This window comes from Tachyglossus aculeatus, chromosome 1 (genome assembly GCF_015852505.1).
Source record: "Tachyglossus aculeatus isolate mTacAcu1 chromosome 1, mTacAcu1.pri, whole genome shotgun sequence".
NCBI classification, from domain to species: Eukaryota; Metazoa; Chordata; class Mammalia; order Monotremata; family Tachyglossidae; genus Tachyglossus; species Tachyglossus aculeatus.
The window spans coordinates 72,588,804-72,853,141 of record NC_052066.1 but is presented as its reverse complement, the minus strand read 5'-3'; the positions used below and the strand labels follow the sequence as shown (position 1 = coordinate 72,853,141).

The 264,338-nt window shown below is 45.4% G+C and overlaps 3 protein-coding genes across 7 annotated transcripts in view; 1 reads left to right on the top strand and 2 right to left on the bottom strand.

The window, feature by feature from the left end:
• The window catches only part of IWS1 (interacts with SUPT6H, CTD assembly factor 1), an 87,539-nt gene extending 75,628 nt beyond the window's left edge, over positions 1–11,911 (top strand). Inside the window, exons 13-15 of one of the 3 annotated variants that reach the window (XM_038746321.1) lie at positions 2,487–2,598; positions 3,138–3,305; positions 11,528–11,617. In XM_038746321.1, coding sequence (XP_038602249.1) covers positions 2,487–2,598; positions 3,138–3,263 — 238 coding nt within the window. In that variant the 3' untranslated portion in view covers positions 3,264–3,305; positions 11,528–11,617. Of the gene's footprint in view, positions 1–2,486; positions 2,599–3,137; positions 3,306–11,527 lie in introns of all 3 variants that reach the window. The other 2 variants (XM_038746329.1, XM_038746311.1) reach the window with 2 other exon arrangements.
• Positions 11,912–24,307: 12,396 nt separating this feature from the next.
• PROC (protein C, inactivator of coagulation factors Va and VIIIa) lies at positions 24,308–77,258 on the bottom strand. The gene is made up of 9 exons (XM_038744464.1): positions 77,169–77,258; positions 76,573–76,662; positions 72,742–72,902; positions 64,294–64,318; positions 62,908–63,018; positions 59,387–59,527; positions 46,850–46,950; positions 34,066–34,183; positions 24,308–25,039 (listed from the first exon to the last, which is right to left on the bottom strand). The coding sequence occupies exons 2-9, from the start codon at positions 76,640–76,642 to the stop codon at positions 24,435–24,437; spliced, it is 1,332 nt and encodes a 443-aa protein (XP_038600392.1). The 5' UTR covers positions 76,643–76,662; positions 77,169–77,258; the 3' UTR covers positions 24,308–24,434.
• An 11,279-nt stretch (positions 77,259–88,537) lies between these two features.
• DGKD (diacylglycerol kinase delta) lies at positions 88,538–259,190 on the bottom strand. Of its 3 annotated transcripts, none has more exons than XM_038743262.1 (30): positions 244,053–244,262; positions 210,668–210,778; positions 207,343–207,423; positions 146,343–146,447; positions 142,141–142,273; positions 139,096–139,202; positions 138,288–138,413; positions 135,701–135,803; positions 134,041–134,203; positions 132,572–132,680; positions 128,977–129,116; positions 125,501–125,585; positions 124,556–124,650; positions 124,317–124,416; positions 122,806–123,079; positions 120,625–120,786; positions 118,674–118,802; positions 116,327–116,423; positions 114,184–114,294; positions 109,172–109,268; positions 108,556–108,663; positions 106,438–106,551; positions 101,613–101,747; positions 99,841–99,992; positions 98,221–98,332; positions 98,045–98,137; positions 94,460–94,579; positions 94,118–94,235; positions 92,095–92,225; positions 88,538–91,088 (listed from the first exon to the last, which is right to left on the bottom strand). In XM_038743262.1, the coding sequence occupies exons 1-30, from the start codon at positions 244,260–244,262 to the stop codon at positions 90,999–91,001; spliced, it is 3,711 nt and encodes a 1,236-aa protein (XP_038599190.1). In that variant the 3' UTR covers positions 88,538–90,998. The 3 variants fall into 3 exon arrangements, with proteins under 3 accessions (XP_038599190.1, XP_038599191.1, XP_038599192.1); XM_038743263.1 differs by lacking the exon at positions 244,053–244,262 and adding an exon at positions 258,997–259,190 and having other exon boundaries at positions 88,539–91,088; XM_038743264.1 differs by lacking the exons at positions 118,674–118,802; positions 244,053–244,262 and adding an exon at positions 258,997–259,190 and having other exon boundaries at positions 88,539–91,088.
• Between the last annotated feature and the right edge of the window lie 5,148 nt (positions 259,191–264,338).

The following is a 264,338-nucleotide window of genomic DNA, read 5'->3' as shown; positions in this document are numbered from 1 at the left end:
CATCATCATCAATCGTATTTATTGAGCGCTTACTATGTGCAGAGCACTGTACTAAGCGCTTGGGAAGTACAAATTGGCAACATATACAGTCCCTACCCAAAAGTGGGCTCAGTCTAAAATGAATGAATAATCGTGATACTTGTTAAGCGCTTACTATGTGCCAAGCACTGTTCTGAGCGCTGGGGGAGATTCAAGTTCATCAGGTGGCAGGGAATGTGCCCACCGACTGTTATAATTCATTCAGTCATATTTATTGAGCACTTACTGTTTGCAGAGCACTGTACTAAGCGCTTGGGAGAGTCCAGTACAAGGATAAACAGTGACATTCCCTGCCCACAGCTTGCTTACAGTCTAGAGCAAGTTGTTCTATGATTGAGTGAATGAATGAATGAATAGTTCTATGAATGAATGAATGGAGGGACTGTCTAAGCGCTTAGTGCTCTGCATAAGTGCGTAAGCACTGTATGAGTGCTTATTGCAGTGCTCTGCACACAATAAGTGCTCGATAAATATCATTCATTCAATCGTATTTATTGAGCGCTTACTGTGTGCAGAGCACTGTACTAAGCGCTTGGGAGAGTGCAGTACAGTACTAAACCATGACATTCCCTGCCCACAACTTGCTTATAGTCTAGAGCAAGTTCTACAATTGAATGAATGAATGAATGAATAGAGGGACTGTCTAAGCGCTTAGTGCTCTGCATAAGTGCGTAAGCACTGTATGAGTGCTTATTACAGTGCTCTGCATGCAATAAGTGCTCGATAAATATCATTCATTCATTCAATCGTATTTATTGAGCACTTACTGTGTGCAGAGCACTGTACTAAGCGCTTGGGAAAGTACAGTACAGTAATAAACAGTGACATTCCCTGCCCACAACTTGCTTACAGTCTAGAGCAAGTTGTTCTACGATTGAATGAATGAATGAATGAATGGAGGGACTGTCTAAGCGCTTAGTGCTCTGCATAAGTGCATAAGCACTGTACGAGTGCTTATTACAGTGCTCTGCACACAATAAGTGCTCGATAAATATCATTCATTCAGTCGTATTTATTGAGTGCTTACTGTGTGCAGAGCACTGTACAAAGCGCTTGGGAGAGTACAGTACAATAATAAACTGTGACATTCCCTGCCCACAACTTGCTTACAGTCTAGAGCAAGTTGTTCTACGATTGAATGAATGAATGAATAGAGGGACTGTCTAAGCGCTTAGTGCTCTGCATAAGTGCGTAAGCACTGTATGAGTGCTTATTACAGTGCTCTGCACACAATAAGCGCTCGATAAATATCATTCATTCGTTCAATTGTATTTATTTTTTTTTGATGGCATTTATTAAGCGCTTACTATGTGCAAAGCTCTGTTCTAAGCGCTGGGGAGGTTACAAGGTGATCAGGTTGTCCCACAGAGGGGCTCACAGTCTTAATCCCCATTTTACAGATGAGGGAACTGAGGCCCAGAGAAGTGAAGTGACTTGCCTAAAGTCACACATCTGACAAGTGGCAGAGCCGGGATTTGAACCCATGACCTCTGACTCCGAAGCCCATGCTCTTTTCCACTGAGCCACGCTGCTTCTCTAATTTATTTATTTAATTTACTGAGCACTTACTGTGTGCAGAGCACTGTACTAAGCGCTTGGGAGAGTACAGTACAATAATAAACTGTGACATTCCCTGCCCACAACTTGCTTACAGTCTAGAGCAAGTTGTTCTACGATTGAATGAATGAATGAATAGAGGGACTGTCTAAGCGCTTAGTGCTCTGCATAAGTGCGTAAGCACTGTATGAGTGCTTACTACAGTGCTCTGCACACAATAAGCGCTCAATAAATATCATTCATTCAGTCAGTCGTATTTATTGAGCTCTTACTGTGTGGGGAGCACTGTACTAAGCACTTGGGAAGTACAAGTTGGCAACGTATAGAGATGGTCCCTACCCGACAGTGGCTCCCGGTCTAGAAGGGACTGACTGGTTGACAGACTGATTGAAATCATCATCATCATCAATCGTATTTATTGAGCGCTTCCTGTGTGGAGAGCACTGTACTAAGCGCTTGGGAAGTCCAAGTTGGCAACATCTAGAGACAGTCCCTACCCAACAGTGGGCTCACAGTCTAAAAGGGGGAGACGGAGAACAAAACCAAACCTACTAACAAAGTAAAATAAATAGAATAGATAGGTACAAGTAAAATAAATAAATAAATAGAGTAATAAATATGTACATACATATATACAGGTGCTGTGGGGAAGGGAAGGAGGTAAGACGTGGGGGATGGAGGAGGGGGAGAGGAAGGAGGGGGCTCAGTCTGGGAAGGCCTCCTGGAGGAGGTGAGCTCAGCAGGGCCTTGAAGCTCTCAGTAGGGTAGATACAAAGTACAAAGAGGTACAAGTAAAATAAATAAATAAATAAATAAATAGAGTAATAAATTGAAATGCATCTTGGCCTGGCGTAGATTTTTTTTTTAAAGCGACATATTTCTTTTCCCAGAGCCCTTAGGCCGGGAGACCCCGGATTCTGCGCTCGCGCCAGGGTGCCCATGCCCTCCAACAAGGATTACGTTGTCAGACCCAAGTGGAATGTGGAAATGGAGTCACCCAGGGTAAGTGACAGAGCAGAAAGGACATAATAATTACTATTATTCCCTTTTCCCGCTGGTTCCGTCTTCCGTTTGGGTGCCCCGGCCCCTCCCGCGGCGGCTCCGGTCGAGAACCCTTTTGTTGTAACCGTCCTCGGGCCCCCAAAGCAGTCCTGAAACCGCGCGGTCTTACCTTTCGGGTTGTCAACCAAATCCCGTCCTGCGTTGCTTTGGTTCTCCCTTCCAACCGTTAATCATCGTCAGTCGTATTTATGGAGCGCTTCCTGTGTGCAGAGCACTGGACTAAGCGCTTGGGAAGTGCAAATTGGCAACATATAGAGACGGTCCCTCCCCAACGGTGGGCTCGCAGTCTAAAAGGGGGAGACGGAGAACCAAACCAAACGTACTAACAAAATAAATAGAATAGATATGTATAAGTAAATAAATAGAGTAATAAATATGTACAAACATATATACAGGTGCTTTGGGGAAGGGAAGGAGGTAAGATGGGTGGGGGGAAATGCCCACAATGGAATCAAATATAATCAAAATGCCGTTTATAGCCCGGCCTTAAAAAAGGCTTAAGCCGCCTGGAAAAGCACAAGAGGCGATTTGCCGAACAGAGACGACTGAGCCAAATGCACCGAGCCGTCAAGTTCAGCATCGAAGGCAACAGGATGCCCCTGTAGACCTGACCCTGCGCGTGAGGTTTTCGGAGAAGGTACCCCCAGGTGTGGACCCCGCACGTGCTCTAGCCGATGCCCGTTCTAGAGCAAAATACTCCGTGCCGCGATTCACGAGTCTGGGAGGAACAACTTGCTCTCCCGGAGAGGATCCCTCCCTGACCCCAGTAGACGCTGTAAGATGCAGGGTTTCCCCAGCAATCTCTCCTATACTGAAGCATGGAAACTAAGAAAGCAGGGCGGGCCCCTGGTTTAAATAATAATGATGGTGTTAAGCGCTTACGATGTGCGAAGCACTGTTCTAAGCGCCGGGGAGGTTACGGAGTGATCAGGTTGTCCCACGTGGGGCTCACAGTCTTCATCCCCATTTTACAGAGGAGGGAACAGAGTGATCATCATCATCATCAATCGTATTTATTGAGCGCTTACTGGGTGCAGAGCACTGTGCTAAGCGCTTGGGAAGTACAAGTTGGCAACATATAGAGACAGTCCCTACCCAACAGTGGGCTCACAGTCTAGAAGGGGGCTCCCTGTCCCATGGGGGGGCTCACAGTCTTCATCGCCATTTCACAGAGGAGGGAACTGAGGCCCAGAGGAGTGAAGTGGCTGGCCCAAGGTCACCCAGCTGACAAGTGGCGGAGCTGGGATTCGAACCCATGACTTGACTCCCAAGCCCGCGCTCTTTCCACTAAGCCACGCTGCTTCTCTCCGATACCCGTTATTACAGCTTTGTCTCATTTCCCCAATTTTTTTTTTTCTACCCACAGGATAGTTTAAGTTTTTTCATTTGGGAAGATGGTCGGTGAACCAACGGGATGTAGATAGGCTTTCATTCCTACCCCCACCACTCAAGAAATCTTTTTCAGTGGTGTTTGGGACGCTCTTAGTACTACGTGCCATTCATTCATTCATTCAGTCGTATTTATTGAGTGCTTACTGGGTGCAGAGCACTGTACTAAGCGCTTGGGAAGTACAAGTTGACAGTATATAGAGACAGTCCCTACCCAACAGTGGGCTCACAGTCTAAAAGGGGGCTCCCTGTCCCATGGGGGGGCTCACAGTCTTCATCCCCATTTCACAGAGGAGGGAACTGAGGCCCAGAGGAGTGAAGTGGCTTGTCCAAGGTCACACAAGTGGCGGAGCTGGGATTTGAACCCATGACTTGACTCCCAAGCCCGCGCTCTTTCCACTGAGCCATGCTGCTTCTCTCCGATACCCGTTGTACAGCTTCGTCTCATTTCCCCAATTTTTTTTTTTCTACCCACAGGATAGTTTAAGTTTTTTCATTTGGGAAGACGGTCGGTGAGCCGACGGGATGTAGGTAGGCTTTCATTCCTACCCCCACCACTCAAGAAATCTTTTTTAGTGGTGTTTGGGACGCTCTTAGTACTACGTGCCATTCATTCATTCATTCAGTCGTATTTATTGAGCGCCTACCGTGTGCACTCAGTAAATACGAGGCCCTGTCAGGCGCTATACTAAGCGCTGGGGTAGTTATAAGATAATCAGTCCCTGTCATTCAGTCGTATTTATTGAGCGCTTACTATGTGCAGAGCACTGTACTAAGCGCTTGGGAAGTACAAATTGGCAACATATAGAGACAGTCCCTGCCCAACAGTGGGCTCGCAGTCCCTCCCAGGGCTCACAGTCGCAGCTTGGTGACACACAAAAAAAGCCGTCCCTTGCGTTAAGCCCAACGTTTGAAGGGCCTCTTTTTGTAATTTATTTCTCCCGAGGGACTATACAGTTTGGCATTGAGGGACCGGGTGAATAGTCGGGTGATTTTACCGGCCAAAGCTTCGAAACCATTCGTTCATTCATTCAATCACATTTATTGAGCGCTTACTGTGTGCAGAGCACTGTACTAAGCGCTCGGGAAGTACAAGTCACTGAGTGCTCGCTGTGGTACTAACCGCATGGGAGAGGATGCTACAAAAGAGTCGGTAGACACGTTCCCTGCCAGCCCCGAGCTTACAGTCTAGAGGGGGGGAGAGAGACGCTAATGGAATTTCTCGTATAAATTTACGGAGGCACAGAGAAGTTCAGTGGCTTGTCCAAGGTCTCAGCTGTGTGACTTTGGGCAAGTCACTTCACCGCTCTGGGCCTCAGTGACCTCATCTGTAAAATGGGGATGAAGACCGGGAGCCCCGCGTGGGACAGCCTGATCAATCAATCAATCAATCGTATTTATTGAGCGCTTACTGTGTGCAGAGCACTGGACTAAGCGCTTGGGGGGTACTACGAGACAGACAACAAAACCAAACATATTAACAAAATAAAATGAATAGAATAGATATGTACAAGTAAAATAGAAAGAGTAGCAAATGTGTACAAACGTTAAGTAAAATAAATAAATACGCACAGACATATATACGTATATACAGGTGCTGTGGGGAAGGGAAGGAGGTAAGGAGGTAAGATTCTATTCTAAAATCATCATCAATCATTTATTGAGCGCTTACTGTGTGCAGAGCACTGTACTAAGCGCTTGGGAAATACAAGTTGGCAACATATGAACAGAATAGATCTTAGAACAGTGCTTTGCACATAGTAGGTGCTTAACAAATGCCATCATTATTATTGTTATTATTATTATTATTATTATTATTATCTGTACAAGAATAGAAATGAAGAGAGTAAACTCCCCAGCGCTTAGAACAGTGCTGTGCACATAGTAAGCGCTTAATAAATGCCATCATTATTATTCCCAAACCAAAAGGAAGCATTCCCCTTATCGTATGGCCCACGTGGAGCCGTACAAGAAAAGTGTGGGGAGCTATTTTTAGAATCGAAGTCTTTATCGTAATAATAATCATTATGGTATTTGTTAATCGGTCAGTGGTATTTAGCGAGCGTTTACTGTGTGCCGAGCACTTTACTGAGCGCTTTGGAGAGTAATAATAATAATAATGATGGCATTTATTAAGTGCTTACTGTATGCAAAGCACTCTTCTAAGCGCTGGGGAGGTTACAGAGTGATCAGGTTATCCCACGGGGGGCTCACAGTCTTCATCCCCATTTTCCAGATGAGGGAACTGAGGCCCAGAGAAGTGAAGTGACTTGCCCAAAGTCACCCAGCTGACAATTGGCCGAGCTGGGATTTGAACCCAGGACCTCTGACTCCAAAGCCTGGGCTCTTTCCACTGAGCCACGCTGCTTCCCCTGACAGTAACCATCAGAGTATTCATTCATTCATTCATTCATTCAATCATATTTATTGAGCGCTTACTGTGTGCAGAGCACTGTACTAAGCGCTTGGAAAGTACAAGTTGGCAGCATATAGAGAGTACAGCAGAGACTATACCAAGCACTGGAGTAGACTGAAGATAATGAGGTCAAACACAGTCATTCATTCATTCCATTCAATTCAGTCATATTTGTTATATAGAGAAGCAGCGTGGCTCAGTGGAAAGAGCCCGGGCTTATAATAATAATAATAATGGTATTTATTAAGCACTTACTATGTGCAAAGCACTGTTCTAAGCGCTGGGGGGGATACAAGGTCATCAAGTTGTCCCACAGGGGGCTCACAGTCTTAATCCCCATTTTCCAGATGAGGGAACTGAGGCCCAGAGAAGTGAAGCGACTTGCCCAAAGTCACCCAGCTGACAGTTGGCGGAGCCGGGATTTGAACCCATGACCTCTGACTCCAAAGCCCGGGCTCTTTCCACTGAGCCACGCTGCTTCCCCTAACAGTAACCATCAGAGTAGTCATTCATTCATTCATTCAATCATATTTATTGAGCGCTTACTGTGTGCAGAGCACTGGACTAAGCGCTTGGGAAGTACAAGTTGGCAACATATAGAGAGTACAGCAGAGACTATACCAAGCACTGGAGTAGACTGAAGATAATGAGGTTAAACACAGTCATTCATTCATTCCATTCAATTCAGTCATATTTGTTATATAGAGAAGCAGCGTGGCTCGGTGGAAAGAGCCCGGGCTTATAATAATAATAATAATAATGGTATTTATTAAGCGCTTACTATGTGCAAAGCACTGTTCTAAGCGCTGGGGAGATACAAGGTCATCAGGTTGTCCCACAGGGGGCTCACAGTCTTCATCCCCATTTTCCAGATGAGGTAACTGAGGCCCAGAGAAGTGAAGCGACTTGCCCAAAGTCACCCAGCTGACAGTTGGCGGAGCCAGGATTTGAACCCACGACCTCTGACTCCAAAGCCCGGGCTCTTTCCCCTGAGCCACGCTAGTAACCATCAGCAGATAAATCAGTCTGGCAGTGGAATTTATTCAGCACTTACTATGTGCACAGCAGTACTCAGCGCTTAGGCAGGACAGTACAATCAATCAATCAGTCAGTGGTATTTATTGAGCACTTACTGTGTGCAGAGCACTGTACTAAGCGCTTGGGAAGTCCAAGTTGGCAACATCTAGAGACGGTCCCTACCCAACAGCGGGCTCACAGTCTAGAAGGGGGAGACAGAGAACAAAACAAAACATATTAACAAAATAAAATAAATAGGATAGATATGTACAAGTAAAATAAATAAATAGAGTATTAAATGCGTACAAATATATACATATATACAGGTGCAGTACAACAGCGTGGCTCAGTGGAAAGAGCAGGGGCTTTGGAGTCAGAGGTCATGGGTTCAAATCCCCGCTCCGCCGCTTGTCAGCTGTGTGACTTCGGGCAAGTCGCCTATCTGGGCCTCAGTTGCCTCACCTGGAAAATGGGGATGAAGACTGTGAGCCCCCCGTGGGACATCCTGATCCCCATGTAACCTCCCCAGCGCTTAGAACAGTGCTTTGCACATAGTAAGTGCTTAATAAGTGCCATCATTATTATTATTAGTGGACACATACCCCTCCCGCCTACACTGGCACTAAGCCCGTGCTTTATTTGTGCATTCCTTCAGGCCGAGATGAAAAATATGAAGCACTTCGTGTGTTTATAATGTTTATAAAATTATGCCAAGGAGAAACTAGCAGAAATCCGTGTGAAATAGTTACAGTATATCCATTTCTCTTACAATATGGGTGTGCCTTGAAAAACCCCACATTAAAGGAAGCCTACATTGTAGTATAGTGTCCAATGCAGCACGCTTTTTTTTGTTCGTTATTTAATGGTGTTTGTTTAGCACTTCCTATGTGCCAGGCGCTGTTCTAAGCACTGGGGTAATCAATCAATCGTATTTATTGAGCGCTTACTGTGTGCAGAGCACTGTGCTAAGCGCTTGGGAAGTACAAGTTGGCAACATATAGAGACAGTCCCTACCCAACAGTGGGCTCACAGTCTAGAAGGGGGAGACAGAGAACAAAACCAAACATATTAACAAAATAAAATAAATAGAATAGATATGTTCAAGTAAAATAAATAAATAGAGTAATAAATATGTACATACATATATAAAGGTGCTGTGGGGAGGGGAAGGAGGTATGGTGGGGGGGATGGGGAGGGGGAAGAAGGGGGAGAGGAAGGAGGGGGCTCAGTCTGGGAAGGCCTCCTGGAGGAGGTGAGCTCTCAGTAGGGCCTTGAAGCTCTCAGTAGGGTAGATACAAAGTAATCAGGTCGGACACAGTCCGTGTCCCACACGGGGCTCACAGCCTTAATTCCCATTTTTCACAGCCTTAATTCCCATTTTGTAGACACTGGGGGAAATAAGGAAATCATCGGATCAGGCGCAGCCCCTGTCCGACAAGGGGTTCCGAGTGTGAGGTAGGGAGAGCAGGGATCAATCAATCAATCAATAGCATTTATTGAGCGCTTCCTGTGTGCAGAGCACTGTACTAAGCGCTTGGGAAGTACAAGTTGGCAACATATAGAGACAGTCCCTACCCAACAGTGGGCTCACAGTCTAGAAGGGGGAGACAGAGGACAAAGCCAAACATATTAACAAAATAAAATAAATAGAATAGATATGGACAAGTAAAATAAATAGAGTAATAAATATGTACATACATATAGACAGGTATATATACAGGGATCTATTTTAGCCTCATTTCACGGGTCGGGGAAAAAGACACAAGTAGCTCGGCCAGGGGCAGAGCTAGATTAAAACTTGGGTCCGCTGATTCGAAAGTCCCTTGCTCTTTCCATTAGGCCATGCTGCCTTCTAGGCATTTATTAACCACTGAAGTATTGTAGCCGTAGTCTTTTCCTACGTAAAATAGGAATATAATAATAATATAATAGGTTAGGGACAGGTGAGTTCTGCTTGCTGGTTATACTTTCCTGGCCTCAGGTCTGGTTCCCATCCGAAGTTACTTGCTGACCTTTTAGCTAGCAAACCATTTGTTTAAAGTCTTCCATTTGGAAATTCTTCTCATTTATTTTTGGAGACGTTAAGTTCCTTGGGTTTTCATCCTCGGCAAAGCACTGGCAAATCAAGTAGTCTTTTGCTTAAGCCCTGTTCTTCTAGACTGTGAGCCCACTGTTGGGTGGGGACCGTCTCTATATGTTGCCAACTTGTACAGTAAGCGCTCAATAAATACAATTGATTGATTGATTTAGCTGTTCTCAATTTTTTCTGAGGATATATTTGTGACCACATTTTTTTTTAATTTTAATGTTATTTGTTAAGGGCTTACAATGTGCCAAGCACTGGGGTAGGTTCAAGATAATCAGGTTAGACACAGTCCATGTCCAGATTCCAGATAATCAGGTTAGACACAGTCCTTGTCCCACAAGGGGCTCACAGTCTTAATCCCCTTTTAACAGATGAGGCAGCCGAAGCACAGAGAAGTGAGGTGATTTACCCAAGCTCACACAGCAGAAAAGTGATGGAACCAGGATTAGAATCCCACTGTTGGGTAGGGACCGTCTCTCTGTGTTGCCAACTTGTACTTCCCAAGCGCTTAGTACAGTGCTCTGCACACAGTAAGCGCTCAATAAATACGATAGAATGAATGAATGAATGAACTCCTAGGCCTATGTTCTAGCCACTCTGCTTCCCAATCTTTAATTTTTTTTCTAATTTGTAATTTTTACAATGTCTAGAAAATTATGCCAAGGAGAAACTAGCAGAAATCCGTGTGAAATAGTTACAGTGTATCCGTTTCTCTTCCAATATGGGTGTGCCTTGAAAAACCCCACATTAGAAGCAGCGTGGCTCAGTGGCAAGAGCCCGGGCTTTGGAGTCAGAGGTCAGGGGTTCAAATCCCGGCTCCGCCAGCTGTCAGCTGGGTGACTTTGGGCAAGTCACTTCACTTCTCTGTGCCTCAGTGACCTCACCTGTAAAATGGGGATGAAGACTGTGAGCCCCCCCGTGGGACAACCTCATCACCTTGGAGGCTCCCCAGCGCTTAGAACAGGGCTTTGCACATAGTAAGCGCTTAACAAATACCATCATCATCATTAAAGGAAGCCTACATTCTAGTATAGCATCCAGTGCAGCACGCTTTTTCTTTTTTCGTTATTTAATGGTGTTTGTTTAGCACTTCCTATGTGCCAGGCACTGTTCTAAGCACTGGGGTAGATACAAGGTAATCAGGTCGGACACAGGCCATGTTCCACATGGGGCTCACAGCCTTAATTCCCATTTTACAGAGGAGGTAGCTGAGGCACAGAGAAGTGAAGCGCCTTGCCCAAGGCCACACAGCAGACAGGTGGCGGAGCGGGGAGTAGAACGCAGTTCCTTCTGACTCCCAATCCCATGCTCTATTCTCACTAGGCCACGCTGCTCCACATAAACTGTTCCTCCCAACCACGTGTCCCACTGTAGCCATACAGGCTGGCATTGTCAATAAAAATATTCCCTAATTCTAGTCGGAATATGTAGTTTCCTGCCCGTGCATCTGTCCCTCCGTGTGTGGAAATCCCGAAGTGGCCAGAAGTAGCGTTTCTGAAATGCGGCCAACTTTACTACACGTTACACGTGTTGCAGATGCATAACTCTTGAAATAAAGTCTTGCAGTGCATATTCTGAGGCCAGTTTTTGGATGACCGAGGTGGGATCGTGTACTGTTTCCTCTTTTTTTTTTCCCCCCCTCTCTTTTTCTTTTTCCTTCTCCCCTCAGACAGCCCCAATAGGAAATTTTCCATGCACTAACCCAGTAGTAAAACAGTCCTGCTGCTACTAAACCGTAGGACTTGAGCTGAGGTAAGAGCGCTTAAGCCCCTTGTACTATCCGTGCTGCGTATTTCCTCCGTCCTTACCGGGCTCAGCGAAACAACCCCCGGGAATTGTGAGGCTCCTAACCGACACTAGTCGCCGAGCATCAGATGCTGGAAGACAAGAACGAGCGTGACGCCTCATACGTATCCGACGTCCCCTTCCAGGAAACGTCTTATTCATTTGTCTTATAACAGTTTCAGGGCTCCTCAAAGAAAGGGATCAGCCGGCTGGACAAGCAAATGCGGAAATTCACCGACATCCGGAAAAAGAGCAGATCGGCCCACGCGGTGAAAATCAGCATCGAAGGCAATAAGATGCCATTGTGACCCCTCGAAGGATACCTCCGCCCCTGCCGTGAGGCGTGCGCCCTTGGACTCTGTTTAGAGAACGTACAGTTTTTTAAATATTTTTTTTAGCGTTACCTGTAAATGGTTGGTTCGGACTCTGTAATACAATGCCGTCTGAAGACCGAAGATCCGAGGATCCGTTGTATTTAAGCCGTCCCGCCGTGTACTTTGTACAGACGAACCGCCCGCCGTCCCGCCACAAACTTTAGAGAATAAATCCCCCCCCTTCTAGTTTTCGGGGTTCCGTCTCCTGTGTCGCAGCCCGGAACCGAACGGCGGCTTCGTTCGTTCATTGAGTCGTATTTATTGAGCGCCTACTGTGAGGAGAGCGCCGTACTAAGCGCTTGGGAAGTCCAGGTTGGCAACAGAGACGGTCCCTACCCGACAGCGGGCTCACAGTCGAGAAGGGGGCTCACATTCCTTAACTTCATCTGTAAAATGGGGGTGAAGACTGTGAGCCCCACGTGGGACAACCTGATCACTTTGTAACCTCCCCAGCGCTTAGAACGGGGCTTTGCACATAGGAAGCGCTCAGTAAATGCCATCATAAATAAATAAACCCCAGGGACTCGGCTGATGGGGGATAGCGTCCATTTTCTGTTACTCCCTCTTCGGCTTGAACTCAGGGCAGCGGAGCTGCTCGGCCCGCGGCTCTCAGGAGGAGCGACCTGCCGGAGCGGGGGTAGAGGGGCCGGCCCTAGAAATGGGGCGGCCGCGGGGACGTATTTTCGAGCCTGGTGAAAGGAATTTCGGCCTGGGAGGATGTAATCCCAGCTCCGACCTTGAACAACTCAGTTTAACCTCTCTGGGCCTCGCTTTCCTCACGGGCCTGGGAATCCGAAGGTCCCGGCTTCCCATAATAATAATAATAATGGCATTTATTAAGCGCTTACTATGTGCAAAGCACTGTTCTAAGCCCTGGGGAGATACAAGGTGATCAGGTTGTCCCACGTGGGGCTCACAGACTTAATCCCCGTTTTCCAGATGAGGGAACTGAGGCCCAGAGAAGGGAAGTGACTTGCCCAAAGTCACACGGCTGACAAGTGGGGAAGCGGAAAGAGCCCGGGCTTTGGAGTCAGAGGTCAAGGGTTCAAATCCCAGCTCTGCCAATTGTCAGCTGGGTGACTTTGGGCAAGCCACTTCACTTCTCTGGGCCTCAGTTCCTTCATCTGTAAAATGGGGATGAAGACTGTGAGCCCCCCGGGGGACAACCTGATCACCTTGTAACCTCCCCAGCGCTTAGAACAGTGCTTTGCACATAGTGCTTAACAAATTACCATTATTATTATTATTAGTAGTAGTAGTAAGTGGCAGAGCCGGGATTTGAACCCATGACCTCTGGCTCCAAAGCCCGGGCTCTTTCCACTGAGCCAGGCTGCTTCTCTTAATCCCTGCTCCGCGACCTTGGGCAAGTCACCTCCCTTCTCTGGGCCTCAGTTACCTCATCTGTAAAACAGGAGTTGAGACGGTGAACCCACTCCTCTGTGCCTCAGTTACCTCATCTGGAAAATGGGAGTTCATTCATTCATTCAATCGTATTTATTGAGCGTTTACTGTGTGCAGAGGACTGGACTAAGCACTTGGGAAATACAAGTTGGCCACATATAGAGACGGTCCCTACCCAACAGTGGGCTCACAGTCTAGAAGGGGGAGACAGAGAACAAAACAAAACATATTAACAAAGTAAAATAAATAGAATAAGTATGTACAAATAAAATAGAGTAATAAATACATACAGACATATATACATATATACAGGTGCTGTGGGGAGTTGAGACTGTGAACCCCATGTCTCCCCCTTCTAGACTGTGAGCCCACTGTGGGGTAGGGACCGTCTCTATATGTTGCCAACTTGTACTTCCCAAGCGCTTAGTACAGTGCTCTGCACACAGTAAGCGCTCAATAAATACGATTGAATGAATGAATGTGGGACAGAAACTGGGTCCATCCTGTTTTGCTTGTATCCACCCCAGCGCTTAGTACGGTGCCCGACCTTGGGCAAGTCACCTCACTTCTCTGTGCCTCAGGTACCTCATCTGTAAAATGGGAGTTGAGACTGTGAACCCACTTCTCTGTGCCTCAGTTACCTCATCTGTAAAATGGGAGTTGAGACTGTGAACCCCATGTGGGCCAGAAACTGGGTCCAGCCTGTTTTGCTTGTATCCACCCCAGCGCTTAGTACGGTGCCTGGACCAAGTCAGCGCTTAACAAATATCACAATTATTATGATTACAAAGGGGGATTCATTCATTCATTCAGTCGTATTTATTGGGCGCTTACTGCGTGCAGAGCACTGTACTAAGCGCTTGGGAAGTCCAAGTCGGCAACATATAGAGACGGTTCCTGCCCAAAAACGGGCTCACAGTCTAGAAGAGGGAGGCAGACAACAAAACGAAACAAGAGAAGCAGCGCGGCTCAGTGGAAAGAGCCCGGGCTTTGGAGTCAGAGGTTGTGGGTTCTAATTCCGACTCCGCCGCCTTCCTGCTGTGTGACTTTGGGCAACTCACTTCTCTGTGCCCCAGTTACCTCGTCTGTAAAATGGGGATGAAGACTGTGAGCCCCCCGTGGGACAACCCGATCACCTTGTAACCTCCCCAGCGCTTAGAACAGTGCTTTGCACATAGTAAGCGCTTAATAAATGCCATCATCATTATTATTATTATTATAAGTAGGCGGGCATCAGTAGATCCCTATTCTCCCATCTTCCCCACTTGGAATGGGAACTGCATTTTTCGGTACTATATGTAGTTAGACTGTGAGCCCGTAGTTGGGTAGGGATCATCTCTCTCCGTTGCCGAATTGTACTTTCCGAGCGCTTAATACAGTGCTCGGCACACAGTAAGCGCTCAATAAATATGAACGAATGAACGCTACGTGCGATTTTACTTGGTGGAAAAAAGCACAGACGCAACCACGGAGCCAGATTAGCCTCCGAGATGTCCGTGTGCCCGACTGATTTGATTTTACAGCAAACGTCCGTTGAAATGAGGCCTTTATTTTCCTGAGACTTCAGGATTTCTCCCTGGCTTTTCCTGATTTCGCCTCCTTGGGGAAGCACCGTTGAGCCGCCTGGTTCTTCCACAGACGTCGTAATGATTTTGTCCCAACGGGAAGTCGAATTTGTTTGTTACAGCTAAATTCCCGAAGAATCATTGGAGTAGAAAACATATATCATCATCATCAATTGTATTTATATATGGTGTGGAAGTTGAGAAAGAAAAGGCTTCTGTTCCTAAAGAGGAGACGGTGCTGAGCGTGTGATTTTTGTCGCCTTATCAGGTATTTTACGGACACATTTTAAATGGCCTCTCGCATCTGTACAGTTTAATTCGACACCTGTGTGTGTGTGTATGCTCCTTTTTTTGTCTTCCTCAGCATGACCTTCTCCCCAGCAGACAATGCCAAAAAAAGAAGGAAGCAGCATCACTGTTGTCTGGGGTTTACATCTTTGGCCGTGATCATCTTTTCAGTGAGTTCTCAGGATTTTGTCAAATGTCCTGCAGCGAGAGAGATGATTTAGGAGCGCGTTTCTCGGAGCTGAAAATAGGGCAAGCGCGGAGGGTGAAGGACGTGCGTGTGTGTTTGTGTGCGTGTGTACGTGCATTCATTCACAGTTGTGTATTTGAAGACCCCACAGACAGCCAAGTTTGCTTATCAATCAGTCAATCGTATTTATTGAGCGCTTACTGTGTGCAGAGCACTGGACTAAGCGCTTGGGAAGTCCAAGTTGGCAACATATAGAGACGGTCCCTACCCGCATGAGGCCGAAGAGGCCAATAATAATAATAATTATGGTGTTTGTGAAGCGCTTACTACGTGCCAAGCGCTGGCACTGGGGTGGGGGCCAGGACATCGCGTCGGGCGCGGTCCCTGTCCCGCGGGGGGCACGCGGTCTTAATCCCCGTTTTACAGACGAGGTAACTGAGGCACAGAGGAGTTAAGTGACTTGCCCAAGGCCGTACGGCAGACAAGTGGCGGAGCAGGGATTAGAACCCGTGACCATTTGACTCCTGGGTCCGTGCTCTACCCGTCACGCTATGCTGCTACCTGTAATAATAATAATAATGGTATTTGTTAAGCACTTACCATGTGCAAAGCACTGTTCTAAGCGCCCGGGAGGTTACAAGGTGATGAGGTTGTCCCACGGGGAGCTCCCAGTCTTCATCCCCGTTTTCCAGATGAGGTAACTGAGGCCCAGAGAAGTGAAGTGACTTCCCCAAAGTCACACAGCTGACAGTTGGCAGAGCCGGGATTTGAACCCATGACCTCGAACTCCAAAGCCCGGGCTCCTTCCACCAAAGGTCATCCTTCATGTCGTCGTACTTAATGTTTTTAGGGCCTGGTGCTGTTTCCTCTTTCCGCCTCCTTGTCTCTCTTTCCATACGAAGTTTATGTTCAAAGAGAGCGACTCCCTTGCTGCTGGCCTATCCTCTGCAAGTACTTCCCAATTTTCCAGTTATTCGTTCATTCGTTCATTCAGTCGTATTTATTGAGCACTTACTGTGTGCAGAGCACTGTACTAAGCGCTTGGGAAGTCCAAGTCGGCAACATATAGATATCTGTCTACCTGTTTTGTTGTCTGTCTCCCCCTTCTAGACTGAGAGCCCGTTGTTGGGTAGGAACCGTCTCTATATGTTGCCGACTTGGACTTCCCAAGCGCTCAGTACAGTGCTCTGCACACAGTAAGCGCTTAATAAATACAATTGAATGAATGAATGAGTGACGGTCCCTACCCAACAACGGGCTCACAGTCTAGAAGGGGGAGACAGACAACAAAACAGAACATGTGGACAGGTGGTAAAATCGTCAGAACAAATAGAATTACAGCCATAATAATAATAATAATGGCATTTATTAAGTGCTTACTATGTGCAAAGCACTGTTCTAAGCGCTGGGGGGATACAAGGTGATGAGGTTGTCCCACGTGGGGCTCACAGTCTTCATGCCCATTTTACAGATTAGGGAATGAGGCACAGAGAAGTTAAGTGACTTGCCCAAAGTCACTCAGCTGACAAGTGGCGGAGCCGGGATTTGAACCCATGACCTCTGACTCCAAAGCCCTTGCTTTTTTCCACTGAGCCACGCTGCTTCTCTAATGCATAATATATATGTTGCCAATTTGTACTTCCCAAGCGCTTAGTACAGTGCTCTGCACATAGTAAGCGCTCAATAAATACGATTGATGATGATGATAAGCTATAATGCACATCATTAACAAAATAGAGTGGTAAGTATGTACAAGTAAAATAGAGTAATAAATCTGTACAAATATAAGAGCCCGGGCTTTGGAGTCAGAGGTCATGGGTTCAAATCCCGCTCCACCAACTGTTAGCTGTGTGACTAGGGGCAAGTCACTTCTCTGTGCCTCAGTTCTCTCATCTGTAAAATGGGGATTAAGATTGTGAGCTGCCCGTGGGACAATCTGATCACCTTGTAACTTCCCCAGCATTTAGAACAGTGCTTTGCACAGAGTAAGCGCTTAACAAATGCCATTATTATTATATACAAGTGCTGTGGGGAGGGGAAGGAAGTAGGGTGGGGGGGATGGGGAGGAGGAGAGGGAAAAGGGGGCTCAATCTGGGAAGGCCTCCTGGAGGAGGTGAGCTCCCAGTAGGGCTTTGAAGGGAGGAAGAGAGTTAGCTTGGCGGATGTGTGGAGGGAGGGCATTCCGGGCCAGGGGAAGGACGGGGAGCATTATAATAATAATAATAATGATGGTATTTCTTAAGCGCTTACTCTGTGCAAAGCACTGTTCTAAGCGCTGGGGAGATTACAAGGTGATCAGGTTGTCCCACGGGGGGCCCAGTCTTCATCCCCATTTTACAGATGAGGTGACTGAGGCCCAGAGAAGTGAAGCGACTTGCCCAAAGTCACACGGCTGACAACTGGCGGACCTAGGATTATGTGAGGCTTCGTCTGACCGTGTCCTTAAAACGATTCCCCTGCCCTACTTGCTTTCGGTTTCCCACTTCCCGTGGCTCAGCAGAAAGAGCCCAGGCTTTGGAGTCAGAGGTCATGGGTTCAAATCCCAGCTCCACCACTTGTCAGCTGGGTGACTTTGGGCAAGTCACTTCACTTCTCTGGGCCTCAGTTACCGCATCTGGAAAATGGGGATGAAGACTGTGAACCCCCCAGGGGACAACCTGATCACCTTGTAACCTCTCCAGCGCTTAGAACAGTGCTTTGCACATAGTAAGCGCTTAATAAATGGTATTATTATTATTATTTTTATTACTTGGGTGTCCTGCTGGTGCTCATTCTCATATGTCTCCCCGGGCGTAGCTGCGTTAAGGTGAGCGTCGTTTTGGTGCGAAGTGTCTGACTTCATAGAACGTCATTCTCTGTGACCTTGTCTTGCCATTTCCATCAATCGTATTTATTGAGCGCTTACTGTGTGCAGAGCACTGTACCAAACGCCTGGGAAGTCCAAGTTGGCAATCAATCAATCGTATTTATTGGGCGCTTACTGTGTGCAGAGCACTGGACTAAGCGCTTGGGAAGTCCAAGTTGGCAACATAGAGAGCCGGTCCCTACCCAACAGCGGGCTCACAGTCTAGAAGATGTTGGCAAGGTGTTGGGGGCATGCAGAGATTCATTCATTCATTCAGTCGTATTTATTGAGCGCTTACTGTGTGCAGAGCACTGTACTAAGCGCTTGGGAAGTCCAAGTTGGCAGCATAGAGACGGTTCCTACCCAACAGTGGGCTCCCAGTCTAGAAGGGGGTTCGCAGTCTTGCCATTTGATATTGTGTGGCCCCCAGTTGATGCTGGTGGAACGGTCCCCCTTCTAGACTGTGAGCCCGTTGTTGGGTAGGGACCGTCTCTATATGTTGCCAACTTGGACTTCCCAAGCGCTTAGTACAGTGCTCTGCACACAGTAAGCACCCAATAAATACGATTGATTGGTTGATGGATTGATTGGTTGCCAACTTGGACTTCCCAGGCGCTTGGTACAGTGCTCTGCACACAGTAAGCGCCCAATAAATACGATTGATTGGTTGATGGATTGATTGATTGCCAGCTTGGACTTCCCAGGCGCTTGGTACAGTGCTCTGCACACGGTAAGCGCTCAATAAATACGATTGAACGAATGAATGAATCTCTGCATGTCCCACATCTTCTAGACTGTGAGCCCGCTGTTGGGTAGGGACCGTCTCTATAGGTTGCCAACTTGGACTTCCCAAGCGCTTAGTCCACACAGTAAGCGCTCAATAAATACGATTGATTGATTGATTGATTGACTGAATGATTGATTGATTGATTTCCACTGGGCCAAGCTGCTTCTCTGCTAGCGGCCTTCTGCTGTCCTTTGGGGGGCTGTGGTAACCTGAGTTTCTTTTCCAGGAGTTAAAAACCAAAATGTCTTGTTTGGTTTGGATTTGTTCCGCAGGCCCCCGGGGGTGGGTGGGTCAATATTTAAGAGGAGTTAATCATCAGCCCGTGGCTCAGCCGAGGGCCACTGCTGGGGCCTAAAGCCAATTTCCCCGAATAAAAACTAATAATGATAATAATGATGGCATTTATTAAGCGCTTACTCTGTGCAAAGCACTGTTCTAAGTGCTGGGGAGGTTACAGGGTGATCAGGATGACCCACGGGGGGCTCCAAGTCTTCATCCCCATTTTCCAGGTGAGGTCACTGAGGCCCAGAGAAGCAACTTCAAGGCCCTACTGAGAGCTCACCTCCTCCAGGAGGCCTTCCCAGACTGAGCCCCTTCCTTCCTCTCCCCCTCGTCCCCCTCTCCATCCCCCCCATCTTACCTCCTTCCCTTCCCCACAGCACCTGTATATATGTTTGTACATATTTATTACTCTATTTATTTTACTTGTCCTTATCTATTCTATTTATTTTATTTTGTTAGTACGTTTGGTTTTGTTCTCTGTCTCCCCCTTTTAGACTGTGAGCCCACTGTTGGGTAGGGACCATCTCTATATGATGCCAATTTGTACTTCCCAAGCGCTTAGTACAGTGCTCTGCACATAGTAAGCGCTCAATAAATACAATTGATGATGATGATGATGACTTGCCCGAAGTCACACAGCTAACAAGCGGCGGAGGGGGGATTTGAACCCATGACCTCTGACTCCAAAGCCCCTGAATAAATGCCCCAGAGAGCTGCTTCCTGCCCTCCGAGGGGCAGGGGTCGTGGGTTCAGAGCAACAGTCTGGCCCAGTGGGTAGAGCACAGGCCCAGGAGTCGAGGAAGGTCATGGGTTCTAATCCCACTCCACCACTTAATCGTATTTATTGAGCGCTTACTGTGTGCAGAGCACTGTACTAAGCGCTTGGGAAGTCCAAGTTGGCAACATATAGAGACAGTCCCTACCCAACAGTGGGCTCACAGTCTAGAAGGGGGAGACAGAGAACAAAACAAAACATATAACAAAATAAAATAAATAGAATAGATATGTACAAGTAAAATAACTAAACTGTCAGCTGTGGGACTTGAGGCAAGTCACTTCTCTGGGCCTCAGTTGCCTCATCTGGAAAATGGGGATGAATCAATCAATCGTATTTATTGAGCGCTTACTGTGTGCAGGGCACTGTACTAAGCGCTTGGGAAGTACAAGTTGGCAACATATAGAGACGGTCCCTACCCAACAGAGAAGCAGCGTGGCTCAGTGGAAAGAGCAAGGGCTTGGGAGTCGGGTCATGGGTTGAAATCCCAGCTTTGCCAATTGTCAGCTGTGTGACCTTGGGCAAGTCACCTCACTTCTCTGGGCCTCAGTGACCTCATCTGGAAAATGGGGATGAAGACTGTGAGCCCCCCGTGGGACAACCTGATCACCTTGTATCCTCCCCAGTGCTTAGAACAGTGCTTTGCACATAGTAAGCGCTTAACAAATGCCATCATAATTATTATTATGTCTTCTATGTGACCTTGGGCAAGTCACTTCACTTCTCTTTGCCTCAGTGACCTCATCTGGAAAATGGGGATTAAGACTGTGAGCCCCCTGTGGAACAACCTGATGACCTTGTATCCCCCCAGCGCTTAGAACAGTGCTTTGCACATAGTAAGTGCTTAATGAATACCATCATTATTATTATTATTATTATTATTGTTTGCACATAGCGCTTAACAAATGCCATTATTATTACCCGTGCTTAGAACAGTGCTTTGCACATAGTAAGCGCTTAACGAATATCATCATTATTATTATTATTATTATTTGCACATAGTAAGCACTTAACAAATGCTGTTATTATTACCAGTGCTTAGAACAGTGCTTTGCACATAGTAAGCGCTTAATAAATGCCATTATTATTATCATTATTATTGTTAAGCGCTTACTATGTGCAAAGCATTGCCATTATTATTATCATTATTGTTAAGCGCTTACTATGTGCAAAGCACTGTTCTGAGCGCTGGGGGGGGGATTCAAGGTGATCAGGTTGTCCCACAGGGGGCTCACAGTCACCATCCCCATTTTACAGATGCGGTAACTGAGGCACCGAGAAGTTAAGTGATTTGCCCAAGGTCACACAGCAGACATAATGGTAATAATAATGATGGCATTTATTAAGTACTTACTATGTGCAAAGCGCTGTTCTAAGCGCTGGGGAGGTTACATGGTGATCAGGTTGTCCCACGGGGGGCTCACAGTCTTCATCCCCATTTTACAGATGAGGGAACTGAGGCCCAGAGAACTTCAGTGACTTGCCCAAAGTCCCACAGCTAACTGGCGGAGCTGGGATTTGAACCCATGACCTTGGACTCCAAAGCCCGCGCTCTTTCCACTGAACCACGCTGCTTCACTTGCCTGCAGTGTGACCTTGGGTAAGCCACTTTACTTCTTGGGCTTCAGTTACCTCTTCTGTAAAATGGGAAATAATAATAATAATGGCAGTTGTTAAGCGCTTACTATGTGCAAAGCAGTGTTCTAAGCACTGGGTGGGGGAATACAAGGTGATCAGGCTGTCCCACGTGGGGCTCACAGTCTTAATCCCCATTTTACAGATGAGGGAACTGAGGCTCAGAGAAGTTAAGTGACTTGCCCAAGGTCCCACAGCAGACATGTGGCAGTGTTGGGATTAGAACCCATGACCTCTGGCTCCCAAGCCCGGTCTCTTTCCACTGAGCCACGCTGCTTCACTTGCCTGACCTTGGGTAAGTCACTTTAATAATCAATCAATCAATCGTATTTATTGAGCGCTTACTGTGTGCAGAGCACTGTACTAAGCGCTTGGGAAGTACAAGTTGGCAACATATAGAGACAGTCCCTACCCAACAATAGGCTCACAGTCTAATAATGGCATTTATTAAGCACTTACTATGTGCAAAGCACTGTTCTAAGCGCTGGGGAGGTTACAAGGTGATCAGGTTGTCCCACGGGGGCGGGGGGCTCACAGTCATAATCCCCATTTTACAGATGAGGTAACTGAGGCCCAGAGAAGTGAAGTGACTTGCCCAAAGTCACGCAGCTGACAAGTGGCGGAGCTGGGATTTGAACCCATGACCTCTGGCTCCAAAGCCCAGGCTCTTTTCCACTGAGCCACGCTACTTCACTTGCCTGCAGTGTGACCTTGGGTAAGTCACTTCACTTCTCTGGGCCTCAAGTTACCTCTTCTGTAAAATGGGAAATTAGACTGTGAGCCCCACGTGCGACAAGGGACTTTGTCCAACCCAATTTGCTTGTATTCATGCCACACTTAGTACAGTGTCTGGCACATAGTAAGCGCTTAAATACCATAATTATTATTCATTCATTTAATGTATTTATTGAGCACTTACTGTGTGCAGAGCACTGGACTAAGCGCTTGGGAAGTCCAAGTTGGCAACATACAGAGACGGTCCCTACCCAACAGTGGGCTCACAGTCTAGAAAGAACCCGGGCTTTGGAGTCCGAGGTCATGGGTTCGAATTACAGCTCCTCCACTTGTCAGCTGGGTGACTTTGGGTGAGTCACTTCACTTCTCCAGGCCTCAGTTCCCTCATCTGTAAAATGGGGAGGAAGACCGTGAGCCCCCCATGGGACAATCTGATCACCTTGTAACCTCCCCAGCGCTTAGAACAGTGCTTTGCACATAGTAAGCGCTTAATAAATGTCATCATCATCATCATTATAATTATTGTTGGCTCAGGGGAAAGAGCCCGGGCTTTGGAGTCAGAGGTCATGGGTTCAAATGCTGACTCCGCAGCTTGTCAGCTGGGTTACTTTAGGCGAGTCACTTCACTTCTCCGGGCCTCAGTTCCCTCATCTGTAAAGTGGGGATGAAGACTGTGAGCCCCACATGGGACAATCTGATCACCTTGTATTCCCCCACCCAGTGCTTAGAACAGTGCTTTGCACATAGTAAGCGCTTAACAAATGCCATTATTATTATTATTATTTCCCATTTTACAGAAGAGGTAACTGAGGCCCAAGAAGTAAAGTGGCTTACCCAACGTCACACTGCAGGCAAGTGAAGCAGCATGGTTCAGTCTGTCTGTCCCGTGGAACATCCTGATCACCTTGTAACCTCCCCAATGCTTAGAACAGTGCTTTGCACATAGTAAGCACTTAATAAATGCCATTAATTATTATTATTATTGTTATTATTATTATTATTATTATTATTATTATTGTTGTTGTTGTTGTTGGCTCGGGGGAAAGAGCCCTGGTTTTGGAGTCAGAGGTCGTGTCTTCAAACCCCAACTCCACCGCTTGTCAGCTGTGCAACTTTGGGCGAGTCACTTCACTTCTCTGGGCCTCAGTTCCCTCATCTGTAAAATGGGGATGAAGACCGTGAGCCCCCCCATGGGACAACCTGATCACCTTGTAACCTCCCCAGCGCTTAGAACAGTGCTTTGCACATAGTAAGCGCTTAATAAATGCCATCATCATCATCATTATTATTGTTGGCTCAGGGGAAAGAGCCCGGGCTTTGGAGTCAGAGGTCATAGGTTCAAACCCCGACTCCGCCGCATGTCAGCTGTCTGACTTTGGGCGAGTCATTTCACTTCTCTGGGCCTCAGTTCCCTCATCTGTAAAATGGGGATGAAGAGCGTGAGCCCCCCCCCCCCCCCCCCCACCAGGGGACAACCTGATCACCTTGTAACCTCCCCAGCGCTTAGAACAGTGCTTTGCACCTAGTAAGTGCTTAATAAATGCCATTATCATTATTATTATTCTTATTGTTGGCTCAGGGGAAAGAGCCTGGGCTTTGGAGTCAGAGGTCGTGGGTTCAAACTCTGACTCCGCCGCTTGTCAGTTGTGCGACTTTGGGCGAGTCACTTCACTTTTCTGGGCCTCAGTTCCCTCATCTGTAAAATGGGGATGAAGACCGTGAGCCCCCCGTGGGACATGCTGATCACCTTGTAACCTCCCCAGCTCTTAGAACGGTCCTTTGCACCTAGTAAGCGCTTCATAAATGCCATTATCGTTATTATTATTAAGTGGCAGAGCCGGGATTAGAACTCAGTTCCTCTGGCTCCCAGGCTTTATCCACTAATCAATCGTATCTATTGAGCGCTCACTGTGTGCAGAGCACTGGACTAAGCGCTCGGGAAGTCCAAGTTCGAGACGGTCCCTACCCAACAGTGCCTGTGGAGGCAGCCCCGTGGTATCGGCAGTCGGAGCAGGGAAAACCAACCAATCAATCGATCAGTGAATCGTATTTATTGAGCGCTCGCTGCGTGCAGAGCACTGGACTAAGCTCTCGGGAAGTCCCAGAGAGACGGCCCCTACCCAACAGTGGGCTCAGAGTCTAGAAGGGGGGAAAGAAGACCCCCCCAAAGCCCCCGGTGACTTCAAATGGTTTAATTTCAGAGGAAGGCTCAGGGCCTGGACCTGGGGACCAGCCCCTCCTCGGGCCGCGGCGCCGCCTTCATCTGGATGTCGTAGCGCTTGATCTTCTCGCCGATCCAGTCGAGGTACCGGCTGACCTTGGTGTAGACGCCGAACGTGTCCAGGTTCCCGCAGCCCTCCCCCCAGCTGACCAGTCCCACCAGGAACGACGTGTTCCTGTAGGAGGAGACCATGGGGCCTCCACTGTCCCCCTCACAGGAATCCTTCCTGTTCCCCAGGAGCCCCGCGCAGAGCATGTTCTTGGAGACGGCGTTGTGCATCGTGTCGGCGCACTCGTCCCAGGAGGCTATGGGGATCTCGATGTAGCTGAGGAAGGTGCTGGTGTTGCCGTTCTCCTTCCTGCCCCAGCCCGTCACCACCACCGGCTGCCCCTCTCGAACCAGGACCCGCTCGGCCAGCTCCTGGGTGGGGAGGCAGATGGGCAGGATGTACTTGGTGAAGGTGGCCGGCTTGTTCAGGAGCAGCAGGGCGATGTCGTTGTCCGAAGTCCTCGTCGAGTAGTTCGGGTGGATGAACAGCTGCTCGATCAGAAACTCCTGCTCCGTCTTTTCCCACTTCCTGCGGTCATATTCGCCTGGGAGGATGGAGGGGGGGGTCAGTCAATCCATCCATCCATCCATCCATCCATCCATTCATCCATCCATCCATCCATCCATCCATCCATCCATCAATCGTATTCATTGAGTGCTTACTGTGTGCAGAGCACTGGACTAAGCGCTTGGGAAGTCCAAGGTGGCAACATCTAGAGACGGTCCCTACCCAACAGCGGGCTCACAGTCTAGAAGGGGGAGACGGACAACAAACGTATTAACAAAATTAAATAAATGGAATAGATATGTCCAAGTAAAATCAATCAATAAATAGACTAATATGTACAGACATATATAAATATATACAGAGGGGTAAAGGTCAGAGAGCGCTTACTGTGTGCAGAGCACTGGGCTAAGCGCTTGGGAAGTCCAAGGTGGCAACATGGAGAGACAGTCCCTACCCAACAGCGGGCTCACAGGCTAGAAGGGGGAGACGGACAACAAACATATTAACAAAATAAAATAAATGGAATAGCTATGTCCAAGTAAAATCAATCAATCAGTAGACTAATAAATATGTACAGACATATATAAATATATACAGAGAGGTAAAGGTCAGAGAGCGCTTACTGTGTGCAGAGCACTGGGCTAAGCCCTTGGGAAGTCCAAGGTGGCAACATATAGAGACGGTCCCTACCCAACAGCGGGCTCACAGTCTAGAAGCGGGAGACGGACAAAAAACGTATTAACAAAATAAAATAAATGGAATAGATATGTCCAAGTAAAATCAATCAATCAATAAATAGACTAATAAATATGTACAGACATATATAAATATATACAGAGAGGTAGAGGCGGGGTGACTGCCCCAGGCTCGCCAAGGAAATTGAGACTGAGGCTGTTTGAAAGGGAACTCTTTCTTTGAATCAATCAATCAATCAACCAATCGTATTTATTGAGCGCTTACTGTGTGCATAGCACTGTACTAAGCGCTTGGGAAGTACAAGTTGGCAACATATAGAGACAGTTCCTACCCAACAGTGGGCTCACAGTCTAAAAAGAAACAAATGCCAAACCACTGGCACCCGAAGCAGTGTGGCCTAGTGGAAGGAGCGTACTCCTGGGCGTCGGAGCACCACTTACCCGCTCTGCGACCTGGGGCAGATTCACTTTTTTCGCTTCTCTGTACCTTAGTCCCCTCATCTGCAAAATGGGGATTCAATAATACCTAGTCTCCCTTCTACTTGGACTGTGAGCCCCACCTCATCTTGTATGTACCCCAGCGCTTAGTACAATGCTTGACACGTAATAGGCACTTGGTAAATACCATCATTATTATTGTTGTTGTTGTTATTACTGTTGCCTCATGATAATAATGGTATTTGTTAAGTGCTTACTATGTGCCAAGCACTGTTCTAAGCGTGACCTTGGGCAGATTCACTTTGCTTCTCTGTACTTCAGTCCCCTCATCTGCAAAATGGGGATTCAATAATACCTAGTCTCCCTTCTACTTAGACTGTGAGCCCCACCTTATCATCTTGTATGTACACCAGCGGTTAGTACAATGCTTGACACATAGTAGGCACTTGGTAAATACCATTATTATTATTATTGTTGCCTTATGATAATAATGATGGTATTCGTTAAGCGCTTACTGTGTGCCAAGCACTGTTCTAAGCGTGACCTTGGGCAAATTCACTTCACTTCTCTGTACCTCAGTCCCCTCATCTGCAAAATGGGGATTCAATACCTAGTCTCCCTTCTACTTAGACTGTGAGCCCCACAGCGCTTAGTACAATGCTTGACACATAATAGGTACTTGGTAAATACCGTTATTATTCATGTTGCCTCATGATAGTAATGATGGTATTTGTTAAGCGCTTACTACGTGCCAAGCACTGTTCTAAGCGTGACCTTGGGGAGATTCACTTGGCTTCTCTGTACCTCAGTCCCCTCATCTGCAAAATGGGGGGATTCAATACCTAGTCTCCCTTCTACTTAGACTGTGAGCCCCACAGCGCTTAGTACAATGCTTGACACATAATAGGCACTCAGTAAATATCATTATTATTGTTGTTGTTGCCTCATAATAATAATAATGATGGTACTAAGAGCTTGCTATGCTGTGAGCCCACTGTTGGGTAGGGACTGCCTCTATATGTTGCCAATTTGTACTTCCCAAGCACTTAGTACAGTGCTCTGCACATAGTAAGTGCTCAATAAATACGATTGATGATGATGATGATGCCAAGCACTGTTCTAAGCGCTCATGCAGCAGACGTGTGGGAATCAGCTTCACTGTCCAGTCCGGGTTGTCTGTCCCGTTGCATTGTTTTTCCGAGATATCGCCTTTCCTTGAAAACCTTCAGCGGTTACTCGTTCCTCTCCAAAATCGACCAGAAGCTCAGCGAATAACTATACCCCAGCTTGCCAACTTAGTTGCTATCGATTTAACTTGCCGTGCCTCCTCCTCATCTCCCCGACCTCTGATCCTTTGCTCCGTCCTATCCCCAGCCAAAACCACTGCCCCCTTCTTCAAAGTCCTGCTGAAATCACATCATTTCCAGGAAACCTTCCCTCATTAAGTTTCCCTTCCCCTGCCAGACTGCATTTCATTCATTCATTTGTATTTATTGAGCCCTTAACTGAGTGCAGAGCACTGTACTAAGTGCTTGGGAGACTGTGAGCCCACTGTTGGGTAGGGACTGTCTCTATATGTTGCCAACTTGTACTTCCCAAGCACTTAGTACAGTGCTCTGCACACAGTAAGCGCTCAATAAATACGATTGATTGATTGATTGATTGACATATACCAAACAGTGACATTCCCTGCCTGTTAAATCTCGCCAACAACCACTTCAGAACTTGCACACCAAATATTCGTTGGCGTATTCACAACTACAACCCAGATCCAACGCTTTGCTCCTCAAATACCATCCTACTCACTTAGCCTCCATCTCCGTCTCTCCGGCTGTTGACCTCGGCCCAAATCCTCCCTCCCCTTTCATATAATATTAATCATGATGGCATTTGTTAAGCGCTTACTATGTGCAAAGCACTGTTCTCCGCGCTGGGGAGGCTACAAGGTGATCAGGTTGTCCCACGGGGGGCTCACGGTCTTCATCCCCGTTTTACAGATGAGGTGAAGTGACTTATCCAAAGTCCCACAGCTGACAATTGGCGGAGCTGGGATTTGAACCCAGGACCTCTGACTCCAAAGCCCGGGCTCTTTCCTACTGAGCCACGCTGCTTCTCATATCTCACGGACTGCCGCTCGGCCCCATCTTCCAAGCCTTACTAAAATCAGATCTCCTCCATCATCATCATCATCAATCGTATTTATTGAGCGCTTACTATGTGCAGAGCACTGTACTAAGCGCTTGGGAAGTACAAATTGGCAACATATAGAGACAGTCCCTACCCAACAGTGGGCTCACAGTCTAAAAGCTTTCCCTGATTAGCTTCATCTCCTCACCCTAGTCTCCCCACCTTCTATGTTGCCTTTGTACATATCCTTTTACTCTGCCGTTTCCCCTATCTGTTATCTATTTTAATTTGTCTCCCCTACTAGATTGAGGACAGGGAATCAACTCTCCCAAGTGCTTAGTACAGTACTGTTACATAGTGAGTCCTCAATAAATACCACTGATAGAATTGGTAGGTTGCACTTATGTACATAGCATCATACAGATTCTCCTATTTAAGCACTAACTCATATATATAACTCATACTACTTCCTCCTGCAATTTATTTATGTGTCTGTTTAAATTCTGGTTTAAATTCTCCTTGTAGTTCTCTAGAAGGAATGCTGTTTTAGTAGTAAAATTAATGATAGTAATAATGGTATTTAAGCACTTACTATGTGCCAGGCACTGTACAAAGCGCTGTGAGGCCGCTGTTGGGTAGGGACCGTCTCTATATGTTGCCGACTTGTACTTCCCAAGCGCTTAGTACAGTGCTCTGCACTCAGTAAGCGCTCAATAAGTACGATTGAGTGAATGAATGAATACAAGCAAATTGGGTTGGACGTAGTCCCTGTCCCGCATGGTGCTCAGAGTCTCAATCCAGATCCAGATCAGTCTTCTAGACTGTGAGCCCGCTGTTGGGTAGGGACCGTCTCTATATGTTGCCGACTTGTACTTTCCAAGCGCTTAGTACAGTGCTCTGCACACAGTAAGCGCTCAATAAATACCATTGAATGAATGAATGAATGAATCCCCATTTTACAAAGGAGGGAACTGAGGTGCAGAGAAGTCAAGTGACTTGCCCAAGGTCATATAGATTCCCAAATCTGTGCCCTGCTGCTTCTCACAATTTAGTAATCATGTTATACTCTCCCACGTGCTTAGTACAATGCTCTGCACACGATATATATTCAATAAACGCTATTGATGGATTAAATTATTGATTTTAGAAATGGAAAAACTGAGGCAGAGGAGAGGGTTAGTAAATAACACCCAAGTCCAGCTAACGTATCTATCTCTTGACACTCCTCGGTGGAGTCCATTGCCTTTGAAGCCTCAGACTTCAGACCTCAGACTTCAGAGAAGCAGCTGTGGCTTAGTGGAAAGATCATGGGCTTTGGAGTCAGAGGTCATGGGTGCGAATCCCAGCTCTGCCACTTGTCAGCTGTGTGACTTTGGGCAAGTCACTTCACTTCTCTGGGCCTCAGTTCCCTCATCTGTAAAATGGGGACTAAGACGGTGAGCCCCATGTGGGACAACCTGATAACCTTGCATCTTCCCCAGCGCTTAGAACAGTGCTTTGCACATAGTAAGCGCTTAACAAATACCATCATTATTGTTCAGCCACACTATTTCGGACCTTGGTTTCAGCATACTTCCAAAGCTGGTTGGGGAATTTGGCCTCGCCATTTGAACTGGAAAGCATTCCGTCTTATCTTTTTTTTTTTTTAATGCTATTTGTTAAGCATTTACTTTGTGCCGGGCACTGAACTAAATGCTGGAATAGGTACAAGTTAATCAGGTTGGACAGAGTCCCTGACCAACGTGGGGCTCACAGTCTTCATCCCCATTTTACAGATGAGGTAACTGAAGCACAGAGAAGTGCTTTAAGGAAGCAGTGTGGCCTAGGATAAAGCGTCAGCCTGGAAGTTAGCGGGACCTGGTTTCTCATCCTGACTCTTCCGCTTGCCTGCTGTGGGACCTTGGACAAGTCACTTCACTTCTCTGAGCTTCAGTTCCCTCCTCTGTAAAATGGGGATTAAGACTGTGAGCCCCATGTGGGACAGGGACTGTGTCCATCTTGATTAGCCTGTATCTTCCCCAGCGCTTAGTACAGTGCCTGGCACATCATCATCATCATCATCAATCGTATTTATTGAGCGCTTACTATGTGCAGAGCACTGTACTAAGCGCTTGGGAAGTACAAATTGGCAACATACAGAGACAGTCCCTACCCAACAGTGGGCTCACAGTCTAAAAGGGGGAGACAGAGAACAAAACCAAACGTACTAACAAAATAAAATAAATAGAATAGATGTGTACAAATAATAAGTGCTTAAGAAGTGCCATTTTTTTTAAAGGGTCGTGACTTGCTCAAGGTCTCCCTGATTCTGATTCCACTGATTCTCTTTCCACTAGGCCATGCTGCTTCTCCCCCTACACTGCTTACAGTGCTCTTCCTGCCACAAAGCCTCCCGGCCGGAAAAACAAAGAATCGAAATCCACGGAAGTTGAAACTCCACTTGGTTGCCCGGCTCAGTGGAAAGAGCCCGGGCTTTGGAGTCAGAGGTCACGTGTTCAAATCCCGACCCCAGCACACGTCAGCTGCGTGACTTCGGGCAAGCCGCTTTACTTCTCCGGGCCTCGGTTCCCTCAACTGTAAAATGGGGATTGAGACCGTGAGCCTCACAGGGGACTCGGTCCAACCCTATTTGCTTGTATCCATCCCAGCGTTTAGTTCAGTGCCTGGCACGTAGTAAGCGCTTAATACCACTGTTATTATCTGAGACAGGGCTAGTAAAGAGAGGTCACTGCCACACTTGAGGCAGGGGGCCTGGAACCCCTTAGAGTGTCCATCCCACTCCTCTTCTTCAACCTGCGCCTCGCTCCTTCGGGGTTTAGTTATCAATCCATAGGCAAAATAATAGTTTATCAAACCCTCGGTTTGGAGCATTGTTCTGAGTGAGGTGAAACGAGACATGGTGCGTGGCCCTCTAAGTCTAACAATAATAATAATAATGTTGGTATTTGTTAAGCGCTTACTATGTGCAAGGCACTGTTCTAAGCGCTGGGGTAGATACAAGGTAATCCGGTTGCCCCACGTGGGACTCCCAGCCTTCATCCCCATTTTACAGATGAGGGAACTGAGGCCCAGAGAAGTGAAGTGACTTGCCCAAAGTCGCACAGCTGACAAGGGGCAGAGCCGGGATTTGAACCCACGACCTTTTAGACTGTGAGCCCACTGTTGGGTAGGGACTGTCTCTATACGTTGCCGACTTGTACTTCCCAAGTGCTTAGTACAGTGCTCTGCACACAGTAAGCGCTCAGTAAATACGATTGATTGATTGATTGACTCCAAAGCCCGTGCTCTTTCCACTGAGCCACGCTGCTTCCCCAATAATGGCATTTATTCAGTGCTTACACTGTGCAGAGCGCTGTTCTAAGCGCTGGGGGGATACAAGGTGATCAAGTTGTCCCATGTGGGGCTCACGGTCTTAATCCCCATTTTACAGATGAGGTAACTGAGGCACAGAGAAGTCAAGTGACTTGCCCAAGGTCACACGGCAGACATGTGGCAGAGCTGGAATTCGAACTCGTGACCTCTGACTCCAAAGCCTGGGCTCTTTCCACTGAGCCACGCATTACAGAGGGGCGAGGGAACAGCCGTAGACACAGAAGGACAAAATAATAAAAACTTCAAAATAACAGAACAGAAATAAATACAACAAATGATACTTGTTAAGCACGTACTATATCCCAAGCACTGTACTACGCACTGGGATGCAGCGTGGCTCAGTGGAAAGAGCCCGGGCTTGGGAGTCAGAGGTCATGGGTTCGAATCCTGCTCCGCCACATGTCTGCAGTGTGGCTTTGGGCAAGTCACCTCACTTCTCTGAGCCTCAGTTACCTCATCTGTAAAATGGGGATTAAGACTGTGAGCCCCCCCCCCCCGCCATGGGACAATCTGATCACCTTGTATCCCCCCCCAGTGCTTAGTACAGTGCTTTGCACATAGTAAGCGCTTAACAAATGTCATCATTACAAGATAACCAGATTGGACACAGTCCCTGTCCCACATGGGGCTCAAAGTCTAAGAAGGAGGGAGTAGGATTTAATCCCCATTTTCATTCATTCATTTCATTCAATCATATTTATTGAGCGCTTACTGTGTGCAGAGCACTGTACTGTCTCTATATGTTGCCAATTTGTACTTCCCAAGCGCTTAGTACAGTGCTCTGCACATAGTAAGCGCTCAATAAATATGATTGATTGTACTAAGCGCTTAGGAGGTACAAGTCGGCAACATATAGAGACGGTCCCTACCCGACAACGGGCTCACAGTCTAGAACACGGGTCCTCTGATTTTTAGACTGTGAGCCCACTGTTGGGTAGGGACTGTCTCTATATGTTGCCAATTTGTACTTCCCAAGCGCTTAGTACAGTGCTCTGCACACAGTAAGCGCTCAATAAATACGATTGATGATGATGATTCCCAGGTCCATTCTTTCCACTGAGGCTCAAGGTGCAGAGTTTTGACTTCTGGAGGCTCAGTCATGCCTTCTACATGCACAGCGCTATACTGAGCACCTGGGAGAATACAACAGAGCTACACAACACCCAAGCTCTGGCTTCACGGAGCTTACAATCGGACAGCGGGGGTTTTCCGAACAAATTACCGATTGGAGGGAGAAGAGAACGGAAATACGGACGACGGACATGCGCTTAAAGAGTCATTTAGTAAGCTATGTAGTAGTTACCGAGTGCATCTGTTCAGAGAGTACGAAAGTGGAGAGGGTGTAAGCTCCTTGTGGGCAGGGAAAACGTCCATCAACTCTGTTCTGTTGTATCTCCCAAGCACTTTAGACTGTGAACCCACTGTTGGGTAGGGACCGTCTCTATATGTTGCCAATTTGTACTTCCCAAGCGCTTAGTACAGTGCTCTGCACACAGTAAGCGCTCAATAAATACTATTGATGATGATGCTCTGCACACAGTAAGCACTCGATGAATACGATTTTTCTTTTAAGGGTATTTAAGCGCTTATTACGTGCCAGGCACTGTACTCAGCACTGGGGTAGATAAAAGCCAGTGAAGTTGAACCCAATCCGTGTCCCACGTGGGGTTCACGGTCTTAATCCCCATTTTACAGATGAGGTAAATGAGGCACACGATTGATTGATTGATTGGGAGGGTATAAGCCGGGGGAGAAAAAAGAGCAAGGAAGACTTCCGGGAAGAGACGGGTTTGGGGGAGACTTCGAGGACGGGGGAGACGCGATCGGCTGGATTTGAAGGGGGAGAGACACCGGATTGAAGACAGGAGAGTCTGGAGTGAGGTACGGTTAGAAGATTAGCCCACTGTTGGTTAGGGACCGTCTCTATATGTTGCCAACTTGTACTTCCCAAGCGCTTAGTACAGTGCTCTGCGCACAGTAAGCGCTCAATAAATACGATTGACGACGATGAAGAGACGATCGGGACTAATGATGCTGCTGATGAAAGGATTTGGGCCCACGGCCCCGAGGGACTGGTCTTGAGCTCACACAAAACAGATATAACAAGGTACCAGCAGGGAATCAATCAATCAATCGTACTTATTGAGCGCTTCCTGTGTGCAGAGCACCGGACGAAGCGCTTGGGAAGTCCAAGTTGGCACCATATGGAGACGGTCCCTACCCAACAGTGGGCTCGAAGTTTAGGAGAGGGAGGCAGAGAACGAAACCAAACATATTAACAAAATAAAATGTACAAGTGAAATAATAGAGTAATAAATCCGTACAAACGTATATACAGGTGCTGTGGGGAGGGGAAGGAGGTGAGGCGGCGGGGAGGAGGGGGAGAGGAAGGAGGGGGCTCGGTCTGGGGAATCCGCCCCCGAGTTCATACCAAGTCTCACGCGATAGCGTGCCTTGTCCTCCACGCAGTGGGCCGCAGTCAGGACCCAGGAAGGATGGATGAGCACCCCGCCGCACTTCAGCCTGTTCCTGAAATCCAACAGGATGGCCTGAAACGACAGGGATGAGAGTCCCCGCACGTCAAGGCCGGCCTTGGGCCCGGGAGCTGAAGGGGAGGGGAGTCGGGCTGCCTCGAAACTTAACGCCCCCCCCAAAAAACTTGACCGTGTTACTGGAGCTGGACGGGGACCGTCCTTGCTCTTCACTCCATCGTATTTTCATTCAGTCGTATTTATCGGAGAAGCGGCGTGGCTCAGGGGAAAGAGCCCCAGTTTGGGAGGCGTGGGTTCCAATCCCGTTTCTGCCACTTCAATCGTATTTATTGAGCATTTACTGCGAGCAGAGCGCTGAACTAGATACATGTACGTTGTTTGTACGTATTTATTACTTTATTTATTTTTCCATCGTATTTTCGTTCAGTCGTATTTATCGGAGAAGCGGCGTGGCTCAGGGGAAAGAGCCCCGGTTTGGGAGGCGTGGGTTCCAATCCCGTTTCTGCCACTTCAATCGTATTTATTGAGCATTTACTGCGAGCAGAGCGCTGAACTAGATACATGTACGTTGTTTGTACGTATTTATTACTTTATTTAGTTTTCCATCGTATTTTCATTCAGTCATATTTATCGGAGAAGCGGCGTGGCTCAGTGGAAAGAGCCCCGGTTTGGGAGGCGTGGGTTCTAATCCCGTTTCTGCCACTGCATTCGTTCACTCAATCGTATTTATTGAGCACTTACTGTGTGCAGAGCGCTGAGCTAGATACATGTACGTTGTTTGTACGTATTTATTACTTTATTTATTTTTCCATCGTATTTTCATTCAGTCGTATTTATCGGAGAAGCGGCGTGGCTCAGGGGAAAGAGCCCCGGTTTGGGAGCCGTGGGTTCTAATCCCGTTTCTGCCACTTCATTCATTCCCTCAATCGTATTTATCGAGCACTTACTGTGTGCAGAGCGCTGAGCTAGATACATGTACGTTGTTTGTACGTATTTATTACTTTATTTATTTTTCCATCGTATTTTCATTCAGTCGTATTTATCGGAGAAGCGGCGTGGCTCAGTGGAAAGAGCCCCGGTTTGGGAGGCGTGGGTTCTAATCCCGTTTCTGCCACTGCATTCGTTCCCTCAATCGTATTTATCGAGCACTTACTGTGTGCAGAGCGCTGAGCTAGATACATGTACGTTGTTTGTACGTATTTATTACTTTATTTTTCCATCGTATTTTCATTCAGTCGTATTTATCGGAGAAGCAGCGTGGCTCAGGGGAAAGAGCCCCGGTTTGGGAGGCGTGGGTTCTAATCCCGTTTCTGCCACTTCATTCGTTCCCTCAATCGTATTTATTGAGCACTTACTGTGTGCAGAGCACTGAACTAGATACATGTACATTGTTTGTACGTATTTATTACTTTATTTATTTTTCCATCGTATTTTCGTTCAGTCGTATTTATCGGAGAAGCAGCGTGGCTCAGTGGAAAGAGCCCCGGTTTGGGAGGCGTGGGTTCTAATCCCGTTTCTGCCACTGCATTCGTTCATTCAATCGTATTTATTGAGCACTTACTGTGTGCAGAGCACTGAACTACATACATGTACAGTTTGTACATATTTATTACTTTATTTATTTTACTTGTACATATCTATTCTATTTTATTTTGTTAGTATGTTTGGTTTTGTTCTCTGTCTCCCCCTTTTAATAACTATAGCATTTATTATTATTAATAATAGCATTTATTATTATTAATAATAGCATTTATTATTAATAATAATAATAGCATTTATTAAGCGCTTACTATGTGCAAAGTCTAAGCCCCTTTTAGACTGTGAGCCCACTGTTGGGTAGGGACTGTTTCTATATGTTGCCAACTTGTACTTCCCAAGCGCTTAGTACAGTGCTCTGCACACAGTAAGCACTCAATAAATACGATTGATTGATTGATGGATTGATTGAACTAAGCACTTGGGAAGTACAAGTTGGCAACATGTCAGCTGTGTGACTTTGAGCAAGTCACTTAACTTCTCTGGGCCTCCGTTCCCTCATCTGTAAAATGGGGATGAAGCCTGGGAGTCCTACGTGGGCCAAACTGATTACCTCGTAGCTACCCCAGCGCTTAGAACAGTGCCTTGCACATAGTAAGCGCTTAGCAAATGCCATCATTATTATTATGATGATGATTATTGGGCGCTTACTATGTGCAGAGCACTGTACTAAGCGCTTGGAAAGTACAAGTCAGCAACCGAGAGAGACGATCACTGCCCACACCGGGGATATGATGATGATGTCTCCCTCTTTAGACTGTGATGTGATGATGTCTCCCCCTTTTAGACTGTGAGCCCACTGTTGGGTAGGGACTGTCTCTATATGTTGCCAATTTGTACTTCCCAAGCGCTTAGTACAGTGCTCTGCACATAGTAAGCACTCAATAAATACGATTGATGATGATGACGGGATTGGTTAAGTGCTTACTATATGCTAAGCACTGTTCTAAGCGCTGGGGTAGATACAAGGTGATCAGGTTGTCCCACATGGGGCTCACGGTCTTAATCCTCATTTTACAGATAACTGAGGCACAGAGGAGTTAAGTGGCTTGCCCAAGGTCACACAGCAGACAAGCGGCGGAGCTGGGATTAGAACCAACATCCTCTGACTCTGTGCTCTTCCCACTAAGCCATGCTGCTTCCCCATCCGGCCCGGGCCCGGCCCTACCTTTGGATTCTTCACTGTCCTCCTAAAAAACCATCTCTCTCCTTCAGGAGGCATTTCCTGGGAAATCCCCACCCCTTCCTGCTCATTTCCCTCCATTTCTTCTATGCGCCCGTTTGTCGGTGAATGATCGAGTCGATTACACTTCATGACTGTAATAATTACGGCATTTGTTAAGCGCTTAATCTGTGTCAAGCACCGTACTGTGCGCTGGGGGAGATACAAGATCATCAGGTTGGACCCGGAGCTCACCATCTAAGTAGGAGGGAGAACGGGCATTAAATTCCCAATTTACAGGTGAGGAAACTGAGGCACAGAGGAGTTAAGTGACTCAGCCAAAGTCACACAGCAGGCAAGTGGTGGAGCCAGGATTAGAACCCAGGTCCTCTGATTCCCGGGGCTTTGCTCTTTCCACTAGGCCACACTGCTTCCCGTGACATGACAACACACGGCGTCGGTATCTCCACTGAATGGGAAGCTGCTCGAGGGCTGGGATAATAATAATAATAATAATAATAATAATAATAATAATAATGGCATTTATTAAGCACTTACTATGTGCAAAGCACTGGTCGGGATACAAGGTGATCAGGTTGTCCCACATGGGGCTCACAGTTTTAATCCCCATTTTGCAGATGAGGGAACTGAGGCCCAGAGAAGTGAAATGACTCTCCCAAAGTCCCACAGCTGACAAGTGGCGGAGCTGGGATTAGAACCCATGACCTCTGGCGCCCAAATCCGTGCTCTTTCCACTGAGCCACGCTGCTTCTCTTAATAATGATGGTATTTGTTAAGCGCTTACTATGTGCCAAGCACTGTTCTAAGCGCTGGGGGGGATACAAGGTGTTCAAGTTGACCCACGGGGGGCTCACAGTCTTCATCCCTAATTTTTTTTAATGGCATTTATTAAGCGCTTACTATGTGCAGAGCACTGTTCTAAGCGCTGGGGCAAGGTGATCAGGTTGTCCCATGTGGGGCTTCACAGTCTTCATCCCCATTTTCCAGATGAGGGAACCGAGGCCCAGAGAAGCGAAGTGACTTGCCCAAAGTCACACAGTTGACAAGTGGTGGAGCCGGGATTTGAACCCATGACCTCTGACTCCAAAGCCCGGGCTTTCTCCACTGAGCCACGCTGGGATCCATCTCTCGTGTATTTCCCGAGTACTTAATGGAATGGGCCGAACGTAGTACGTGCTCAATATCCCTGTTATGGATTATTTCGGTCATCCTACCGTACATGACCACTTCTTCTGCGGAAAGTGAGTAGGGGACAGGAGGAGGAAGAAATTATGATTTGGTTTATTTCTTGTCAGCTGTTCTGGTGACAATTCGAGGTGGGAGGGGGATGGCATCTAATTTTTTATGGCATTTGTCAAGTACTTATTTTATGCCTCACACTGTAATAATGATAATTTTGGGATTCGTTAAGCGCTTACTATTTGCCAAGCACTGGGCTAAGCGCTGGGGGAGATACAAGGTAATCAGGTTGTCCCACATGGGGCTCACAGTCTTAATCCCCATTTTACAGATGAGGGAACTGAGGCACAGAGAAGTGAAGTGACTTGCCCGAAGTCACACAGCTGACAAGAGGCGGAGCCGGGATTTAATAATAATCATGGTATTTGTTAAATGCTTACTATTTGCCAAGCACTGGGCTAAGCGCTGGGGGAGATACAAGGTAATCAGGTTGTCCCACATGGGGCTCACAGTCTTCATCCCCATTTTACAGATGAGGTAACTGAGGCACAGAGAAGTGAAGTGACTTGCCCAAAGTCACATAGGTGACAAGAGGCAGAGCTGGGATTTAATAATAATCATGGTATTTGTTAAATGCTTACTATTTGCCAAGCACTGTGATAAGCGCTAGGGGAGATACAAGGTAATCAGGCTGTCCCACATGGGGCTCACAGTCTTAATCCCCATTTTACAGATGAGGGAACTGAGGCACAGAGAAGTGAAGTGACTTGCCCAAAGTCACATAGCTGACAAGAGGCGGAGCCGGGATTTAATAATAATAATGGTATTATTTGTTAAGCGCTTACTATGTGCCAAGCACTGTTCTAAGCACTGGGTTAGATACAGGGTGATCAGGTTGTCCCATGTGGGGCTCACACTTTTGATCCCCATTTTACAGATGAGGTCACTGAGGCCCAGAGAAGTGAAGTGACTTGCCCAAGGTCACACAGCAGACAAGTGGCGGAGTCAGGATTAGAACCCAGGTCCTCTGACTCCCAAGCCCAGGCTCTTAGCCACGAAGAGAAGCAGCGTGGCTCACTGGAAAGAGCCCGGGCTTTGGAGTCAGAGGTCACGGGTTCAAATCCCGGCTCTGCCGATTGTAAGCTGTGGGACTTTGGACTCTAAAGCCTGGGCTCTTTCCACTGAGAGAGAGCCTACAACCTTAACTTCTCTGTGCCTCAGTTGCCTCATCTGTAAAATGGGGGTTAAGACGGTGAGCCCCACATGTGTACCTGATCACACTGTAACCTCCCCAGCGCTTAGAAGAGTGCTTTGCACGTAGTAAGCGCTTAATAAATGCCATCATTATCATTATTATTATGCCACGCTGCTTTTCATGCTGCTTCTCACTGTACTAAGCGCTAGGGTAGATGGAAGATCATCATGCGGGTCACCATCCAAGTCCCACAAGAGTCTTTTTCCAGGCCCATTTTCCAGGTGAGGTAACTGAGGGACAGAGAAGTGAATCGACTTGCCCAGGGTCACCCAGCAGACAGATGACGGAGCCCGGTTTAGAACCCAGATCCTTCTGATTCCCAGCCCCAAGTTCTATCCACTAGGCCACCGCTTCTAACTTTCACCACCCCACTTTATTCCCATAATGGCTAAATGACTAAAATTGGGAATTTATCCAACCTGCGTTGCCATGACCACAAGTCATCAGGCATTGATCTGTTCTGGGCAAGTCCAGGGTCCAGCCTGCACTGCATACATGACCCTCGTCTCTTAAAGTCCCACATCATTTAGGCTGCCCTCTCCCTAGCTAGTAAGCTCTCTCTCATGTAAATGAAAAGCAGCTTGGCTCAGTGGAAAGAGCCCGGGCTTTAGAGGCAGAGGTCATGGGTTCAAATCCCGCCTCCGCCCATCGTCAGCTGTGTGTCTTTGGAAAAGTCACTTCTCTTAACCCCAGTTCCCTCATCTGTAAAATGGGGGTGAAGACTGTGATACCCCCGTGGGACAACCTGATCACCTTGTAACCTCCCCAGCGCTTAGAACAGTGCTTTGCACATAGTAAGCGCTTAATAAATGTCATTATTATTATTATTATTACAGAGCACAGTAAGAAGCTGCTCATAGAGAAGAAGTGTGGCTCAGCGGAAAGAGCCCGGGCTTTAGAGGCAGAGGTCATGGGTTCAAATCCCGCCTCCGCCCATCGTCAGCTGTGTGTCTTTGGAAAAGTCACTTCTCTGAGCCCCAGTTCCCTCATCTGTAAAATGGAGGTGAAGACTGTGAGCTCCCCGTGGGACAACCTGATCACCTTGTAACCTCCCCAGTGCTTAGAACAGCGCTTTGCACATAGTAAGTGCTTAATAAATGCCATTATTATTATTATTATTATTATTATTATTATTATTATTATTATTATCATTATTACAGAGCACAGTAAGAAGCTGCTCATAGAGAAGCAGCGTGGCTCAGTGGAAAGAGCCCGGGCTTTAGAGGCAGAGATCATGGGTTCAAATCCCAGCTCCGCCAATCCTCAGCTGTGTGTCTTTGGAAAAGTCACTTCTCTGAGCCCCAGTTCCCTCATCTGTAAAATGGGGGTGAAGACTGTGAGCCCCCCGCGGGACAACCTGATCACCTTGTAACCTCCCCAGCGCTTAGAACAGTGCTTTGCACATAGTAAGCGCTTAATAAATGCTATTATTATTATTATTACAGAGCACAGTAAGAAGCTGCTCATAGAGAAGCAGCGTGGCTCAGTGGAAAGAGCCCGGGCTTTAGAGGCAGAGGTCATGGGTTCAAATCCCGCCTCTGCCCATCGTCAGCTGTGTGTCTTTGGAAAAGTCACTTCTCTGAGCCCCAGTTCCCTCATCTGTAAAATGGGGGTGAAGACTGTGAGCCCCCCGCGGGACAACCTGATCACCTTGTAACCTCCCCAGCGCTTAGAACAGCGCTTTGCACATAGTAAGCGCTTAATAAATGTCATTATTATTATTATTGTTACAGAGCACAGTAAGAAGCTGCTCATAGAGAAGCAGCGTGGCTCAGTGGAAAGAGCCCGGGCTTTAGAGGCAGAGGTCATGGGTTCAAATCCCGGCTCCACCAATCGTCAGCTGTGTGTCTTTGGAAAAGTCACTTCTCTGAGCCCGTTACCTCATCTGTAAAATGGGGGTGAAGACTGTGAGCCCCCCGTGGGACAACCTGATCACCTTGTAACCTCCCCAGCGCTTAGAACAGTGCTTTGCACATAGTAAGCGCTTAATAAATGCCATCATTATTATTCCCAGGTACCATCTGTCACATGATTCCCAGACCACTGGAAGGAATAATTCTTGGGAATCCCTCCGGACATCAGATAGTAGCTCATTCAGCAAGCCCAGACATAGCAAATTTACACACTAACAGCAGTTACTGAAGCTTTCCTACCAGACACACAAATTTTCTAGACTGTGAGCCCATTGTTAGGTAGGGACCGCCTCTATATGTTGCCAATTTGTACTTCTCAAGCGCTTAGTACAGTGCTCTACTCATTCAGCAAGCCCAGACATAGCAAATTTACACACTAACAGCAGTTACTGAAGCTTTCCTACCAGACGCACAAATTTTCTAGACCGTGAGCCCGTTGTTAGGTAGGTACCGCCTCTATATGTTGCCGACTTGTACTTCCCAAGCGCTTAGTACAGTGCTCTGCACGCAGTAAGCGCTCAATAAATACGACTGAATGAATGAATGAATTTTTAAAATCCAGCGCTTAGAAAAAAGCCAGCGCTTAGAACAGTGCTTGGCATATAGTAAGTGCTTAACAAACACTCTAATTATTATTAATTATTAAATTATGCTTCAACTCCATTAGCACTGCCTTAAAGTCGCTCCTTTCATCTCCTAGACACTCCCACCACCTCTGCAATTAATCAATCCATCAGATTTATTGAGCACCTACTGCATTCACAACATTGTACGGAGGACCAGAGTTAGTAGAACAAGTCACTGCCCACGAGTAGTTTACAATCAGGAAAAATAATCATTTAAGGATAGGAGAAAGAAGTCTCTAAATGGTAGACTCTGTAAATGATAATAATAGTAACCATAACAATTGTGGTATTTGTTAAGTGCAGCGTGGCTCAGTGGAAAGAGACTGGGCTTTGGAGTCGGAGGTCAGGGGTTCAAATTCCGGCTCCGCCAGTTGTCAGCTGTGTGACTTTGGGCAAGTCACTTCACTTCTCTGTGCCTCAGTTATCTCATCTGTAAAATGGGGATTAAGACTGTGAGCCCCCCATCGGACAACCTGATCACCTTGTAACCTCCCCAGCTCTTAGAACAGTGCTTTGCACATAGTAAGTACTTAATAAATGTCACTAAAAAAAAAGTCACTTAACTTCTCTGTGCCTCAGTTATCTCATCTGTAAAATGGGGATTAAGACTGTGAGCCCCCCATCGGACAACCTGATCACCTTGTAACCTCCCCAGCTCTTAGAACAGTGCTTTGCACATAGTAAGTACTTAATAAATGTCACTAAAAAAAAAGTCACTTAACTTCTCTGTGCCTCAGTTACCTCATCTGTAAAATGGTGATTAAGACTGTGAGCTCCCCATCGGACAACCTGATCACCTTGTAACCTCCCCAAGCTCTTAGAACAGTGCTTTGCACATAGTAAGCACTTAATAAATGCCATTAAAAAAAGTCACTTAACTTCTCTGTGCCTCAGTTACTTCATCTGTGGAATGGGGATTAAGACTGTGAGCCCCACCGTGGAACAACCTGATCACCTTGTAACCTCCGCAGCACTTAGAACAGTGCTTTGCATATAGTAAGCACTTAATAAATGCCACTAAAAAAAGTCACTTAACTTCTCTGTGCCTCAGTTACCTCATCTGTAAAATGGGGATTAAGACTGTGAGCCCCACCGTGGAACAACCTGATCACTTTGTAACCTCCTCAGCACTTAGAACAGTGCTTTGCACATAGTGAGCACTTAATAAATGACATTTAAAAAAAGTCACAACTTCTCTGTGCCTCAGTTACCTCATCTGTAAAATGGAGATTAAGAGTGTGAGCCCCCCGTGGGACAACCTGATCACCTCGTAACCTCCGCAGCACTTACAACAGTGCTTTGCACACATAGTAAATGCTTAATAAATGCCACTAAAAAAAGTCACAACTTCTCTGTGCCTCAGTTACCTCATCTGTAAAATGGGGATTAAGACTGTGAGCTCCCCATTGGACAACCTGATCACCTTGTAACCTCCCCAGCTCTTAGAACAGTGCTTTGCACATAGTGAGCACTTAATAAATGCCGTTAAAAAAAGTCACTTAACTTCTCTGTGCCTCAGTTACCTCATCTGTAAAACGGGGATTAAGACTGTGAGCCCCCCATCGGACAACCTGATCACCTTGTAACCTCCCCAGCTCTTAGAACAGTGCTTTGCACATAGTAAGTGCTTAATAAATGCCATCATCATTATTATTATCATTATTAGTATTGGTATATTAGTATTATTAATTATTATTAGTAGTAGTAGTATTATTAGTATTATTAGTGTAGTATTAGTATTGTGCCAAGTTCAGGGGCTGGTTCGATACTCTCAAATCACATACAGTCCCTGTCCCACATGGAGCTCAGTCTGAGGGGAACGGAGAATAGAGATGAGATGCAGGATGGCCTAGTGGATAGAGCACAGGCCCGGGAGTTGGAAGGAGCTCTGCCACTCATCCGCAGCGTGACCTTGGGCTATCATCATCATCAATCGTATTTATTGAGCGCTTACTATGTGCAGAGCACTGTACTAAGCGCTTGGGAAGTACAAATTGGCAACATATAGAGACAGTCCCTTCCCAACAGTGGGCTCACAGTCTAAAAGGGGGAGACAGAGAACAAAACCAAACATACTAACAAAATAAAATAAATAGAATAGATATGTACAAGTAAAATAAATAAATAGAGTAATAAATATGTACAAACATATATACATATATACAGGTGCTGTGGGGAAGGAAGGAGGTAAAATGGGGAGGGATGGAGAGGGGGATGAGGGGGAGAGGAAGGAAGGGGCTCAGTCTGGGAAGGCCTTCTGGAGGAGGTGAGCTCTCAGCAGGGCCTTGAAAGGAGGAAGAGAGCTAGCTTGGCGGCTGGGCAGAGGGAGAGAGGGCATTCCAGGCCCGGGGGAGGACGTGGGCCGGGGGTCGATGGCGGGACAGGCGAGAGCGAGGCCTAACGGTGAGGAGATTAGCGGCGGAGGAGCGGAGGGTGCGGGCTGGGCTGCAGAAGGAGAGAAGGGAGGTGAGGTAGGAGGGGGCGAGGTGATGGATGGACAGCCTTGAAGCCCAGGGTGAGGAATTTCTGCCTGATGCGCAGATTGATTGGTAGCCACTGGAGATTTTTGAGGCTATATATATATTATACTCTCCCAAGTGCTTAGTACAGAAGACCCCCCCCAACCCATCTCCGCCTCTGGCCTGCTGTGTGGCCCCGGGAAAGCAGCTTAATCTTTCTGTGCCCCGGTTTCCTCATCTGCCCAAGTGCTTGGTACAGTGCCCAGTATCCTGTAAGTGCTCAACAGATATCACTGATTGATCAATCAATCTGTAGCTTTCATTCAAATATCATTGCTTTCGGGAAGCATCGTAGCCTAGTGGATAGAGCATGGGCTTGGAAGTCAGAAGGACCTGGCTTCTAATCTTGGCTCTTCCATGTGTCTGCTGTGTGACCTTGGGAAAGTCATTTCGCTTCTCTGAGCCTCAGTTACCTTATTTGCAAAATGGGAAATAAGAGTGTGAGCTCCATGTGGGACAGGAACTGTGTCCAACCTGATTAATTTGCATATACACCAGAGCTTAGATCAGTGCTTGGTCCATAGTAATACTATTGTTATTATTCCCTCTGTTTTAATTCATATGTTGCCTGGTACCTTGGTTTCTTTCATACACTGTGGGCAGAGCTCCAACAATCCATTATATTGTAAACTCCTCGAAGCGAAGATTTCATTTTTGCTCTCCCTCTCTCTTAGACTGTAAGCCTCAGACAGACCAGACAATGTGCCCAACGTACCTATTCCAATGCTTGGCATACAGTAGGAGAAAATTGGGGATTCACCATCATTTCTCCCTCGTATTGAGACTGGTGGCCCTAAAAGTCACCAGTCACCAGGGCTAGTCACTTCACTTCTCTGTGCCTCAGTTCCTTCATCTGAAAAAGGAGATTAAGATTGCGAGCCCCATGTGGGCCAGGGACTGTGTCCAAACCTGATTACTTGGTATCTACCCCAGCGCTTAGTACTTCATCCATTCATTCATTCGATCGTACTTATTGAGCGCTTACTGTGTGCAGAGCACTGTACTAAGCGCTTGGGAAGTCCAAGTCGGCAACATATAGAGACGGTCCCTACCCAACAACGGGATCGCAATCTAGAAGCAGCGTGGAAAAAGCATGGGCTTTGGAGTCGGAGGTCATGGGTTCAAATCCCAGCTCCACCACTTGTCAACTGTGTGACTCTGGGCAAGTCGCTTAACTTCTCTGGGCCTCAGTTCCCTCATCTGTAAAATGGGGGTGAAGACTGTGAGCCCCACATGGGACAACCTGATCACCTTGTAAATTCCCCAGCGCTTAGAACGGTGCTCTGCACATAGTAAGCGCTTAATAAATGCCATTATTATTATTATTATTATTGTTATTAGAAGGGGGAGAAATCCAGACAGGACCCACCTTCCGGGCTTATTTGTGAGCTGCTCAATTACCTCATGACTTCAAAGAAGTCCATTCGGCCACCCTTAGTATCTTATATGGAATCAATCAATCAATCATATTTATTGAGCGCTTACTGTGTGCAGAGCACTGTACTAAGCGCTTGGGAAGTACAAGCTGGCAACATATAGAGACAGTCATCAATCGTATTTATTGAGTGCTTACTGTGTGCAGAGCACTGTACTAAGCGCTTGGGAAGTACAAGTTGGCAACATATATATATATATATATGTATGTTAAAAAAAGTCACTTGTCTTCTCTGTGCCTCAGTTACCTCATCTGTAAAATGGTGATAAAGACTGTGAGCTCCACTATATATATATAGTGACAGTCCCTACCCAACAGTGGGCTCACAGTCTAGAAGGGGGAGACAGAGAACAAAACCAAACATACTAACAAAATAAAATAAATAGAATAGATAGGTACAAGCAAAATAAATAAATAGAGTAACAAATATGTACAAACATATACATATACAGGTGCTATGGGGAAGGGAAGGAGGTAAGATGTGGGGGATGGAGAGGGGGACGAGGGGGAGAGGAAGGAAGGGGCTCATATGGAATGGTATTAGGTAACACAACAGTGCCGGGCTTCACAAAGGCCACAGTTATTACGAGGAAACTGAGGCACATCCACATTGTTAGACGAAGAACATCAGCCTGTGGCAAGCAGGCAGAAAGTCTGCTCGGGGGTTAGTAAATAGGAGACTAAGGAAGGCCTCGTCCCCCTCTCCATCCCCCCACATCTTACCTCCTTCCCTTCCCCACAGCACCTGTATATATGTATATATGTTTGTACATATTTATTACTCTATTTATTTTACTTGTACATATCTATTCTATTTATTTTATTTTGTTAGTATGTTTGGTTTTGTTCTCTGTCTCCCCCTTTTAGACTGTGAGCCCACTGTTGGGTAGGGACTGTATATGTTGCCAATTTGTACTTCCCAAGCCCTTAGTACAGTGCTCTGCACATAGTAAGCGCTCAATAAATACGATTGATGATGATGATGACTCTAAGCATGTGTGAAGCTCTCCCAGGGAAACCGCTGAAAGAGAATAACAGCTGATACACGGTCCAAGACGGCCACCCTTTCCCCCTTACCTGCCATGGGCTCATTCCTTTCAGTCCTTTCTTTCCATCGATGAGCCGAAGGTCAAAGGGCGAGGGTGAGTTCACCACCGATCGTCCGCAAGGGAACGTCACTGGGTGGGAGAAGTGAAGGGGAAGAAAGACCGGTTAGCCTGAAAAATTGCCCGATCCATCGGTGGTATGTACTGAGCGCTTCCTGTGTGCAGAGCCCTAGACAAAGGGTTCGGGAGAGCAGCGTGGCTTAGTGTCGTGGGCCCTAATCCCGGCTCTGCCACTTGTCAGCCGGGTGACTTTGGGCAAGTCGCTTAATTTCTCTGTGCCTCAGTTACCTCATCCGTAAAATGGGGATTAAGGCTGTGAGCCCCACGTGGGACAACCCCAGGGCTTAGAACAGTGCTTGGCACATTGTAAGCGCTTAACAAATACCATCATTATTATTATTATTACGATATTTGTTAGACATGGTCCCTACCCACAAGATAACAGTCTAGAGGGGGAGAGAGAGACGGTACTAGAAATAAATGAGTTATGGATATGGTACATAAGTGCTATGCATAACTGAGAAGCAGTGTGGCTCAGTGGAAAGAGCCCGGGCTTTGGAGTCAGAGGTTATGGGTTCAAATTCCGGCTCCTCCAATTGTCAGCTGGGTGACTTTGGGCAAGTCACTTCACTTCTCTGGGCCTCAGTTCCCTCATCTGGAAAATGGGGATTATGACTGTGAGCCCCCCGTGGGACAACCTGATCACCTTGTAACCTCCCCAGCACTTAGAACAGTGTTTTGCATATAGTAAGCGCTTAATAAATGCCATTATTATTATTATTATTGTTATTATTATTATTATTATTATTTTATTATCATTATCAACTACCATGTGCATGGGTTCTTCAGTTCTTTCCCAGGGCAACTCTCATCTCCAACTGCCTAAGCACTACGTATCTGAGTCCTTCCCTCTTTCTGATGTATTTCCTGGTTGTTCGATGGCACAAGTGTTTCTCTGAAGCCAGCAGAGGTTTGACTCTGGGATAATAATAATAATGATGATGGCATTTATTAAGCACTTCCTATGTGCAAAGCACTGTTCTAAGCACTGGGGAGGTTTCAAGGTGATCAGGTTGTCCCACATGGGGCTCACAGTCTTCATCTTCATCCCCATTTTACAGATGAGGTAACTGAGGCACAGAGACGTGAAGTGACTTGCCCAAAGTCACACAGCTGACAGTTGGCGAAGCAGGGATTCGAACCCATGACCTCTGACTCCAAAGCCCGGGCTCTTTCCACTGAGCCATGCTGCTTCTCTAAAAAATGATGGCATTTGTTTAGCGCTTACTATGTGTTGAAACACTGTTCTAAGCGCTGGGGGGATACAGGGTAATCAGGTTGTCCCATGTGGGGCTTACAGTCTTCATCCCCATTTTATAGATGAAGTAACTGAGGCACAGAGAAGTGGAGTGACTTGCCCAAAGTCACACAACTGACAAGTGCTGGAGTCAGGATTAGAACCCATGACCTCTGACACCCAAGCCCGGGCTCTTTCCACTGAGCCAAGTTGCATCCTGAAGACTAGACCTCAACTTTGTGCTTATCACAGAGGCTTGACAGGAGGCTCGTGTCAGGAGCTAGATGATCCATTCGAGTACCTGCTGGCCTCGCAGTTAATAATAGTCATGGGTTCGAATCCCAGCTCCGCCAATTGTCAGCTGTGTGACTTTGGGCAAGTCACTTAACTTCTCTGTGCCTCAGTTGCCTTATCTGTAAAATGGGGATTAAGACTGTGAGCCCCCCATGTGGGACAACCTGATCACCTTGTAACCTCCCCAGCTCTGAGGCTGTGAGCCCACTGTTGGGTAGGGACTGTCTCTATATGTTGCCAACTTGTACTTCCCAAGCGCTTAGTACAGTGCTCTGCACACAATAAGCGCTCAATAAATACGATTGATTGATTGATTGATTGAGCCCCTTCTGAGAGCTCACCTCCTCCAGGAGGCCTTCCCAGACTAAGCCCCCTCCTTCCTCTCCCCCTCGTTCCCCCTCCATCCCCACCGTCTTACCTCCTTCCCTTCCCCACAGGGCCTGTATATATGTATATATGTTTGTACATATTTATTACTCTATTTATTTATTTATTTATCTTGTACATATCTATTCTATTTATTTTATTTTGTTAATATGTTTGGTTTTGTTCTCCGTCTCCCCCTTCTAGACTGTGAGCCCACTGTTGGGTAGGGACTGTCCCTATATGTTGCCAGCTTGTACTTCCCAAGTGCTTAGTACAGTGCTCTGCACACAGTAAGCGCTCAATAAATACAATTGATTGATTGATTAATAATTGTGGTATTTGTTAAGCACAGACTTTGTGCCAGGCACTGTACTAAGCTCTGGAGTTACAAGTAAATCAGACTCCGACACTGTCCCTGTCCCAACAAGGGGCTCGTGGTTTTAATCCCCATTTTACAGATGAAGCAGTGTGGCTCAGTGGACAGAGCAGGGGCTTGGGAGTCAGAGGACGTGGGTTCTAATCCCGGCTCTGCCACTTGTCTGCTGGGTGACCTTGGGCAAGCCACTTAACTTCTCTGTGCCTCAGTTACCTCATTAAGACTGTGAGCCCGCTGTTGGGTAGGGACCGGCTCTATATGTTGCCAACTTGTACTTCCCAAGCGCTTAGTACAGTGCTCTGCACACAGTAAGCGCTCAATAAATACGACTGAATGAGTGAATGACGGGGGACAACCTGATGACCTTGTATCTTGAATGAATAAGCCCCCCGTGGGACAACCTGATGACCTCGTATCTTGAATGAATAAGCCCCCCGTGGGACATCCTGATGAACTTGTATCTCCCCAAGCGCTTAGAACAGTGCTTGGCACATAGTAAGCGCCTAACAAATACCATCATTATTATTATTATGGTGATATAACAGAGTTGTTAGACACGGTCCCTACCCACAACAAGCTTGCAGTCTAGAGACATAAGTGCTATGTATAACTGAGAAGAAGGCCTCCTCCGTGCCTCAGTGACCTCATTTGTAAAATGGGGATGAAAACTGTGAGACAACCTATCTTATATCTACCCCAGCGCTTAGAACAGTGCTTGGCACATAGGAAATGCTTAACAGATACCATTATTACTATTAGATGAAGGAACTGAGGCGCAAGAAGTGACTTGCCCGAGGTCACACAACAGTAAGTGGCAGAGCCGGGATTAGAACCCAGGTTCTTCCGAATCCCAGCCCTGTGCTCTCCCCACTAGGCTACACTGCTTCTCTACATTAAGGTTATGGTGCTGGGCAGGGAAGGGTCATGTCACTGCTTACAAAAAAGGAATCACCAAACTTGTCCCGGCAGGGCATCTAGGCTGTGCGAAAGAACTACATTCATTCAGTCATATTTATTGAGCACTTACTGTGTGCAGAGCACTGTACTGAGCGCTTGATGCAGCTGGGTTGGGGTTCCCCGTAGCGAGAAGACATTGGGATAGGGAAAAGGTAGAGAGAAGAGGGGCGAAAAGAGCAATCCTTCAAGGGTATTTATTGAATGCTTACTAATAAATGCCATCAGTAGTAGTAGTAGTAGTAGTAGTAGTAGTAGTAGTAGTAGTAGTAGTAGTAGTAAGCATTCAATAAATACCTTTGAAGGACATTTCCATTGAATGCTTACTAATAAATGCCATCATTAGTAGTAGTAGTAGTAGTAAGCATTCAATAAATACCCTTGAAGGATATTTCCATTGAATGCTTACTAATAAATGCCATCATTAGTAGTAGTAGTAAGCATTCAATAAATACCCTTGAAGGATATTTCCATTGAATGCTTACTAATAAATGCCATCATTAGTAGTAGTAGTAGTAGTAGTAAGCATTCAATAAATACCCTTGAAGGATATTTCCATTGAATGCTTACTAATAAATGCCATCATTATTATTATTGTTAGTAGTAAGCATTCAATAAATACCCTTGAAGGATATTTCCATTGAATGCTTACTAATAAATGCCATCATTAGTAGTAGTAGTAAGCATTCAATAAATACCCTTGAAGGATATTTCCATTGAATGCTTACTAATAAATGCCATCATTAGTAGTAGTAGTAGTAGTAAGCATTCAATAAATACCCTTGAAGGATATTTCCATTGAATGCTTACTAATAAATGCCATCATTAGTAGTAGTAGTAGTAGTAGTAAGCATTCAATAAATACCCTTGAAGGATATTTCCATTGAATGCTTACTAATAAATGCCATCATTATTATTATTGTTAGTAGTAAGCATTCAATAAATACCCTTGAAGGATATTTCCATTGAATGTTTACTAATAAATGCCATTATTACTATTAGTAGTAAGCATTCAATAAATACCCTTGAAGGATATTTCCATTGAATGCTTACTAATAAATGCCATCATTATTATTATTAGTAGTAGTAAGCATTCAATAAATACCCTTGAAGGATATGTCCATTGAATGCTTACTAATAAATGCCATCATTATTATTAGTAGTAGTAGTAAGCATTCAATAAATACCCTTGAAAGATATTTCCATTGAATGCTTACTAATAAATGCCATCATTATTATTAGTAGTAGTAGTAAGCATTCAATAAATACCCTTGAAGGATATGTCCATTGAATGCTTACTAATAAATGCCATCATTATTATTATTAGTAGTAGTAAGCATTCAATAAATACCCTTGAAAGATATTTCCATTGAATGCTTACTAATAAATGCCATCATTATTATTATTAGTAGTAGTAAGCATTCAATAAATACCCTTGAAGGATATTTCCATTGAATGCTTACTAATAAATGCCATCATTACTATTAGTAGTAGTAGTAAGCATTCAATAAATACCCTTGAAGGATATTTCCATTGAATGTTCACTAATAACCCCATCCCCATGCCATACTGCTTATCTATCGATGGATCTCTGCTATGTACTGGGCACTCGCTCGCTTTGTGGAGAGCCCCGCGCAAAACGCTCTGGAGGGTCCACTCCAACGGAGTTGGTCGATGGGACCCCCTGCCCACAAGGAGTTTAGAGGAGGAGTCGGGCGTTAAAAACAGATTATTGGATGGGTTTCATCACACCCCACAGACAAACGTTTTCAGTCAATGGCTGCCGATGACAAAGGAAGAAATCATCTTTAGGAGGCGTGAAGATGGAGCCATCTAGTCTCCGCTTGCTACCGCTTCAGCAGAACCCTTTAACTTTTGCCCCATGATGGCTTCTGCTTAGTTACTCGGTTTTATGAAGAAAAATTGGATCTGGCACCTGCGGTATTGGGGAACATTCAGTTCCTCAATTTTACTCGCTTTTGACCCGCTACACATCCGCCATACACCCTCTGGCCTGGAATGCCCTCCCTCCCCACATCCTCCAAGCTAGCTCTCTTCCTCCCTTCAAGGCCCTACTGAGAGCTCACCTCCTCCAGGAGGCCTTCCCAGTCTGAGCCCCCTCTTCCCCCTCTCCACCCGCCCCCGCCTTACCTCCTTCCCTTCCCCACAGCACCTGTATATATGTATATATGTTTGTACATATTTATTACTCTACATATCTATTCTATTTATTTTATTTTGTTAATATGTTTGGTTTTGTTCTCTGTCTCCCACTTCTAGACTGTGAGCCCATCGTTGGGTAGGGACCGTCTCTATGTGTTGCCAACTTGTACTTCCCAAGCGCTTAGTACAGTGCTCTGCACACAAGTAAGCGCTCAATAAATACGATCGATTGATTGAAGCAACTTGCCCAAAGTCACACAGCTGACAAGTGGCGGAGCCGGGATTTGAACCCACGACCTCAGACTCCAAAGCCCGGGCTCTTTCCGTTGAGCCACGCTGCTTCTCTATGGGCAGCTTCTTACTGTGCTCTGTACTTCTCACTGTACTCTGCTTCTTACCATGAGCAGAGCACTGTGCTGAGCACTTGGGAGAGTACAATACAAGAGGAAATAGGCAAAAGCTATCCAGGAATTCCATTTCTCCCTGTCCTTCTCCCTGAAGGGGCCCCTGCAATTCCAGGAGATCTCCTAAGGCTTCAGGATCTTTGCCGTGTAACAGGCAAAGGAAATCTCAAGTTAGATAGGGCATTAGAGCATTATTCATTCATTCAATCGTATTTATTGAGTGCTTACTGCGTGCAGAGCGCTGTACTAAGCGCTTGGGAAGTACAAGTTGGCAACATAGAGAGACGGTCCCTACCCAACAGTGGGCTCACACTCTAGAAGGGGGAGACAGACAATAAGACAAAACATATTAACGAAATAAAATAAATTCATTCATTCAATCGTATTCATTCAATCATATTTGAGCGCTTCCTGTGTGCAGAACACTGTACTAAGCGCTTGGGAAGTCCAAGTTGGCAACATCTAGAGACGGTCCCTACCCAACAGCGGGCTCACAGTCTGCATTAGCACTCTCCCTTCTGTATCATCTAAACACTTGGATCTCTAGACTGTGAGCCCTCTGTTGGGTAGGGACCGTCTCTATGTGTTGCCGACTTGTACTTCCCAAGCGCTTAGTACAGTGCTCTGCACACAGTAAGCGCTCAATAAATACGATTGATTGATTGATAATAATAATTATAGTATTTGTTAAGCGCTTACATTCACCCCAACCTGGGCCCCACAGCACTTATGTACCATATCCATAATTCATTGATTTCTATTAATGTCTGTCTCACCCTCTACACTTTAAGGTTGGGCAGGGAGCATATCTGTCCACCTAGTTGTATTGCACTCTCCCGAGCGCTTAGTACAGTGTTCTGCACACAGTAAGCGCCCCATAAATCCCATCGATTGATTGATTGGAACATCAGATGGGGCAGTACTGGTTCTTACGCAGAAGCTTCCCTTCCCCACAGCACCTGTATATATGTTTGTACATATTTATTACTCTATTTATTTATTTATTTTACTTGTACATATCTATTCTATTCATTTTATTTTGTTAGTATGTTTGGTTTTGTTCTCTGTCTCCCCCTTCTAGACTGTGAGCCCACTGTTGGGTAGGGACTGTCTCTATATGTTGCCAACTTGTCCTTCCCAAGCCCTTAGTACAGTGCTCTGCACACAGTAAGCGCTCAATAAATACGATTGATCGATCGATTGATTGTGGTTTTTTTCCCAGATTTGCTCCCAGAAAATGAGGCCCATTCAGATATCACCCCCCTGCCTTACCTCCTTCCCCTCCCCACAGCACCTGTATATATCTTTGTACATATTTATTACTCTATTTATTTTACCTGTACATATTCATTCTATTTATTTTATTTGGTTTATATGTTTTGTTTTGTTGTCTGTCTCCCCCTTCTAGACTGTGAGCCCGCTGTTGGGTAGGGACCGTCTCTATATGTTGCCGACTTGGACTTCCCAAGCGCTTAGTACAGTGCTCTGCACACAGTAAGCGCTCAATAAATACGATTGAATGAATGAATGAATAGCTGTAATTTATTGATTTATTTATATCAATGTCTGTCTCCCCCTCTAGACTGTACGCTCATCTATGTGTCTGTTTATTGTTATGTTGTGCTCTTCCAAGCACTTAGTACAGTGCTCTGCACACAGTAAGCACTCAATAAATACGATTGAATGAATGAATATCTGTAATTTATTGTTTTATTTATATTAATGTCTGTCTCCCCCTCTAGACTGTACGCTCATCTATATGTCTGTTTATTGTTACGTTGTGCTCTTCCAAGCACTTAGTACAGTGCTCTGCACACAGTAAGCGCTCAATATGATTGAATGAATGAATGAATATCTGTAATTTATTGATTTATTTATATCAATGTCTGTCTCCCTCTCTAGACTGTACACTCATCTATGTGTCTGTTTACTGTTATGTTGTGCTCTCCCAAGCACTTAGTACAGTGCTCTGCACACAGTAAGCGCTCAATAAATACGATTGAGTGAATGAATAGCTGTAATTTATTGATTTATTTTTATTAATGTCTGTCTCCCCCGCTATACTGCACGCTCATCTATGTGTCTGTTTATTGTTACGTTGTGCTCTCCCAAGCACTTAGTACAGTGCTCGGCACACAGTAAGCGCTCAATAAATATGATTGAATGAATGAATAGCTGTAATTTATTGATTTATTTTTATTAATGTCTGTCTCCCCCTCAATACTGCACACTCATCTATGTGTCTGTTTATTGTTACGTTGTGCTCTCCCAAGCACTTAGTACAGTGCTCTGCACACAGTAAGTGCTCAATAAATACGATTGAATGAAGGAATAACTGTAATTTATTGATTTATATCAATGTCTGTCTCCCCCTCTAGACTGTACGCTCATCTATGTGTCAGTTTATTGTTACGTTGTCCTCTCCCAAGCACTTAGTACAGTGCTCTGCACACAGTAAGCGCTCAATAAATACAATTGAATGAATGAATAGCTGTAATTTATTGATTTATTTTTATTAATGTCTGTCTCCCCCGCTATACTGCACGCTCATCTATGTGTCTGTTTATTGTTACGTTGTGCTCTCCCAAGCACTTAGTACAGTGCTCTGCACACAGTAAGCGCTCAATAAATACGACTGAACCGAGGATGGACCAACCTCTCCAGACTTTTTGAGCTGGAGGTTTTCCTTGCCGAGTGTGGAATGTCAGGGATTTTTGTCCCAACCTCCCACTTGGAGGGGAGGATGACGTTGGTCTGCTCCTGAAGTCACAGTCAGTCAACTGTACTTATTGAGCGCTTACTCTACTCAATTACAGTTACACTTTACAGGTTAAAGAGAAGCAGCGTGGCTCAGTGGAAAGAGCCCGGGCTTGGGAGCCAGAGGTCACGGGTTCTAATTCCGCTCCGCCGCTTAGCTGTGTGACTTTGGACCAGTCACTTCACTTCTCTGGGCCTCAGTTCCCTCATCTGGAAAATGGGGATTAAGTCCGTGAGCCCTACGTGGGACAACTGGATTACCTCAGCCCTTAGAACAGTGCTTTGCACATAGTAAGCGCTTAATAAATGCTATTATTATTATTATTATTATTATTATTATTATTATTCTCTGGGCCTCAGTTACCTCATCGGTAAAATAGGGATTAAGACTGTGAGCCCCTCATGGGACAACCTGATCACCTTGTAACCTCCCCAGCGCTTAGAACAGTGCTTCCCACGTAGTAAGCGCTTAATGAATGCCGTTATTATTATGCAGAGCACTGTACTGAGTGCTTGGGAAAGGACAGTAGAGCAATATAATAATAATAATAATAATAATAATAATGGCATTTATTAAGTGCTTACTACGTGCAAAGCACTGTTCTAAGCGCTGGGGAGGTTACAAGGTGATCAGGTTGTCCCACGGGGGGCTCACGGTCTTCATCCCCATTTTCCAGATGAGGTAACTGAGGCCCAGAGAAGTTAAGTGACTTGCCCAAAGTCACACAGCTAAGTGGCGGAGCCGGGATTTGAACCCGTGACCTCTGACTCCAGAGCCCGGGCTCTTTCCACTGAGCCACGCTGCTTCTCTGCTTCTATAAGAGAGGCTTTCCCTTCTCCCAACCAGCTTGCTGATTCCAGGTCCTGAACGGAGGAGCCCAGGGAGAGAGGGTGCATAAGAAGCAGCACGGTGTAGTGGATTAGTGGTTAGAGCACGGGCCTGGAGGCAAGGAGGTCATGGGTTCTAATCCTGCCTCTGCCACTTGTCTGCTGGGTGACCTTGGGCAAGTCACTTCACTTCTCTGGGCCTCAGTGACCTCACAAATGGGGATGGAGACTGTGAGCCCCATCAGGGGCAGGGACTGTGTCCAACTGGACTTGCTTGTATCCACCCCAGCGCTTAGTACAGTGCCTAGCACATAGTTAGGACTTAACAAATACCACAATTATTATTATAGTGATCCCCTTGGAGAGGCCTTTTGAGAGACAGCGATGCCCGCCTTCACCCAGAGCTGTGCCAGCCTGTCTGTCCTATAATTATAATATAATGGTATTTTATAATGGTATTTATTAAGCGCTTACTATGTGTGCAAAGCACATTATATTATAATAATTATTATAATTATGGCATTTGTTAAGTGCTTACTCTGTAAAAAGCACTGTTCTAAGCGCTGGGGAGGATACAAGGTGATCAGGTTGTCCCACATGGGGCTCACAGTCTTAATCCCCATTTTACAGATGAGGTACCTGAGGCACAGAGAAGCTAAGTGACTTGCCCAAGGTCACACAGCCAACAATTGATGGAGCCAGGATTTGAGCCCATGACCTCTGACTCCCAAGTCCAGGCTCTTTCCACTGAGCCACGCTGCTTTTCCCATGTCCTAGATCCAGCCTTAAGCCTCCCTAGGAATTCAACTCTAATAATAATAATAATAATAATAATAATAATAATAATAATAATAATAATAATAATGGTACTTGTTAAGCACTTACTATAATAATAATAATAATAATAATAATAATAATGGTGGCATTTATTAAGCCCTTACTATGTGCAAAGCCCTGTTCTAAGCGCTGGGGAGGTTACAAGGTGATCAGGTTGTCCCCCGGGGGCTCACAGTTTTGATCCCCATTTTACAGATGAGGGAACTGAGGCATAGAGAAGTTGAGTTGCCCAAAGTCACACAGCTAATAGTTGGAGGAGCTGGGATTTGAACCCATGACCTCTGACTCCCAAGCCTGTGCTCTTTCCAATGAGCCACACTGCTTCTCCCATGTTCCCTAGATCCAGCCTTAAGCCACCCTAGGAACTCAACTCTAATAATAATAATAGTAATAATAATAATGGTACTTGTTAAGCACAAGCAGCATGGCTCAGTGGAAAGAGCCCGGGCTTTGGAGTCAGAGGTCATGGGTTCAAATCCCAGCTCCGCCACTCGTCAGCTGTGTGACTTTGGGCAAGTCACTTCACTTCTCTGTGCCTCAGTTACCTCATCTGTAAAATGGGGGTTAAGATTGTGAGTCCCACGTGGGACAACCTGATTGCCTTGTATCCCCACAGCGCTTAGAACAGTGCTTTGCATATAGTAAGCGCTTAACAAACACTATTATTATTATTATTACTATGTGCCAAGCACTGTTCTAAGTGCTGGAACAGAAGGTAATCAGGTTAGATACAGTCCCTGTCCCACACGGAGCTCACAGTCTTAATCCCCATTTTCCAGATGAGGTAACTGAGGCCCAGAGAAGTGAATGACTTGCCCAAGGTCACGCAGCAGACCTGTGGCAGAGCCGGGGTGAGAACCCATATTCATTCATTCATTCATTCATTCATTCGATCGTATTTATTGAGCGCTTACTGTGTGCCGAGCACTGGACTAAGTGCTTGGGAAGTACAAGTTGGCAACACATAGAGACAGTCCCTACCTAACAACGGGCTCACACTTTAGAAAATTTGTGTGTCTGGTAGGAAAGCTTCAGTAACCGCTGTTAATGTGGCTCAGTGGAGAAGAGCCCGGGCTTTGGAGTCAGAGGTCATGGGTTCAAATCCCGGCTCCGCCAATTGTCAGCTGTGTGACTTTGGGCAAGTCACTTCACTTCTCTGGGCCTCAGTTCCCTCGTCTGTGAAGTGGGGATGAAGACTGTGAGCCCGCCGTGGGACAATCTGATTACCTTGCAACCTCCCCAGTGCTTAGAGCAGTGCTTTCCACCTAGTAAGCGCTTAATAAATGCCATTATTATTATTATTATTATTATTGCAAGTTGGCAACATGCATATATGTTTGTACAGATTTATTACTCTATTTATTTTACTTGTACAAATCTATTCTATTTATTTTATTTTGTTAATATGTTTGGTTTTGTTCTCTGTCTCCCCCTTCTAGACTGTGAGCCTACTGTTGGGTAGGGACCATCTCTATGTGTTGCCGACTTGTGCTTCCCAGTGCTCTGCACACGGTTAGCGCTCAATAAATACGATTGATTGGTTGATTGATACAGAGATGGTCCCTACCCAACAGTGGGCTCCCAGTCACCGTATCCTTTAGAGAAGCAGCGTGGCTCAGTGGAAAGAGCCTGGGCTTGGGAGTCGGAGGTCACGGGTTCAAATCCCAGCTCTGCCACTTGTCAGCTGCGTGACTTTGGGCACGTCACTTCACTTCTCTGGGCCTCAGTTCCCTCGTCTGTCAAATGGGGATGAAGACTGTGAGCCCCCCGTGGGACAACCTGATCACCTTGTATCCCCCCCCAACAGCGCTTAGAAAAGTGCTTCGCACAACGTGGCTCAGTGGAAAGAGCTCGGGCTTTGGAGTCAGAGATCATAGGTTCGAATCCCTGGCTCCGCCACATGTCTGCTGTGCGACCTTGGGTAAGTCACCTCACTTCTCTGAGCCTCAGTTACCTCATCTGTAAAATGGGGATTAAGACTGGGAGCCCCACATGGGACAACCTCATTACCTTGTTTCCCCTCCCCAGCGCTTAGAACAGGGCTTTGCACATAGGAAGCGCTTAACAAATGCCATTATTATTATTATTAACAAATGCCATCATTGTTATTATTATTCCCAAGCCGGTGATCTTGCCACTGAGCCGTGCCGCTCCTCTGGTAGCCCCCTGGGCTGGGCATCCCGCCCCGGTCCCGCCGGCCTTCCCCTTCCCGGGCCCTCCGCTCTGCCTTACCCGTGGGCTGGCACTTGGACGGGTCATCCATTTGCCGGTAGCCGGGGGCACAGCTGCAGTAGCGCAGGTTGAGGCCAGGATCCTGGCTGCAGAACTGCTCGCAGCCGCCGTTGTCCTCGGAGCAGTTAGTATAGGACACCTCTAGGACAGGAGGGGAGAAGCCATGAGGACACCAATCAATCAATCAATCGTATTTATTGAGCGCTTCCTGTGTGCGGAGCACTGGACTGGGCGCTTGGGAAGTACAAGTTGGCAACATGCGGAGGCGGTCCCTACCCAACAGTGGGCTCACAGTCTAGAAGGGGGAGACAGACAACAAAACCAAACATATTAACAAAATAAAATAGACTAGATATGTACAAGTAAAATAAATAGAGTAATAAATACGTGCAAACATATATACATATATACAGGTGCTGTGGGGAAGGGAAGGAGGTAAGATGGGGGGGATGGAGAGGGGGACGAGGGGGAGAGGAAGGAGGGGGCTCAGTCTGGGAAGGCCTCCTGGAGGAGGTGAGCTCTCAGTAGGGCCTTGAAGGGAGGAAGAGAGCTAGCTTGGCGGATGGGCAGAGGGAGGGCATTCTGGGCCCGGGGGAGGACGTGGGCCGGGGGTCGATGGCGGGACAGGCGAGAACGAGGCCCGGTGAGGAGGTGAGCGGCAGAGGAGCGGAGGGTGCGGGCTGGGCTGGAGAAGGAGAGAAGGGAGGTGAGGTAGGAGGGGGCGAGGGGATGTGCAGTCTTGAAGCCCAGGGTGAGGAGTTTCTGCCTGATGCGCAGATTGATTGGTAGCCACTGGAGATTTTTGAGGACATGCAGGAGGGCAACACACAGGGCATCTTCCACTCCTCCCTGCTCTTGGCCCAACCTACCCCTGCCAGAATTGTCCATGTCCCCTGACCCCGGCCCGCCCCGGGTAGAGAGGGTCAAGAGGAGGGCGGAAAGAAAGAGCTCGGGCTCTTCCCACCTGGGAGGGGACTGGAGAGGATTTGGGGGGAGAAAGAGGGCAAAGAGAGAGATCGCATCCTCTTCCGGAGGATGGGGAGAACGAGGGTGGGACAGAGAGGAGGAAAGGGCCGGAGAGAAACTAGAGCGGACCTAGTGTTGGGAGGAGAGTGACCTAGGGAAGCAGCGTGGCTCGGTGGAAAGAGCCCAGGCTTTGGAGTCAGAGGTCGCGGGTTCAAATCCCAGCTTTGCCAATTGTCAGCTGGGTGATCCCGGCCCACATCCTCCCCCTGGCCTGGAATGCCCTCCCTCTGCCCATCCGCCAAGCTGGCTCTCTTCCTCCCTTCAAGGCCCTACTGAGAGCTCACCTCCTCCAGGAGGCCTTCCCACACTGAGCCCCCTCCTTCCTCTCCCCCTCCTCCCCCTCTCCATCCCCCCGCCTTACCTCCTTCCCTTCCCCACAGCACCTGTATATATGTATATATGTTTGTACATATTTATTACTCTATTTATTTATTTTACTTGCACATATCTATTCTATTTATTTTATTTTGTTAATATGTTTGGTTTTGTTCTCTGTCTCCCCCTTCTAGACTGTGAGCCCGCTGTTGGGTAGGGACCGTCTCAAGATGTTGCCAACTTGTACTTCCCAAGCGCTTAGTACAGTGCCCTGCACACAGTAAGCACTCAATAAATATGATTGATTGATTGACTTTGGACAAGTCCACTGTGTTGGCTCCCCACTTACCCCTCCCGCGTGAGGAAGTGAGGATTGGGGCAAACAAATGCAGTCTCCCTCCTAACTGTTCCATCGTAGACGCTAAATAGCCTTTTAATTTGTTTGTGATGTTTGTTAAGCCCTGTTCTAGACGCTGGAGTAGTTGGATGCTAGTTGGACATAATCCGTGTCCCACATGGGGCTCACAGTCTAAATCAGAGGGAGGAGGAGGATAGAATTCCCATTTTACAGATACGGCAGCTGAAGCTCAGAGAAGTTGAGTGACACAGCAGACAATTGACGAAGCCTTTTTAGAGTCCAGGTCCGTGTTGTTTCCACTAGCCCACACTGCTTCCTCCAAAATGGTTACGGTTATTGTACATTTTAAAAACCAGGTATTCCTCCAGTTCCAGATGACCACAATCTCCTAGACAGTGAACCCGCTGTTGGGTGGGGACTGTCTCTATATGTTGCCGATTTGTCCTTCCCAAGCGTTTGGTACAGTGCTCTGCACACAGTAAGCGCTCAATAAATACGATTGAATGAATGAATGAAAGTCACTTCACTACTCTGGGCCTCAGTTACCTCATCCGTAAAACGGGAATTAAGATTGGGAGCCCCACGGGGGGCAACCTGATCGCCTTGTATCCCGCCCAGCGCTTAGAACAGTGCTTTGCACATAGTAAGTGCTTAACAAATACCATTATTATTAGTAGTAGTAGTAGTAGTAGTGCAGCTGGGAGGCCGGGGACCTGGGTTCTAATCCCTGCTTCTCCCATTTCCTGCTGTGTGACCCTGGGCAAGGCCCTTAACTTCTCTGGGCCTCAGTTTCCTCATCTGTAAAATGGGGATCCAATACTCATTTTCCCTCCTGTTTACCCCGAGAATCCCATGAGGGACAAGGACTGTGTCTGACCCAGTGATCTTGTATCTACCCCAGCGCTTAGTACAATCAATCAATCAATCAATCGTATTTATTGAGCGCTTACTGTGTGCAGAGCACTGTACTAAGCGCTTGGGAAGTACAAGCTGGTAACATATATTCATTCATTCATTCAATCATATTTATTGAGCGCTTACTGTGTGCAGAGCACTGTACTTAAGCGCTTGGGAAGTCCAAGTTGGCAACATATAGAGACGCTCCCTACCCAACAGCGGGCTCACAGTCTAGAAGGGGGAGACAGAGAACAAAACCAAACATATTGACAGAATAAAATAAATAGAATAAATATGTACAAGTAAAATAAATAGAGTAATAAATATGTACAAATGTATATGTATATGTATGTATATATGTATATGTATTATATGTATATATGTACATATGTATATATGTATATGTATGTATATGTATTATATGTATATGTGTATGTATGTACATATGTATATATGTATTATATGTATGTGTATGTATATGCATGTATATGTATTATATGTATATGTGTATATATGTACATATGTATATATGTATTATATGTATGTGCATGTATATGTATATATATGTATTATATATATGTATATTTATATGTATATATATGTATACATATATACAGGGGCTGTGGGGAGGGGAAGGAGGTCCCAACAGTGAGCTCACAGTCTAGTACAGTGCTTGGCACATAATCAGCACTTAACATGAGCAGGGAACGTGCCTACCAACTCTGTTGTACTCTCCCAAGCGCTTAGCACACGGTAAATGCTTAATAAAGGCAAGTGACTGATTAACAACCCCCCCTCCTAAACTAGTGTCATCAGGCCACCCTGCCCCACAGAGGGGCCTTCCACACTGCAGCGGACACTCCGACTAATTCGGGACGGGTCCAGGGAAGGAAAGGGGCGTCTGGAGGGAGGCGGTGACAGTTACCGTATTGACACAGGCGACCCTCCCAGCCTTCGTCACAGGTGCACTCGAATGCGCCGAAACTGTCTTTGCAGGCCCCGTTGTTGCAGGGATGAGGACTGCACTGGTCCCCGTCTGGACGGCTCCCCAAAGGGCCAGGAGAGCCGGGGAGGGGAGAGAGGGGAAGAAAAAAAATCAATGGGACGTCCAGGCCCGCCACCCCGGATGGATTTCCAAAACCCATCCGGTGTGGACCGTGGCAGTTTGGTACTACTTGTGGTTGGGGGGAGTTGGGAGAGACTGGCAAGCAAGGAGGTGCTTGGGTCGGGGCGTTGGAGGGGGTGTAAAGATGGAGGAGTGGGGCCTCAGACCAATCTGGGACAGTCCAGTGCTCTGCACACAGTAAGCGCTCAATAAATACGATTGAATGAATGAAGGAATGGGACCCATCCGCTCCTCTAACTGGAAGGAGCCCCCGGGGTCGCCTGATCCGGCCCTCGGCCTCCACTGCGACACCGCCTCAACCGTTCGCTCGGAGATCAGCGAAGGAACTGTAGACGGCGAGGGGTTGGCCTCTTAGAGAAGCAGCGTGGCTCAGTGGAAAGAGCCCGGGCTTTGGAGTCAGAGGTCATGGGTTTGAATCCCGACTCCACCACATGTCTGCTGGGTGACCTTGGGCAAGTCACTTCACTTCTCTGAGCCTCAGTTCCCTCATCTGTAAAATGGGGATGACGACTGTGAGCCCCACGTGGGACAACTTGATCACCTTGTATCCCCCCCCAGCGCTTAGAACAGTGCTCTGCACATAGTAAGCACTTAACAAATGCCATTATTAATTAATTAATTAATTAATACGATTGAATGAATGAAGGAATGGGACCCATCCGCTCCTCTAACTGGAAGGAGCCCCCGGGGCCGCCTGATCCGGCCCTCGGCCTCCACTGCGACACCGCCTCAACCGTTCGCTCGGAGATCAGCGAAGCAACTGTAGACGGCGGGGGGTTGGCCTCTTAGAGAAGCAGCGTGGCTCAGTGGAAAGAGCCCGGGCTTGGGAGTCAGAGGTCATGGGTTCAAATCCCGGCTCGGCCAACTGTCAGCTGGGTGACTTGGGGCAAGTCACTTCGCTTCTCGGTGCCTCGGTTCCCTCGTCTGTAAAATGGGGATTAAGACTGCGAGCGCCACGTGGGACAACCTGATCACCTTGTATCCTCCCCGGCGCTTAGAACAGTGCTTGGCACAAAGTAAGCGCTTAACAAATGCTAACATTATAAGCGCTTAGTACAGTGCTCTGCACACAGTAAGCGCTCAATAAATACAACTGAATGAATGAATGGTGGGACCCGCCCCCACAAGGGCCTAGTCACCCCCCAACATGAATTAGACACAAGGACAAGCAAAAGAAACACTTACCGTAATACTTGGACCAGAAATTTAACTGGGAAGAAAAGGAAAATCCATATTATGACAGGGATTTATGCGGGGTCAAGTTGTGGCCCGAAAGCCAGGGCTGTTCCCAGGCAGTGAACAACAGGGGAATAATAATAATAATAATAATAATAATAATAATAATAATGGCATTTATTAAGCACTTACTACGTGCAAATCACTGTTCTAAGTGCTGGGGAGGTTACAAGGTGATCAGGTTGTCCCATGGGGGGCTCACAGTTTTAATCCCCATTTTACAGATGAGGTAACTGAGGCACAGAGAATAATAATAATAATAATGGCATTTGTTAAGCACTTGCTATGTGCTAAGCACTGTTCTAAGCGCTGGGGGGATACAAGGTGATCAGATTGTCCCTCGCGGGACTCACATTTGTAATCCCCGTTTTACAGATGATGCAACTGAGGCTCAGAGAAGTTAAGTGACTCGCCCAAAGTCACACAGCTGACAGTTGGCAGAGCCGGGATTTGAACCCATGACCTCTGACTCCTAAGCCACTGAGCCACGACTAGTTAGTGATAATAATAATTATGGTACTTGTTATGTGCTTACTATGTGCCGAGCACTGTTCTAAGTACTGGGGTAGATACAGGTTAATCAGATCGGACACAGTCCCTGTCCTACTTGGGGCTCACATACTCTTCCCCATTTTACAGATAAGGTAACTGAGGCACAGAGAAGTGAAGTGACTTGTCCAAGATCACACAGAGGACAAGTGGTGGAGTCAGAATTAGAACCCAGATCCTTCTGATCCCAATCATCTGCAGCGATAACTGCCGCTTCTACCGTGGCTTAGTGGAAATTGCACGGGCTTGGGAGTCAGAGGGCTTGGGTTCTAATCCCGGCTCTGCCACTTAGCTGTGAGGCTTTGGACAAGTCACTTAACTTTTCTGTGCCTCAGTTACCTCATCTGTAAAATGGGGATGAAGATTGTGAGCCCCACGTGGGACAACCTAATTGCCTTGTATCTAGAAGCAGTGTGGCTCAGTGGAAAGATCCCAGGCTTGGGAGTCAGAGGTCATAGGTTCTAATCCTGACTCCACCACTTGTCAGATGTGTGACTTTGGGCAAGTCACTTCACTTCTCCGTGCCTCAGTTACCTTATCTGTAAAATGGGGTTTAAGACTGTGAGCCCCACGTGGGACAACCTGATCACCTTGTAACAGTGCTTTGCACATAGTAAGCGCTTAACAAATATCATCATTATTATCCCAGTGCTTAGAATGGAGCTTGGCACATGGTAAGTGCTTAACAAATACCAATATTATTATTATTGCTCCACAACTCTCTCCAAAAGTGAAGCAGCGTGGCTCAATGGAAAGAGCCCGGGCTTTGGAGTCAGAGGTCGTGGGTTCAAATCCCGGCTCCGCCACTTGTTAGCTGTGTGACTTTGGGCAAGTCACTTCACTTCTTTGGGCCTCAGTTACCTCATCTGTAAAATGAGGATTAAGACTGTGAGCCCCCCGTGGGACAACCAGATCACCTTGTAAACTCCCCAGTGCTTAGAACAGTGCTTTGCACATAGTAAGCGCTTAATAAATGCCATTATTATTAGTAGTAGTATTAGTATTAGTATTATTCTCTGGGCCTCAGTTCCCTCATCTGGAAAACAGGGATTAAGACTGCGAGCCCCCCCGTGGGACAACCTGATCACCTTGTAACCTCCCCAGTGCTTAGAACAGTGCGTTGCACATAGTAAGTGCTTAATAAATGCCATTATTATTATTATTAATATTATTATTATTATTATTATTATCTCCCCACAACATCTAAATGAGGTCCTCCACATACAGAAGCAGCCCCATGCCCCGACTGGCCATATCCTCCGTGGCTCCCCGAGAAACCCATGTGGGTCACTTGTCCGCAGTCTTGGTCACCGGGGCCCAGCTTAATGACTCCTTAATGACCCACAGTCTTCTAGCCTGTGAGCCCACTGTTGGGTAGGGACCGTCTCTTTATGTTGCCAACTTGGACTTCCCAAGCGCTTAGTACAGTGCTCTGCACACAGTAAGCGCTCAATAAATACGATTGATTGATTGATTGACCCTAGCCAAGTGACTGCACTATAGAGAAGCAGTGTGGCCTAGTGGATAGACCACGGGCCTCGGAGTCAGAGGACTTGGGTTCCAATCCCGGCTCCGCCACTTCCCTGGATGTGCGACCTTAACTTCTCTGTGCCTCGGTTACTTCACCTTCAAAATGGGGATTAAGACTGTGTGCCCCATGTGGGACATAGGTGGTGTCCACCCTGATTAGCTTGTAATAATAATAATAATGATGATGATGGCATTTGTTAAGCGCTTACTATGTGCAAAGCACTGTTCTAAGCACCGGGGAGGATAGGAGGTGATCAGGTTGTCCCACGTGGGGCTCACAGTCGTAATCCCCATTTTACAGATGAGGGAACTGAGGCACAGAGAAGTTAAGTGACTTGCCCAAAGTCACACAGTGCACAACTGGCGGGGCCGGGATTTGAACCCATGACCTCTGACTCCTGAGCCTGGGCTCTTTCCATTGAGCCACGATGCTTCCCCCAGCCCTCAGTACAGTGCCTGGAACACTACTATTATTATTATTATCCTCCTTATCCCAGAAGCCCACAGTCTGAGTGGCATTTTTCATTCTTCTCATCCCTCTTCTAGACTGTGAGCCCACTGTTGGGTAGGGACCGTCTCTATATGCTGCCAACTTGTACTTCCCAAGTGCTTAGTACAGTGCTCTGCACACAGTAAGCACTCAATAAATATGATTGAATGAATGAATGAATCAATCAATCAGTGAGTGTTTATGAGAAGCAGCGTGGATTAGTGGAAATAGCCTGGGCTTGGGAATCAGAGGACATGGGTTCTAATCCCGGCTCTGCCACTTGTCTGCTGTGTGACCTTGGGCAAGCCACTTCACTTCTCTGTGCCTCAGCTACCACATCTGCAAAATGGGGATTAAGATTGTGAGCCCCACGTGGGACAACCTGATGACCTTGTATCTACCCCAGTGCTTCAAACAGTGCTTGGCACATAGTAAGTGCTTAACAAATACCATAAATATCATTACTACTATCATCTCTACGTTGATGGCACCCAGATCTCCATCTCTGCCCCTGCACTCTCCCCCTCTCTCCAGGCTCGCATCTCCTCCTGCCTTCAGGACATCTCCATCTGGATGTCTGCCCGCCACCTAAAGCTCAACATGTCGAAGACTGAACTCCTTGTCTTCCCTCCCAAACCCTGCCCTCTCCCTGACTTTCCCATCTCTGTTGACGGCACTACCATCCTTCCCGTCTCACAAGCCCGCAACCTTGGTGTCATCCTCGACTCCGCTCTCTCGTTCACCCCTCACATCCAAGCCGTCACCAAAACCTGCCGGTCTCAGCTCCGCAACATTGCCAAGATCCGCCCTTTCCTCTCCATCCAAACCGCTACCCTGCTCATTCAAGCTCTCATCCTATCCCGCCTGGACTACTGCATCAGCCTTCTCTCTGATCTCCCATCCTCGTGTCTCTCCCCACTTCAATCCAGACTTCACGCTGCTGCCCGGATTGTCTTTGTCCAGAAAGGCTCTGGGCATGTTACTCCCCTCCTCAAAAATCTCCAGTGGCTACCAATCAATCTGCGCACCAGGCAGAAAGTCCTCACCCTGGGCTTCAAGGCTGCCCATCCCCTCGTCCCCTCCTACCTCACCTCCCTTCTCTCCTTCTCCAGCCCAGCCCGCACCCTCCGCTCCTCTGCCGCCACTAATCTCCTCACCGTACCTCGTTCTCGCCTGTCCCGCCGTCGAACCCCGGGCCTGGAATGCCCTCCCTCTGCCCATCCGCCAAGCTAGCTCTCTTCCTCCCTTCAAGGCCCTACTGAGAGCTCACCTCCTCCAGGAGGCCTTCCCAGACTGAGCCCCTTCCTTCCTCTCCCCCTCCTCCCCCTCTCCATCCCCCCATCTTACCTCCTTCCCTTATCCACAGCACCTGTATATATGTATATATGTTTGTACATATTTATTACTCTATTTATTTATTTATTTATTTATTTGTTTGTTTGTTTATTTATTTATTTTACTTGTACATATCTATTCTATTTTATTTTGTTAGTATGTTTGGTTTTGTCTCCCCCTTTTAGACTGTGAGCCCACTGTTGGGTGGGGACTGTCTCTATATGTTGCCAATTTGTACTTCCCAAGCGCTTAGTACAGTGCTCTGCACACAGTAAGCGCTCAGTAAATATGATTGATGATGATGATGATTACTATTGTTGTGTGCAGAGCACTGTGCTAAGGGCTTGGAAAAGAACAACAGAGTTAGGCACACCTGATCCCTACTCATAATCTTTTAATTCTCATATCCAATCTATCATGAAATTCTTTCAACTCTTCTCTCACATCTCCTTGATCACCCCTTCCTCTTCACTCAAATAGCCACTTTCCTGGTTGTAGCCCTTGCCACTTAATAGACTATACTATGGTGTCCACTCTCCCCCCGGCTTCAAAACCTCACTGAAGGCACATCTCCTCCAAGAGGCCTTCCCTGACTAAGCCCTCCTTTCCTCTTCTCCCTCTCCCTTCAGCATCACCCTGTTTTTCTCACTTTATTCATCCCGACTAAGCCCTCCTTTCCTCTTTATTTATTTATTTATTTATTTTCTAATGGCATTTATTAAGCGCTTACTATGTGCAAGGCACTGTTCTAAGCGCTGGGGGTATACAAGGTGATCAGGTTGTCCCACGTGGGGCTTACAATCTTCATCCCCATTTTACAGATGAGGTAAATGAGGCCCAGAGAAGTTAAGTGACTTGCCCGAAGTCACACAGCTGACAAGTGGCAGAGGCAGGATTCGGACCCATGACCTCTGGCTCCAAAGTCCGTGCTCTTTCCACTGAGCCATGCTGCTCCTCTTCTCCCTCTCTCTTCTGCATCGCCCTGTTTTTCTCACTTTATTCATCCCCACTAAGCCCTCCTTTCCTCTTCTCCCTCTCCCTTCTGCATCATCCTGTTTTTCTCCCTTTATTCATCCCCCTCTCAGCCACACAGTACTTAGGTATATATCTGTAATTTGTTGATTTATATTAATTTTCATCTCCCCCTTTACATTGTAAGATCACTGTGGGCAGGGATTGTGGTTGTTATATTGTTATACTGTACTTTCCCAAGCGCTTAGTACAGCGCTCCTCTGCACACAGTAAGCGCTCAGTAAATACGATTGACTGACGACTCCCTGGTATCCCAGCCTTTCAGCCTCTTCCCTGCTTTGGTCTATACTACATATTGCTGCCTGGATTATCTTCCTATGATTGACCCAAGTCTCTCTACCTTCACCCAGTAGCTTCCTATTTCTCTCCGCATCAGACGGAGACTCCTCCAAGGCTTTCTACCAATTTTTATAATAATAATAATGATGGTATTTGTTAAGCGCTTACTATGTGCAAAGCACTGTTCTAAGCACTGGGGGGGGGGGTTACAAGGTGATATATATCGGCCCTCTTCTCCTACAAGCCTGACATATCCCTGTGCTCCTTCTAAACAGAGCTACCTCTTCACTCTCCCACAATTCATTCAATCGTATTTATTGAGCGCTTACTGTGTGCGGAGCACTGTACTAAGCGCTTGGGAAGTACAAGTTGGCAACATAGAGAGACGGTCCCTACCCAACAATGGGCTCACAGTCTAGAAGGGGGAGACAGACAACAAAACAAAACACGTGGACAGGTGTCAAGTCGTCAGAAGAAATAGAAATAAAGCTAGATGCACAGCATTAACAAAATAAATGGAATAGTAAACATGTACAAGTAAAATAAATAGAGCAATAAATCTGTATAAACATATATACAGGTGCTGTGGGGAGGGGAAGGAGGTAGGGCGGGGGGATGGGGAGGAGGAGAGGAAAAAGGGGGCTCAGTCTGGGAATGGCAATAGGGACCGTCTCTATATGTTCATTCATTCATTCAATCATCTTTATTGAGCGCTTACTGTGTGCAGAGCACTGTACTAAGCGCTTGGGATGTCCAAGTTGGCAACATATAGAGACGGTCCCTAACCAACAGCGGGCTCACAGTCTAGAAGGGGGAGACAGACAACAAACAAAACAAAACATTAACAAAATAAAATAAATCGAATAGTAAATATGTACAAATAGTAAATATGTATATGTTGCCAACTTGTACTTCCCAAGCGCTTAATACAGTGCTCTGCACACAGTAAGCGCTCAATAAAGACGACTGAATGAATGAATTAACTGTTAAGTCCTTCCTGTGTGCCAAGCACTGTACTAAGTGCTAGGGTCATTACAAGCGATCAGGTTGAACTGAGTTCCTGTCCCACTTGGGGCTCACAGTCTAAGTAGGAGGAAGAACAGGCATTGAATGCCCATCTTACAGATGAGGAAACAGAAGTTAAATGACTGGCCCAAGGTCTCACGGCACGCAAGTGACAGAACCGGAATTAAAACCCAGGTCCTCTGACTCATTCATTCATTCATTCAATCGTATTTATTGAGTGTTTACTGTGTGCAGAGCGCTGTACTAAGCGCTTGGGAAGTACAAGTTGGCAGCATATAGAGATGGTCCCTACCCAACAGTGGGCTCACAGTCTAGAAGGGGGAGACAGAGAACAAAACCAAACATATTAACAAAATAAAATAAATAGAATAAATATGTACAAATAAAATAGAGTAATAAATCCGCACAAACATATATGCATATATACAGGTGCTGTGGGGAGGGGAAGGAGGTAAGGCGGGGGGATGGGGAGGGGGCGGAGGACTCCCAGCTATTCTCCCTGCCTGAAACTCCCTACAATCATCCAATCAACCAAATTGGTGACTACTCTTCTCCCCATCTCCAAAAACCTCCTGAGGACCCTACTCCTTCAGGATACCTTCCCTAATTTCTTCACACCTCATAAACCTATCAATTTCAACAGCACCCTTAGCTTTTATGTATTACATCCTCAGCTTTGCACATAGTAAGCGCTTAACAAATGCCAATTATTATTATTATTATTATTATTATTATTATTATTATGTCAACACACTGATTATCTGTATATATGTATATATGTTTGTACATATTTATTACTCTATTTATTTGACTTGTACATATTTATTCTATTTATTTTATTTTGTTAATATGTTTTGTTTTGTTGTCTGTCTCCCCCTTCTAGACCGTGAGCCCGCTGTTGGGTAGGGACTGTCTCTATATGTTGCCAACTTGTACTTCCCAAGCGCTTAGTACAGTGCTCCACACACAGTAAGCGCTCAATACGTACTATTGAATGAATGAAGGAATGATTGATATGTATCTATATACATTTATCATTAGATGCTATTTTTTCTTGTACTTCGTCCTACCAAACTCTTTGTTTTTACCAGCTACAACCTTGTTCTCTCTGTTGTTCCCCTTATTTTCTAATTAATTTGTGTTTGCCAGTCTCTCCTTCTAGATTATAAACTCCTTAAGCGCGAGGAATGCACTTTTTGTTTCTGCTGAATTCTCCCAAGTGCTTAATTCAGGGATGGGCACATAGAGTAGGTTTTCGATAAACAGTTCGGATCGACTGCTACCCAGGGGCTCTGCCGGCCTTCCAAATAAAATCTGAAAACCACCAAAGCCGGCCGTGGATTCCCAGGAGGAAGAGCCACACGCTACAGGAATCCCGGCTCTGCCCTCCACTGTCACCAGGGAAGGCAGGGGAGGAGATTTAGGATTCAGGCAGCCTTGGAAATATCCACGCATTATATGTATGTGAGGCCTTCTTCCCAGACTGAGCCCCTTCCTTCCTCTCCCCCTCGTCCCCCTCTCCATCCCCCACATCTTACCTCCTTCCCTTCCCCACAGCACCTGTATATATGTATATATGTTTGTACATATTTATTACTCTAATTATTTATTCTACTTGTACATATCTATTCTATTTATTTTATTTTGTTAGTATGTTTGGTTTTGTTCTCTGTCTCCCCCTTTTAGACTGTGAGCCCACTGTTGGGTAGGGACTGTCTCTATATGTTGCCAATTTGTACTTCCCAAGCGCTTAGTACAGTGCTCTGCACATAGTAAGCACTCAATAAATACGATTGATGATGATGATGATGATCCCCGCCCTCCCCCTACTTGGGTTAGAGCTGGGGGGAAAAAAAGGCCAACCTCATTAATCAATCAATCAATCAATCGTATTTATTGAGCACTTACTGTGTGCAGAGAACTGTACTAAGCGCTTGGGAAGTACAAGTTGGCAACATATAGAGACAGCCCCTACCCAACAGTGGGCTCATTAATTTCTGAATTAGGCTGAGAGAATCTTGAGAAGTCTTTTCTAGGAAGAAAAACAGTATCAGACAGCTGCACGCTTAGAACTGTGCTTTGCACATAGTAAGCGCTTAATAAATGCCATTATTATTATTATTATTATTATTATTATTATTATTATATTGACTTACTGTAGCTTCCCGGGTTTTGAAAATCTCCATGGCCTCCTCTAGGTCACAAAGTTCCTCTTGGCACTCGCGCTCCAGGTTGCCAGGTTTAAGTTCCTCCAGGAATGAATTGTCTCGCTTTTGAATTCTCAGGACTTGGTTGGCATCTCTGCGGCTGGAGAACACTGGGGGAGAGGAGGCGGGGGAGAGGGGCAGGGAAGGGGGAAGCCGGGTAGAGCTGGTGGAATTGGAATTGGAGATCGGAAGCCGATGGGCTGAATAATTTTGGCTCCAATGGAAGGTGCAGGGGGAGTGGAGTAATCAGTCAATTATATTTAATAATAATAATAATGGTATTTGTTAAACACTTACTATGTGCCAAGAACTGTTCTAAGCACTGGGGTGGATACAAGGTAATTAGGTTGTCCCATGTGGGGCTCACAGTCTTAATCCCCATTTTAGAGATGAGGTAACTGAGGCACAGAGAAGTTAAATGACTTGCCCCAAGCCACACAGCTGACAAGTGGCGGAGCCAGGATTGGAACTCACGACCTCTGACTCGCAAGCCTGTGCTCTTTCCACTAAACCACGCTGCTTCTCTTAATGAGCACGGGCATGAGAGGTCATGGGTTCAAATCTCGGCTCCACCAATTGTCAGCTGCGTGACTTCGGGCAAGTCACTTCACTTTTCTGCACCTCAGTTACCTCATCTCTAAAATGGGGGTTAAGACTGTGAGCCCCACATGGGACAACCTAATTACCTTGTATCTTCCCCAGTGCTTAGAACAGTGCTTGGCACATAGTAAGCATTTAACAGATACAATTATTATTATTATTATTATTAAATACAATTGACATGAACATACAGTTCCCTCATCTGTAAAATGAGGATAAAGGCTGTGAGCCCCCCGTGGGACAACCTGATCACCTTGTATCCTTCCCAGGGCTTAGAACAGTGCTTTGCACATAGTAAGCGCTATTATTATTATTAATGCCAATCTACCCAAGTGTACTTCAACCTCATCTATCTAGAGATATCTATCGATCTATAGAGATAGATATCTCTAGATAGATATCTTATCTATCTATCTATTCTAGACTGTCAGCCCGTTGTTGGGTAGGGACCGTCTTTATACGTTGCCGACTTGTACTCCCCAAGCGCTTAGTACAGGCTCTGCACACAGTAAGCGCTCAATAAATACGATTGAATGAATGAATGAATTTAGCTCTTTACTGAGCACTTCCTGTGTACACAGCACTGTACTAAGCGCTTGGGAGAGTACAATATATCAGAGTTGGCAGATGCTTTCCCTGCCCCCACAGAGCTTACACTCTACAGGGGGAGACAGACATTAATATAAAGAAATAATTTATAATGCATCATTTATAGATATGCACATAAGTGATGTGGGGTTGAGGGTGGGGCGACTATCAAATGGCCAGAGGTCACTGATCTGAGTGCGGAGACAAGGCAGAAGGGAGAGGGAACTGATGGAAAAGAAGGCTTAATAGGGGAAGGGGGAGGGAGAGAAGGTCTAAGGGACGGTGAGAGGGTGTTCCCGAGACTGCCATACAGTAATAATAATAATAATAATAATAATAATGATGGCATTTATTAAGCGCTTACTATGTGCAAAGCACTGTTCTAAGTGCTGGGGAGGTTACAAGGTGATCAGGTTGTCCAATGGGGGGCTCACAGTCTTAATCCTCATTTTACAGGTGAGGTAACTGAGGCACAGAGAAGTTAAGTGACTTGCCTGAAGTCACACAGCTGATGTGGCAGAGCCGGGATTTGAACCCATGACCTCTGACTCCAAAGCCCGGGCTCTTTCCATTGAGCCCATGTTGCCCCTCTAATAATAATGATGATGGCATTTGTTAAGCGCTTACTATGTGCGAAGCACTGTTCTCGTTAAGGGCTAATTTTTAAATGAGGCCGATGAAGACCATCTAGCAGAAGAGAGAAGCAGCGTGGCTCAGTGGAAGGAGCCGGGGCTTTGGAGTCAGAGGTCATGGGTTCAAATCCCGGCTCCGCCAATTGTCAGCTGTGTGACTTTGGGCAAGTCACTTCACTTCTCTGGGCCTCAGTTCCCTCATCTGTAAAATGAGGATGAAGACTGTGAGCCTCCTGTGGGACAACCTGATCACCTTGTAGTCTCCCCAGCACTTAGAACAGTGCTTTGCACATAGTAAGCGCTTAACAAATACCATCATTATTATTAGCAGAAACCTTTGAAACATTCAGGGATTTTAAAGATCCATTATAGCCATTGCTGTCTTTCTGATTTTCCCTTTGGCCTCCCTGACTCTCTCCGGTTCTCTGTTGTCTCTCTCATCTGTAATTTCGCATCTGTTCAGTAAAGCTGCCTCCACAGAGTGGTGGAGGGTAGAAAGCAGCGGCAGCTAGACAACAGCCCTAGGGGCAGTGATGGTCACTCAGTCAGTCAGACAATTGTATTTATTGAGCGCTTACTATGTGCAGAGCACTGTACTAAGAGCTTGGGAGAGTAATAATAATAATAATGGTATTTATTAAGCACTTACTCTGTGCAAAGCACTGTTCTAAGCGCTGGGGAGGATACAAGGTGATCAGATTGTCCCATGTGGGGCTCACAGTCTTAATCCCCATTTTACAGATGAGGGAACTGAGGCACAGAGAAGCTAAGTGACTTGCCCAAGGTCACACAGCTGACACTTGGCAGAGCTGGTATTTGAACCCATGATCTCTGACTCCAAAGCCCATGCTCATTCCATTGAGCCACGCTGCTTCTTCTTAATAATAATAATAATTATATTATTATTATAATAATGGTATTTATTAAGCACTTACTATGTGCAAAGCACTGTTCTATGCACTGGGGAGTTTACAAGGTGATCAGGTTGTCCCACATGGGGCTCACAGTCTTATTCCCAATTTTACAGATGGGGTAACTGAGGCACAGAGAAGTTGTGACTTGCCCAAAGCCACACAGCTGACAAGTTGCAGAGCTGGGATTTGAACCGATGACCTCCGACTCCAAAGCCCGGGCTCTTTCCACTGAGCCACGCTGAGTACGACACAACAATAACCAGACACATTCCCTGCCCCCAATAAGCTTACAGTCTGATTGGGGAGAAAGACATGAATATAAATAAAGAAATGACATATATGTACATTAGCGCTGTGGGGCTGGGATGGGGGGATGAATATAGGGAGCAAGTCAGGGTGACGCAGTGCAGCCGTGGAAGAAGCCACAATTGAGCCTATAAGCTCGTCCTCTAGGCTGTAAATCCGATGTGGGCAGGGAACGTTTGCTAGTCCTGTTGTACTCTTCCAAGTGCTTAGTACAGTGCTCTGCCCACTGTAAGCGCTCAATTAATATTATTGACTGATTTCAGGTCAGAAAATCTGCATTCCAGGCCTGATTCTATGAGAGTGCCAGTGGACAGACCAGTTAAATTTAATGGGCTTCATCTGATCCCCCCACATACAATGGGGTAACACTAATTCCTACCTCGGCCTATTTTAGAGGGACATCTGTGGGCAAAATGTGAAAAACCAAAGCCCTTTTTGCCTTCAGAGGAGACATTAAAACAGTAAATAAATCAAGGCATTGCTTTCTGTACGAAAAAACCCAAAAGAGGGCATTTTGGATGTTACATCTCACACCTTTGGCATTCTGAAACAGAGGAGCTATGGAGAAAGCGTAAGGAAACGTGCAACCACAGGCCCCCAAGAAAAGAAAGGAATGAAAAGGAAAAACACGGTCTCCCTAAATGGTAGACTGCCCACGAAGGTTTCACCGCCCACCATAGTAAATCAGTCTCTGGTTTGCGAGCAAGTCCACGTCCACGGGATGCACTACGGGCCCTTACCTGAGCTACAGTGCCCACGGGGAAACTCCCAGGATGCCAGAAATACCAAAGAGATCATGTACTGCCACATTTTGAAGAAATTGACATCCGCTAGGGAGGAAATAAGGAATCGATAAAGCCCGAAACGCTTCAGAGGGGGATCCCAGGGCTGTGAATTTTAATCCCTGGCTCTCAACTCCCTAGGAGAGCTTAACCTACTGCTCAGTGCTTTATTCACCTTGCCTATTAGGTGTGAACCGTCTTACAAACAAATCACCTCCCAGGGCCACCCAGAAGGACAAGGAGCAAAAATGAATCTCTCTCTGCAGGTACACTTTACAGCTCTCTTCATTGTGACCGCTCCCCGGGCATCCCTTCCATGAATTCCTTTCACTTCTCTTCCGTCTTGTGCCACCTTCATCTGAAATACCCATTTGCTCCCCTACAGCCACAGTGCCCAGGACAATGCAAAGCCACTGACCTCCTCTGAGTGATTCTCCTTTCCTACTTCCCTATATCATGAGCCCTTTTCTTTCTCCCTCTCTCTCTCTCACCCCCCAGCTCCCCCATGCCATTTCACATGACAGAGCTCATGTTTTGAGCCTGTAAGCACTTACTGATGCAGGTAGTCGAAGGACAGCAAGCTATTCTTCCTTCTGCTAAGGACTTCTGGGGTGGGGGTGGGGTGAGGGGGCCAGTTAATCCATAACCTCAAATATTTGCTCAATGCTGAACTAGAGGTCTTCCTTTCCATGGACAAACAAATACCAATCTGGGGCTGCCTCAGCCAAGAGACAGCTTAACTTGCTTATCTGGTCGGTTCCTTTCAGGCTTGGTCGTCTTTCCATTGGAGCCTAGTTTGGGTTCTGATCCAGAGCGGCAAATGGGAGCAAAGTTTACCCACCTGGATATACAGTCTCCATGCAGTTCTAAAACCTGCACCGGTGAACTCCCCCGTGGCACTGAAAATGTCCCCGGAGCCTTTCTACTCTCTTCCAGGGTGAGGAGAGTTCCTCAGGAGCCAGCTCAACTTCAAGGGGCCAAGCTATTGTGGGTGAAAAATAATGATGATGACATTTATTAAGTGCTTACTATGTGCAAAGCACTGTTCTAAGTGCTGGGGAGGTTACAAGGTGATCAGGTTGTCCCACGTGGGGCTCACAGTCTTAATCCCCATTTTACGGATGAGGTAACTGAGGCTCAGAGAAGTGAAGTGACTTGCCCAAAGTCACGCAGCTGACAATTGGCAGAGCCAGGATTCGAACCCATGACCTCTGACTCCATTCATTCATTCATTCCATCGTATTTATTGAGCGCTTACTGTGTGCTGAGCACTGTACTAAGCACTTGGGAAGTACAAGTTGGCAACATATAGAGACGGTCCCTACCCAACAGTGGGCTCACTCCAATGCCCGTGCTCTTTCCACTGAGCCATGCTGCTTCTCCTCTGAACTCCCATTGCTGTTAAAACGCAGGCTCTTCCCCTTAGACTGTGAGCCCACTGTTGGGGAGGGACTGTCTCTATATGTTGCCAACTTGTACTTCCCAAGCGCTTAGTACAGTGCTCTGCACACAGTAAGCGCTCAATAAATACGATTGATTGATTGAACAGCTCAACTCAGAATATAGCAGAGTAGAATTGTGAAAATTACCCCTAGTGTGGCCCGGGGCAAAGCCGATTCTGAACATGACCGGGGAACACGAGGTTCTCTGTCGGGGACGGTTAAGGAGACTCACGATTTCATGACGTGGTCCTCTCAGAATAGACTGGCCAAAGGAAAAAGTCTTTTTAAAAAATTTTATTTGTTAAGCTCCAGGGTAGATACATGTTTATCAGGTCAGGAACAGCCCCCTGTCCCAATCAATCAATCAATCGTATTTATTGAGCGCTTACTGTGTGCAGAGCACTGTACTAAGCGCTTGGGAAGTACAAGTTGGCAACATATAGAGACAGTCCCTACCCAACAGTGGGCTCACAGTCCCACATGGGGCTCACACTCCCACATGGGGCTCACACTCTAAGTTGGAGGCAGGAGGCTTAAATCCTCAATTTTGCAGGGATCTGAGTCACAGAGAAGTTAAGGGACTTGCCCAAGGTCACACAGTAAGCAAGAGGCAGAGCCAAGATTAGGACCCAGGTCTTGAAGCAGCGTGGCACAGTGGAAAGAGCTAAGGCTTTGGAGTTAGAGATCATGGGTTCAAATCCCGGCTCCACCAATTGTCAGCTGGGTGACTTTGGGCAAGTCACTTCACTTCTCTGGGCCTCAGTTACCGCATCTGTAAAATGGGGATTAAGACTATGAGCCCCCCCCATGGGACAACCTGATCACCTTGTAACCTCCCTGGTGCTTAGCACAGTGCTTTGCACATAGTAAGCGCTTAATAAATGCCATCATTATTAGAGAAGCAGTATGGCTCAATGAAAAGAGCACAGGCTTTGGAGTCAGAGGACAGGGGTTCAAATCCCGGCTCCGCCACTTGTCAGCTGTGTGACTTCGGGCAAGTCACTTTACTTCTCTAGGCCTGATTTACCTCATCTGTAAAATGGGGGTGAAGACTGTGAGCCCCCCGTGGGACAACCTGATCACCCTGTAACCTCCCCAGTGCTTAGAACAGTGCTTTGCACATAGTAAGCACTTAATAAATGCCATTATTATTATTATGTTTATCAGGTCAGGCACAGCCCCCTGTCCCACATGGGGCTCACACTCTAAATTGGAGGCAGGAGGCTTAAATCCTCATTTTGCAGGGATCTGAGTCACAGAGAAGTTAAGGGACTTGCCCAAGGTCACACAGCAAGCAATAGACGGAGCCAAGATTAGGACCCAGGTCTTTCAACTCCTGGGCCTGTAGTCCTTCTGCTAGCCAACACTGCTTCTCCATAGAAGGAACTTAGATTGAACCATCTCAGGAATCACGGTGGACAGAGTTGGGTTGGGGCTGCAAATTAGACTAGTCACTTGTGGAAACTACCACCTTCGGTTATCAGTCGAGGGTATGTACCGAGAAGCAGCTTGGCCTAGTGGATAAAGCTCAAGTCACTTAACTTCTCTGAGGCCCAGACAATAATAATAATAATAATAATGATAATAATACTAATACTAATACTACTACTACTACTACTACTACTAATAATAATAATAATAATAGTGGTATTTGTTAAGTGCTTACTATGGGCCAAGCACTTTTCTAAGTGCTGGGTGAGGTACAAGAATAATAACAATATTGATGGTATTGTTAAGTGCTTACCATGAGCCAAGCACTTCTCTGTGCCTCAGTTACCTCATCTCTAAAATGGAGATTGAGACCGTGAGACTGTGTCCAACCTGATTTGCTTGTATCCACAGAAAGTCACTTTGCCTCAGTTACCTCATTTGTAAAATGGGGATTAAGACTGTGAGCCCCATGTGGGACAACCTGATCACCTTGTAACCTTCCCAGCGCTTAGAACAATGCTTTGCACATAGTAAGCGCTTAATAAAGGCCATTATTATTATTATTATTATTATCCACCCCAGCGCTTTGTATAATACCTGGCAGATAGTGAGCACTAAATATCACAATTATTGAGTACTTACTGTGTTGCAGAGTACTGCACTAAGCACTTGGGAGAGTACAGTATAAGAGAGTTGGTAGACACATTTATTCATTCATTCATTCGTATTTATTGAGCGCTTACTGTGTGCAGAGCACTGTACTAAGCACTATACTGTCACAATGAGCTGACAGTGTAGAGGTGGAGAAGGGAATGAACAGCGAGCGCTTAAAGAAAAAGGCACCGCACTACACAAGGAGTCAGTGTTTCAGTGGTTGAAGTCATGATGGATTCAATGTCCAAGAGGATAATCATCAAGCGCTTGGGAAGCGCTTAGAACAGTGCTTTGCAAATAGTAAGCGCATAATAAATGCCATCATTATTATTACAAATTGGCAACATATAGAGATGGTCCCTACCCAACAACAGGCTCACAGTCTAGATACCCCGTCCACAACGAGCTGAGGGTGTAGAGGTGAGAAGGGAATGAACAGCAAGCGCTTTAAGAAGAAGGCACCGCACTATACAAGGAGTCAGTATTTCAGTGGTTGAGGTCATGAAGAAGCAGCTTTGCACATAGTAAGCGCTTAATAAATGCTATCATTATTATTATTATGATGGATTCAATGTCCAGGAGGATAATCACCGCGCTGATGCCGTTCTGGAGATAGAATATTGGGCTGGTTGGACCATCCAGTTTTGGCATTTATGCTCTTTCACCAGGATGGGTGAATCTCAGTAGGGCCGGCTTCCTTGAAAGTTGCCCAAATATAAGGGGCAGCTGACTAGATGAGCACCAGCTGTTTGTCAATCAGTCAATTATATTTCTTGAGCGCTTACTGTGTGCACAGCACTGTTTGGGAGAGTGCAAGACAACAATAAACACATTCCCTGCCCACAAAGAGCTCACAGTCTAGGCAGACATTAATATAAATAAATGACAGATGTTTATTACTCTATTTATTTATTTATTACTCTATTTATTTATTTATTACTCTATTTATTTATTTATTTATTTATTTTACTTGTACATTTCTATCCTATTTATTTTATTTTGTTGGTATGTTTGGTTCTGTCCTCTGTCTCCCCCTTTTAGACTGTGAGCCCACTGTTGGGTAGGGACTGTCTCTATGTGTTGCCAATTTGTACTTCCCAAGCGCTTAGTACAGTGCTCTGCACATAGTAAGCACTCAATAAATACGATTGATTGATTGATTGATTGATTATGGGGCTGGGAGGGGGGATGAATAAAGGGAGCAAGTCGGGGTGATGCAGAAAGGAGTGGGAGAAGAAGAAAGGAGGGCTTCAATAAGGCTTTGACGTGGGGGAGAGTAATTAATCGGTTAACCAGCTGTTTCTTTCAAAAGACTTGTTCTTCACCTTACCTGCTTAACATTACCTTCCACCATTACCCGCAGAAGGGGCACACGGATACATTTCCGTAACGGAGGGAATTTCCCAGCCAGCAAGGCAGGATGAGGTACCTGAGACTACGAGTAATCTGATCCACTATTCTCCGCTGATGTGTGGAGAGGAACCCATGGCCAGTCCTACTACAGGCTACTTCTTCACTGACTTTCCATACCGTGGGCTCGGGTTTCCGAAGAAGGTTCAGAGAAACATCTGGATACGCGGTGACAAGTGACATCAAAACGACACGCCCAGGCCCGAGGGACACACTCAAGGTAGGTTTGTAGTGGCTACTGGCTCATTGCTGGGCCACTCAAGTTCTTGTTGTTTGTGCTTGAGAATTGGCTGAAACATATATAGGTGTCCTTCATATCATCAATCGTATTTATTGAGCGCTTACTGTGTGCAGAGCACTGTACTAAGCGCTTGGGAAGTACCAATTGGCAACATATAGACAGTCCCTACCCAACAGTGGGCTCACAGTCTAAAAGGGGATGTCTTCATATCTGAAGATATCACTGATGGTAAAATGGACCTGTGATCTTGTGGCTAAAAAGACCAATAGAAAATTGGGTCTATATATAATGCTTAGGAGCTAGCTCTTTTCCTCCCTTCAAGGCCCTACTGAGAGCTCACCTCCTCCAGGAGGCCTTCCCAGACTGAGCCCCCTCCTTCCTCTCCCCCTCATCCCCCTCTCCATCCCCCCCTTACCTCCTTCCCTTCCCCGCAGCACCTGTATATATATGTTTGTACATATTTATTACTCTATTTTACTTGTACGTATCTATTCTATTTATTTTATTTTGTTAATATGTTTGGTTTTCTTCTCTGTCTCCCCCTTCTAGACTGTGAGCCCACTGTTGGGTAGGGACCGTCTCTATATGTTGCCAACTTGTACTTCCCAAGCGCTTAGTACAGTGCTCTGCACACAGTAAGTGCTCAATAAATACGGATTGATTGATTGATTGAGAAGCGTTCGCTGGCATTGTGTAAAAATGCCCAAATAACTCCACCAAAGGGTCTTCCACTCATGGGACGAGAGGGATAGGGAGAGGAATTCATTCAATCATATTTATTGAGCGCTTACTGTGTGCAGAGCACTGTACTAAGCGCTTGGGAAGTACAAGTCGGCAACATATAGAGACAGTCGCATGGTGGTAACTCGAGCACTTTGTCTCTAATGAAGACCTAGGCTAGACTTTGTTATTTAAGTCATGCCCTGTGTAAATAGTGATTTGCATTTAGACATAGCAACAGGAGAAAGTGTCCATTTAAATAGGTGGCCTAGTGGAAAGGTCACGGGCTTGGGAGTTCAGAGGACCTGGCTTCTAGTCCCAGCTCCGCCACTTGTCTGCTGTGTGATCTTGGGCAAATCACTTCACTTTGCCGTGCCTCAGTTATCTCATCTGTCAAATGGGGATTAAGACTGTGAGCCCCATGTGGGACAGGGACCGTGTCCAACCCGATTTGCTTGCATCCACCCCAGCGCTTAATACGGTGCCTGGCACATAGCAAGCGCTTAACAAATACCACAATTATTAATATTATAAAGCGTGAGGTTGAGAGGTTAGGCCCCAAAGATGGCCAACAGCTTCATCGGGCATTTAATAATAATAATGACGGCATTTATCAAGCGCTATGTGCCAAGCACTGTTCTAAGCACTGGGGGGATACAAGGTGATCAGGTTGTCCCACGTGGGGCTCACATTCTTCATCCCCATTTTACAGATGAGGTCACTGAGGCCCAGAGAAGTTAAGTGACTTACCCAAGGTCACACAGCTAACAAGTGGCAGAGTCAGGATTCGAACCCATGACCTCTGACTCCCAAGCCTGGGTTCTTTCCACTGAGCCACGCTGCTTCTCATAGAGATAAGTTTCAAGACATTTTCCCATCAGTAATCCATGCTCCTCTTGCTCCACTACCATGGAATTAGCGGTACTTTTCTTTCAATTCGGCAACCGCAGCACTTTTCTTTCTTTAATTCAGTGCCTGCATGCTTTCTCCTAGGTGTCGTTAAAGGTTCAACTACCAGCCACAGCGGTTTTTTAGAATGTGAGCCCCAAGGCACAGGGACCATGTCTAATTCCCACATCTTCTTCCGATGCTTAGTCCAGTGCTCTGAACAAAGTAAGGACTTAATAAATATTTATTTTACCTGTACATATCTATTCCATTTATTTTATTGTGTTAGTATGTTTGGTTTAGTTCTCTGTCTCCCCCTTTTAGACTGTGAGCCCACTGTTGGGTAGGGACTGTCTCTATATGTTGCCAATTTGTACTTCCCAAGCGCTTAGTACAGTGCTCTGGACATATTAAGCGCTCAATAAATACGATTGATGATGATGATGATGATCCGCCAAGCTAACTCTCTTCCTCCCTTCAAGGCCCTACTGAGAGCTCACCTCCTCCAGGAGGCCTTCCCAGACTGAGCCCCCTCCTTCCTCTACCCCTCGTCCCCCTCTCCATCCCCCCATCTTACCTCCTTCCCTTCCCCACAGCACCTGTATATATGTATATATGCTTGTACATATTTATTACTCTATTTATTTATTTATTTTACTTGTACATATCTATTCTATTTATTTTATTTTGTTAGTATGCTTGGTTTAGTTCTCTGTCTCCCCCTTTTAGACTGTGAGCCCACTGTTGGGTAGGGACTGTCTCTATATGTTGCCAATTTGTACTTCCCAAGCGCTTAGTACAGTGCTCTGCACATAGTAAGTGCTCAATAAATACAATTGATGATTATTGCTATTACCACTGCTAGGAGTTATAAGGGAGACTGTTCCAGGGATCTGAGGATTTTCGGGCTTCTTTTCAATGTCCTTTTTGAGAACTGCTGGACTGTTCACCAGCTCACTTAAACACGTGTCTATATACCTGAATAATAATAATAATATTGATATTTGTTAAGCGCTTACTATACGCCAAGCACTGTTCTAAGCGCTGGATATCAGCCACTCTCGACTGCCCGGTTCTACCTGGGACTGAAGCATTTTTATTAGCATTAGAGCTTCCCTTGCAGACTTCTACAGACTTCTAGAGAAGCAGCGTGGCTCAGTGGAAAGAGCCCGGGCTTTGGAGTTGGAGGTCATGGGTTCAAATCCCGGCACCACCAACTGTCAGCTGTGTGACTTTGGGCAAGTCACTTAACTTCTCTGTGCCTCAGTTCCCTTATCTGTAAAATGGGGAATAAGACTGTGAGCCCCCCATGGGACAACCTGATCACCTTGTATCCCCCCAGCGCTTAGAACAGTGCTTTGCACATAGTAAGCACTTAACAAATACCATTATTATTATTATTCTACAGGTCTTCAATCAGCTCTCCCCTCCACCTCTTCTCCAACCCCAGCATATCTATTTCAGTGGCAAGAACCCGAGAATAACAACCAGGAATCCTAAAGTGGAAGATCGGAAACATGTTTGCTTTATATACAAGAACAACGTATTTACAACAATCAGGTGTGAATTATGTACATAAAACACAAGAGGTGCTCCATGGTAATCACTGTATAAATTAAGATAATAAATATGAGGGGAATAGGTCCCATCCTAAGGCACAAAACCTTCTCTTCAAGACCGAACGGGGATCCAGGTGTTCCCCTCTCATCCCTTTTTCCTCTGTTAGGATCATCACAGGAACTGTGGGGACACCCCCAAGGAACAGTTGACGCTATACAATATCCAAACTGTGTGGTGGAGTAAAACAGTATGTCATCACACGCACGTAACAACAGGAATATCACAAGGTACTTAACACCGGCCAATCATTTTCTGACATTTTACCAAAAACACTTTTCCATCCCGTTTTTTTTTTTTTTACAGAACACACATTGAAATACAAAATGCTTTGTGTAAACAGACTTCTGTTTTTCCGCTAGTAATGTATATTGTTTCAGTGGCCTCCTGACCGCCCTCTAAGAGGAAAGATTTCAATATAGTGTGGGAGTGGAGGAATGAACAATGAACATTGGGACTGAAATGCCTCAAATCCAGCTGCAGGATTCCTGGGGGTGGGGCCAATAAAATGTGAGTTTATCAGAATGTAAGCCCGGCTTTTCCTCCATGGCCTGAAAGAAAAAAAAAATCTCCTAAGAATGGAAAAAAAATTTCAGCGTGAGCCATCTGCTCATACCAAATCCACAAGGAGTCTGGTCAGCTGCTCTTCAGAGTCTACGGATTAAAAAAAATTATTTCCAGGGACACCTACATCAAATCAATCAATCAGTAGTACTTAATGAGCACTTACTATGTGCACAGCATTGTACTATGTGCTTGGGAGTTGGCAAGACACGGTCCTTGTCCACAAGGATCTGGGGGTCAGAGAGACCTGAGTTCTAATTCCGGCTCTGCCACTTGTCTGCTGTGTGACGTTGGGTGAGCCACAACTTCTCTGTGCCTCTGTTAACTCATCTGTAAAATGGGGAGTAAGACTGTGGGCCCCACATAGGACATGGAATGTGTCCAACCCAATTATCTTGTATCTAACCAGGCATTTAGTACAGTGCCTGGCACACAGAAAGCACTTTAACAAACACCAGAAAAAAACCTCCCCCCAAAACAAAAACTCACCCCACCTTACAATCGATCTCCGGGTAGTAGCAACATAAACCATCCTAGTCCAAAAACGACCATCTTATTTCCATTTTCCATGGAACAGTGAGCATTGTTGGTCTCTCTTGCTAAGTTACCACCTAAAGTTCGCAAAGAGGAAATTCTTTGCCCGGCCTCAATTTCAGTCAATTTTCCTTTTATCCTGGGTCTACCCAAATTACTGCTCCTGGTGGAAACAGACTTTAAGGGGAAACTACCGGTGTTTCCTTCCTTATATTCATTCATTCATTCAATTGTATTTATTGAGCACTTACTGTGTGCAGAGCACCGGACTAAGCACTTGGGAAGTACAAGTTGGCAACATATAGAGACGTTCCCTACCCAACAGTGGGCTCCCAGTCTAGAAGTCTATAAGGAGTCTATAAGTCACAGTCTATACTATCCAATGGTTTGATAGCTTTTCTTCAAATCACAAAACTCATTCAAACGTTCAACTTTCCAAAAATGATGGTTTGCTTGGGAGAAATCATAGGATCCCAAGGCTGCGTCACTAAACTAGTGGATATAAATCCGTCCGGGGAATCGGCAAACTCTGCTCTACGCTTGGTTTCCAAGGACTGAGAAAGAGATAAATGAGGGAATATCTGTAAAAACACCGCGGAGGAGAGGCGGCCGGAAAATAGACTAGTCTGATTCTTTTTCCTGACCTGGCGGGAGAACGGGTCTGAGCCCACTTAGCTTAGGCATCTCTGCTTCTCTAGGCATCAGAAATCTTAGATTTTCCTCTGGTGTGCCTCAGGTTTGGGCTGGTGAAGGGTGTAGAACCATCCGTAAGCAACGAATACAAGAATCGAGGTTCCTCTTTCTCTCGTCACAGCCTGGACCTCAAAAAGGCACCGAAGTTTCATTGTTCAGTGACTGAGAAAGATTAGACAAGCACACCACCCCCCTGGCAACTTTTAGGGTTGAGGCGGGGTTCTTCGTTGCACCCACTGTTGGGTAGGGACCGTCTCTACATGTTGCCAACTTGTACTTCCCAAGCGCTTAGTACAGTGCTCTGCACACAGAAAGCGCTCAATAAATACGATTGAATGAATGAGTGAATAACAAGCATAAAGATGATAGTAGCAGCATGGCATGGTGGATAGAGCACGGGTTTGGGAGTCAAAGGGTCATGGGTTCTAATCCCGGCCCCACCACTAGCCTGCTATATAGCTGGGGGAAAGTCGCTTCACTTCTCTAGGCCTCAGTGACCTCATCTGTAAAATGGGGATTGAGACTGTGAGCCCCAGGTGGGATAGGGACTGTGTCCAACCCAATTTGTTGTTCCACCCCAGTGCTTAGTACAGTACCTGGCATGTAGTAAGTGCTTAACAAATACCCGAATCATTATTATTATTATTATTATGAGAAGCAGCGTGGCTCAGTGGAAAGAGCCCGGGCTTTGGAGTCAGAGGTCATGGGTTCAAATCGCAGCTCTGCCACTTTCATTCATTCATTCAATCGTATTTATTGAGCGCTTACTGTGTGCAGAGCACTGTACTAAGTGCTTGGGAAGTACAAGTTGGCAACATATAGAGACGGTCCCTACCCAACAGCGGGCTTGTCACCTGTGTGACTTTGGGCAAGTCACTTCACTTCTCTGGGCCTCAGTTCCCTCATCTGGAAAATGGGGATTAAGACTGTGAGCCCCCCGTGGGACAACCTGATCACCTTGTAACCTCCCCAGCACTTAGAACAGTGCTTGGCACTTAGTAAGCGCTTAATAAATGCCATCATTATTATTATTATTACAACAGACAATTTTCAATGCAGAACCCTAGGATAGCAATTGATGTACTTTTTTTGTACAGAACGTTTCAGGGAAACTTTGAGAGACACATAGGAACAGTGTGGCCTAGTGCGAAGATCATGGGCCCAGGAGTCAATAGACCTGGGTTCTAACCTCAGCTCCCCAACCTGCCTGCTGTGTGACCTTGGGCAAGTCACTTAACTTCTCTGTGCCTCAGTTTCTTCAACTGTTAAATGGAGATTCAATACCTGTTCTCCCACCTACTAAGACTGTGATCCCTATGTGGATCCATAGAGAAGCAGCAAGGCTCAATGGAAAGAGCACGGGGTTGGGAATCAGAGGTCATGGGTTCAAATCCCGGCCCTGCCAATTGTCAGCTGTGTGACCTTGGGCAAGTCACTTCTCTTCTCTGTGCCTCAGTTACCTCATCTGTAAAATGGGGATGAAGACTGTGAGCCCCACGCGGGACAACCTGATCACCTTGTATCCTCCCTAGCGCTTAGAACGGTGCTTTGCACATAGTAAGCACTTAACAAATTCATTCAGTCGTATTTATTGAGCGCTTACTGTGTGCAGAGCACTGTACTAAGCGCTTGATGCCATCATTATTATTATGTGGGACAGGGACCGTGTCCAACCTGATCAACTTGTACCTACCCCAGTGTTTATTGGAGAGTAAGTACTTAAGAAATACCATAATAATAATTATTATCATTATTAGGCACATTAGCCTAGTTGCAGGTGAGAGGGGAGTCTGAGTTACGGTGCTTCCCCTACTCACATCCCTAGTTTACATGAAGTCCTGTGGAGTGGAAGACCAATATGATTCTTTCCACAATCGAGGGACTGAAAACGAATCTCTCTCCCATCACCACAGCTCTCTTTAATCTCCTCAGAAGAGTGCTTCTGTTCTGACTAAAGGTGAATCTAGCTAGGGTAAGATGGGGAAAATAGTCTTCCTGCTGAAGGCAGGGGACAAAGGGGTTGCTTTTATACAGCTCAGGAGGGAACGTCTACTCCTCTAGACTGTAAACTTCTCATGGCCAGGGAATGGCTCTACCAACTCTGTTGTACACTGTTTTGCACATAGTAAAGGCTCAATAAATACCACTGGTATTGGTTGATTGAAAAAAAAGGGCTCTCCTACAGCAGCATAGCCTTAAAATGGCAGCTCTGACCCTAGGCAAACTACAGAAAGCCTTAGGATTTGAGAGGCCCTGAATTTTTCTATTCCTGCCAGGCTAGGGCTGAGGAGAGTCCGAGCCCTGAAAATCCAATCTTGGTAAAGCTTAAATACAAATTATTACCAACCCTCGAAATTGGTGGTAATAGGGAGCCCAGAGTAGCAACAAGAATGTAAACCCCGTGATATTGTCTCATTTTAAAGAAGTTATGCTCTAGAGATGGAAAAGAAGGTCCCCAACTGACAAATTTAATCTGATTTTCTCAAGATGTTTGCCCTTTCAAGGTCGCAGATGTGGCTACCAATGTTGTCTGTGCCTCCTGGATAATATTTCAGGGTCTAAGGCAGGTAGACTTCAAATCCCTCACAAACTCTGTTTAGATTAAGGACCCCAGTAGGGTGTTAACAAAATGCCTTTGAGGAATTAAAAAAAAAACAAGCCCTTGTAGCACCTAAGGAACCAGAAGTGGTAAATCACAGTATATAAGGTCCATAAACACCCTATACTTGGAAAGTAGGACTTCTTATCCTTCACTATTCGAATATGCTCACACTCCCAGACCCCATAAAATAGAATTTGATCTTTATGTCTTTTTATCCTGCCACCCTTCATTTCTATTAAATTTTCTGAACTGGAATGTTTGCAAGGTTTGGGGGTCTATTTAGACTCGAAAGCTCAGGTATCTGTCAAAACAACGCTCAGAAGTTTTACTAAGACCATTCACCTCCTGGCTTCCCTGTGGCATCCTTGAAAAACCGATTTCTAATTTTGGAAGATACGACCATCCACCTAACCTCATGATCTCCACTGCAACTCTCTTGCGAGAAGGGCAGAAGAAATGAAGATGAAATACTGGAGGAGAGGTCTGGAAGGAGAAGGGCTATTTTTGCTGTCCGAAACCCATCCACTTACTGGTTTAAATTAAGCGTGCTTTTCCCCAACCGTTAAAAAATACATTGGTAAACGGTTGATGTATCAGTGTACCATTAATTCACTTGTTCATTCCTAATGGGATCTTAAACGAAAACACCACTTATACCTCCCAGTGAGCTTCTAGGGGCTCTGTGGCCTTGGAAGTCCCGAGGGGAGGGCGGGGGTCCGAAGAAGGCCCACAGTGAGCAGTAATGGGCCAAACTCAACAGGCTCTGAGTTCTGATTGACCGGGAGACCCTAGTCGATTGCAACATCTTCATACTTTACATTTCTCATCTGTAAAATGGGGCTGATAATACTGACCTGCCCACAGCTTGTGAGGAACCACAAGAAGGACTGCAAGGCATTTCGCAAGTATTAAAAATCCTAAAAAATGTTAAGTGATCACAACAGCAACTACAGATTAGGAGGTTGTACCGCTCCTGTTGGCTAACTAGCTGCTGGAGAGAGGATTTCAGAATGCCTTTACTTTGTTTTCTTCCTTTGCAAAAGGCTGGTGTTCTCACATGTACTATTTGTCGAAAGGCATGTGTGAAAGAGCAACCCGGACAGAATAAGTGGGAATTTGGTGGTAGGGACAGAAAAGCATCCGCTGAAGGTCACTGGCACACGTTTTGCGCTCTTTGACCGTTACCATGTTCGGTCACTGCCTGCAAGATTATGTCATGGCACTGGATACGTCATTCTACATGCCACGGGACTAAAACTGCCCATTTCTCCATTTCCCCTGAATGATTCTGATCTGCTTCAGTTTGGCCAGGTAGCTGGGTTGCTTTATCCAAGAGACCTGCACTACTGCCAGAGTTGGCTGGTGAATTTTCTTCTGAGAAGCTGCATCCTTCTAGCAGGCAAGGTTCCTCCGGACTGGTAGCCCACAGGGAAGAGTAGCACCGTGAGAGGCCAATGCGAACTCCAACCAGCTGCCAAGTTTGCCACGTGTCTTGTCCTTTGTTCCTGCTGTTCTGTGAAGCGAACGTCGTTGCCCGGGCGGGCTCAGGGGTTGGGGGAAGGATAGGCGCAGGCCGCAAAGAACAAGGTCACGCCTCGCTGGCCGGAGCGCTGCGGTTCAGCTCCCTGATCCCGTGTAAGATCCTCTTCATGTGTCCCACTTTGGTCACTCCCAGGTCCTGAAAGAGGGAAATCAAGGAGGGGAATCAAAAGGAAGAAATACTAAGCACCGGGCAAGAGCTACAGAAGAACAGCCAAGCATCGTGGACATTTTAATGAAAGATGACCCCCTTGTAGTGACCTAGCATGCTACAAATGATCTCCAAACAATTCTCCCCAAGTCAGAAACTACCACCAACCATCCGGGAACACACAATATGCAATAAGCAAAACGCAGGGAAAATTGCAAATGCAAGCCACATAATCAGCAGAGTTAATAGTTTGCTTTGTTTTTTAACCTTCCAAGGAATAAAAACCGGCAAGCTTCAAATTCCACAAACCCGAACCCTGGCTCAACATAAAATTTGCACAGCTAAACCCTACATATCCCAGACCTTCACAGCTATGGCACTCAATTCACAAGGATCGCACGTTTGAACAAGTCACCAACAGAAAATTCCAAATTCCACAAAGATCACAAAGTCAAGCCCCATCTTGCTCGCTCTGGTGGAAGTGAGTTTTCAAATTTTCCCTTTCTTGTGACGATCCTGGTGTTGGGAAGCATTTGGCAAGGCCGAAAGCTCCGAAATCATCATTTCAGTGGGGCTTCTGGGGGATTTTAACGTGAGAAATGGTGATCGGTCGACTTTCCCGATCCCTTTTGAGCTACGATTCTAGCCTCGGTTAACTAAAATTCAGCTGAGATCACAACCTGAATGATTCGTAACAATGACAGAGCCTGTAAATGGGGGAGTCTGACGACGGACCCTTCTGCTGCTCTTCCTCACTAGGGAAATATGTCAATTCTGGGGGGTAATTCTGTTCGAATGTGAGACAGAAAGCACATTTGCGGGCAGAGGCAGGGCACAGGCTGGAGCCGGTTGACCATTCCCTGTGTTGCTGCTCTACCTTTCTTGGCTCATAAGAGGCTCTGGGGAGGAAAGGAGTCCAGCTCCTAGCACATTCAGAATGGCAAGCCAGGCAGGCCGCAGCTGGCCATTTCTCACACAGTCAACACGAAAGTACCTTGAGGTCCCTCCGCTCGAGATGCAGGAGCTCAGAGCCCCGGACGTCATGTCGGATGAAGATTTCCTTATACTCACAGAGACTGAGGTGCTCAAGCCAGGCTGCGACCTCCTCCGTCCCCCAGAGGTGAACTGTCAGAGATGGGGAAAGCAGGAGGGTATTGAGTACCCCGAACCACAGAGCACAAACAGAGAGAGGAAGAAATCCCAAAGGACCCAGCGCTCCAAAAGAGAACAGAGCGGATCGGCAGTCACCGCCGTTTTGCAACAGAGGACTTGTCCTTGTCTCGCTGATTAAGAAAGGGAGGCCAGATTGAATCGATCATTCTCCTCAACAGAAAAATAAGTGAAACAGGGAGTAAGGCGTCTGTCCGTGCCAACAGGCAGTCACCCTTTTGCTGGTCATTGTCCACCACATAATAATAATAATGATGGCATTTGTTAAGCGCTTACTATGTGCCAAGCACTGTTTTAAGCACTGGGGAGGTTACAAGGTGATCAGGTTGTCCCACGGGGGGCTCACAGTTTTAATCCCCATTTTCCCTGAGGGAACTGAGGCCCAGAGAAGTTAAGTGACTTGCCCAAAGTCACACAGCTGACAGTTGGCGGAGCCGGAATTTGAACCCATGACCTCTGACTCCAAAGCCCGTGCTCTTTCCACTGAGCCATGATGCTTCTCACATCACACGCGACCTCTAAGGTAACTGCTTCGCCAGAGATGGGAGTTATGCTCACAGAGTGAACACTGTAAACAGCAATTGAACGATTACACCCTGCCCAGGCTTGCTTCTAGACTACAGTTGAACACTCCAGCCGTGGTGGTCAAGACTTTATCTGATTGAAAATGGGCTTGCCGCAGTCACCAACAGACATCCAACTCCTTGAGCTTTTCTTTCAGAGAGGAAACCGGAAAGGAATCACAAGTTCAAATGAGAAGAAACGTCACCCCCGATTTCAGGGTTAAGGACAGAATACTCATTCCCCTGGGAGAGAAGAGAGCAGCCACAGAAGCACAGACAGTAGCCACAACAATTTGAGGGTGAAATAGGTTGAAGGCAGTCAAAAAAAAATCAAGTGAACCAATGGGAAGAGAGTTACTGGGTATCCCTCTGATTTGTGATTTCATGCGCCAGTTTGTTCATTCTGATCAATAGGATCGATCAGTAGGATCCCTCTAGGATCCTTTGGGCAGGGAACATGGCCTGTTATATTGAGCTCTCCCAAATGCTTAGTATAGTGCGCTCAATATATATGATCAATTGATTGGTGCTCGGGATACCCATTGCTGTTGTAGTTGATTAGATTGGAGTCATGATTAAAGCCAGTGAATCAATAAGGAAAACATCAACCACATTGGAGGAAGCAGGAGTGGTGGCAGTTTGGGGGTACTGGGGTACGCAGCCCTTGGCACCTTAGTCTCCACCCGTGTGAAGCTCATCTCCTCTCCCCACCCACTATGGTAGCTAATGGCAGAAATGGTAATTGGTCGACTTTTCCATCTACATACTGAGAAGCAGTGTGGTCTAGTGGATAGGGCATGGCCCTGGGGGTCTGAAGGACCTGGGTTCTAATCCCGGCTCCACTGCTTGTCTGCTGTGTGATCTTAGGCAAGTCACTTCACTTCTCTGGGCCTCCTCTAAAAAATGGGAGTTAAGGCTGTGCACTCTGTATGGGACAGGGACTGTATCCAACCTGAAAAGCTCGTAGTAGGTGCTTGACAAATACCATAAAAAAAGAAAAGGAAGTTGTTTCTGGTTTTGGTTTAGGAATTTCAGTTCAGAGTGAGGGTGCAGGAAGAGTTTACAGCTCCAACAGAACCCACCTAAGAAGGAACCACTTTTGTTTGGGAAAAAGTAGCAACCCTTTAAAGACAATGTTGGTTCAACACATGTGCGCAAAACATGTACTGGGAAGAAACCCAGCGACAGAAAAGGAGAGGGAGTACATAAATCAGAAAAAGAGGGCCAAGAGACCCAAGTGCAGAACAAAGACACAGACAGGGAGAGAGGGAGCAGGGTAGGTACCCGGGAGTCCCATACTGCTACGAGTTTCTTTGTTCTTGTTGTTTTTCTCCTTTTTAAACTTGGTCACGAGGCGGAATTTACCACTGCGGCTTCGCTTGGAATAATCCAGCACCAGGTTCTGTGGGAAAAATACAGCGAGTTACTTGGGGCAGGAACCAAGCCACATATAGAGAAATATAATCAGCAACAATGAGGCTGGGGAGTATATGGAGATAAGAGAAAGGGGAAGACCACAGCTCTGGTCAACCTCACCCTCAATTAGAAGACACGTAGTACTTACCACAATTTAGCCATAGCAAGTTAGGATTACAGGAAGGAGGGGCCCATTCAGGGAGCTAATACCTCTTCATCGCTGGGTTCCATGAGCTGCCAAAGCCAGGGAATGTCTGCCAGCTTCCTAAGCTGAAGGTCCATGTCTGCCAAGGCTGTCCTGAGCTGTTCCTTCTGTGGAGGATCTAACTGCTACACCACGGGCAGAAAACGCAAAAAGCGCAGAAAAGGCTCTTAATTTCACAAACAACACCAAGCTTGGGGCATTTACTCTAGTGGTGAGCTTAATGGTTCTTAGAGGGCTGCTGTAATTTCTAGGCACTACTGCCATATTTTGCAAAAACAATAAAGGTAGGCACAGACTCAAATACTTTCCCGAAGAAAATAGTAGACCAACTTAGCCCAAACTGAGTCTGGCCATCACAATATCCAGGTGACTCAAGTCTGAATGGGACTGGACTCTTCAGCTCATTGTGGGCAGGGAATGTGTCTGTTATACTGCTATATTGTACTCTCCCAGCACTTAGTACAGTGCTCGGCACTCAGTAAGCACTCAATTAATACGACTGACTGACTTTTAGCCTTCCTTTAATGGTTCACTGTTACTAACGCGCAGTGTTTTCGCACGCCTGGGGTTGTAGTCCCAACAGCTTGCCAGAGTATTTGTTGAAAAGCATTGTTGCATGACTGGAAGTGTCCAGACTTCTGCCCCAGCCCCGACCCCGCTTACTACCCTCTGAAAAGGAAGGACATGGGGAAATTCATTCAATCGTATTTATTGAGTGCTTAACATGTGCAGAGCACTGTACTAAGTGATTGGGAGAGTCCAATATAACAATAAACAGACATATTCCCTGTCCGCAATGAGCTTACAGTCTAGAGGGGTCGGAAACATATAAATATATAAATTACAGATATATACATAAGTGCTGTGGGGCCGGGAGAGGGGATGAACAGAAGAAGCAAGGCAGGGTGACACGGAAGGGAGAGGGAGAAAAGGAAAGGGGGTGCTTAGTCTGTGAAGGTCTCCTGGAGGAGATGTGCCTTCAGTAAAGATTTAAAAGGCCGGGGAGAATGACTGTGTGTCGGATGGGCACCAATGCTCCAGTTCTGGGACTACTTGGTAGCCTCTCCTTATGTATCTGTTGCCAATCCCCACCCCAGCCCCTCGCCCACCCCCAGCCATTCTCTTTATATTTTTAGATTGTCAGCAGCATGGCTTAGTGGAAAGAGCACTGGCTTTGGAGTCAGAGGTTATGGGTTCAAATCCCGGCTCCGCCAATTGTCAGCTGTGTGACTTTGGGAAAGTCACTTCACTTCTCTGTGCCTCAGTTCCCTCATCTGTAAATAACAATAATATTAATAATAATAATGGCATTTATTAAGCGCTTACTACGTACAAAGCACTGTTCTAAGCGCTGGGGAGGTTACAAGGAGATCAGGTTGTCCCACGGGGGGCTCACAGTCTTCATCCCCATTTTACAGAAGAGGTAACTGAGGCCCAGAGAAGTGAAGTGACTTGCCCAAAGTCACACAGCTGACAATTGGCAGAGCCGGGATTTGAACCCATGACCCCTGATTAACAGCCTTGGCTTGGCTGACCAAGAAAGCTGTATAGCTTGCTGCTGGCTTGAGTAAGCCCAGTAGACTGGGGCGGAAGGGGGACGGGGCGTAGGGGAAGCGCACTCCACTGGCTAGCCCAAGTCAAGGAAGACGGCACAATACATCCCCTTAATGGGCCCCGTGTAAAATGGGGGTTAAGACTGTGAGCCCCCCGTGGGACAACCTGATCATCTTGTAACCTCCCCAGCACTTAGAACAGTGCTTTGCACATAGTAAATGCTTAATAAATGCCATTATTATTATTACTATTATTGGGAACTGCCCACCACTCCCCAAGGAACAGGGACTGTGTCTAATACCCACTGTGTATTCTTTCCTAGCTCTTAGTACAGTGCCCTGTCCCCAGTCAGCACTTGATAGAGTCTCTTACTACTACTACTACTATCCACTTGGTTTCAAATCCATCTTTCCTTTTTAACGGTAGCCTTAAAATCCATTTGTTTGTGCCATTATTTTCATCTCCTTGTCAAGCAAGGTGCAAAGGCAACCAGCAGGCTACCCGCTACACTTTAGGTGCTCATACAGCCTTTCCGCTAGGTGACTTTAGGAAAGTCACTTAGCCTTTCAAAGTCCCAATTTCCTCAGCTGTAAAGTGACAGAGACAACATGGCCAGTGGAAAGAGCCCGGGCTTTGGAGTCAGAGGTCATGGGTTCAAATCCCAGCTCTGCCGATTCTCAGCTGTGTGACTTTGGGAAAGTCACTTCACTTCTCTGGGCCTCAGTTCCCTCATCTGTAAAATGGGGATTAGGACTGTGAGCCCCCTGTGGGACAACCTGATTGCCTTGTACCCTCCCCAGCTCTTAGAACAGTGCTTTGCACATAGTAACTGCTTAATAAGTGCCATCATTATTATTATTGTTATTAGAGGAAGATACACAGGACTAGTTCTAGTCCCAGCTTTGCCATTTGCTAAGTGACCTTGGGCAAGTCATTTAACTTCTCTGTGCCTCAGTTCCCTCACCTGTAAAATGGGGATGAAGACTGTGAGCCCCCTGTGGGACAACCTGATTGCCTTGTAACCTCCCCAGCGCTTAGAACAGTGCTTTGCACATAGTAAGCACTTAATAAATGCCATCATTATTATTATCATTAGAGGAAGGTACGCAGGACTAGTTCTAGTCCCAGCTTTGCCATTTGCTGTGTGACCTTGGGCAAGTCACTTAACTTCTCTGTGCCTCAGTTTCCTCATATAGAAAATGGAGTTAATATACCTATTCTCCCTCCCTCTTAGACTCTGAACTTTGTGTGGGCAGGGATGGTGTTTGATCTGTTTACCTTATATTTGCCGCAGCACTTAGAACAGTGCTTGGCAAGTAGTAAGTGCTTTAAAAATATTATTATTATCATTATCATTAATAACCATATCAAAAAGTTGGGGGAAGAATATGACTTAGACACTAAGGTGATAGGCAGTATTTACTGTGGGATAACTACTGCTGGAGAAGCAGCGGGGCTCAGTGGAAAGAGCCTGAACTTTCGAGTCAGAGGTCATGGGTTCAAATCCCGGCTCCGCCAATTGTCAGCTGTGTGACTTTGGGCAAGTCACTTCACTTCTCTGTGCCTCAGTTACCTCACCTGGAAAATGGGGGATTAAGACTGTGAGCCCCCCGTGGGACAACTTGATCGCCTTGTAACCTCCCCAGCGCTTAGAACAGTGCTTGGCACATAGTAAGTGCTTAATAAATGCCATTATTATGATTATTATTATGGAATCTCCATCCTTTGGGGTCTTCAAAAAATGAATGGTCCACTACCTATCCAGAATGGTTTCCACCAGGAGATGGGGGATTGCACCAGGAGGTCAACTGAGGCTTCCTTAAGGTCTACAACTTGTTCTATGATTTTGTGACTGCATCTGTAAATTTAGGACAAGATCATTTCAATCTGTGACAGAGCAAGTGGATCTTGATCCACATATGCTGCTCTTCTTGCCTGCTGAACTGGGCACCAAGGGCATGGCTACCTGATAGGAATTAAAGCCCTACCTGCCTAAAAACACACAAGCCTATTCCCCACTGATTTTCCAATCTTACCAAGGCCATTTTCCCAGAGAGCAGCAGTTCCGTCTCACTATGCAGGGCTTTGATGCTATTGACCATTTCAACAACAAAGCTGCAGTTGAGTCCCTGAAGGAAACAGATCGATAGGTAAGAGATGCCAGGAGACACAGGAATCGGTAAACCGTAAACCAGAAAAGGACCGAAAATACCTCGGTGGTCTTGGACTTGGCGTAGACTCGATCCATGGCTTTGGAGCTGGCGTTGACGGCATGAGCAAGCTCCTGCTCCATGTCCTGATAGGACTGGGCTATTTCCCGGATGCTAGGGAGAGAGGAAAAGAGAGGATTTTAAGTAGGTTTTTATTCTATCCTAAATCTGGAGGTAGCAGATGTTAGGAGCAGAATTTGGCCAGAGCAGAACTCTAGCTCAGATGACCTGAGTATAAACTGAACAGGACAGTAGCCTCCCTCATGGTTAGGTCACAGTTAAAATCCTAAGAAGCAGCGTGGACAGAGCACGGGCTTGGGAATCAGAGGACCCAATCCCGGCTCTGCCCCTTTCCTGCTGTGTGACCTTGGGCAAGTCACCTAATTTCTCCGTGCCTCAATTTCCTCATCTGTAAAATGGGGAGCCGGTCCCACTCCATCTGCTTCTGGGACAGGGACTGTGTTTAACCTGAATATCTTGTATCTACCCCAGCGTTTGGTACAGAGCCTGGTAGAGAAGCAGCGTGGCTCAGTGGAAAGAGCACGGGCTTGGGAGTCGGAGGTCATGGGTTCAAATCCCGGCTCCACCAATTGTCTGCTGTGTGACTTTGGGCAAGTCACTTCACTTCTCTGTGCTTCAGTTCCCTTATCTGTGAAATGGGGATTAAGACTGTGAGCCCCACGTGGGACAACCTGATCACCTTGTATCTCCCCAGCACTTAGAACAGTGCTTTGCACATAGTAAGCGCTTAACAAATACCATCATTATTATTAGTACATACTGAGAGCTTAACAAATACCATTATTATTAATAGGATATCCTTGAAAAAGGATATCAAAACCCAGGGAAAACCAGGCAGATGAGTTTATCTCCATCCCCAGATTATCTCCTGGAATTTTTCCATGCACTGGTAAAAATTCATTGAATTAAGCTTCAAAATATGATGGTGAGGTGCACCTAGAAGAAAAAAGGAGTAGCCCTAGGATTATCTGTGGCCACAAAAAACTGCTAATAGACCAGTAGCTCCTTCTATGGTTGTTATGGGTCAGCATTCCTCTAATGAAAACTGTGTGTTACAATTAAAAAAAAAATCTGAAAATAAATAATGAAATAATGAAATAGTTAGGGTTCTTAGCAGCTGATACACTCAGGGCAGCTCAGAAGTATTCCCTCTCACAAGGCAGCATCCGAGAGTACAGCTCCTGGGGAATAGGTTATAAAGCTGGGTAAGGAGTCTAGAAAACAATGACTTCAGTCAGCCAGGCTGTACCTCATAGCTTGGGATTTGTGAGTTGGCGGTAAAATAATTTTCTTTCAGAAATTCAAACAGACATGACAATATGAAGAGGGAGAATGGTGTGAATCAAGTACGAAGGTAAGGAAAAAGACCCAGTTCTATAAGTGGACACTTCATTATCAAGTAGTATTTATGAAGTGCCCACAGGAGCTTGGTACTTCACATAGGTGGCTGATAGAAAAAGGATAAAGAGGTGGGAGGGAACGCTGTCTCCCCCAAATCCCCTTCCTTCAGTGGAATTCAGAAAGCCATGGGACTCAAAGCCAAGCTTCACCAGCTGGGAGGAGAAGACTATGAGCCGAGAAAGGAGACGAAAGAACCCCACCTGTGAATCAGAGCTCCAGCCGCCTGACCGAACAGGTTCATCTGCGTGGATTCTTCCTCCGACATGATCTCTGGGGGCAGGGAGAAGGAGGGTGGTCGAGATAGCTCACATTTCTGCTTGTCTTCCCAGGATTTGAGGGTGCTTTCAAATGCCTACAGAAGCCAAAACAATCTGTAAAACACCTCTTTTTACTCTGTGTATCTTCCACAAAGTGGGCACTGTTACTGAGAGAGGTTGTGGAATCATCGTTCTGAGATAACTTTAAATCTGAGCTGTGTATGGTGCAGAGCTGCTTGCAGCAGGGCCTCTCAAGGTCTCTTCTGGCCCAGAAGTTCTTGGCCTGAGGAGATGTCTTTAAAGATTTTAAAATGTTACATTCCTTGTGGGTTTCCTTTCCTCTGTCTAAAACTGAACTTCTCCCCTTCTCTGGTACATAAATAATGATCTCATTACTCACTCCTCCTCCTAACTTTCATGCCTGTCGATAACACCACCATTTTCCATCCCAGAAGCCTGTATACCTTGTTGTCGTCCTCAACTCTTCACTAACTTTCAGTTCCCATAGTCATTCAACTGCTAAATCCTGTGAGTCCTCTCTCCATACTGCTTCCTGGATTCATCCTTTTCACTCCAAACTACCACCACACAGGTCCAAACTCTTGCCGTACGTTTAGACTATCACTGGTCTCCAGGCCCTCTCCGCTTTAGCCTACACTACATGCACTGGCCCTGATCATCTTCCTGAAGTATCGCCAAGCCCCCATCTCTCCATTCCTCAAATACGTCCAATGGCAACCCATCTCCTTCCATTATCAACATCACTGGTATTTATTGAGCGCTTACTGCGTGCAGAGCACTGTACTAAGTGCTTGGGAGAGTACAAGAGAGTTGACTGATACGTGCCCTGGCCTCCACGAGCTTACAGTCTGGAGGGAGAGATGGACATTGATTTAAATAAATAATTTGTAATAAAGAATTTACAGATCTGTAGGTAAGTACTGTGGGGTTGAAGGTGGGGCAAATATTACATGTCCAAAGGTCATGGATCCAAATGCACAGATGATGTAGAAGGGAGAGGGAGCTGAGGAAAGGAGGGCTTAGTCGGGGAAGGCCTCCTGCTTCCATTAGCAACAGAAGCACTTTACCATCGGCTTCAAGGCCCTCCACCAGATTCCTTCATTCTTCCCCTCAGCTCTCTCCTCCCACTACTTCCCAGCATGTACGTTTTGCTCAATCCAAGCTCATCTAGGAAATGTTCCTCTCTCGACTCTTCTGCCCTCTACCCCTTGCTCGTATTGTCCCCCAGCCATGCAACTCCCTCGCCCCACAAATCCAAAACACCACAGCTCTCTCCATCTTCAAAACCCTCCTAAAAAATCCCTCTCCCCTGGAAGCTTTCTCCGACTGATTCCAAATACCTGAGTCGCATCAATTCCAGCACCACCCTTAGAACTATGCATTTTACCCCAATCCTCCACACTGGTGTATGTGAATTGTACTTTCCAAGTGCTTAGTACCGTCCTCTGCACACAGCAAGTGCTCAATAAATACGATTGAATGAATGTAGGTATGCATTCAATTATCTTGGTTATTTCATCCTTTCCAGTTCTATCTTTGTTCTTCCTCCTGCTCCCACTATTTGGAAATACATTTTGTCTACTTCACTAGATTATGAACTCCAGCAGGACCGTGGATATGTGTCTGTGCAATGCTCAGTAGATGCTCAATGAATACCACTGATGAAGGTGGGGGTTGGAGAGTGCTCTACTTACCCTGTCTCTGGTGAGGGTCTGGGCCCGGTTCTTGTGGACAATTCGAATGTAGCCTGGGGGCTGAATCCAGGCCTCTCCATCCACCTGCACAGGTACTCCCTCATCTCCTAGAATGGCAATCTTCACTGTTCGGCACTGAAAGAGAGCACCAAGGTGGATCATTTACGAACCAAATCGGAGCTGAAGGATTTTCAAGGGTGGGTATTTTTCCAGTTTTCCCCAGAGGCCTTTGCCTCCCTGCTTCTCTCTTTCATCTCTGTATGTTGCCAACTTGGACTTCCCAAGCGCTTAGTCCAGTGCTCTGCACACAGTAAGCGCTCAATAAATATGATTCAATGAAGGAATGAAAGTGGCGGAGCGGAATTCGAACTCATGACCTCTGGCTCCCAAGCCCGGGCTCTTTCCTCTATGCCACGCTTGCTGCTATTGACGCCCGTCTACTTGTTTTGTTGTGTATCTCCCCCCACTTCTAAGACTGCGAGCCCATTTTTGGGTAGGGATTGTCTCTATATCTGTTGCCAAATTGTACTTTCCAAGCCCTTATTTTATTTTTACATATTTATTTATTTTATTAATGATGTGTCTTTAGCTATAATTCTGTTTATTCTGATGGTATTGACACCTGTCTATTTGTTTTGGTTTCTTTTTTTTGTCTGTCTTCCCCCTTCTAATAATAATAATAATAATAATGATGGCATCTGTACTTCCCAAGCACCTAGTACAGTGCTCTGCAGGCAGTAAGCGCTCAATAAATACGACTGAATGAATGAATGAATTGCTGCTATTGTTCCAGCAGCTACAAGTCTTATCTATTATCTCCCCGAAGGCAGACAACCTTTACTGGGAGACAAGACTCTCCGATGCAACCCACTGCGGGTGAAAATCCTTCTGAGGTATTTCTCTGATCACCGCAAAATCAGACCATCAGCACTAAATGCTAAGACACTCCAAGATGTCTTGTAATTTTTTTCCTTCTAGTACTACACAAATATTTCAACACAAAACAGGATTCCAGCCTGTTCCACATGGAGGCAATGCCAGATACATAACAAAGATGCACTTTATTCAAATAATTTCCTGGAGGAGAATGGACAAGCTAGGGGAAAGGAACAAAAATCAAAGGGAACAGTAATGGCTGGGAATCAAATCTGGGCTTAATCATAGCACTATCTCTGGTTGACTCCACAACGTTAATTACACTCCACAGAGTCCTCCATCAACCCAGGTTTCGGGGGATAAATTATAACCCTGTTAATAATCTAGCTACAGTAGAAAAAATTGACATTCTTGGATGCTGACATTCTTGGATGCCCAGCACAGGGACGCTCTGAAGCCCTGGCACAAAATGAAGGAAGAAGGGAAGCAGTATGGCTTAATGGATAGCGCACGGGCATGGGAGTCAGAAAGTCATGGGTTCTAATCCTGACTCTGCCATATGTCTGCTGTGTGACCTTGGGCAAGTCACTTCACTGGGCCTCAGTTACCTCATCTGTAAAAGGGGATTGAGACTGTGAGTCCCATGTGGACTGTGTCCAACTGGATTTCTTTGTATACACCCCCAACACTTAATACACTTAATACAGTGCCTTAATACTTAGTACACTTAATACTTAGTACACTTAATACTTAATACAGTGCCTGGCATGTAATAAGCGTTAAACAAATACCATTATTATTATTATTATTACATGGGAAAGCGACTGTAAGCAATCCTATTAGCTCATATCTACCCTAGCGGTTAGTACGCCTGGCACATAATAAGCACTTAACAAATGCCATTTCATTTTTAAAAACCTGGACCAATCCAGGATCAGAAATGGGACCTGAGTATCTCTTCCCTCCCCTGCAGCCCCAATCTCTGAGAGGGAGAGGGCTAAAAATACAAAATGAGTTCAGACAGTGGACTGCTCTTCTCCAGAGCAGGAACCTAAACCTACACTAATGCTCTGAGTTGTCAGAAACCAAATGCACAGCTGACAGCTTCACGTGGAATAATAATAATAATAATGGTGGCATTTGTTAAGTGCTTACTAGGTGCAAAACACTGTTCTAAGCCTGGGGGGGGGATACAAGGTGATCAGGCCGTGACACGTGGGCTCACAGTCTTAATCCCCATTTTACAGATGAGGGAACTGAGGCCCAGAGAAGTTAAGTGACTTGCCCAAAGTCTCACAGCCAATTAGTGGCAGAGCTGGGATTAGAACCCATGACCTCGGACTCTCAAGCCCGGGCTCTTTCCACTGAGCCACGCGTGGAAGCAGTTATAGACTGGTTTCATGGAAGGCACCAGCACAGCACTCCCATTTTTTTTAATGGCATTTATTAATAATGATAGCATTTATTAAGCTCTTACTATGTGCCAAGCACTGTTCTAAGCACTAGGGAGGTTACAAGGTGATCAGGTTGTCCCAGGAGGGGCTCACAGTCTTCATCCCCATTTTACAGATGAGATAACTGAGGCAAAGAGAAGCTAAGCGACTTGCCCAAAGTCACACAACTGACAATTGGCGCAGCTGGGATTTGAACCCATGACCTCTGACTTCAAAGCCCGGGCTCTTTCCACTGAGCCACGCTGCTTCTCTACTTTTCAGAGTGAGCATTGCTTCCCAGCATCAGCATAGGGAGAAGTCACATGGCCTACTGGAAAAAGAACAAGCCTAGGAGTCAAAATAATAATAATATTAATAATAATAATAATAATAATAATGATGGCATTTATTAAGCACATACTATGTGCAAAGCACTGTTCTAAGCGCTGGGGAGGTTATAAAGTGATCAAGTTGTCCTACGGGGGGGGCTCACAGTCTTAATCCCCATTTTACAGATGAGGTAACTGAGGCCCAGAGAAGTGAAGTGACTTGCCCAAAGTCACACAGCTGACAATTGGCGGAGCCGGGATTTGAACCCGTGACCTCCGACTCCAAAGCCCGGGCTCTTTTCACTGAGCCACGTTGCTTCTCTGGGTTCTAATCCCAGCTCCACCACTTTCCTGCTGTGTGACCTTGGGTGAGTCACCGAATTTCTCTGTGCCTCGGTTACCTCATCTGTAAAAAGGGATTCAGCGCGGCTCCGTGGGAACAGCCCGGGCTTTGGAGTCAGAGGCCACAGGTTCAAATCCTGGCTCTGCCAAATGTCAGCTGTGTGACTTTGGGCAAGTCACTTAACTTCTTTGTGCACCAGTTACCTCATCAGTAAAATGGGGATTAAGACTGTGAGCCCCCTGTGGGACAACCTGATCACCTTGTAACGTCCACAGCGCTTAGAACAGTGCTTTGCACATAGTAAGCACTTAATAAATGCTATCATTATTATTATTATTCAAAACCTGGTCTCCCATCCCCTTAAACTGTGAGCCCTGTGTGGGACAGGGACCGGGTCCAATTTGATTGTATCTACTCCATCGCTTAGCACAAAACAAGTGCTTAACAAAAAAGCGCTATTGTTATTATTACTAAATTCTTATTAATAATAATAATTATATTTTTGCAAAATGATCTAGGCAGAAGAGTGAAGTGTGGATTGGAAATGAGAGAGATTGGAAGTAGCTCAGTGAGGGCGCTTATGCATTCGGCAAGTCGGGACGGGACAAGTGCCTGGACCAGTGGAATGGATGTTGGTTACCGCTATTATTCAATTCCTGGCTTTGGGCTAAAGCAATGTGCAGGTGAAGTGCAGATATGCTCTTATGCCTGTTTAAGGAAGTTCACGGAAAACATCTGTGGAAACAGAGCCTTCCCAAATGGCCCCTACATCTATTTTCAGTCTCAAAAACCTATGGCAATAGCATGTATATGAAAGCTCAGGTGCCAGAACATACGTGGGCCAGACGGGGTGTGAAAAAGCTTTCTGATAGCAAAAGCACACCTCTGCAGAAGAAAGGGAAACATCAATCCTGGTGCCACGTACACAAAAAATGGCCAGAAAATCCAGACCCTCACCCAAATAAACCACGTCTGTGGCAGGATAATTCAAAATTATCACTGAAACTGCCTGAACAGAAGAGGGTCAGACACCGTCCCTGACCTGGAAGCTTAACAAAACTTTAAATCAATCAATCAATCGTATTTATTGAGTGCTTACTGTGTGCAGAGCACTGTACTAAGCGCTTAGGAAGTGCCTCAAGGAGAATTCCTGTAGACTGTCCAGGCTAGATGGAACTGAACACTGTTCTGCCAAAACTCATGACTACATACTATATTTGTCTAGAGAGCTGCTGGCAATTAGGATGTGATCATCTGACAACTTGAGTCTGTTTAGATTCAGAGTGACACACTGTTGGTTTGGGTTCATAAGTGATAACCATGTGTTGGAAATTGGACCCAGTAAAGTACTTAATGTAAGATGTTACTGAATGTGGGATTTTACAAAAACGCAACCCTCGCATTATAGAACTGCTTGTCCACGGTTCAAAGAACCATCGGATATGAGCGTCTGATAAATGGACCCACTAGAGTTACTGGCTTTTTGGTTCCACCAATGTGAGAATCCAGAAAATGAATCCAGAAAATGCGCAGCCTTTGGAAATGAGCTACAAGGCAGTAGGGACAGCGTGGCGGGTAACAGCACTCAAGAGAGCCATCCGGATGATTTTCAGTATAATCTGAATGAAGCATAGTCCTAAACCACAAAAAGAAGTATCTTGCACAAGTCTCTAGAGTGGTGTTAGGACCACCTAAATAAACCTAAATAAACGCAAGCCCCCCCGTGGGACAACCTGTTCACCTTGTAACCTCCCCCAGCACTTAGAACAGTGCTTTGCACATAGTAAGCGCTTAATAAATGCCATTATTATTATTATTATTATTATTATTATTATTACCCTTACCTGGGCAATCCGGTGATGCTGCAAGTTAATCACCCGAGAAACAGCCATCTGCATACTCCCAAATACTGCGACCACTTCCAAAATCTTATCATCGAAGGATGGAGCCGTAAACATCTCAAAAAGGAAAAAGTTAGCCAGGGAATGATTTACGGTTGGAAAAATCTCTGACATTCCTTTGGTGATATTTCATCTTCATTTCTCCAGGCTTTTTTAAAGGTATTTGTTAAGCACTACACTTGTATATATTTATACAGATAAATAACTCTATTTTACTTGTACATATTTACTATTCTCTTTATTTTGCTAATGATGTGCATATAGCTTTAATTCTATTTGTTCTGACGATTTTGACAGCACTGTGCTAAGGTTGGACACAATCCACGTCCCAAATGGAGCTCACAACTTTAATCCCCCTTGTACAAATGAGGTAACTGAGGTTCAGAGAAATTAACTAATTTGCCCAATAATTCTCAGGGCATCTTCATAAACGTGGATTGTTGTTTTTGTTTACGTTTTGTTTTGTTGTCTCTCTCCCCATTCTAGTCAGTGAGCCCGTTGTTGGGTAGGGACCGTCTCTATACGTTGCCGACTTGTACTTCCCAAGCGCTTAGTACAGTGCTCTGCACACAGTAAGCGCTCAATAAATACGATTGAATGAATGAATGAATGAAAAGCATTGTTCAAGGCGCTGGAGTAGACAAAAATTAATCAAGGTGGACACAGTCCACATTCCACATGGGGCTCACAGTCTTAATCCCCATTTTACAGATGAGGTAAATGAGGCACAGAGAAGTGAAGTGATTTTCCCAGGGTCACACAGCCAACAAGGGGCAGAGCCGGCATTAGAACTCAGGCCTTTCTGATCCCCAGGACTGAGCTCTTTCCACTAGGCCAAGCTGTTTCTCTAAGTTTCAGTTTTTAGGTCTTTTAATGTTTATTCTGAGTAAAATTACCAATATTGTTGCAAGGCATTTATAGGAGGCTAGGACTTCAAGCAGCATGGGTTCCACACTCTTATCTGTTACTCTTACCTAAGGTGGGGAACTTGTCCTATGGTAACCCCCAAAAAACAACAATCCACGTCTACGAAGATGCCCTGAGAATTATTGGGCAAATTACTTAATTTCTCTGAACCTCAGTCATCTCATTTGTAAAAGGGGGATTAAAGTTGTGAGCCCCGTTTGGGACATGGATTGTGTCCAACCTTAGCACAGTGCTGGCACATAGTAAGCATTGAACAAAACACCATTAAAAAAAAAAATCAAGAGAGCTGAATCCTGAAATCGCTCACATAGAGCTTTTCAATCCGAGTCTTCTTTTTTTTAAAAAATGGTATTTGTTAAGTGCTTACTATGTGTTGAACTATATGTGTCCTGAGCAGTGGGGTAAACCAAAGTTCATCAGGTGGGGCACAGTCCGTGTCCCACATGGGGCTCACACTCAAGCAGGAGGGAGAACAGATGTTGAATCTCCATATGCAGTTGAGTAAACTGAGGCATACAGAACTTAAATGACTTGCCCAAGGTCACACAGCAGGCAAGTGGTAGAGCCGGGATTAAAACCCAGATCCTCACGCTCCCAGGCCTGTGTCTTTATCTACTACTGGAGAAGCAGCGTGGCTCAGTGGAAGAGCCCGGGCTTTGGAGTCAGAGGTCATGGGTTCAAATCCCAGCTCCCCGACTTGTCAGCTGTATGACTTTGGGCAAGTCACTTCACTTCTCTGCGCCTCAGTTACCTCATCAGTAAAATAGGGATTAAGACTGTGAGCCCCCCGTGGGACAACCTGATCACCCTGTAACCTCCCCAGCGCTTAGAACAGTGCTTTGCACATAGTAAGCGCTTAACAAATACCATCATTATTATTGTTATTACTAGGCCACTCCGTTTCTGTTGTTCTTTCAATCAACAGTATTTAGTGAGCACTTATTATGTACTAAGCACTTGGGAGAGTACAACAGAGGTGGCTGCCTCATTCCCTGCACCCAAGTATCTTGCAGTCTAGAGGAGGAGCTTACATGTTTTCCTCCAAAGGCCACAGAGCAAAAGTTTCTGGGCAATTAGTAATATGATCCCAACCTGCTTCCCTTTGGGAGCTTCCCCATTCCTGGAACTACTTACATCATCCTCCTTGGTACCTCCCCAGAAATTGGTGCCTCCTGCATAGCTGGGAATGTTGAGGACTGCGATTCCCTGAAGACTGGGCAAGGGGATTGGCCGCCCATCACACTGCACAGGAGCGACGGTGGAGATAGAAGAGGAGACAGAGAACGAAGAAAGAAGGCATTTTGCATTTATAAAACAAATCATATCAGTTAGCAACAACTAAAGGGCCTAGATAGAAACTGTCAGGAAGATTTTATTCTTGGGTAATTTTCACTTTAATAGCTTTACTCTTGCTGTAAGGTGGATTTTTTTTTTCTTCTCCCCCCATTTTATGTATGATCATCAGAGGGGGTGGGGGGTTTGAAAAGGCAGGCCGGGGATGGAAGGAGGAAGAACACTGAAAGCTTCAGTGAGGTAACCAGCAACAACAGTAATTTAAACAGCTAACAGAGTCAGAATGTACTGATCGCCCCAAATAGACCAGTAACCTTCTCTGGCACTGCCAAGTTCAAAAGACAGTACCGTAGTGCATTCTAACATTTAGTAAGAAAAAAATGATCCTTTGAAATGTAACAAGGAATGGGAGAGTTAATGAAAAAAATCACAAGAGCAGAACTTTCTAGTTCCTGACCTCCAACAAGACTTTCTGCTCCAGGTTCTTGTAAGTTCGGTGTAGTAGTTCCTTGGTTCCCAGCACTCCATACCACATCATGTTCTTAGTACGACTTCTACGGAAAGAAAACATTGACATGAAGGTGAGCACAGAGCCTTGAAATCTCTCCTCCTGGAACAGTTGGGTACGTTTATCAAAGACTGATAGGCATAAAGGCTGATAAAAATCATACTGTACTTGAAAACCACACAAAAGTGGGGAAATTCCTCCCTGACCACATATTAACAAATATTCAGTCATTCATTCAATCGTATTTACTGAGACCTAACTGGGTGCAGAGCACTATACTAAAGCATTGCTTGTTATTGTATAATATAACAATAAGCAGACACATTTCATGCCCACAAGGAGCTTACAGTCTAGAAGGGGAGACAGACATTAATATAAATAAATTACACACATGTTCCAGTGCTTTACACACCAAATAACTGCTCTGCACAGAGAAAAGAACTAATCACCTAACATCGTAGCGTGGACAGAGAAGACTAACTCTCATCTTGGCTTATGCTGTCGAGTCGTTTCCGACCCATAGCAACTCCATGGACACATCTCTCTCAGAACGCCCCGCCGCCATCTGCAACGGTTCTGGTAGTTTATCCATGGAGTTTTCTTTGTAAAAATACGGAAGTGGTTTACCATTTCCTTCTTCCGTGCAGTAAACTTGAGTCTCTGCCCTTGATTCTCTCTCACTGCGCTGCTGCCCGGCACGGGTGAGTTTTGACTTGTAGCAGATTGCCTGCCACTCACTAGTCACTGGCCAAGCTAGGAATCAATCAATCAATCGTATTTATTGAGCGCTGTGTGCAGAGCACTGTACTAAGGAATGGAATGGAAGACAGGAAGACAGGAAGAGTACTGGAAACTCTCCAGGTATGATCCTGAGAGGGGGAGATTAATTCTAGGTTGCCTGAACTATCTCTTTTCTAGAAATATACTTCACAGCCTTTTAAGTCTTCACCAATATTGGGGTTCCAAGGTCCATATGTGGGCTACCTAAAGACTGGGGCAGTGCCCCTCCCAGCTGTTGTTCAATCAAATGGGATTTATTGAGGGCTTCCTGCATATAGAACACTGAACCAGGCACTTGGGAGAGTCTAATTCATTCATTCAATCGTATTTATTGAGCGCTTACTGTGTGCAGAGCACTGTACTAAGCGCTTGGGAGGTACAAGCTGGCAACAGAGACAGTCCCTACCCAACAGTGGGCTCACAGTCTAGAAGGGGGAGACAGAGAAAGTTGGCAGACGTGATCTTTGCCCACAAGGAGCTTACAGTCTAAAAGGAACATGCCTACCAGCTCTACTACTACTAATAATAATGATGGCATTTGTTAAGCTCTTACTATGTGCAGAGCACTGTTCTAAGCGCTGGGGGGGATGCAAGGTGATTAAGTTGTCCCACGTGGGGCTCACAGTCTTAATCCCCATTTTACAGATGAGGTAACTGAGGCTCAGAGAAGTTAAGTGACTTGCCCAAGGTCACACAGCGGACATGTGGTGGAGTCGGAATTCGAACCCATGACCTCTGACTCCAAAGCCCGTGCTCTTTCCATTGAGCCACGCTGCTTCTCACGCTGCTACTAGAGAGAACGCTACAAGAGAAGCAGCGTGGCTCAGTGGAAAGAGCCCAGGCTTTGGAGTCAGAGGTCATGGGCTCAAATCCCAGCTCTGCCACTTGTCAGCTGTGTGACTTTGGGCAAGTCACTTCACTTCTCTGGGCCTCAGTTCCCTCATGTGTAAAATGGGGATTAAGACTGTGAGCCCCCCGTGGGACAATCTGATTACCTTGTAACCTCCCCAGCGCTTAGAATAGTGCTTTGCACATAGTAAGCACTTAATAAATGCCATTATTATTATTATTACTAATTTGCCAAGCACTTAGTAGTGTTCTGCACACAGTAAGCGTTCAAAAATTACCACTGATGAACAATGGCAGCCAGGAAGGGGGGCAGGAGACAACCTGCCTCCACAGAAATGGAGGGCAGGTGGGAGCTAGCACCTGCACATTTACAACATGAGAAGCTAGATTACTGCATCAGCCTCCTCGTTGACTCCCAACTTCCTGCCTCTCCTCTCTCTAATCCATACTTCACTCCAGTGCCCGGATCATCTTTCTACGGAAAAGTTTAGGACATGTCACCTCTCCTTCCTCAAAAATCACCAATGGATGCCTATCCACCTCTGTATCAAACAAAAACTCCTCACCATTGGCTTTAAAGCACCCTATCATTCATTCATTCATTCAATCGTATTTATTGAGCGCTTACTGTGTGCAGAGCACTGTACTAAGCGCTTGGGATGTACAAGTTGGCAACATATAGAGACGGTCCCTACCCAACAGTGGGCTCCATCACCTTGCCTCCTGCTACTTCACTTCGCTTCTCTCCTTCACAACCCAGCCCGCACACTTCACTCCTCTGGTGCTAACTTTCTAACTCTGGGGAAGCAGCGTGGCTTAGTGGAAGGAGCATGGGTTTAAGAGTCAGAGGTCGTGGGTTCTAATCCCACCTCCGCCACTTGTCACCTGTGTGACTTTGGACAATAATAATAATAATAACAATGATGGCATTTGTTAAGTACTTATTATGTGCAAAGCACTGTTCTAAGCGCTGGGGGGGAGATACAGGGTGATCACGTTGTCCCACATGGGGCTCACGGTCTTCACCCCCATTTTACAGATGAGGGAACTGAGGCTCAGAGAAGTTAAGTGACTTGCCCAAGGTCACACAGCAGACATGTGGGGCAGCCAGGATTAGAACCCATGACCTCTGACTCCCAAGCCCGGGCTCTTTCCACTGAGCCATGCTGACTTCTCTGTGCCACATCTGTAAAATGGGGATTACATTATATTACATCCCCTTCCTTCCTCTCCCCCTCGCCCCCCCCATCCCCTCCGTCTTACCTCCTTCCCTTCCCCACAGCACCTGTATATATGTATATATGTTTGTACATATTTATTACTCTATTTATTTATTTTACTTGTACATATCTATTCTATTTATTTTATTTTGTTAATATGTTTGGTTTTGTTCTCTGTCTCCCCCTTCTGGACTGTGAGCCCACTGTTGGGTAGGGACCATCTCTATATGTTGCCAACTTGTACTTCCCAAGTGCTTACTACAGTGCTCTGCACACAGTAACCGCTCAATAAATATGATTGATTGATTGATTGATTAAGACAGGAAGCCCCACGTGGGACAACCTGAGAAACTTTTCTCTACTCCAGTGCTTAGAACAGTGCTTGGCACATAGTAAACACCATCATTGTTGTAGTAGTTGTTGTTTCTCACTGTGCCTCCATTTCAACTGTTTTGCCGCCAACCTCTGGGACACGTTCTGCCTCTGGCCTATACTGCCCTTCCTCTTCAAATCCACCAGACAATTACTCTCCCTCCCTTCAAAGCCTCACTGAAGGCACGTCTCTTCCAAGAGGCTTCCAAGACTAAGCCTCACTTTTCCTCATCTCCCACTCCCTTCTGCATCACCTGATTTGTTCCTTTTCCTCTTCTCGCCCCGCCAGCCCCAAAGCACTTAGGTATACATCTGTAATTTTATTTATTTATATTGATGTCTGTCTCCCCCTGCTCTAGACTGTGAGCTCACTGTGGGAAGGGATTGTCACTGTTTATTGTTATATTGTACTTTCCCAAGCTCTTAGTAGAGTGCTCTGCACGGAGTAAGCACTTAATAAATACAACTGAATGAAAATGCTGAGGTGCCCAAAGATTGCTCCTTGATAAACTTTTATAATCATCATAATAACAACTGTGGTGTTTAAGCACTATGTGCCAAGCACTGTACTAACCATTGTGGTACACACAGGATTCTTCTAGACTGTGAGCCCACTGTTGCGTAGGGACCGTCTCTATATGTTGCCAACTTGTACTTCCCAAGCACTTAGTACAGTGCTCTGCACACAGTAAGCGCTCAATAAATACGATGGACTGATTGATTGATTGATCATCATGATGGACAATGTCCCTGTCCCACATGGGGCTCTGAATTCTCGATACTTTTGATTTGTTGAACCCTATCTAGTTTCCTTGTTCTTCTAATTTATCTCCACACTGAATCTATCTCCCTCCCCAAATTTAGGTTGTGAGGGGAAACATTTTTTAATGGAATTTCATGTAATCGCTCCAGTATTTTAGAGTATGCAAAGCATATGACGTGGTTAGTGAGAAAAAACACAGTGTTTACAGGAACCTCGCCCACACCTACAGAAAAGTAAAAATTGACCATGCAAAACTTTAAGTTTTTTTTTATGGTATTTATTAAGTGCTTAATGTGTGGCAGGAACTGTTCTAAGCACTGGGGTAGATATAAAGTAATCATGGTGGACACAGTCCATGCCCTGCATCGGGCTCACAGTCTTGGTCCCTGTTTTACGTGACGTAACTGAGGCACAGAGAAGTGAGGCGACTTGCCCAAGGTCACACAGCAGACAAGTGGCAGAGCGGGATTAGAACCCACGACCATCTGACTCCTAAACCTGTGCTCTATCCACTAGGCCACTCTGCTTCTCTGGCTTTAACCAGCCCTGCAATTTTTAATCTGGTGCCGCCATTTCCTGACATTATAATAGGGTTGCGACTGATGGTAATAAGCATCACTCACCTGAAACTTTCACAAACAGTGCTCTGGGTTATATTATTCATTTTTATTCAAATCCTGACTTTGTGGGAAACCTGGTGTACCAAAGCACACCTTTCTACTTCACAGGACTGTTCCAAGCATTTGTTCCAAACATGACGGGGGTTGGTTTTATGCTGAGTATCCATGGAGACAGCATGGATACAATCTTGTTTCACTTCAGCGTTGGCTAGCAATGTTCTAATGTAAATGGATACTTGGAAATAATATCTCCAAACCTAACTCTGTTAGTGATTAGGAGTTCCCCTGCAGTGTCTTTATCCTGGCAGACTGATTACTGGGGAAACTGGATACCTATTATTCAAGTGGCTCACCTACCTGCACTTCTCTGGGTGCTCATCACGCTTATTGTTGAAATCCAGCGAGATCTTTGCGTCTAGCCCAATGCCAAAATAATTGTTCATGACACACTTCTCTGTGTAACACTCCCTGCAATGGAAAAAACAATGAAAACCAAATTCTTTCTAGTAGTTTCTTGACATGCCCCCTCCAACAAGAAGAGACAGGCTGTTTTGTCCAGTTTGAAACCCACTTCCTGATTCCCTAAGGAACAGGAACCTAAGGGAAAAGAGATCAAATTCCCAAAGGATTAGCACTATGATTTCAAAACAGAGATTCTGCTCTTTAATGGGTAACCAAGGTAAAATATGAAATTCCTTCCCCTAGGTCTTGGTGGTAGTTTAGAAACCATTATGCTCAGAGATAGGAGAGTGGTTGAGAAGGATTCTCGGATTCCTGGAACTTTGTCACTGACTGGAAGAAGAAAGGAATAGTGCAACATAGGCAAATGACAAAAGAGAGGTCTGCCTACCAAAAATAGTGGAGACAGTGGTCTAAAATACTAATACAGATGGACTAGACCCTATGTGTTGGAAGGAACAAAGATTTAGGGAAGGTACAGAAAAATGGTGCAAGGTTAGCTTCTAGCAGTTCTGTGCACAATGACAAACTCTGGTAAGAAAGATAACAAATTTTCATGAGAAAAATATCTGCATCGCATTTTCATGGGAAAAGAAATATTTTACCTCACCTTCTCAGGAATGACGGTGGAGTTTAGTTTCTTCTTTTGTTAAATAGTATTTGGTAAGCACTTACTACGTGCCAGGCACTGTACTAAGTGCTCAGGTAGATACAGGATAATTCATTCATTTTCATTCAATCGTATTTATTGAGCGCTGTGTGCAGAGCACCGTACTAAGCACTTGGGAAGTACAAGTTGGCAACATATAGAGACGGTCCCTACCCAACAGTGGGCTCACAGTCTAGAGAGTGGGCTCACAGTCTAGAAAATCAGATAATCAGATTGGACACAGTCCATATCCTACATGGGGCTCACAGTTTTAATCCCTATTGTACAGACGAGCTAACTGAAGCATAGAAAAGGAAGAGATGCTTGATTAGCTTTTCAATTAATCAATATTATTTCCTGAGCATCTATAATGAGTAAAGCACGATATTAAGTGCTGGAGAGAGTTCAACAGAATAGACCCAATTTAATAATATTAATAATATTGGCATTTAATAAGCACCTACTATGTGCAAAGCACTGTTTCTGCCCAAGTAGTTTAAAGAGTTTACAGAAAGACATTAAAATAAACTACAGAAGGGTAGGAAGGAGAAAGGGAGTGTTTGAGTAATAGGTTATGTAAGCTATGGACATAAAAGCTATGGGAGACCTCTGAAGTGCTGAAGGAGCAGTTGGTGTTTATAAACTGAGAAGACTAGAAATTCATCAGGGAAGGCCTCCAAGGGGAGATGGGATTTCATAAGGACTTTAAAGATGGTGAGAGTTGTCTGTGAAGGGGAGAGAGTTCCAGGAGGTGGGGAGGACATGAGCAAGCGCTTAGTACAGTGCTCTGCACAAAGTAAGTGCTCAATAAATACGACTGAATGAATGAAGAGGTTGGCAGTGGGAGAGATGAAAATGAAGCTCAGTGAGAAGGTTAGCTGGTGAGGAAAATATTCCATTAGGTATTTTATTAATCTATAATCGGTGAAACTGTTCCTACTTCTAAGGCATCACCTCACTAATGCTTCCTGGAAAGCTGACACTCCAATTCCTCCGACATCTACAATGATAATAATAATAATATCTAATAATGATGGTATGTGTTAAGCGCTTACTATGTGCCAAGTACTGTTCTGAGCGCTGGGGTAAATACAAGGTAATCAGGTTGTCCCACATAGGGCTCACAATCTTAATCCTCATTTTACAGATGAGGTAACAGGCAAAGAGAAGTTAAGTGGCTTGCCCAAGGTCACACAGACGACAAGTGGTGGAGGCTGCTTTAGAAACCGTGCTCTTTCCAGTAAGCCACGCTGCTTCTCCTACAAGGAACCGAGTTATTCATTCAACTCGTTAACTGGCTCCACCAAACAGAAACGGATCCCCTTCCTTTCTACCAAAGTGATGCTCTTCCAACAGCGCGCCCTCTCCCGCGGTTGCTATCTGCATACTCACAGATTTTCTGGTTCGGAATTAAAAGGATCCGCGTTGATCAGTAAACGGCTGATGACGGAACCCCCAGGCAAGGAACCGGACATCCCAGCACGAATATCTGTAAGAGCAATCACAAGTGGGAGTTACCAAATGAGGGAAACTTGGGCCACTGAGCTGGACCCCCACTTTATGTCGAGCCCTTTTGGAGGACAGTAAAACTCCCCCCCAAAGCCAGGTCTTAGCAAACCTAAGCAGGAAAGGGGAGGGATTCCGACATCTCTGGAATGAGGTGCCGTTTTCCTGCCTGGGGTCACTTGGTGCAATCCCCACTGCAGATAATATCATCTCGCAGTGGGGTTGGGTATCTGATGGAAATACTGTCATCTGCGCAACCCCGAGCCTGACGGGAGCTTGGAATGGGCTGTTCTGACTGCAGGTACCCCTGTGGGGAACTGGGCCCAGGACATCCACTCTCACATTTGGGGTAAAAAAAGAGGGTGGGGAAGGAATATTTCCCCGTGTCCGTACCGAAGAGCCATGCCAGTCTTCTCTCATCTTCCCCTGTCCCCCTTGCTACAGAGGAAGTGGGCAGAGAACACTAGCTCTGTTATGTTGCACTCTCCCGACACTTAGTACAGTACTCTACACACAGTAAGCGCTCAATAAATACTGCTGATTGATCAAAGTCACAGCAGTAACACCAGTCCTAGCCCTTCAATGATGCCTGCTGCTCACTGCCAGCTCCCTGAGGTTGCCACGGAGTTGATGGAGTCTGGTTGGGCTGGCAACGAGTGGTTGGGGCTCTGGCTGCATGTTTGCGCAGCAGCAGAAGTGGAAACTCTGCCAGTTCTTCAGGAGCAAAATTTGGGGAGGCTGGGTGAAGGCCTGCATTATTGTGATCTGTTATTAGTACAACATAACAGAATGGCAGGAGAAGGGAAAATCTAAGAAACACACGTCACACTGAAAAGAAAAAAGGCCTAGGGGAAGGGACGGAATAAGATCAGATTGAAGATCAGAAAGATCAGATTGAAGGGACAGGAAGGAAAAGAGGAAAGGGTGGGGGTAAAATGAGCAAGATGGCCACGAACAGGAAGAAGTGGAGGGAAACAGAAAGATGTGAAAGATGAAGAAGAAAGAGTTACCAGAAATACTGTGTAGGGTCTGAAGAGTTCTAATCTCAGAGGCTTAGAAAAGGGATGTGCTTCAGAAAGTTTGGGAATGTTTAATGGGAAACACTCACCTCTCTGCTCTGGGAAATAAAGCCATTTATGTAGTTTCTACACCAATTTCAATCATGAGGTGGCAAAACTACTTTCTCATTTGTAAATGCATCAAGAATCTATCTAGCTCAGTTTTGGGTCCACATCAAGCTTCGTATAGTAATTATTATAATATTTTTTACGTGCCGCACAAATAAGATTGATTCTTCTACAGTAAGATGGTTAAATTAAATCATTATAATACTTCTATTTTCATAATCCCCCTTTTTAAAGAACTCACAGCATTTTAACCTCTATTAAAATTCTTCCTGCCTCCCTCAAAGCAAGGGAGGAGCTGGTATTTCTAAACCAATTTTAAACGCAGGGGCATAGAAGCACAGATTAATTAAACGGTTCCTCCAAATTCACACTGCCAAGGGCCCAGACTGAGCCCCCTCCTTCCTCTCTCCCTCCTCCCTCTCTCCATCCCCCCGCCTTACCTCCTTCCCTTCCCCACAGCACCTGTATATATGCATATATGTTTTTATGTATTTATTACTCTATTTATTTATTTTACTTGTACATATCTATTCTATTTATTTTGTTAATATGTTTTGTTCTCTGTCTCCCCCTTCTAGACTGTGAGCCCACTGTTGGGTAGGGACCGTCTCTATGTGTTGCCAACTTGCACTTCCCAAGCGCTTAGTAAAGTGCTCTGCACACAGTAAGTGCTCAATAAATACAACTGAATGAATGAATGAATGAATGAGATGAAGCTGAAACTCAGGCTTCCAGTTTACCAGACCATGCTGTTGCCACCGAGATCATTTAAGCGAACCTAAGCCCAGTGATGAGGCCCTATTGGCCTGTCATGACACAGGAAGGGTGTTTATGTTCCTCTGCTTCCCATGTGTTTATGTTCCTCCACTTCACACTTTTGATTGTTCAAGATGACTGGAGGACATCAGACAACGAGACCCTTTCCAACTAGCGAGGGCTTATCTCTGCAGCTCCGTATCAACCCCCTTCTTCCTGTAGTTCTGCTCCCTCTGCCCCACCAGCATCCATGGTTTTCGTTCATACACACAGCTGCAGACTGCATTTAGGCCGCTGTCAACCCCTGGCCCAGCTGGCTGCCTAAGTACGGGGGGCTGGGTTACACTCACTCGGGTACAGAATCTTTGTGTTCAGCATTGGCAAGTTGTCCCGGTTTCCTGTCTGGGGAGGAAGAGATGCAGAGCTGCCCAGCGACAAACTTCCTTTGTTTATTAGCTTTTCACAAGGGGATTTGGACCCTGTGAAAATACAACAGAAAACTCAGAGTGACAAAAATAGTGTCCTATTAAAACACGGAGGAAAAAATATCAACTCTTTGGGGACCCTAGGGGCTGAAATACAGAAAACTTATAAATCACTTGCCAGCCATATACTCCGAAATTCAGCCAGAGGAAGGAAAAGTATCAGAAGAATGGTGGAGGACAGAATTAAAAGTAGAGCAGCAAAATCCCCGGGTCAGTCCCCAAGGACCACAGAGAAAAAGGCAGAGTTCTGACCCCAAGACAGAGGTGAAGATGGGAGGAGTTGCATGTTTTCTGTCCTGGTCTGTTCAGAATGTGTTGGAAGAGAATAAAGGTATCCCACAAACTTTCAACTTGGAGAACACCTGGCAGCAGAGAGCATTTCTTTTCAGAGGATTAGCAGGTTAAGAGCAGCGCGGCTCAGTGGAAAGAGCCTGGGCTTTGGAGTCAGAGGTCATGGGTTCAAATCCCGGCTCCGCCAACTGTCAGCTGTGTGACTTTGGGCAAGTCACTTAACTTCTCTGTGCCTCAGTTACCTAATCTGTATAACGGGGATTAAAATTCTGAGCACCCCCGTGGGACAGCCTGATCACCTTGTAACCTCCCCAGTGCTTAGAACAGTGCTTTGCACATAGTAAGCGCTTAACAAATACCAAAAAAAAAAGAGCACATTTAAAGAGGCCTGAGAATCCTATCAAGGCAGGTTATGGATTCCCCAGTTCTGGAGCTCTTTTGAGACTGTGAAAGACAACCACTGTACTGGGTGCCATTCAACAGCTTATAGGCAGAAGTGTGGCTATAATATATGCTTAGACATCACACACTTCAATAAATGCCCAAACAACACACACCTATTCCTCAATTTAACAGTAACACTAGCCCTTGCTTAGCAGTAACCCTAACATCTTTTATTAAGGAGATTATTGATGGGTTAATTTCCATGCTTAGCAGTAACCCTAACATCTTTTATGAAGGAGATTATTGATGGGTTAATTTCAATTATGGAAATACTGACAATAATTTGTTGACAACTGGACTTTAGCCATTTGACTTTTGGAAAGTTACACTTCTAGACTGTGAGCCCACTGTTGGGTAGGGACCGTCTCTGTATGTTGCCAACTTGTACTTCCCAATCGCTTAGTACAGTGCTCTGCACACAGTAAGCGCTCAATAAATACGATTGATTGATTCTCCAGTGGGCTGAACTGAAAGATCTCTCAAGGTCTAGTTCAACTCCATCTTCTATTTGCCCATCCCCAAACTCACTACTGAAAGATAAAAACACAACTGAGTTTAGAAGTGATAGCCTCAAGTAAGTCAGGAGCCCAAGGAAGTAGTTGCGAAGGAGGTGACAGCATCTAGATGCCTCTGCTTCCCTTCAAGGTCTCCAGAAACTTGTAGGGTGGGTGAAGGAAAAGGGTGGAAAAAGAGGGATTGGAGACTCTCCCCTGTTTTCAGTGCAATTGTCTATTGTGATGGGACTTTGGCAGGTAGGTATGGAAACTACAAGAAAAGCTGAGGTTTCTGGTGTGTGGGTAAATTGTTTCCTCAAACTTCCTCATGGTCACATCTTCAGAAGCGCATGATTTGGGGCGGTGACAGTGGCATGGAAAACAATCAGACTTGAATAAGGATATCATGCAGACACCGACTGCAAGTGATGCAGGAAGTGGTAATATAGAGGTGGGATTTGCATAGTCACCAAATGGGGCATTTATTCTTGAGCGAGAATGCATGGAAACAGCTGATTACTTCCACAGGCAAATGAAATACCACATTTTGACCAAAGGACAGGAATCCAGGCAGAATGGCTTCGTACCTTTCCGGTGAGTCCTCCCTCTGGAAACTCCACAGTTCCCACCGTGGGATGATGGCAGAGAAATTTTGTCCTCACTCTTCAGTTCTTTTCCCTCCTCGGAAGCCGAGAGACCCAGGAGGAAACCTTCTTGTTCTTGGGTTTGGGCATTTTGCTCATCAACAGCTGGGAAATGAAACAGTGAAAAAATGTTTATCAAAAATCTTAGAGGGTGGATTAAGAGCATGATCATTACGTCTGTGGTTGACACCAAGATGGACTTGGTTGCTCTCCCTCTAAGCAAAAACAGAACTCAAAGTGACCACAAACAATTAGAAAGATGGTCTGCCAAAAATAACAAGGAAGTACACTAAGGGATACAAAACAACCTGGATAGATACAAAATGAAGAATGACTGACCAAGCAGAAAAAGCCAAAACACACACACACACCTGAGGGTCATAATGAATCACAAGCTGAATATTACCAAGCACCCTAAGGCTACTGAAAAAAAAAGGTGGCAAGTATTAAATGAAGAACGATATGCAAGGACGATGATGACCAGAACAGAATTACTTTGCCAACTGTACTGGGTTTGATTCTGGCAACTATAGTTTAAGAGATGTGTGGAAAAATTGGAGGAAAGCAAGAGAATGGGCAACACAGATATTCTTCAACTGGGTCCTGTTCAATACTCCAAATATAGAGAATGGTCAATAAATGCTGTTGATCCAATGATAGAGGGCTAAGGGAGTTGGGAATTATCATCTAAAGCACAAGGAGGTGACAATAGTCTTTAAGTATATGAAGGACGAATTTTTACTTTAGACAATTCCCAACTCCCTCAGCCCTTTCTCATTGGATCAGTTATTCAACAGTTACTAATTAATAGAGGTTCTGAAGTCAGAAGGAGAAGGCTAAGGGGGGGAATGGTCATGGCCTGATAACGCATACTCACAGATCAGCTGGAGTAAGAGGCTTCCCACCATTTGGCCCAGCCCCATGTCAAGACATATTCTGTGATGCCCCCAAGATGAACTTGAAAGGAAGTGTTGAGTAAGTGAGTGCGGGGCAGGGGAAAACCACATTATTCTACCCAGCCTATCTGTCACAGAGTAACAGATAATCTTTACTGAAATAACTCATGAGGTGGATTTTTTAATCAAGTGCTACCTGCCATTTACTTCTAGACTGTGAGCCCGCTGTTGGGTAGGGACCGTCTTTATATGTTGCCAACTTGTACTTCCCAAGCGCTTAGTACTGTGCTCTGCACACAGTAAGCGCTCAATAAATACAATTGAATGAATGAATGAATTTACTTTGAATCTGCTGATACTCTCTCATTTCATTTTCTCCACTTTCTGTTCCTTTTCTCCCTTCCCTTGTTCTTTTTGAAAGCAACAATTTAAAAGTGATAGACTCTTCAGAGAAAATCTAAAAGGCCAACAAGTGTAAAATGTAAATGAAATCAACCAGAGACAGCTCAGCATCCACTGTAAGAGAGAATTCCCTGGATTTTACGGTAAAACCTGGAAAACACCGCCCCCAAAGCCAAGGGAATTTTCCTTCAAGAAGAACTAGGTAGGATAAGACAACCACCTGGGATGGATGTTAGGGGCTAAAAGAGGCTCTTGAATTTAGGGCTGGGCAAGTGCTAAATTTGGTTTTAATTTTAAAATGTAATTGATTATAGCATTATTAAGCAAACCCTGCTCCCAGCATGCTTCATTCCCTGGACTCGTCTACCACCGCTGAGACTTTGAGCCTATTTTATGATGTATTTTAATGTGTCATCACTCCTAATATGTCTGTCTCCAACACTAAGTCCCAGTTAAACTCTTAGATTGTTAGCCCCCCGAGGGGCAGGGGCTGTGTCTAATTCCCACCTGCGGATTCTCTCCCAGTATTAAGTACACCACTCAGCCTTCAGTAATCGCTTAACAAATACTATTACTACTACCAAATGGTGGAGTAGAGAGACGACTGGAATTGGTGGACGCAGTCCCTCTTCCACAGGGGGGTCAATAATCTTCTCCCCATTTTAAAGATGAGGAAACTGAGGCTCAAGGCTCCACAGCAGACTAGTGGTCTGCTGACTCCCAACACTATACGAAGCCGATCACTGCGGGAGGAAACGCTAGTTTCTCCTGAAATAATCTACCGTTGCTTACTTCTTAAGGGAAGGTACGTTCTCGCATTAATTACCTTTTTCTGCATGCTCTATAATCTGACGGATAGCTTTCTTCAGGCTGTTGGCTCTTAGCATAAGCTGTTCCCGAGGTCGGAATATCTGAGGACGCGCTGGGCAAGCAGATCCCACTGAGCGGTCACTGGTGGAATCACAAACACTGCCAGACCCCTCTCCATCTTCAATTTCTTCCGCAATCGTCGGGGGTGGATTTGGTAGGGAAGAGGAGGCCTGAGACTCATCATTTAGTGTCTTCAACAGAGAGTCCAGCTTCTCCTTCAGGACAGAGCACTGGGGTGTGAAAGACAGGGCTGGTATCACAATATGCCTTCTGTAAAAACAAAAACCGCTACCTTCTTGGGCAGCAGCAAACTGTTTATTTTATTTATTTATTTTATTTTGTTAGTATGTTTGGTTTTGTTCTCTGTCTCCCCCTTTTAGACTGTGAGCCCACTGTTGGGTAGGGACTGTCTCTATATGTTGCCAACTTGTACTTCCCAAGCGCTTAGTACAGTGCTCTGCACACAGTAAGCGCTCAATAAATACAATTGATGATGATGATGAACAGTCTTATGTGTTGTCTTTAGAGCACTCAAAACTATAAGCCTGCTGTGGGCCGGAAACATGTCTACCAACTCTGTTATATTATACTCGAGAAGTAGCGTGGCTCAGTGGAAAATGGACGGGCTTTGGAGTCAGAGGTCATGGGTTCAAATCCCAGCTCTGCCAATTGTCAGCTGTGTGACTTTGGCTAAGTCACTTAACTTCTCTATGCCTCAGTTACTCATCTGTAAAATGGGGATTAAGACTGTGAGCCCCCCGTGGGACAACTTGATCACCTTGTAACCTCCCCAGGGCTTAGAACAGTGCTTTGCACATAGTAAGTCTTTAACAAATGCCATTATTATTATTATTACTATTATTATGGGTTCAAATCCAGCTCTGCCAATTGTCAGCTGTGTGACTTTGGGCAAGTCACTTAACTTCTCTATGCCGCAGTTACTCATCTGTAAAATGGGGATTAAGACTGTGAGCCCCCCGTGGGACAGCCTTGTAACCTCCCCAGTGCTTAGAACAGTGTTTTGCACATAGTAAGCACTTAGTAAATGCCATTATTATTATTATTATTACTCTCCCAAGCACACAGTACAGGGCCCTGCAGACAGTAAGTGCTCAATACCACCGATTGACTGATTGTCTCTGTATCGGCAAAACCACGTACACCCAGTTCAATCATTCAATTGTATTTATTAAGCGCTTACTGTGTGCAGAGCACTGTACTAAGTGCTTGGGAAGTACAAGTCGGCAAAACAGTCATAACTTATCTATCTTTTCACACTTCACTTTTGCCTAGAACCCTGTTAGAGAACATCGTGGAGCTGTTTTGGCCTGGGCTGTTTCGTCTGGGCAGGGTCAGAACGCATGAGTGCTTCAGGACGTCTTTTCCTTAATGGGAGGGGTTTGGCAAGGATGCGCCGCTTGCATTATAGGAGAACTGGGTGCGCTTCGTGGGCTTTGACCAACTTACCTTTCTAGCCATGACCTCAGACTCCTCTGAGCTCTCAGTTGCTTTCTCATAGGCCTTCCCCACTCGAGCCACAAAATCCTTCACGGTCTCACAAAGCACCCTGGGAGAGAACAGAGACGAAAAGACTCATGGAGTCAATATTGCGATAGGGGCCAGGGAAATTGTTTTGCAGTGAAAAGCCCGCTTATGTCCTTGTTTTTAATCCCCACCTCCTCCACTGATCAACTGTGTGTACTTACTTGGCTGATGAGATAACCACAGAGTGCTGATCAGAGGTCAGTATTTTGGACAGATGAGCTGCAACCGAATCTTCATAAAAGAGAATCTGCTGTACCTAGAAATAACCAAAACCAGCTGGCTAGTACCACTGTCTACCAGTTAGTTTTTTCTATGCAAAGTTTGGTGCTGTCATTGACATTACCCCTGTACATTTCCTTTTGGAGAGGTGCTGACCTAGGAAACCAAATCTGTATTCAGATCTGTTGGCTCACAAGCTGTTAAGATTTCTGTATATATGTATATATATGTATATATGTGTATATATATATGTATATATATGTATATATGTATATATATACACATATATATGTATATATGTATATATGTTTGTACATATTTTTTTACTCTATTTATTTATTTATTTTATTTGTACATATCTATTCTATTTATTTTATTTTGTTAGTATGTTTGGTTTTGTTCTCTGTCTCCCCCTTTTAGACTGTGAGCCCACTGTTGGGTAGGGACTGTCTCTATATGTTGCCAATTTGTACTTCCCAAGCGCTTAGTACAGTGCTCTGCACATAGTAAGCGCTCAATAAATACGATTGATGATGATGATGATTTCTGAAGCTATTGTACAGGTCTGCAAATCTTAATAAGCCACCAGCTAATGGAGAGCTTGGAAAAATTGATTTTATATATGCTATTAGCAAAAGAGTCAAGAAGAAAATGTCTCTATAGCTTCTGGTAGCCTTTTAAACATTACTTACTTATTCGCTGCTTACTTGACGCTGGCAGTTCCTTCTCTCCCTGGGAGCCCCATTCCCGTTACAAAATCTCCTCTCCTCTTTCCAGATCCTCAACTTCTCAAGGAAGAGCCACCTACCATGGGCACTCCTTGTTGGAAGACACAGTCTTTAACAAACTCCCCGATTACCCCTAGACGTTCTGCTTAGGCTACGAACCTCAGAATCCTCACTGAAGTCTTCTGTGACCGTGGAAGAAGAAGCTTGGCGAGGAAGTTTGGTTTCATATACCATGATGCTCCACCTGAGGAAAAAGAAATTGCAATTGCTACTATGAAGACGGACGATTTCCTCTGATTAAGTTTAATAATCAATGGTATTTTTTGAGCATTCTACTAAGTGCTTGGGAGACTACAGTACAGTAATAATAATAATGATTGTATTTGTTAAGTGCTTACTATGTGCAAAGCAGTGTTCTAAGCGCTGGGGAGGATACAAGGTAATAAGGCTGTCCCACAAGGGGCTCACAGTCTTAATCCCCATAATAATAATAACAATGATGGCATTTATTAAGCACTTACTATGTGCAAAGCACTGTTCTAAGAGCTGGGGAGGTTACAAGGTGAGCAGGTTGTCCCAAGTGGGGCTCACAGTCTTAATCCCCATTTTACAGATGAGGTAACTGAGGCGCAGAGAAGTTAAATGACTTGCCCAAAGACACACAGCTGACATGTGGCGTAGCTGGGATTTGAACCCATGACCTCTGACTCCAAAGCCCAGGCTCTTTCCACTGAGCCACACTGTTTCTCAACAGTGTTGGCAGACACAATTCCAGCTCGCAGCCTAGCACAGTTCACTGCTAATGTAACTCAAACCTCCTTTGAACTTTTTAGCTTTGTGTCTTCTAGATAACTGCAAACTTGTCCACGTATTTGAGAGTAGACTGGGGACAACTTGCTTGTTTCCCAACAAGAACTATGTGTCACTGCTCTGAGCATCAGGCAAAAAAATCTTTCTATTGCAGGACTGGCAGCTTCCCATATAGGATGGAGCAATAAATTGCCCACCTTCTGAGAAATAGAGATTACTCTAACAGGCATAGGTGTCAACTCCCAGGGAGAAGGCAGGGGAAAGGGACAACTGCCCTCATGGATTTCTAGCCAGTTTTAGGCTGCTTTCCCAGCCCTGTTCATCCCACGCCTCTGACAAAACCACAGAGATTCTGACCAGGGCTAAAAAGATCCGAATGAAAAGCTCTTTCTGACCGATTAGCTCTTTAAAGGCTGCCTGTCACTCTCAAGACCCACCCAGCTTGTTCCCTTCCCACAAAAAAAAACGAGAAGCAGCATAGCCTAGTAGATAGAACATGGTCCTGGGAGTCAGAAGGACCTGGGTTCTAATCCCAGCTCCGCCATTTGGCTGCTGTGTGACCTTCAGCAAGTCACTTCACTTCTCTGTGCCTCAGTTACCTCATCTGTAAAACGGGGATTAAATGCCTGTTCTCCCTCCTACTTAGACTGTGAGCCCCCTGTGGGACTTGTACTTACCCCAATGCTTAGAACAGAGTTTGACACATAGTAAGCGCTTAAACAAATGCCATAAAGAAGGCCTGTCCTCTTTTCACCCATGCACACAAAATGAAAAGGTGGCACCTATGCCTACGGCAACCAGCATATTTACAAATCTCTTTTATAACAGAGGACACTGCAGTACAAGAGTGGGACAACTGGACTTGAGCCAGAATTCTCTTGGTGATGAAACGGCTGCGGACCTATTTTAATAATGGTCTTTTCAGTATTAGTATTATTAGGCTCACTGTGGGCAGGGAATGTGTCTGCTACATTATTACACTGTATTCTCCCAAATGCTAAGTACAGTGCTCTGCACACAGTGAGAGCTCAATAAATAACTGACATAGACTGTATCTACCAATTCTACTGTACTCTCTCCAGAGCTTAGTACAGTGTTCTGCACAGTAAGCAATGAATAAATAATAAGTAAATAACCATAATACATTGATGAACAACAACATGAAGGATTATTACATAGAGAATGGTGGTGACTTCTTGCTTTTTATATTTCTGGGAACAGAATAAGGTAGATATAAGAATTTCCTGACTGTCAGATTTGTTAATATGTGAAATATCTTAATTATACATATATATTTAATGGCATTTGTTAAGCGCTTACTAGTAATGCCCATCTCCTCCTCTACACTGTACACTCGCTGTGGGCAGGGAATGTGTCTGTTTGTTGTCATACGGTACTCTCCCAAGCGATTAGTACAGTGCTCTGCACCTAGTAAGTGCTCAATAAATCCAAATGACTGACTTACTGACAGGCACTGTACTAAGTGGTGGGGTAGATACAAGCTAATCAGGTTGGACACAATCCATGTCCCACATGGCGCTCACAATCTTAATCCCCATTTTACAGATGAGGTAATTGAGGCACAAAGAAGTGAAGTGACTTGCCCAAGGTCATACAAGAGACAAGGGCCGGAGCCAGGATCAGAACCTAGATCCTCTGATTCCCAGGTCTGTGTTATTTTTTACTAGCCCCACTGCTTCAGAAAGCTTTCTCTGGAGGGGTTTAAATGCAGGCCAATTCTCATTAATACTAGTAAAATACAGATGTTTAAGTGCAGTCCTGTCTAAGGACAGGGGGAGTTTAAATGCAGGCCAATTCTCATTAATACTAGTAATCAATCAATCAATCAATCATTCGTATTTATTGAGTGCTTACTGTGAGCACAGCACTGTACTAAGCGCTTGGGAAGTACAAGTTGGCAACATACAGAGACAGTCCCCACCCAACAGTGGGCTCACAGTCTAAAAGGGGGAGACAAAACCAAACATACTAACAAAATAAAATAAATAGAATAGATATGTACAAGCAAAATAAATAAATAAATAAATAGAGTAATAAATATGTACAAAAATATAAACATATATACAGGTGCTGTGGGGAAGGGAAGGAGGTAAAATGGGGGGGTTGAGAGGGGGACGAGGGGGAGAGGAAGGAAGGGGCTCAGTCTGGGAAGGCCTCCTGGAGGAGGTGAGCTCTCAGCAGGGCCTTGAAGGGAGGAAGAGAGCTAGCCTGGCGGATGGGCAGAGGGAGGGCATTCCAGGCCCGGGGGATGACGTGGGCCGGGGGTCGACGGCGGGACAGGCGCCAGAGGAGCGGAGGGTGTGGGCTGGGCTGGAGAAGGACAGAAGGGAGGTGGGGTAGGAGGGGGCAAGGTGATGGAGAGCCTTGAAGCCGAGGTTGAGGAGCTTCTGCCTGATGCGCAGATTGATTGGTAGCCACTGGAGATTTTTGAGGAGGGGAGTAACATGCCCAGAGCGTTTCTGGACAAAGACAATCTGGGCAGCGGCATGAAGTATGGATTGAAGTGGGAAGAGACACGAGGATGGGAGATCAGAGAGAAGTCTGATGCAGTAGTCCAGACGGGATAGGATGAGAGCTTGAATGAGCAGGGTAGCGGTTTGGATGGAGAGGAAAGGGCGGATCTTGGCAATGCTGAGGAGCTGAGACCGGCAGGTTTTGGTGACGGCTTGGATGTGAGGGGTGAATGAGAGAGCGGAGTCGAGGATGACGTTTAAGTGCAGTCCTGTCTAAGGACAGGGGGATGGACTTTATAACTTCTCAAGGTCTCTCCCAGCCTTTGGACTCTATGGATCTTCCCCACTCACCTATCGAGCATTTTGGTGCTGGCTCTCTCCAGCTTTTCCAAGATCTGGGGAAGCTGAGTATCATCATCACAGGCTGAACCCCAGCCTAACACGCGAGCTAGGTCATTTCCGGTACCCAGAGGCAGCACTCCCAACTGACACTGTCGAAGACGATAAGAAAGCCACAAATGTCAATTTCCCAGAAATAAAATTACTCACGCCCAAACCTCAAGGGAAAGTCTTTTTTTCCAACATTTGGCCATATGAAGGGACCCACATAAGGCTTTTTGACATCTAGAATATAGGAGGGAATTATAATTAATGAGCTTGGTTAAGGCATGATAAAAACAGTATCTTCCAGTTCTAAGGCTACAAATAAACTATTAGTTTCACTGTCCTTTTGATTCGCTTTCCGCATTTCATTTTTGAAGACTGCACTGCTAACATCCACGGGCCTGGATGGTACAAATGCCAAAAATAAAGCAGGACACATTTTCTACCTTATTATATACCAGATAAGCACTGTATCTCTGGATTGGGCTGCTCAGATGCCAAGGGGATGCCAAATGCACTGTTATCTTTTTCAGGTTAGTTTGGGTGGCAGCAGGGTAGAGAAAGGGGAGGTAGGTTCATTCATTCATTCATATTTGTTGAGCGCTTAGTGTGTGCAGAGCACTGTACTAAGCACTTGGAAAGTACAATTCAGCAACAAAGAGAGACAATCCTTGCCCACAGCGGGCTCACAGTCTAGAAGGGGGGAGACAGACATCAAAACAAGTAAACAGGCATCAATAGCCTCAATATAAATGAATAGAATTATAGATATGTATACACATTAAAACAAGTAAATAGACTTTAATATAAATACACAGAATTATAGATTTTTACATATATACACAAGTGCTGTGGGGAGGGGGGAGAGCAAAGAGAGCAAGTCGGGGCAATGGGGGGTCAGGGGGAGCTGAGGTCACTCTACTACCAGCAGGATATTAATTTGAGCTGTTTGGCAAGGAAGCAGGAGGCCTAGTGGAAAGAGCAAGGGATGGGGAATCAGAGGATCTGGGTTCTAAACCCACATCTGTCACTGGCTTGTGTGACCTTGGGCAAGTCACTTAACCATGCCTCAGGTACCTCATCTGTCCAAAAGGGATTCGATACCTGTTCTCCCTCTCCCTTCGACAGTGAGAGGGAGTGTCTCTATACGTTGCCAACTTGTACTTCCCAAGCGCTTAGTACAGTGCTCTGCACACAGTAAGCGCTCAATCAATATGATTGAATGAATGAATGAATGTGGGACAGGAACTGTGCTCTAACCTGATTATCTTGTACTCCAGTGCTTAGTACAGTGCGTGGCACAAAGTAAACGCTTAGAGACCACAACTGTTTTTTGCAACGGTGGTGATGGGATAATCAGATCATCGACATTTTCTCACTCAGAACCCTTGTAACCACAGCGCTACCTGCGAGGCAGTGGAAGCAAGACATTTTCTTTTTTTTTCCTGTGCCTGACCACTTTCCTTTGATTTTTGGAGTTGTTTCTTTTGTTTTACGTTTCTTGCTTTAATGGCTACCTTCCATATGAATTTTCATCCGTCGGGAAAAAAATGCCCCCAACCCTAAGTACAGTCAACATCTGTGCTTCACTCAGTAACGGCTTAAGAAATGGGCAAGGGCACAGAAGGGCCTGCTGCTGAAAGAGATCTCCCAGAGATAATCTGTTCCACGACAACAGACTGCACCCATTAATTATGTCTGCCAACAGCAGTACATTTTGCCCGAATCTAAAAGAAGGATAAAAAAATTGGAGTATCCAAGTGCAACACTCCCATCTCACCATCAGGCTGTACTGCCGTCTTTCCTGAGCAACCGAATAAGAATCTACAGGGCCAGCTCTATTGAGACACAGAGGTTATCCATTTCAAGGAAGCATTTCACCGTTCTAGGAGTCGGAGAAATGGAAAAAAAAAATGGTGGCGGGGGAGTGAGGGAGTGACGATGACCCACGGCTTCTTCTCGAAAAACTTGCCAAAGGGAATGACGGCCTGGAACGGTGGCTATGAGCAAGATGGGCTATGGCTTGGCCCAACCCGTCCCTGCAGAAATTCATGCAAGGATGTCAGGTGGAAATATGTTTAGGAGAAATGCTCAGCAATACACCCATAAAAAGTCACCTTAGGATGCAGGAGTAATAATAATAATAATAATAACAGTAATAATAATTGTAGTATTTGTTAAGGATTTACTATGTGCTATTTTAGAGAAGCAGCATGGCTCAGTGGAAAGAGCATGGGCTTGGGAGCCAGAGGTCATGGGTTCTAATCCCGGCTCTGGTGCACGTCTGCTGTGTGACCTTGGGTAAGTCACTTAACTTCTCTGAGCCTCAGTTCCCTCAACAGTAAAATGGGGATGAAGACTATGAGCCCCACGTGGGAAAACCTGATCACCTTGTATCACCACAGCGCTTAGAAAAGTTCTTTGCACATAGTAAGCGCTTAACAAATGTCATCATTATTATTACTATTATTATTATTATTATGTGCCAGGCACTGGGGTAGATACAAGCAAATCAGGTTGGACACAGTCCCTGTCCCACATGGGGCTCACAGTCTTAATCCCCATTTACAGATGAGGTCACTGAGGCATAGAGAAGTGAAGTGATTTGCCCAAGGTCACAAAGCAGACAAGTGATGGTGCTGGGATTAGAACCTAGGTCCTTCTGACCCCGCAGATCCGTGCTCTATATACATATCTAACGTCTGTCTCCCCATCTAGACTGTAAGCTTCTTTCATTCAATCATATTTATTGAGCGCTTACTGTGTGCAGAGCACTGTACTAAGCTTGTTGTGGACGGGGAATATGTCTGTTTATTGCTACACTGTACTCTCCCAAATGCTCTGCACACAGTAAGCACTCAATAAATACGACTGCCTAACTATCCACTATGTCAGGCTGCTTTTCCAGTGCATTAGTTAACCATCTGTTTCTCCACAGAAACCTTTAGGGTTTTTTTTTACGGTATATGTTAAACGCTTACTACATAATAGGCACTGTACTAAGTGCTGGGGAAGGTATAAGCTTGTCAGGTTGGACATAGTCCCTGTCGCGCATGGGGCTCTCCGTCTTAATCCTCATTTTACGGATGAGGTAACTGAGGCCCAAAGAAGTGAAGAGACTTGCCCAAAGTCACGCAGTAGACAAGTGGCAGAGCCGGGATCCTTCTGACCCCCAGGCTTGGGACAAAACGTCACTTTAGCCTTCCATTTTTTCCTGTGGGGTGTCCTTCCGTCCTTCCCTACGGTCAGTGTGTAGGAGCCTTTACCAACATCCCCAAGCTACAGACTGCTCTTTCCAACTTCTTTCCTACTTTTCATCTATTTCAATATCCAGTGCTCCCCCCGCGACTCTGCCTTTGCCCAACTCCCCACCACCTTCCCCCCTCGCTCCCCAATCCCTACCTACATTATCATCTGACTGGATAATCCCCGCATGGGAAATGGGAAGGAACATCAGGTTAAGAGCACATTCTGATGCTTCAGTTTTTGACCGATCTTTAGCATCTCTCCCACTTGTGGCTTTGAGAATTTCCAGCTCCCGGAACTCCTGTGCACAAGTTACCTGTTTATGAAGGTTGAGGCTATCAATTTCAGAGAGGACCCATCCGACACTGCCATCCCCTCCACAAACCAGAATCCGGAATGTATCAAATTTCTGAAATAGACGCAAGCTGTAGAAGAAAAAATGACCTTGAGAAGGATGAATTGTCAGAGAGGCTAAAATAATTACCTTCCTTTCTTCTGGATTACACGGTTCTATTCCCTGGTGAATAGAGAGGTAAGCTAGGAGGACGTTTGAGTAAACAATAGGTTCTGACTGAAATGAAAAAATACAGCTAAAATAGTTACTGAGAAGAGATATTTTCATATTTACTCACTTGAAACTGATGGTCAGTCCATAGTAAGGGCAGCACGACAATTTTATTATTCAAAGAGATAAACTTAGAATCTGAGAATATGGAGAATGAGGCACTTTCTGTGCTTCCTCGATTGTCTCGGGAGTAGACCTCGCACTCGCTCTTTAAATCTATGCCATCTACCTATGCTTGTGACTTCACTCCCTCTCATCTCTTAAAAACCCCTGCTCCTGCTCTCCTCTCCTTCCTTATTCCTGCCTTCAAACTCTTATTTTTGGAAGCTCCCTTCCTTCTGCCTTCAAATATGTTCAAATCTCCTCCATCCTAAAAAAATCTCTCTTTGCATCCCCCAGCCTACCCCGAATCCCTCCTCCCATTCCTGCCCAACCCCATGAATGGATCTGAAGCACTTGCTTCCCTCACCTCCTCTCTTCCAAATCTCGTTTTGGTCCACTACATTCAGATTTGCACCCTCATCTCTCCATCTTCAAAGTCTCCAATGACCTCCTCATAACCAAGTGCATCCAACTCTGTCCCAATCCTTCTTGATGAAGTAACAGAGGCCCAGAGAAGTGAAGGGACTTGTCCAAGGTCACACAGCAGACAAGTGGCAAAGCTGGGATTAGAAGCCATGTCCTTCTCAGTCCCAGGCCTGTGTTCTAGCCACTAGGTCATGCTGCCTTCTCATCTAAGTTAGGGACTTCAGATGTTATGCTCCTAAAAGTTAGGAATGCGTATCTAGATTGCTCCAAGTAACCTGTTATTACTGTCAGAGTTCTGGCCTGGAAGGACCATTCATCTGTTCCAGGAAACAACCTTTCTAGTTTCTTCAAGATAAAATTAAAAACAAAGAACTTGATAGTATACCAGATTGAATCACCTACTGGTAAATACCAAAAAAGTCATACAAGATCTAGGAAAGCAGTATTCTTTATGGGTCCACAGTTCTCAGATATTTCAGATTATTTTCATATTTGCAATTCTCAGAGGAAAAAAACCCAACAAAAACACAATTCTCTGCCTCCACACCCAGTGACTGGCATCATTTGTAGCATGGGAACCATCCATTTAGCCTGGGAGGAAAATGCCACGGGTTCCTCCAGCCTTCCCTATTCTGTAACTGCTTTTTCTGACCTCCAGCTGGGGAACGTTCCCCTTGATAACGGCCTCTTACCCAAGGTGGGGTCCTCCATTCATGAGGTCAAAGACTTGGGCAGGGTTTAGCAGCTGTTTGAATCGACGCAGGAACTTCACACCCTGGTTGTCTCCACTTTTTGAATTGACAAAGACCAGTAAAGGGCTTGTACACGAAGGGGGGCAGGTGGCCTTCCAGAACCCTGTGTTTGAAGAAGGAACGGAAATATGACAAGAAGGAAAAAGGAGTGAATATAAAAAAAACCCAACACACCTGAAACCTCCCAAATCCCCAACCCCACACAGTTCAAAGGGAGCTTACACAGAAACCACAGAACACGATCCAGGCACATATGTCACCACTGCACTGTTGTGAAAATAAACTAACTCATACACAAACCTCTCACTAGAAGTTCACAAACACATTAGTGTGCACGGAGACAAAGTCTGAGGTAGAATTTTCCCCCACATGGAGGAGAGGTGAGCCAAAGGATTTCTTTTAGAAAGTTTTCTCATTTTGAAGACTGTCTTCCACACTGCCTTGACTGATAGCTTTGTCTCCCCGACTTCTAAATCTCCTCTGGAAAGACTCTGGATGATTCTGATCACGGCAGGGACATTTTGCTGTGTTCCCAGGAAACACGCAAGCTTTAGGTGGTGGGTAGCAGTGGAGCAGTTTCACTTCTCACCAGCTGCTGTTCCACCTGTTGCTAAGTTCTCTAATATTCTTCCCTCCATGGAGAGCTCAATACAAAGTCAATGATGCCAAAGTGACTATGCCCAGTCCGTATTCTGATAAGTACTTCTGGTTGAAAACTAATGTTATCCAATCTCTGAGAGCCCAACATAACAAATGGAGAAACAGCATGGCCTAGTGGGCCTGGGAGCCAAAGGACTTGGGTTCTAATCCTGACTTTGCCACTTGCCTGCTATGTGACCTTGGGCAAGTCACTTTTCTGGGCCTCAGTTACCTCATCTATAATACGGGGATTAAAATTGTGCATCCCATGTGGGACATGGACTGCGACCAATCTGATTACCCTGTATTCATTCATTCATTCAATCGTATTTATTGAGCGCTTACTGTGTGCAGAATAAGAGTGTAAGTGTGCAGAGTCTCTATATGTTGCCAACTTGTACTTCCCAAGCGCTTAGTACAGTGCTCTGCACAAAGGAAGCGCTCAATAAATACGATTGATTGATTGATTGATTGATTGCAGAGCACTGTATTAACCACTTGGGAAGTACAAGTTGGCAACATATAGAGACGGTCCCTACCCAACAGTGGGCTCACAGTCTAGAAGGGGCAGACAGACAACAAAACAAAACATACTAACAAAATAAAATAAATAGAATAGTAAATTGTATCTATCCCAGTGCTTACTGCAGTGCCTGGCACATAGTAAGCGCTTAACAAATACCATAAAAAAAAATGGAACACACTGTCAAATTAATCCCCCAATTTCAAGGATTAAATTTTTCACCTCCTCTTCTGTACCTTTCCCCAAATATCAAGCTTACTTGCCACTATTTTTGTTTTGGGATTATAATCACCTCCCCTTACCTCAAACACCTCCATTAAAATGGGCTATGTTGGGCATAGTAAGGGGGCTCCAGCAGAAAGTACACTCGGCTGGAGAGAAACATCAGAGAAAAGGAATATCCGACGGTGAGGGGGGAAGGCATTGGTTGATACCTACCATCTGAATCAATGCTGTTAAGGGCCGTGGGAGGAATGACTGATACTTTACAGAGGCCGAGGGGGCACTTGGTCAGTAACAGTTCTTTACATGATGTGTGTACCTGAAAGAACAACCCAAATGTCATCAGTGACAATCTGCATGTGTTCCAGAAATCCTCTTTCTTCTTGAGCGGCCGAAAAGGCCGAAGGCTTTCTTAAACGTGGCTCATTTGGATCACTACCATCCTGGGACCCCTTGGAGTTACAGTTATGGGGCAGCGTCATTTCTGTTTTCTAACTTGGCTGATTCACATTAAAGGCCACCATACCACGGAGGCAGGGTTGAAAGAAATATATATAAGTGTCTAAGTCTAAGTTTCTGGCTATGTCTAAATCTAAGTCTATGTCTGAGTCTGTGGAGAGAGCCCAGTACCATGGGGAAGGTCAAAAGAAAAGGAAATTAGTCATTCATTCATTCAATCGTATTTATTGAGTGCTTAGTGTGTGCAGAGCACTGTACTAAGCACTTGGAAAGTACAATTCAGCAACAAATACAGATAATACCTGTAACTCTACGGCTCATGGGAAGCCTGCACCCTTGGGCTTCTTTACTCTGGGCAAACTTTGACGGTATATAAATAACAAATCATTCTTTCGGCCTCAGAATTCCCTAAGTCCGCATTCCTGGAGAATTAGGATCCCTTCTGGTTAGCACAATGTAGGAGACTGCTGGAAGGCATCAGCAGTCGTTTCAACTGGCCCACGGGGCAGCAAAGGAAAATTGCCCATGGCTTCGCACAACTGAGTGCCTTTCTCGATCCCTCAAGGGTGCTGGGAGAAATCTTTGAAACCCAGGCTGCACTCCAATTATCTTGGCCAGCCCGCTTTGAAGTGCTTGCCAGGCTATGTTTCTCCAACCCGCCTCTGCAGTAGAGTTTGAGTCAGGACTTACTTCACTTACCAATCAATTAGTCATATTTACTGAGCTCTTACTGAGGGCACAGCACTGTGCTGAGCGCTTGGAAGACTACACTATAACAGAGTTGGTAGACTAGTGTCCTGTCCACAATGAGCTTGCCTGTTTCCTTATTGGCAAAACATACTGGTATCTACGTGCTCTAGTGTTTATCCTGGGCGAGAGGACTAATCTAAAATGAAAAAACTTGAGGTTCTGCTCCTACCTTCTGCGCGTCTTTCTGGATCACTGTAAATAAGGTTCAAAGGCAAAGACTGCTTGGAAAAGCCTCTCTATATTTTCCATTTCCTTCGGGGGGGGATCTGCTATTCTCATGTCTTTGGGTTTTACATAGCTGCTGCCAATTAATCCTCAAATCTGAATAACATTCTTAGAGGGGTGATTGAAAATTGCACTCTGATTCAACTGCAGGTTACTCACAGAGACACCATTATGTGTTCAAAAGACAGAAACCACTGCATTAAAAAGAGGCAAACAAAATGGAATAAGAACGTGAATAAAATGGAGAAAGAAATTTACTTTAGGAGGCATAAGCTTATTGCAAATCACGGCCACTGAGAGGTAAAGAAACTAGGGGTTAGCAAAAACCAAATAGCAGGGGGCAGGCAACTGCAAATCAAGAGGGTCAAAGATATTATGTGAACATTCATGACTGGTAGTGGTCACCCAAGAATCTACTTTAAAGAGGAGCAGAAAATAGTGGTGATGGTGGTAGTAATAGTATTTATTAAGTGTTTACGGTGTGCAGAGCACTGTACTAAGTGCTGGGAAAGAACACAAAGGTGGTTATTAGACACGGTCCCTGTTCTTCAGGGAGCGAGGGGACTCACAATCTAAAAATATTAAGGGACTGGGGGGATTGGCGACAGATACGGGAGGAGAGACAAGTGAGTCAAGCACTTCATACAGCGCTCTGCACACAGTAAGCGCTCAATAAATATGACTGAATGAATGTGTAGTCCCAGAACTGGAGCACTGAGGCTCAGACATTTCCCCAGGTCCCTCCCTTTCGGAGGGGCGTATCCGAGGCAGGGCACTGCAGTCAGGACATGAGTGATTATGTGACAATGTTTTTACGCAAATGCTCCGCCAAACTGTTAGGACTTCAGCCCTAAGCGTGTGACAACACTGCACGTTGGTAACAGTGAACCTTAAAAGTCCGGCCAAACGCCTATTTCCAGTCCCGTTTGTACTAGGGTCACCCGGACGCTACGGTGGCTCGACTGAGTTTGGGCTGAGCTGAAACATTCAACTCAGGCCCGGATCTAGGGGGAAGGAAAGCAGCCGGAACGAGCCACGTAAATGCTGCCGCCACCCTCGTCTCATTACTTTCATTACTTTGAGAAGCAGCGTGGCTCAGTGGAAAGAGCCCGGGCTATGGAGTCAGAGGTCATGGGTTCAAATCCCAGCTCCGCCAATTGTCAGCTGTGTGACTTTGGGCAAGTCACTTCACTTCTCCGGGCCTCAGTTCCCTCATCTGTAAAATGGGGACGAAGACTGTGAGCCCCCCCGTGGGACGACCTGATCACCTTGTAACCTCCCCAGCGCTTAGAACAGTGCTTTGCACATAGCGCTTAATAAATGCCATTATTATTATTATTATTATTACTATTATTATTATCGGACTCACCATGGCTTTGCACCAGAGGCAGCGCCAGTCCTGCAAGCGCAGCACACTCCCGCACGTCTTATCGCACACCGTGCACTTAGCACTCACGGGGAGGTTTCCTTCCAGCCACTGGTGGGGCATGGAGATCTGCAAATCAAACAGAAACAGCAGTAGTGGACACCTCCCAGTTGTGTGTATTGCACGGGTTGGTGAGGTCAAATACATCAACCCACTAGTAAACTTCTCTCCTAACTGAGCTGGGCAGGAAACCTAACTTCAGAATCCTATTCTGCATGGCCAGAGCTTTTACAAAACTCTCCCCAAAAGTGTGAGCAGTTGTGATGCTGAGGAGTCGTGGGAGAGTTCTGATGTTCAATTAGTTCTGCTGGAATGTGCATTTTCATTTTGCATAGTGGCCTACACCGCAATGGCAAATTTAGAGAACTCCTGTGTCTAGCTCGCTATAGAATGGTACACTGTCAGAAGAAACTGTGGTGCGCATCTATGCTGAAGCACGAGTTTTCCTTCATGCATGGTTCTGCGAGAACTCAACGGGAGAACTGGGTGTACAAGGAATTAGAGAAAACCTTGTTCCTGATGGCATTTAGGACCTTCCTCCTATCATTTCCCATAAGCTGTGAGATTTGCCAGGAAGATAAATGAGGAAAGGGTGTAGGGAGGAACAAGAAGTGAAAATTCAACCATTTTTGAGATCCTGCCCCCAAAAGCTGTAGGGAAAGAGAAGTAGGGCGAAGGGAGATTGCAAACTGGACCAGGCCACGTCAGCTGCTGCAATTAGGGGTGTCAGAGGAGAGGGCTGGCTCCATACCCCATCTTCATCCTCAATGATATCCTTCCCAATAGAGGCCAGTGTGGTCCACTTGCAGTTATTGGTTGCCCGAACAGCACAGCGCTTATGAGCTTTAAACTTGCACACTGGGGAGAGAAGGAGAGAGGCATGAATTCCCACCACAAAGCGGAAAGGAGCAATGGCAGAAGCGGCCTGATTCTTTGCCGCATCATTAAGCAGACATTCTTCATGAATTCCCCAAGTATCCTGGGAGAGATAAAGTGAAGGAAGGCATTTCCCATTTTAAAAATAGGGAAATTGAAGTATGGCAACCGACTGACCTAAAGCCAAGTCAAAGTCAGGAGCACAACTGAGAAGAAAAACCACAGAAACCAGGAATCCCGCTTCTCAGCCCAGCACTCTACTGTTATTATACTTGTTACACGCTTCCTAAGTGTCAAATACTGTCCTAAGCACTGGGGTAGATATGAGTTAAGCAGGCTGGACATAGTCTCTGTCCCACCTGGGCCTTTAAGTCTCAAGAGGAGAGAGAAGAGGTATTGACTGCCCATTTTACAGTTGAGGAAACTGAGGCACAGAGAAGTTAAGTGACTTGCCCAGGGTCAGAAAGCAAGCATTTGGCAGGGCCAGGATTAGGACGCAGGTCCTCTACCAGGTCCATGGGGCCATGTTGCACACTTTATCCACCATATGGGGCTGCCTCAGGCTGTTTCCCCTCTCCTCAAGAACCTCCAGTAGTTGCCCACGCACCTCCGCTGCAGTCAGAAAATCATCACTGGCTTTAAAGCACTCAATAACCTTGTCCCTTTCCTATCCCACCTCGCTATTCTCCTACTACAACCCAACCCTCCCACTTCGCACCTCTAACGCTAACCATCTCTTGGTACTTCGATCTCATCTATCTCACCACCGACCTCTCGCCCACGTCCTGCTTTAGGCCTGCAATGCCCTACCTCAGACAATGACTCTCCCTCCCTTCAAAGCCTTACTGAAGGCACATCTCCTCCTTTCCTCTCCTCCCACTCCCTTCTGCATTGCCCTGACTTCTCCCTTTGATCATCCTCCCTTCCAATCCCGAAGCACTTATGTGCAGATCTGTAATTTATTTACTTATATTGTCTGTCCCCCTCTCAGGACTGTAAACTCGTTGTGGGCAGCGAATGTGTCTGTGATAGTGTACTCTCCCAAGTGCTTAGTTCAGTGCTCTGCACACAGAAAGAACTCAATAAATTCATTCATTCATTCAATCGTATTTATTGAGCACTTACTGTGTGCAGAGCACTGTACTAAGCGCTTGGGAAGTACAAGTTGGCAACATATAGAGACGGTCCCTACTCAACGGCGGGCTCACAGTCTAGAAGGGGGTGACAGACAACAAAACAAAACATATAAACCAAATAAAATAAATAGAATAAATATGTACAAGTAAAATAAATAGAGTAATAAATAATTACAAACATATATACATATATGCAGGTGCTGTGGGGAGGGGAAGGAGGTAAGGCGGGGGGGATGGAGAGAGGGAGTAGGGGGAGAGGAAGGAGGGGGCTCAGTCTGCATGATTGACTGACTTCTGGGGGGCATCACAGGCTTCTCACACTATTTAGGTAAACAGTAAAGAGTGTACAAATGGGTAAAATTGTTGCCCCCTATCATCAGCCAGTTTCTTTTTACTCCCTAACTACCATTACCTCCAAATTATTCATCAGCCATGACAATTGGCAGAAGACCACTTGTCAATTTTCTCCAAGTGAATAAAGACAAACACCATTTCCTGAATGATTCAACTTGAGCTCAGTGGCAGAAGTGAAAGAGATTGTCTGAATCCCCATCTTAGGTCATTAGGCCAGGCTAATCGAAGCAAAAGAAATGATACTCCAGAACCAACTAGCTCAGAAAGGATCTGTGGTCTTCCTTCTTCCCCATAACCGTTCATTCCCATGCGGATGCTCGTTTTGACGTTCCAGTCAAGTCAGTGGGAGGTTAGTACACCGCTGAAATGACAGCCAGTTTTTTTCCAAAAGAAGGATGAGAAAGCGATCGCTGTGGCCATGGCTGTGACTTCTGTGACTGTTGGTCTGAGCCGCGGGGAGACTAAATCCTGCTGCTCCTTTTGTGTTTATTAATCAGTGGAATTTATTGAGCACTTTACTGTATGCAATAAACAGTATTAAGCCCTTGGGAAAGTACAGTTCAATGGAGGTGGTAGATGCCAGGGACTGCCAACAATGAACTTACCATCCTCTTTGTCTTTTTACTGGCCTTCCCTTTCGAGTGTGGTGCCAACTCCCGACTGGCATTACTCTTAGACTGTGAGTCCCTTTGGGGGCTAGGAGCCATGTCTGTACCTCACCCATGGATTTATTCTCAGTGCTTAGTATGGTATTTTGCACACAGAAAGCATTTAACACTATTACTACTTCTACTACTATAACATGTAAAATCTGTATGACTTGTAAAATCTAGACTGCGAGCCAGTTGTTGGGTAGGGACCGTCTCTATCTGTTGCCGACTTGTACTTCCCAAGTGCTTAGTACAGTGCTCTGCACACAGTAAGCGCTCAATTAATACAATTGAATGAATGAATAAAGTACGGAACAGGCTTGCTTGGAAGCCTGGAATGGTCTAGTTTTCAACTTCATCTTGCATTTTGTCAAGGAAATTTTTATGAGCCCAGTGGCCTTGGGAGGGGAATTAAACTATCTTCTATGAGAGAAGTTGATAATCCAAGTTTCTGTTGGGGTATCTAGGGCAAGGCTTACTATGTGTCAAGCACTGTTCTAAGCATTGGGGTAAATATAAGATAATCATGTTGGACACAGTCCATGTCCCACAAGGGGCTCACAGGCTAAAATCCCCATCTTACAGCCGGGGTCACTGAGACCCAGTGAAGTGAAGTGACTTGCCAAAGTCACACAGTAGACAGGCGGTGGAGACCGGATCAGAATCCAGGTTCTTTGGACTCTCGGGCCCGTGCTCTGTCCTCTATGCCATGGTTACACAGTAAGCGCTTAACAGACACCATTAACACAAAAAGCAAACAAACAAAAACCCAGTTTCTACCTTCACAAGAAAGTCCATGCGACGTGACTCCGGATAAGGCCTCCCGGCAAACGTTACAGTATGTGGGCCGGGCGTGCGAACAGGCGTACCAGTTATGCATCCCTGAGAAATGGTCCATGCTGTACTGGGTAGACTGTGAAAACAAAAAGAGAGAGACACACTAAATAACAGCAGGTGGAAAAACTGACCCGAGAGAATGGATTAAATGGGATCACTGGAGCTGACCTAAATAAAATAAGCATACTGGGCTATAATAATACTAATAATAATGGCATTTGTTAAGCGCTTACTATGTGCAAAGCACTGTTATAAGCGCTGGGGGGGATACAACGTAATCAGGTTGTCCCACTTGGGCTCACAGTCAATCCCCACTTTACAGATGAGGTAACTGAGGCTCAGAGAAGTTAAGTGACTTGCCTAAGGTCACGTAGCAGACATGTGGCGGAGCCAGGATTCAAACCCATGACCTCTGACTCCAAAGCCCGACTCTTTCCACTGAGCCATGCTGCTTCTCTATGTTTGGGCTAGAAAAGCGTCTTTGCTTTTTGCTACAGAGTTACACACTCATTGTGTGCAGTTACAACTTTCAATGAACTAAATGCTCATCACCATGATGTAAGGGACTCCTGATACAGAACGTTGTCCTGTCTTTGTAAGCTTAGTGCACGAAAAATGACCATCAGCTGGATTTTTAGCATTTTAGAGAATCAGCAAGTAATAATAATAATAATTATGGTATTTTTTAAGTGCTTACTATGTGACAGGCACTGTACTAAGTGCTGGGGTGGAGACAAACGAATCAGTTGGACCCTGTCCCTGTCCCACGTGTGGCTCACAGTCTCATTCCCTGTTTTACAGATGAGGTAACTGAGGCCCAGAGAAGTCAAGTGACTTGCCCAAAGTCACAGAACAGAAAAGTGCAGAGCCAGAAATAGACCCCATGACCTTCTGACTCCCAGGATCGTATTCTATCCATTGCGCTATGCTGCTTCTCTTCCGCTTCTTGAGTAGCACAGAGAGGTGATTCATTCATTCATTCAATCGTATTTATTGAGCGCTTACTGTGTGCAGAGCACTGTACTAAGCGCTTGGGAAGTACAAGTCAGCAACATACAGAGACGGTCCCTACCCAACAACGGGCTCACAGTCTAGAAGCGGGAGACAGACAACAAAACAAAACATGTGGACAGGTGTCATCAGAATAAATAGAAATAAAGCTAGATGCACATCATTAACAAAATAAATAGAATAGTAAATATGTACAAGTAAAATAAATAGAGTAATAAATCTGCACAAACATATATAAAGGGGCTGTGGGGAGGGAAAGGAGGTAGGGTGGGGGGGATGGGGAGGAGGAGAGGAAAAAGGGGAGAGAGGAGAGGAGGAGGCCTTCCCAGACTGAGCCCCTTCCTTCCTCTCCCCCTCGTCCCCCTCTCCATCCCCCCCATTTTACCTCCTTCCCTTCCCCACAGCACCTGTATATATGTATATATGTTTGTACATATTTATTACTCTATTTATATATTTATTTATTCTACTTGTACATATCTATTCTATTTATTTTATTTTGTTAGTATGTTTGGTTTTGTTCTCTGTCTCCCCCTTTTAGACTGTGAGCCCACTGTTGGGTAGGGACTGTCTCTATATGTTGCCAATTTGTATATGTTGCCAATTTGTACTTCCCAAGCGCTTAGTACAGTGCTCTGCACATAGTAAGCGCTCAATAAATACGATTGATGATGATGAAAAAGGGGGCAGTGGCGTGATAGTATGACATAAATGAACCAAATGGATTGGTGCCAACAGAAGTCACACTCCTTATAGAGGGGGGGTTTGTAGGTGCAGAGTGTTTTATCGACTATTCACAATCAAAGACCAGGGGTATAAACTGCACTCTAAAAGCTCTGGAACACAGTGAAATACCCAATTGTAAAAGCAGAGGGAGAGGAAACTGTGGTGAAGTGGGCAGAAAGGAGAATAGGGTTTCAGGTCTACACGGGTAAACTCTGCTTCCAGAGCCAACTTGTCCCTGACCTGGGATCAGATGTTTTTCCTTCCCCTATATTTAGAAGTAACCTGGTTTGTAGTCAGTCATCTTTTAGAAAAAACTGGTGGTGCAAAGTTTACATAAATGAAACTGGCTCCCAGGTGTGGCCCTGGATCAAGAGTCAGGCTGGCCTGTTTGCCTGGGTGAACCTGAACCCTCAGTCTCCTCTCTCCTACCTTCAAAACTTGGGCATCAAAGCAGCTCAACTTTTGAAGAAGGGAAAGTAGGACTATTCCCCCTCTGTCCTAAAGAAGGATGAGAGAGGATATTTGTTGCAGTACACTTTTTGTCAGTAGTGATGTGTCAAAACTATTTCAGTGAGATTTGGAGTTCAGGGTTCAGAAGGATGTGGAGAAGAGGATCCGGAAAAAGACCTATGGTTTGGAGAAGTGGACAAAGATCTGTAAAAACTGGGTTTCAAAGTTCTGAGTTTTGTTGGGGTTTTTTTTGTTAATGGTATTTGTTAAACGTTTACTATGTGCGCCAGGCACTGTACTAAGCATTGCAGTAGATACAAGATAATCAGGTTCAAAACTATTTCAGTGAGATTTGGAGTTCAGGGTTCAGAAGGATGTGGAGAAGAGGATCTGGAAAAAGACCTATAGTTTGGAGAAGTGGACAAAGATCTGTAAAAAATTGGGTTCAAAGTTCTGAGTTTTGTTGGGTTTTTTTTGTTAATGGCATTTGTTAAACATTTACTATGTGCCAGGCACTGTACTAAGCATTGCAGTAGATACAAGATAATCAGGTTCAAAACTATTTCAGTGAGATTTGGAGTTCAGGGTTCAGAAGGATGTGGAGAAGAGGATCTGGAAAAAGACCTACGGTTTGCAGCAGTGGACAAAGATCTGTAAAAAACTGGATTTCAAAGTTCTGAGTTTTTTGGGTTTTTTTTTGTTAATGGTATTTGTTAAACGTTTACTGTGTGCCAGGCACTGTACTAAGCATTGCAGTAGATACAAGATAATCAGGTTGGAAACAGTCCCTATCCCACAAGGGGCTCATAGTCTTAATCTCCATTTTACAGATGAGGTAACTGAGGCACAGAAAAATGAAGTGGTTTGCTCAAGGCCATTCAGCGGACACGTGGAGGAACTGGGATTAGAACCCAAGTCCTTCTGATGTCCAGGCCCATGTTCTATCCATTAGACCACACAACTTCCAAGTTCTGTTTTCCAGGGAAGGTTAAACCCCTGATCTCTTCTCTGAGTCGCAGAGAAGGTAAAGTGGCTTGGCCAAGGTCAGCCAGCAGACAAGTGGCAGAGCCAGGATTAGAACCCACGTCCTCCGCATCCCACGCCTGTGCTCTTTCCACTCATCATCATCATCATCATCATCATCATCATCATCATCATCACCACCACCAATCATGGTACTTGTTAAGTGCTTCCTATATACCGAGCACTGTTCTAAGCGCTTGACTTGACACCTGTCCACATGTTCGGTTTGGTTGTTGTCTGTCTCCCCCGTCTAGACTGTGAGCCCGATGTTGGGTAGGGACCGTAAGCGCTCAATAAATACAATTGAATGAATGAATGAATGAATCTCTTCACCCCACTGACCCTTGGGTGAGTACGTTTGTATGAGTACTTGAATGAGTATATTATTACGTGTTCAGCCAAAGTTAGAGGGATGAGGGTGGGAAAGACCAGTTTGGAAGGAGGATGAGTTTGGTTTTGGTGAAAGGTAGGGGTTGAGGGGAAGGTGGGAATGTGAGAGAGCAAGGGTGAACTTGTGTGTTTGTGTGTGTGTGTGTGTGTGTGTGTGTGTGTGTGTATAAGAAGAAGACATAGTGAATATGACTGTTGACAGAGCAAGTAAACACCCAGCCTAAATAGTATTCTAAGAGAAATAACTGGAAAAGGCTTGGCAACTCACTACCTTTCCAAGAAATCCCCACTCATTCACATATTTATAAGCACAGACAAGCCAGTGAGGTCCTTGCTCACCACGGTTCATGCTCATCTACCCTATTCACTCATCTTCTGGGATGATTATGGTTTTGTCTCTCTCACTAGGATCACCTGGGAATACCCATCTAGCATCTGTTTACAAGTACTGGAAAACACTTCAAAATGCTGAGCGGGAGGATAGTCTCAGGGATAGACAATGCCCCATAAGGGCCCCTAGCAAACATGAGGGGTTCTGTTTTTACCTCAAAATGCTCCCGATTCTGCACAGTCTTCAGTGCTGCAATCCAGTCTTCCATCTCTTTCCTGTTATCAGCGCACAGAATGAGTTTCCGACATGGAGTGATGACCTAGAAAAGGAGAAATTCAGTTGTTCAGTCAATTCCTAAACTAGTGAGCCATGTATAAAAAGACAAGTGCCAGTAGCCCTGATACCCTTTATCCAAGAACATTTCTTAAATGGTATTTGTGAAGTGCTTACAATGTGCCAGGTGCTGTACTAAGTGCTGGGGTAGATACATGCTAATCAGGCTGGCACAGTCCATGTCCCATATGGGGCTCACAGTATTAATCCCCATTTTACAGATGAGGTAACTGAAGCACAGAGAAGCAAACTGACTTGCCCAAGGTCACACAGCAGACAAACGGCCAAGCTGGGATTAGAACCCAGGTCCTTCTGACTCCCGGGTCTGTGCTCTATCCACTAGACCATGCTGTTTCTCATGTATAACATCCAAGTTATTCTGAGGATATACTCCACAAACAATTGGCTACATACATTCATATTGGAAAACACTAATATTGGTCTTCTGGAAATTAAAGACAATGTCACACCAGAACTACAGGAGTAAATTAGGTTTTAGTTCTTGCTCAGCTGTTTGTAAAAGGCATTGTAATAACTCCCTGGTCACCCACGCCACCTGGAAAAAAAGTACAGTTTGGAAATCAATTCTAATCAGTCAATCAATCAATGGTATTTACTGAGTGCTCACTGTGTACAGGACACCATACTAAGCTCTTGGGAGAATGCACGTTGGTAGACATATTCCCTGCCCACAAGAAGCTTATAGTCTAGAGGGGGAATTCTAGAATGAATGATAACATTTCAAAAACATTGCATATGAACTTTTGTAGGGTATTGCACCGCCAAAAAAACAAGTCTGATACATGAGTTAAGCCAAAAGTGTGAAAGATCAGTTCTCTCTCTCGTCAACAGTCACAGTATAGCCAAAGCCTGAACTGAGGAAAACATTTTCTAAAGTGACACCTCTTCACATTGATATGTGAATAAGACCACAGGGTCCAAGCTAGTATCAAGTATCTCAATTTGTAAGACCAGCTTCAGGATGCCTCCTATCTGACTCAAAAGAAACAAATGGAAGGATGTCACATCCAGCATGGCTCAGTGGAAAGAGCGCAGGCTTTGGAGTCAGAGGTCATGGGTTCAAATCCCGGCTCCGCCACTTGTCAGCAGTGTGACTCTGGGCAAGTCACTTCACTTCTCTGGGCCTCAGTTTCCCTCATCTGCAAAATGGGGATGAAGACTGTGAGCTCCCTGTGGGACAACCTGACCACCTTGTAACCTCCCCAGTGCTTAGAACAGTGCTTTGCACATAGTAAGTGCTTAATAAATGCCATTATTATAATAATAATTATTATTATCCCAACCAATCAGCAATGGCAGGGCTCAGCTGCCATTGCCAGTCCCACCCACCCAAGGACTCCACGGCACCTGAGACAGACCCAACATGGGCTGAGGCACGGTGAGGAGGCAGAAGAGATCAAAAGTATCAGCCACCTCCACTGTGTTCTTTTGTTCCCTTGCTACAAGTATCTAGAAAGAGGAGAAGGGGTGGCAAAAAGGAAGATAAATGAGAGGAAATAGGAAAATAATAAAAGATGGGGTGTGGAGAATAGGAAAGATGACTGGTTTTAGTTCTTAGGCCTCTAGGAAAAATGTACCCATTTGGATATTAAGTCTGGGGGCCACGGAATTGTTTAGTTTTGGCCTTTTTGCCTGTATAATAATAATGATGATGATGGCATTTATTAAGTGCTATGTGCAAAGCACTGTTCTAAGTGCTGGGGAGGATACAAGATGATCAGGTTGTCCCACGGAGGGCTCACAGTCTTCACCCCCATTTTACAGATGAGGGAACTGAGCCTCAGAGAAGTTGAGTGACTTGCCCAAGGTCACAAAGCTGACAGTTGGAGGAGCTGGGCTTGGAACCCGTGACGACTGACTCCTGTCCACATGTTTTGTTTTGTTGTCTGTCTCCCCCTTCTAGACTGTGAGCCCGTTGTTGGGTAGGGGCTGTCTCTATATGTTGCCGACTTGGACTTCCCAAGCGCTTAGTACAGTACTCTGCACACAGTAAGTGCTCAATAAATATGATTAAATGAATGAATGACTCCAAAGCCTGGGTTCTTTTCCACTGAGCCATGCTGCTTGGGAAGTACAAGTTGGCAACATATTCTTTCATTCATTCGTATTTATTGAGCACATACTGTGTGCAGAGCACTGTATTAAGCGCTTGGGAAGTACAGGGTGGCAACATATAGAGACGGTCCCTACCCAGCAGTGGGCTCACAGTCTAGAAACAGAGAACAAAACAAAATGTATTAATGAAATAAAATAAATAGAACAAATATGTACAAATAAAACAAATAAATAGAGTAATAAATACATACAAACATATATACATATATACAGCTGACAATTGGCAGAGCCAGGATTAGAACCCACGACCTCTAACTCCAAAGCCCGGGCTCTTTCCACTGAGCCATGCTGGTTCTCCTGTAAGCGCTTACTATGTTCCAAGCACTGGACTAGGCGCTGGGGTGGGGAATGTGCCTGTTTATTGTTATACTGTACTCTCCTAAGTGCTTAGTACAGTGCTCTGCACACAGGAAACACTCAGTAAGGGGTCAGGCCTAGTCTGAGTCCAATGAGTTGGGGGTCTAAGCCCTGCCTGACACTTTCTTGTTCCTTTTGGTTAGGTCTGTCTAGGTCCAATTTGACTTTCAGGGGTGACAGAGCCTGTAAGCTCGTTGTGGGCAGGGATTGTGTCTGTTTACTGTTGTATCATTCATTCACTCATTCATTCAACCGTATTTATTGAGCGCTTACTGTGTGCCGAGTACTGTACTAGGCGCTTGGGAAGTACAAGTTGGCAAGGGAGGGGGAGCCCGCAAAGGAGACTGAGAATGGACGGCCGGAGAGATAAGAGGAGAACCAGGAGAGGACGGAGTCTGTGAAGCCAAGGTCAGATAGCGTGTTGAGGAGAAGGGGGTGGTCCATCATCATCATCAGTTGTATTTATTGAGCGCTTACTATGTGCAGAGCACTGTACTAAGTGCTTCGAAGGCAGCTGAGAGGTCGAGGAGGATTAGGATAGAGTAGGAGCCGTTGGATTTGGCAAGAAGGAGGTCACTGGTGACCTTTGAGAGGGAAGTTTCGGTGGAGGATAGGGGCGGAAGCCAGATTGGAGGGGGTCGAGGAGAGGGTTGGCGTTGAGGAATCCGAGGCAGCGGGTGTAGACGACTCGTTCTAGGAGTTTGGAAAGGAATGGTAGGAGGGAGATAGGGCGATAACCAGAAGGGGAGGTGGGGTCAAGGGAGGGTTTTTTTAGGATGGGGGAGACGTGGGCAGGTTTGAAGGCAGAGGCACTCACCAGTGGAGAGTGAGCGGTTGAACATGGAAGTTAAGGAGGGGAGGTGGGAAGGGGTGAGAGATTTCATAAGATCATCATCAATCGTATTTATTGAGCGCTTACTATGTGCAGAGCACTGTACTAAGCGCTTGGGAAGTACAAACTGGCAACACATAGAGACAGTCCCTACCCAACAGTGGGCTCACAGTCTAAAAGATAAGATGAGAGGGAATGGGGTCTGAAGCACAGGGGGATGGAGTAGCACTTGAGAGGAGGGAGGAGATCTCATCTGAAGATACTGCTGGGAAGAATGGGAGACTCTCCCAAGCGCTTCTTACAGTGCTCTACACACAGTGAGCGCTCAATAAATAGGACCGAATGAATTGAATGAATGAATGAATGAATGAATGAAGGATGAAGATGGAGAGCAGGAAGGGCTTGGCCCTCATGATTGCCCCTGTGTGCTCCCGGGCCTTCTAGTCACAGCGGGCGGCCAAGGAGCTCACCCACATATTTGGGGCACTGTGCCTGAGCCACGGCCAGAGATGCCAACTCTTCATCTTGAGTGCAAAGGTGAAGCGAGGGGAAGGATTTTAGTGGGGGGTGAAGGGCTTCAGTGAGCTAATACACCAAAAGCCATCACTTTGGGTCAATTCAGCCCTGATGGGAAACTGTTAGACCTTTCCAGAGACCTGGGATGAGCACGCCTGGGCATCCAGCGCACACGGCGGTGGGAGCAATAGTCCATGGAATGGGAACCTACGCTTGCTGTGGGATGGCACTGCTGTCGCTACACTTGGCAGGATCTATATTCCCACCTGACCTGGATACCGGCGCAATTTTTGTGAAGCAGCGTGATCTAGTGGAAAGAGCACAGGGCTGGGAGTCTGAGGATGTGGGTTCCAACCCTGGCTCTGCCACGTGTCTGCTGCGTGACCTTGGGCAAGTCACTTTGTTTCTCTGTGCCACAGTCCTCTCATTTGGAAAATGGGGATTAAGACTGTGAGCTCCATGTGGGACAGGGACTATGTCCAACCTGATTACCTTGTATCTACCCCAGGGCTTAGATCAGTGCCTGACACATTACAAAGTGCTTAATAAATACCACAGTTATTATTATTATTGGTCTAGTTAGATAAATACCCACCCTCAAGACTGCTGAACTTAACTCCCTTGTCCCCATCTGGTCCATCAATCTCACACCATCAACCCCAAGTCCTAGGTCACCCCAAAAGTACACTGCCTCTGCTCTTATGCCTTACCTCCTACTAGCTAGAACTCTTCACTCTTTTCTTTTTCTCTTTTCTTTTCTTTTTTCTTTTCTTTTCTCTTCTCTTCTTTTTCTTTCTTTTCTTTTCTCTCTTTCTCTCTCTCTCTCCCCACCCCCCGCCCTTCTCTCCTATGTGCCAGACACTAGACTAAGTACAGGGGTAGGAAATATGTCTCTTTATTGTTATATCGTACACTCCCAAGTGCTTAGTACAGTGTTCTGCACACCGTAAACGCTCAATAAATATGATTGATTGAATGAATGAATGAGTATACACTAATCAAGTTGGACACAGTCCAGGCCGCACATGAGGCTCACAGTTTTAATCCTGGTTTTATCGATGAGGTACCTGAAGTGAAGTGACTTGCCCAAGGTCACACAACAGAGAAGTGGTAGAGTCAGGATTACAGTCAGCATTAGAACCCAAGTCCTTCTGACTCTCAGGCTTGTGCTCTATTTATAGGCTGTGCTGTTCCTCTACTTCTCCTTCCTCATGGATTCCTGTCCCCAATGCCATCAACTATTCCAGACCTTTAACTCCCTTCTAAAATCCACAGTGCCCCCGCCTCCCCCTTCTCTCTCCGCTGATGACGGGACCAACTCCTTTGCTGACAAAATGGAAACCGTCAGGCATCCGTGCTGCAAAATCTCCTCTTCCCCTCCCCTCCTCTGCCCCCTCAACTCCCACATTCAGTCTCTCACCCTTCTTGGTCACTTCTGAAAAGAGGACCCCAGGCCTGCTTTCAAAATTGACCCACTTGACTTGTGAATCAGACTCCGTCCTGTGACATTTTACAAGAAAAAAATCAGTTCATGCTTCTCCCCTCCTGGATAATACTTCTGCTCATTTTGATGATTTCTTCCCTTCTGTGTCTATCAACTCTTTTGTATCCAACTCTGCTCTACATTCAGTAAGCCCTTAATAAATACCATTGCAAAATGCAAAGTCTGAATTTTATAAGAACTGGATATACTACAAATTATAGCAACTTCATAATTACCCCAGATTGTCCTGAGATCACATTTTCTGAGCTCCTTAAAATATGCATTTACACAATTTTCCCAGAAACAATTACAGATTTCTTTAAACTTCCGAGGAGACTAGTATCCTATTAGAAGGAAGCTTTCGTCAACCCTCACAAAAAGCAACTGAGAAGAGTTGTTGCCCTGCACATTGAGATGAGAGATTTCTTGTTCGAAAAGTGTTTTTACATAGTTTCAGCCTTCCTTTCGAAATTTTCCTCTATAAATTCTTTATAAAACAGGATGCTCTACAGTCAAGGGGAAGAGAGAACAGGTATTTTATCCCCATTTTGTAGATGATGAAACAGAGGCACAGAGTAATTAAGTGACTTGCCCAAGGTCACACATAAGGCAAATGGTAGAGCTAGGACTAGAACCCAAACTCTTCTGACCGCCAGTCCTGTGCTCTTTTCACTGGGTCAAGCTGTTTTGCCTGCACTATAACCAAAAGAAAAGAGTCACTTTAAATACATAAAAATACATTCCACTCCCCTAATAATTTGTCTCTCCCTGGAATTTAGCCTTGGCCATAGTACATAGTTCAATTTCCTACAATCAGATTTCAATCTAATATCAAAAAGTCAGTTTATTTAATTTGACTGAAGCATACCATCTGAACAATGCAAGCATAACTCTGGCAGGAAGTGAATGTTCACCAGAAGAACGTTTCCTTCTAAACCCTTAATAATAATAATAATATTTAAGTGCTTGCTCTGTGCCAAGCACTGTTCTAACCACTGGGGTAGATGCAAGGTAATCCGGCTGGACACAGTCCCTGTGCCCCACAAGGGACTCATACTCTTAATCCCCATTTGACAGATGAGGTAACTGAGGCACAGAGAAGTGAAGTGGCTTGCCCAAGGTCACACAGCAAACAATTGGCAGAGCTGGGATCAGAACCCATGACCTTCTGATTCCCAGGCCCGTACTCTATTCACTACTCCATGCTGCTTCCCATGTGTCATCTTAATAGATTTTATAGATATTAAGTGGACTACATCTCACACAACCTGTCACAATATTAATATCATTTTCCACAGACTCCAAATAATTTACCAAGCATAGTCTTATTTAATCTTATTCAATCTATCGCCTAATGCCCTTTTCACAGAAGGGTACCCAAGGCACAAAGACATTAAAGGAATTACTCAAAATCACACACAGCAAGCTGGGACTGATGGGGTAAGAAGGAACCCATCTCTTTTTAATCCCATTTTTCACCTGAAAATCCCCTCACCCAAGTCATATATAAAAACAATCTAGCCAACTTCGAAAGTTAAGCATATGCCTTCTCTACTCATTTACCAGGATTGGCCAATAATTGATTTTTTGGCCTACAGAATCAATTAAAAAGTAAATCCTGAATCATACCTAAATTATGGAAAATTATAGCACAACCAACTGCGGTATATTCCCTCATGATTCCAAACCTTAAATTGGCCAAGAAGAAAAACTTCTGAGGGATTCTGACTTTCCCTCAACCAGCTTTGCTCTAAGTGAGCCCATTGTTAGGTAGGGACCGTCTCTATATGTTGGCGATTTGTTGCTTAGTACTAACAGTGCTTAGTACAGTGCTCTGCACACAGTAAGTGCTCAATAAATTCGACTGAATGAATGAATGAATAAGGGCCACAAACTCAAAAGGAATCAACAACATAACTACAAAACCTAAAAAGTCCATAAAAAAGGGTTGAAACTCTGACATCAAAGGGATGTTATAACTGTGCTTAGTAGAGTGCTCTGCATTCAGTAAGCACTCAATAAATGTGATTGAATGAATGACAACGCTCAATAAGAGAAAAAAGAAGCAAAATATTAAGAGCTACACACTGCTAGGCAGAATGAGTTCCATATGCTGACAATCAATCAATCAATCAATCGTATTTATTGAGTGCTTACTGTGTGCAGAGCACTGTAGTAAGCGCTTGGGAAGTACAAGTTGGCAACATATAGAGACGGTCCCTACCCAACAGTGGGCTCACAGTCTAGAAGGGGGAGACAGATGAGTAGAGAAGGCATATGCTTAACTTTCGAAGTTGGCTACATTGTTATTATATGACTTGGGTTAGGGGATTTTCAGGTGAAAATGGGATTAGTCCCATCAGTCCCTCTTCTCCCCCTCGTCCCCCTCTCCATCCCCCCCGTCTTACCTCCTTCCCTTCTCCACAGCACCTGAATATATGTATATATGTTTGTACATATTTATTACTCTATTTATTTATTTATTCATTCTACTTGTACATATCTATTCTATTTATTTTATTTTGTTAATATGTTTGGTTTTGTTCTCTGTCTCCCCCTTCTAGACTGTGAGCCCACTGTTGGGTAGAGACCGTCTCTATATGTTGCCAACTTGAATTTCCCAAGCGCTCAGTCCAGTGCTCTGCACACAGTAAGCGCTCAATAATACGATTGATTGATTGATTGAGACAGAGAACAAAACAAAACATATTAACAAAATAAAATAAATGGAATAGTAAATATGTAGAAGTAAAATAAAATCAATCAACATCAGTCAACATTCTGAGTCATCCTAGATGGTGCTTCAGGGCAGGGTGAATAATTTCTCATGCCTCTCTGATGGATGCCCCCCTTGCTTGGGGGGCTGCTCAGGGCCAGAAACGAGCACACAAATATCTGTACATTCGATCTCTGGGACTGCCTTTCCCTCACCTATTGAAGGGAGGGAGGGAGGGAGATATGAGCAGTAACTCGGCCACAGTGGTTAGTCGAGAGTGCTTTCTGAAAAAGGAACGGGCAGTGAAATGGTTAGTGACTTGGCCTCTCCCACCCGTAGAAACACAGGAATTGCCCTTTCAGGACAGATCGATAGGACACCCACTTCAGTATCCTGTAGCCACTGCAGATGCTTCAAAGGAAGGCTGGACAGTACGTCATTCTTTTACCCAGCGGATTCGGTGAGGAATCCTGCCAAATTAATTCATTCAATCATATTTATTGAGCGCTTACTGTGTGCAGAGCACTGTACTAAGCGCTTGGGAAGTACAAGTTGGCAACATCTAGAGACGGTCCCTACCCAACAGTGGGCTCACAGTCTAGAAGGGGGAGACAGAGAACAAAACCAAACATATTGAACAAAAACCAAATGATAACTTGCCTTACCTTGGAGAGCCAATCATAGGAAAAAAAATCTCTCCTCACCTAGAGCGGGGTGCATGAGGCACTGAATAATAATAATAATTGTGGTTTTTGCTAAGTGCTTACTATGTGCCAGGCACTGTACTAAGCGCTGGGGTGGATACAAGTAAATATGGTTGGACACGGACCCTGTCTCACATGGGACTCACAGTCTTGATGCCCGTTTTACAGATGAGGAAACTGAGGCACACAGACAAGCGAAGTGACTTGCCCAAGGCCACATGGCAGACAAGTGGCGGAGCTTGGATTAGAACTCATGTCCTTCTGACGCCCAGGTCCTTGCTCTCTCCTCTGTGCCATGCTGCTTCCCCACTGAAACTTCCCCTCTCCCGATCCATTAGATGATCTCGGGGAAGGAAGGAAGCAGATGGAGGAAGTGCAGAGAGGATGAAGGGCTGTTTACCCTACAAGAACACCAAAATAGCTAAACACCACGCTTACCCATGATTACTAAATTCAGGATTCGGCAGTAATCGAAAGAGGGTGGACTAGTCCACAGTGGGCATGGCAAATCCTACACTAAGGAAAGCTCAAGTTATTTTACCCCTTGACTGATGAGGCAAGTATGTGCACAACTGCTGGAGAGGCAGTGTGGCCTGAAGGATAGAGCACGGCCCTGCGAGTCAGAAGGACCTGGGTTCTAATCCCAGCTCCGCGACTTGTCTGCTGTGTGACCTTGGTCAAGTCACCTCACTTCTCTGTGTCTCAGTTACCTCACCTGAAAAATGGGGATTAAGACTGTGAGTCCCATGGGGGACAGAGACTGTGTCCAACCTGATTAGCTTGAATCTACCCCAGTGCTTACTTCACTATTTGGCATGTGGTAAGTGCTCAACAAATACCACGTGATTTTTACCCCTTTTACCGACGGTCCGAATACGTGCACAACTGTTTCCTCTGACAACATATTACATTCTACCCAGTTAGATGCGTGATTTTGGAAGAATATTCCCTAATTCCCAAACAGCGTTGTATCCACAATGTGTAGTGAGAAGACACAATTTAGAAGGACAGACTCTAATGCCATTTTTTCCTCAGTCGATCGTATTTATTGAGCACTTACTGTGTGCAGAGCACTGTGCTAAGCACTTGGGAGAGTACAATATAATAAATAACAATATAACAGACACATTCCCCACAATAAGCTTACAGTCTAGAGGCTAAAAAAATTCATATTTCCTATAAAAGGAATACCATACTCTATTACCTTATTTGTGTTATAAGATTCACGGCAACAGACTGGTTTTGCTCCTCAAGGCAAGATCCAGCCTGAAATGCTGGGTGTGTAAAAGATAGGTCCGTTTGCATACATAGGGAAGAGAAGATGAGGTCCTGGGCAATGAAAGTCAAAGCCATTCATCCTGAATGGATGAAACACCTACGGTAGATAAAAAGCCCCCCTCCCCATTAAATCAAGGTACCATTTGGCTCACAAAAGCAAAGATCAGAATGCTTCAGGGAGCAGTACCAGTGAGCCACACCACCTGCGTGTTGTAAAGAGACTCCGTCATTTTGTATGGCGCTCTCTTTTCATCATCAAAGTTATTTATTGAGTGCTTAGAGTACTGTACTAAGCACTTGTGAGAGTATAATGATGTGTATATATATATATGTAATTCTATTTATTTATAATGATGCTACTGATGCTGCCTGTTTACTTGTTTTGACATCTCTCTCCCCTCTTCTAGACTGTGAGCCTGTTGTGGGCAGAGATGGTCTCTATTTGTTGCTGAATTGTACTTCCCAAGTGCTTAGTACAGGCCTCTGCACACAGTAAGCACTCAATAAATACTACTGAATGAATGAATGAATATAATACAATAGAATTGATGCATTCCCTGCCCACAGAGAGCTTAACTCAGATCATTTACTTCTCTGAAAAGCACCAGAAATCCATTACAGAAAACTAGATCTACTTTACTCTGGATGATATTTTGGTGCTTACCAGCTGGGAAAAATTAGAAATGGTTTGAGCGGTTTGCCCATTGACTAAACAGGTGCCAGGTCAACATCAATTTACTAAATCTTCTCTATCCTGGACCAAAATTCCACAATCCACATCTGCTTAATTTCAAGCCCTTCAGCTCTACCCTATTGCTCAACACTGGTTTAAAAAAAACAAGAAAAAAAAACCCAAACCCTCAAGAGTATATTCTCTTCCAAACTGTTCAGTTGGAGTTCTTACCTGTCGGCTTGACCCATTCGGATTAGTCTCAAAATTTTCGCTGCTGCCCAGGAGTTTCTCCGAATTGAAGGAAGAGCAAGGAGCAAAGATAAATCTCTGCTACTGTGGGGTCTGATCAACAGCGGTGACCACCAGAAGTGGAAATATGAATCAGGGCCATCTGGCCCAATCACTGACCAAGAGCGGCACAAGAAACATACAGTCAAGGAGTGAGAAAAAGAGAGCGCTGAATTAGTTCACTAAAAATAGTTTCCCCGGTGTTCTTTGCTTCTAAAGGTGGCGGAGAGTGGGCGTGTGACGGGACCTGATCATTTCTGCCGCTTCCTATTACTCATATCCTGCAGTTCGGAAACTGCACAAACATAGAAGCTACTGAACAAATCTTCCAACCTTGAAACCCCTCTGGGACCCTGGTTTATTCAAAACTGCTGCGTGGATATGTTCACCGGAGTTCCCTACAGAATCAGGCACGAGATAACCCTAGGCAGTGAACAATCTCCCGCATAAGACCACATAAACATTCAAGACGCTCTGCTTGGTACTCTTTCTTCTGGGGCTAAAAAATTCAAATGGGGAGGGATCTGACTCACAATGTAGGAGCCACCCGTATTCATTTGCTTCTCATCTTCTGCTTCTAATGACCAAAAGAGACCACCCGACCATGTAACTATAAATAATCTGGCTCTGGATTTCACTAAAAAGAATAAATAACCAATTTGTAAGGCCCCCAACCCAATCTAGATTTATCCCAGGGTGCAAGTTCATAAGCTTAAATAGTTTAACTCGAGCATCACTGATACCGTTCATGGATGATATATCCATGATGGGCTATGAGAGAGGAAAGCTAGGATGTTAGCTCGTGCATCTGTTAACTAGTAGACTGTGAGCCCGTTGTTGGGTAGGGATCGTCTCTATATGTTGCCAACTTGTACTTCCCAAGCGCTTAGTACAGTGCTCTGCACACAGTAAGCGCTCAATAAATACGATTGAATGAATTTGCTTCTCATCTTCTGATTCTAATAACCAAAAGAGACCACCTGACCATGTAACTATAAGTAATCCGGCTCTGGATTTCACTAAAAAGAATCAATAACCAATTTGTAAGGCCCCCAAACCAATCTAGATTTGTCCCAGGGGGCAAGTTCATAAGCTTATATAGTTTAACTTGAGCATCACTGATACCGTTCATGGATGATATATCAATGATAGGATATGAGAGAGGAAAGCTAGGATGTTAGCCCGTGCATCTGTTAACTAGTAGACTGTGAGCCTGTTGTTGGGTAGGGACCGTCTCTATAGGTTGCCAACTTGTACTTCCCAAGCGCTTAGTACAGTGCTCTGCACACAGTAAGCGCTCAATAAATACGATTGAATGAATGAATGAATGGATATGTACAAGTAAAATAAATACGATTGAATGAATGATGATCTCTGTCTGTTGCTGAACTGTACTTTCCAAGCGCTTAGTACAGTGCTCTGCACACAGTAAGCACTCAATAAATATGATTGAATGAATAGTAGAATCAAGGAGGGCAATCACCATCACATTGTTTCTCCTCTAAGAATTCTTTGATGTTCCTACTAAAGCAGCGTGCCTTAGTGGATAAACCATGGGGCTGGGAGTCAGAAGGACCCGGTTTCTAATCCCAGCTCTGCCACACGTCCACTGTGTGACCTTGGGCAAGTCGCTTAGCTTCTTTGGGCCTCAATTATCATCATCAATAGTATTTATTGAGCGCTTACTGTGTGCAGAGCACTGTACTAAGCGCTTAGCACTGCTCAATTACATCATCCGTAAAATGGGGATCAAGACTGTGAGCTTGATATGGGGGACTGTGTCCAACCTGATTACCTTGTATCTACTCCAGCGCTTAGAACAGTGTTTGGCACATAGTAAGGGCTTAACAAGTACCATGATTATTATTATTATCATCATTCATTCATTTATTCAATCGTATTTATTGAGCACTTACTGTGTGCAGAGCACTGTACTAAGCGCTTGGGAAGTACAAGTCGGCAACATATAGAGACAGTCCCTAACCAACAGCGGGCTAACAGTCTAGAAGGGGTCACAGTCTACAAGGTGGACTATTCTTCTGACCCACTAATTCATTCATTCAATCGTATTTATTGAGCACTTACTGTGTGCAGAGCACTGTACTAAGCGCTTGGGAAGTACAAGTTGGCAACATATAGAGATGGTCCCTACCCAACAGCAGGCTCACAGTCTAGAAGGGGGTCACAGTCTACAAGGTGGACTATTCTTCTGACCCACTAATTCATTCATTCATTCAATCATATTTATTGAGCGCTGTGTGCAGAGCACTGTACTAAGCGCTTGGGAAGTACAACTTGGCAACATATAGAGACAGTCCCTACCGAACAGCAGGCTAACAGTCTAGAAGGGGTCACATTCTACAAGGTGGACTATTCTTCTGACCCACTAATTCATTTATTCAATCAATCATATTTATTGAGCACTTACTGTGTGCAGAGCACTGTACTAAGCGCTTGGGAAGTACAACTCGGCAACATATAGAGACGGTCCCTACCCAACAGCGGGCTCACAGTCTAGATGGGGTCACAGTATACAAGGTGGACTATTCTTCTGACCCACTAATTCATTCATTCATTCAATCATATTTATTGAGCGCTTACTGTGTGCAGAGCACTGTAAGCACTTGAGAAGTACAAGTAGGCAACATATAGAGACGGTGCCTACCCAACAGCGGGCTCACAGTCTAGAAGGGGTCACAGTCTACAAGGTGGACTATTCTTCTGACCCACTAATTCATTCATTCATTCAATCGCATTTATTGAGCGCTTACTGTGTGCAGAGCACTGTACTAAGCGCTTGGGAAGTACAAGTCGGCAACATATAGAGACGGTCCCTACCCAACAGCGGGCTCACAGTCTAGAAGGGGTCACAGTCTACAAGGTGGACTATTCTTCTGACCCACTAATGGTATTACTGATTTTCTCACGTACTCAAGTTGTTCTGTAGTCCCAAGTTGGCTAAAAGGGATTCTCAAGAGAGGCACCGGCTACGGGTGGGGAGGAAGGGTTGGGAACCGTTAGCTGCTCCCACACTGTTTTTTTGAGTTGCCTGCCCTGCCACTCTTAGTAAGAAGAAGGTCAGCAGCAGGTTGGATCCAAAATAAGGCTACTAGCCACAGTTTTTTCATTTCCTCAGCCTTCTATTGGGAATGAGAGCTTCAAAGGGTCGCTTACCCTAGCAGGGCTCCCTGCTACATCTAGACTGTTAGCCCGGTGAGGGCAGGGACTGTCTCTCTCTGTTGCTGAATTGCATTTTCCAAGTGCTTAGTACAGTGCTCTGCATACAGTAAGCGCTCAATAAATGATTGAATGAATGGACTGTTTGCCCTGTGTATCCTCCTAGCTTGTGGATGCCTTTGCATCCCCGTCCCTGCCCTGTGTGTAATTCTACGTGCCTCACTCAGATCATCATCATCATCATCAATCGTATTTATTGAGCGCTTACTATGTGCAGAGCACTGTACTAAGTGCTTGGGAAGTACAAATTGGCAACATATAGAGACAGTCCCTACCCAACAGTGGGCTCACAGTCTAAAAGGGGGAGACAGAGAACAAAACCAAACATACTAACAAAATAAAATAAATAGAATAGATATGTACAAATAAAATAAATAGAGTAATAAATATGTACAAACATATATACATATATACAGGTGCTGTGGGGAAGGGAAGGAGGTAAGATGGGGGGGATGGAGCAGGGGACGAGGGGGAGAGGAAGGAAGGGGCTCAGTCTGGGAAGGCCTCCTGGAGGAGGTGAGCTCTCAGCAGGGCCTTGAAGGGAGGAAGAGAGCTAGCTTGGCGGATGGGCAGAGGGAGGGCATTCCAGGCCCGGGGGATGACGTGGGCCGGGGGTCGATGGCGGGACAGGCGAGAGCGAGGTACGGTGATTGATGATGATGATGATGATTCATTCATTCGAGAAGCAGCGTGGTTCAGTGGCAAGAGCCCGGGCTTTGGAGTCAGAGGTCATGGGTTCGAATTCCAGCTCCGCCACTTGTCAGCTGGGTGACTTTGGGCAAGTCACTTAACTTCTCTGGGCCTCAGTTCCCTCATCTGGACAGGTTCCTGCAGCACCGTCATGGTCGCGGTCGGGGCCCGCTCCCCGCTCCCCGCTCCGCTTCAGGCCCCCGGCAGCGGCTGCGGCTCGGCCAGACCCGTCTCAGATCACTCCTGTGCTCAAAATGAACAGCTGGCATCCCTGGTTCCCACATCTTTATGGTATTTGTTAAGCATTTACTACATGCCAGGCACTGTGCTAAGTGCTGGGGTTGACACCGGATAATCAGGATGGACACAGACCATGTCCCACATGTAGCTCAGAGTCTTCATCTCCATTTTACAGTCCAGGGCACTGAGGCATAGAGAAGTGAAATGACTTGCTCAAGGTGACACGGTAGACAAGTGGCGGAGCCAGGATTAGAACCCAGGTCCTTCTCTTGACTTTTACGCCCGGGCTCTATCCATTAGGCAACACTGCTTTTTGTGGCCTTCATCTGCTCTTGGGAAAGTCTGTTTGACATCCTTGGTAAGGTGTAGCCCAGACATCTGTAGACATCCCTTGATGAGAAAGGTGATACGGCTGACAGTGACACTGCATCTGAGAAGCAGCGTGGCTCAGTGGAAAAAGCACGGGCTTTGGAGTCAGAGGTCATGGGTTCGAATCCCAGCTCCAGCGATTGTCAGCTGTGTTTCTTTGGGCAAGTCACTTAACTTCTCTGTGCCTCAGTTACCTCGTCTGTAAAATGGGGATTAAGACTGTGAGCCCCCCGTGGGACAACCTGATCACCTTGTAACCTCCCCAGTGCTTAGAACAGTGCTTTGCACATTGTAAGTGCTTAATAAATGCCATTGCTATTATTATTACTGTGATTCATTATTATTATTATTATCTGCCTTCGAGACATTTCCGATTCATAGCGACTCCATGGATATACTTTCTCCAGAATGCCCTGTCCTCTGCCATAATCCGCAACCTTTCTAATGGTTCTTCCGCTATCATTGTTAACATCTCTAATCCAACTGATGTGAATATATATGTATATATATGTATATATGTTTGTACATATTTATTACTCTATTTATTTTATTCGTACATATTCTATTTATTTTATTTTGTTAATATGTTTTGTTTTGTTCTCTGTCTCCCCCTTCTAGACTGTGAGCCCACTGTTGGGTAGGGACCGTCTCTATATGTTGCCAACTTGTACTTCCCAAGCGCTTAGTGTACAGTGCTCTGCACACAGTAAGCGCTCAATAAATACAATTGAATGAATGAATGAATGAATGAATGAATGAATGAACTAGCTGCTGGTCTGCTTCTTCCACATTTTCCCTTGACTTTTCCTAGCATTAGTGTCTTCTCCGGAGAATTAGTCCTCCTGATGATGTGTCCAAAATATGCTAATCTAAGTCGAGTCATTTGGCCTTCCAAAGACTATTTTGGCTTAATTTGCTCTGAAATCTATTTGCTTGCTTTTTGGCCAGTCCATGGTATTCACAAAAGTCTTCTCCAACACCATATTTCAAAAGAATCAATGTTCTTTCCATCTTGTATGTGAATCTTACTGAGGGAGAATCTCCAGGCCCCAGGCCCACCGTGTTCTGAGAACTGCACTGGGTACAACAGAATTGTTGTTGGACTGAAGATATGAAGGCCTTCTCAAAGGAAGAAAGAAAAAAGAAACAAAGGTGACTCAGGAAATAAGAATTAAACATAATTCTTCCAGATGGCATACAAAGATCACATTCAATGTTGTTCATTCGTTCTGCATTTTCTACAATGACTATTCACTTGGTATCAAGGTGCTTTGCATATATTGTGGAAGAGTATATATATATATTTGAGATCTCATCAGTGAGGAATGGTAGAGAGCCATTCAGAAAGCAGGAGTTACTAACCAAGGTTTCCCTCCACTCCCGAATAGTGCCCAACCTCTGAACCAGAGAGAAAGAAAACATTTGCTGACAATGGGCAACAGACCATAAACCGTAGAGAGAAATTTAAAATATATCCAATTGATAAAAGTACCCCTTGGAGACTATTCTGCGTTGCCTATTGGTGAGCACAATATATATACAGTCTTCTTCGAATATGGAGCAGCGTAGCGTAGCATACCAAGCGCTTAGTACAGTGCTCTGCACGCAGTAAGCGCTCAATAAATACGGTTGATTGATTGATAGCGTAATGAATAAAGCACGGGCCTGGAAACTAGATGACCTGAATTCTAATCCTGCCTCTGCCACCTGCCTGCTGCATGACCTGGGGCAAGTCACTTAACTTCTCTTAGTTTCTTCATCTATAAAATGGATTCAATACCTTTTCTTCCTCCTACTTAGACTGTGATCCCCATGTGTGGCAGGGACTGTGTCCAACATGATTAACATATCTACCCCAGTGCTAAGAACAATGCTTGTTGCATAGTAAACACTTAACAAGTGCTATAAAATTATCAAGACCAAAACTGCATAATCAAAGAAGACATCGCTGAAGTAGTTCACTGAAGAATGTGCCTGTAGCTGAAAAGGTCAATGCGGCATCCACAAAAAGTTGTCCCTTGTGTTGTTTTATTTAATGTTTGCGACACATGACACTTTTTTCGCCTTCTTGTCTCCCTTTCCATGTAAAGTTTTTCCTCAGAGAGAGCTAATCCCTCCTTGATGACAGTGAGCCATGCAGGTCTATCCTTGGCAGATCATCATTATCAATCGCATTTATTGAGCGCTTACTATGTGCACAGCACTGTACTAAGCGCTTGGGAAGTACAAATTGGCAACATATACAGACAGTCCCTACCCAACAGTGGGCTCACAGTCTATAAGATGATTCTGCTTCCCCCTTCTAGACTGCAAGCCCACTGTTGGGTAGGGACTGTCTCTATATGTTGCCAACTTGTACTTCCCAAGCGCTTAGTACAGTGCTCTGCACACAGTAACCACTCAATAAATACGATTGATTGATTGATTGATTCCCAATATTCAGCTGCGATGCAGTACTGACTGAGGCTTTGTTCCACCATGCCCTTAAACATCTTTCTCTGCCCTCCCCACTTTCAGTTTCCCAGTTTCAGCTCGTCATACAGCTGTTTGGGTATCCTGCTGTTGTTCATTAATAATAATAATAATAATAATAATGGCATTTATTAAGCGCTTACTATGTGCAAAGCACTGTTCTAAGCGCTGGGGAGGTCACAAAGTGATCAGGTTGTCCCACAGGGGGCTCACAGTCTTAATCCCCATTTTACAGATGATAATTATTATCATCATTCATTCATTCATTCAATCGTATTTATTGAGCGCTTACTGTGTGCACAGCACTGTACTAAGTGCTTGGGAAGTACAAGTCGGCAACATATAGAGACAGTCCCTACCCAACAGCGGGCTAACAGTCTAGAAGGGGTCACAGATTTGTTTTGTTCTCTGTCTCCCCTTTCTAGACTGTGAGCCCGCTGTTGGGTAGGGACCACCTCTATGTGTTGCCAACTGAGGCCCAGAGAAATTAAGTGACTTGCCCAAAGTCACACAGCTGACAATCGGCGGAGCCGGGATTTGAACCCATGACCTCTGACTCCAAAGCCCGCGCCCGTTCCACTGAGCCACGCTGCTTCTCATTCTCCTCGAGCGTGGCCTAGTGGATGCAGCAATGGACTGGGAGTAAGAAGGATCTGGGCTCTGCCACGTGTCTGCTGTGTGACCTCGTGCAAGTCACTTCACTTCCCTGTGCCTTAGTTACCCCATCTGTAAGATGGGGATTAAAGACTGTGAGCCTCATGTGGGACAGGGACTGTGTCCAACCTGATGAGTTTATATCTACCCAGCACTTAGAACGATGCTTGACATACTAAGCGCTTAACAAATACCATCACCATCATCACCCAGCACAACTGTGTTAAGGTGAGCATTGTTAGGTGACGCACAAGCACCTCTCCTCCAAGAGGCTTTCCCTCGGTTGCCTCCGCGCTTACGTGTGGACCCCTTAAGCACTTTGATTCTCACCCCAACCCCACAGCACTTATATACATACTGCGGGTTCTAATCCCGGCTCCACCACTCGTCTGCTGTGTGACCTCGGGTAAGTCGCTTCACTTCTCTGTGCCTCAGTTCCCTCACTTGCAAAATGGGGATTAAGACTGAGCCCTATGTGGGGCAGGGACTGTGTCCAAACTGATTATCTTGTATAAGTTTGTTCATTCATTTGTATTTATTGAGCGCTTACTGTGTGCATAGCACTGTACTATCTACCCCAGCGCTTAGTACACTGCGTGGCCCATAGTAAGGGCTCAACAAATACCACAATCATTATTATTATTATCTTAATACTCTATTTCTCCTATCTATACTTTATTTTAATTCCTGCCTCCTCTTGTAAACAGTAAACTCCTTGTAGGCTGTGATCGTGTCTACCAACTCTATTATACTGTACTCTCCCGTGCGTTCAGTACAGCGTGGATCAGTGGAAAGAGCCCGGGCTTTGGAGTCAGAGGTCATGGGTTCAAATCCCAGTGCCGTCAAATGTCAGCTGTGTGACTTTGGGCAAGTCACTTAACTTCTCTGTGCCTCAGTGACCTCATCTGTAAAATGGGGATTAAGACTGTGAGCCCCCCGTGGGACAACCTGATCACCTTGTAACCTCCCCAGCGCTTAGAACAGTGCTTTGCACATAGTAAGCGCTTAATAAATGCCATCATTATTATTATTATTATTACAGTGCTCTGTGTACAGTAAGAACTACATAAATGCAATTGATTGACAGCAAGTGCTTATTACAGTGCTCTGCATACAGTAAGCACTAAATAAATTTTATGCAGAATAAACTGGAGAAGCAACGTGGCCCAGTGGCAAGAGCCCGGGCTGTGGAGACAGAGGTCATGGGTTCAAATCCCAGCTCTGCCAACTGTCAGCTGTGTGACTTTGGGCAAGTCACTTAACTTCTCTGTGCCTCAGTTACTTCATCTGTAAAATGGGGATTAAAACTGTGAGCCCCCTGTGGGGCAACCTGATCACCTTGTAACCTCCCCAGCGCCTAGAACAGTGCTTTGCACATAGCAAGCACTTAACAAATACCATCATTATTATTATTATTACACACCACGGACTGATTGACCGCCTGGTTGTTGGGAGACTGACTACATTCCAGAACTTCATTGTTTGATCTTGTCTTCCCACCTGATATTGAGCAGGCCCACAAGTGATAGAGATGGGACCGCACAAGGACTCGGACGGAGCGTCTGGTTGTGGTCCAGGTCTCCCATCCATAAAGAAATAATAATGATAATAATAATGATAATTACGGTATTTGTTAAATGCTTACTATGTGCCAAGCACTGTTCTACGCACCTGGGAGTTTACAAGGTGATCAGGTTGTCCCACATGGGGCTCACAGTCTTAATCAGCAGCATGGCTCAGTGGAAAGAGCCCGGGCTTTGGAGTCAGAGGTCATGGGTTCGAATACCAGCTCTGCCAATTGTCAGCTGTGTGACTTTGGGCAAGTCACTTAACTTCTCTGTGCCTCAGTTACCTCACCTGCAAAATGGGGATGAAGACTGTGAGCCCCCCGTGGGACAACCTGATCACCTTGTAACCTCCCCAGAGCTTAGAACACTGCTTTGCACATAGTAAGTGCTTAACAAATACCATTATTATTATTATTATTATTATTATTATTATTATTACACACCACTTACTGATTGACCGCCTGGTTATTGGGAGACTGACTACATTCCAGAACTTCACTGTTCTTTGATCTTGCCTTCCTACCTGACATTGAGCAGGCCCGTAAGTGACAGAGATGGGACCGCTCAAGACGGACCAGACGGATAGTCTGGTTGTGGTCCAGGTCTCCCATCCATAAAGAAATAATAATGATAATAATAATGATAATTATGGTATTTGTTAAATGCTTACTATGTGCCAAGCACTGTTCTAAGCACTGGGGAGGATACAGAGTGATCAGGTTGTCCCATGTGGGGCTCACAGTCTTAATCCCCATTTTCCAGATGAGGTAACTGAGGCACAGAGAAGCCAAGTGACTTGCCCAAAGCCACACAGCTGACACATGGCAGAGCTGGGATTAGAATCCAAGACCTCTGACTCCCAAGCCCGGGCTCTTTCAACTAAGCCACGCTGATTCTCAGAGACAACACTCCAGCTCTGTAGATCAGTCAATGGTATTTATTGAGCCCTTACTGTGTGTGTGCGCAGAGCACTGTACTAAGCAGTTGGGGAAGTAAAAAATAACAGAGCTGGTAGACACGTTCTCTGCCTAAAAGATCTTTAGTTTTGTCTGGAGCTTAATGCCACCACACTCTGCTTGACAATCTCCCAAAGAATGAGCAGGCCCTCTTGATTCTGTTTTTATCTATCTGCTTTCTATTCTATCAGTGCAGGCAAGAACAGTAAGGTGGAGGTAGTAATATATCTATTCAGGGACAAAACCTAGATCATTTCAGATCACCATGCAACTCAAACGATTACTTAATATTTCTTTGTACCTATCTTCTGGGATATTCAAAGAGGGGAGCTTTCGGACATTGACATTTCATCTTCACGTTCCCATGAGATACCGCGCAATCAGAAATGAATTGCCCTGCCAAGAAACTAAGGCGACTGAGGTACCAAGGATGAAAAATGATTTGTTCAAAGTCATCTGAGTCCATCAGCAGCAAGGCTTGAAATTGATCTCAAGTCTTCTGTCTCCCCGGCCACTAATTAACAATGACATCCTATTTTTAGGAACCTACTGTCCCCCAGCAATGCAATGCGCATACTCTTGTATGACCTCATTTTAATGAGAGCCTGCACTGCAGTATTGACCCGGGGCCTTGACACCACATATACGTGGATATGACCATTTCTTCTGACATTGCATTTCCAGAGGCACAGAGTCAGAAGAACGTTCCCTAATCCTACTGTCATGTTCTAGCCGAAACACCTAGTAAAAACAAGTCATCATGGCAGAACTAAATGTGTTTCAAAATTGGAGTATAAATGCTGAAAATTTCTTGGAATCACCGGAACAGCCCGAAGAGGCAAATACATTATTTATGGCCCCAACCGATGGGTACCTGCAGTGAAGTCGTGGGTTGGGTAATGAGCCCTGAGACGTGAAAAGATCCACTAATGTTGCTGCAAATGGATCGATGAGTAATAGCCACCACCATCAAGGGGGAATAGTCAATCCTGGGATTATGCTGTGGCCCATTTTAAAGCTGCCCTGTTTGTTCATTCGTTCCTTCCTTCTTTCCTCTCTCTCTCTCTCTTTCTTTCTGTCTTTCTTTGTCTTTCTTTTTCTTTGTCTCTTTCTTTCCCTCCCTCCCTCCCTCCCTCCCTTCCTTCCTTTCTACCATGCCTGCAGCCACCAGCCTCAGCTCTTAATTTTTTTAAAACGGTATCTGTTAAGCACTTATTATGTGCCAGGCACTGAATTAAGCAGTGGGGTAGACACAATTCATAACCAACTTGGGACTCACAGTCAATCCCCATTTTACAGATGGGGGAACTGAAGCTGAGAATGAAGTGACACAGAAGACAAGCGGTGGAGCCGTGCTAAAGCTGCCCTGTTTGTTCATTCCTTCCTTCCTCCCTCTTTCTTTCTCTCTCTCTCTTTTTCTTTGTCTCTTTCCCTCCCTCCCTCCCTTCCTTTCTACCATGCCTGTAGCCACCAGCCTCAGCTCTTAATTTTTTTAAAACTGTATCTGTTAGGCACTTATTATGTGCCAGGCACTGAATTAAGCAGTGGGACAACTGGATTAAGCAGTTGGACAATTCATGTCCAACTTGGGACTCACAGTCAATCCCCATTTTACAGATGGGGGAACTGAAGCTGAGAATGAAGTGACACAGAATGAAGTGACACAGAAGACAAGCGGTGGAGCCGTGCTAAAGCTGCCGTTTGTTCATTCCTTCCTTCCTTCCTTCCTTCCTCCCTCTCTTTCTCTCTCTCTTTCTTTCTCTCTGTCTTTCTTTCTTTGTCTCTTTCTTTCCCTCCCTCCCTCCCTTCCTTTCTACCATGCCTGTAGCCACCAGCCTCAGCTCTTAATTTTTTTAAAATGGTATCTGTTAAGCACTTATTATGTGCCAAGCACTGAATTAAGCACTGGGGTAGATACAATTCATGTCCAACTTGGGACTCACAGTCAATCCCCATTTTACAGATGGGGGAACTGAGGCTGAGAATGAAGTGACACAGAAGACAAGTGGTGGAGCCGTGCTAAAGCTGCCCTGTTTGTTCATTCGTTCCTTCCTTCCTTCCTCCCTCTCTCTTTCTCTCTCTCTCTCTCTTTTTTGTCTCTCTTTTTCTTTGTCTCTTTCCCTCCCTCCCTCCCTTCCTTTCTACCATGCCTGTAGCCACCAGCCTCACCTCTTAATTTTTTTAAAACGGTATCTGTTAAGCACTTCTTATGTGCCAGGCACTGAATTAAGCACTGGGGCAGACACAATTCATGTCCAACTTGGGACTCACACTCAATCCCCATTTTACAGATGGGGGAACTGAAGCTGAGAATGAAGTGACACAGAAGACAAGCGGTGGAGCCGTGCTTGCCTAATCAATCTTTTTAATTGAGCATTTTCCAAGCACGAAACACTATCCTGAGCACGAAACACTATCCTGAGCACTTGGGAGAGTACCACAGATGCAAGGCATATAATCCCTGCCTCCCGGGGGTTGACAATCATTGTGGGCAGGGAATGTGTCTGTTTATTGTTATAATGTACTCTACTGAGCACTTAGTACAGTGCTCTGCAGACCGTAAACACTCAGTAAAAACGACTGAATGCTAATAGAGCAGGCAGATGATAAGAATTACTTCAAGTAATAGGAGGGGGAAGAAGAACAATATAAAGGAGCATCCCACTCTACTCAGAGGGCGGGATAGCAATGGCTGCAGTTTACCCAGCCCAAACTGGGTACCCACGCAACATATATTTTTTGGGGTTGGGGTGGAATGACAACGTAGTCTGCGGGCGTAGTGTGGATGGGGACACTAAATACAGATGCTAAATACAGATATTAAATATGTGAGCCCGTTGTTGGGTAGGGACCGTCTCTATACGTTGCCAACGTGTACTTCCCAAGCGCTTAGTCCAGTGCTCTGCATGCAGTAAGCGCTCAGTAAAATACGACTGAATGAATGAAATAAAAAGAAGCAATGTAGCCTAGTGGATGGAGCATAGACATGGGTGTCGGAAGGTTATGGGTTCTGATTCAGGTCCTGCCATTTGTCTGCTGTGTGACCTTGGGCAAGTCACTTAACTTCTCTAGGCCTCAGCTTCCTCATCTTTAAAAGGGGATTAAGACTGTGAGCCCCATGTGGACAGGGACTGTGTCCTACCTGTATCTACAGAACAGGGCCCGGCACATAGTAAGCGCTTAAACAGTGATTTGTACATAGTAAGCGTTTAATAAATGCCATCAAAAAAAAAAAACACCATTAAAAAAAAAGAAAAAGAAAAAAAGACTACAATGGCATTTCCTCTCCTTGTCCCTTCCTCTCCCTTAATCAATCAATCAGTGGTATTTACTGAGTACTTTCTGCATACAGAGCATGTTACCGGCCCACAGCGAGCTTACATTCTAGAGGGGGAGACAGACCGTAGTAAATCAATTATGGATAAGTACTTCAGTGCTGGGAGTTTGGGGTGAATATCAAGCACTTAAGGGGTGCAGATCCAATTGCGTCGATGATGCAGTGCTTAGAACAGTGCTTTGCACATAGTAAGCACTTAACAAATACCATCATCATTATAAGTATTATGCAGAAGGGAAAGGGAGCTGGGAAACGAGGGCTTAATCAGGGAAGGCTCCTTGGAGGAGATGTGACGGGGAGAATTGTGGTCTGGCATATATGGAGGGGGAGAGAGTTCCAAGTCAGAAGGAGGACGTAGAAAAGGGGTTGGCGGTGAGACAGATGAGGTTGGGGCACAGCGAGCAAGCTGGTGCTAGGAAAGCGGAGCGCGTGGGCTGGGTTGCAGGAGGAGATGAGGTGAGGTGAGGTAATAATAATAATAATGGCATTTATTAAGTGCTTACTATGTGCAAAGCACTGCTCTAAGCGCTGGAGAGGTTACAAGATGATCAGGTTGTCCCACGCGGGGGCTCACAGTCTTCATCCCCATTTTACAGATGAGGTAACTGAGGCCCAGAGAAGTTAAGTGACTTGCCCAAAGTCACGCAGCTAATTGGCGGGGCTGGGATTTGAGGTAGGATGGGACGGGCTGATTGAGTCCTTTCAAACTGACGAAAAGGACTGTTTGATGCGGAGGTGGCTGGGCAACCACTGGAGATTCCTGAGGAGTAGGGAGATGTGGACTGAATTTTTTTTTTAAAGTGATCCGGGTAATAATAATAATGATGGCATTTATTAAGCGCTTACTATGTGCAAAGCACTGTTCTAAGCGCTGGGGGGATACAAGGTAATCAGGTTGCCCCACAGTCTTCATCCCCATTTCACGGATGAGGTAACTGAGGCCCAGAGACGTTAAGTGACTTGTCCAAAGTCACACAGCTGACAAGTGGTGGAGCCGGGATTTGAACCCATGACCTCAGACTCCAAAGTCCGTGTTCTTTCCACTGAGCCACGCTGAGTGAAGTGGGGAGAGACAGGAAGTAGGGAGTTGGGAGGTCAGCAAGGAGGCCGATGCAGTAGACCTCCTTCCCCTCCCCACAGCACCTGTATATATGTTTGTACAGATTTATTACTCTATTTATTTTACTTGTACATAATTACTATTCTATTTATTTTGTTAATGATGTGCATTCCCCCTCCTTCCTCTCCCACTCCTCCCCCTCCCGATCCCCCCAACCTTACCTCCTTCCCCTCCCCACAGCACCTGTATATATGTATGTATGTTTGTACGTATTTATTACTCTATTTTACTTGTACATATTCATTCTATTTATTTTATTTTGTTAATACATTTTGTTGAGTTGTCTGTCTCCCCCTTCTAAACTGTGAGCCCGCTGTTGGGTAGGGATCGTCTCTATGTTGCCAACTTGTACTTCCCAAGTGCTTAGTCCAGTGCTCTGCACACAGTAAGCGCTCAATAAATACGACTGAATGAATGAATGAATGAATTTAGCTTTAATTCTATTTGTTCTAACGACTTGACACCTGTCCACATGTTTTGTTTTGCTGTCTGTCTCCCCCTTCTAGGTTGTGAGCCCGTTGTTCATTCATTCATTCATTCAATCGTATTCATAGCTCTCTTCCTCCCTTCAAGGCCCTGCTGAGAGCTCACCTCCTCCAGGAGGCCTTCCCAGACTGAGCCCCTTCCTTCCTCTCCCCCTCGTCCTCCTCTCCATCCCCCCCATCTTACCTCCTTCCCTTCCCCACAGCACCTGTATATATGTATATATATGGTTGTACATATTTATTACTCTATTTATTTATTTATTTATTTATTTTACTTGTACATTTCTATCCTATTTATTTTATTTTGTTGGTATGTTTGGTTCTGTTCTCTGTCTCCCCCTTTTAGACTGTGAGCCCACTGTTGGGTAGGGACTGTCTCTATGTGTTGCCAATTTGTACTTCCCAAGCGCTTAGTACAGTGCTCTGCACACAGTAAGCGCTCAATAAATGCAATTGAATGAATGAATGAATGTTAACGTTTGCACTGTGTCTCCATCTCGCCTGTCCCGCTGTCGACCCTTGGCCCACATCCTACCTCTGGCCTGGAGCGCCTTCCCTCCTTAAATCCTCCAAACAATCACTCTTTCCCCCTTTCAAAGCTCTACTGAAGTCAAACCTCCTCCAAGAGGCCTTCCAGACTTAAACCCCCCTTTTCCTCAGCTCCCCTTCCCTTCCATGTCACTTAAACTCTCTCCCTTTGCTCTTCCCCCCCTCTCCCCACCCCGCAGCACTTACGAGTATATGTATATATCTATAATACTATTTATATTAATACCTGTTTACTTGTTTTGATGTGTATATATCTATAATCCCCCCCTCCCCACCCCACAGCACTTAGGAATATATGTATATATCTATAATTCTATTTCTATTAATACCTGTTTACTTGTTTTGATGTGTATATATCTTCTAGACTGTGAGCCCACTGTTGGGTAGGGACCGTCTCTAGATGTTGCCAACTTGTACTTCCCAAGCGCTGAGTACAGTGCTCTGCACACAGTAAGTGCTCAATAAATACGATTGAATGAACGATTGAATGAATGAATTCTGTTTATTTATATTGATGCCTGCTTACTCGTTTTGATGTCTGTCTTCCCCCTTCTAGACTGTAAGCCTGGTGTGGGCAGGGATTATCTCTGTTGCTGAATTGTACCTTTCAAGCACTTAGTACAATGTTCTGCGCATGGTGAGCGCTCAATAAATACGATTGAATGAAAGAATGCATGGGGAAATTAAATGGCGGGATGGATTCCTTTTCTATGCTGACACATTTTTTGATATTTGAGGATCATTTCAAATCCAAGGTTGTCTGACCTTTGGAACAATATGGTAATTAGGAACAAGCGTTGGGAAAATTTATGAGGCAGAGAGTTGTTCTCTGCTTAGAGAGTTGAACAGATGCTCTAATGGGCATACCTCTGGTTCTGAATAACAATTGTATCTATCTATATATATATATATACATATATGTGCGTGTATATATATATATATACACACACGTATATACATATATATGCATATATACATATAAATGTATATATACACATATATACATAAATGTATATACACACATATATACATATATATGCGTATATATGTATATATGCATATATATGTGTATACATATATATACATATATGTGTGTATATACATATATATACATATATGTGTGTGTATATACATATATATGTGTATATGTGTGTGTATATATATATATTTGATCCAGGGATATGTCATCTTCTAATTACAGATGTAGCCCACGATCTGAAAGCCCCATCTGACATTATGCCCAGTCAATGCAGGGAATTCCATTCCCTTCCCTCCTCCTCCTCTCCTTGCACCATTTAAATCTGGCTCTTCCCTGTTCTGAGCAGTTTTCTTCCCCTTCCGGATTTCTGTCAATCAATCAATCAATCAATCAGTCATATTTATTGAGCGCTTACTGTGTGCATCTACCGATGTCTGTCTTCCCCATCCCCCGTGGTTTGTATTTTTTTGTTTGTTTGTTCTAAACCAGTGACACACGCACACTTAAGACATTCTGATGAACTTCCCTCAGCCCCAGCTCCTGTTGGCTGTAGCAGGAGCGAACCCACATAGAGACGGGGGAGTGGAGAGAGGAAGCCGAGGACGTCGGAATTGGCCGTCTGGGAGGTGGGGCCGAGCAGGGACCCAGATCAATCAATCAATCAATCAATCAATCGTATTTATTGAGCGCTTACTGTGTGCAGAGCCCAGATGGGGCGGTTACAGCACCGGTTGGAGCCCGGGGGCTGGCGGCCCAGCTGTTTGCCGCCAGGTCAAATGGCGCTCAGGGTTGGGGCCCAACGTATGTCCACCCGCTGGGTGGGGTGTCCCCTATGGGGTGAGACGAGCTAGATTGATTGATGGGAAATATGAAGTTGGGAAAGTTCCCAGGAATAATGTCACCCATTCCCTTCGGTTCTGTTTCCACAGCATCGCTAAAATCCACCCGTTCCTCTCCTTTTAAACTGCTACTATGCTGATCCAAACACTGTCTGCCCTTTGTTCATTCATTCAGTCAATCATATTTATTGAGCGCTTACTGTGTGCAGAGCACTGCTCTAAGTGCTTGGGAAGTACAAGTTGGCAACATATAGAGACAGTGCCTACCCAACAACCTTACCTCCTTCCCTTCCCCACACCACCTGTATATATGTATATGTTTGTACGTATTACTCTATTTTATTTGTACATATTTATTCTATTTTGTTAATATGTTTGGTTTTGTCATCTGTCTCCCCCTTCTAGACTGTGAGCCCGCTCTTGGGTAGGGACCGTCTCTATATGTTTCCAACTTGTACTTCCCAAGCGCTTAGTACAGTGCTCTGCACACAGTAAGCGCTCAATCAATCAATCAATCAATCGTATTTATTGAGCGCTTACTATGTGCAGAGCACTGTACTAAGCGCTTGGGAAGTATAAGTTGGCAACATATAGAGACGGTCCCTACCCAACAGCGGTCTCACAGTCTAGAAGGGGGAGACAGACAACAAAACAAAACATGTAGACAGGTGTCAAAATCACCAGAACAAATAGAATTAAAGCTAATTAAATTACTGACCCTTCATTGGAACAGTTCTCTCTTGTCACTCATTCACCAGTAAGTCTGGACAGCAAGCTTAGACACCAGGTAATTAATTTATTTTCCGCATCGTTTATTTACATGTAGAGAATGATTCTTTTAGCTTCACCAGAGGAGTGGAGTGTGCAGGCTGGGATGTAGAAGACATCTAGACTGTGAGCCCACTGTCGGGTAGGGACCGTCTCTATATGTTGCCAACTTGGACTTCCCAAGTGCTTAGTCCAGTGCTCTGCACACAGTAAGCGCTCAATAAATACGACTGAATGAATGAATGAATGAATGAGGGAAGGGAGGTGAGGTAAGAAGGGGCAAGGTGATGGAGAGCTTTGAAGCCAATAATGAGGAGTTTTTGTTTGATACAGCAGTTGTCAGGCAACCACTGGAGATATATGAAGCAGTGTGGCTCAGTGGAAAGAGCCCGGGCTTTGGAGTCAGAGGTCATGGGTTCAAATCCTGGCTCTGCCAATTGTCAGCTGCGTGACTTTGGGCAAGTCACTTCACTTCTCTGGGCCTCAGTTACCTTATCTGGAAAATGGGGATTACTACCGTGAGCCCCACGTGGGACAACCTGATCACCTGGTAACCCCCCCAGCGCTTAGAACAGTGCTTCGCACATAGTAAGCGCTTAATAAATTCCATTATTATTATTATTATAAGAGGAGGGGGGTGACATGCCCTGAATGTTTCTGTAGAAAGATAATCTAGGCAGCAGAGTGAAATTGCATGTTACCTCGTCTTAGAACAGTGCTTTGCACATAGTAAGCCCTTAATAAATTCCATTATTATTATTATTATTATATGAGGAGGGGGGTGACATGCCCTGAATGTTTCTGTAGAAAGATAATCTAGGCAGCAGAGTGAAATTGCATGTTACCTCATCTTAGAACAGTGCTTCACACATAGTAAGTGCTTAATAAATTCCATTATTATTATTATTATTATTATTATTATATGAGGAGGGGGGTGACATGCCCTGAATGTTTCTGTAGAAAGATAATCTAGGCAGCAGAGTGAAATTGCATAAATTACCTCGTCTTAGAACAGTGCTTTGCACATAGTAAGCGCTTAATAAATTCCATTATTATTATTATTATATGAGGAGGGGGGTGACATGCCCTGAATGTTTCTGTAGAAAGATAATCTGGGCAGCAGAGTGAAATTGCATAAGTTACCTTGTCTTGATCTTCCCTCTTTTTTTTATCTGGTATTTCAGCTTAAGGAGGCATAAGGAAAGGACCACAGAATAGTAGGAATCACACAATGTCCAAAAGTGTCATGGAGAGGACGAGGGAGAACTAGGGACAGGGAGAGGAGCAGTCCAGAAAAAAAAGGAGGAGGATTTGGGAAGAGGAAGTGCGAGAGGAGAACCTGTAGGTTGTTGACAATGTGATCTGAAGTGTAAGTTACTGTATTGTACTGCTAAAAAAGGCAAAATCAAAACTAAATGAAAAATCTTGTCTAATCAATCGATGGTACTTACTGACCACTTAATGTGATAAGTACTTGGAAGAGTATAATAGAAGAGTTGGTAGACATGTTTCCTGCCCACAGTGAGCTTACAGTCTATAGGGGGAAAACAGACATTATTTCAGAGCAAAACAGTAACTGTTTTCTGGACACCTGGAAGACCTAATATATTTTTGAAGATAATTTTCTTGTTAAAAAATAGCATTTGGGGCCCAAATCTACATGAAGCACAACTAACTATGTTAGCAGGATATGCTCAATTCAAAAAGGTCATTTTTTTAAGTTATCTATTAAACATTTACTATGTGCTAGGCATTATAATAAACACTGGGATGGACACAAACTTATCAGGTTGGACACAGTCCCTGTGCCACAAGGGACTCACAGTTTTAATCTCCATTTTACAGAACAGGAAACTGGGGTACCAAAAAGCAAATTTTTCATTTCAGAGCAAAACAGTAACTGTTTTCTGGACACCTGGAAGATCTAATAAACTCCCAGTATTCACTTTCACTAGTGGACCAGTCTTCTGTGAGAACCAGGCAAGGCAGAGTCAAACAGTGCCTTGGCAAACATGGCCTACAAGCAATCAGTCGTATTTATTGAGCGCTTACTGTGTGCAGAGCACTGTACTAAGCGCTTGGGAAGTACAAGTTGGCAACTTCTAGAGACAGTCCCTACCCAACAGTGGGCTCACAGTCAGTCTACAAGCAATTTCAAAGAGCAGCATGCTCTATTCTCAGGTTTTCCTTCCCTTTTCCTCAGTTTCCTTATCTGTAAAATGAAGATGGTGGAACAGCATAATGCAGATAACCCTCAGTCATAAATGATAAGAACGCTATTAAAAAGGTTTCCTATTTTCTGTTGGTTTTTTTTGTACCATGCCTGCATGAGCCAAGTGTATATTTTTGAAGATAATTTTCTTGTTAAAAAATAGCATTTGGGGCCCAAATCTATATGAAGCACATCTATGTTAGCAGGATATGCTCAATTCAAAAAGGTCATTTTTTTAAGTTATCTATTAAACATTTACTATGTGCTAGGCATTATAATAAACAGTGGGATGGACACAAACTTATCAGGTTGGACACACAGTCCCTGTCCCACAAGGGACTCACAGTTTTAATCTCCATTTTACAGAACAGGAAACTGGGGTACCAAAAAGTGAAGTTACTTTTCATTCATTCATTCAATCAATCGTATTTATTGAGCGCTTATTGTGTGCGGAGCACTGTACTAAGCACTTGAAAAATACAATTCGGCAACAAAGAGACAATCCCCACCCAACAACGAACTTGCCCAAGATCACCTAGTAGACAAGTGGTGGAGCCAGGATTAGAATAATAATAGTAATAATTATAGTATTTGTTGAGCGCTTACTATGTGCCAAGCACTGTTCTAATAATAATAATAATGATGGTATTTATTAAGCGCTCACTATGTGCAAAGCACTGTTCTAAGCACTGGGGTAATAATAATAATAATGATAGCATTTATTAAGCGCTTACTATGTGCAAAGCACTGTTCTAAGCACTGGGGAGGTTACACAGTGATCAGGTTGTCCCAAGGCGGGCTCACAGTCTTAATCCCCATTTTACAGATGAGGGAACTGAGGCCCAGAGAATTGAAGTGCCTTGCCCGAAGTCATACAGCTGACAATTGGCAGAGCTGGGATTTGAACCCATGACCTCTGACTCCAAAGCCCATGTTCTTTCCACTGAGCCACGCTGCTTCTCTAGAACCCAGGTCCTTCTGACTCCCATGCCTGGGCACTAACCACTAGGCCATTAATGGGGCCATTAATCAGCAGTCCCATCTCTAAGTCTGGTTTGGGATTCCTGATAATAATAATAATAATGATGGCAAGCACTGGGGAGGTTACAAGGTGATCAGGTTGTCCCACAGGGGGCTCACAGTCTTAATCCCCATTTTCCAGATGAGGTAACTGAGGCACAGAGAAGTTAAGTAACTTGCCCAAAGTCATACAGCTGACAGTTGGTGGAGCTGGGATTTGAACCCATGACCTCTGACTCCAAAGCCCGTGTTCTTTCCACTGAGCCACGCTGCTTCTCTAGAACCCAGGTCCTTCTGACTCCCATGCCCGGACGCTAACCACCAGGCCATTAATGGGGCCATTAATCAGTAGTCCCGTTTCATAGCCTGGTTTGGGATTCCTGATAATAATAATAATAATAATGGCATTTATTAAGTGCTTACTATGTGCAAAGCACTGTTCTAAGAGCTGGGGGGATACATGGTGATCAGGTTGTCCCACGTGGGGCTCACAGTCTTAATCCCCATTTTACAGATGAGGGAACTGAGGCACAGAGAAGTTAAGTGATTTGCCCAAAGTCACACAGCTGACAGTTGGCAGAGCTGGGATTTGAAACCATGACCTCTAACTCCAGAGCCTGTGTTCTTTCAATCAATCAATCAATCAATCGTATTTATTGAGCACTTACTGTGTGCAGAGCACTGTACTAAGCGCTTGGGAAGTACAAGTTGGCAACATATAGAGACAGTCCCTACCCAACAGTGGGCTCACAGTCTAGAAGGGGGAGACAGAGAACAAAACCGAACATATTAACAAAATAAAATGAATAGATATGTACAAGTAAAATAAATAATAAATAGAGTAATAAATATGTACAAACATATATACATATATACGGGTGCTGTGGGGAAGGGAATGAGGGAAGACGGTGGGGATGGAGGGGGGAGGAGGGGGAGAGGAAGGAAGGGGCTCAGTCTGGGAAGGCCTCCTGGAGGAGGTGAGCTCTCAGTAGGGCCCTGAAGGGAGGAAGAGAGCTAGCTTGGCGGATGTGGGGAGGGAGGGATAATAATAATAATTATTATTATTAGAACCCATGACCTCGGACTCCCAAGCCCGAGCTCTTTCCACTGAGCCACGCTGCTTCTCTAGAACGCCGGTCCTTCTGACTCCCACGCCCGGGCGCTAACCACCAGGCCATTAATGGGGCCATTAATCAGTAGTCCCGTCTCTAAGTCTGGTTTGGGATTCCTGATGCGGGATACATATTAACATGCAGCTCTTCAGGCTTTCCCAGACTCCATCTCTGTCCCCTCCTCTCTGCAATTTCCCCTGGAAGACCCTCGGGTCCACTGGAGATTCCACAGCTGCCAATCGCCAAACTTGTAGGTCAACTGCGCCTACATACCACCTCGCAGGAATGATCGTCAGGCATTACCCCAAACTCACCCCTTTCACTTGTTCCTTGTTTAATTGAGGCACAAAGTGCCTCCTAACATCAGTGGGCTAGTGAGTCAGGTATATTAGAGAAGCAGCGTGGCTCAGTGGAAAGAGCCCGGGCTTGGGAGTCTGAGGTCATGGGTTCTAATAATAATAATAATGATGGCATTTATTAAGGCTTGGGAGTCTGAGGTCATGGGTTTTAATAGTAAAAACAATAATAATGATAGCATTTATTAAGCGCTTACTATGTGCAAAGCACTGTTCTAAGCGCTGGGGAGGTTACAAGGCGATGAGGTTATCCCACGGGGGGCTCACAGTCTTCATCCCCATTTTCCAGATGAGGGAACTGAGGCCCAGAGAAGTGAAGTGACTTGCCCAAAGTCACACAGCTGACAATTGGTGGAGCTGGGATTTGAACCCATGACCTCTGACTCCAAAGCCCATGCTCTTTCCACTGAGCCACGCTGCTAATCCCGGCTCCGCCACTTGTCAGCTGTGTGACTTTGGGCAAGTCACTTCACTTCTCTGGGCCTCAGTTACCTCATTTGGAAAACGGGGATTTAGACTGTGAGCCCCCCGTGGGACAACTTTATCACCTTGCCATCTCCCCAGCGCTTAGAACAGTGCTTTGCACATAGTAAGAGCTTAATAAATGCCATCATTATTATTATTATTAGCATCAACAAGCCACGGGCTGTTTCTGTGACATTTTTCAATCTGCTGTCAGACTGACCCTCGCTGGGCACGGTCAGTAGGTTGGAAAAATCAGAGGAGAATGTTGGATTTCTATTTATAGAGGCTTCTACACAAACTCAGAGGCAATACCTTTTTTCAGGGCTGGCAGAAAATCGGATTTGCCACACCCAGAGAGCGGATTTTTTTTCCATCAGTCTAAGTGCCGACTATTAGAATTCCAGCCAAAGGCATTTCCTAGATTTTCGATCTGAACTGGCCCTCAACTTGGCCAGCACACCTCTGCTCCAACCTGCTTAGAGCCGTCTTTGGTGCTTGAAGGTGACGGAGCACGCTGCGGAATCACATCAATTTGTGATTTCTGTCTCTCCCCGTTCCAGTCCGTACTTCACTCCACTGCCCGGATCACCGTTCCACAAAAAAGTTCAGGACATGTCACCCCTCTCCTCAAAAATCTTCAGGGGTTGCCGATCCACCCCTGTAGCAAACAAAAGCTACTCATCATTGGCTTTAAAGCAGTCCATCACCTTGCACCCTCCTACGTCTCCTTGCTTCTCTCAATCAATCGTATTTATTGAGCGCTTACTGTATGCAGAGCACTGTACTAAGCGCTTCTCTCCTTCTACAACCCTGCCCACATCGCTATTCCGGCGCTAACCTTCCCACTGTGCCTCGATTTCACCGTCTAGCCACAGATTCCTGGCCCACGTCCTGCCTCTGGCCTGGAATGCCCTCCCTCCTCAATTCCACCAGACAATTATTCTCGCCCCCTTCAAAGCCTTATTGAAGGCACATCTCCTCCAGGAGGCCTTCCTAGACTAAGATCCACTTTTCCTCATCTCCCACTTTCTTCTGCGTTGCCCTGACTTGCTCCCTTTCATTCATTCATTCATTCAATCGAATTTATTGAGCGCTTACTGTGTGCGGAGCACTGTACTAAGCGCTTGGGAAGTACAAGTTGGCAACATATAGAGACGGTCAACCAATCAATCGTATTTATTGAGCGCTTACTGTGTGCAGAGCACTGTACTAAGCGCTTGGGAAGTACAAGTTGGCAACATATAGAGACGGTCCCTACCCAACAGTGGGCTCACAGTCTAGAATATGGGCTCGCCGTCTAGGCTCCCTTTGATCTTGCCCTCTGCCCCAGCCCATGGCACTTACGCATGTATCCGTAATTTTATTTATTTTTAATTGATGTCTGTTCCCCCCTTCTAGACTGTGAGCTCATTGTGGGCAAGGAAGCTCTTAGTATAGTGATCTGCACACTGCAAGCACATAATAAATGTGACTGAATGAATGAATTGAGTGAAGGAGTCACAGAGACAATTTCTTGTACATTAATCTCCCCCCTAATTAAACTGTGAACCCCATATGAAGCTTTATTTATTCATTCATTCAATCGTATTTATTGAGCGCTCAGTGTGTGCAGAGCACTGTACTAAGCGCTTGGGAAGTACAAGTTGGCAACATAGAGAGACAGTCCCTACCCAACAGCGGGCTCGCAGTCTAGAAGGGGGAAGACAGACAACAAAACAAAACATGTGGACAGGTGTCAAGTCATCACTTCATGATCTTGCATCTACCTCAGTGCTTAGCACAGTGCTTGGCACATAGTAAGAGCTTACCAAACACTACAATATATTGTGTTTACACCACTTAGGAGGAACAGTGCATGCCCATACAGAGCTGCTCTGATACCAATGGTGCGGCCGAATGGCACTGGTGTCTCTCTCGCAACACATGGTCCGATTCAGCGCTCAGAACAGTGCTTTGCACATAGTAAGCGCTTAATAAATGCCATTATTATAATAGGGCTGCCAATGTTCCATAATAATAATAATGATAGCATTTATTAAGCGCTCACTATGTGCAAAGCACTGTTCTAAGTGCTGGGGCGGTTACAAGGCAATCAGGTTGTCCCACGTGGGGCTCACAGTCTTAATCCCCATTTTACAGATGAGCTAACTGAGGCCCAGAGAAGTTAAGTGACTTGCCCAAAGTCTCACAGCTGACAATTGGCAGAGTGGGGATTTGAACCCATGACCTCTGACTCTACTGAGCCACGCTGCTTCTCTTGTGGGCAGGGAACGTGTCTTACCGACTCTGTTGTACTTACTCTCCCAAGTGCTTAGTTCAGTGGAGAACACGTCTAGCCACTCTGTTATAGTGTACTTCCCCCGAGTGCTTAGCATAGTGCTCTGCACACAGTAAGTGCTCAATACGATTGATTGACTAAGGGTAAAACAGACACCATTAATGATTTTAGTTTAGACCTGGAGAAAGAATATGCAGCAAGTATTAATTCACTTGCCTCTCTGACTGCTGCATTTCTCCACAAACACCGGAGTGTTTTAAGGCAGCTTTGTGTATAAGTGGTCTGCAAAGCGGTTCAGAATGAAAAGCCTTTTATAAAGGTGAAAATCCTCTGCACGAGCACCTCCTCCATAAAATTTAACTTCAACTTTTTCTGTACTTCGGATTTCCCTAACTCTCATGTTCCCCAATCCTGATGAGGACAATATTAAAGCTCCCTTCTCTGGGAAAATGACCACGTCTCTTCCTGGGGTCACATTCCTACATGCCTTGGGATGTTCTGTTCCTAAACAAACTGCATTTTTGTTGCTGGTAGACAGCAAGATGAGTAGAGGCAGGCACAGATTCCTTCTGACTCTAAGCCTCTTTCTGTCAGTTAACTCTTTTCCCTAATAGGAAAACAGAGGAAAAGATGGCTAACAGGTGGAGGGACACGGCTACTTGTTGACGGCAGGGAATTCAGCAACTCCCTCCTCCCCGCTGGGAGTTCCTTTAAAGTCCATTCCCTCAGAAACTTGCCACTAATGGCTCAGTGGAAAGAGCACGGGCTTTGGAGTCAGAGGTCACGGGTTCAAATCCCGGCTCCGGCTTTGGGCAAGTCACTTCACTTCTCTGGGCCTCAGTTCCCTCATCTTAATGGGGATGAAGACTGTGAGCCCCCCGTGGGACAACCTCATCACCTTGCAACCTCCCCAGCGCTTAGAACAGTGCTTTTGCACGTAGTACGCGCTTAATCAATGCTATCATTCAGAAAAATCTTTCAAGCTCAACCGAACAAATCTCAAAGACACCGTCACAAAATGAAGGCTACGGGAAATGAAGGTCAAGGCAACGAGTTTATGTCCCCCTCAGGTCTGCTTGTAAAACCAAAACCGTTCTAATCCGAACTAGCATTCTGGTTAACGGCTTCCCGAATTGTGCAATCAACGTGAGGATGTGGGGAGTCGAAATACATTGACGACAAAGGGATGTGGCTACTTTAAGTCACATCTGCGAGTTAATGTGAGTCCCGCAATCATGCAGCAGGGCCCCAAACTCATTCCGAATATGAGGAGCACGGGAAAATTCTGGCCTATCCCCCTACGTCTTTGAACCCCAGAGGGAGGGTAAAGGAGTAATCCTGGACACCCTACTGCTGCGGTTCCTAAAACCTGGGGGAAACTAAATCTTATCCCAAGATGGTGAAACCCTCATCATCATCATCATCATCATCAATCGTATTTATTGAGCGCTTACTGTGTGCAGAGCACTGTACTAAGCACTTGGGAAGTACACGTTGGCAACATATAGAGACAGTCCCTACCCAACAGTGGGCTCACAGTCTAAAAGATTTGGGGTTTTGCTGGGTGCCCTTGTCCTTCAAGTTGCTAAGGACCCTATTTAGGCAGGCAGTGACGACAAAACGTTCGAGGGTAAGCCCCTCATGAACAGGGAATGTGACCCTTAACCTGTGCTTGCTGAGCACCTATTGGGCACTCAATAAATGTGGCTACTACTACTACAAATACTACAAAAATACTACAAAATTGATGAAGCAGCATGGTCTAGAGGATAGAAAACGGGCCTGAGAGTCAGGAGGACCTGGGTTCATTCATTCATTCATTCAATCGTATTTATTGAGCGCTTACTGGGTGCAGAGCACTGTACTAAGCGCTTGGGAAGCCCAAGTTGGCAACATATAGAGACGGTCCCTACCCAACAGCGGGCTCACAGTCTAGAAGGGGAGAGACAGACAACAAAACAGAACATATTAACAAAATAAAATAAATAGAATAGTAAATATGTACTAGTAAAATAGAGTAATAAATATGTACAAACATATATAGAGGGGCTGTGGGGAGGGGAAGGAGGTAAGGCAGGGGGCTGGGGAGGGTTCTAACCCCAGCTCTGCCACTTGTCTGCTATATGACCTTGGGCAAGTCACTTAACCTTTCTGGGCCTCAGTTTCCTCATTTGTAATGTGGGGATCAAGAATGTAAGTCCTATGTGGGGCAGGGACTACATCCAACCTGATTAGCTTGTATCCACTCCAGAGCCTAGAAGTTTTTAACACACAGTAAGCGCGTAACAAAAAACATTATTATTACTATTATTATTGTTACTACAAACACTAGTGGATACAGCATGGGACAGAGTCCGAAGGACCTAGGTTCTAATCCCGGCTCTGCTATTTGTCTGCTGCTGTGTGACCTTGGACATGTCACTTCACTTCTCTGTGTCTCAATTTCCTCATCTGTAAAGTGGGGATTAAGACTGTGAGCCCCATGTGGAACAAGGACTATGTCCAACCTGATAATCTTGTATCTACCCCAGCACTTACTACAGTGCCTGGCACATAGTAAGCACTTAACAAATACCATAAAAAGCACTACTACAAATGCCATAAATAGCATCGATGGACTGATTACAAAGTGTGGCTGCAGTGCCCACGTTTCCTTTCTCAACTCCCGCAGGTTATATGTATTCGAAATAATCTCGGTAATATCTTTTTGATAAAATTCTGCGGAACGTGCTTAGAGAACTGGATAGAATGGGGCTCCCCACATGAAACCTTCATTTAGAGAGGTAAATTATTCAAGATCAATTTCCATTCTGGCACATAGCAAGGGCTTGACAAAACACCACAATTATTGTTCTTATTATAACCGAGAGCATTTTTGTGGGAGGTGGCGAGAACAGATGGGGAAGCCTAAAGGGCCCCAGAGGAGCATTGTTTCAGCTTCTGCCCATGCCCTGCTTCTGGTATCAAGGAATATTCACTCCCTTTGCTTCCCACCAAGTCTGCTTCTCTGAATGTAAATGTGGGGAGCACAAGGCCTCTGATTCTCTCCTCCGATTCCCTCTTCAGAACTAGGGAAAACACCAAAGTACCAGACTAGTGGCTGTGGTTCAGTTGAGCCAATGCAGCCCAACACTCTGTCCTGCTATGGGGCACCTCAGGATAATAATGATGGCATTTATTAAGCACTTACTATGCGCAAAGCACTGTTCTAAGCGCTGGGGCGGTTACAAGGGGATCAGGTTGTCCCACAGGGGCTCACAGTCTTAATCCCCATTTTACAGATGAGGTAACTGAGGCACAGAGAAGTGAAGTGACTTGCCCAAAGTCACACAGATGACAACTGGCAGAGCTGGGATTTGAACCCATGACCTCTGACTCCATAGCCCGGGCTCTTTCTCAGGATGCTTTCTAGCAGCAGGCAGGTGGTCAGAGGCTCAAGAACCTTCCCCCAGGGGCTGCCAGGCCAGGAATTGGGGGTGGAAGGGTGCTGAATAATAATAATTGTGGTATTTGTTAAGCACTTACCATGTGCCAGCACCTGTATATATACAGCACTTGTATATATGTATATGTTTGTACGTATTTATTACTCTATTTATTTATTTTATATGTACATATTTAATCTATTTATTTTATTTTGTTAATATGTTTTGTTTTGTTCTCTGTCTCCCCCTTCTAGACTGTGAGCCCACTGTTGGCTAGGGACCGTCTCTATATGTTGCCAACTTGTACTTCCCAAGCGCTTAGTACAGTGCTCTGTACACAGTAAGCGCTCAATAAATACGACTGAATGAATGAATGACTGTGCCAAGCACTGCACTAAGCTCTGGGGTAGGTACAATTTGATCAGATGAGTCCTAGACTCTATTCTACATGGGACAGTGCTTCGCACACAGTAAGCGCTTAACAAATGCCATCATCATTATTATTATTATTATTATTGGACTAAGGGATAGGGGAAACCGTTCTTCATCATCATTTTACAAATGAGGAAACTGAAGCATAAAGTTCCAAGTGACTTGTCCAAGGGCACACAGTAAGCAACTGGACAGCCAAGGACTATAATAAAAATTATAATGGTACTCGTTAAGTGCTTACTATGTGCCAGGCACTTTTCTAAGTGCTGGGCCAGATACAAATTAATCAGATTGGACACAGTCCCTGTCCCACATTGGGCTCACACTCTTAATCCCCATTTTTCGTAGATGAGGTAACTGAGGCACAGGAAAGTGAAGTGACTTGCCCAAGGTCACCCAGCAGATAAGTGGTGGAGCTGGGATTAGAGCCCATGAACCCATGATTAGCATTCTGACTCCTGGGCCCACACTCTGTCGACTACACCATGTTGTATTAGAACCCTTGATTGAAAAGGATCGAGAAGCAGGGTGGCTCAGTGGAAAGAACACGGGCTTTGGAGTCAGAGGTCATGGGTTCGAATCCCGGCTGTGTGTGACTTTGGGCAGGTCCCTTCAATTCTCTGTGCCTCAGTTCCCTCACCTGTAAAATGGGGGTGAAGACTGTGAGCCCCACGAGGGACAACTTGATCACCTTGTAACCTCCCCAGCGCTTAGAACAGTGTTTTGCACATAGTAAGTGCTTAACAAATACTATTATTATTATTATTATTGGAAGCAGTGTGTGCTAGTGGAGAGAGAATGAGCCTGGGAGTTAGAGGACCTGGGTACTAATCCCAGTTCCTCCACTAGTCTGCTGTGTGACCTTGAGGAAGTCACTTCACTTCTCTATGCCTCAGTTCCCTCATCTGTAAAATGGGGGTTAAGACTGTGCGCCCAGTGTGGGAAAGGGTCTGTGTCCAACCCGATTATCTTGTATCTACCACAACGCTTAGTACAGTGCCTGGCACAGAGCAAGCATTTAACGAATACCATAAAAACATATATATTAAAAATAAAAAACCTGGGTCTCCGGACATCCAGGCTCAGGTTTCCTTCCTCAAGACCACAAATACTATAGGAGAGGAAGCAATCCCCATCATCTTCCTTCTCTCCTACCTGTAAATGAAGAGGGTGTGGAGTGAGGGTTGTGTCAGGCTGCCTGTATGCTAGACAGGTAGGATGTATGGGTGGAGAGGAAAAGGGAGGCAAGGAGAGGGGATCTAAGTGGAGGAATTAAAGGGGGGTGGGGAATGGGAAGTTTCATGAAATTGGAATCGTCCTGCTCCTACTGAGAACAGTTACTAAACAGCAAACACAACTGCTATGAAAAGCTTCTTCTACAAGCAACCACCTTAAGTCAGTGTAGGTGCTAATTCTAGGACCCAATCACTAGTGGATATGATCTTCACCCTGTTTTCTGTTCTTTCCCCTGTGATTTCCAAAGCCTCCAGGACAGTTTCACTTTGTCACCGGGAATAAAACCTCCTCTCTTCCACCACTAATTTCTGCTAGTAAAGATTTCTCAGCTGGGCAGGAATTATTAGGCTCCTTCCTCTGCCAAAGACTCTAATGGCTTCCTCTACGACTTCAGTCTACCACGTGTGCAAAGGATAATAGACCTAGTTCCAGCAGCAGGCTGGGTTTAAAGTCCTGGAATCCTGAACAGGAAACGGATTTTTAAAAAGAGACGCTATTTTCATTGGCGAACACTGAGTCAGCGGGTCTGTTTACCAAGGGCCTGTCTGTAAGTTAGTTGCCAGAAGAAGAATTCAAGTGAGGGTCTGTGTTAAAATTACAAAATTGGAAAGCAGTGCGACACAGAGGGAAAAGGGAGCGCCCAGGCTTAATGTGTAGGTTGTGGCCTGAGGTCTCCGGCAGGAAAGACAGGTATTTTTGCCTGGAGTGGCACTTTCTTCTGCAGCCTACTCTGCTGCGTTTCAAGAGAAGTCGGCCCTGGGAAGTGACTAAAAACAGTTCTACCGTTTAAAAACAGAACAACATTAAAAACCTCAACAGCCACACAAAACTGTTTGACGGCAATAACTATGTCAGAGGAAAAGGAGAAGTGAGAGCTTGCCTCCACCCTAAAGAACCAAATACTCTCTGATTACGTCTGTGTCCATGAGAACGAGGGTGGGGTGTGCTGGGGAGGAGGGAAGGAGGAGTGGGAGGGGAAATAAGATCGGGGGAAAGAAATCTGTCTTTCTCCTCAGTGAGACTAGTTTGTCCTTGGTCAGGGGCCTAAAGAATAGAGGCTCTTCTGTTTTGGAAAAGGAAGGGCTCAAAGCATTAATGATTTCTCCCATTCTACGGAACTCGACACTCTCTCTATGACCCTTACCTGTGAACAAAGGGGGTGTAGAAAGGGGGCTTAGGACCCCTCAAAATATGTTTCTCTAAACCCTGTCAACAGAGAGGAGATCCAGCACAGGATCTGACAAGCATCTGGGGGAGTCCTCCGGGGAACTGCGGAGCACATGGAATTCTCACTAGCTCCATCCGGACACATCCACATCAGGCCCCAGTCTCCAGGGCTGAATCTGACTTCCTGCAGAAAATCAGCAACAAAAGCTCCTGTATTCCTCCTCCTGATAAAAACCGGTCACATGTTTCTCCTTAAGAGCTGACATTTCAAACCAGCCCAAATAACCGTTGATCTGGCAACCCGGGAGAGCACCTAATAGAGGAGGATCTACTAAATCAACAAACAGCATGGTATAACTCTAAGCACTCTCTCAGTTTATTTTGAAGCTTCTTCCGAGGAAGAATAAATGCTGCTCCTCTAAGTACTCTCCCCCACCAGGTCAGTTTGAGACAAAGGAGAAGAGCCGTTCAAGAAAGCATGGAACGCGACTCTTTCCATATTGCCGGCCAGGGAGGTGGAAGAGTGTCTTAAAGAGAAGAGGCAAGGGAATGACAAAATCAGAACACTGGTAGAGACCAACTAGAGAAAAATGGTCAAACCGACCTCTTTCCTAGCACCCCTCCTCCTCCTCTTTCCCTCTGAAAAGCAGCGGAAATATTCTTAGGTTCCAAGCAGTTAGACAATCTCAACGCTGATCACCCCCTTCCCTTCATACCAAGAAGAAATGTGGAAATGGTACTATTTTCTATAAACACTCAGCTGCCACCCACCATTCCTTTCCTGCCCCACCCCTCATTCTACTTTTGAAAAAGAGGAATCAATCGATGGTATTTGAGTGCTTACTCTGGGCAGAGCACTGTACTAAACGGTGGGGAGAGTACAGTGAAACAGAGTCGGCAGATACATTCCCAGCTTACACGAGCCTACATGAATAACAGAAATAGGAATAACAGCCTGATAAAAAGAACATTTCCAAATAAACATAATTTCTTTTTTAAAGGGATCCATATTAGGTCACCAGAGCAAGCATCTTCAGAGACTTCAGGTTCTGGTAACAACCCCAGGTCCGTAAATTCTAAATCCCCTATTTTCCCAACCACTCACCGGCCAGTCAGAAGGAAAAAGTCGGCGCCTTATAAATTTCTATCACTTTCAACTTGCTTAAAAACCGAAGAGTCAGAAACACACTTCCTGCAGGCATCCTCGACTCCTGCCGGCCTGTGACTCAGGAGCAGGTTTTGCCTACGGCACAACTCAGAACAGCCAACACGATCCAACCGTCTTGGCTAAAAACTTGAACTTCCACATTAAAACCTCCTCTCGGCTACAGAATCCAAACCACCTGCTTTCATCAATTCATGGGGAAAAAAAAAAACCGGGCAGATGATGGAGCATGGATTAACTGGATAACTTCCCCTCTGCAGTAGCTGATCTCTGGGTCTTGCTCTACTCGGTCTCCAAGGGGCTGATTAACAGTCTGTTTTAGAAGGAACCGGGATGGGCTCGCTACTCCTGGCAGTGAATTCAGGGGGCAGGCTCTGGCTGGAACAACATGTGGCTTCCTGTCTGTGGCAGAGCAGAGGCACTTCCGAGCTCACAAGGGTTCATGGAGAAGTTCCAGCTCCAGGAGAACAAGCTCCACCCCTTCCAGAACTCAAACTTGGCAACCATAAGGGATGAACTGGGACTATGGCTTTGCCCGGCCACTCTGCTTCATCCCACTTGGCGAATTTTGGAGTAGGGTCATCAGTACCAGGGGATCAGGTGATCCTAGCCCTCCTCTCCGTAACTGCTCGGAGCAGATGGACTGAGAGCTCGCTCCTGCGATTTTAGGAACAAACCAAGAGGGGGGAAACTAATGTTGAAATCCGGGTAAAGGTCACTCACTGGAGTCAGAGACAAATGGCAGTTCAGACTGCTTCCACAGACAAATTTCTATTGAAAACGTCTGGGAAATTCCACGCCACATTCTCATCCTATGCGATTCTACAAGACATGCTGGCTTTGTGTCCCTAGGTTTCAGCTGGAAATGACATTAAAACCCAGAACTGGTGGATTAAGATTTTTTTTCCTGTCACCCCAAACAGGCCCTGAATTCAATCTATGCTTTACATTGGATTCATTAAAAAAAACCAAAACACCAAAAAAACCCCCAAAAAAACAGTATTTGTTAAGCAATTACTGCGAGTCAATCACTGTTCTAAGCGCTGGGGTAGATACAAACCAATCAGGACAGACACGGTCCTTGTCCCACATGGGGCTCACAGCCTAAGTAAGCCTTAGTTGCTTGAATAATAATAATAATAATAATGATGGCATTTATTAAGCGCTTACTATGTGCAAAGCACTGTTCTATCCAATTACATTCTGAAAGTTCATCTATGGCTTTACCTAAAATGCATGCTCTCAGTTCCTGAACTATCACCATTCTTCAGTCTAATAGCTCAAAGAAGTTTCATCAAATTCTTCTTTGCTAAACCTCCTAACGGGCACTTATTTCAATTCTATTCCAGTATGAGATCCTGTCGTAAAAGGCCATCTCCACCCACTTTCCCCACCAAAAGCCTTGTGTTCCAACCTCTAAGCATCTTCCTCTTAAAGGTGATTCTACTTCATTCCAGAAATCTGATCTGTTGATTTTCATGGCACCTTCTCAAATGTTTCGACGTCCCGTGAAACCAGCTAATGATCTGTACAAGACACTTGGTGAAGTCTTGCTGAATGGCGAGGTGTCTGAATGACCTTTTTCTGATTTGAAACTTGCTCTTTTATTTACATGCTGTAAGGCTCTCCCTGGTACCTCCAGAACCTCCAGGAGAAGCAGTGTGGTCCAGTGGATACAGGACAGGCCTTGGCGTCAAAGGATCTGGGTTCTACTCCCAGCTCCCTCCCTTCTCTGCGGTGTGACCTTGGGTAAGTCACTTCACTTCTCTGTACTCCAGTTATCTCACCTATCAAAAAGATTTTAAAAGTGGGAGCCCCATCTGGGACGGGTACTTTGTCCAACCCAATTTGCTTGTATCCATCCCAGCACTTAGTACTGTGCCTGACAGTTAGTGTTCAACCAACACCACAATTATTGTTATTATTATTAGTGTGTCCAACTTGATTAGCTTGTCTACCCCAGTGTTTAGCACCGTGCCTGGCACATACTAAGAGCGTAACAAATACCATTAAAAATGAATAGATGAGTAGAAAAACCTCTGTTCCCTGCTTTTAGGGAATTTTCAACATTACATGATAATTTGTTTATGGGTCAAACATGGTTCTAAGTGCTGGGGTAAGGTACAAATTAATTATGTCAAACGCAGTCCCTGTCCCGCGTGGGGTTCACAGTCTAAGTAAGAGGGAGAACAGGTATTAAATCCCCATCTTACAGTTTGGGAAATTGAGGCACAGAGAAGTTAAGTGACTTGCCCAGGGTCACACAGCAAGTCAGGGGCGGAGAAGGGATTAGAACTCAGGTCCTTCTGAATCCCAGGCCCGAGCTTTCTCCACTAGGCCTTGCTGCTTCTCAGAATAATATGATGTTTATTAAGTTCCCCTCATGAACATGAAACTACGGAAAATATGTGGGAACTTAAAAGCAATCCTAATCATCAAATCTCTTCTGACCACCTATTCTAATCCAAATCTATTTACAAGCATTTTGTTTTTATGTGGTCCTTCAATCCTGAACATTCTTTTTTAGCCTTCCTGCACTGAATGTTTACCCTCTTATTTCCCAGGACTAAAATAAAATAATTAAAATAAACTTTACCCTCCTGTTTTCTTTAAAACTGTCAACTGCCCTTAATTTAAGTCAATAATTCAGATGGATCATAGAACTGTTACACAGCCCTTAGGAAGCAGCGTGGCTTAGTGGCAAGAGCCTGGGCTTTGGGAGTCAGAGGTTGTGGGTTCAAATCTTCCCTCTGCCACGGGTCAGCTGTGTGACCTTGGGCAGGTCACTTAATTTATCTGTGCCTCAGTTACCTCATCTGTCAAATGGGGATTCATTCATTTAATCATATTTACTGAGTGCTTACTGTGTGCAGAGCACTGTACTAAGGGCTTGGGAAGTCCAAGTTGGCAACACATAGAGACGGTCCCTACCCAACAGCGGGCTCACAGTCTAGAAAGGGGAGACAGACAACAAAACAAAACATATTAACAAAATAAAATAGATAGAATAAATATGTACAAATAAAATAAATAAATAGAGTAATAAATACGTACAAACATACACACATATATACAGGTGCTGTGGGGAGGGAAAGGAGGTAAGGCAGAGGAGATGGGGAGGGGGAGGAGGGGGAGAGGAAGGAGGGGGCTCAGTGTGGGAAGGCCTCCTGGAGGAGGTGAGCTCTCAGTAGGGCTTTGAAGGGAGGAAGAGAAGCTTGGCGGATGTGCAGAGGGAGGGCATTCCAGGCCCGGGGGATGACGTGGTCCGGGGGTCGACGGTGGGACAGGCGAGAATGAGGTACGGTGAGGAGGTTAGCGGCAGCAGAGGAGCGGAGGGTGCGGGCTGGGCTGTAGAAGGAGAGAAGGGAGGTGAGGTAGGAGGGGGCGAGGGGATGGACAGCCTTGAAGCCGAGGGTGAGGAGTTTTTGCCTGATGCGTAGGTTGATTGGTAGCCACTGGAGATTTTTGAGGATGAAGACTGTGAGCCCCATGTGAAACAACCTGATTACCTTGTATCTCCCCCAGCGCTTGGAACACTGCTTGGCACATAGTAAGCGCTTAACAAATACCAACATCATCATCATCACCTTCCTCTTTTCTTTCTTGCCTTTATTTCTTTCCTCATCCTTCTTCCCATTCACGGGTATCTTTTCTCCACTTTTCCCCTTACCTGAATCAGAACAACTCACTGCCTTTTACTTATCTCCCATTTCTCATTTTCTCATTCTGGTTCTCCAGCTTCGCAAGGTAATTAGATACTTCGGCTCCCTCTGTTCCAGAGAACTTCGGGACTTCCAGCTGTTCCTCAGATCGGAAGCACTGAAAAGTGAACCTGAGGAGGGCAAACTGGGCGATGACCATTCACGTCCAAAAAGGAAATTTTAGACTGGGAACCCGACTCAAAATCTATAGTTGGGCAACCCTGAGGATAGGTAATGGAGGTAAGTCCGTATCAGCAAAACAGATCTAAAAGTGTCATGCAATTCTGTTATCTCGGGAGCACACTGGACTCATTCATTTATTCGCATTTATTGAGTGCTTACTGTGTGCAGAGCACTGTACTAAGCGCTTGGGAAGTACAAAATTGGCAACATATGGAGACAGTCCCTACCCAACAGTGGGCTCACAGTCTAAAAGGGGGAGACAGAGAACAAAACCAAACATAATAACAAAATAAAATAAATAGAATAGATATGTACAAGGAAAATAAATAAATAAATAAATAAATAGAGTAATGAATATGTACAAACATATATACATATATACAGGTGCTGTGGGGAAGGGAAGGAGACTAATGATTGTTATACCAGGAAGTAGGGCATTAGAGAAGCAGCGGGGCTCAGTGGAAAGAGCCCGGGCTTTATAGTCAGAGGCCATGGGTTCAAATCCCCCCCGCCAATTGTCAGCTGTGTGACTTTGGGCAAGTCACTTCACTTCTCTGGGCCTCAGTTCCCTCACCTGGAAAATGGGGATGAAGACTGTCAGCCCCACGGGGGACAACCTGATCACCTTGTACCTCCCCAGAGCTTAGAACAGTGCTCTGCACATAGTAAGTGCTTAATAAATGCCATTATTATTATTATTATTATTATTGTTATTATTATAATTCACCAGTTTTCAGACTTGGAAAGGGTGGCCTATTTCGGGGCCTGCGGCACCCTCTCCTGGACAAAGGCAACTGCTGATTATAAATGCAATTTACTCTCCAGCCCCGTGGCTGAACAGCTGTTGGAGGCCAGACAACTTCCACGGGGTGGAATCAGTCTTGGACAGGACAGGGCCAAATTCTTTCAATTCATTCATTCATTCATTCAATCGTATTTATTGAGCGCTTACTGTGTGCAGAGCACTGTACTAAGCGCTTGGAAAGTACAAGTTGGCAACATATAGAGGTGGTCCCTACCCAACTGCGGGCTCACCATCTAGAAATGCAATGGGAGAGTAGTGTTGGGAAAGGGGAATGAGTGAGATTCAGGGAGAGAGGGGGGAGTATTTTTGTCCAGAAATGCTCTGGGCATATCACTCCCCTCCTCAAAAATCTCCAGTGGCTACCAATCAATCTGCGCATCAGGCAGAAAATCCTCACCCTGGGCTTCAAGGCTGTCCATCACCTCGCCCCCTCCTACCTCACCTCCCTTCTCTCCTTCTACAGCCCAGTCCGCACTCTCCGCTCCTCCACCGCTGATCTCCTCACCGTACCTCGCTCTCGCCTGTCCCGCCATCGACCCCCGGCCCACATCATCCCCCTGGCCTGGAATGCCCTTCCTCCGCACATCTGCCAAGCTAGCTCTCTTCCTCCCTTCAAGGCCCTGCTGAGAGCTCACCTCCTCCAGGAGGCCTTCCCAGACTGAGCCCCTTCCTTCCTCTCCCCCTCGTCCCCCTCTCCATCCCCCATCTTACCTCCTTCCCTTCCCCACAGCACCTGTATATATGTATATATGTTTGTACATATTTTTTACTCTATTTATTTATTTTATTTGTACATATCTATTCTATTTATTTTATTTTGTTAGTATGTTTGGTTTCGTTCTCTGTCTCCCCCTTTTAGACTGTGAGCCCACTATTGGGTAGGGACTGTCTCTATATGTTGCCAATTTGTACTTCCCAAGCGCTTAGTACAGTGCTCTGCACATAGTAAGCGCTCAATAAATATGATTGATGATGATGATGATGATGAGTATGCATGTGTTGTGCACTCGTGTGTCTATTGGTGTAAATGGGGAAATGTAGATCAATATGAAATTCACATAGTAATACTGATTAGTTTGAGCTATTACCCAGGGAGGATAATAATAATAATCATAATGATGGCATTTACTAAGCACTTACTATGTGCAAAGCACTGTTCTAAGCGCTGGGGAAGTTACAAGGTGATCAGGTTGTCCCACGCAGGGCTCATAGTCCCAATCCCCGTTTTACAGATAATCAATCGTATTTATTGAGCGCTTACTGTGTGCAGGGCACTGTACTAAGCGCTTGGGAAGTACAAGTTGGCAACATATAGAGACAGTCCCTAACCAACAGTGGGCTCACAGTCTAAAATAAGGTCACTGAAGCACCGAGAAGTTAAGTTACTTGCCCAAGTCACACAGCTGACAATTGGCAGAGCCGTGATTTGAACCCATGACCTCTGACTCCAAAGCCCGGGCTCTTTCCACCGAGCCACACTGCTTCTCTAAGCAGCGTACAATCAAAGGAGTGTTCTGAATAATTTTAGGAGATAACAACTGATGTTGTTAAGACTCTTTGACTACTGATACTGTCTTTACGGTACCTACCATCCTGTAAAGACGGTTTCTGGTAAGTCCTACCTTAAATACTGTTAACTTGTCTCAGTGAACTTCAGAAGATGCTAGATTGTATCTGTTAATCTGAAACTTTTTGCTAAACTGGGGTTGTGGGGGAGGCACAGGACAGCTGAGTCCTAAATGTGGCTCACTGTACAATCTTGCTGATTCCTTTATAACCTTGCTGCTTTGTCTCTTCATTCATAAACTAGGAACGCTGCTCCTTGTTGCCTTCTCATGAAGACTGTAAACTTGAAATTTTAGGCAGTAGGATGGAGTCAAAAAACTGAATGAAAAAAGGTACGGCAAGACAATTCAGAAAGAGCACTGGGTAAAGAAGGGATTGAAGAATTCAACAGAGATGCAGTGTGGCTCAGTGGAAAGAGCATGGGCTTTGGAGTCAGGGGTCATGGGTTCGAATCCCGACTCCGCCACATGTCTGCTGTGTGACCTTGGGCAAGTCACTTAACTTCTCTGAGCCTCAGTTACCTCATCTGTAAAATGGGGATTAAGACTATGAGCCCCACGTGGGACAACTTGATCACCTTGTATCCCCCCCAACCCCCCCCGGCACTTAGAACAGTGTTCTGCACATAGTAAGCGCTTAACAAATGCCATTATTATTATTATTATTATTACTAATGGCAATACAGTCTAGAATAGATATTTGCAAGGATTCTGAAGAAGCATGCCCTAGAACACAGGCCTGGGAATCAGTGGGCCTGATTTCTAATCCTGGGTCTGCCACTAGCTTGCTGTGTGACCTTGATCAAGTCATTTAGCGGCTCTGTGCCTCATTACCTCAACTGTAAAATGGGGGCAAAATCCCTGTTCTTCCACCTGAGTGCAGGGGATCTGGGATCTAATCCCATCTCCGCCACTTGTCTGCTGTGTAACTACCCTTGGGCAAGTCACAACTTCTCTATGCCTCAGATCCCTCATCCACAAAGCAGGGATTCAATACCTGCTCTTCCTCCTGCTTACACTGTGAGTCCCAAGTGGGATCTGATCATATTTGTATCTACCTCAGCACTTAAAACAGTGATTGACACACAGTAAGCACCTAAATAACACAATTATTATTATTATTTATTATTATTTCTGTCTCCAGTGCCCCTGACTGCTTCTTAGTTCTATAATTGCCAAAGTGCCTCTGTCACCTAAGGGGAGGTACAGGAGAACTGGAGAGAGAAGCAAAGTCCCAAGGGCAATGACCAACAAACCCTGGCACCTACTACAGAGACAAGTATGGAGTTGCTGATACTTTGTTTGGTAGCAAAGGAAAGGTATATGATTAGACTACAGCTTATACCCATCTCTGCTCCGGACTCACTCTGTGCTTTCTTAAAGTCTTAGGATTTTAATTTCCCATATCTGGGAAATAACAATAATAATAATGGCATTTATTAAGCACTATGTGCAAAACACTGTTCTAAGCACTGGGGAGATTACAAGGTGATCAGGTTGTCCCCAAAGGGGCTCACAGTCTTAATCTCCATTTTACAGATGAGGTCACTGAGGCACAGAGAAGTGAAGTGACTGGCCCAAAGTCACACAGCTGACAATTGGCAGAGCTGTCATGTGAACCCATGACCTCTGACTCCAAAGCCCGGGCTCTTTCCACTGAGCCATGCTAGGTAGCATCCATCAATCCACTTCTTAGTTGAGTCATCGGGATGTTTCTCCCTCTCCCTGTCAAGCAAAATTGTCTAAAGAAAGATGAAAATAACCTCACTAGATTATTGAATTCCTTATCGCTAAAATAAAGAACACCCACCAACAGGGATAATGTACGAGCTAATGAAAATGTCACTGTCAAAAACTTTGAGAGTACAACAGCACCACTTAATAGCTAAACCGGAACAATACTCAAGTGCTCCATTAGTGAGCTTCAACAATAAATGCTATATGTACAGAATTTCCTGAAAAGGGCAGATGACGGCCAAATGAAAACCCAACATACCAGAGGGAACCAGAGAAGGAAACAAACCTTTTTTAAATTTGCTTTATAGCTGAGCTGACTTTGTTACCTGTGGATTTCCTGTTAGAGTTTTTGTTCTGCCATTTGACGTAGAGTGTGTACCATTAAATATATTTTACTGTTCACATTTTTTTAATTGCACACCAAACTGACTGTTGTATGATGAAGTGAGAGGAGGGCAATTGAAAACCATATGAGAAACAGGAATATTAGATTTCCCACGCAACGTGGCAGAGTGGGAAGAGCGTGCTCCTGGGCAATAGAGGACTTTTTTTTTTTAATGGCATTTATTAAGCACTTGCTATGTGCAAAGCACTGTTCTAAGCGCTGGGGAGGTTACAAGGTGATCAGGTTGTCCCTTGTGGGGCTCACAGTATTAAGCCCATTTTACAGATGAGGTAACTGAGGCCCAGAGAAGTTAAGTGACTTGCCCAAAGTCACACAGCTGACAATTATGGAGCCGGGGTTGGAACCCATGACCTCTGACTCCAAAGCCCGTGCTCTTTCCACTGGGCCACGCTGCTTGGGTTCTAATCCCAGTTCCGTCGCTTGCCTGCTGTGTGATTTTGGGCAAGTCACTTAACTTCTCTGTGCCTCCATTTCCTCATATGTAAAATGGGGATTCAATACTGGTTCTCCCTCTTCTTTAGACTATGAGCCCCATGAGGGACAGAGACCGTGTCTGACCCTATTAACTTGCCTCTATCCCAGTGTTTAAAACAGTGCTTGATACATAGTAAGGACTTAACAAATACCATAATTATTATAAGTGCCTATTACAGTGTGCAACACCAAGAGGATGCTCAATTAATGCTCCTCTGCCTCCTCTTCCTAATGGAGGGTAGCTTGGTGGAAAGAGCAGGGCCTGGGAATCAAAGAACCAAGGTTCTCATCGCAAATCGGCCACTTGCCTCCTGTGGGATCCCATGCAACGCTCAACTTCTCTGTGCCTCAGCTTCCTCATCTGTAAAATGAGGATTCATTATCTCTTCTCCACCCCGGCCCCTAGACTGTGAGCCCCATATGGGTGGGATCTGATTATCCTGTCTCTACTCCAGCACTTAGAAGAATGTTTGGCACATAGTATGTGCATAATAATAATAATAATGGCATTTATTAAGCGCTTACTACGTGCAAAGCACTGTTCAAAGTGCTGGGGAGGGCACCAAGGTGATCAGGTTGTCCCATGTGGGGCTCACAGTCTTAATCCCCGTTCTACAGATGAGGTAACTGAGGCACAGAGAAGTTAAGTGACTTGCCCAAAGTCACACAGCTGAATAACAGTAACAATAACTGTGGTATTTGTTAAGTGCTTTGTGCCAGGCAATTACAAAGCACTGGGGTGGATACAAGCAAATCGGGTTGGACACAGTGCCTGTCCCACATGAGGCTCACAGTCTTAATCCCCATTTTACAGGTGAGATAACTGAAGCCCAGAGAAGTGAAGTGACTTGCCCAAGGTCACACAGCAGACAAATGGCAGAGCCAGAACCAGAATTAGAACCCACCACCTTCTGACTCGCAGGCCTGTCTCTATCCATTACACCATACTGCTTCTCCTACAATTTTATTAGGATTATGATTATTATTCATGGCACTTATTGAGGGCCTTATTGAGCTTTGGAGGTACAAGAGAAGCCTAAGGCAAGTTTGCTGCCCATGAAAGCTTATATTTTAATAGGGGAGAGAGGCATAGAAACATTGTGCATGCATGTATATTCACAAGCGCTGAGGGTGGGCACTAATAAGTATGAACGCGTAAGCGGAGGGTGAAGGGTTGGTAAGAACCAGGGTACTGAGAATCAGATGAGGAAAGCTTGTTAGAAGAGGCGGGCTTTTTGGAGGGTTTTGACTGTGGGGATGGCCGAGGTGGAGAGGACTGAGTGGGGAGACGGCTGAGGTATGGCAGATGAGCATCAGCCTCCTCTCTGATCTCCCATCCTCCTGTCTCTCCCCACTTCAATCTATACTTCACGCTGCTGCCCGGATCATCTTTGTGCAGAAACGCTCTGGGCATGTTACTCCCCTCCTCAAAAATCTCCAGTGGCTATCAATCAACCTATGCATCGGGCAAAAACTCCTCGCTCTCGGCTTCAAGGCTGTCCATCCCCTCGCCCCCTCTTACCTCACCTCCCTTCTTTCCTTGTCCAGCCCAGCCCGCACCCTCCACTCCTCTGCCGCCGCTAACCTCCTCACTGTGCCTCGTTCTCGCCTGTCCCGCCATCGACCCCAAGCCCACGTCCTCCCCCAGGCCTGGAATGCCCTCCCTCCGCACATTCATTCATTCATTCAATCGTATTTATTGAGCGCTTACTGTGTGCAGAACACTGTACAAAGCGCTTGGGAAGTACAAGTTGGCAACATATAGAGACGGTCCCTACCCAACAGTGGGCTCACAGTCTAGAAGGGGGAGACAGAGAACAAAACAAAACATATTAACAGAATAAAATAAATAGAATAAATATGTACAAGTAAAATAAATCAATAAATAGAGTAATAAATACGTACAAACATATATACATATATACAGGTGCTGTGGGGAAGGGAAGGAGGTAGGGCGGGGGGATGGGAAGGGGAAAGGGGGGAGAGGAAGGAAGGGGATCAGTGTGGGAAGGCCTCCTGGAGGAGGTGAGCTCTCAGTAGGGCCTTGAAGGGAGGAAGAGAGCTAGCTTGGCGGATGGGCAGAGGGAGAGAGGGCATTCCAGGCCAGGGGGATGACGTGGGCCAGGGGTCGACGGCAGGACAGGCGAGAACGAGGCACAGTGAGGAGATTAGCGGCAGAGGAGCGGAAGGTGCGGGCTGGGCTGGAGAAGGAGAGAAGGGAGGTGAGGTAGGAGGGGGCGAGGGGATGGACAGCCTTGAAGCCCAGGGTGAGGAGTTTCTGCCTGATGCGCAGGTTGATTGGTAGCCACTGGAGCTTTTTGAGAAGGGGAGTAACATGCCCAGAGTGTTTCTTGACAAAGACAATCCGGGCAGCGGCGTGAATCCACCAAGCTAGCTCTCTTCCTCCCTTCAAAGCCCTACTGAGAGCTCACCACCTCCAGGAGGCCTTCCCAGACTGAGCCCCCTCCTTCCTCTCCCCATCCTCCCCATCCCCATCCCCCCTCCTTACCTCCTTCCCCTCTCCACAGCACCTATATATATGTATATATGTTTGTACATATTTATTACTCTATTTATTTATTTATTTTACTTGTACATATTTACTATTCTATTTATTTTATTTTGTGAATATGTTTTGTTTTGTTGCCTGTCTCCCTCTTCTAGACTCTGAACCCACTGTTGGGTAGGGACCGTCTCTAGATGTTGCCAGCTTGTACTTCCCAAGTGCTTAGTACAGTGCTCTGCACTCAGTAAGCACTCAGTAAATACGATTGAATGACTGAAGGAAGGAAGGAAGCTCGAGAACTTGGGAAGGACGTGAGCGAGGGGTTGGAGGCGGAAAAGTCAGAGGGAAAGCCAAGAAGCAGGTTTGAGAGAAGCAGGTGGTGCAGGCAGGATCGTCGGAGGGGGAGGAGAGAGGAGGAGGAAGGGTTTCAAAGAAACACCAGCGTTCTATCAGAAGCGGTTTGACATTGCCAAGTAGACGGATGAAGCTGCTGCCAGGCAACAATGGGGATGCAGTGGCTCAATTAAAAAAAAAAAACAAAACCGCCACCAATATGCCTTCTGCCGCTCTGAGCTGCAGTTCCCAACTCCAGCCAATGCAACTAGAAAGGAAGTGGGGAGCGACTACCTTCAGTCACATATGCACCCAGCAGTTTCAACTACCAAAAGCAATAAGAAACAAACAGACCCACATTCTTTCATTCATTCAATCGTATTTATCGAGCGCTTACTGTGTGCAGAGCACTGTGCTAAGCGCTTGGGAAGTACAAGTTGGCAACATATAGAGACGGTCCCTACCCAACAGCGGGCGCACAGTCTAGAAGGGGGAGACAGACAACAAAACAAAACATATTAACAAAATAAAATAGAATATTTATAAATGTACAAATAAAATAGAGTTATAAATACGTACAAACATATATACATATCTACAGGTGCTGTGGTGAGGGGAAGGAGGTAAGGCGGGGGGGGATGGGGAGGGGGAGGAGGGGGAGAAGGAGGAGGGGGGCTCTCAGTAGGGCTTTGAAGGGAGGAAGAGAGATGTTCCCTACCCATAATGAGCTTACGGTCTGGAGGGGGAGACAGACATTAAAATAAATAAATAATTTCAAAAACCCACACCATTAGGACACCCAGGAAAGCATGACTGATCCTCTTGGAGACGGCTTACCAAACAGATGTGGGTTCCTTGTGCTACAATCAATCAATCAATCGTATTTATTGAGCGCTTACTGTGTGCAGAGCACTGTACTAAGCGCTTGGGAAGTACAAGTTGGCAACATATAGAGACAGTCCCTACCCAACAGTGGGCTTACAGTCTAAAAGGGGGAGACAGAGAACAAAACCAAACATACTAACAAAATAAAATAAATAGATTAGATATGTACAAGTAAAATAAATGGAGTAATAAATATGTACAAACATATATACATATATACAACATATATACAACACAATACATGTATACACAACATATATACAATACTACAGGGACCTAAAGCATCTACAGAAGAAGCAGCAACTATAGCAGATTATCCCCAGAGCCCACAGCAGAACTGTTTTAAATTATATCCCATTATCATCATCATCATCAATGGTATTTACTGAGTGCTTATTGTCTGCAGAGAAGCAGTGTGGCCTAGTGGACAGAGCATGGCCCCGGGAGTCTAATCCCAGCTCTGCCACGTGTCTGCTGTGTGTGACTTTGACCATGTCACAACTTCTCTGTGCCTCAATGACCTCATCTGTAAAATGGGGATTAAGATGGTGAACCCCATGTGGGACAGGGACTGTAACCAACATGATTAGCATGTATCTATCCCAGTGCTTAGTTCAGTGCCTGGCACATAGTAAGCGCTTAACAAATACTGCAGTTATGAATTATTATTATTATTACAGCAGATCACTGTACTAAGCACGTGGGAGAGCAGAACCTGAGTATTCACATTCACTATCCAGCTTATTTTAGTCCCAGCTGATTTTTGGCCAGCTTTTAATAGAAAATGAAGCTTCGAATGGCTAGAAAATGTTAAGATGTTTCATACTCTAACTGCCCTAAAATAATAATAATTATTACGGTATTCACATTCACTATCCAGCTTATTTTAGTCCCAGCTGATCTTTGGTCAGTTTTTAATAGAAAACGAAGCTTCGAATGGCTAGAAAATGTTAAGATGTTTCATACTCTAACTGCCCTAAAATAATAATTATTATTATGGTAGTCACATTCACTATCCAGCTTATTTTAGTCCCAGCTGATCTTTGGTCAGTTTTTAATAGAAAATGTAGCTTCGAATGGCTAGAAAATGTTAAGATGCTTCATACTCTCACTGCTCTAAAATAATAATAATTATTACGGTATTTGTTAAGGGCTTACTAATTGTCAAGCACAGTTTTAAGCGCTGGGGTAGATCCGCGTTAATCCAGTCAAAGAATCCCTCTCCCACGTGGGGCTCACAATCCAAGTAGGAGGGAGAACAGGTACTGAATCCCCATTTTACAGATCAGAGAACGACATACTGATGCCTTTTTACTTGCACTGATGTCTGTCTCCCCTCTTCTAGACTGTGAGCCCATTGAGGGCAGGGATTGTCTCTCTTCATTGCTGTATTGTACTTTCCAAGTGCTTAGTACAGTGCTCTGCACACAGTAAGCGCTCAATAAATAGGATTGAATGAATAAATGAATGAATTAATTAAATGAATTGCCCCAGATCCCATAGCAGGCAAGTGGCAGAACTGGGATTAGAACACAATCTCAGTAGGAAAGAGCACGGGCTTTGGAGTCAGAGGTCATGGGTTCAAATCCCGGCTCCGCCAATTGTCAGCAGTGTGACTTTGGGCAAGTCACTTAACTTCTCTGTGCCTCAGTTACCTCATCTGGAAAATCGGGATTAAATCTGTGAGCCCCACGAGGGACAACCCGATCACTTTGTAACCTCCCCAGCGCTTAGAACAGTGCTTTGCACATAGTAAGCACTTAAAAAAATGCCATTAAAAAGAAAAAAAACACAAGTCTTCCGAACACAAGGTCAATTCATTCATTCATTCGATCGTATTTATTGAGCGCTTACTGTGTGCAGAGCACTGTACTAAGCACTTGGGAAGTACAAGTCGGCAACGCATAGAGATGGTCCCTACCCAACAACGGGCTCACAGTCTAGAAGGGGGAGACAGACAACAAAACAAAACATATTAACAAAATAAAATAAATAGAATAGTAAATATGTACAAGTAAAATAATTCTCTCTCCACTAGGCCACGCTGCTTCCCTGTGATCGACACAGGTGGGGAAGAGCACAATCGATCACTCAATCAATCAAGGGTATTTACTGAACACTTAACTATGTCTAGAGTACTGTACTAAGTGCTTGGGAGAGTATAAAAGAATTAGCAGACAGGTTCGCAGCCCATAACGAGCTTACCATCTAAAAAAGGATATAATTTAATTAGTATATAATTTAAAGATATATACATAAGTCCTGTGGAGTTGGGGCGAATATCAAATGACCAAAGGACACGACACAAGGCAAAATCGACGTGACAGAGAACCCTAAGCTTAGAGCCTCATGGTCTTAAGGCAGTCCTTATTTGATTTATCAAGACACCCTAATTATTCATTCATTCATTCAGCTGTATTTATTGAGTGCTCACTGTGTGCAGAGCACTATACTAAGCGCTTGGGAAGTACAAGTCCTCAACAAATAGAGATGGTCCCTACCCAATAACGGGCTCACAGTCTAGAAGGGGGAGACAGACAACAAAACAAAACATGTAGACAGGTGTCAAAATCATGAGAACAAATAGAATTAAAGCTAATTATGTTACTGACCCTTCACTGGATCAGTTCTCTCTTGTCACTCATTCACCAGTAAGTCTGGACAGCAGGCTTTTAATTTATTTTCCACATCGTTCATTTACATGTGGAGAATGATTCTCCTAGCTTCACCTTAGTGGAGCCCTTTCTTGTTTCCAATCCTTGCAATGATTTGTTGCTACAGAGTGACCACCCAGATCGCACAGTACGGCAAAATTGCTTAATAAAAGCCATAATATCAATCAATGGTATTTATTGAGCACTTACTATGTATGGAGCACTGTACAGCAGAATTAGTGGACACGATCCTTGTCCATAATGATCTTTTATAAGCCAAGTTAGTCCAGAAAATGAAAGTGAAGGGTCCTAATATTTTTTCACCCATGCAGATTTATGGTGAGATTTGCCTATGGACTTCATGGTGGCCTCTTTGGTTTTTATAGTGTCAGTGAGCCTAGTAATTTATTTTTTGCACAAAATGTTAAGCCTTGTAGCCAAACATCTACAGATTCATAAATCCTTACTTGCCCCATGAAGATGATAAAATCCTCATGTTTGTACAGGTGAACAGGTTTCAAACTCAAAATTTTCACTGAGCCAAGCAGTGCTTTGAAATCTTTGCAAAAGTTTAAAAAAATGAAGTCTCCTTTCCTTGCCTAGTCTCCATTCTCTGTTCCCATAAAAATTAACTCCATCAGAAATTCTGTGACTGGAGACATGATGAAGAGTAGCACCCTCCCTAAAACTATTTTTAGTATACAGAAATAAAAGTGATCCCATATGGGTTTATCTGCAATTTTTAAAAAGGGATTATTTTCTTCATCACCTAGCAAGTTTAAGTTTCTAAAATCCAATCATTTGTGAGTTTTCAATGCCTACATAAAATGCAAAACTGCACTGTTCCTCTAAAATGGCTATGCTGAAGGGTTTTTTTTTAATTCTCACATACTGTATATGGGTACAGTGTTGTTTATTTTCAGGCTACAACGAACCAGGAAATGTTTCAGTCCTGAAGGGACATTTTTCAGAAAGTTATAAGACAGTGAAAACAGTGGTTTAAAACAGAAACCTTTTTGTACCCTTAGGCATAATATTTTCCAGGATGCCAGCAACAATTAAGGCACAAGGTTACAAACACATGCAGTAATTAGCAATATTGCATAATGCAGACGGGTAATGGAGCTGAGATAGCTACCAAAGAAACACAACTTTAAACTTCTTGAGATTTGGGGCAGTATAATTCCCATTATAATGCTTCATTAAAGTAAATTTTGGCATTAAAGATCAAGAGAAAGTTCCCTTCACGCTCAGAGAATTAAACTTTAGAGGTGAGAGTTACAGCAACTTTGCCACACATTCAACTGTTCTCATCTCTCCTCCACAAATTCTCCTTTGGCTTCTTCTGCCCTACAGCACACAGCTGTCTTTCAAGCCAGAACAAAAATTTACCATTAAGCCTTCAGCCAAAAGAGAAGCACGAAAATCTGAACCGGCCTCTAATAGCATTCAGAGAGGCAATGAAAGCTTCGCTCCTGGGAAAAAGATAAGGAAGGAGTCATACAAAACAAACCATACCGTGAAGCTGTTATTAACATTTTTGGTGCTGGATTCGGCCACACTAGCATCAGTCAGATCCACCTCATCGAAAATGATAGACTGGAAAGAAAAAGAAATAACAACTATCAGAAGCAAAGTCCAGCTTGTGAATTTCCCAACCACAAACTGGGCTTGATTCAGTCCTCCACGGAAAAAAGCCCCCAATTTACATTAACACCCATCGCCCCTGGAATTAAAGCCCCTGTGCTAAAGAGTCACTGACGAGGTAATGATTTAAATTTCTAGAACTACACTCAATGCCTTACAAGGACTGCTGACCTTTCCCTTTCTCCTCTTCCTTCTTTATTTGGCAGTGAATGATAGTCGAAGATCCTGTATTCCTGGCCCCAGAGATTCAAGTCATATTTCTACATTTTGTCCCCTTCGCTGTTGCTCTTTTTTTAGGACAAGACCCAATTTGTCCTCTGAGGGAGCCAGCTTCGAGAGGCATGACAAGGCGTGGCATTCCTTCAGCAAATAGATGCTCGGCCAAGCCAGACGGCAGTTTCCATGTCAGCAGGCCACTAACAATGCTGAATAAAGGGAATTCATAAGAAGTGTCCATCCATCACTGTGACATTCTGAACAAGAAAATACCCTGTGGCTGTGGCTAAGTGCTTACGTGCAATAGGGATAACACTAATTACAGTATTTTTTAAGCGCTTACTATGTGCCAAGCACTGTTCTAAGACCCTGGGTAGATATGAGGTAATGAGGTTGACCCACGTGAGGCTCACAGTCTTAATCCCCATTTTACAGATGAGGTAACTGAGGCACAGAGGAAGTGAAATGACTTGCCCATGGTCAAACAGCAGACCGGGGGTGGAGCCAGGATTAGAATCCACATCCTCTGATTCCCATGCCCGTCCTTTGCCATTAGGCCGTGCTGCTAGGTAATGAGCATGGTAATGAGAAGGAACACAATGAGATAATGAGAAGCAGCATGGCCTAGCGGATAGAGCACGGGCTTGGAAGTCATTCAATCATATTTCATTCATTCAGATTTAAATTATTTTCTTCATCACCTAGCAAGCTTCAATTTCTAAAATCCAATCATTTGTGAGTTTTCAATGCCTACATAAAATGCAAAACTGCACTGTTCCTCTAAAATGGCTACGCTGAAGGTTTCTTTTAATTCCCACATACTGTATATGTGTACAGTATACAGTATATGTGTACAGTGTGTACAGTCAGAAAGGCCCGGGTTCTAATCCCAGCTCTGCCACTCCTCTGCTCCTCTGCTGTGTGACCGTCAGCAAGTCGCTTCACTTCTCTGTGTCTCGACTATCTGTAAAAGGGGAATTAAGACTGAGAGCCCCTGAGGGACATGGGCTGTGTTCAACCTGATTAACCTGTATCTACTCCAAAGCTTAGTACAGTGCCTGGCACATAATAAGCGCTTAACAAATACATACCAATAATAATAATAGTTGGTTGGACTGACAATTAGGAATTGCACATAGATTCGTATTCGCCCAGCAGGAAGGCAGAAGGCCCTGAGGAAAAAGTTTATAAACACCAAATTGTGGCCTGTGTGAACCCCTACATACTGAAACACCAATGAAAACGTCTCCCTCGGCAGAAAATAACTTGAACTACAGACTTCCTGTTCACCAACGCCCAGATGTCTTTACGGAAGCAAACTCTGTCCAATCCCAGTTTTCCTTAAGCTTGCATACAGCACTTTCCAAAACTTTCTTTATAACCTCTTTCTTTCTCTCCACCCAAACTGGTACCAAACTGGTGAAAGTACTGTCCTATTCCTATTTGGCTACTGCATCAGCATCCTCCATGGAGGACGCCTACTTCCCTACCTCCAGTTTCTCCCCCCTCCAGTCCAGACTTCACTCAGCTGTTCATTTTTTCTGAAACGTCACGCCGCCCCATTCCTCAGTAAGAAGCTACTCCATTGGCTTTAAGGCACTAAATCAGTTCACTCCCCTCTAATAATAATAATAATGATAAGCATAATGATAATGAGATGCAGCATGGCTCGGTGGAAAGAGCCCGGGCTTTGGAGTCAGAGATCAGGGGTTCAAACCCCGGCTCTGCCAATTGTCAGCTGTGTGACTTCGGGCAAGTCACTTAACTTCTCTGTGCCTCAGTTACCTCATCTGTAAAATGGGGATTAAGACTGTGAGCCCCCCGCGGGACAACCTGATCACAACCTGATAACCTTGTAACCTCCCCAGCGCTTAGAACAGTGCTTTGCACATAGTGAGCGCTTAATAAATGCCATCATCATTATTATTATAACATTTGTTAAGCACTTACTATGTGCCAGGCACTGTACTAAGCGCTGGGGTGGATACAAGCAAATCGAGTTGGACACATAGCCTTGCTCCTCTTCTACTCCACTCCGGCTCACCCGCTTGGCTCTATTCAAGCCAACATATTCACTGTGCCTTGTTCTCATCTCTCCCTCTCGACCTCTAGCTTTCACTCTTCCGTCCTACCTGTAATTCCTTCACACCCAGCTGATGACCATTCTAACCTCAGGGTCCTTCTGAAATCAAATATCCTCCAGGATGCCTTTCCTCATAAATCTCTCTTCTCCCCAAACTTATCTGGATCCCCCACAACAGCCATTTCAACCCTTCCACATCACCTAAGCACGTGAGGACTCATACCACTCTGATGTACATGGGACAACCTGATCACCTTGTAACCTTCCCAGCGCTTATAACAGTGCTCTGCACATAGTAAGCGCTTAATAAATGCCATTATTATTATTATTATTATTATTATTATTATCTATTGCTTCCTCTTACCTAAAATTTATTTTAGTGTTTAATCTCCCCTGCCGGTTTATAAGCTCCTTGAGGGTCAGCTACCATGCCTACTCCAGCGTTTAGAACAGTGCTTTGCACATAGTAAGCTCTTAATATGTTGCCAACTTGTACTTCCCAAGCGCTTAGTACAGCGCTCTGCACAGTAAGCGCTCAAAATACGATTGATTTATTCTAATTATTATTATTATTATTACTAACTCTATTATACCCTCACGCAAATTTATGAAGCGTTCCATATTTTTCTAGCTTTAATTCTATTTGTTGTCGACTTGACACCCGTCCACATGTTTTGTTTTGCTGTCTGTCTCCCCCTTCTAGACTGTGAGCCCATTGTTGGGTAGGGACCGCCTCTATATGTTGCCAACTGGTACTTCCCAAGCGCTTAGTACAGTGCTCGGCACACAGTAAGCGCTCAATAAATACGATTGAATGAATACCCTCCCAAGTGTACCCTCCTAATACTGTGCTCTGGAAAGAGTGACTGGTCAATAAATATTATCCAATGGATTTACCTTGGCAGTTTTTGCATAGTACAGCGTGCGTCCACGTAGTTTGAAGTATCTTCTTTTCCAGCGTTGGAACGAACTGGTCTGTTTCATTAGCATCCCCTCTTTTATGATAGTCTGAAATCAGAGAAAACAGGCGCAAATCTTTTTTTACCATCGATTCCTTTAATTCCTCTCCCTAAGCACACACAGCTGAAAAGAACAAAAAGCGAATAAGACATATTTAGCTCAGCGAAAATCCGAGTACTTCATGGGCCAAAAATATCTGGCCCGGCCCAGCGCCGTCGGACCACGTGAGCTGGTCTGGAAGGAAAGCGGACTGGGCCACCAACCCCGGCAGGGTATACATTCATTCCTTCAATCATATTTATTGAGTGCTTACTGTGTGCAGAGCACTATACTAAGTGCTTGGGCGAGTACAAAATAACAATAAACATATTCCCTGCCCACAACGGGCTTACAGTCTAGAAGGGGAGACACACATTAATACAAGTAAATTAATTATAGATATGTTCCTAAGTGCTGTGGGGATGGGAGAGGGGTTGAACAAGTCAAGGTGATGCAGAAGGGAGTGGGAGAAGAGGAAAGGGAGGGCTTAGTCGGGGAAGGACCTCTTGGAGGAGATATGCCTTCAATATGGTTTTTGGAGGAGGGAGAGTAATCAACTGTTGGATTTGAGGAGGGAGGGCATTCCAGGCCAGAGGCAGTATGTGGGCGAGGGGTCGGAAGCGAGATAGGAGAGATCGAGGTACAGTGAGAAGGCTAGCGTTAGAAGTACCTACGAGGCATGTGCAACAAAGATGCAGCTAATCTTCGGAGGCCCTAACTGGAGAGACGGTGGGCCAAGGGACTGTCTGCCCTGGCCCAAGCCTGGCTGTTTGTAATAATGGTGATATTTGTTAAGTGCTTACTATGTGCGAAGCACTGTTCTAAGCACTGGGGGGGGATACAAGGTGATCAGGTTGTCCCATGTGGGGCTAACAGTCTTAATCCCCATTTTACAGATGAGGTAACTGAGGCACAGAGAAGTTAAGTGGCTTACCCAAGGTCATACAGCTGACAAGTGGTGGAGCCGGCATTCGAACCCATGACCTCTGACTCCCAAGCCCGGGCTCTTTCCACTGAGCCATGCTGTTCGTCCCTTTTAAACCTGTTAAAGTTAGGCCCCACAGGCTGACAGGAGTCTGTCCTGGGTTCTAGCGAGTCCTAAAAGCATTTCTCACGTTCACTTTCTAGATGTGGACTAGTCATCAAGGACAAAGAGATTTGGTGCGAAGGGGTACTTAACCCCAGGGCTGTTTCAGTGACAGTCTTATCACTTGTCTGGGATATTGAATATATATTAAAAAAATGCTACAGTAAGTATCTAAGCTGTATCCAGGCGACCTTCCCCAAGTATGGTAACCCTCTAGCACCAACAAACAATAAATGTGGTTAGATTTTGGTTCTGTTTAACCTAACTGCCCCGCCGCCCCCGTCCCCACCCCTTTTTATGGTTTTTATTATGCAGTTACTACGTGCCAGGCACTGCACTAAATGCGGGGGTAGAAACCAGCTAATCAGATTAAACACGGTCCATGTCCCACATGGGGCTCTAAGTCTTTATCCCCATTTTACAGATGAGGTAACTGAGGCACGGAGAAGTGAAGTAATAACAATAAATAATAATAATAATGGCATTTGTTAAGCGCTTACTCTGTGCAAAGCACTGTTCTAAATGCTGGGGAGGTTACAAGGTGATCAGGTTGTCCCACGGGGGGCTCACAGTCTTCATCCCCCTTTTCCAGATGAGGTAACTGAGGCACAGAGAAGTTAGGTGACTTGCCCAAAGTCACACAGGGGACAATTGGCAGAGCTGGGATTTGAACCCATGACCTCTGACTCCCAAGCCCGTGCTCGTTCCACTGAGCCACGAAGTGACTTGCCCAAGATCACACAGCAGACAAATGGTGGAACTGGGATTAGAACCCAGGTCCTTCTGACTCCCACGCTCATGTTCTATCCACTAGTCTAGTGCTTGGCACATAGTAAATGCTTAACAAATACCGTAATTATTATTATTATCCCTGGAATCATCTAGGATGTCTGTTGCTTCCTCTGTTTTATACTCATAGGTGTATGAGGACAGAAGGTTGAAAACAGAGGAAGCAGCAGACATCCTAGATGAGTCCAGGGATAATAATAATAATTACGGCATTTGTTCAGCATTTACTATGTGCCAAGCACTGTTCTAAGCACTGGGGTACACACAGGGTAATCGGGTTGTCCCACGTGGGGCTCGTGCTTTTAATCCCCATTTTACAGATGAGGTAACTGAGGCACAGAGAAGTTAAGTGACTTGCCCAAGGTCACACAGCAGACAAATGGCAGAACCGGGACTAGAACTCACGTCCTCTAACTCCCAAGCCCGTGCTCTTCCCACTAAGCCACGCTGCTGTTACCACAGACAGAATAGTCCAAGCGGGAAAATGAGAGTTTACAGGGCTGGAGAAAGAAGCAGCTGAGAGCACAAGTGAGGCAAAAAGAGCCTCCAACTTCAGCATTTGGTATTTTTCAGCTATTCTTGGCCCTGTCTCCGTGTTCTCTGGCTGGTTGCCATTTCCCAGGACTGCGGTGCCAAAACTGTCTACGTACATTGCTCTGGGATTCGTTCGATGCTCCAGACCTGGGCTGACACACACATCCCATACGTTCATTCACACACGATGTATATTTATACTATACATACACTGCATATAGCCATGGTTATATTTAGACCACATTCACTTCATCTCATTCCATCCCATAAATCCAGTAGTCCCAGTTAAGAGCAAGCATTAAATACAAATAGCTCTCAAACACGAAAGGAAGAATACTTCAGGGCTAAAGCCCCAACTCCACTCATTTCTTTGCCCATGAAACTTCTCTAGTACAACTGCAGGTTGGTGCCCTTTTTCTCAAGAACACATTCTCCCTCCCCTACTCCTGCAAAAGGAACTGTTCTCTAATCTTGGATCGCAAGAAATGATTAGAAACAAAACAAAACACAACAACCAACAAACAATTCAAAGCCTCCAGGGGAACTGGTACAGACCTCGTGAATGAAAAGTATCTACCAAGACACAACCTGGCTCTCATTATGGAAACACAAATACGCTACAGCCATGTACATTTTAAAAAACAGAAAAAACACACAAACCAAAAAAAAACCCCACCGGAAATGCTCATGTTGGAGAGAGACTTATTGTCCAGAAGCTGGATGCAATTTTAAGTAAGCACTCCATTCAAGGACTGTTTTGGGGGCTGTAAATGATGCATGGTTTAATCATTTAATCACATTTACTCTGCATTGCTAGAAACTTCAAAGAAGCTGCTTTCAAAAATGCCTAGGTGCCAGCAGTTACAAAGAATGTGAGGTAGGGAAGAGAAAACCAGCGTGACCCCCCCGCCCCCGGGTGGGACCCCATTTCACAAGGACACACCCAAATAAGGGTGCTTCGTTCCTCCATCACCCGAACCCAGATCAGGAGGTCGTGGAGATGACACTACGCTTGGAGATTCCCCACACTGAATAAAAAGAAATTACTCTTCATCATCATTATCATCAGTAGTATTTATTGAGTGCTTACAATGTGTAGAGCTCTATACTAACGCACTTGGGAGAGTATAATATAATAGAGTTGGCAGGTAAGTTCCCTGCCCACTAGGCGCTTACAGTCTAGACGGGGGAGACAGACATCTTCATGCCCAGGCATTTCGTCAGAGAACCTGGGTTTTAATCCCAGCTCCGCCACTCATCTACTCTGTGACCTTGGGTACGTCATTTATCGGCTCTGTCCCTCAGTTCCTTCATCTATAAAATGGGGATTCAGATGGTGAGTCCCGTGTGGGATATGGGCTGCATCCAACCTGATTATCTTGTTTCCATCTCAGTGCTTAGTAGAGTGTTTGGCACATAGTAAGGAGGGGGAGGAGGAGGAGGAGAAGAAGAAGAATAGATTTTGGTTATGTCCACAATGTCCAATAGCAGCTGGCTTCTTGGATGTTAAAATATCTTCTGGAATGAGAAGTTCTGTCTAGACTGTAAGCCCCTTGTGTCAGGGATTATGTGTCTACTAATTCCACTGTATTATACTCTCCCAAGTGCTTAGTACAGTGCTCTGCAAAGGGTAAGCACTCAACCAACACTACTGAAGGACTGATTGATAATACCATCAGCTTCCTTAACCCCAAAAGGCTGACAACCTGAACACACACCGACTTGGTCGGAGTACCATCCAAACCTCACTCAACGGCGGGGAGAAGTATGGCAGGAAAAACTTCAGCAGCAGGGACATGGAGGAGCGATGCTATTTACGACTGCACCAAATTCTCAGAGGTAGAGACCAGAGGAGTCTAAAGCCCTCATGCATCTCGTGGGCTGAGACACTTTTCCTTACTTGCCCCCTTCGCTCCCACCCCTATTTTGGAAGAAGCCACCCACCCACTTTCCAAGGTAATAAAGAGCCAGGAGGATGAACGAAGACAGGAATTTTCAATGGGGAGAGAAGACAGGAAACCCAGAGATGCCAAATCAGAACAGAAACTTGTTGCCTTTCGAATGCAGTTTGCAATGCGGAAAGAGATGGTCACAGACGGGCTAAGGTTCTCCCCCAGATGGACAGGAAATTCGGATTTCCAACTCCAATCTCTCCCTGTAGGAACCCAAACGGGATCTAGAGCCACCAACCAAAGAGCCGGGCTGACAAGTACCCGGTGTGGGGGAGATTGCAAATCCTGCGGCCCGCTGCCACCGCCATTACCACCACCGCCACCACCACTAGCGGCATCTTCCAGTACGAAGGTCCGTATGCCCCCCATAAAACTGCAAATCCACTCGAGCCGGTTTCGGGTCCAGAGAGCGGCCCCCGTTCGATCCCTCTCCCCTTCCCTCCGGCACCACTTCTGGATGCGGTCTTCCCTCTCCTTCCAGTCAGGTTTCTCCTTACCTCTGCAGGGCTCACTCACCTCTGCAGGGGGAGCATATTCTTCCATCTCCATTTAAAGCAAATTCTTAAAAAAAAGAAAAATAAAAAATAGCACGGTAGGTTACATCACACCTCCGTGAAGGAAAAAACAGTGATGGCATTCGCTGATCTTTGTCTCGCAGCTATGTGTACCAGACATAAGAAGGGCAGCAAAATTTAAAAAACAACCACCACCCACACTAGTGCTTTCTTGGTCTCAATTGGTTTCTGTCTCGCCCTCTTGCTTTCTCTCTCTCTCTCTAACACACATATTACACAGCTTTCGGCGAGCAGATGAGAGCCTCCGGTCTAAGGCTGCCCATCGCGGCACGAGAGCTGCTGTTCTATTTATAGACCAAGACACAGCTCAGAAAAGACTCTGGTGGGTTTTCAGCGGAAAGGGCCGGGGATAAGATAAAGAGTAATACTTCTTTGAAGCTTTCTCAGAAACTGCTTTTTCTCCTTCTCTCTCTGACCACTGCTCCTTTAACACACCAAAAACCGGTGATTCTCGATTTACTGAAGGAGGACCTCAGTCGGTTTCTGAACAAGCAACAGTTAAAAACAATGAACGGGGTGAGCTCGGGCTGCTTCAAAAAAAATTAAATAAATAAATCCACGGCTTTATTTCAATTTGGCTGCCTGGGAATTTCATTTACCGAAAGTAAACACTCTCTGCTTGTGAGAGGCGAAGGGGCACACCACACTAAGCAGAGAACCAGATGCCTGAAGATTCAAATTCTAAGGCTGCCTCGGCTCTCGACTCTCTGGTTGTCAGTATCTTCTACCTTCCCGGGAAAGGCCACCCAAATGTCTCACGGGGGCGGAGGAAAGATTCACTTCTGGACAAATTACCAAAATCAGAGAATAAAAATATGACAATGCGTGGCTACAAATGATTTTGTAACCCAGAGCCCTACAATGGAAATGCCAAAAAAAAAACCCAACCAAAAACCCGAAAAGGGTCGAAACCCTTACAGAGAAACTCTAAACAGAGTCCACCTGAAACACCAACCTCTCTGAAAATAATAATAACAATAATAATGATAGCATTTATTAAGTGCTTACTACGTGCAAGGCACTGTTCTAAGCACTGGGGAGGTTACAAGATGATCAGGTTGTCCCACAGTCTTGATCCCCATTTTACAGATGAGGCAACTGAAGCACAGAGAAGTGAAGTGACTTGCCCAAAGTCACACAGCTGACAATTGGCATAGCCAGGATTTGAGCCCATGACCTCTGACTCCAAAGCCCGTGCTCTTTCCACTGAGCCACACTGCTTCTCAAAATGAAGGGATCAAAGCGGAGACTGGTAACACTAATCTAGGAAATCTGTGAAGGTTGCTAGAAATTGGAGTGCCACTGAACCCGCCCTGAACTAGGTTTAGACACTTTGAAATGACCACTCTAATTCCCGTCATAACCTAGAGCGGGTTGGCGAACTAAGATCCGGGCAAAGTAGAATATAATCGGGTACAGGAAAGATGTGTAGCCACAAACACACAACTGAATGAAATGAAATGAAAACACCTTAGATCTCAGTCTGAGGTGGTGAAGAATAATGACAATGATGGTATTAAGCGCTTACTATGTGCCAAGCACTGTTCTAAGCACTGGGGTAGACACCCCACGTGGGGCTCACGTTTTTAATCCGAATTTTACAGAGGAGGTAACTGAGGCACTGAGAAGTTAAGTGGCTTGCCCAAGGTCACACAGCAGGGAAGTGGCGGAGCCGAGATTAGAACCCACATCCTCTGACTCCCAAGCTCGTGCTCCTTCCATTAAGCCACGCTGCTTCTAGTTTCCTTTAATTTCAGCTCAAAGGCAAAGAAACTCCATTAAGTGACTCTTTTCCAGCTGTCGAATGACAGGGGCCTCCCAGCCAACCCGTAAAGAGAAAAAGGATGGAAAAGGTTCTGTGCCTTATTTAGCCAAACAGGCGGGCAAACTGTTGGGACCTCCTCCCTTATGGTCTACTTTTTCTTTCCCGTAAGAACAGCACTATTTATGCCCTGACTAATAGAGTTTACTCTGACAGGGCCGAGCAGGATCACATACAGAAACTGAGAGCTGGCTTAACCCTTTTTAGCAATAACTGTTGGGAAAAAAAGAATTGGGCTCCCAACCGTCACTGCTGTGAAGTGACGGCTCTTCTCAGCCCACGACTGGGGAGACCAAAGACTTCAAAACTGCATACATAGGCCTATCGATGATGATGATAATAATAATAATAATAATGATGGCATTTATTAAGCGCTTACTATGTGCAAAGCACTGTTCTAAGCGCTGGGGAGGTTACAAGGTGATCAGGTTGTCCCACGTGGGGCTCACAGTCTTAATCCCCATTTTACAGATGAGGTAACAGGCACAGAGAAGTTAAGTGACTTGCCCAAAGTCACACAGCTGAAAATTGGCAGAGCCGGGGTTTGAACCCATGACCTTTGACCCCAAAGCCCGTGCTCTTTTCCACTGAGCCACGCTGCTTGTTGCCGACTTGTACTTCCCAAGCACTTAGTACAGTGCTCTGCACACAGCAAATGCAAAATACGATGGAATGAATGATGATGATAATAAATAGTGATAATAGTAAAAATAATAATGGTGGTATTTGTTAAGCACTTACTAAGTACCAAGAGCTGGGTCTGTTCCACATGGGGTTCGCAGTCTAAAGGGAAGGGAGGAAGAACTGGTATTTTATTCCCATTTTACAGATGAGGAAACTGGGGCACAGAATTCAGCGACTTCCCGAAGATCACAGAGCAGCCAAGTGGCAGAATCGGGATTAGAACCCACGTCCCCTGATTCCCAGGTCTGTGTTCTTTTCACTAGTCAACGCTGCTTCAACATCACTATTTATGTGTATGCCCTGCACCCTAAATTGTAAAAGCTCTTGAGCCATCTTTATCACTTATGAACTCATTTATACCCATAGTGGAAACAACACGGGCTTGGGAATCAGCGGTCATGGGTTCAAATCCCGGCTCTGCTGCCTGTCAGCTGTGTGACTTTAGGCAAGTCACTTAACTTCTCTGTGCCTCAGTTACCTCATCTGTAAAATGGGGATTAAGACTGTGAGCCCCATGTGGGACAGCCTGATCACCCAGTATCCGCCCCAGCGCTTAGAATAGCGCTTTGCTCATAGTAAGCACACAACAAATGCCATCATTATTATTATTCCGTGCTTCATTCATTCGTGCATCAATTTATTTATCTGAACTACTTTACTTGTAAGTATTTCTATGATTGCCTCCCCCATTGGAGTGTAAGCCTCTTCATTCATTCATTCAATAATACTTATTAAGCACTTACTGGGTGCAAAGCACTGTACTAAGCGCTTGGGAAAGTACAATACAATAATAAACACATACATTCCTTGCCCACAGTGAGCTTACAGTCTACAGGGGGGAGACAGACAACAATACAAATACCAGTGAACATGTCGCTCATTTCTTTTGTGCTTCTCAAGTGCTTAATAGGGTGCCTTGCACCAAGACGGCATCCAATACTACTCCTACTACACATGAAATTTTGGCCAATATTCTAAGCTAGGCAGCCGGGGCTCTGACTTTTTACCCTAATCTAAGTGTGCACTTATCACTGGTCGACACTTGAGCCAGGAGGAGACGTGCCCAAGTGCCCAAACGCAATGGCAAACAGACCGTACTTCAAAGGAAGTACCCACACAGGGTTAAGAGGCTCCCGGGAGGACCTTTCAGCCTTGATAGCTTTGAGGCCCTGGGAAGAATGGTGACTAGTTGAACTCTGCAGGGGTTTGATCAGATTTTTCCCCAGCAATGTTACAGGGCTTATTATCACAAGTTAAGGAGCAGAGGAAAAAGATGGGCCTGCAGTTGAATCAAGAGAACAAAGATCATGACAACTGGAAGTTTTAACACGTCTACAGCGGATGGAGAGAAGATTGAAATAGTTGACCATTTTTCTCTGCTGGGACTGATAATCAATAATAAAAGAATGAGTAGTCGAGAAATACACTGCAGATTAATGTTAGGAAGATTTGCTGTGAAGAGCCTGGGGAAAAAAATCAAGAACCGTGCTGATGCAACAATTGCCACAAAAATAAAAATGGTCAATTCTGTGGTGTTTCCGATGACAATGTGCAGATCCAAAAGCTGGGCAGTGAAAGAACAGGATTAAAAGAGCATCGATTCTTTTGAAATACGATGTTGGAAAAGGCTTTTACGAATACCACGGACTGCCCGAAAAAACAAACAAATCGGTTCTGGGGAAAATTAAGCCAATGTGGTCTTCGGAAGGCCAAATGACTCGACTTGGGTTAGCCTATTTTGGACACATCATCGGGAGGACTGATTCTCTGGAGAAGACACTAATGCTAGGAAAAGTCCAGGCAAAACGTGGAAGAGGCAGACCAGCAGCTAGATAGATAGAAACCATAACAACCATCACAGAAGAACCGTTAGCACGGTTACGGATTATGGCAGAAGATAAGACATTCTGGAGAAACTATATCCGTAGAGTCAGTATGAATCGGAAACAACTTGATGGCATTTGATAATAATAATAGTATTGCTGTGTTTAATAGGGGATAAATTAATTAGGGCTTCAGAGCTATCAAACTACCAGAACTCCAACCTCCCCTACTTTTCTTACGGCATCTGTTGAGCGGTTACGATATACCAGGCACAGTACTAAGCACTGGGGTAGATGCAAGATTGGACACAGTCCCACGTGGGGCTTACAGTCTCGATCCCCATTTTACAGGTGAGGTAACTGAGGCCCAGAGAAGTCAAGCGACTTGCCCAAGCTCACACAGCAGACAACTGGGGGTCCTTCAGACTTTCAGGCCCAAGTTCTCTCCACTAGGCCACATTGCAAAGGTCCCACATTCAAAACATAAGTAAAGGCCCCAGCCCACCCACCACACACCCCTACGGAGGGGTGGGGCTCGGTTGCTGGGGTGGCAGGCCGCGTTTCTGGGAATTGGGACCTTGCTCACAATTCCCTGAGCAGCCCAGCCCCGAAGGCGGGGGTTCTGAAACATGCTTCTTGCACCACCTAACTAGTTTCCCTTTCATTTTACGTTTTTCCCATCCCATTTTTGCTCCCTCACCACGGTCACACATTCAGACCCACCCACACGCTCAGCCTCCTGCTTGTGAAAGATGGTTCTGGACACTCTAGAATGAGGGAATAGAGGGTCTTGGAGAAGCAGATTTCACATCTGTAAAATGTGAGCTTCATGAGGGACAGGGACTTTGTCCAACCTGGTTATCCTGTCCCTAACCCAGCACTTAGTACAACGTCTGACATATAGTAAGCACTTAACAATTACCATCATTATTATTATTATCACCATTATTACTGCTGTTTCTGAACAGAGAGGGGAAGATACAGGTTTTGAGTTTAAAACTTGGTTATTTCCCTGGATTTGTCTTCCGGCTTGTTGGTAAGCTTCCTGTGCTCAGGGACTTCAGACAACATTTTTTAATGTTCCCAGTGCAATGCCCCCAAAAAGCACTCTGCAAATCCTAAAATAAGGCCATCTATCAATTTACATAATTTGGTCAGAGAGTGGACATTCTTGCCAGTCCAACTTTAAGCCCTTTGAGAGCCCGGCCTAAAATAGGAATCAATCAGTCAATCAATCATATTTATTGAGCGCTTACTATGTGCAGAGCACTGTACTAAGCGCTTGGGAAGTACAAATTGGCAACATATAGAGACAGTCCCTACCCAACACTGGGCTCACAGTCTATTCTTAAATTTAAACTGGAGCATCGATGAAACTGATTTCCACACAGCAGGTTAGAATCAGACATGAACCTTGATGAGGGTGCTGCAGTTCCTCTTTAGGAGGCACGGCAAAACCAAGTATAACATCCTTTCCTGGTGCGATGAGTCTCTTGGGTACGTAAATGTGGGATTTACCACATTGACAAACACGCACAAAAAAGCAGCTAAAGAGGGCCAAGCTGAATGAAGAGAATAGGCTTGGAATAACGGAGCAGACTAATTAAAGTGTCCACCAGCGCGGCCGAAGGTCGAAAGGCCGGGGGTTAACAAGCTAATCCAACAGCAACATCCTTCCATGCACTACCAGGCACACCCTCCCAACCACGCTCCGGGCAGCCCTGGGGGGTGGGGGGGCTCCCGCTGATCGGAAAACAACCCCAGAAAGGAAGGGCAGGGATACCATGAGAGGAATAATAGTGATTGGAGAGCCAAAGCGTAGCAAGGGAAGCTTTTCTATTTCAGTCTCTTTGAACCACAAACTTGCCAGCCCTTCAGTTAAACTGTGCAACGCTGATCCCGGTGTCTACTTCCACACCATCCAGGTTTAAAATGCATAGCAACGTAAGGGCCACTACACGTACTTCCCATTTTGTTTTCCACTGTTGTTGTCTTTGGCTTTTTGATGGGAGAAAAAACTGAAAAGCATAAAATCATCATCATCAATGGTATTTATTGAGCGCTTCTTTTGTGCAGAGCACTGCCGCCCACAGCACCTGTATATATGTTTGTACATATTTATTACTCTATTTATTTACTTGTACATATTTATTCTATTGATTTTATTTTGTTAATATGTTTTGTTGTCTGTCTCCCCCTTCTAGACTGTGAACCCGCTGCTGGGCAGGGACCGTCTCTGTTATGTTGCCAACTTGGATTTCCTAAGCGCTTAGTACAGTGCTCTGCACACAGTAAGCGCTCAATAAATACGATTGAATGAATGAATGAATGAACGAATGCTTGGGAGAGTACAACGCATTCCCTGCCCACAACGAGCTTAGAGTCCAGGTGGGAGAGATGAGTTTACAATGGCAGTAAGCTTATGATCCTGTAGAATCTTGTGGCCAAGGAAGTCGTGAAAAACTAAGCAGATTTCTTTGTACGTTTCTGAAATATTAAAAAGAAGTACTTCTGTCATCGACCGCACCTCAGTTTCCTCATCTGTAAAATGAGGACTCAATACCTGTTCTTCCCCCTCGGGGACAGGGACTGTGAACAACCTAATTTTCTTGAATCTATCCCTGAGGTTAGAACAGTGTTAAATAATTAACAAATACCACAATTATTCTTTATTTTTTTAATTCACACTCACAGCTTGCAGGCTAAAGAATAATCTATCCTACCATGGGAAACAAAAGAAGGGGTCAAGCCAAAACGTGCTTATCAGCAAATTATTTTCCTTGAATTTCCCCTGCTATCTCTATCCCAGTGGGTCTGCCCTTCCTCTGTATCCTCCGCTCAAACTATTAGGCCGTGAGGCCCCTGTGGACCAGTGACCAAGTTTGCCCCAGTATTCCTTCATAGTACTTGTCACAAATTTAGGCCTTTTCTTTACAAAGGCAATTAATATTTTAACCTGACAGTCATCAATCTCAGTTAAAAGACCTATCAATATTGTGACCTACATGGGCCACGCAAAGTTGAATTTCATTTTAATCCAAAACACCACCATCAAATTTGTCTTTAGTAGATCCAATCTGTCACCAAAACCTGCCGGTCTCACCTCCACAACGTCGCCAAGATCAGCCCTTTCCTCTCCATCCAAACCGCTACCTTGCTGGTTCAATCTCTCGTCCTATCCCAACTGGATTACTGCAGCGCCTTCTTTCTGATGTCCCATCCTCCTGTCTCTCCCCGCTTCAGTCTATACTTCACTCTGCTGCCCGGATTATCTCTGTACAGAAACGCTCGGGGCATGTCACTCCCCTCCTCAAAAATCTCCAGTGGTTGCCTGTCAAAAACTCCTCACTCTTGGCTTCAAAGCTCTCCATCACCTTGCCCCCTCCTACCTCACCTCCCTTCTCTCCTACTACAGCCCAGCCCTCACACTCCGCTCCTCTGCCGCTAACCTCCTCACCGGGCATCGTTCTCGCCTGTCCTGCCGTCGATCCCGGCCCACGTCCTCCCCCTGGCCTGGAATGCCCTCCCTCTGCACATCCACCAAACTAGCTCTCTTCCTCCCTTCAAAGCCCTACTGAGAGCTCACCTCCTCCAGGAGGCCTTCCCAGACTGAGCCCCCACTTTTTTCCTCTCCTCATCATCCCCCCTCCCTCTACCCTACCCCCTTCCCCTCCCCACAGCACTCGTGTATATTTGAACATATTTATTACTCTATTTTATTAATGATGTGTATATAGCCCTAATTCTATTTATTCTGATGGTATTGACACCTGTCTACTTGTTCTGTGTTGTCTGCCTCCCCCTTCTAGACTGTGAGCCCATTGTTGGGTAGGGACTGTCTCTATATGTTGCCGATTTGTACTTCCCAAGTACTTAGTACAGTGCTCTGCATACAGTAAGCACTGAATAAATACGACTGAATGAATGAATTATCTAAATTTGCTTGCCAACAGATTGGAAACCAAGTGGAGAGATGAGTGCTTCTGAGTCCCAACACCAGGACCACTTCAATTATTAGACGTTATCGAGCACTTTCAGAGAGCACCACACTGTACTAACTCCTTGGCAGATTACAGCTGAAGCCAGAAATATTCCCTGCTCTCAAATAGTTTATGGTATGATAGGGGAGGTAGGCAAACAAAAACTACTTACAAAAAGTGGGGACACGTTATAACTAGCGTGGCTCAGTGGAAAGAGCATGGGCTTTGGGAGTCACAGGTCATGGATTCAAATCCCGGCTCCGCCAACTGTCAGCTGTGTGACTTTGGGCAAATCACTTAACTTCTCTGTGCCTCAGTTACCTCATCTGTAAAATGGGGACTAAAACTGTGAGCCCCCCGTGGGACAACGTGATCACCTTGTAACCTTCCCAGTGCTTAGTACAGTGCTTTGCACATAGTAAGCGCTTAACAAACACCAAAAAAACACAAAAAAAAACCTAATACAAATGTCTCAGGGTGAAACAGGAATTGAATATTTGAATGAATATGCATTTTTACACAGATGCGGGGGAGAGGATTACAGTGAAGAAGTCATAAGGATATATACAAACTTGGGAAACTCAACTTCCTTGCATTAAAAAAAAAAATCTTTACACAGACCGAAAGGACCAGAGAATTGCAGTGTGACACATCCTGTTTAACGCTGCTGCTTTTTAAACTCCATTTCTCTTAATAACCCTCACCCCACGCCTTTTTTTTTTCCTAAGCAAATACTAGTTACAGTCGCGTACTGCACCGTCATCTCCCCCTCCACTCTTTTGAGGGACTCTGACACCTTTCTTTGTCTCCATGGCTATTCCAGTAACGGTCAACCACTTTTTACCTCCTCATTTCCACTTCTCAACTCTACTGACCTCCTGTCCCACCTCATCCACACTCCAATTTACTCTTACTCATCATGACTGTACCATTTCCAATTTCACCAACTTCCCCATTAGAGTGTAAGCTGCTCGTGGGCAGGGAATGTTGCCATGCCATGGCATGTATCGTACTCCACAAGCATTTAGCACAGTGCCTTGCTCCCACAGTCACTCAAATAATACTAATAATTATAATATTGTGGTATTTGTTATGCACTTACTAAGTGTCAGGCAAGAGAAACAGTGTGGCTCAAGAGAAGCAGCGTGGCTCAGTGGAAAGAGCGCGGGCTTTGGAGTCAGAGGTCATGGATTCAAATCCCGGCTCTGCCAACTATCAGCTGTGTGACTTTGGGCAAGTCACTTAACTTCTCTGGGCCTCAGTTTCCTCATCTGTAAAATGGGGATTAAGACTGTGAGCTCCCTGTGGGACAACCAGATCACTTTGTAACCTCCCCAGCACTTAGAACAGTGCTTTGCACATAGTAAGCACTTAATAAATGCCATTATTATTATTATTATTATTACTACTACTAAGCACTGGAATGGATACAAGCAAATCGGGTTGGACACAGTCCCTGTCCCTTATGGGGCTCACAGTTTCAATCTCCTTTTAATGGATGAGGTTACTGAGGCCCAGGGAAGTGAAGTGACTTGCCCAAGGTGACACAGCAGGCATGTGGGGAACCAGGATTAGAACCCGTGACCTTCTGACCAGGCCCATGCTCTACCCACTATATCACGTTGCTTCTCTACCATTCCTACTCCAGCCAGCTGGGCTCCCTTCAATTATTCTCAATTTACACTCACTCCCTTGGGAAGATCATCCACTCCCACTATTTCCCGAATCTACCTTTCAAGGCCTGACCACTCTCCTTCTCTGCAAGCCTGCACCTTCTCCTGCTTTCGGGACACCCCCCCATGGATGTCCTGATGACCCTTCAAACTCAGCATCCAAAACTGAAATCCTCATCTTCCCTCCCATATCTTCCCCTCCACTTAATAATAATGGCAATAATAATAATTGTGCTATTTGTTATATGCTTAATTACGTGCCAAGCACCGCATTTGTTAAGCCCCAGGGAAGATACAGGAATTAGGTCGGACACACACCACATATGGCTTCACAGTTTAAATAGGAGGGACCACGCGTATTGTCTCTAGATGTTGCCGACTTGTACTTCCCAAGTGCTTAGTATGGTGCTCTGCACACAGTAAGTGCTCAATAAATACGACTGAATGAATGAATGAAAGTATTGAATCCCCTATTTTACAGATGACGGCGCCGAGTCACAAAGGACCGAAGTGACTTGCCCCTGGTCACCCAGCGGGCAAGCGGCAGAGCCTGGATTATAACCCAGGTCCTTGGACTCCCAGGACTGTGTTCTTCCCACTAGGCCATGCTGCTCTTCCCTTCCCTTCTCTCAAGTGTGAAATCATGTTATCTCTTCTCTCTTTCAACCCTCATATTCAGTTGTGGCACAAAATCTTGGTGGTCCTTTGACCTCAGCTTCTCCAGAATCTTCCCCTTCATCCAAACTGCCACTATGCCTCCATCTAAACATCCCGATTTGACTCCCGCATCAGCTTCCCCGCTGACCTCCCCACCTCCAGTCCTTCCCAGCATCTTCCGCTTGGATCACGGGGCAATGGGGCTGCTTCGCCCCACAGCTCTATGTACTCGGCCCAGGTCTCTGAAATCACCTCAGTGCTTCCACTCAGGGCTGAAAAAGTCAAAATGGGGTCTTTCTGGCCACCAACTCTTTGAAGTCTCTCCCCTCCCACTCCTCATCCCAGTCTCCTAAACCCCATGACTACTTTTCGTCCACAAGCTCCAAAGGAAAAATTGGTCCCTCTGGATATGCGCCTCGTGAGAAACAGGGACTGTGTCCCTCAGACTGTAATCACATTGTGGGCAGGGAACGCGTCAGTATACTGTTGCACTGTATTATCCCAAGTGCTTAGTACAGTGCTGTGAACACAGTAAGCACTCAATAAATACGATTACCTGACTGAGTCATCTGACTACCCCAGAGTTTTGCATGGTCCTTGGCACACAGTAAACACTTAATAAAAGTATGTACTCTCTCTACCAGGTACTCTCTCTACCATCACTTGAACTAAAGTACAGTGCTTTGCACACAATGAGCGCTCAATAAATATGATCACTAATAAATATAATTAATAAAGTACTACCCACCAGGCTGAACTAAAGAACCTCCAATCAATAAGAACGTACATAACAATGCCTATAAATTGTAGCCAGGGGCAATAAGGAAGCTATAGAACTTGCTAGACAAGTCACTTAACTTCTCTGTACCTCAGTCACCTCACCTTAAAATGGGGATCGGGACCATGAGTCCCATGTGGGACGGAAACTGTGTCCAATCTTGCATCTACTCCAACGCTTAGTACAGTGCCCGGCACAGAGTAAGTGCTTAACAAATACCAATATAAAAACAACTTGTGAGCATTTATAGTGAACCGCCTTTTTTTAGTCATCTTGTGTGTGTTGAATACAGTTTACATTGTCTCGATTGTTTTCCCAAATTTTAATCTCTTCTAAGTGTACGTTCTTCAGAGAATCGTATCCTCATCCAAATACGAAGCTTTATGCTAGCTCTCTAGTTCATGAAAGCTTAAACATATTTTGAAGGAAAGAACTTGTAGGTGTGGTTTCTTTCGCCTTTTTTTTTTTTTTGGAGTAGTAAACCCTTAACATCTGCTGCTGTTTTACAGTAGAGCATCCAAAAACCTCCGGCAGCAAGACATGACCACAGATCTTGCATTCACTTATGAAGCCAGGATTCCTACAATTCCTGATATGCTGCAGCTATCTACTTCCAGCCATTTTCCTCCACTTCTCTGAGCACCAGAGCCGTTTCCAAGGTCAGAGTCCAATTTGGACAAGACAGAAAAGGCAGAAAGCCACCAAAAAAATGAGTAGTCTTAAACCCTTAGTTAAGCCAATGCTTATTCCATACGGCTTCTGGGGAAATGTGGATTTTATCTGACCTATATCAAGTGCATCAGTGCTCCAAGCCAGCATGTAGAGAAAGGGAGAACAGATAAACGAGCTGCTTCCAGGATTTCCTTTCCTTCCCGCCTCTGAATGCTAAGCTACTTTATCAAAACGTTCAAATGGGGGAGTTTAACTCAACCGCGATTTACTTCGATGACCCTCACCACACTGTGTTTATCCCTCCAAGCGCTCGGTACACTGCTCTGCACACAGTAAGCGCTCAATAAATACGATTGAATGAATGAATTCCTCCAAATCAAATTTTCAGCACTCTCTTGAACTTGGAATTAGCAGTCTCTTGGAAGTTACATTTCTAAAACCCAGATCCTCTCCTAAAGCTCTTCATTTTGCCCATATGTCATTTAGCCATGCACATCTCGATTCTAAATGGGGTATTCTTCCCTAAACACTCTAATGAGTCATCTTAGGGATCCAGTGAGAAAATTGTTTTCTCTTCAATCAACACTCCCTCTTTCAGAGATCTGACCCACTATCAGGTTTCAACAAATACCTCTATGAGGGTGACATGAAATTTACCTGGCTAAACTTGACCTCTCTCCTTCTCTGTAATCTTACATTTCCTATTCCAGCTCTTAGCACATAAGTGCTTAGTGAATATTATCTCTATTCACTCTATTATCTCTATTCTTATTATCTCTACATGGATGTACCACCAGCATCTCATCAACATGTCTATCTCTAGAATCCAATTCCTCCTCCATTCATTCATTCAATCGCATTTACTGAGCACTTACTGTGTACAGAGCACTGTACTAAGCGCTTGGAAAGTACAATTCAGCAACAAAGAGAGACAATCCCTGCCCATAACAAGCTCACAGTCTTGAAGGCCAAACTGCTCGTGGCTCAGTGGAAAGAGCACGGGCTTTGGAGTCAGAGGTCATGGGTTCAAATCCTAGCTCTGCCAATTGTCAGCTGTGTGACTTTGGGCAAATCACTTAACTTCTCTGTGCCTCAGTTACCTCATCTGTAAAATGGGGATGAAGACTGTGAGCCCCCTTTGGGACAACCTGATCACTTTGTAACCTCCCCAGCGCTTAGAACAGTGCTTTGCACATAGTAAGCGCTTAATAAATGCTATTATTATTATTATTATTATTATTATTATTATTATTTCATTGAGCCAAGCTGACTACTGCATCAGCCTTCTGGTTGACCTCCCTGCCTCCTGTCTCTCCTCTCTCCAGTATATACTTCACTCCGCTGCCTGGATCATTATTCTAAAAAACACTCAGTCCATGTCTCCCCACGCCTCAAAAACCATCTGTAAGTTTGGCACAGCTGCCACAACCGTAGGCTCACTGTGGGCAGGGAACATGTCTACCAACTCTGTTATATTGTACTTCCCTAAGCACTTAGTATAGAGCTCTGCACACAATAAACACCCAGTCCCTTTAATTGACTGATTTACTCCCGCATCTATCAAAAACTCCTTACCTTTGGCTTTAAGGCCCTCAATCAGCTAGCCCCTTCCTACATCATCACCATCAATCGTATTTATTGAGTGCTTACTGTGTGCAGAGCACTGTATTAAGCGCTTGGGAAGTACAAGTTGGCAACCCTACCCAACAGTGGGCTCACAGTCTAAAAGGGGGAGACAGAGAACAAAACCAAACATACTAACAAAATAAAATAAATATTTTTACACATAGTAAGCGCCTAATAAATGCCATCATTATTACTATTATTACCTTATTCATTCAATCATATTTATTGAGCGCTTACTGTGTTCACAGCACTGTACTAAGAGCTTAGTATCTCAGTGATCTACTACACCCCAACCACCACATTGCGCTCCTGTAACGCCAACTTAGTCCAGTGCTTTGCACATAGTAAGCGCTTAATAAATGTCATCATTATTATTATTATTATATCATGACCTCGTCTTTCTCGCCACCAACCCCTTGCCCACATCCTCCCTCTGACCTGGAACTCCCTTCCCCTTCATATCTGACAAACCACCACTCTCCCCACCTTCAAAACCCTCCTATATTTATATCTCCTCAAAGGGGCCTTCCCCGACTAAGCCCTCACTTCCCCTATTTACCCTTCCTTCCGCATCACTTCCGCGTTTGCCCTCCCTTCTTTAAAGTACTTTTATTTTTCACCCTACTCCCACAGCACATAAGTGTCTATCCATCTGTAATTGATTTTAATGTCTGTCGCTCCCTCTGGTCTGTAAGCTCTTTGTGGGCAGGAATCCACTGCATTTTACTCTCCCATACTCTCAGTATAGTGCTCTGCACATAGTAAATGCTCAGTAAATACTGTCGATTGACTGATCTTCCTTACCAAATCCTCTCCTTCATCTACCATTCCTATCACAGTTCACACCACTGCCAACCTGCCCATCTCTCTAACCCAAACCCAAACATTATCTTTGATTCCTCACTCTTTTTCTGCCACCATCAGCAGTCTGTTGCTAAATCCCGCTGGTTTTTCCTCCATTAAATTTCCAGAATTCACCCTGTCCTCTTCACAATCAGCTGACACACTGGCCCAGGCATTCATTCAATCATATTTATTGAGCGCTTCCTGGGTGCAGAGCACTGTACTAAGCGCTTGGGAAGTACAAGTCGGCAACATATAGAGACAGTCCCTACCCAACAACGGGCTCACAGTCTAGAAGAGGTAGACTGACAACAAAACAAAACATGTGGACAGGTGTCAAATCATCAGAATAAGTAGAATAAAGCTAGATGCACATCATTAACAAAATAAATACAATAGTAAATATGTACAAGTAAAATAAATAGAGTAATAAATCTGTACAAACATTTATGCAGGTGCTGTGGGGAGGGGAAGGTGGTAGGGCAGGGGGGACGGGGAGGAGGAGAGGCATGTGTCCTATATCCTGCCTCAACTATTGCATTGCCTTCTGGCCTCCAGTCCTTCCCCTCCCTCCGCTGCCCAGATCATTTTTCTAAAATGTTCTACACACACCCGCTCCCCTACTTCTCCAAAACCTCTATTGGTTGCCCATTCTTTTCCACATCAAGCAGACACTCCCAACCACTGCTTTTAAGGCACTCGACCAGCAAGCTCTCCACTTCTTATCCACCCCGCTTCTTCCGCTACATCCCCACTCACCCATTTCGTTCCACTCAAACCCTCAATAAATAAGTGTGCAGTAAATACTATTGATTGAGAGGATATAGAGAGCAACACCCTCTTCCTATCAAGAAACGGGGCCAGGGAGAGCGAGCTGAGATCCTCGAGCAGTTCAGAATGTGAAAGGAAAGAACAACTGTTGCCCAAATGAGTCTTATTCTCATCCCGCCCTGATGTTTTGGTGTCAACGCCACCCAAAAGAGTAACATCAGAACCTGCCTTTAGGATGGAGATTTTTTTTCTGGTCGCTTTCCTCAATTAATTCTCTTCCTTCCAGGTGACATCCTCCCTGTGCCACCTCAGCACTTTGAGACATTAGGATTAATGTGCTCCACTAGCAAAGCATTTATTTATTCACCTATCCATCTTTCCGTTCTCTTTTTCTTCCTACTGTGAGAGGAGCTGGGAATCCTTGTCCCTTGTTGAATCGGCAGAGACACCTGAAATCAACTTCATAGGGGTCAGAAGGTTCTCCTTTCTCTCTGCAAAGGTGGGAAAGCCAAATTGGCTTGACACAGAGCCCTCACTCATCTAACCTGTTTCCTGGTCACAAGACTGCTGAGAGGGCCCTGAAGTGCCTTGGTTCCCCTCTTCTAGACTGTGAGCCCACTGTGGGCCGGGATTGTCTCTGTTGCTGAACTGTACTTCCCAAGTGCTTAGTACAGTGCCCTGCACATAATAAGCGCTCAATAAATACGATTGAATGAATGAATGAAAGAGCTTCCCCGCTTCTGGGTAGAATGAAATTTTTTGACAGTGCCTCTTGGCAACATCTTGACTTGCCATGCAATCGTTCCTTAGCGGCTTACGTTTTACGGGTGTTGGTTTGAAAGCATTGTTTCTTCCACCTTAAGGGCAACCCGGGGTATTTGGGCCACATTCGACTCCTGACCCTCACCCATTTTAAGTGAACCCAAGCCACAGATGTCTGATTGAGGGACAGTGGGACATGAGCCATCAGGACGACCAACACAAGTGTAAATCATTCATTCATTCAATCGTATTTACTGAGTGCTTACTGTGTGCAGAGCACTGTACTAAGCGCTTGGGAAGTACAAGTCAGCAACATATAGAGATGGTCCCTACCCAATATCGGGCTCACAGTCTAGAAGGGGGAGACAGACAACAAAACAAAACATGTAGACAGGTGTCAAAATCATCAGAACAAATAGAATTAAAGCTAATTATGTTACTGACCCTTCATTGGATCAGTTCTCTCGTCACTCATTCACCAGTAAATCTGGACAGCAAGCTTAGACACCAGGTAATTAATTTATTTTCCACATCGTTCATTTAGGGAAGCCAATATGGGAAACAACACCGCTCGCTGTATCTCTGATTACCAAATATGACTGGATAAGTACATCTCTACACATGCCCATATAAACATGTCTAAAATAGAATATTTTTTTTTTTGGCCTGAATTGCACAAAAGCCTGAACTTTGTCTGAGGAAGAACCACTCCACATTTCTGTTCCTAAACTTTCTGCTGAATAAAAATCTGGCTTCCTGCCAAGATTTCTAATGGTTGTTACTTTCTTCCTCTCCTCCCAACCCTTGAGATCTTTGACCCTCTGCTTCCAAATCCACCATTCTGTACCAGCAGGAGGTGGGGAATGGAGGAATCCAAGCAGCTGGGGCAGCTGCCATCCCCGGGTAGCATTTCTATTTCCCAAATTGGGTGGAGTAATTTTTATGGTAGCCATCGTATGATGGAAAATATCCCATTTCTTATAATGAGTTTCCGAAGGGGATTCTTTTATCTCATTTCTAAGTGTGTGCAGAGGCTAAGTGATGAGTGCTGCCAGGAAATTTCCTGTATCAAGAGATTTGAATTTGCTAGAGAACAGAAACATATCTGATCAATAAGAGGCTCTGCACACGGTAAGTGCTAAATAAATACTATTGATTGTTTCTCATTTCACCGGGCCTAGCCTAGCATGGTCAAGACTATAAAACCAGTGCATCTAGACCACTAACCCACTGCGAACATTAGAGAAGCATAAAGGCAAGCTGAGGCAGGAAGGGGAATCAAAACTATACTTGACTTGCTTAAAGTGTCAACCCCAAATGACCAAGATGACCTGGAGTGACCACACCTCCAACATGCCAAAAAGAAAAAAACACAAATCTAAAATAAGGTGCTGAATTTATCCCATAACCCAAAAAACATCTGCAGACATTCTGTATCTAATCTTTCTGGAGGGAGATTCTGTATTTTGCCTGTCTTTAATCCTTATCTAGCTTATCTAATGGAACTGTTCCCATTATACTAATCTGCAGTTAATCAAAAAGGCTTTATAATTTGGTGGGTTTGCCAGAGTTCAACACTACTAATTTCACTGTGAAATTTTCGGGGAAGGAAGACAACCACATTCAGGAGGGATGTCTAGAAGTAAATCCTTACACCTAACAAAGAGATGACTGGTTCTACTCACATCAGGTTTCTCTTCTTGAAAGGCTGTTTGGTACAGATGTTTTTCTTACAGTGCCTCTCAGCACCTATGTGTTAGCTAGACATTATTTATAAAGAATATAGTGGTAGGGTATAGATCTCTCAGGTTTCAAAACTAAATAAACCAGGGGTTACTTTTTTCAGTTAAGACTTAAACTGTGTTTACGTTTTGACAATTTTTAGGAGTTTTGTAGCTTTTATTTTTATGATGTAATCATCTCTTTGGCAAATGTTTCTTCAGGACTAACATTCCTTTCAGAGTTTGCAAATGGCTAAACAAACGATCAACATCCACATCAATGGTATTTGAGCGCGAACTATGTGCAGCGCACCATACTGAGCGCTTGGGCGGATACAATATATCATTGCTACCTATTGGCCTACGCAGCATTGTTGTGGTAACCTGGGCCTAGAAATCCCTCTCGCTTCACATTCACCAAACTACACAATCTCCCCACTTTCAAAGTCTTATTAAAATCACATCTCTTCGGAGAGGCCTTCCCCAACTAAGATTTATTGGATTTATACCACTTGTGCGTATATCCATAATTAATTTATATTAAAGTCTGTCTCCCATTCTAGAGTGCAAGCTTCTTGTGGGCAGGAAACACTGCCAACTCTCCCAAGTGCTTAGTACAGAGCTCTGTACCCAGTTAGTGGCTCAATAAATACCACTGATTGATTGATGGTATGATGTTGGACTTAACTCAAAGTCAGAGTCAATCTGAAACTTAAAAATCTACAAATCTTGGTTTAGAGACTCTTTTTGGTTGGAGAACAATGCTACTTACACAAGAGATACACAAAAACTGACTACAGGTGCCAGTTACCCAAATAAACTAGAGCCTCTCTAATGACTGGGGAGAAGGCAAATCTCCAAATAGAAAAACAGTTTATACTGCATTTTTAAATGTTAAAAACAAACAGATTTCACATTCAAAAATTCCTGGTGAGCCCAGGAATCTGAATTATGATTTGAATTATGTACAAACCCATAATTGATTTATCAGTATTAATGCCTGTCTTCTCTATAGACTGTAAGCTCATTGTATTATACTCTCCCAAGTGCTTGGTACAGTGCTCTGCACATAGTAAGTGATCAATAAATATGATTGATTCCCATGACAACGGTGGAGATACTGACCAATAATTTGGTGTGAGAAACTAACATCACACAAATGGACTATATCAACGAAAGATGATTGTGGCAGATTCACAAATGACCAATTTATTTTAGTTGTGAAAATGTTTTTGAAAAACCTAACTTTTAAAACAATTTTCTTTCAGGTTTGGGGGGGTTAATTCAAATTTTAAACTATTTGGGGAGATAAAATTGTGTTCAGTCAGGTAAAATTCTAAGTCACACCCTACGTTTGGCGACCAAATGATTTATTTGTAATTTACAAATAAATTTTTATCACATCTTAAATACTCTCAAAAACCTTCTCCAGTCTGGAACCCCAGATACTGGGAAACAATCAATCAATCAATCATATTTATTGAGCGCTTACTGTGTGCTGAGCACTGTACTAAGCGCTTGGGCAGTACAAGTTGGCAACATATCATCATCATCAATCGTATTTATTGAGCGCTTACTATGTGCAGAGCACTGTACTAAGAGCTTGGGAAGTACAAATTGGCAACATATAGAGACAGTCCCTACCCAACAGTGGACTCACAGTCTAAAAGGGGGAGACAGAGAACAAAACCAAACATACTAACAAAATAAAATAAATAGAATAGATATGTACAAATAAAATAAATAAATAAATAGAGTAATAAATACGTACAAACATATATACATATATACAGGTGCTGTGGGGAAGGGAAGGAGGTAAGATGGGGGGATGGAGAGGGGGACGAAGGGGAGAGGAAGGAAGGGGCTCAGTCTGGGAAGGCCTCATAAACAAGAAAGCTTATGTTAATATACAAGTTAACCAAATATCTTGCTTAATAAATGACCTGTTAGCAAACATTCATTCATTCAGTCGTATTTATTGAGCGCTTACTGTGTGCGGAGCGCTGTACTAAGCGCTTGGGCAAGTACAAAACAAAAGAGTAGGTATGGACGATCCCTGCCCACAGAGAAATTTACAGACTTCAGGAAATGGATGATCCCCTCTTTGTCCACATTCTACTTTGGGCCCGAACACTCCCGTCCCCCATCCCTCCCTCCTTTCATTTCCGACAGTCCACCACTTTTCCCCACCTTCAAAACCCTCCTACCATAACATTTCCACCAAGAGGCCTTCCCACACTAAGCTCTTTATTTCCCCTATCCGCCCTCCCTCTATGCACTTGGCTGTGTGGCTTTTTAAGTACTTTGATATTCATTCCAGCCCCGCAATACTTGGGTAAATGTTCTTATACTCTATTTCCCCATCCCTCATTTAGTTTAATGTCTTCCTCCCCCTCTACACTGCAAGCCCCTTGTAGGTAGGGATTCCAGTCTACCAACTCTGTTGCCCTGCACTTTCCCAAGCTCTTAGTACGATGTACTGCACAAAGTAAGCGTTCAATCAACACCACCGACTGACTGGGAGGACCACCCAAAGCATTGATACCAATATTTCACATAATCTTCAATAGCAATTTTGTTACCAGTCTATTCGGTATAAAGCACTATACTAAGCATCTGAGGATCATTAAGAAGATTGTTATAATCCATGCCCTAGAGTAACTTCTATCTAATAGTGAAGACCAAGACACACCAATATTCCAGTTCAAGGTTTCAACTTGCAGCAATAAATTTAAAAAAACACACAGGTACATAAATACCTTCCTAAAAATCTTGGACTGAAACAATAAGGTAGAAATTTTTCTACTTGGAATTTATTTTAATAAATACCGTAATATTCTAAATTCTATTATGTCCATAACCTTGGCATTTTCCTCGATTCCTCACTCTCCTCCGATTCACATATTCAATCTATCGCTAAATCCTGTGGGTTCAACCTCCACAACATCACTAAAATCCAGCCTTTCCTCTCCAACCAAACCGCTTCCACATTAATCCAAGCACTTATCCTAGCCCTCCTTGATTACTATATCGGCCTCCCTGCCTCCTGTCTCTTCTCCCTCCAGCCCATACTTTTCTCTGCTGCCCGGAACATTTTTCTACAAAATTGTTCAGTCCATGTTGCCCAGCACCCCAAGAACCTCCAGTGGTTGCCCATCCAACTCGGCATCAAACAGAATCTCCTGACCCTTGGCTTTAAAGTACTCAATCACCTTGCCGCCTTCAACCTTACCTTCCCTGATTTCTTACTACAACCAACCCCCACACTTCACTCTTCTACTGCCAACCTGGAGATGCAGCGTGGCTCAGTGGAAAGAGCCCGGGCTTTGGAGTCAGAGGTCGTGGGTTCAAATCCCAGCTCCACCAACTTATCAGCTGTGTGACTTTGGGCAAGTCACTTCACTTCTCTGGGCCTCAATTCCCTCATCTGTAAAATGGGGATGAAGAGTGTGAAGCCCCCGTGGGACAACCTGATCACCTTGTTAACGTCCCCAGAGCTTAGAACAGTGCTTTGCACATAATAAGCGCTTAATAAATGCTATCATTATTATTATAACCTACTCACAGTACCTCAATCTCATTCCTCTCGCCGCCAACCCCTCACCCACCTCCTCCCTCAGGCCTGGAACCCCCTCCCTCTTCATATCCAACAATTACACTCCCCCACTTCAAAGACTTACTGGACAGATCTCCTCCAAGAGCCCTTCCCTGGCCAAGCCCTCCTTACCTCTTCTCTCACTCCCTTCTGCGACTCCCTTACTTGCTCCCTTTTAATTCCGCCTTGATTACTGTATCAGCCTCCCTGCTGACCTCCCTGCCCCCTGTCTCTTTTCACTCCAGTCCATACTCCATTCTGCTGCCCAAATCATTTTCATTCATTCACTCATTCAGTCGTATTTATTGACTGAATTGACTGAGCCCCTTCCTTCCTCTCCCCCTCGTCCGCCTCTCCATCCCCCCCATCTTATCTCCTTCCCTTCCCCACTGCACCTGTATATATGTATATATGTTTGTACATATTTATTACTCTATTTATTTCTTTTACTTGTACATATCTATTCTATTTATTTTATTTTGTTAGTATGTCTGGTTTTGTTCTCTGTCTCCCCCTTTTAGACTGTGAGCCCACTGTTGGGTAGGGACTGTCTCTATATGTTGCCAACTTGGACTTCCCAAGCACTTAGTACACTGCTCTGCGCACAGTAAGCGCTCAATAAATACGATTGATGATGATGATGATGATGATTTATTGAGCGCTTACTGTGTGCAGAGCACTGTACTAAGCACTTGGGAAGTACAAGCTGGCAACACATAGAGACGGCCCCAACCCGACAACGGGCTCACAATCTAGAAGGGGGAGACGGACAACAAAACAAAACATGGAGACAGGTGTCAAAATCGTCAGAACGAATAGAATTACAGCTGTAGGCACATCATTAACAAAATAAATAGAAGCGTAAATATGTACTAGTAAAATAGAGTAATAAATCTGTACAAATATATATGAGTGCTGTGGGGAGGGGAAGGAGGTAGGGTGGGGGGGATGGGGAGGAGGAGAGGAAAAAGGGGGCTGAGTCTGGGAAGGCCTCCTGGAGGAGGTGAGCTCTCAGTAGGGCTTTGAAGGGAGGAAGAGTGCTAGCTTGGCGGATGTGTGGAGGGAGGGCATTCCGGGCCAGGGGTCGATGGCAGGACAGGCGAGAACGAGGCCCAGCGAGGAAGTTAGCGGCGGCAGAAGAGCGGAGGATGCGGGCTGGGCTGGAGAAGGAGAGAAGTGAGGTGAGGTAGGAGGGGGCGAGGTGATGGACAGCCTTGAAGCCGAGAGTGAGGAGTTTTTCCTTCAAAGATGCTCAGACCATGTTTCCCCACTCCTCAGGAAACTCCAGTGGTTGCCCATCCACCTACACATCAAGCAAAAACTCCTCACCATTGGCTTTAAACCCCTCCAACACCTCGCCTGCCCCCTCCTACCTCACCTCACTACTCTTCTCCTACAACCCAGCCCGCACACTTTGTTTCTCTGGCGCTAACCTTCTCACTGTACCTCGATCTCGTCTGTCTTGCCGCCGACCTCTCGCCCACATCCTACTTCTGGCCTGGCACGCCCTCCCTCCTCATATCAGACAGATAATCGCTCTCTCCCATTTCAAAGCCTTATTGAAGGCACATCTCTTCCAAGAAGCCTTCCCTGACTGAGCCTTCCTCTCCCCTTCTCCTACTCCCTTCTGCGTCACTCATACCTGCTCCTTCATTCATCCTCCCTCCCTTCCCCGAGGCACATATGTAAATATCTGTAATTTATTTATATTAATGTCTGTCTCCCCCGTTAGACTGTGAGCTCACTGTGGGCAGGGAATGTGGCTGATGTTGCACTGTACGCTCCCAGGTGCTAAGTATAGTGCTTTGCACACAGTAAGCACTCAATAAATAAGATTAATAATGATGATGATACTGTCTCCCCCTTTTAGACTGTGAGCCCACTGTCGGGTAGGGACTGTCTCTATTTGTTGCCAATTTGTACTTCCCAAGCGCTTAGTACAGTGCTCTGCACATAGTAAGCACTCAATAAATACGATTGATGATGATGATGATGATGACCATCCACCCCTGTCCCCAGCCCCAGGGCACTTATGTATAAATCCATAATTTACTTATATTAATGTCAGTTTCCCCCTCTAGACCGTAAGCTCATTGCGGGCAGGGAACACGTCTGTTACATTTTACCCTCCCGAACACTTAGTATAGCGGTCTGCACACAGTAAGCACTCAATAGATTGATCGATTATTAACGTTAACTGATTTTAACTTTCTCTTTACCCAAGCGTACACCGTAAAACATCCTTTTCATTAATTCCCCCTACAGAACACCAATCTAGTCCGCAGGCGGTTGACTTACAGGAAACAATACAAGTCTACTGACCTTTTGGTTATTTCTGGAATTACCAGTGGAGTCCAGAGAACTTTTCTGATCCGCTGATGGGGAGGAATCGGCCTGAGTCAGACTTACGCTTACCGTACCACGTGCCGACAGTTTCCACCAGCCCAATTTAAGGAACATCCCCGAGGTGACGGTTACAGAGCAGGTGTGGTTTGAGTTATAAAAGACTCGGGCATCCCCAGGGTGTGTCTTTACACACCTGGCCCGGCCTCGGCTTCCAAAAGGGAACGGCTGGCCCGGCCGAAAGCGGAGAGCCCAGTTGGAAGTTTGGGTTCCCCAACCCGGAGAGCAGTTCTGTTTCACCTAAACCCTACTTCACAACCCTCATAAATGCCATCACCCACCACATACCAAAGCGGCGCGCCGGAGACCGAGAAGCGGGAGGGAGAGCGATTTCTAATGCTGTAATATTTAAGACTGTTTGGATATCTTGACAGTGTTTAGCTAAGGGCCTCCAGATTAAAGTGAGAGCGTTTTAATGGCCCTGGAGAGTTTCTGTTTATAATCCTTGTCCTTAACGTGCTTACATTCACATCACCCAACTGGCTGGTTTGGCCTCTTCCAAGCCACAGTGGCGTAAGACGTGACATAAGATGAGGCAGGTGATCGCACACGTCGGTAGAAGACGTGCGTAAGAGCTTAGTTTTACTGGCACTGGGGAAAACGTACGGCCAAGAGGACAGAGTTGCTCGTTACGACTCCGTTGTAATGATGATAATAATAATAACGATGGCATTTATTAAGCGCTTACTATGTGCAAAGCACTGTTCTAAGCGCTGGGGAGGTTACAAGGTGATCAGGTTGTCCCACGGGGGGCTCACAGTCTTAATCCCCGTTTTACAGATGAGGCAACTGAGGCACAGAGTGACTTGCCCAAAGTCACACAGCTAAGTGGCAGAGCCGGGATTGGAACCCATGACCTCTGACTCCAAAGCCCGGGCTCTTTCCACTGAGCCACACTGCTTCATTACGCCTCCACCCTGACTGTCTTTCCGTGGGTCCCCGGAGCGCCTCTTTGCCCTCGGCGGCTTCGGCAAGACGCTTACGCAGGGCGTGCATCTGTGGGATTTTACTCCGCGTGGCGAAGCCCTAGTCGTAACCTGCTGATAAAGGCGATCTTAGATCGCATTGGCTTCTCTGTTCCCAGGTGGAAAAGTACATTCCTTTCCGGCCCTTAACGGTCTGTTCCACGGTATTCGGGGTCTGGGAAAGTGTAAGATGGAAATAATAAACAGGCAGATAACCAGGCTCTCTCCTGTACATTTTTCGCTGAAGCAATAATTTGGATTTACTTTCCCATCCTTTCCACCTGTCCACGTTGATGAAGTGATTTGGGAACACCTCCTCGCCTAGGGTGGTTGCACGGAAACGAAGTGCGATTAGGGAGCTGGGCTTTTGAGTTGGGAACATTAATAAATATGCCGTTTCTGGGTCAGACCCCCGGTTCATCCAGCCCAGAATCCCGTTTCCTCACCACGCAACGACGACTGCTTGGAGAAACACCGTGATGACCGCCTTCCCCGATATCCGTGGATGGTTAAGGATGAACCATCCAACATCCTCACCTCTTCCTTCTAGCCTCCTCCGATCACTCGTTTTAAGACCCGGGATCCCTCGTGGTACGGGATGAAGGAAAGCTAACACCCACGGCCGGGTCACGAGAATATCAACACATCACAGACACGCCATCAACTGCACAGGCCCATCCAGAAATAATGCGGTCTGTACTCAACGGCAGAAGACAAGGCGAGACTCTGCACTTTTAACTTGAAACTCCAAGTTAACCATATTCGGAGGGTGGCGGATCATAGCGCTTTCATTCGTTCATTCAATCGTATTTACTGAGCGCTTACTGTGTCCAGAGCACTGTACTAATCAATCAATCAATCGTATTTATTGAACGCTTACTATGTGCAGAGCACTGTACTAAGCGCTTGGGAAGTACAAGTCGGCACCATATAGAGACGGTCCCTACCCAACAATGGGCTCACGGTCTGGAAGAATGGGCTCACGGTGATTTCTGAGAATCCTTTGTTCTCCTAGCCCTGATTTGTATCCTAACTCACTCCCAAAAAGAGGGCCGTGGGGGTGCCATATAATAATAATAATAATAATAATGGCATTTGTTAAGCGCTTACTATGTGCGAAGCACTGTTCTAAGCACTGGGGAGGTTATAAGGTGATCAGGTTGTCCCACAGAGGGCTCATAGTCTTAATCCCCATTTTACAGATGAGGTAACTGAGGCCCAGAGAAGTGAAGTGACTTGCCCAGAGTCACACAGCTGACAAGTGGCGGAGCCGGGGTTTGAACCCACAACCTCTGACTCCAAAGCCCGGGCTCTTTCCACTGAGGCAGTAGACTGTAAGCTCGCTGTGGGCAGGCCGCGTGTTGACCAATTCTGTTGTCCTGTACTCTCCCAAGCGCTTAGTATGGTGCCCTGCACACGGTAATTGCGAAATAAACACGACTGATTATTCTCCCAGATGCTCAGTACTGTGTTCTGCACACAGTAAGCGCTCAATACATACGATTGATTACTCTCTCAAGTGCTCAGTACAGTGCTCCGCACACAGTGAAGCGCTCAATGAACACGACTGATCGATTACCCCCCCAAGCACTCTGCAGGGTGACGGAGTGGTTACAGCCCAGGCCTGGGAGTTAAAAGGTCTAATCATCATCATCATCAATCGTATTTATTGAGCGCTTACTATGTGCAGAGCACTGTACTAAGCGCTTGGGAAGTCCAAGTTGGCAACATATAGAGACAGTCCCTACCCAACAGTGGGCTCACAGTCTAAAAGGGGGAGATAGAGAACAAAATCAAACATACTAACAGAATAAAATAAATAGAATAGATATGTACAAATAAAATAGAGTAAAAAATATGTACAAACATATATACATATATACAGGTCTAATCCCTTCTAATCCCTGCTCTGCCACTTGTCTGCGGTGTGACCTTGGGCAAGTCACTTCACTTCTCCGGGCCTCACTTACCTCATCTGTCAAATGGGGGTTTAATCTGTGAGCCCCCCGTGGGTCAACCTCATCAACTTGTAAGCTTCCCGGCGCTCAGAACAGTGCTTTGCACATAGTAAGCGCTTAACAAATACCATTATTATTATTATTATCTGTCAAATGGGGATTGAGACTGTGAGTCCCACATGGGCGAGGGGCTGTGTCCAATCCGATCTGCTGGTATCCAACCCAGCGCTTAGTGCAGTGCCTGGCACATAGTAAGTGCTTAACAAATACCTTAATTATTATTAATGTTAAAGTGTTCCGCACACAGTAAATGCTCAGTAGATAAGATCGATTACTCTCCCAAGTGCTCAGTACAGGGTAAGTGTGAAATAAATACGGTCGATCGATTGATTGATGCAGTGGATAGCCCTGCACCCTTGAGACAGAGGAGGGGGCTGTCAATGTGAGCAAGGGGAGCAAAGCTCTCCAATCAATCAATCAATCAATCAATCAATCGTATTTATTGAGCGCTTACTGTGTGCAGAGCACTGGACTAAGCGCTTGGGAAGTCCAAGTTGGCAACACATAGAGACGGTCCCTACCCAGCAGTGGGCTCACAGTCTAGAAGGGGGAGACGGAGAACAAAACCAAACATATTAACAAAATAAAATAAATAGAATAGATATGTACCAGTAAAATAAATAGAGTAATAAACATGTACAAACATATATACATATATACAGGTGCTGTGGGGAAGGGAAGGAGGTAAGATGGTGGGATGGAGGAGGGGGAGAAGGAGAAGGGAGACAAAGAGAGAGAGAAAGAGAAGGGGGACCCTAGGAGGGGGGCTTTGAGGGAGAGGAGGAGGATGGTGGGAGAGCCAGGGGGGCCAGTGGGGAAGGAGGAGAGGCAAGGAGCTGGGATGGGGAAGGATGGGGAAAAGGCCTTGGGAAGGAGGAGGGGGAGGGGGAGGGGGGAGATGGGAGGGGAGAGGTGGGGAGGGGAGAGGGAGGGGGATAGGAGGGGCAGGGAAAAGAAAGGGAAGGGAAAAGAATGGGGAGGGGAGAGATTTTAGACTGTGAGCCCACTGTTGGGTAGGGACTGTCTCTATGTGTTGCCAATTTGTACTTCCCAAGCGCTTAGTACAGTGCTCTGCACATAGTAAGCGCTCAATAAATACGATTGATTGATTGATTGATTGGGAGGAGATAGGAGGGGGAGGAAAAAGATGGGGGAAGGGAGAGATGGGGGAGGGGAGAGATGGGGAGGGGAGAGATGAAGGAGGGGGGAGGTGGGGAGGGGGGAGGTAATAATGATGGCATTTATTAAGCGCTTGCTATGTGCAAAGCACTGTTCTGAGCGCTGGAGATGGGGGGGACGGGGGAGGGGGAGATGGGATGGAGATGGGGAGGGAGAAAATGGGGGGGGACGGGGGAGATGGGAAGGGGGAGGAGATGAGCGTGGGGGGAGGTGGGGGAGAGAGGAGATGGGGGGAGGGGGGAGATGGGGGGAGGGGGGGAGATGGGGAGGGGGGAAAGGGGGAGGAGATGGGGGGGAGATGGGGGGGGAGGGGTCGGGGCGGATGGCGGGAGGAGCGGCCGGGGGGGCGCCGGGGGCGGAGGGGGGCCGCTGACCTTGTGTCGGATCTGTCCCGAGGTGGACACCTTGCGGATGAGCTTCTGCGGGGAGCCCGGCTCGGGCTCCGGCTCGCTGTCCGACGACTCCTCCGGCCCGGGGCCGGGGCCCGAGGGGGCCGAGCAGCCGGGGGCCGAGGGGACGGGGGCCGGGACGGGGGGACGGCCCGGGGACCCCGGCGGCCCCGGCGGCCCCGGCGCCGCCGCCATGCCGAGACCCGGGACACCGGGACACGGGGAGGGAGGGAGGGGGGACGGACCCCCCGGACCCCCGGACACCGCCGCGCCGCTCAGCCCCGCGCAGCCCCGGGCAGCGCCGGTTGGGGGGCGGGGCCTGGGACGGGCGCCCCCCGGCGGACGCCGCGCGCCCCCCGCCCGCAGCCGCCTCCCCCCTCCCCGCCGCACGGCCGGACCCGGGCAGGCGGAGCGACCCCTAGCCGCGGGACCGAGAGGCGCAGCGCCCGGGAGGCGGGCGGGCGGGCGGACGGACGGACGGACGGACAGGCGGACGGACGGACACACCGCCCCCCAACCCCCCCGCCCCCTCCTGCCGCCTTCGGGCCTTCGTTCATTCGTTCGTCCCTTCGTTCGTTCCCTCGTTCATTCATTCATTCGTGCGTTCGTTCATTCACTCGTTCGTTCGTTCGTTCGTTCGTGCGTTCGTTCATTCATTCGTTCCTTCTTGCCTTCGTTCGTTCGTTCATTCATTCATCCATCCGTTCGTTCGCTCATTCGTTCGTTCATTCATTCGTTCGTTCATTCATTCACTCATTAGTCACTTATTCGTTCGTTCATTCGTTCATTCTATAGTCATTCGTCCGTTCGTTCATTCATTCATTAGTCATTCGTTCATTCATTCATTCGTTCGTCCGTCCGTTCGTTCGTTCGTTCATTCTATAGTCATTCATTCGTCCGTTCGTTCATTCATTCATTAGTCATTCGTTCATTCATTCATTCGTTCGTTCGTCCGTTCGTTCGTTCATTCATTCTATAGTCATTCATTCGTCCGTTCGTTCATTCATTCATTAGTCATTCGTTCATTCATTCATTCGTTCGTTCGTCCGTTCGTTCGTTCATTCATTCTATAGTCATTCATTCGTTCGTTCGTTCATTCATTCATTAGTCATTCGTTCATTCATTCATTCGTTCGTTCGTCCGTTCGTTCGTTCATTCATTCTATAGTCATTCATTCGTCCGTTCGTTCATTCATTCATTAGTCATTCGTTCATTCATTCATTAGTCATTCATTCATTAGTCATTCATTCATTAGTCATTCATTCATTAATCATTCATTCGTTTATTCATTCATTTATTCATTCATTAGTCATTCATTCATTGGTCGTTCATTCGTCCGTTCCTTCATTCATTCATTCATTAGTCTTTCGTTCGTTCGTCCATTCCTTCCTTCATTCATTCATTAGTCATTCGTTCATTCGTTCATTCGTTCGTTCGTTCCTTCGTTTGCTCATTCATTCATTAATCATTCATTCATTAATCATTCATTCATTAATCATTCATCCATTAATCATTCATTCATTAATCATTCATTCATTAATCATTCATTCGTTTATTCATTCATTTATTCATTCATTAGTCATTCATTCATTGGTCGTTCATTCGTCCGTTCCTTCATTCATTCATTCATTAGTCTTTCGTTCGTTCGTCCATTCCTTCCTTCATTCATTCATTAGTCATTCGTTCGTTCGTTCATTCATTCGTTCGTTCCTTCGTTTGCTCATTCATTCGTTCATTCATTCATTTGTTTGTTCGTTCCTTCGTTTGTTCATTCATTCATTCGTTCGTCCTGGGACGCCCTCCCTCCGCCCATCCGCCAAGCTCACTCTCTTCCCCCCTTCAAAGCCCTACTGAGAGCTCACCTCCTCCAGGAGGCCTTCCCAGACCCAGCCCCCTTTTTCCTCTCCCTCCCTCCCCAGAGAAGCAGCGTGACTCAGTGGAAAGAGCACGGGCTTTGGAGTCCGAGGTCACGGGTTCGAATCCCAGCTCCGCCACCTGTCAGCTGGGTGACTTTGGGCAAGTCGCTTCACTTCTCTGGGCCTCAGTGACCTCATCTGGAAAATGGGGATGAAGACTGGCAGCCCCCCTGTGGGACAACCTGATCACCTTGTATCCCCACCCCCCAACTGCTTAGAACAGTGCTTTGCACATAGTAAGCGCTTAACAAATACCATTATTATTATTACTATTCGTCCTGGGATGCCCCCCCTTCACACATCGCCAAGCTAGGTCTCTTCCTCCCTTCAAAGCCCTACTGAGAGCTCACCTCCTCCAGGAGGCCTTCCCGCACTGAGCCCCCTTTTTCCTCTCCTCCTCCCCATCTCCCCCCACCCTATCTCCTTCCCCTCCCCACAGCACCTGTATATATGTTTGTACAGATTTATTACTCTATTTATTTTACTTGTACATATTTACTATTCTATTCATTTTGTCAATGATGTGCATCTAGCTTTACTTCTATTTATTCTGGTGACTTGACACCTATCCACATGTTTTGTTTTGTTGTCTGTCTCCCCCATCTAGACTGTGAGCCCGTTGTCGGGTAGGGACCGTCTCTATATGTTGCCAACTTGTACTTCCCAAGCGCTTAGTCCAGTGCTCTGCACACGGTAAGCGCTCAATAAATACGATTGAGTTCATTCATTCATTCACCGCCCCCCCTTCCTGCCTCGTTCATTCATTCATTAATTCATTCGTTCGTTCGTAATAATAATGATGGCATTTCTTAAGCGCTTATTGTGTGCAAAGCAGCGTGGCTCAGTGGAAAGAGCCCGGGCTTGGGAGTCAGAGGTCAAGGGTTCTAATCCCGGCTCTGCCACTTATAATAATGGTATTTATTAAGCGCTGACTATGTGAAAAGCACTGTTCTAAGCGCTGGGGAGGTTACAAGGTGATCAGGTTGTTCCCATGGGGGGCTCATGGTCTTAATTCCCATTTTACAGATGAGGTAACTGAGGCCCAGAGAAAGTAAGTGACTTGTCCAAAATCACACAGCTAACAGTTGGCGGAACCGGGACTTGAACCCGTGACCTCTGACTCCAAAGCCCGGGCTCTTTCTCTGCGCCTCTGTTCCCTCACCTGTAAAATGGGGATAAAGACTGTGAGCCCCACGTGGGACAACCTGATTACCTTGCAACCTCCCCAGCGCTTAGAACAGTGCTTTGCACATAGTAAGCGCTTAACAAATACCATCATTATTAAAGCACTGTTCTAAGCGCTGGGGGTGGGGGTGGGCATACAAGAGAATCAGGTTGTCCCACGTGGGGCTCACAGTCTTCATCCCCATTTTACAGATGAGAGAACTGAGGTACAGAGAAGTGATGTAATGCCCAGAGTCACACAGCTGATAAGTGGCGGAGCCGGGATTAGCACCCACGACCTCTGACTCCCAAGCCCGGGCTCTCCTCACGGAGCCACGCTGATTCATTCATTCATTCAATCATATTTATTGAGCACTTACTGTGTGCAGAGCACTGGACTAAGTGCTTGAGAAATACAAGTCGGCAACATATAGAGACGACCCCTACCCAACAGCGGGCCTCATTCATAATAATAATGACGGCATTTGTTAAGCGCTTACTATGTGCCGAGCACTGTTCTAAGCGCTGGGTGGGATACAAGGTGATCAGGTTGTCCCAGGTGGGGCTCCCAGTCTTCATCCCCATTTTACAGATGAGGGAACCGAGGCTCAGAGAAGGGAAGTGACTTGCTCAAGGTCACAGCTGATAAGGGGCAGAGCCGGGATTAGAACCCATGACCTCTGACTCCCAAGCCCGGACTCTTTCCACTGAGCCACGCTGATTCATCCATTCATCCATCCATTCATCCATTCATTCATCCATCCATCCATCCATCCATCCATCCATCCATCCATCCATTCAATCGGATTTATTGAGCACTTACTGTGTGCGGAGCACTGGACTAAGCGCTTGCTTGGTACAATTCGGCAACAGATAGAGACGGTCCCTACCCAACAACGGGCTCACAGTCTAGAAGCAGCGTGGCTCAGTGGAAAGAGCCCGGCCATGAGAGTCAGAGGTCATGGGTTCTAATTCCGACTCCACCATTTGTCAGCTGTGGGACTTAGAGGGACTTTGGACAAGTCACTTCAGTGCTTAGAACAGTGCTTTAATAATGATGGTATTTGTTAAGCGCTTACTATGTGCCGTGCACTATTCTAAGCGCTGGGGTAGATACAAGGTAATCAGGTTGTCTCACGTGGGGCTCACAGTCTATATCCCCGTTTTACATCACATACTAAGTGCTTAATAAATGCCATTAACATTATTATTAATCAATCAATTGTATTTATTGAGCGCTTACTGTGTTCACAGCATTGTACTAAGCGCTTGGGAAGTACAAGTCGGCAACACATAGAGACCGTCCCTACCCAACAGTGGGCTCACAGTCGAGAAGGGGGAGACAGAGAACAAAACAAAACACATTAATAATAATAATGACATTTGTTAAGCGCTTACTATGAGCAGAGCACTATTCTAAGCTCTGGAGGGGATACAAGGTGATCAAGTCTTAATCCCCATTTTACAGATGAGGTAACTGAGGCTCAGAAAATAATAATAATAACAATAATGATGGTATTTGTTAAGCGCTTACTATGTGCAAAGCACTGTTCTAAGCGCTGGGGAAGATACAAGGTTATCAGGTTGTCTCACATGGGGCTCACAGTCTTAGTCCCCATTTTACAGGTGAGGGAACTGAGGCCCAGAGAAGTTAAGTGACTTGCCCAAAGTCACACAGCAGACATGTGGCAGAGTTGGGATTCGAACCCGTGACCTCTGACTCCAAAGCCCTCTGCTTCTTAATAAAATAAATAGAATAGATCCCCCCTGCCTTACCTCCTTCCCCTCCTCACTGCACCTGTATATATGTACATATGTTTGTATGTATTTATTACTCTATTTTATTTGTACATGTTCATTCTAATCATTTTATTTTGTTAATGTGTTTGGTTTTGTTCTCTGTCTCCCCCTTCTAGAGTGTGAGCCCACAGTTGGGTAGGGACCGTCTCTATATGTCGCCAACTTGTACTTCCCAAGCGCTTAGTACAGTGCTCGGCACACGGTAAGCGCTCAATAAATACGATTGAACGAACGGCTCAGAAGCAGCGTGGCTTAGTGGGAAGAGCCCGGGCTTGGGAGTCAGGAGTGATGGGTTCTAATCCCGGCTCTTCCACTTGTCTGCTGCGTGACCTTGGACAAGTCACTTCACTTCTCTGGGCCTCAGTTCCCTCGTCTGGAAAATGGGGATTACTAATAATAATAATGGTATTTGTTAAGCGCTTACTATGTGCCCAGCACTGTTCTAAGCTCTGGGGTAGATACGAGGTTATCAGATTGTCCCAGGTGGGGCTCACAGTCTTCATCCCCATTTTACAGATGAGGGAACTGAGGCCCAGAGAAGTGAAGTGACTTGCCCAAAGTCGCACAGCTAAGTGGCGGAGCCAGGATTAGAACCCATGACCTCTGACTCCCAAGCCAGGGCTGTTTCCACTGAGCCACGCTGCACCTCGATTAAGGCTGTGGGCCCCACGCGGGACCACCTGATTACCTTGTACCTACCCCAGCGCTTAGAACAGTGCTTGGCACATAGTAAGCGCTTAACAAATACCATCATTATTATCATTATTATTGTCTGCTCTGTGACTTTGAGCAAGTCACTTCACTTCTCTGCGTCTCAGTGACCTCATCTGTAAAAGGGGCCTCGAGACTGTGAGCCCCATGTGGGACAGGGACTGTGTCCAACCTGATTTCCCCGTATCCGCCCCAGTGCTTAGTATAGTGCCTGGCACAGAATAAGCGCTTAACAAATACCGCTAATTACTTCCCAACTTGTACTTCCCAAGCGCTTAGTACAGTGCTCTGCACACAGTAAGAGCTCAATAAATACAATTGATTGATTGAGACTGTGAGCCCCACGTGGGACTGGGACTGTGTCCAACATGATTTCATTTATCCACCTCAGCGCTTAGAAATAATAATAATAATAATGATGATGGCATAGAGAAACAGTGTGGCTCAGTGGAAAGAGCCCGGGCTTTGGAGTAAGAGGTTATGGGTTCGAATCCCGACTCCGCCACATGTCTGCTGTGTGACCTTGGGCAAGTCACTTCACTTCTCTGAGCCTCAGTTACCTCATCTGTAAAATGGGGATGAAGGCTGTGAGCCCCACGTGGGACAACTTGATCACCTTGCGTGTCCCTTCCAGCGCTTAGAACAGTGCTCTAAGTGCTTAACAAATGCCATCATTTATTTTTATTTTACAAGGTGACCAAGTTGTCCCACGGGGGCTCCCAGTCTTCATCCCCATTTTCCAGATGAGGTCACTGAGGCACAGAGAAGTTAAGTGACCTGCTCAAAGTCACACAGCTGACTATCGGCAGAGCTGGGATTTGAACCCCTGACCTCTGACTCCAAAGCCGGGCTCTTTCCAGTGCCTGGCACACGGTAGGGGCTTTGACAAATACCACGATTACGATTGAGACTGTGAGCGCCACATGGGACAGGGACTGTGTCCAACCCAATTTGCTTGTACCCACCAAGTGCTCAGTACAGTGCCTGGCACACCCTAAGTGCCTGACGAGTACCGTAACTACTATTATAATTATTGTTATTATTATCCTTGGTAGAGACCTGCCCACATTAAAAACAGGGAAGCAGCGTGGCTTTTTTTAGTGGATCAAGCACCGGCCTGGAAATCAGAAGGACCTGGGTTCTAATTCCAGCTCAGCCACTTGTCTGTTGGGTGACCTTGGGCAAGGCCCTCCACATCCCGGGGCCTCAGTTACCTCATCTGTAAAATGGGGGCTAAGACTACGAGCCCCATATGGGGCAGGGACCGTGTCCGACCCGATTAACTTGTGTCTCCCCCAGCGCTTAGTTCAGTGCCCGTTACGCACGGAGTTAAGTGCTTAACAAATACCGTTAGAAATTTTCCTCCGTGGTGGTGAGGATTGGCTTTGTCATCTCTGCCTTTCCACCCGGTTCCTTTCCCGTCCAAGAGTATCAATTTTCATTTGGGGCCCGGGAGCAAATCTGGGATGGGACCGAAATGCACATCATTCATTCATTCATTCATTTATTCATTCATTCATTCAATCGTATTTATTGAGCGCTTACTGTGTGCAGAGCACTGTACTAAGCGCTTGGGAAGTACAGGTTGGTCCCTGCTTGTTGAGCGCTTACTGTGTGCAGAGCACTATACTAAGCGCTTGGGAAGTACAAGCTGGCAGCATATAGTGCTTAGAGCAGTGCTTTGCACATAGTAAGCGCTTAACAAATGCCAACATTATTATTATTATTACATTGAGACGGTCCCTACCCAACAGCGGGCTCACGGTCTAGAAGGGGGAGGCAGACAACAAGACAGAACATATTAACAAAATAAAATAAATAGAAAAAATATGTACAAATACAATAAATAAATGGAGTAATAAATCCATACAAACATATACACATATATACAGGTGCTGTGGGGAGGGGAAGGAGGTAAGGCAGGGGGGATGGGGAGGGGGAGAAGGGGGAGAGGAAGGAGGGGAAAAGATGGCATTTATTAAGCGCTTACTATGTGCAAAGCACTGTTCTAAGCACTTGGGAGGTTACAAGGTGATCAGGTTGTCCCACGGGGGGCTCACAGTCTTCATCCCCATTTTACAGATGAGGGAACTGAGGCCCAGAGAAGTTAAGTGACTTGCCCACAGTCACCCAGCTGACAATTGGCAGAGCCTGGATTTGAACCCGTGACCTCTGACTCCAAAGCCCGGGCTCTTTCCACTGAGCCACGCGGCTTCTCATACAGTCATGGTGGGATGAGGCATAATGTAAGCACATCATCAAAACTCCCCATCTTCCCTCCCAAACCCTGTCACCCCGCTGACTTTCCCATCATTCATTCATTCAATCGTATTTATCAAGCACTTACTGTGTGCAGAGCACTGTACTAAGCGCTTGGGAAGTACAAGTGGGCAACATAGAGACAGTCCCTACCCAACAATGGGCTCACAGTCTAGAAGTTTCATCATTCCTGGTGTCTCTCTCTCCGATCCCTTCTTTCCACTTGGATTCTGAGGCCCCGGAGGAACAAGGACTGTGTCTAATTCCCGCCTTGGTAATCAATCAATCAGTCGTATTTACTGAGCGCTCACTGTGTGCAAAGACATTCATATAAATAAATACGTGACAGTTAGATACACATGTACTGTGGGGATGGGAGGGAGGATGAATGAAGGAGCAAGTAAGAGCAGTGCAGAAGGGAGAGGGAGAAGAACACGGGAGTCAGAGGTCATGGGTTCAAATCCCAGCTCCACCAGTTGTCAGCTGTGTGACTTTGGGCAAGCCACTTCACTTCTCTGTGCCTCAGTTACCTCATCTGTAAAATGGGGATTAAGACTGTGAGCCCCCCGTGGGACAACCTGATCACCTTGTAACCTCCCCATCGCTTAGAACAGTGCTTTGCACGTAGTAAGCGCTTAATAAATGCCATTATTATTATTATTATTATTAAGAGGCGAGGACTTAGGGAAGGCTTCTTAGAGGAGGTAGACCTTCAGTACGGCTTTGAGGTGGGAGAAAGCAATTACCTGTTTAGGCTGCCCCTTCTTTCAATAACTATCATTTGCTCACTAGTTGGAGGGCTTACATCAATCAATCGTATTTATTGAGCGCTCACTGTGTGCAGAGCACTGTACTAAGCGCTTGGGAAATACAAGTTGGCAACATATAGAGACGATCCCTACGCAACAGTGGGCTCACTGTACAAAGCGCTTGGAAAGTACAATGTGGCTCAGTGGAAAGAGCACGGGCTCTGGAGTCAGAGTTCATGAGTTCAAATCCCGGCTCTGCCAATTGTCAGCTGTGTGACTTTAGGCAAGCCACTTAACTTCTCTGTGCCTCAGTTACCTCATCTGTAAAATGGGGGTTAAGACTGTGAGCCCCACATGGGACAACCTGATCACCTTGTAACCTCCCCAGCGCTTAGAACAGTGCTTTGCACATAGTAAGTGCTTAATAAATGCCATCATCATTATTATTATTATTATTACAATTCGGCAACAGATAGAGACAGTCCCTAACTAACAACAGGCTCACAGTCCAGAAGGGGGGAGACAGACAATAATAATAACAAAAATAATAATGTACTTCCCAAGCACTTAGTCCAGTGCTCTGCACACAGTAAGCGCTCAATAAATACGATTGATTGATTGATTTATTAAGTGCTTACTATGTGCAAAGCACTGTTCTAAGCGCTAGGGAGGTTACAAGGTGATCGGGTTGTCCCACAGGGGGCTCACAGTCAATCCCCATTTTACAGATGAGGTAACTGAGGCTCAGAGAAGTGAAGTGACTTACCCAAAGTCACACAGCTTGACAATTGGCAGAGCCAGGATTTGAACCCATGACCACTGACTCCAAAGCCCGGGCACTTTTCACTGAGCCATGCTGCTTCTCTAACAACAACCAACAACAGCAACGACAAACAACAACAACAAACAAGTAGATAGACAAGTAGTGTCAATACCATCACTGCAGACAACACTACCATCTGCCCTGTCTCACAGGTTCGTAGCCTGGGCATTATCCTGGATTTCTCTCTCTCATTTAACCCAAATATTCAATCTGTCACCGAGTCTCCTTGTTGGTTCAATCTTTACAAACAAGGGCTAATAGCCACCCTTTCCTCTCCACCCACACTGCTGATCCAAGCCCTTATCCTATATCCTGTCTTGACTACTGCATCAATCAATCAATCAATCAATCAATCGTATTTATTGAGCGCTTACTGTGTGCAGAGCACTGTACTAAGCACTTGGGAAGTACAAGTTCGCAACATATAGAGACGGTCCCTACCCAACAGTGGGCTCACAGGCTAGAAGGGGGAGACAAAGAACAAAACCAAACATATTAACAAAATAAAATAAATAGAATAGATATGTACAAGTAAGATAAATAAATAGAGTAATAAATATGTACAAACATATATACATATATACAGGTGCTGTGGGGAAGGGAAGGAGGTAAGAGGGGGGACGGAGAGGGGGGTGAGGGGGAGAGGAAGGAGTGGGCTCAGTCTGGGAAGGCCTCCTGGAGCACCAAGAGAGGAAGTGTGGCTCAGTGGAAAAGAGTCCGGGCTTTGGAGTCAGAGGTCATGGGTTCAAATCCCGGCTCCGCCGACTGTCAGCTGTGTGACTTTGGGCAAGTCACTTAACTTCTCTGGGCCTCAGTTCCCTCATCTGTAAAACGGGGATTAAGACTGTGAGCCCCCCGTGGGACAAGCTGATCACCTTGTAACCTCCCCAGCACTTAGAACAGTGCTTTGCACATAGTAAGAGCTTAATAAATGCCATTATTATTATTATTATTATTATTATTATTATTATCAACCCCCTGGCTGACCTCCCTGCCTCCTCTGTCTCCCCACTCCGGTCTAAACTCAGTCTGGATCACTGCTTAGTCCAGTGCTCTGCACACAGTAAGTGCTCAATAAATACGATTGAATGAATGAACGGATCAGGTCTCTAAAAATCTGTTCGGTTTTTTGCTTGCCCATCCACCCCCGTGTCAAACAGAAACTCCTTACAGTTGACTTGAAAGCACTTTGTCCCCTCTTATCTTACCTCACTGATTTCCCCGCTTCAACCCATTTCACACATTTCACTCCTCTATTCACTAAACGTTGATCTCATCAACCTCACCCTGACCCCTCGGGCCTGAAACTCCCACCCCCTTCATATCCAACATACCACCACTCTTCCCCCTTTCAAATATCAATCAATCAATCAATCGCATTTATTGAGCACTTACTGTGTGCAGAGCACTGTACTAAGCGCTTGGGAAGTACAAGTTGGCAACATAATAAACCCTTATTCAGGTCATTTATTTCAAAGCCTTATTAAGGTCACATTTCCTTCATGAGGCCTTCTCCAACTAAGCCCTCATCTTTCCCTACTCCCTCTCCCTTCTCTATCACCTATGCACTTAGATCTGGACCCCTGAAGCATTTGGTATTCACGCCACCCTAAGCCACACAGCATTTAATCAATCAATCAATCAATCAATCAATCAATCGTATTTATTGAGCGCTTACTGTGTGAGCGCTTGGGAAGTACAAGTTGGCAACATATAGAGACGGTCCCTGTCCAATAGTGGGCTCACAGTCTAGAAGGGGGAGACAGACAACAAAACAAAACATATTAACAAAATAAATAAATAAATAAATAAATAAATAAATAAATAAATAAGAAAAAATGTACAAACATATATACATATATACAGCAGACATGTGGCGGAGCCAGAATTAGAATCCATGACCTTCTGGCTCCCAAACCTGTGCGGTATCCATTCCACCATGCTGCTTCTCTACTACGTGATGCGTGTCCCTATATTAGTGTATACTTTGTATATAATTCTAAATAAATGGATTCATTTTTCCAGTTAAGGCAAATTATGATTCCCTTATGGATTAGGCATGGGTGGAGGATTCTCATCTCTAAATTGCCACAGTCTATAATCCCTCATTAACTTTAAATCCTTTCTGGTGCCCCTTTAGCGATTGAATCACAGTGTGATTTATCTTTTACAGTCCCTTTCCCTTCTTAGTTTATCACACCTTTATCACAACATTTCTTATCATGAGGGCAATTACACAGTTTACATCCAAACCAAATCTTGTTTCAAGCCATTTTGAAGAGTAACTGAAATGCCAGTTAACAAGGGTTGTTTTACTCTCTAACATATAAACAGTAGTCTAAGGTTCTTGACCTCAAACCACTATATATAGTTGTCCTTCATATTCAAAGATATCGCTGAAAGTGAAATTCACCTCCATCTCATCTATCTTGCCGCTAGTCCCCTGCCCACATCCTCCCTCTGGTCTGGAACTCCCTCCCCGTTCCATATCTTATATATCCATATGGATAATCATATCCATAAGTAAAATAATTTATTTATTTTACTTGTACATATCTATTCTATTTATTTTATTTTGTTAATATGTTTGGTTTTGTTCTCTGTCTCCCCCTTCTAGACTGTGAGCCCACTGTTGGGTAGGGACTGTCTCTATATGTTGCCAACTTGTACTTCCCAAGTGCTTAGTACAGTGCTCTGCACAGAGTAAGCACTCAATAAATACGATTAATTGATTGATTGATTGATATCTGACAGATGATCACTCTCCCCACCTTAAAAGCCTTATTAAAAGTCATATCTCCTTCAAGAGGCCTTCCCCAACTAAGCCCTCATTTTCCTATTCAGACTCCTTTTTACATCATCCTCAGCCCCGCAGCACTTGTGTACATGTGTATTCATTTATTTTAGTGTCTGTCTCCCTTCCTAGGCTGTCAGCTCCTTGTCGCCTACCAATTCAGTTGTACCCTCCCAAAGACTTAGTACGGTGCTCTGCATAAGCATTCAATAAATATCACTGATCGATTGATTAAGTACAAAGGGGACTGGACAGATTAATATGGGACACAAGGTTCTGGCCACATTTTGCAAACAGAGAGGATGTGCGTTGTGTTGTCGTGTTTGATGCTTTTCAGTGCTTGACACTGATTTTGCTTTACTGACTCAACAGCATAAAACAAGACTTCCTTCTCAATCCTTACGACACTTCTGAAATGAAATTCTCGTGAAATTCTCATGAAATGCAGCACTCCAAACTGGTCTATCTTTGACAATTGACACCCAGTTTTCAGCAGGGATGCTTATTAAGCGCTTACTGCACTGTGTTGAGCATATGGGAGAATACAATATAACAGAGTTGATGGACATGTTTCTTGCCCACAGCAAGCTTACGGCCCAGAGGGGGAGGCTGGCAGTAATATTAACAATTTCTAGATCTGCACATAAGTCTCGTGTGCTTAAAACTTTTCCTCTATCTGCCTTATTTTCCATTTCTTAATTCCAGCGCTCCAGTCATGTTTGGGTATCCTGCTATCCTTCATTCTCTTCATATGTCCCACCCAGATAAATTGCATTAAGCAGCACCTAGCTTGAGTGCTAGGAGACTGACTTTTTTAGGGCATTTATTAAGTGCTTACTATATGCGCTTAATGAATGCACTTAAGTGCACTTCTCTAGTGCGCTTACTATATGCACTAGAGAAACAGCGTGGCTTAGTGAAAGAGCACGGGCTTTGGAGTCAGAGGTCATGGGTTCAAATCCCGGCTCTGCCACATGTCTGCTGTGTGACCTTGGGCGAGTCACTTAACTTCTCTGAGCCTCAATTACCTCATCTGTAAAAAAGGGATTAAGACTGTGAGCCCCACATGTGGGGAAACATATATAAATTATGTCCTCATAGTGAAAGAAGAACAGGATGCAACTGATAATATGAATATGACGGGATTGAGAGAAAATAAATACTTGAAGCCTCAGTTACCTCATCTGTAAAAAGGGGATTAAGACTGTGAGCCCCACATGGGACAACTTGATCCCATTTTATCCCCCCAGTGCTTAGAACGGTGCTTTGCATGTAGTAAGTGCTTAACAAATGCTATTATTATTATTATTATTATTATTATTATATGCTAGGCACTATTCTAAGTGCTGGGGTAGAGATAAACTAATCAAGATGGACACAGTCCCTGTCCCTCATGGGGCCCAGAGTCATAATCTCATTTTTCATATGATGTGACTGAGGAAAAGAGAAGTTAAGTGACTTGCACAAGGTCACAAAACCGACACGCCTTGCCTGAGCTCACGTGACAGACATGTGGAGGAGCCAGGATTAGAGTCCTTTTGACTTCCAGGCACATTCTCTATCCACTAAGCCATGCTGCTTCCCAACTGAATGTAGAGTAGGTATAGTAATAAGGATTTAGGAGCATATAACACAAATAAAAATCATGTCCCCTGACCTCAAGGAAGCATACAGTTTAATGTGGGGAAACATATATAAATTATGTCCTCATAGTGAAAGAAGAACAGGATGCAACTGATAATATGAATATGACAGAATTGAGAGAAAATAAATACCTATATAATCGAGTATTTGAGGAGGGCTAGGGATTGTCTCTAACAGTTCATTCATTCATTCATTCAATCACATTTATTGAGCGCTTACTGTGTGCAGAGCACTGTACTAAGCGCTTGGGAAGTACAAGTTGGCAACATCTAGAGACGGTCCCTACCCAACAGCGGGCTCACAGTCTAGAAGGGGGAGACAGTCAACAAAACATATTAACAAAATAAAATAAATAGAATAGTAAATATGTACAAGTAAAATAGAGTAATAAATATGTACAAACATATATACAGGTACTGTGGGGAGGGGAAAGGGTGGGGGGATGGGGAGGGGAGTTGCCGAATGGTACTTTCCAAGCACTTAGCACACAGTAAGTGCTCAATAAATACGACTGAATGAATGAATATATAAGTACAAAGGGTGGCTGATGGGTTTACACAACTTGAGGTGTTCTCAATTAATGATTCCCTGAGCGGGGAGCCTCATCCCATTCTTGTGCCATCCCTCTTTCCAGGTTCTTGTTAGTGACTGACATTTGGCTGGAGGGAGATGCTATCTCACTCAGCTCCCCCACTTTATTTGGGACGCTCTGCTGGCTTTCTTTTCAGGTGGATCTGGGGCCCTCACAAACAACATTCTTGATAGGAGCAAGACTGAATGGAAAGAGTTGACGTGGAGCCATAAACAGAGCTGCCCTAATGATCTGTCTGTCTATTAAGCCCAAATGATAGCCAAGTAGGGTTATTATTTTCCCTCCCTCACACTAAAGAAGAAATCATTTCCTAGTAAAAAGGATTTCCATTTTTTTTTCCCACCACGTCCTGAACTAGAGATAATGTGTGGCTTCTGTGCTGAACCTAATGCTGTCAGAAGCATTTCTTGAGTCATTGGTTACAGTTCACCTGGATTTCTAGAAAACCGTGAAGAGGATCATATTCCTTTTAGGTACCTGTTCAATATTCCTTTGCTCCATATTCCAAGGCTCTTGAATGCACAGCAGCTAGAGGCAGGGATGGATTTCAACTGGGGCCTCCAAAAAGTCATGGCTCTCGGTTTTCTTTTTAGCGTCCAAGCTATGCAAGCCTGTTAAAATTTTAAAATCCAAATATTTTGCTTAGCTGGCTCCTTGTGGTCCTGGAGGCCATTTATTTTGGTTTCAAGACACTGTCGGCCATATCTGGTGACACTTGTGTGATGCAAACAAAAAAGCATTCTGAAGTATCCCTTGGATTCCGGAACAGGGTAGCCAGCAGTTCCCCCTGTCTGTTTTTCTTTTCCCTTTGGCTGTGGTGCTCTCTTTCCATATAGGAAAGGAGAATGTGGATCTGGAGAGCTTGATTCCCCTCCCACGCCCTCCCTACACCCTCCCTTTCAGATTCCACACTGCGTCTGAATCATGGAGTGGGGGAAAAAAGCCTCCTTTCCCACCAGGTTCTCCAAAGTGGTTGGAAATACGCTTGTTCAGCCCCTGGAGAATGACTGGATCATCTCTGTAGCTGCATTCGCAGGTTTGTGGCTGCCGACCACTGGCCTTACTGGATTTCAACCACCGGCTGAGAAGCAGCATGGCCTAGTGGACAGAGCCCAGGCTTGGGAGTCAGAAGGACCTGGGTTCTAATTCTAGCTTGGGCAAGTCACTTCAGTTCAGTTCAGAGAAGCAGCGTGGCTCAGTGGAAAGAGCCCGGGCTTTGGAGTCAGAGGTCGTGGGTTCGAGTCCCAGCTCCGCCAATTGTCAGCTGTGTGACTTTGGGCAAGTCACTTCACTTCTCTGGGCCTCAGTTACCTCATCTGTAAAATGGGGATTAAGACTGTGAGCCCCATGTGGGACAACCTGATCACCTTGTAACCTCCCCAGCGCTTAGAACAGTGCTTTGCACACAGTAAGCGCTTAATAAATGCCAATATTATTATTATTATTATTAGTTCTCTGGGCCTCAGTTACCTCATCCTTAAAATGGGGATGAAGACTGTGAGCCCCAGGTGGGACAGGAACTGTGTCTAACCTGATTAACTTGTAACTCCCCCAGCACTTAGTACAGTGCCTGGCATGCTTAGTGCTTAGCAATACCATAATCAATCAATCAATCAATCGTATTTATTGAGCGCTTACTGTGTGCAGAGCACTGTACTAAGCACTTGGGAAGTACAAGTTGGCAACATATAGAGACAGTCCCTACCCAACAGTGGGCTCACAGTCTAAAAGACCATTAAAAAAAAAAGAAAACAGCCCAGGGGAAAAGTCAGCTCCTAGGGCAGATTAGGGTTGAGCCAGGAAATCCTAGGTCAGAATCACTGCGATTCTAATAATAATAATAATAATAATAATAATAATAGTATTTGTTAAGCACTTACTGTATGTCATGCACTGTACTAAGCACTGGGGTGGATAAAAGCAAATTACTCTCCCTGGATGCCCGTCTCTCTGGATGCCCGTCTCTCTGCCTCTGGCCACATTCCCAAACTTGGCTTGGCAGCCCTGGAAATGGCCAGTTGAAAGGAGCTGCTCTAAAACATGGAGAGTCTGCCAGCCTCGATGGCAAACAAACTTCACGTAACTCTGGGATCTGGGAAGAAACTATAATTAAGTGAATTAAGCCACATGCCTTTTGTATTCATTTCACCCTTGGAAAGCAATCAGGAAGTAATTCTAGTGAAATATGGTCTCCCTAAGCTGCAATGAAATCAGTGTCCCAATGCCCAGAAGAAAGAATCCTAGTCCAACAACGCAACCAATTCCTTTACAGAATACACATCTTTAAATTTTCATTTCAATTACTGCTGCTGGCAAGCTTTTTGGCTTTTCCCATTAACCCATTTTGTGGATCCCTGCATTTCTCTATCCACAGCATCTCAAGTCTTCTAAGAAAGGGACTTAAGTCTTGAACGTGTGACCCGTGAATAGTGTGACCCGTGAATACAATACTTCCCACACTTCCCACGCTTCCCACACTTCCCACACTTCCCACCCCTTCTCTGTGCATCAAGGTGTTGTGTTGCTTTGGGCTCTCTTCTCACAAATGGAAGATGCTATGGAATATATGACTTATACAATATCTAACACATAACAGAAGCAGCGTGACCTAGTGGATAAAGCATGGGCCTCAGAGTCAGAAGAACCTGGGTTCACTCATTCATTCATTCAATCATATTTATTGAGTGTTTACTATGTGAAGAACACTGTATTAAGCACCTGTAAAGTAAAACCTGTAAAGCAACAGAGACAATCCCTACCTAACAACTAGCTCACAGTCTAGAAGGAGGGAGACAGACAACAAAACAAAACAAGTAGACAGGCATCAATAGCATCAATACGAGTAAATAGAATTATAGATATATGCATATCATTAATAAAATAAATAGAATAATGAATATGTACATATATACACAAGTGCTGTGGGGTGGGGAGGAGGGTAGAGCAGAGGGAGGGAGTCAGGGTGATGGGGACGGGAGGTGGAGCAGAGGAATGGGGAGCTCAGTCTGGGAAGGCACCCTGGAAGAGGTGAGCTTTCAGCAGGGCTTTGAAGGGGGGAAGTGTGCTAATTTGGTGGATGTGAGGAGGGAGGGCATTCCAGACCAGAGGTAGGACTTGGGCCAGGGGTCGAAGGCAGGACAGGCGAGAAGGAGGCTCAGTGAGGAGGTTAGCAGCAGGGGAGTGGAGTGTGGGCTGGGCTGGAGAAGGAGAGAAGGGAGGAGAGGTAAGTGGGGGCAAGGTGATGGAGAGCTTTGAAGTCAATAGTGAGGAGTTTTTGCTTGATACGAAGGTTGATGAGCAACCACTGGAGATTTTTGAGGAGTGAGGTGACATGCCCAAAGCGTTTCTGTACAAAGATAGTCCGGGCAGCAGAGTGAAGTATAGACTGAAGTGGGGAGAGACAGGAGGATGGGAGATCAGAAAGGAAGCTGATGCAGTAATCCAGTTGGAATATGATGAGAGATTGTACCAACAAGGTAGAGGTTTGGATGGAAAGGAAAGGGAGGATCTTGGCGATGTTGCGAAGGTGAGACTGGCAGGTTTTGATGACAGATTGGATGTGTGGGGTGAATGATAGAGCGGAGTTGAGGATGGCACCAAGGTTGCGGGCTTGTGAGATGGGAAGGATGGTAGTGCTGTCCACAGTGACGGAAAAGTCAGGGAGAGGTCAGGGTTTGGGAGAGAAGATAAGGACATCTTGAGTTTGAGGTGGTGGGCGGACATCCAGGTGGAGATGTCCTGAAGGCAGGAGGAGATGCGAGCCTGGAGGAAGGGAGAGAGAACAGGGAAGGAGATGTAGATTTGGGTATCATCCACGTAGAGTTGATAGTTGAAGCCATGGGAGCGAATGAATTCACTAGGGGAGTGAGTATAGATGGAGAACAGAAGGGGATCAAGAACTGACCCTTGAGGAACCCCTACAGTTACGGGATGAGAGGGGAAGGAGGGGCCAGCTCTGCCACCTGTCCACTGTGTGATCTTGAGCAAGTCTCTTAATTTCTCTGTGCCTCAGTTACCTCATTTGTAAAATAGGGATGAGGACTGTGAACTCCATGAGGGTCAGAGACTGTGTCCAACACGATTTGCTTGTATCCACCCCAGCGCTTAATACAGTGCCTGACACATAGAAGAGATTAACAAATGCCAAGATTATAATATATTACATGAACAGTCTTTTAGACTGTGAGCCCACTATTGGGTAGGGACTGTCTCTGTATGTTGCCAACTTGTACTTCCCAAGCACTTAGTACAGTGCTCTGCACACAGTAAGCGCTCAATAAATATGATTGATGATGATGATGATGATGAACAGGGGTGAACAACCATTTTGTGAAGGAGAACCAAACAAAATGAAACCTTTGAGCAGCTGGTATTTATGGAGAGCTTAATGAGCTCAGAGTGCTGTACTAAGTGCCTGGGAGAGTACAATAGAGTAGTTAGAAACGATCCCTGCTCACATGGAACTTACAGTTTAGAGGGGGAGACAGACATTAGGATTAATTACAGATAAGGGGAAATGACAGAGTTTCAAGAATACGAAAATCAGTGCCGTGAAGGCGCGGTGACTATCAAGTGCTTAGGGAGTACAGTTTCAAGGGCATATGTTAATTTCCCCAAGGGAAGTAGAAAAGAAATGCATGAAAAAATAGTCAAACCTGCTGAAATTTTTGGGTTTCTTGAGATCAGTCACTTGATCTGCCTACCTATTTCTTTCAGAATGAAAAAAAAATGACCTTATTAGTTGTGGTATTGGTTAAGACACTTATGGTTGGCTTGTCAGGATGGGGATGGCTTACAGGATACCACTCCTTAGATTTTCAACATTTAAAACACCAAAATCCAATCCCTTGCAAAGCCTTCTAATAATAATAATGACTGTGGTATTTGTAAAATGCTTACTATGTGCCAAGCACTGTACTAAGCACTGGGCCTAGTGGAAAGAGCACGGTCTGAGAGTCAGGGGACCTGAGTTCTAATCCAAGCTCCTCTACTTGCCTGTTGTGTGACCTTGGGCAAGTCATTTAACTTTTCTCATCTGCAAAGTGGGAATTCACTATCTTTTCTTCTGACAGACTGTGAGCCCCACATGGGACTTAATTATCTTGTACCTACCCCAGGGCTTAGTACAGTGCTTGGCACATAGTAAGTGCTCAACTAATACTACTTTATCATTATTATTATTATTGTTCTCATTATCACTACAAGATAATACTCATCTCAGGATCACACCAGGAGAGTTTCCAGGCCTCTACCAGTCTCAGTTACGGGAGAGAGAGTCAAGCAGAGGCCTACTCATTCCATTCCTAGCTTGCCCAGTGGCTAGCGAGTGGAAGGCGATCTGCTACAAGTAAAAACTCACCTGTGTGGGCAGCAACAGCATGGGAGAGAGCCGAGGGCGGAGACTCAAGTTTACTGCGCGGAAGGTGGACCACTTCTGTATTTTTACCAAGAAAACTGTACTGATAAACTATCGAAAGGATTGCAGATGGAGAGTGGGGTGTTCTGAGAGAGATGTATCCGTGGAGTCACTACGGGTCGGAGGTGACTCATCCAATCGTATTTATTGAGCGCTTACTGTGTGCAGATCACTATACGAAGCGCTTGGGAAGTACAAGTTGGCAACATATAGAGACAGTCCTACCCAACAATGGGCTCACAGTCTAGAGGGGGGAGACAGACAACAAAACAAAACATGTGGACAGGTGTCAAGTCATCAGAATAAATAGACATAAAGCTAGAAGGACATCATTAACAAAATAAATAGAATAGTAAATATGTACCAGTAAAATAAATAGAGTAATAAATCTGTACAAACATAT

What these genes read in the sequence shown, in the direction of transcription:
- DGKD (XM_038743262.1), bottom strand. Translation starts at nt 244,262, where the DNA reads ATGGCGGCGGCGCCGGGGCCGCCGGGGCCGCCGGGGTCCCCGGGCCGT. An exon ending in AGAATCGGGAGCATTTTGAG is followed by an intron (nt 142,274 to 146,342) that starts GTAAAAACAGAA and finishes TTGTTTTCACAG; the next exon opens with TCTACCCAGTACAGCATGGA. An exon ending in ACTTCAGTGAGGATTCTGAG is followed by an intron (nt 124,651 to 125,500) that starts GTTCGTAGCCTA and finishes GGTTATTTCTAG; the next exon opens with GTACAGCAGATTCTCTTTTA.
- PROC (XM_038744464.1), bottom strand. Translation starts at nt 76,642, where the DNA reads ATGTGGCAGTACATGATCTCTTTGGTATTTCTGGCATCCTGGGAGTTT. An exon ending in TTTCTGGTCCAAGTATTACG is followed by an intron (nt 63,019 to 64,293) that starts GTAAGTGTTTCT and finishes GGAGCCGTCCAG; the next exon opens with ACGGGGACCAGTGCAGTCCT. An exon ending in GTCCAAGTGCCAGCCCACGG is followed by an intron (nt 46,951 to 59,386) that starts GTAAGGCAGAGC and finishes TCTCCCACCCAG; the next exon opens with TGACGTTCCCTTGCGGACGA.